The 206,035-nt window shown below is 39.8% G+C and overlaps 27 protein-coding genes and 1 non-coding gene across 39 annotated transcripts; 16 read left to right on the plus strand and 12 right to left on the minus strand.

Annotated features, from left to right (window-relative positions):
* The first annotated feature begins 2,976 nt into the window (after positions 1-2,976).
* Positions 2,977-9,034, plus strand: LOC6568996 (ubiquitin-like modifier-activating enzyme 1). Its single transcript, XM_001995007.3, has 4 exons — positions 2,977-4,226; positions 5,456-7,171; positions 7,233-7,541; positions 7,614-9,034. The coding sequence occupies exons 1-4, from the start codon at positions 3,303-3,305 to the stop codon at positions 8,397-8,399; spliced, it is 3,735 nt and encodes a 1,244-aa protein (XP_001995043.1). The 5' UTR covers positions 2,977-3,302; the 3' UTR covers positions 8,400-9,034.
* Positions 9,035-14,487: 5,453 nt separating this feature from the next.
* On the plus strand, positions 14,488-109,109 carry LOC6569035 (matrix metalloproteinase-2). 2 transcript variants are annotated; one of them, XM_001995006.3, is made up of 8 exons: positions 14,488-15,585; positions 36,602-36,703; positions 36,837-37,030; positions 104,662-104,802; positions 105,495-105,640; positions 106,564-107,291; positions 107,561-107,702; positions 107,769-109,109. In XM_001995006.3, exons 1-8 carry the CDS (start codon positions 15,283-15,285, stop codon positions 108,305-108,307), a joined length of 2,295 nt encoding a protein of 764 aa, XP_001995042.1. In that variant the 5' UTR covers positions 14,488-15,282; the 3' UTR covers positions 108,308-109,109. The 2 variants fall into 2 exon arrangements, with proteins under 2 accessions (XP_001995042.1, XP_032596894.1); XM_032741003.2 differs by lacking the exons at positions 14,488-15,585; positions 36,602-36,703; positions 36,837-37,030 and adding an exon at positions 51,098-51,337 and having other exon boundaries at positions 107,769-108,994.
* Positions 109,110-110,612: 1,503 nt separating this feature from the next.
* LOC6569034 (alpha-tocopherol transfer protein) lies at positions 110,613-112,374 on the plus strand. Of its 2 annotated transcripts, none has more exons than XM_032740999.1 (4): positions 110,613-110,634; positions 111,176-111,507; positions 111,569-111,941; positions 112,030-112,374. In XM_032740999.1, the coding sequence occupies exons 2-4, from the start codon at positions 111,185-111,187 to the stop codon at positions 112,282-112,284; spliced, it is 951 nt and encodes a 316-aa protein (XP_032596890.1). In that variant the 5' UTR covers positions 110,613-110,634; positions 111,176-111,184; the 3' UTR covers positions 112,285-112,374. The 2 variants fall into 2 exon arrangements, with proteins under 2 accessions (XP_032596890.1, XP_001995041.1); XM_001995005.2 differs by having other exon boundaries at positions 110,616-110,803.
* On the minus strand, positions 112,315-113,464 carry LOC6569033 (glutathione S-transferase theta-1). The gene is made up of 4 exons (XM_001995004.3): positions 113,257-113,464; positions 113,094-113,196; positions 112,704-113,020; positions 112,315-112,640 (listed from the first exon to the last, which is right to left on the minus strand). The coding sequence occupies exons 1-4, from the start codon at positions 113,372-113,374 to the stop codon at positions 112,492-112,494; spliced, it is 687 nt and encodes a 228-aa protein (XP_001995040.1). The 5' UTR covers positions 113,375-113,464; the 3' UTR covers positions 112,315-112,491.
* Positions 113,465-114,170: 706 nt separating this feature from the next.
* Positions 114,171-128,238, minus strand: LOC6569032 (clavesin-2). 2 transcript variants are annotated; one of them, XM_001995003.3, is made up of 4 exons: positions 128,213-128,238; positions 115,580-115,906; positions 115,145-115,511; positions 114,171-115,071 (listed from the first exon to the last, which is right to left on the minus strand). In XM_001995003.3, the coding sequence occupies exons 2-4, from the start codon at positions 115,876-115,878 to the stop codon at positions 114,802-114,804; spliced, it is 936 nt and encodes a 311-aa protein (XP_001995039.1). In that variant the 5' UTR covers positions 115,879-115,906; positions 128,213-128,238; the 3' UTR covers positions 114,171-114,801. The 2 variants fall into 2 exon arrangements, with proteins under 2 accessions (XP_001995039.1, XP_032596891.1); XM_032741000.2 differs by lacking the exon at positions 128,213-128,238 and having other exon boundaries at positions 114,172-115,071; positions 115,580-116,048.
* Positions 117,408-119,398, plus strand: LOC6569031 (alpha-tocopherol transfer protein). The gene is made up of 3 exons (XM_001995002.2): positions 117,408-117,760; positions 117,830-118,202; positions 118,776-119,398. The coding sequence occupies exons 1-3, from the start codon at positions 117,456-117,458 to the stop codon at positions 119,028-119,030; spliced, it is 933 nt and encodes a 310-aa protein (XP_001995038.1). The 5' UTR covers positions 117,408-117,455; the 3' UTR covers positions 119,031-119,398.
* LOC6569030 (neuropeptide FF receptor 2) lies at positions 119,639-121,094 on the plus strand. The gene is made up of 3 exons (XM_001995001.3): positions 119,639-119,733; positions 119,797-120,426; positions 120,484-121,094. The coding sequence occupies exons 1-3, from the start codon at positions 119,728-119,730 to the stop codon at positions 121,018-121,020; spliced, it is 1,173 nt and encodes a 390-aa protein (XP_001995037.1). The 5' UTR covers positions 119,639-119,727; the 3' UTR covers positions 121,021-121,094.
* On the minus strand, positions 121,093-128,244 carry LOC6569029 (RWD domain-containing protein 2B). Its single transcript, XM_001995000.3, has 2 exons — positions 128,213-128,244; positions 121,093-122,340 (listed from the first exon to the last, which is right to left on the minus strand). Exon 2 carries the CDS (start codon positions 122,323-122,325, stop codon positions 121,483-121,485), a length of 843 nt encoding a protein of 280 aa, XP_001995036.3. The 5' UTR covers positions 122,326-122,340; positions 128,213-128,244; the 3' UTR covers positions 121,093-121,482.
* Positions 122,892-133,753, plus strand: LOC6568931. Of its 2 annotated transcripts, XM_001994999.3 has the most exons (13): positions 122,892-123,072; positions 123,218-124,095; positions 124,435-124,609; positions 124,667-124,833; positions 124,891-124,956; positions 125,067-125,789; positions 126,115-127,204; positions 127,317-127,705; positions 127,778-127,953; positions 128,477-129,219; positions 129,299-129,490; positions 132,888-133,320; positions 133,380-133,753. In XM_001994999.3, exons 1-13 carry the CDS (start codon positions 122,907-122,909, stop codon positions 133,702-133,704), a joined length of 5,523 nt encoding a protein of 1,840 aa, XP_001995035.2. In that variant the 5' UTR covers positions 122,892-122,906; the 3' UTR covers positions 133,705-133,753. The 2 variants fall into 2 exon arrangements, with proteins under 2 accessions (XP_001995035.2, XP_032596883.1); XM_032740992.2 differs by lacking the exons at positions 128,477-129,219; positions 129,299-129,490; positions 132,888-133,320; positions 133,380-133,753 and adding an exon at positions 128,037-128,144.
* LOC6568930 lies at positions 129,492-131,837 on the minus strand. Its single transcript, XM_001994998.3, has 2 exons — positions 131,407-131,837; positions 129,492-131,343 (listed from the first exon to the last, which is right to left on the minus strand). Exons 1-2 carry the CDS (start codon positions 131,676-131,678, stop codon positions 130,248-130,250), a joined length of 1,368 nt encoding a protein of 455 aa, XP_001995034.1. The 5' UTR covers positions 131,679-131,837; the 3' UTR covers positions 129,492-130,247.
* Positions 133,754-133,916: 163 nt separating the features above from the next.
* Positions 133,917-135,259, minus strand: LOC6568928 (putative N(4)-(beta-N-acetylglucosaminyl)-L-asparaginase GH22932). The gene has a single exon (XM_001994996.3). The coding sequence runs from the start codon at positions 135,206-135,208 to the stop codon at positions 133,988-133,990; it is 1,221 nt and encodes a 406-aa protein (XP_001995032.2). The 5' UTR covers positions 135,209-135,259; the 3' UTR covers positions 133,917-133,987.
* An 877-nt stretch (positions 135,260-136,136) lies between these two features.
* Positions 136,137-136,977, minus strand: LOC6568927 (60S ribosomal protein L31). The gene is made up of 3 exons (XM_001994995.3): positions 136,954-136,977; positions 136,474-136,721; positions 136,137-136,393 (listed from the first exon to the last, which is right to left on the minus strand). Exons 2-3 carry the CDS (start codon positions 136,695-136,697, stop codon positions 136,243-136,245), a joined length of 375 nt encoding a protein of 124 aa, XP_001995031.1. The 5' UTR covers positions 136,698-136,721; positions 136,954-136,977; the 3' UTR covers positions 136,137-136,242.
* Positions 136,978-137,084: 107 nt separating this feature from the next.
* On the plus strand, positions 137,085-137,735 carry LOC6568926 (transmembrane protein 234 homolog). The gene is made up of 3 exons (XM_001994994.3): positions 137,085-137,123; positions 137,185-137,490; positions 137,557-137,735. The coding sequence occupies exons 1-3, from the start codon at positions 137,108-137,110 to the stop codon at positions 137,658-137,660; spliced, it is 426 nt and encodes a 141-aa protein (XP_001995030.1). The 5' UTR covers positions 137,085-137,107; the 3' UTR covers positions 137,661-137,735.
* Positions 137,736-137,860: 125 nt separating this feature from the next.
* LOC6568925 (uroporphyrinogen decarboxylase) lies at positions 137,861-139,407 on the minus strand. 2 transcript variants are annotated; one of them, XM_001994993.2, is made up of 3 exons: positions 139,278-139,407; positions 138,336-139,079; positions 137,861-138,276 (listed from the first exon to the last, which is right to left on the minus strand). In XM_001994993.2, exons 1-3 carry the CDS (start codon positions 139,290-139,292, stop codon positions 137,965-137,967), a joined length of 1,071 nt encoding a protein of 356 aa, XP_001995029.1. In that variant the 5' UTR covers positions 139,293-139,407; the 3' UTR covers positions 137,861-137,964. The 2 variants fall into 2 exon arrangements, with proteins under 2 accessions (XP_001995029.1, XP_032596889.1); XM_032740998.1 differs by lacking the exon at positions 139,278-139,407 and adding an exon at positions 139,158-139,202.
* Positions 139,408-139,717: 310 nt separating this feature from the next.
* On the plus strand, positions 139,718-140,685 carry LOC6568924 (death-associated protein 1). The gene is made up of 4 exons (XM_001994992.2): positions 139,718-139,786; positions 139,848-139,910; positions 140,206-140,294; positions 140,350-140,685. Exons 2-4 carry the CDS (start codon positions 139,865-139,867, stop codon positions 140,506-140,508), a joined length of 294 nt encoding a protein of 97 aa, XP_001995028.1. The 5' UTR covers positions 139,718-139,786; positions 139,848-139,864; the 3' UTR covers positions 140,509-140,685.
* Positions 140,686-140,812: 127 nt separating this feature from the next.
* Positions 140,813-140,899, plus strand: Trnastop-uca. The gene has a single exon. It is a non-coding gene; the product is annotated as a tRNA-Sec (tRNA).
* A 182-nt stretch (positions 140,900-141,081) lies between these two features.
* Positions 141,082-142,184, minus strand: LOC6568922 (trypsin iota). The gene is made up of 3 exons (XM_001994991.3): positions 142,146-142,184; positions 142,022-142,083; positions 141,082-141,947 (listed from the first exon to the last, which is right to left on the minus strand). Exons 1-3 carry the CDS (start codon positions 142,182-142,184, stop codon positions 141,179-141,181), a joined length of 870 nt encoding a protein of 289 aa, XP_001995027.2. The 3' UTR covers positions 141,082-141,178.
* A 90-nt stretch (positions 142,185-142,274) lies between these two features.
* On the plus strand, positions 142,275-142,832 carry LOC6568967 (coiled-coil domain-containing protein 103). The gene is made up of 2 exons (XM_001994990.3): positions 142,275-142,625; positions 142,682-142,832. The coding sequence occupies exons 1-2, from the start codon at positions 142,483-142,485 to the stop codon at positions 142,779-142,781; spliced, it is 243 nt and encodes an 80-aa protein (XP_001995026.1). The 5' UTR covers positions 142,275-142,482; the 3' UTR covers positions 142,782-142,832.
* LOC6568965 lies at positions 142,821-158,893 on the minus strand. Its single transcript, XM_001994988.2, has 9 exons — positions 158,099-158,893; positions 156,989-157,313; positions 156,732-156,895; positions 150,620-151,114; positions 150,293-150,453; positions 148,276-149,083; positions 146,803-147,554; positions 144,741-145,511; positions 142,821-143,628 (listed from the first exon to the last, which is right to left on the minus strand). Exons 1-9 carry the CDS (start codon positions 158,891-158,893, stop codon positions 142,857-142,859), a joined length of 5,043 nt encoding a protein of 1,680 aa, XP_001995024.2. The 3' UTR covers positions 142,821-142,856.
* On the minus strand, positions 146,752-147,760 carry LOC6568964 (trypsin beta-like). The gene has a single exon (XM_001994987.3). The coding sequence runs from the start codon at positions 147,561-147,563 to the stop codon at positions 146,799-146,801; it is 765 nt and encodes a 254-aa protein (XP_001995023.1). The 5' UTR covers positions 147,564-147,760; the 3' UTR covers positions 146,752-146,798.
* LOC6568962 (trypsin epsilon) lies at positions 150,338-151,180 on the plus strand. Its single transcript, XM_001994985.3, has one exon. The coding sequence runs from the start codon at positions 150,353-150,355 to the stop codon at positions 151,118-151,120; it is 768 nt and encodes a 255-aa protein (XP_001995021.1). The 5' UTR covers positions 150,338-150,352; the 3' UTR covers positions 151,121-151,180.
* Positions 153,639-154,641, plus strand: LOC6568961 (trypsin eta). The gene has a single exon (XM_001994984.2). It carries the CDS (start codon positions 153,669-153,671, stop codon positions 154,503-154,505), a length of 837 nt encoding a protein of 278 aa, XP_001995020.1. The 5' UTR covers positions 153,639-153,668; the 3' UTR covers positions 154,506-154,641.
* Positions 154,936-155,923, plus strand: LOC6568960 (trypsin zeta). The gene has a single exon (XM_001994983.3). It carries the CDS (start codon positions 154,951-154,953, stop codon positions 155,755-155,757), a length of 807 nt encoding a protein of 268 aa, XP_001995019.1. The 5' UTR covers positions 154,936-154,950; the 3' UTR covers positions 155,758-155,923.
* Positions 156,489-157,480, plus strand: LOC6568959 (trypsin eta). Its single transcript, XM_001994982.2, has one exon. The coding sequence runs from the start codon at positions 156,492-156,494 to the stop codon at positions 157,335-157,337; it is 846 nt and encodes a 281-aa protein (XP_001995018.2). The 5' UTR covers positions 156,489-156,491; the 3' UTR covers positions 157,338-157,480.
* Positions 158,894-160,209: 1,316 nt separating the features above from the next.
* Positions 160,210-161,174, plus strand: LOC6568957 (trypsin). The gene has a single exon (XM_001994980.3). It carries the CDS (start codon positions 160,235-160,237, stop codon positions 161,021-161,023), a length of 789 nt encoding a protein of 262 aa, XP_001995016.1. The 5' UTR covers positions 160,210-160,234; the 3' UTR covers positions 161,024-161,174.
* Positions 161,175-161,281: 107 nt separating this feature from the next.
* Positions 161,282-167,692, plus strand: LOC6568941 (myeloid leukemia factor). Of its 7 annotated transcripts, none has more exons than XM_001994979.3 (5): positions 161,282-161,474; positions 162,551-162,780; positions 163,212-163,731; positions 164,960-165,217; positions 166,869-167,692. In XM_001994979.3, exons 1-5 carry the CDS (start codon positions 161,419-161,421, stop codon positions 167,029-167,031), a joined length of 1,227 nt encoding a protein of 408 aa, XP_001995015.1. In that variant the 5' UTR covers positions 161,282-161,418; the 3' UTR covers positions 167,032-167,692. The 7 variants fall into 7 exon arrangements, with proteins under 7 accessions (XP_001995015.1, XP_032596887.1, XP_043071894.1 ...); XM_043215959.1 differs by lacking the exon at positions 166,869-167,692 and adding an exon at positions 165,686-165,753 and having other exon boundaries at positions 161,370-161,474; XM_043215955.1 differs by lacking the exons at positions 161,282-161,474; positions 166,869-167,692 and adding exons at positions 162,396-162,484; positions 165,686-165,751.
* LOC6568940 (thioredoxin domain-containing protein 15) lies at positions 167,633-168,753 on the minus strand. The gene is made up of 2 exons (XM_001994978.3): positions 168,680-168,753; positions 167,633-168,620 (listed from the first exon to the last, which is right to left on the minus strand). The coding sequence occupies exons 1-2, from the start codon at positions 168,717-168,719 to the stop codon at positions 167,761-167,763; spliced, it is 900 nt and encodes a 299-aa protein (XP_001995014.2). The 5' UTR covers positions 168,720-168,753; the 3' UTR covers positions 167,633-167,760.
* Positions 168,754-185,484: 16,731 nt separating this feature from the next.
* LOC6568938 (lambda-crystallin homolog) lies at positions 185,485-186,862 on the minus strand. The gene is made up of 2 exons (XM_001994976.2): positions 186,450-186,862; positions 185,485-186,132 (listed from the first exon to the last, which is right to left on the minus strand). The coding sequence occupies exons 1-2, from the start codon at positions 186,858-186,860 to the stop codon at positions 185,596-185,598; spliced, it is 948 nt and encodes a 315-aa protein (XP_001995012.1). The 5' UTR covers positions 186,861-186,862; the 3' UTR covers positions 185,485-185,595.
* Between the last annotated feature and the right edge of the window lie 19,173 nt (positions 186,863-206,035).

Here is a 206,035-nt window from a genome sequence, read left to right on the forward strand (position 1 = left end):
AATACTGATTAATCAGTAGTTATTATGTAAGTGAGGGTATTTTAAGAGTCTTTATTCCCGCATATTTTGAGTGTCAGTTTTTAACTGTTGCTTTATGGCCAGTGAATAACGTGTGAACAAGAACGGAAAGGAAGGCAGGAAGGAAGGAAGTATCTCGTGGACTCGATGCAATTTTGATTTGGGCAGCCCGTAGGCTAAACTAACAGCCAGAGGCTAAAGGGCTACCGGCTACAGGTGAGTGCGTTCCGTCAACGGAAACAGGTTGTTGCTGGCTGTTTTGTGTTTGTTTGTGTTTGTGTTTCGACTGTTTTGTTTGGGGCCAGTTTGAAGATGAGGGCGCTGCTAATTGGCTAAGGTGCATTTTATGGAAGCTAAATTCCGCGGGCGGGTTTCCATTTTGTGTGCTCATTTCGAAATTTTGCGCCAAATGCAATCAAAATATTTACGGGAGCAGGCAAGGCAAGAAAGGTGTGAAAGGACAATATGCCCGGAGTGGAAAACAAAGACAATCGAGTCACAAAAATAAATGGCAGACAGCTGAGCTGAGAGATGCAAATGTTGAATGTGGGAAAACCAGGTACTTGAAGAAGGGTTCTCACTCTCGCTCGCTGTGTGTGTCCTGGCAGAATGCATTGTCCTTTCAGGGCACGACAAAATATTTTCCAACTATTTCGAGTGTCATTTTATTGTCTCGCCGTGCCAGAGATTTATGCACTGAAAATGTAAATGCAAAAAGTCGAAATTAAGTTGTAATCTTTGTAATTTTTGCCACTTTCAAAAAGGGGTTGACAGCTGTCAGTAGGAAACAGAGAGAGAAACACAGATAGAGAGAGAGAGAGAGAGAGAGAGAGAGGTGGGGTGATCAGCTCACACCTTTTTGTAGCCGAGGTCCTGGGCCATGTCCTGCGACAATGCGACACATTTGTTTTGTAAATATTGCGTTTGTAATTAATGCAGTTTCTGAAATTTGAATACGCCGCTGCCCAAAAATGCATTTGCATATCGATAACTGCTTTTTTACTCAGCTTTTTTTCTTCGTTGGCATCATTTTTCATTTCGCGTTGATAAATATAGTTTTTTTTTTGTTTTTTGGTATTCAAATTTCGCTGTCATTCAACATAGATTAATGAGTTCCCCGGCCGTAGTCGAAAATTTGCATAAGGCACGGAAGAAATTTATGTGTTCGCCATATGTGGATGAGCCTTAATTAAGGGGCACGCGATCAGTCAGCATGCAGCAGACCCGACAGCTGCACCACCTCCCACTCCACCCTCTCGCCTGGTGCACACCCTCGCCCACCCCGCTAGCTGCTGCTAGCTGCTAGCTGCATCCAAATTACCAGATACCAAATACCACAAACAACATTCAACATTCCACCTATGCTAATTTTTGTGCAGCGACCCACGCGACAAAGTAGACAAAACCGCACGCGATAAACTCTATGGCAAAGGATCGCGTACACTGCACAAAATGGGTGGGCTAAAGCATGACTTTAAATTAAATAAGAAATGGAATAAGTTTTCTTTAAATTACAAATTGAATTTAGTTACAACATTTTTAAAGCACTGAAATAAATATATAATGAATATAATACATATATATATATATATATTAAATATATAATAAATATAAACTGATCGTATTAAAGGAAAGCTGAAAACTTTCACACCTTTTTTTCACATAAGTTGAGATATTTTATTAGTTATTTTTTCAAGTGTATTTTTTCACTTTCGCGTTCTGTGACTAAATTAAAACACTGCTGCTGCTGCCGCTGCAGGGGCAGCTGTCTAACTGTAAATTAAAATGCATTTGACGCAACTGTTCGCTGCGAGCGGCGAGTGCTGCATAAAGATCCTTGCAACAGATCCGCCAGCTGTTCTAATGGCACGCACTTAGCACTCTCCACAAAGGACACCCCCACACACACACACACACAGGACGCGGGTCTATTGTAAGGATCTCTGTGTGTTTGTGTGTGTGTTGTGTTTTTCGAGGAAAATTACGCATTTTCATGGTCGACTACCGTTCGAGAACGTCCGGCACCGAAAATAGATTAGCTGCAGTCAAAGGATATTGAACCCAACTGTATATTTATATAAATATATAGAAAAGGGACAGCTATGGGTCACTTAGCGGCTGCCTCGCTGAGCAGTTGATGAAAGGCGCGTGCCCATTGAGGGAACCAGGACCGTGCCAAGAACTATTTATTAATGGATCACACAAAAAAGGAAAATTACACTATTTAAACAATATTTCACATAGCTGGATAATTAATAGTTCGTTACAGATCATGTTTAACTAGAAAATTATGTTTCGCGTTATTGAATAAAACAATTTATTTAAATCGCATTTAAGAGTTTAAAAATTTTATATGAAATTTCCTTATTACTACCATGAATTTGCAATAATTCTTGATACATCATACAGTTATAAGAATTGAATGAAACTTCAATGGTAAGATATAGTCTGACTAAAAAAATGATTTAAGAAAATCATTTTGGGCTTTAGTTTGGAATTTTACTTATAAATTTAAAATATTTACAATAATGCAAAATCGAAAAGACTTTATAAAGTATAAGTTATACAGAACAAAAAACCATCCCTCAAACAATATGTTTCCACTTAAAAGCAATACAAGTCGATTATTTAAATTTCTGTTAAGGGCATGAAAACCTCGTTAAATTTCAAATTTAAATTGTCCTCGCGCCACAGAACAAACCTGCCAGATCACTTAACCCAACCAAATTAAGCAGTCTGGCTAGCTACGAACAATTGACATGTGGCAACGCTATAAATACTTCGCCGCAGCGCAACCATTTCGCCGCATGCCTATCGCTGAGCCGGCAAAACTTATCACACTACTCACTGAACGAAACAACCGGCTCAACGAAGTGATATTAAAGCATATACGCTGTTAAGTGGCGTTCGCATGCTGTTAAGTTGACAGTCAGGCAACGCCAGGCAACATAGTACACTATTGTGAACCACTGAGCCACAAGCAACACACCAAAAAAAGATTGCGAATTCATTTCGGCTATAGAAATTGTGTTTAGTGTGGCGTTTTTATATATCTACAAACAATTGTACCTACCTTAGTGTAAAGTGTGTGTAATTAAATAACAGAGAGTGCGTGAGGGAGAGAGCAAATAAACGGAGCATCAAACAAACAGTCGTCTTTGCCTCTTTGACTCCTCAGACTCCTCCTCGTGTGAATATATTTTGGTCATCATCGTTGTAGTTGTGGTTGTGGTTTATTTTAGGAATAGCAGAAGAAATAAACAACAGAATTGCAAATCGAGATCATGTCCCGCTCTGAGTCAGCCAGAGCAACGAGCAGCAGCAGGAGCTCGGAGGCGCCTCTCTGCAAACGCCTCAAATTGAATGAAGATGCCGGCCGGGCAGTTGGGGCAGTTGCCGGTGGTGGAGCCTCTGCTGCTGCCGCTGCTCCTCCTCCTCCTCCATCTACACTGTTGCCAGCAGCAGCATCGCCAAGCAGCAGCAACAACAACAGCAGCAATAACAGCAACAACAACAACAGCAGCAGCAGCTACGAAAATCACGACAAAGCAAACGACGTTGACATGTTGAATGTGAGCGAGACAGCTAGAGCAACGACTGCTAATGCTGGCGATTTGTGTGTATCGTCGTCCAGCTCTGACGCATGCAAAGCAAATAAGTCGTCGTCGTCGTCCAAGCAAGAAGAACAAGCAGCTGCCGGTGGCGGGGATGTCGTTGTTAGTACATCGTCAGCAGTGAATAAGGAAAGTAGTCGCATACAAAGTTGTGCGTCGTCCTCCTCATCGATAATAACTAATAATAATAATAATTCACAACTGGCAACGACAACAATAACAACAACAAACAACGCGCGCGCTGTCAGCTCAACAAACGTTAGTTCAACCAAAAACAACAGTAATAACAGCAACAACAAGAACAGCAGCAGCAACAATAACAGCAGCAGTAACACAAGTGCAGTTATGGCTGCCAACAACAGCAACAACAACAGCAGCGGCAGCAGCAGCGCTGCCGGATCTGCTGCTGGAGGCGATATTGATGAATCGCTGTATTCGCGCCAACTTTATGTGCTGGGACACGATGCAATGCGGCGCATGGCCAATTCGGATATTCTTTTGTCCGGTTTGGGCGGCCTCGGCTTGGAGATAGCCAAGAATGTCATTTTGGGCGGCGTTAAATCGATCACCCTGCATGACACAGCAACTTGTACGGTGAGTTCAGCGAGCAAAAAAAAAACGTTTTCGTTAAAAATCAATAATTGACATTCGCGCGCGCGAAATGCGTTTAGAATAAAAAGAACTGTAAGAACGTTCAATTAACGAGACAGAAAAATTAATACACATGATTCATGATTCTGCAAAAAAAATTTGAAGCGAATTGGCAAACTCGTTAAAAAAAATATTTTTCATGCAGCGGCGTCGAGCAATTTTTTTTTATAGGTTATGTTTGCCTAGTTTTCAACGCACTAGTTTAACGCAAAAGCGTAAAAAGAAAAAAGAAAAGAGCGCCTAAGCAGAAAAAAAGAATTACTTAAATATTTTTTTCATACAGTTTACTTCCCTACCCCTCCCCCTCCCACTTTTGGCATTTGCGCCCGCTTTTTGTTCTCGCTGCAAAAGTGTGCGAGCGAGATGACCATTGAGTATACTGCTGCTGGGTAATTTGGTTTTGCATTGCGCTTTGTTTGCGCATTCGCTTTTGTTTTACTTTGTTGGCACAGCAGCGAAATTGGCCACATAAAAAATATTTATTTGGTATGTTGTGCTTAATCACATGAATTGCGATAAGTAGTTCTTATTAGTTGCTTCTACGGCCAGAGTTCTTTTACCAGTTTTTGCTCAGGTTAGTTAACAGCAATTTGTGCGCTTTAACAGCGTTGCCAGACAGCGCACACAAAATGAGCACTGTTATGTGCATATGGCAAACAGAGCTTGCGCATAAGCGTCTCGGTCTGTCTCTGCGTCGTCTCATCTGCTTTTAGCCGTTTGTTGTGCCATTCATGTTTCCGTCTACCCCACACTGCACCACCCCCTTTCCACCTACCAAAGGGGATTTCTTAGTCACCGCTGGAAGAGTCAGCGACTTTTGGCTGAATTTCACAATATTGCGCGTTCGCTGAACTCTTTGAAAATTGGTTAAGCAAAGGGAGTAGCAAAGGTGGGAAAGACGAATGAGGAAATATGACTTTTCGATGGAGTATTTTTCTATTTGAGAAGTAGTTTCTTAAGAGGGGCAGTTGCTCTTATGCCAACAACAACTTAGTTGCTCTCGGACTAAATATAGCCTTAGGTCAAGAATAAATATATTATGAATAAATAAAGACATAAATCAAGTTCAGAATAAATAGTTATATATAAAAAAAGAAAGAAGCAGTCATCTGCAAGTCTATCACTCTTTTAACGTATTTGCTAATCAAACTCTTCTCGCTTCCCACGCACAGCTGAATGATTTGGCCTCGCAATTCTATTTGACCAAATCGGATATTGGCAAGAATCGTGCCGAGGCCTCCTGTGCCCAATTGGCCGAGCTGAATAGCTATGTGCGTACTCTCTCACACACGGGCCCCCTGACGGACGAGTTCCTGTGCAAATTCCGTGTAATTGTGCTGACCAATTCGGATGCCGAGGAGCAGCAGCGCATCGCACAATTCGCCCATGACAATAATATTGCATTGATCATTGCGGAGACGCGCGGCCTGTTCGCCAAGGTCTTCTGCGATTTTGGAGATAAGTTCACCATTTATGATCAGGATGGCGCCCAGCCGGTGTCGACAATGATTGCGAGCATAACACATGATGCACAGGGTGTTGTCACTTGCCTGGATGAGACACGTCATGGCTTCAATGATGGTGACTATGTCACCTTCTCCGAGGTGCAGGGCATGCAGGAGCTGAATGGCTGTCAACCGATCAAGATCAGCGTACTCGGTCCATATACTTTCAGCATTGGAGACACCAGTAAATTCTCGGCCTATAAATCGGCTGGTGTTGCCACCCAAGTGAAGATGCCCAAATCGGTTAGCTTTAAGCCATTGGCCGAGGCGGAAAAGGAGCCGGAGTTTTTGATCTCTGATTTTGCTAAATTGGATGCACCGGCCACGTTGCATGTGGCATTTAAGGCACTCGATGGCTATGTGCAGGCGAATAACGCCTTGCCACGTCCCTGGAACGAGGAGGATGCCCAGAAATTTTTGCTTATTTGCAAGGAGCTGAAGAGCGATGTGGATGAGCAGCTGGCGTTGCAGTTTGCCAAGATTTGTGCGGGCAACACGTGTCCCATGGATGCCGCCATCGGTGGCATCGTTGCCCAGGAGGTGCTCAAAGCGTGCAGCGGTAAATTTACACCAATCTTTCAATGGTTCTACTATGATGCCATCGAATGTCTACCAACTGGTGGAGTTAGCGAGGAAGATGCCCAACCGATGGGCACACGTTATGATGCACAGATTGCCATATTTGGACGCAAGTTTCAGGAACTGTTGGGCGATGCCAAATGGTTTATTGTCGGCGCCGGCGCCATTGGCTGTGAGCTGCTCAAGAACTTTGGCATGCTCGGTCTGGGTGGACGCAATGGCCAGATCTTTGTCACCGATATGGATCTAATCGAGAAATCCAATTTGAATCGTCAGTTTCTGTTCCGTCCACACGATGTACAGAAACCCAAGGCGCTCACTGCTGCCGATGCAATCAGGCGCATGAATCCCGATGTTAAGGTGACGGCACATGAATTGCGTGTCGGTGCCGAAACGGAGAAGGTTTTCTCCGAAGAGTTCTTTGGCAAGTTGGATGGCGTCGCCAATGCTCTCGATAATGTCGATGCACGCATCTATATGGATCGCAAGTGCATCTTTAATCGCATACCGCTCGTCGAGACGGGCACACTCGGCACCATGGGCAATGTGCAGGTGATTGTGCCATTTGCCACCGAATCGTACAGCTCCTCACAGGATCCGCCCGAGAAGAGCATACCGATTTGTACGTTGAAGAACTTTCCCAATGCCATTGAGCATACGTTGCAATGGGCACGCGACTCCTTCGAGGGTGTCTTCAAGCAGAACGCTGAGAATGCGGCCCAATACATCTCTGATCCGCAGTTTACCGAGCGCATCCTCAAGCTGCCCGGCATACAACCACTGGAGATTCTGGAGTCCATTAAGGTGAGTGTTGTATCTTGATATTGATTATTATTTATTTATATTGATTTCTTTCACTTTGTAGAAAGCCTTGCTGGATGACAAACCGAAGAGCTTTGCTCACTGCGTGGAATGGGCTCGCTTTAGCTGGGAGGATCTCTATGCGAATCAGATCAAGCAGCTGCTGTTCAATTTCCCACCCGATCAGGTCACCTCCAGCGGTCAACCGTTCTGGTCGGGCCCCAAACGTTGCCCGGAGCCGCTTGTCTTTGATGTGAATGAACCGATGCATTTGGATTACATTTATGCGGCTGCCAATTTGCGTGCCGAGGTTTATGGCATACCCCAAGTGCGTGATCGCCAGCAGATTGCCGAGCTGGTGCAGCAGGTTAAGGTAGGATGAGCGAGCAGTAGTTGCTATATGGTAAAGACGAAGAAGATTTATTTATATTCATTTCCATTTTAGGTGCCCGATTTTAGGCCACGCTCTGGCGTCAAGATTGAGACAAATGAGGCCGCTGCCGCCGCCTCGGCCAATAATTATGATGATGGCGAGGTGGATCAGGATCGTGTGGATAAGATCATCACTGATCTGCTGAAGAATGCGGACAAGAAGTCGACAATAACGCCGCTCGAATTCGAAAAGGACGATGATAACAATCTGCACATGGACTTCATTGTTGCCTGCTCCAATTTGCGGGCGACCAACTACAAAATCCCACCGGCCGATCGTCACAAGTCCAAGCTAATCGCTGGCAAAATAATACCGGCAATTGCGACCACCACATCGGTGCTGTCCGGCCTGGCTGTGCTCGAGGTGATGAAACTGATTGCCGGCCATCGGGATTTGGCCAAATTTAAGAATGCATTCGCCAATTTGGCATTGCCATTCCTCGCCTTCTCCGAGCCGCTGCAGGCGGCCAAAAATAAATACTACGACCAGGAATGGACATTGTGGGATCGATTCGAGGTGACCGGTGAGATGTCGCTGCAGGAGTTCCTCAACTATTTCGATGAGAAGGAGAAACTGAAGATCACAATGCTGTCGCAGGGCGTCTCAATGCTCTACTCCTTCTTCATGCCCAAGGCCAAGTGCTCCGAACGCCTCCCACTGCCCATGTCCGAGGTGGTACGCCGTGTCTCCAAGCGACGCATCGAGCCCTACGAGCGTTCGCTGGTCTTTGAGATCTGCTGCAACGATGTCGACGGTGAGGATGTGGAGGTGCCCTATGTGCGTTACACGCTCCCCTGAAACAAGCACATCAGCCACAAGCCGGCCGCGCCCACACGCGCCCCTAATCTTAATCGTAACAGTTAAATTATTATTTAAAAACAAACAAACAAAAAAAAACAAAAACACAAATGGAAAATCACTTTTTTGGTCATTGTTGTTGTGCGCCGCACTCAAAGAAAATTTGTACTGTGCATTTTAAGAGATACACGCAAAGGAAAAAGCACCAACAAATAGGAAAACAAAAAAACATCAACAAATTGAAAGCAAGCATTAAAACTCTCACACATACACACTCAAACACACACACGAACACAACTAATTGATATAGAAATTATATATTATATACAAGTATGTGTAATCCTATAAGGATAATGGCAAATATTGAATTCGCGTTACACAACAAAAAAAAATACAAAGACTCGACCTAAAAACTAAACAAGAAAAATCGATAAAACAAAAACAAATAATAAGAAAATAAACATTTGTCTGCTCAGCATATATAGGCTATAAAGAAACGTTTACACAAATTTGGAGAACATTTTCAAATTCAGTTAACATCTAATTTTTTTTTTTTGTTAAAATTAAATTCAAATTGTATTTAAATCAAAGGCGAAGCAACTGAATAAAGCTGTATATTTCATATGGTAAACGGAGTGATGAGTTGCGCGAATTGTTTTCTTATCTTTTTTTTTCCTCTTAGCCTGGCTAATTTCGTAAACGCAATTCGTTTGGAACATCTTTTGCATAAAAAACCACGCGCTCCCCGAGAGCTTAAGCCAAATTGCGCTGCTGCCAATGCAGCAACTCAGCCCGGATGAATATAGTACGGCCATCTTAAGCCTGGTTCCCTCCCCTCGCCACTCCCCTCTCCATCATTGCACTCCGTTGAGTCAGTTAGCAAAAAGTTACGTGACACAATTAAATATTTTATGCCCCAAGACGTTTATGCCGTGTCGGTTGCCACTGGCTGTGCCACTAAAGTGCAATTGGCAAGTTACAATGGGGGCGTGTGGCAGGGTTACTACTACTACTGCTGTGTGTGTGTGTGTCTTATAATTAAATATTACACGCAATGCAACTGAAGTATGGCAAAGTTATGCAGTTTCTTTCTACACGCTGCGGCCGGGCCAAAAACTTTGCCCTCAAATTATGCTGCTAATGAAACACAAACTACTCAGTGAAATACATCCTGTCCAACCGTCCGTTGAGTGGTGCAACTGACTATGTTGCTGCTGCACTAACTTCACGCATGTATTTTCTTGATGTTCTACGCGAAAACATTCTAAATTTCTCACTTTAGTTTCGAGTTTTTCTCCGAGTTGAGGAAAAGCTGTATTTTCTATTTGTCGGATAGTAAGTTTTCATGGAAAAGTTTCGATTTTGGTAAAAATACTGCTTTGGAAGGATCAATTAATTCAACCAAAACTTCACTGAAACCGTGAAAATAAGATTATTAAGATAATTTCGATTTTATATATAATAAAGTTTACAAAATATTAGAGCTATCATATAATTATATTTTAAAAGACTTACGATCAAATAATGAGAAGAATTAAAGACATTAAAGAGAAACCAATATGCTAAAAAAATGTGTTTAAGGATCTTAAAAGTCTTCAGGCTGAAGAGAAGAATTAAAAAACTTAAATACAATCAAATGTTATTTTGGGTATTACAAAAAATATTCAAAATATTTCTTTAAATTGTACAATAATCAGTTTTAGAGTATGACTCATGAATTTATATAAATCCAAGGAGTTAATTTATGTTATCGATGCTCTTATAATAATGATGTCATTAGTTTTCGTACACCCATAATGACATATTTCCGAACATCAGATCTCTGACGAGTGTAATGCATATCTGCATAAATTCAACCGAATTTTAGCGAAAAAGCTTTGGCTTGCTATATAACCAAACACGATAAGAGCATTAGTTAGAACACTGCAATGCGGGTGCAGTTTATATGTATTAATTTCTGCATAATTTTACGAATCACTAACAATATATATAATCGAAGATTTGTGCATCAGTTGGGCAAAAACATTTTGAAGTTTGAGTCATGGGGAAATGGCGATCGACAATCTGTTGACTGGAAGCAGCCAACCATGATTTTGATGACACTACGAATTTCCAGAACCCAGTCAGCTTATTATCATACTCCAGATGACAATGAGAGTTTTAATATTTATAGTATATTATTCATTAAACACTCACTCTGACGAATCAAATATTATGGATTTTTTTATGGGTCAATTTGTGATACGTAAATCGCATTAATCAGAATCGTTAATTGCCAACAGGAGCGCAAAAGTTACCTTATTAATTATGCCAATAAATAATTATATTTAATGCGCTTTACGCATTTATAGAGCATTTCAAATTCCCCACAATCTGACTAGACACGAGTCTCTCAACTCTTTTGTCTTTGGCTTCTTTGTGTTTTAATTTTTTATTTTTATTTTTTGTAGTATGTCCGGTGACGTTGCAAAACCTGTTGGCTTAAACCCAAAAAAATAACAAATAAAAATCAGAAAAAGCAACAATAAAAAAGATCCAAAATAAAAGTGAATTTTGTTATGCTGTACACATTTAAATGTGGAATTTTCATGAACTTTGTCATATTTTATGGAAATCTCATTTTTGTTGTGTTTTGGTAATTAATTAATTCAATAAATTTTCTCTGAGCGGTGACAGTTTTGCTGATAACGGGCCAAAATGAAATGCCAACATCGAATCTGATTAATGGAACAGTCTCATCGTCAAGGTGGACACTGATGGACACGGACACGGACACGGACCCGGGTGCATTGCACGGGTCATTGCAGTTGTTATGACAAAACAAAATATGCAAAATGTGAATATTAATTGCACAGACAGAAAAGCGAACTGCTCAACTGGCAGCCAGATGGGGAGGCCATCACAGTAAAAATTAGGCCGGCATTTCCTGTCTTCATGCAACAAAAAACGAAAAAAAAAAAAAAAAAACTTTTACTTGATGATACATTTGTATGGAAGGTGTGTCATCCGCAACCAAAAATTCATTACAACTTGTGTTTGTAGTTTTGTTAATAGTTTTTATTCACTAATCATGTTTTTATTAATCTTCAAAAGTGGTTTTGATGAAATCTTTGCAGCATATCTATATTTGTATGACAAGTGTCTTAAAAGTGCCTGTCAAGTTTATAGAAAACAATATCTATAAATATGATACAATATAGTATAGAATTTGAGAGTAACCCAGTTGTAATTGTCTCTTACATGGCCTGAATTAGTTCAATTATGAAGTTAAATATGCGGTTTGCTAATGAAACTTTTAATTAAAACCATTCACATTTTTCCATCAATTATTTGGTTAAAGTTAATAACAAGAAAGATTGACTATCTTAGAAAAGCTGAAGATTAGATACCCTTGCAGAACGGAGACAAGCTGCTGAGATATAAATTTCAGTATATATTTTAAAAATGTACTGACTGTTGATTGATTTCTATATAGTAGTCAGATGAGGCTAACTTTTTGTCAAAATGATAGGAGCAGAATAACAAGCATAACTGATGAGTTTTTTTTTATAGAAAAAATAATTATTGTTATAATTATTAATAAGTTAACAAACCGATAGACAACATGGCAGCTATTACATATAATAGTTCGATATACTAGTTATTTTAAATGCCAAGTTTGATTGGCATATCCTTAAAAGTTTGCATGTGTCGACTCGCCAAGTGATCTATATATTCTATGAAATAGGCAACATTTCCTTCTATGCATTACAAACTGAGCTGCCAAATCAGAATAAACTCGAAAGAAATGTAAGAAATACCTAAGCGTAGCATAGTGTATTTAAGCCACGATCAGTTAGCACCTTTCAGCCATCTCAGATATGGTCAGGTAACAGGCAATTAAAACACAAAAATTTCGAAATGGTTTTTGATTTCCTGCCTCAGTTTGGTTGCCACAGTGTGTCGCCGGTGTGGAAATGGAACGTGTTCGATTTAGCGCGTGTAATATATATATATATATATATATATATAGAGATATATGTGTGGAAACATGTAAATCGCGGTCAATGTCCATATATATAAATGAGAAAGAAATCGTATGCTAAAATAAAAATATTTAAATTGAGTCATAAAAACATTGCACAATAGGAAGTCTCTGGACAGGAACAACTCACTTATGTTAGACACACTACACTATCCATATCGGCCCACACACAGTCGACATATATATATATATATGTGTATATATACTGGCGATCCGCACCATAAATGATTTATGTCACGAACTTGCCACTGCCACGAGGCCTGCACAATATTGTCGCCAAGCTGTGTGAGATACAAACGCATTTATCAACGGACAACTAATGGGAGAACGCAATAAATATACAGCATGAGAAATGCAAAAACAACATTTATACAAAACAGATAATGACACAACTGAGTCATTGACATCGTCCATATATATACTATATAGATATATAAATGCTAACCTTAGTCCGACTTGGCGACTAAATGCATTGCTTTCTTACTCACTATCAAAAATAAATATTGCTATAAAAATGAAGAAAACATAAATCATGCCTAGCCGGATGTGATAACATGTGATGTGATATGTATATGAATTGATATCTATTTATATATATAGAGAGAGTGCGTATTTATTGATAAGTCAAGGCGTCTGATCTTGACCATGGCTACAATGCGTATACGCAAATCCGTTAAAGGTTTGGTTCTTTTTTTTGGGTTTGTTGATCGGAAGTTACATCATAATCTATATGTACCTATTGAGTAAGCCCTGCTATCTTTGATAAGGTATTATTTGAATCACTTGTAATCATATTTATTTACTTTTTTTTGGGTCATCACGGCCCATTGGCGCACAGTGGGTCATTAGCTGTACTGAGAAGTTACAAAAATCTATAAGCATTCATTATTCTGTTGTGTTTTTGTGTGTGTTCAATTGATGATTGAACTCTGAAGACCTCAAGACTGACTCGACCAGTTACTCAAATTTGCCGGCTGCTCAATTCGAGCAGATATATATATATATATATATATATATACATATATTCTCTATGTAGGTTGGGGTCTAGGTCTTTGATTATATATTGGCATGATTAAATGACAATAAATGAAAATTGAAATGAATATGGATCACAATTATCGACCGTGAGTCAGCCTCACAGATCTGTGAATATACAATATATATAATATATAAAATCAATATATTTGATAAAATTTAAAATACATTAAACATAGATGACAAGAAAATAAAATGTAAATGAATATGGATAATTTAAAAATACATAAAATATAGTTGATGGTATTGATCGAAAAAATGCTTGGCATATATTCCAAAATATTTAAAATGATTTCGAAAAGCTCTCAAAAGTTTCCAAAAGTTTCAATTACCAACGGATTATCATATAAAAGTGATTATAATAAAACCCAGTTATCAAAAGAAGCGATAATAAGTTAACAATTTATGATTAGGTTAAGGCATTTTATGACATAAGATAAATTAATATAAATGAATTTATCAATTGAATCTCTTTTTTACTGCTTTCTACCACTCTCGCTTCAGACTAAACTCCCAACTTCAAATGCCTATGGCCTAAGAGTAGTAATATGCTTTTGCTCTCTTTAAAAGCCAAGCGATCGTTAATTGACCCTCAGAGAACTGCAGTTGTGCAGCAAAACTGCTATTGGCTATTGGCTGCAGAAATAGGCGCATGCTCCCAACAAGAAACTCTACAAGAGATAAAGAGCAGCAACCATCTCTCTTCCGTTGACGATTGCATTGACTGCAAAGACCGTTCGCTCTTTGTGTGTGCGGTGATCACTCTCGCGCTGCTCGCGACTCTCTCCCTGATTTTGTGCTCTCGCTCGCACTTGACTGAATGAAGTCGAAAAAATAACAAAACAAACGGTCGCGAATCGCGCGCGTTTCCCTGTCGCGCTCAGTAACGCGCTGGAAGCCAAAGTCAACACAAGGCAAAGGCGGTCTAACAAGATTTTCGCTCTTTGTTTTGTGTTTCGTGCGCCAAACAAAAAGGATTATTTTAATATATATATATATATATATATATGCAGTAAAAAAAGAAGAAAAACTGAACGAAACGAAGAAGACGCAGGCAGCCGAACGTGAGTCGCGTGAGTTCTTCTTGTGGAATATATTGTTGTTGCGCCGCCGCCTACTACTTTTTTGTAATAACAACAAAAGCAGAGCAGAGCACTGTGTGTGTGTGTGTCCGTGTGTGTAAGTGAATGCGTGGGATTACAGCAAGAAAAGCAGCAGCAAATGCAGCAGCAAAGCAGCAATAACAGTTCCTTGGTAAACGCGTCGCGTGCTAATTAATTGTGTCGCTGCATTTACAAAAGCAAACAAAAGCTAAACAACAACAAAACCACATTAGCTAATGTGCGCTTAACACTCAAATTTCAATTTAATTTACTACCGAAATATATTCCCTTCTGCATGCGTCATTGGTAAAGAAGCAGTAGGAAAAAAGGGCAAAGCCCGAAACAGAATTCAAAACAAAAACTAAATAATAGAAAAGGAAAGAGCTACATCGAAGCTGCTTTCGCTGCTAGCGCTCGCGCTGGTGTTGCCGGCTGCATTGCCACAGTGCGCATGTGTATTAACCACCAACAACGACAACGACAACAACAAAAAACAGCAGAAGTAGTAGTAGAAAAAGTGAAAAGTTCAAGTCACAACAGCTGCAGCGCACTGCAAGAAGTGCAGTATACGAAAGTATTCAATCCAAAAAAAAAAGTGCGTGCAAAAATAAAAAGTGCAAGTGTTTTGCCAGTGTTGCCTCTGACTTGCATTCATTTCTACTACATACACAAGTGAAATTTGTTTGCGAGTGTTGCCAGGTCTGCGCACAGGAAAACAAAAATGTGTTACACATATGGAGGATTGCTGTTGGTTTCCCTCGGTCTCGCCTTGCTGTCGACGTCGACGGCGTCAGCTGCGGCGGCAACCAATAAGCAACAGCTGCTGATGCATCACAGCCACCACAGCCACAGTCACAACCATCATCATAATATCAACAATAACGACGACGACGATAGTAACAATAACAACAACAACGACAACATCAATAATAATAATAATAACCCTGGTCAGCCAGGGGAGCAACAGCAATGGGCGCAACAGCCAACGAGCAAAGAGAAATTGGATGTCTCCGAGGATGCGATGGTAAGTGCTTACATAACATCTAAGAGCAATGAGTTAAACAGTTATGTTTACTATGTCTAACGGTTTAGTGCGTTTTGAATATGCTGCGTAGAGCAGCCTCTGCATAATTATTTTTAGACCTAAAGTCGACTCCCGCATAAATCACAAACAGGAAGAGACACATAAACAAGAAGAAATGTTTTTTCTTTAGAACTTACACAAATTACAGTTTTTTTTTTTTATTTTGAGAATTTTTGTTTGTTTTGTAAATTGCTCAATTTTACTTTAATTCGAAAAGCTTACACTTAAATTTATTGCCTTAATGTGCACTTAAGCACAGTGCTAAAGATTATTATAATGATCTAGCTATGGGTTATCGTTGAGGACAGCTAAAGATTTTTATATATTTTTTATTTGGAATATTCATTCTGAGTATTTTATATGTATATGTATTTATGCATATTAATTATGTTCAGCTATCAGCAATAAGAAGTCGTCGGGAAGCCATTGACTTTTAACAAAAAGTACTCTGGCATCTTATTTATTATGATTTATTTAATTTTTAAAGTCTTTCTTGCTTCAACAATTTTTGTCATTATGATTTCTGTTTCTTAGACCTTAATTATCAACCGAAAATTTGACACCTGCTCTTGGCATGTCCGCCAATCTAAAACGGATTCATTAGAAAATTGCCAAGCCAAAAACAAACTTGAACAGCAATCGCACAATGAACAAAAAGACAACAGACAAAAGACAACAGACAACAACGTCTAAGAACTGACTTCAGTGTCTGTCTCTCTCTCCCTCTTTCTCTCTCTCTTTCTCACGCTCTTTCTCTCTCTCTCTCTCTCTCTGTCTGTGAAAGACATTTTGTCTCGCTGTGTATTTTTGCCAATTAGAATTGGTTAAAAGTTGCAAGCAAATTGCAGCAGTTGCAACAGTTGCAACACTGAGACAACAGTGTCACATTGGCAACAACTTTTTAAACAACAACAACAAGAAGAAGAATTCATCAAGTGTGTGTCTGTGTGTGTGTTGATAACTTAACTTAAGTTCACTTTCTATGTACATTTTCCGGGCAACTTCCGTTTGGGCATGCAACCGCACTCGCCTTTGCCCTACCCCCTACCAGTCTTCCACTTGAACACCAACTCCTGCCCCTCTTCCTGCTCCACCTAATCCAATTCCTCCTCTTCCCCTATCTGCTTGTCTTGGTCTCCTACTTCGACTTCCACTTCGTCGTTTTGTCGTTCGTCGTTTTATTTGATTACGCGCCACTCATAAGCGCGAGTGCGTGAGTGTATGTGAATGTGAATATGCCACTCATGAGTGTATGCCACTATCTCTCTTTCTCTGTGTATGTGTGTGAGTGCGTGCGTGCGTTTATTGAACCGGGAGCTCTGAGACACAGCGCCTAGCAGGCGACACTCAGCTACTACAGCCAGACGATGATGTCTTCTGCTGCTGCTGTTGCTGCCACTGCGTCCGTCATGTGGCACATATCTACTTTGCTATGTACACACACACACATACATATAGTATATGTATATATATATATATAATATGCAAACAAACACAGATACACACACAACTCAAATCGAGGGCGGTTCCATTAATAAACAACTGTGTTAAGTGCATTGAACACAATTTAAACTCCACTTGATCTATGATTTTCGAAAATCGAATTTAAATTAGAAAACCATTTTTTAAGAGGATCATTTATCTTTATATCACATACATCGATTTATATTTTGCAAATATTTTCTTGTTTCTATCCAAATCTGATTAAACTTCCAATATTTCCCAGAAAACGTTGTTTGTAAAAACTCATTTAAATTATTTATTAACAGCTATATTCATAGTTCCAAAACAGTTAAAATGAAACCTCTAAAAAAACAGTTCTCTTATATACTAACATCAATGAATATACACAATAGCGAGCCCTGTTGCAGCTGGGGCATGTAGCGTGTAGCATGTATAGCATATGCCCGGCTGCGCCTCGGGTTTCGATATCCTTACTAAATAAACAATATGCGGGCTGGATTGAAGGGCTCGCCTTGCCACTTGCCTCTTGCCACCGGCCTGACATCCGTCCGTCCGTCCGTCCGTCCGTACGGAGTTGGTTCTTTTTTCAGTTTCTCGTCGCGTCGCTCAATTATAATTTACTCACTCAGTGTTTTTGAGGGCCTTTAATAAATGTAAAAATTGTGCCCTTTTATTATACATATATATCTCATATGCATATACTTATTTCTGCATGCCAATCTCAATGTTGTATAGCCTTTGCCTTGCCACAGTAGTCGCTCGCTAACGAGTACTTACAGAGATTATGATTGAACTCAGAATTACTGCAATAGATGCATGGAAATTAATTAATTTTTATGTTCTTTTGTTAAAGATTTTTACAAATTTTGAAAATTGAACAACTAATTTAACTATACTTTATATATAAAAAATGATTCCAAAAATTATAAAATTCACATGTGCAAACGAAACATTTTTCTTTAGCTAGTGTCAACTGTGGTAGTCGTACTAGTTTGTGGCAGTGGGCGTATTTGCCACGTCGCGTGTGTCTGGCGCTGTGTTTCTGACTCATCGACTAAGCGGGTGTGAGGTTCAATGTCCTTAAGACTGACAACCCCCACACCCACTCCACGCGTCCCTTGCACTCCGCACTTTGCCCTGTCGCCTTGTGCGCTCCTTTACCACGAATAAATTGCGCATATTTTGATTAAAAAAAAAGAGAGAAAAAAGACACTCGCACTTAATGAGCGCATGGTCAGAAAACGGGTGGCAACGAGTGCCGGAGGGGTGGGGGCGCTTTGGGGGCAGCTGTGTTTAGTATGGATGAATAACAAGTTGAATGTGAATGCGTACTCGCATCCTGGTGGGGTAGACAAAAAATATTGCATTAAGCCCCAGACTGGACTGCAGGCCAGCAACAATAAGCGTGCATTGTGCGCTCAGCAATCGGTCATATTTATTTATATATATATATATTCATTATGTATGCTTATGCTGGGTATATCTGTATATGTGTGTGTGTGTGTGTGTGTGTGTGTGTGTGCTATGCGTTTTGGGATTTTGGGGTCATAGGCACGCGACTCGCACAGAGCCCATCTGCAGGGAGTAGAGCCGGCATATGCATTTGCCCTTATCTTGATGTTGGCCCGTTTAAAAAAAAAATGCCTATACACGAGCACACTGAAAGAAAAATACATGTATGTGGCTTGGATAAGTGTTTAATGGTTAACTAAAATTTAATTTAATTCAAGAGCTGATTTAGGCTTATGAAGAGGTTTAATAGAAAAATTGTAAAGATGAGAGTTGATTTTGACTTATGAAAAGGTCTAATAGAATCAATTTAAAGAAGAGCAAACTTGACACAAGTTCAGTCAGTTGCCAGTCGAATGTTTAGACCAATGCAAAATCTTTAAAAAACTTGTAATCAAATCAAATAATTTACTCTTTACTTTAATTTGAACTACTTTTCTTCTACTTGTAACTAGTCAAAGTACGATCGTTTGTATAACATCTGATATCTGGGAGGTGGCTTAACAGTATCATATCTAAATGTTACCAATGCATTTGTAGAATGTTTGCAGTGTATAAACATATATACATATATGCATTTAGTGTATGTAAATCGGCTGCTGTTCGGCTGCATGTGCATTTCGTCATTTTGTTTTTATTTTGAGTTGTTATAGCTGTTGTCGTTGTTGTTGTTGGTTGTTGGTTGTAGGTTCTTGGTTGTTGCTGTTGTTGTTGTTGTTGTTCTTGTTGCTGACCCCCGACGCACGCAATTCGTGTTCTTCTATTTGTGTGCAGTGGCACAGAGAAACGCATGTTGCATGTTGGAGAGTTTGCTCAGCTCTTTTCACTGCACATTCATAATTGTTAATAATGCATAGCAATCCGAGTGCAAATGACTGACTGACTGCCATTGCAAATGGAATTTATTTATTTTGGTTTGAGGTTATATTAAACGATTGCCATTTAACAAATTGACCAATTCCTGGTAAATAAACTGCTTTATTTTAAAATACAGGTTAGTATATTTAATATTCCTTATACATTGGAACTGTCAGCCATATGAAAGTTCCACAGAAATGTAGCAAAATAAAGTTAATGGCTTATAAAGAACACACGCGATTTACGTTGAATTTGATTGTATAATTACTTTTTTACTGAAACAATACGATGACTAAATGATTTTGAATATTTTTCCAAGCCCTAAGTGATTATACCAAATGAATATTGTGGCCCATCAAAAATTGATCATTCATCTCAGTCGGTGCATTGTCTTCCAGACTGATATGGAAATAAACTTATATATATAGTGTATATATATATATACATATGCACAGCTAATGCGTGGGGCATCTTTAATTAGTTGATCGTTTAATGGCTTCCTGGTAGACACAGAGAGAAAGAGTCGCTCCCTTGGGCAAATCCTCGGCAACTGTTTACTTTTTATGGCACACTTAAAGCATTGCCAGCATTTCACTTAAACAACAACAATAAACAGAAGCAGGGAATATAAAAAAACAACAATAATATTTTAAAAGCCTCGCTTAATAGGCTTATGACAATTGTCTTTTCTTTTTGAGCGCCAGTTGAATGCACTAAGCGTATTCAGTCGACGAAGATACGATCAGTATAATATATTTTATATGGCCATGCCAACTCCATAAAACGATAATAAATGAATAAAAACAAAAAAAATAAACTGAAAGACTGTGCGAAGAGGTTGCCAAAGGGGGGAAAAGGGCGCAGTTTGAAACAGATTAAATATGAGGCTATTAATTAAGTGACGACAATTGCGAGTTGTGTTGAATTAACTTAAGCTGAGCTCCTCACACCGCTGATTCAGAGTACTTTTTTTTTTTTAATGCCAATTAATCGAGTAGCTTGTTTGTAATGCAATTATAAATTACACTCAAATATTTCCGTTTACATTAACATTTTTAAATTGGAATAATTTGTCAAACTAACAAGTTTGATGAAGTTTTGCCCGTGTGTGTGTGGGCCATTTAATGACAAATCCACAATGTTTGCTTATTGAAAAGTACTAATGTGACAAATATTTGTTATTTTTTTATTATATATTATAAAAATCAAATTAGAATGCTCTCTAGTCGAGTGTGTTCGACTATGAGATACACTTAAATAGATATAATTCTAGCTGAAAGTCCTATTTTCAATAAGAAAGTGTTTTGTGGATGAGCAAACTGTGTTACTTCTGCGATCCTATATTAGCGAAGTTGATGAAGTTATCGATAAAGTTTAATAAACTAGATCTGCGTATGATAAACGAGAACTTATATTCTAACTGGGAAGTCTCTAGATAGATAGACAAACAGCGTCGACTGTTGAACCTGATCAAGTGTCGGAGTTGCTTACTTCTGCGTGTTACGTACTTGTGCACAACTTCAGTATGCCCATTTCTCATTTTAATTGGCAGTTCAAGTTCATAGATTTGTAAGCGATAATGAAGAGAAACGTAGTAAGTTAAATATACGTTCATAAATGAGTGGGAACACCCATTTAGACTGTCATTCACAACTTTCGATAAGTAACATGACAAATGAATATGAATATGGATGTAAAATACTAAATATATTTGCTTACTCACTCTTTGCCACTTGTGAAATTTGAGGCTTTCATTCTCGCATTAATACTGATCAGTAATATTGTGTTCAAAATGTAATAAATTTTAAATCGCTGGAGTTCAGACAAAGTTAAAGAAGCTTATAAAAAGTCATACAAACTTAGTAATCCTTTGAGTTGTGTAAAAACTAACCATTTTACTCCCTTAATCCTAATCTAATTCATATACTAATTGCTGGCTTTTTACCGTTTTTGCTCATAAACATAAACATGTTAAAAGCGCACATTTTCTTTTTAATGTTTTTTGAACACAGAGCATTTACCTTGCTCTGTGGTAGAGTTGTGTGTGGCGCCCTCTGTCGTCCAATGTGTGCAGTCTAAGCCTTTTAGCATGTTAAATTTCGCTTTCAATACAAAATGCGAAGCGTTTTTTACAATTTTCTATTTAGTTTTTTAATTGTGTCACGTAGAAAAACTAAACACAAACACACACACACACACACGACCATTGAAAATCCTGGCTGCCATTTTGGCTTTGCCACAACAATTGCTGTGTGTGTGTGTGTGTGTGTGTATTTGTGTGTATTTGTTGTTGAAGCCGTGCACATTGAAATGCAAGGCAGCATAAAAATGTTCAACACAGTCTAGCACAGAAACAAATAATGCCCAATTTGCATTGGGAATTGCATTCAGCGAAATAAACCCAAGCGCAAAAATTTATGCACTAAAAAATATTCTAAAGGGAACGCGCCGAAAAAAAAGTAAAAAAATAAATATGTGAAAATAATTTTCAGTACGTACAAAGCGAACAAACGAATTATAAAAAGAAAACGTGCAGAGCACAGCTAATATGGCAGACCTGCGAGTAAATAGGAAGTATTTACTAAATATAAATATATTATGTATGCCAACTGCTGCTTTGTATACGAAATTTACTTAATTAAAAGCTGATAACAGCAATAAATGAGGCGCACACAAAAAAAGGAAGCTGATAAGGCGAGCGATGCATTTTTCCATTTGTTTTATCAGGGCCTTTGATTGATTTTTAATAGCATTAGGGCTGACGCCAGACGCACATTATCATCATCAATAGTGGTAGCAATAGCAGCAGCAGCAGCAGCAGCAGCCAAAGCATTATTGCCAGGCCATCCACGTGGCGTATGATTGATGCATCCATTCAGTGTTGAAAACTTCAGTTTGCTGTTGCTGTTGCTATTGCATTTATGCATTTTGCGTATCCGCATCGCGTCATTATGACTGCGGGTACTTAAATATATGAGAAATTTGTTGTGCATACAAATTTCGACAGTCAATGCATGCAATGCACATTAGCTCAGCCCCCGCACCCTCTACTCCATTTACCCTTTACAATCTCAGCACAAACACACACACTTTCACGTCGTCCATCGGTCATGTGCACAATTTTGGTTTGCAATGACATGCAGACAAGTTGAGTTGTGGGGTGGCGGGTGTTGGGGATTTGCACACAGGAAGGCAGTTGCACATATTTGATAGGGTGTGTGCATTGGTGCCTTGGAGCCTAGGTGCGCACAGCTTGCCAAATTGTGGGCGGTCTTTGCACCACCTCCATCAATGCAAAGTATGCGGTTGCATCGATCTGAATGCAATATGTGTCTGTGCCCTGCCATAACTCACAAATTGTCGATCCCAATGATGTTGCAGCTGATGATGATGATGGCCAAAATGGGGAGACGATTTAAGAGCTCTAACTCAAACTGCAAACAGCTTTCAAAGTAAGTGAATTGAAGTGAGCATAAAAAAATAAAAGAAAGGGCGACAATTATGGTATGACTCTTATTTTGACCTTAAGACGAGGTTTGACAACTGCTTGAAAAGTATTCGAATTGACTCACATAAAAGGGAAGTTAGAAATGAGTTGCGGAAAATAAAAAGAAAATATCGAATATGTTTAATAACATCTAGCGTTTCTAAATTCTATTAGAATTAAACGTTGAATATTTTTTAATCAGACTAAAGTGGAATACTCTTGGAATGCTTTTAAAAGAGTTTCAAAGTCTGCTTAAGATTAACGTTTACGTTAAGCAGATCAGTTCAAATTCACACTTCCCCTTCCAATGCCAATTATGAAAGCATATCTAAGTGTTTTAAGCAAGCAACTGAGACATTTATAAGAAAAACACAAGTTGTCTAGCTGAGTGGGTCAAAATGTAGAAATCTCTTGATGTTATCAGTAATCAGCTATGTTGTTACAAGGCTTATAAATTAAAAGAGCAATGCATAGGCTAATACAACTGTGTCTTATAACAAATCTAGGTTAATTAAATAACTAAATGAATAAATATTTATATTATTTACAAGACTCTATGCTTTATACATATATTTAAGAGATGCCTTCTTATTAGTATTTTTTAAAGGTTTTCGAATTCTTTACTAGAATTTTTGATTTAATTCACTTTAAGATACGTTTGCCTTTTTCATCCCATGCACTCAATTAGGTAAAGATAAACCTGTCAGCACTCTTTATATTATTCATTTCGAAAAACTTTGGGATTCACTCCATCCTTGCCCACTTCTTCAAATTTATTTCCTCTTAAACACACTCTCTAAATTCTAAGCGCTTTAGCTAAGCGAATCTCTTTTCGCCACAACAAATAATAAAAAAAAAATGCATTATCGAAATTGAAAAATCGTTATTGTTATTGTGGGGTAAAAGTTTTCAGCTTTATCTGCAGCAAGAAGACGACAGTTGCAGCAACAGAGTGAGTTAGCAAGGGAGTGGAGTTGAGTGAGGGGCAGATAAGGAGAGGTGGCAACACTGGACCCTCCATTAGCAGTAGCAAAAAAAAAAATAATAATAAGAACAGATGCATAAAAGCGCTTTTCTACTATGTAGATTTTCAGTTGGCACTTTTTACAGTCCCCATGGCCACTAATGGCGCCTCGAAAGAGTCTGTGTGTGTGTGTATGTGAGTATAGAATAAATGTGCAATAAATCCAAGTGAAACATAAATAAATATATAAATCTATCGTGAGACAAAAAATAAACCAAGCACACAAATTTGTTATAGAACATTACCATATATATAAATATATTTATATATATATGTATATGTATATATATATATATATATATATATATATGTATAAATATATGTATCGCATAATGTATAACGCGTGCCGCTCTTGTTGTTATTGTATGATTGCTTTTGTTGTTGTTTGTGTTATTGTTCTTTGTTGCTGCATTAAGAATTTATAAACAACATGTAAAGCAATTGAATTTGACCCAGTTTTCCCCTCCAGTATCTCTCTTTCTCTCAGCTGCCTCTGTTTGCTTTTGGTATTATAAATATATTTTTTTCTTTGCCTCTGATTTTTTGTACTTCTTTCTTTCTTTCGTTTGTTTTTTTGTTTTTGTTTTATATTGTATTAATTATCACTTTTTGGTACTGATTACAGCAAACAGTCAAAATTTATTTATATATATTTCTATATATATAAAAGCGAATTTATATTTGGATTATATTCTTTTTTGGAGGACGGCACGCGAGCTAACGGGAGTCACGAGTCACACTCGAGGGAACGGTAAAAAAGGGGGTTGGGGTGGGGTGGGCTACTCAATGCAATGTTTTGACTGTTGCCAAAAGCGCTGCTGCTGCCCCCAAAAAGTCGAACTTGATTTTAATGATGCACATGCAACAGCAGCAGCAGCAGCACCATCAGCCCAGTTGCTTTAACTGCCTCGCAATCTGGCTGGCCTTTTCCACTGAAATGCCGCTGCATTCTTGCAATATGTTGCCACGGCAACAACAGCAACAATAACAAAAACAACAACAGCGACAACGCCTTTTTGGGCCCGTTTGAGGCATCCCAGCAAGTTTCCTTTTAAGTGTCGCTGGTTTTGCCATCAATTATGCGGCATGTTGGCCAGCATCATCCTCTCAGTGTCTGTCTGCCACACAACCTTCGCTTTGGGCCGGTCTCTCTGTGTGTGCTGTTGCAAGTGGCAGCTGCCTGCCAAAGAAGGTGCGCGCCAAGTCAACCAACAACGCAACACAGCACGTAGGTGTGCAGTCAGCTCTCGCAGTTATCGCAGCGTTTTGAGTGGCAGCCAAACCGTCAACGTTTTGCCAAATACCCTGCAGCATATACTATAAGTGGGGCATATTAGTTGATCCTGATTTAGGCCGTGAAAGCAGTCACAGTTAATATGTAATTATAGTTTGTGTGATGTGCTTTGATAACCCTAGGCTTAAACAGCTTTCAATAATTTCCAGAGCTTTCCACACCAAAGAGTATTTCTTAGTCAAGACTACCCGCATTCTTTTTTTTTGTTTGCGGCATACCTCTTTGGTTACCTTTAATCATCTGCGCCAGCGCAGCGTGTCTGAATCACTTCACTGCCCAGCTGTGGTTCAAAGTACACAAATATTGACCACTCATAAATACCGTTTTTGGGTTTAGCCCCTACCTAAAAATACAAAAAAATCACCTTTTTACGAATTGATCAGCGCTGGCAGCATCATCCGACTTGCTAATTTAGTCGAAACAGTAGTCATACATTGTGGCTACAACCAGCCAAGAAACGGGTTTATTGGCCTACAGTTATCGGCGCTCTGAGATCTGGTCAGTCCACTGGCGCTTAAACCTAATCCCGCTCTATTAGCCACTTGTGCAAATAACACAGCAGGTTTCTTGCAGTTTATATAAGAAAATTGTCTAGTCTTGCATATTTAAATTCCTTAAACAATTGCGACAGGAGCTTGGTTATAGAATGCATTTGAAAAGCGGAAGATTGGGCATGTTCGAGAAAGTAAAAACTGCAAAATAATGAATATATAGAATAATTTAAAGACGATTGCATGAAGCTTATAAGATAATCTGTGAGACGATCAGAGCAATTGGAAAGTGTAATTGGGTTTCTATAAGTACGGTTGAGGTGCAAATTTAAATTGGAATTAACTCTGATGAAAATATAAAAATAAAATCTTTGAGCAGGTAAAAACGATCAGAAAATAAAAACTGAGAAAAAAATATAAACATTCACAAGAAACAAAAATGTATCGAGTCGGAATAATATCATTATGGATTATGTTCTGAACAATAAATTGGCTTATAAATATTCCAACTTAATAGCGGATTGCATTGCCTTAGCCAGAATAAGATGTAGTCCCCAAGGAAAATATGTCTTAAGCTCAGTAGATGTAGAAACTCTCAAGCTGACTTGTTAAATTTGAGTAAGAAACAGTTTTGATGGAGAAGCTATAAGCTCAGAAAGTGCCACAATAGATCTAACTGGTTTTCAGTACATGATGCGATCCCCAATAAATTAAATAAAATATTCCAACTCGATGCTTTTGACCTCTTTATTACATCTTGGTATTATTTTATTATACATTAATTTCTAATCAAAAATTCAATTCATTCTCAATTTTCCATTTTATTTACTGCCAATATTTAAATTTAGATTTGTAGTCTGCTGATTATTTTATTTGTGCAGCTCATATGTGCCTTCACTGCAAACCCATCGAGTCTTAGCCTCTTCATTTTGGCCAACATTAGCATTTCAAAGCATAAACTAGCATGAATATATGGGCAGACTCAATTGAATTATTAAATAAATTGTGTCGTGCATACGAAAACAAATACGAATGCAAAGTCAACCGGCAACAGGCAGCAGTCAGCAGTCAGAAGTCTAAAGCTGAATATAAAGTCAAGTCTCAAGTCCCAGCCAAGTCCCCAGAGACCAGGTCTCTGGGTCTTTTGGCCTGCGTTCTCGTTTCTGGCCATAAACACAACGCACAACGCACAATATATCAATGACCATATCGGGTGGCTGGTTGGAGCCATAATGTGCCTCTCGTTGCCCGCAAATGGTTTTAATGTCAAATGTTAAAACGAAACCTTTTACCACCAATGCATCAATGCTCGTTGCTCGTTGCTGTCTACTCAGATTGCTCTGCAGTTCGTAGAATTTGCATATAATTGGACTGAATCAGGGGTCGGTCAGCATGCCTGCCTGCCTGCCAGTCAGTCAGTCAGTCAGCTGGCTTGGCCAGGCAGTCAGCTCAATCTGATTTGCACTGGGCTACCATATGGTGCATTTCACAAGCGCCAAGGAGAGGGGCAGCGAGCGGAGAGGGTATGCGGGGGGTAACTGAATGCTGTCAGTGATTTCAGTGTTTATTTAACTGTCGTGCAAGTCATTGAACGCAGGCAACTTTGTGGCTTTGTTTTAAATGAAAACTCAATGCAATATTGTTCATACTATGGCACATAAATAATGATTTATTTGTTTATTGCAAAATTGCGAACACTCGTTCGCACTTACACACACATACTCGCGCGCACACACACACACACATACAGACAAAGCGTAAGTTAATCAATTCTTCGTTGTCTTTAATGTGAACTCAACGGCGAGCAGGAAAAACCTTGAGAGTGACTTGTGGCTCTCGTTCGTTGCTTTTTAATGCACGCCATTTTCCATTTTCCTATTTTCCCATTTACTATTTGCACAAGTTGCTCGAGGGAGCCTGGGAACGGGCCAGTCAGTCCAGCTCAACTCAACGCAGCTCGGCTCAGTACAGCTCCAGCTGTGGGCCACGATGACTTGTTGCTTGTTGCTTGTGGAGTCCCATAGCTACCATCCCGGCTGATTCTATTCGCTCACCCTCTTTTTAACCCTCTGCACTTCTAGAAAAATTGAATCTTGAATTGAGAAAATCGATTTTATTTAAAGCAGCTTGCCTTATTTGGTTGAAAAAGCATTTTTTATATTTCTCATAAATTTCTTATTATTAATTTTTAAGTTGATTTTAATCTGAGTCATATTTTTATGGTAGTCAGATATTTTCTCTCTTTTTCTGTTAATCTGACCAATAATCTAACATTGTTTTCTAAAAGAATTATTAAAGAAATATAACTACAAATATTTGAGATTTTCAAGTTGCTGTTAAGGCATATATTTTTTCTCATACTATTGCATAGCTTTCTCTCAGTGTAATCATAGCATTCGTGGTGCGAGTATCTCATCACTTTCCCATAAACATTCGAACTGTTTGAGAGCTTGCTGGTTGGCAGGGTGGCGATATTGCAATTTACGTTCTGTGGTCTAATTAAAGTGCAAGTACAACTAAACTTGCGGCAGGTTGAGCTCCGATTCAGTCCTAGTAGTCCAACCAATGCCTCAATGCCTCAATGCCCCCGACCGACCCGCAATGTTCGAGTGCCAATGCACATTGCGTGTTCGTTGTTTTGCGGTCAATTCATTTGCACGGCTCCAGGCTGGAGTTTGTAGTCCACAGTCCGCCAGTCTATAGTCTATACTCTGTTGTCTGTCGTCATTTGTAGTCCCACAGAACCCACACTGTAGCAATATATATAATATATATATGTATATGCGGAGGCAACTCAGTCTCAGTTTGAGTTTATTTATATATTTGCTTTGTCTTTGGCAGTCCAGGCAACATTTTTCTCGTATCTCACATTAATCAATGTTGATTTCAATTAATTTAACCATCTCTTCACTTGCCAGTCATCGTGGCCGGCGTCCTTTTTAATAAACCAATAACACAACAACAACGACAACAACAGCCAAAGAAACAAGAAAAAGAAATAAACACCTACTTTATTGTGGGCGAAGACACGCCCATCTTTCAACTCTTGGCTTTGCGTGTCTTTTTTTTTATTAAAATTTTGCAGTCTATAAATTTTGCGGATAGGTGTTTATGCCTGTTGGGTTAGACCAGGCAGACAGAACGCTAAGAAACGAGGGCGTAACTGGAACACATGTGTTATCCAGTTGGTATGGATATATATATATATATATATATATATATATAGATGTGTGTGTTATATGCTTAAGTTTAAGGCGATAAAACGGATGTGCGTGGATTGTGTTCGACTTCAATTGAAACAGCAGCAGTGGAAAAGTATCTGCTTTGAAATGCGATTAAAGATTGGGATGAGCACTTACACTCTTCAGTTTTCAAATTTTATAGAATTGCAGTATTAATATGAAAGCCAAAGCATGACTTTGAATCGAAAATCGCTTCAGATTTGTCAAAGTTATGACTGTGGAAAGTTTTGATCCAGAACTATTTAACAAAAAATCGTCAAAATGTAGTGACAAATATTTAAAATGCAAACTAAATCTGGAGCGCAAATTTGGAAAAGGTGTAAAAAAAAGTATTTATATCAACTTACAAATGTCTGTCAAGGGTACAATTTTTGTTGACTTTTCAGCATAAATTATGATGGATGATTCCCCTGCACAAGTTTGCAAGTTTTGGTAATAATTTGCATAGTATTTTATTGATAGTTCTCAAGGACAGGACACACACACACACACACACATTCTAGACCAGATGCCAACCATTATCATTTGTCATGCATGAGAATCGCAGAGGAGGTGGGAGAAGGGAGCAGCAGCTTGCAATGGAGAGAGTACATATTCCAGGTTCTCAATTGAGTTTTGGAACTGCTCATCTCAATGCAGCAGTGAACATTTTTTTACACACACATGGAGAGAGATGCAATGCGACCATTATATGATTGAGTTATGTTTTGTTGTCCCTGTGGCGCAGCTAACACGTAAAATTCCATTCAGTATGCCCCGCAATCCCTTTCACCTTGCTGCATGTGACAACCATCAATTTTGAAACCTGTTGTTGTGTATGTAACTGAGTGTGTGTGTGTGTATGTGTGTGTGGAAGGCAAGCAAGCCATATCATGGCCATATCCTGTCAATTTCGAGATCCACAATCCTTACACCATGTTGCATGCAGCTCCTTGTGGCTTCTACTGCTGCATTTTCGTTTTTTGCGCATTTCTCACAATTTGTTGCGCCTGGTTTGGCGTTTGACTTGACTCGACTTGGCAGCCAAACATGCTGCAACTACAATAATGTGTCGTTTCTTCGATTTAACCTTATTGTTGTCATTGTCCTTGTTGTTGTCCTTGTTGTTGTCCTTGTTGTTGTCATTATTGTTTTTGTTGTTGATGCTACTGCTGCTGCTGCATCTGGTTAGAGTTAGATAGATGCGCTCGTTTGTTGCAGTTGCTTGTCATTTTTATAGGTTTGTTTGCGGCTCAGTCGATGGAGCTTTTGCTGTTGGGTTTGGGGCTGCAACCCCTTATTGCTGCTGCTATTTGTTCCACCCTACCTCCCCGCAACCCTTTATTAGTTGCTGGCTGTCGTCGATGCCAAGAATTATGGCTGTCAATAGCCATTGGGTCCAATATGCAGCCGCTTCGACTGCCGTCAGATAAACCAATTTGATTTGTTTGTGTGGCCAACTACGAGACTCAGCTCTCCGCCCCCTCCTCCCCCTTTTTTGTTACCCAGCCCCAGCCCCTCCCTCGACAGACAGTTGATTAAAACATATGACCACCCGCATAGTACGCCCTCCCCTCCCACGCCCTCTGATAGCTATTTGCTCAAGTAATTGAGTTAAGTGACAAAACACACCATGTTGCCCCTTTTAATTGTTGCTGCTGGTTTTGCTGCTGTTGTTGTTGTTGTCGTTGTAGTTTTTCTTGGTGCCCATTCATAATTATAATTCAATAAAATAATAAACATATCGCATTGTTCAATTTACTTTCACACACTCACGCACTTTCCACAATATAGAAGAACTTTTGTCACGCCAACTTAACTAAATTAAGCCAAAACATTTATGGCAAAAAGGCAATTGCTTTTATACCCAACACTTTGTGCGCCAACTGGGGTATATTGTCCCCAAAAAGAGGTCAATGTATGAACTCATTTGTATTTAAACTTATGTGGATTAGAGTGTAGAGCTTGAGAGCTTGTCAAGTGTAATTGTGATTGACGCAGCGATTAAAGCGATTTAGTAGACTATAAAGCAACAATATAATTACTTGAACCTCATTTGTGCTTACTGTTAGGCAAATATTTTAAGTGAGTTTGTGATGCTAAATATTACACATTTATTTAAAATTGCTCTTTAATATACATCAAAAATGCTTTGTATATTTATAGATCAGTTTCTGTCTTATTTGTTGTACACTTTGATACTGAATCGCTATTTTTCTCTTACTATCCATCTCTTTTTCTCTCTCCACTTTGTTTCATTTCCTCTCTTATTCTCACTTTATTTTTCCAAATCTATGCGCAATCTCTCTCTGCTTTCTTTCTCTCTCTCTCTCTCTCTCTCTCTCTCGCTCTCTCTCTCTTTGTCTATAATTTGTCGTATATTTCATTATTGATATTATATCTTCTTATTCATCCAATTTTGTGTATTTTTATATGACTGCCTCTTTTTTACATTTTCTCTCTTTTTAATATGCTTGCGCTCCCTTTCTTTTCTTTATCTCGATCTTGTTGTATTTTTATACACACATTGTATTGTGCTCCATCATCTTTATCTTCCATAATTTGTATATTCCTCTATATTATCGCCGTTCTATGCGGTTCTCATAATCTCAAGCCTTACATCGATTGCTTCAACTGTCTGATGCAGGAGTATAACGTAGTCGATCATTTGACTCTTTTAGAAGTTTGCTTATTCGATTTGTTATTGGTTGCTGCTGGTCTTGTTATTATTTTCTGTATCATGATTTTGTTTACACGCCAAATGCGCACGTAGCGCGCGTCGCACTTTTTACTATGATTATTATTATTTTTTTTCTTTTTTCTATTTCATCTTTTCTTTATTTATTTTTTTTGTCCGCTCGCCACTCACCTGTTTTTGTTTGTGTTGTTTTTGTTGCTTTTCTATTAGCCTGAATCGTCGCTTGACCACGTACAACATGCACTGCAACAGCGCCAACGACTTTTGCCACCCCGCCCCCCCTCGCTGCCTTCTTGTCTACCTTCCCACTTTTTTTTCGATTTTCAAACACGTAGAGCGCCAGCAAATTTTCCATTTCCCATTAAAACGCGCAAAAGGCCAATGCATAAATGATTGATCCTCTCCCACCACTCTCCACCCTCACTCCCCGATACCTGATTCCTTATCCTCTACCGCTCTTCGATATGGTAAAAGTAACGCGCGTTTCCGTTGAGCTCAGTGCTAGCGGCTCTGGTGCGCGATTCATTCATTCACTTACTCACTCGTTCACTCATACACTCATACACTCATTCATTTTCATTCGTGCCACTATCAACGGCTATTGTAGTTTATTATCGACGGCGTCATTGCCGTGCGGTCATAAAAACCCAACGCTTGTCATCAGACGCCAGGTCTTCGTATTTATATCGGTATCTCTATCTTTACCTGTGTATCTGTAACTCTGTTTTTGTATCGGTGACTGGTGTGAGTGACTGTAGCTGTGACGGAGGTCACATATCCATGACACACCTTCTTTAAGTTTTATTTACGGCCAATGCCTTCGATTAACCAAATTGACTAACTTTGCTGTTGCTGCTCGCCTGAAGAACTCCGACAAAAACTTGAGAAGAAAACGGGTGTGTGCTGAAAGCAAGCCTGATTGCTATTAATCAGTTCCGGCCAGGTTGTTTTTAGCAAGGATCCTTTTATGAAATTTGAGTTCCAGCTGCTTGTGAAATGCAATAAGATATAATAATTTTATAATCTGCTTAATAGACACAATGTTAATACCATTTGTATAATCATCTTTTTCTTTTACCTTACTGTATGATTCAGTTCCATTTCAAGAACTTGATTTTCAATTTGGGAAATTACAATGACATGAAAATTTTCTGATCTTTTTTTTTATTTTTAGAAATTCTCAAGAAAGCAAAAGCTTTTAATATGTTTTGGTTTTTTCGGATAGATTAAAAAATTCGCTGCGGGTGTCAATTGACATGCGTCAGCTGTTCCAAAATGAAATTGTGCTGAATATATTATTGATATTAAACTGAAACCCACTAAATTGTTCGATTCAAAAGAATTTCTAGTTTAGTGGCACTCATTGCACTGAACTTTGGGATTAATTTGATTGGTTTTTTGTTGTGCACACCAAACAACAGACTTACCGTTAGCACATGCCACATGCCACATGGCACATGCGTCACACTCCTTTGGCCTTAAGGCATCTATTTTGTTTTTTTATTTTTTATGATTATATAACTTTGGGAACCCGTGCAGCATTGCAAGTGCAGCAGCCCGGTGTGCAACAATAAAGAAAATAAAAAACTTGGCACCCCCTGCAGGCGAGAGAGATTTAGATCTATGTGTTATAAAAAAAAGGTAAACTCGAACAACAATAACAGCAGGGAGAAAATATCAATGCCGCCAGTTGGTCACAAAGTGCGTCAGAGTCAGAGTCAGAGTCACACAAATGTTGTCACGTTGTTGCAACACGTCGGCGTCCGCGTCACTCTTTGGTTACGTTAACGTGTGCGTTACGTTGCCTTTTGTTGTTACGTAGCCGCAACTTGGTGCTGTCGCCGAGGGTAGTCGAAGAAAGCCCACACAAAAGGCGCATTGAAATTCATATAACGTATTGGACAAGGGAACCCACAACAACAATAACAACAACAGCAAGAATAGCAACATGCCTGCAAACAATATCAATTAAAATATGTACAAGTTTTATTAGCTAAGGAATTGGACATAAGTGAAGAGAACTCAACAAATGGACAACTAACGAGCGGAAACAGTTTGTCTGCAACAAGCGACGCTTGATTAATTTTAAATAAGCGCTAAACTTTTTTATTTTTCGACGCATGCAACGCAACTCGGTTGGGTTGAGGAACAGAGAGAGAGAGAGAGAAATATATATGGTATATACAATGGGTCAGTTGAAATGTTAATCGGAATTTGATTTTCCATTTCAAAGTCAAAGTCATACTTGGACTGTGGCTTAATATATCATTAAAGAATAGTTATTTTCAAAGCGGTTCTTTCGCTTTCCCAACTCAAAGATATTCTTGAACTGTGGAAAAAATATTAAAATATTTATTTAATACTTTATCAAATAAACTTGTCATTTAAAGCTGTATTTTTAGTTGCAAATATTGCAGAGAATTTATATTTCTTGATATTTTCAATAAGAACAATAAATTTTGCGCAGATAATAAATAAATAATAATGCATTTCCAAAGCTGTTCTTTTGAGTAGCAAATATTTATGCAAAAATACTGTCCTCCTTCAATAAATATTCCCCAGCTAATAAATAATTGTCACTATAGAAAATCGTTAGCTGATTAGCTTCTGCTTAAATACTTGCTTCAAGCCACTTGTCTTATTAAAGAATCTGCACTTTAAGTAAAGTATGCAAAAACCTAAATCTTTATGCAGCAATTCCACCTTTTTTTGCATTTTGCCCTTCAGTCATTTTGCATCTCTGCCATTAAATGTGCAATAAATTAAGCAGCGTTAGTAAATAATTAAGTCATTAGATTGATTGTCGCCAGCAAGTTCTTCAACTTGTTGCACTTCTTCATTGCCAATTAGCACTTGCTTAACCGTAAAGTAGTTTGGCTCAGACCCCTCTCCTCTCTCCCCTCTCTCTGCTCACCCTTGCTACTTTGTAGTTTCTTTGACCCAACTCTGTCGCCTAATCGCGTTCTACTTTGATATGCATAACACGATCTATGAAGCCAAACGCCATTCATCAATCGATTCAACAATAAATTCAACTAATCGCCACATATCACGTTCCCTACCCCCCTCCCATCGTTCAACCTCATTGGCGTCTATAGAGGAATGGAATCTTAACTTGTTAACGATACTTTGCCATTAAAATTTTGGTGAATCGCCTTTTGTGCGCTGATTCAATAACAACAACAACAACAACAGAAGCAACTACAGTAAAAAAGTGTAGCCACAAAAATCGAAAGAATTCTTTTACTAGTTTGTTGTTTTTCACATGTTTTTCAACAAATTGCGTGTTGGCAGCGCGGGTGGTTGGTGCTGCAAAGGGTGGAGGCGTGGCCGTGTGGCAGTGTGTGACAATTTTCTCATATATATCCGAAATGAAAGAGAAAATTTAATTTGCAGGTCACGTAATTTGCTGGTGTATATGTCTCTGCGAGCGTGTGTGGCACGCCCCCATTCTCGCCTCCACGCACACACACACATACCCGCAGTGGCATGTGTGTTGGTAAATAAATTTGCCTGGCTGTGTGTATCTTTTCGCTATGTGTGTGTGTGTGTAATACATGTAAAAATATGCAAATCCAGTCTACACATATGGCCAGAGCTTTCTGTTTTGTCGTCGCTGGCGCACACTTTACAGTTATGACTGTTTATTTGGTTGCAGGCCATGGGCCAAAAAAAGAATAACAACGGAAAAAAGCCCATCGATTGTGAGCAGACTTTCAGAGGCTTGAAGCTGAAACAGAAACCCCGAAACTGCGGCTGATAGCAGGCCCTCTTCATGTTTGCCTCCGTAAACTACCCTGTAAATGAGTTGAGAATAACGGGGTGTATTCAACACATCGATTTTATGCTGATAATATGGATTTTTATCTTAGATTATTATTACAACAAGTCAATAAAATGTTTTTGAACTACAAGTTTTATGCTTTTCTGATCAACTTTATGCATTTATAAACTATATTTAATTCCTCAGGAAAACTAATTGTGTTGTGTTAAACCAATTGGTATTTGCAAGCGACTATTGTGCTTTAAATAGTGTATCAAAGTAAATCGCACTTTGGTTCAATTTATTTTGTTTCGGTATTCGGTTTCATTACGTTACTAGTAATATCAGTTTATGTTCCTTCAATTGTTGAATTCCTGTTCCGGTAATTCAATGGGTAAGGTTGCGGTTCCGCTTCCCACTTCTGGTGTCACTTGGAGACCCTAGAACTTCCACACAAATTTATTTGAAGTGCCATGCAAATCTGATTATTATAGACTAGTCTTTGAATTGTGTTATAATTTGTCTCCGTAAAGTTATTATCCAAAAATTACAAAATTTACTTAGTTAACTATAGATTTATGACTGGTACGACTGCTTTAAATTGGTCTCAAATTTAATAACATATAATTAAATATTAAACAACCCTGCCTCTCAAGTTTCTCCATTAAAATGCGCTGCCAAAAATGAGATAACTAGGAACGTAATCTGAGAGTCGAGCACTCCTTCAACTTTTACCGCTCTATCTATCTTATTTTATTTATTTTTTTGTTGTTTTTTTTTTTGGGGTCGTTTTTTGTGTGGCATACTTTTTGGCTTATTAATGTAACGTTAAACTTTGTTGTTTTTGGCTGTTCTTTTCCTTTTCCTTTTTTTTTTTTTGTTGCTTTTGTTGTTGTTTTGGGTTGTTCTGCTGTGACTGTTGCTTTTATCATTAACTTTATGCAAAAACTTTTTATGCCAGCACCATTTGCCGACGCGCCTACATTAAGCCAACAAATAGTTTGGCTCACAACTGGCAGCCATTTCAGTTTGGCACACTTCCCTAATGCATCTGTCTGTTACACCCATACCCACAACCAGCACTCTCCCCTCGATCTGTCTGCTTGCCGCCTCTTACTTATCACAATTTGCATCTTTCCACTTGCAGTCCAATTACCTCATGCAGTTTGATTATCTGCCCGAGTCGGATCTGAAATCGGGCGCGCTGCGCTCTGAGAGCCAGCTAATAGAGGCAATACGTAATCTCCAGGTACGTTGCTGCTGCCAAGCAGATGTTGTTGCATGCTACATGCTACATACTACATGCTGCACATAGGCGAGCTGTGTATGCCACATGTATTATGCACAATTTCACAAACTAACATTTTGTGTCCGTCTGTCAGGAATATGGCAACATTCCAGTTACGGGCAAAATCGACCAGGCTACGGCCAAACTAATACGAAGTCCCCGTTGCGGCGTCGGCGACAATAAGAATTCGTATAATTTCTCACCGGATAAGCTCCGGGATCATGGCACACGTCAGCGACGCTATGTCCTTCAAGGCGCCAAATGGAGTAAAACGGATCTGACATGGAGGTGAGTCTAACGTAGACAAATAAATATAACTATTATTATTGTATAAGCAAAGTTGGCTCCTATTTCAATTGCCCAACGAGCTGCATTTACCTTGAAAGATTGTATCACTCTAAGAGTAAGAGGAAAAGGAAGGAGAACAAGTTGAACAAGAAGAAGAAGCACCAGGATATACATTAATGTATTAGAAAACACTATTTGGCAGCACTGAAGAGAGCTTGGCTTGAAAAGTTATTCAACTCAATGAGTAAATTTTGAATTGTTAAGCAATTTTAAAGGTATACAAAGCATGTAATATAACCTAAATTTCAACAGCTACCCAAAAGTATGCCACACAAATAAGAGCTCTTTGTAGCTTTTAAATGCTGCAAGTATTTAAAACCCTCACAAACTAAACTAAACATTGGCTTAATGCTCAAAGTCTGTGCCACAAAAGGCTATTAAATAATTGAGCGTATTATTGCCAACCAGAAAAAAAGGATAAAAATGTGTTTAATCAAGAGAATTTGGAGAGAAATGCAACAGTTTTGAAGCGATTTTATTGGCGCATTGTGAGTCCTTTTTGGTTGAGTAACCAACTGTTTGCCAATGCATTTAACTGGCAGCAAACCATTTGATAACAATTTGAACAATGACCATTTCTCTCTCACTTTATTTTTCACTCAATTTTCCCTTTTCACTTTATCAACGAAAAGCCAACAAAAAAACCGAAAAAAAAACTGGAACAAAAAACCAAAAATAAGAAAAAAATCTGCCAGTTGAGGTAGGCTTGACTAGGAAATGACCTGTATTAAGGTTTAATCGTGACAAACGTTAGTTAAAAGTGACAAAATAAGTAAGTCAGTTAGAATTTAGTTTTTTTTTTTAGATTCCTTTGGAAATGAACTCTTTTGAAAGCCAGAAAATCGATTAGATTAATATGTTGAATTCTAACATATATACATTTAAGAAAATCCTTCCAGTCCCCGCAATTTTTCTGTAGGGTAAAGAGAGAAGAAAAAAGAGGAGAATAAAGAGAAAAAGCTGAGAACTAAGGCCAATCGATGACAGAGCCAAAATGCGAATGACAAAAGAGTCACAATTGTTGACCTTTTGCGTAGTTAAACAAGTTTAATTAAGACACTCACAGCCAGCACTTTTTGAGTGTGATGAAAACTTTGCTTAACACCTTACGCATAGTTGTTCGACAAGTGGCAAGTGACCCCAAATAGTACACAGTCTAACTAAATACACCGATTGGGAAACTGCAGTTGAAAACTTCATTTGCAGTCAAGTCAAATGGCATATTATAAAAGAGTTTTGCAACAGTTCGCGCGTGTTTTGTTTTATTTGATGTTTTTTATTATTTCCTATTGCGAAACAATTGGCAATTTGGCTTAAAACATTTTTAGGGGCTTGTGCGCAAGTTTTTCTGGCCACTTCCTGTTGTTGGTGATGCGGTTTCCCTCAGATGTCTGTTGATTTGTGTCTTTGTCACTTGCAACACAGCAACAACAACAACAACAGCAACAGCGGCAGCAGCAACAACTCCAACAGTTAATACCACGTTTCTCAAGGCATTTGCTATGGCACACGCAACTTTGTCCATACGCCAGGATGTTGTCACTTGATGTCCTTGTTGTCCTTGTGTGCGCAAACAAAATGAGTACAAAATGCTTAAAACGACTTCCGCTTCGACAATTTGCATGCTGCGTCGCCGGAAATGGAAAAACACTTCTGGGATGCTGTGCGACGTCGCAACTGACTTCTTTTCCCTCTATTTGCCCCAGTCCACCTACCACTCCCCCCTTCCATTGTCGGTCTCCTTTATTCGCCTCCTGGACTGCCTTTGTTTGCAATTAAGCGTGAACACATGCAGTTAAGATGGCGCTTGAATATAAAGAAAGCAGGTCACTGGATATATACATATATATATATATATATATTTCAATTTATTGACTAGTGTTCGCTATTGTAGAGATAAGCCATATTGTTACTTTTTAGTCACAGTGACTGCTGGTTTTAAATATCACTTAAAAAAGTTTCGTTTGAATTATGGAAATATTCGATTTATCTATCTATCTATCTGTTATCTAGCGAAAAACAATTGCCAGTCAACTAGTATCGCTTACTACTAATAATAAGTATCGCTTACAAATATCGAACCAAGCAATTTGTATTTAATTTTCTCTCGTATCTTGATAATCGTTATTCAGTCACCGTATTAAATGTTATTTATCGGTGACTGCGATCTCAGTCACAGTTCAGCTCTAATAGCTAAATGGAGGGGTATTTGGGGTTCGGGGATTTTGTGTGTTTTCTTATGTATATTTCATGTAAACTCAATTTGAGTTGAGCGTTGACCAACCGCTGCGCTTCAAGTAAATGTTTACCTCCTCTTTCGACATCCCCCTCATATCCTTACTGACTTCGCCTTAATGGCCAATTAAGCGTAGACGACACAAGAAATAATTAAATCGCTGCATGCAACGCGCCACAGTGGCATGCGGCATGCAGCATGTGGCATTCAACTACACACACACACACACACATATATATATACATATATATGTATATATGGCGTTAATAGCACACGCGCCGTATGCGTAATCTACAATTGAAGATATTTTCCGGCGCCGCCCAAAAGTATGCAATCGTTTTTTGTTTTCATGTTTTTTGTTTTTCTCGTCTGCCTCACTATGCAAATGACTGAAATTTGTTGCGTGATAATTTAATAAACGAGCTGCCGTTTTTGGCAGCTTCTGCACTTTTTTTTTGTAGTTTTTAATGCTGAACGTATTAAATATTTTAAGCGCAATTATGCAGCTGTTCATTAAAAATCAAATAGAACATTCAAAGTGACAGCTGCAATCAGAGCGCTACTCCTTGGTTTCTTTTTTTTTGCTGCTGTTTCTTCTTTTTTTGACCATCATAAAGTTCAATTTGGCGCAAAGTGTTTAATGAAAGCGCCAAGTTGGCGACACCATGCCCCGAACTGCACGACCTACCCTCTCTCTGAGCACAGCGTGCCAAGTTGGCCATTAACAATTCACGCAGACGTCGCTACGCATGGCTAAGAACCAAATACCAACAGCAACAGCTACAACAGCAACAACAACAACAAAAAAAACAGCAACTTGTTTTACATAAAAACACACTTTAGACATCAAATTATGCAATGCAGGACGCGCCCCCAGCAAGTAATGTTTGAGGGGGTGGACCTGGGGGTGTGGCTTGACAGGGATGAGTTTTTGCAAATCACTTTTTTTTTTTGCTGCGCACTGACAAAATGCAATGACTGTAATAAAAATTAACAAGCTACGCTACGTTTGAGTTTTGAATTAATTGAAAGCGCGTACGCGCAGGACATTCTATCAAGCAAAGGAAGTGGAGGAGCTTGTGGCACAGATTGCTGCAGTTCACTCTGACTATTCGGGGTGTGGTCTTTTGAATACCGTTAGCGCTTGCCTTGTAAAATTATAAATTCGCGTCTAAATGAGCGTTGCAAAATTAATGAACTGCATGCAGTTTAATTGAAATGCTCTGCCAACGTGGGGTTGATGAACGGGGAAAGGGTTAAAACGGATGGCAAAGGGGCTTAGGTGTGTGGCAAAATGCATAATGAAAACCAATTTTAAGCTAAACAAAATGCATCAGCTGAAAGGAGCTCTAAAAAAAGAGTTGCTCGCCACGAAATGGATGAAATAAAAGTAGCAAAAATAACCTTCCAGCGAAGCTTAGGGTTAAATAAATTGAAGGGTAAATCTTATAAAAATTATACAGAAATCTTTAGATAAATCCAAGATGTCAGTGAATCAAAATTTCTATGGTTGAAAGTATTTTATGTATTCGTTTATTTCTACTGATTTGCTGCTAAAATGTAATCTGACGATTTCTACCTGACTAAAAGCCACAGATTGCAGATTGTAACTGTTTCGGTTTTTTATTGACTGATTTTTGTTACGCATACGTAGTGTGGCACACAACATTAACGAGCTGGCGACCATCAAATCTGTGGCTTAGAGGCAGACAGCGGTGTCAATTGGCAATGAGGCAACAAACTTGCAGCACTGACCAGCCACATTAATTGGCAGTTTTGTGTGTGCGTGTGAGTGTGTGTATATTTGTGTGCGGGGCATTAATAAAGCGCAGCATGCAAGATAGTTCTTACTTGGTGTTTGTGGGCAAGTTGTTGCCATTTGTTAGATTTTTAATAACATTAATAAAGTTGTGCACAAAGCAAGAGTCAAAGTGCTGAGCGCACGCCATGTCCATGCACTCAGAAAAACGATTAGAAAGCTTTTCTTATTTTTAAAAATAACTTTGTTATATTAGAAAACAGTTTAGCTGATAATTACTTCAGAGTCCGAGTGTTTTACTAATGATTAATAATAATATAAGTAACATAAAAGCTACTATAAGAATTCTTTCTTAAAAAAGAACACCTTGGAAAGTACGACATATATTTCTAAATTTTTGAATTTGAAATTAAATTATGGAATACAGACTTTTGTAGAAGCCTACAATTTTAGAGCTGTACTTTCTGAATAAGAAAGTGAGGAACCCTTGGCGCCAAAAGTATGGCGAGTTACTAAAAGTCAGGTTAAGTTTTTTCCGAGTGTGGTAACAACAGGACGAGGACGAGGAGCTGAAGACAGGCAGACAGGTCGAGGCAGGCAGGTCGGGCAGGAAGGAAGGAAGGAAGGAAGTGGCAATCGAGTCATATGGCAAGTTTGCGTTTATGCTTATTAGCGCTGGCCCTGGCCTCTCGTGCATGCGAGCCATTAATACAATGCAGAAGCTGACGCAGCAGAAGGATCTCCGCTGGTAGCAGGCAGCAGGCAGTAGGAGTAGTAGCAGTAGCAGACAGGAAGCAGGCAGGCATCCTTTTAGCTGCAACATAAAGAAAACGTGTATGAATGTCTTTAGCATTGGCTGGCTCATAAAAACCTCGACATATACATCACCACGCAGTAGCAGCAGCAACGGCAGGACTCAGGACTCACGACTCAGGACTCTGGCTGTCATGTTACAATGATAAAAAGTAATTTTATGACGCACTCACAACAATGCATGGGCCGAGACCAAAAAAAAAAAACCCAAGCAACCCGCTGCACTTATTGGTTCGACAGGCGTTCATTGTCTTTGCCAAGACACACACACACACACACACTCATACACACATCCTGTCTGTGTGTGTCTTGTGTGTCCCCCTTTTGTAATGACTATGGCTGGGCATAAAAGGCGTCGCTTTTAAAAGCGCACTCTGCACGCCGCGTGTAACTTAAAACGCAAACTCTAGACGACACACACCACACACACCACACACACACACACACCACAAACCCTAACTTCAGCAACCCTCCACCCCTTGGCCTCCTCTGTATACCTACCCCTACAAACTTGTAGAATCGAGACCAGCTTTAAGATATCTTCAGCAACCAAGCTCAATACTCGTAAATTCTTTACCAAAAAAAAAGAAAAAAACAACAAGCAATGGCAACAACTAAAAGTTCTGCTCTATTCCAAAGTGTACGACTATAAAATACTCTGCACTTAGGTTAAATAAATGATGCCTGCTACAAACGATATGCACTTTGGTAAACCCTTTGGCAGCATTTTTTTAATGGCTGTAAAAACGGAGAATATCGCCAAAAAATTGCCGAAAAATTCTAAAACCATTTGGCGAACGCTGACTGGATTTTAATGTCATTTGTTGCAGCTGTTGCAGCCAAGCCTGTAACGCGCAACGCGCAACAGCAACTTGCCGCAAAAACCAAGGCTTAAATCAATTTGGAGCGTGGGGTGCACAATCGAAAAAACCAACATGTGGCAAGTGTCACAGTGCAGCAGAAGTAACAGCAGTAGCAGCAGTAACAGCAGGACATGCCACAGCGGCCGCCAAAATGGCAGTCGTGTGCGTTATTTCCGTTTCCGCTTACCATCGCCGTTGTTTTTAATAATATAAATAAATATATATTTTATGTTGTAATTTTTTCATATATATTTTTTTTTTTGGATAAGCGCGTTTATAATAATTTATGCAACAAATGAAGTAAATCACACGCACCACTGACCAAAAGAGAAATAAAGAGAAACAGAGAGAGACAGTCCGAGAGAGAGAGAGAAAGAGAGAGTCATCGTTAAATGCCGCAAACAGAACATGGCAATAGTTTTATATCCAAATTGGTTGTTGTTGTTGCTGCTGCAACTGATTTTTCAGCAGTCATTTGCAGTTGCTGTTGCACTTTGTTGCCTGGCCTTAACACCTCCCACACCAACCACCCCTCTCCATCCAACTCATCCCTTGCCTGGTCGTTTCAACACGCTTGCCCTCTTCATTTTCGCCGGTGGCAAGTCTAATGGACGTCATTGGCCATAGTTTTCTGACTTTTTGTATGCTGTCAAGTGCTCGCACTCGAAATTATTATCTGCCATTAATCATGGCTATAATGTTTTGGCTGGCTGCTATAAAATGGAAGTGGACCAAGTGGACTCCACTACTCCTCCTCCTCCTATTACTCCCACTCCTCCACCTCCATCTCGCTCTTTCTCTTTCTCTCTGTCTGCCCCCCCTCCCCGGGCGCAACTCGAGGAAATTTGAAAATGTCGAGGGCAGCTTTAAGCTGAAAGCTTAAGAGTCAGTTGCTCTGATAAATGTGAATTCGCGAATATTTCGCGCTTAACTGTGGATTAAAGCACTTGATTTCTATCTCTGGTAAATGGCATTACAATATGTTGTTTGGCTAAGAGCTTCCACGAATTATTGCTATCCATTTCAATAAGCTGCTTCAGCTGAGTGAGTCGAATTTGTATCTCGAAGTCAGTTTTGGGGTAGCATTTTTTAGAATCGTGTTTTCAAATTTGAATGATGTATTAATCTAAGCAGCTTGACTGTGATTAGAAATATATTGCATTTGAAAATCGTATAGTTTTTGACATAGTTATGGGCATCAAAAGTTTGAAACCATTTCCACATATGATTTTTGAGTATAGATTACAGAATCATGCTTTCCAGTTTGTAGTAAAAGTATTAATCTAGAATTATGTTACTTTTGACTGTAGAAAGTTTGGAATCATCACATAGACGTTAAGCATGATAAAAAAGCATAATTTTAAATCTAGAGTTCAAACCATTATCAAAAGTTAATGTTGTAGAAATAGATAGAGAGCTTAAATTCGGCATGTAAATTTGTGTATGAAAAATCCAATTAATTATCATTATATTCGGAATAGTACCAAATTATTATCAAATTATTTCTTTATGCTACTCATATATTAGTTTTTATTGAGCAACTGCTCGAACTGCCCTTGCATATATAATTTTCTGCATCACTTTATTACAGTGACAATTATTTTAACTGCAGGGCATTTTTATTACGACAGTTCTTGTTGAAATTGTTGTAGCTGTTGCTTTTGCTGTTTCTGTTTCTCTTTTTTTTTTCTCAGCGTTTTTTCTATTTCTTCTCTTGTTCACCCGCTGAACTTTACATTTATGTTTTTTTTTTGTTTTTTTTTTTGAGTTGTAAGTCACCCTTTTCACCGCCTCGCCAGGCATTAGTCTGGTTTTGTTTTATTTTTTATAGTACAGAAAGCCACACGCTGTGTGTACAGCAGGGCGCAAAAGCCCTAAAAACAAAGTCCAGACTATGGCCATAAGGTATTGTAAACTATACATAAATAACAAGCTCAATTTAGGCTCATATTAAAATAGAAAATATAAAATTTTCTGCTGAGCCGGCCGAAAAGGTGAAAGGGGCACGGGGCGTAGGGGGGAGTGGGAGTGGCCAAGGGGTTATAAATATACACCAAAATGTGTGTCAACAATACGTCTGTCTGGGTGTGTGTAAGAGTGTGTGTGTGTGCAAAGGATTGTTTATTCTTACATGGCTGGCTGAGCTGACTGTCTGAGCACTCATACTTGTATTCATATTTATATTCGTATAAAATTTATGACATGGCATATTTCCTTCTGCTTCTGGGTCTAAGGCTTTGCATTTTACATGAATACCGATGTATATATATATATATATATATATATATATATATATATATATACAGAGGCACATACATTTACATCCACATCCACACGTATATATCCTTTTGTCTTGCGGACACCATCTGATACGGTTCAAGGGGTAGCATTTCAATTTAATAAACCACCACAGCATGTAAGAAACAACCAACCATTACAACCACCACCAAAAGCAACAAATTCTATAAGAAGTCTAAGAAAGTTGAGTTATATAATTATTAAGCCGATTATTAAATACTCTGTGGCAGTTAAATAATCTTATATCAGCTTCCGATAAGAAAACAATTGAATTTTAATTTTGAGTTTATTAGGAAGTAGCAGCAAATGAAACAACTAATTAAAAAAAACAGATGGCTTTCATTCAAGAGATCAATTATTGACAAATCTTGCTTATAAAGTTTAATTGTGATGTTTAAAGCTGTTTAAAATTCATAATTTGTTTGCTTGCTGTACAATCAATTGAACTTTTATCGATATTTCATAAGTATTAAATATTTCAATTCAAACAAATGCGATAAATCAGCTGCCTGCCAAAAATGAATTCAAATTTAAGCCACAAGTTTAAGCGACTCAATTTATCAATAATATTTTATATTATATAATCTGTATAGCTGCTGTGATATCTTTATCTATATTCGCAATGTTACAAACCAAAGCAGTCGAGGTACAATACCCACTCTGTGAGACGTACCACACTGATGAACAACATGTGGCACTTGCCACCGCAAAAATTTCATAAGCTGAGCTGGGCAAGCAGAATTCTATGCGGGCGAATCCATTGAAAAACCATTTAGTAATGCTCGCTCCAAACTGGGTTTCAGTTACACCCGCAAACCTTTGTCCCTTGCCCCCAAAACCCCCCCGAGCAACCCTAATTTCTTTGGTCCGGTTTGCTGTACGTGTCAATGCAGCAAGCGATCAAAGTTTTCATTTTTTTTTTTTTTTGGTGTGTGTCCCTGCCCCTTTTTCGATTCTCGTTTTTTGTGCCACATCAGTCAAAGCACCGCAGCAACAGCAGTTTTCTCTCACACACATACACACAGTGTGTGATGCAATGTTGCCCCTGCTAACGGTTTTGTCGGTGGCAACTTAACACCCTGCCGCTGCCTGTGCCTCAGCCTCTGCCTCTTGCTCGTTGCACATTTTGTATCAGCTTTCCCTTTGTTGTGTCTGTCTGTGTGTGTGTGTGTGTGTGCTAATTTGGCATCTAATTTTGTAGCATGGACATCAGCATCAAATGAGCAACTTTGAACTGATGGCACCTACGCTTGCAACACTGCCTCATGCAGCCTGCTGCCGCTGCTGATTTTGCTTTTCTCTTGTACTCGACTTGCATTTGGCAATCGCAACTGTCAAACCATCAAAATGAGATGACGCCAGCAACACTGACGACAATTGCATTTTGTCACTCAGTCAATGTCAGTTACACTCCCTCTGCCCCTCGCTCTGCCCCTCTATTCATCTGTCCTTGCCGTTGTGCTGCAATAACAAGTGCAGCATTTTTGTTTTAGGCCAACAAACTTCATTAATGCGCCTATGCAGCTCATTTGTCAGCTTGTAAGCTGCATGCAGCTTGTGTCTGTGTCTGTGTGAGTCGTTAGCCAACACTGCTAAGCTAAGCTATTTCCAGCTATCTATAATGAGTCATTAGATTGAGCATTAATTGTCCATAGACAGGCTTCAAGCTGAATTTATCACACTTTATCACAGCTGTTAAGCGCTTTACACTCTCAGCTCTGTTAACTAACATAACTTTTACTCTTAACTGTTTCCAATTTTAAATGAGCTTACCTCAATTTGGAATGGTTTTCAACTGAGCTATTTACTAAAACACTCCACTAAAACTCTCGTTAAGTGGTTATAATGCAGTGTATTTATCATACACATACACAGAGCTCCACTTCTATTAATATTAAGGTATATGGTAACTTTAGTTCTCTCTTAGCTTTCACTAGAACTGTTAACAACTGTTAGCTAACAGCTTCTACTTTTGCTTAACTTTACTTGCAAGAGCGACACTTCTGTTAATATGCAGCTCAGCTTTCATTACATTAAATAGTTAGTTAAATAGTTCTGTAAGCAACACTCGCTATTGAGCTTTAATTAAATATGCGATCGCTGTTAACCAATTGTTATTAGTTAACAGCTGCTACATTTGCTTTATTTTACTTGGCAGACAAACGTATCACTTCTGTTACTGTTAAGCTCAGCTCTGATTATAACAGCCACTTGCATTAAATTAATTATTTCTCCCTGTTTAGCTGAAATTAGCTGTAAATAAATATGCGATCGCTGTTAATTATACGGGGTAGCTAACAATAAAGCAACTGCTGTTTTGTATATTGCATAATGCTGTTGGTATTATAACGCCATCGTAATCGCCAACGCCAATGCCAATAAATATGTGATAGCTGTACTTTAAATTCCGAACATGACGCACAGGACACACACAGCTGGGCCAGGCAGGCAGGCAGCTATATTATCCCCACATATAAGTATGAGTGTATGTATGTGTGTTGCTTGTAACATTGGCGTAATTATGTTTGCTTACGTGGCCAGTGTCGCCAGCAACAGCAAGGACAGCAACAACAATAACAAGGATGTCGCCAGCGTGAACAACGCCAGCAACAACAACAACAATGTGGCTTGAAATTTGACACTTTCACAGTTGGTCAGTTGATTTGCTCGCTTGCCAGCCATATTCTCCCTCCCTTCCTTCCCGTCCTCCCTTCGGCGCTTCCAGCCTTGCAGCCTGTCTGCATTTCGTTAGATTAATGTCCTGCTCAATCATCAATAGGTTCAGCGTACTGCGCCGTTTTGTTTGTATAGCACTTGTTTATCGGGCCACCCACTCCTACCCGCCACCCTCCCCTCCTTGGCAGGGCTTTCCTCTTTCCGTTAAGCTTTACTGTTTTCTTTTTTTTCGATTTTCCTTTTTTTCTCTTCTGCTCACTTGCTGCGCTTTATTCTATTTACTGCGGCTTTCATTTTGGCTTGTGCATTCATCCTTTGCTTTGTTCTTTCGTTTACTTTTAATTCATTTAGGTTTTCTTGTTCGTTCATTTTGATTGATGACCACTTTAATTGCGGATATTAAATGACAAGCGAATGGCGCCCCCCAAACCACCAACCCCCAACTACCTCCCATTTCCGCCCTTCCCCTGCCCAAACATGTGTCACCTTCTTGCTGCTTGCCATCAAATTTCACATTTTGTGGCTTCATCTTGGCGCTCTAATTTCCAACTGGTCAACTGGGCAAGCAGCAAGCAGCAAACTTAAATTCAACACGCTTTTCTTTTCCTTAATGGAAAATTTGCTGGGTGTTTTCCTTTTATTGAATACAATGCGGAAAACAACACACTGCACTTTTCGGATGTATATATTCTTGATATATATTCCTGTTGAGTTTTCATGCACTTTTTCGCTTAACAAGCACGCAACACACACAACGCACACACACAGAAAACAGAGTTAATCAAAGTCCAAAACAATTGCAATTTCATTTGTGGTTTACTTACGCGAATTTTGATGAAAAGTCGACTGAAAGCTTGTGCATTTATATTATTTTCGATTTAGCAAATGGATGGATGTTTGGTATACAAAGTGAGAGAGAAAGACAGAGAAAGAGAAAGTGGAAGAAAATGAGATAGAATTTAAGCTAGAGATCGATAAAGAGAGACTCAGAGAGACAGAGCTATATCGAGAGATTATGATAGATAAAGGTATTGAGATAGAAAGAGACAGGAAGAGATACAGATAATTAGACATATACACCTAAGGATATGGAAAGAATTATAGAGATGGAGCGATTGAAAGATAGCAAACGAACAGATTGAGACAGAGAGATAGACTTTTAAACTAATTAAGTGAAATTGAACTAATTATGTTCAATGATTACACAGATTGATATAGATATAGAAGAAGCTGGAAACGAATTATTAAAAATGCACTTAGTTTAATTAATTTAACTTATCGCATTCAGATTTGTCTATCAGGCCCATATTCATATCCTTCATTTTGTTTCAAGCTCATCAAAGTTCTTCGTTTGAAGTTCGAACTCCATCTAGAAATGTTATTTTGTACAACTATTAGAGTAGCAATTAAAAATTCCCTTTTCCCCAGAACTTTCACTTATATAGCTGACCTCTCCCCCTCGCTCTCTTGGTACTAATCAGGTAATCAGGTATTCTGACAGCCATAAACGTTAGCTCGCTGATTGATGGGGGGAATCCGGGGAAGGGGATGAAATGGGGCAGAGTTTCACGCAATTTTATATGCGCCTTTGATGTGGGCGTTAAATATAATGTTGACTCTGACTGCCAAATGAAAACTGCTAGCTGAAACTGGGAACCGGAAAACCTAGAAACCTGGAAACTGTAACCGTAACTGGGCTATAAATGTACATAATAATTGTAATGAAAAATGTCAAGCTGCAAATTTGATTAGTCGCTTTGATTGTCAATTAAAGCGCAACAACAAATTTGCAGCAGTAGACAAATCTCGTTAGAGAAGACTATATACATAATATGATACCATATATATATATATATATATATAATATGATAGAGTGAGATGATGAGCAAAGCCTAATTAATTTACGCAGACACACACACAGAGAATTTGTTGTGTCTTGTGTGCATTAAATGACACAGCAAATCCGTCATTAGGCGCATTAATTGATAAATTGATATTGGCTGGACAGTGCCACATTGCCCCTCCCTCCCAGGGGGTAGGAGGGGTTGCTGCTGCCAGGTTATGAACTAAAACTAAACTCAACTCGAGCCGACTTTACGACTTGTGTGTGTGAGTGTGTCCCTTTTTTTTCTTGCCACTTGCAGTTCAAGTTGTTAAAAAGTCTTTGCTAGCTAAAAGAAAAAAGGGTAGAAGCCAAAGAAAAAGGAGGAAAACATCTGCAAAAAGGGCACTTTTAGTGTCTGGCTGTCAAATCAAACTTTGATTTGATTTGATACTCGCCATCTATTTGTTGTTGGCCGTGCAACTTTTATGCGAGCTGACATGAAGTTGGCAACAATCAGTTAATGCAACACAACAACAAAAATACCCCAAAAAAAAAAACGAAAATTGAGGAGGAAGACAAAAATTTGAGTTGTGTAGTGTTGATTAATTGTGTGGCAGGGTTTTAGTGTCAGCAGGCGGGCGAGGTTGATTAATGCCAGTGTTGTTATTAGTGTGTGTTGACCAAATTGTTAATTGTTGTTAAGCTTTTTAATTTTCATATATGTTACCGTTACCAACGACAACAACAAGAACAACAATAGCAGCAGCAGCAGCAGGTTAAATGCCAAAGTGACAGCAAAAAAACGAAAATAAAATGCTAAAGAGTAAGCAAAGCCGAAAGACATAACGAGCCGAAAGATACGAAGCACGAAACAAAAACGAGCAGAACGAAACTAATTAAGGATGCGCCTGCGCACAAAGCACACACATGAGAGAGAGACAGAGAGAGAGAGAGCACGTAAGTGGAAGAGTGACGCTCTTATAAAGCTTTTTCCAGCGAGCTTTGGGATCGGAGCAAAGCACAGACAAAACGTAACGTAAAAGTCTTATACATGGCTTGATTTTCATTGAAATACGGCAGCACAGCTGCTCGAGCGCTCAGTTGCTGGCAAGTGGTCGGTGTGAGTGGTTGCAACAGCGGACAAAACACTGGAGCCATACAGCAGCAGCAGCAACAGCAGCAGTAGCATTAGCAGTTTATATTACTTTTACTAACAGTGAATGAAAATTGTGGTGTTAAATTGATATGTGTGCACAGCGATCAGCAGCAGCAGTCGTGGCAGCAGCAGCAGCAGCGACGCTACTCGAATCATCAGCGAAGGTATTCAACGTAGTCAACATAATCCCCGCTACTTGACAAACAACAGACGACTTTACAATAAGAACGATTAAAACAAAATAAAAAGAAAAATCCAAAAGAAAAATGCACTCAAGTGCTCAAGTCATTTGTGCTCTCATTGTTGGAGGATCTCTCTCTCTCCCCGGCTGAATGATGACTGCAACTGAACTCAACTCAACTCAACTGAACTGTAAATGCAGCTTAACGTCAAACACACACTCACACACACATACACACACAAACACAAATAATGTCTGCTAATATTTGAAGAGTGCGCCACATTAATTGACATGGAAAAAAATAGAGAAGAGAGGCGAAAAGTAAAGAAAGGCAAAGAAGCGCAGGAGGAAGGAGAAGCAACTGCTGCTGCCGCCTAGATTTGCGTCAGCTTTCGTCTTTGACTCTTAATGAGCGGCGCGAGCTGAATTCACTAGCCTAGGTAAGTGCCGGCTTAAGCCTTAAGTTCTGCTGCGTCTCTTATTCTGATACGTGTGTGTGTGTAGGTGTCTGTCTGTGTGTGTAGGTGTCTGTCTGTGTGTGTGTGCTTTGTATTTGTGTCTGTGATTTTAGTGGCGTTGCCAAAGTGATTTATGTGCCAATAAATGCAAGAAACGGTCGCATTAATATTGCAGCTACTCTATCCATCTCTCTCACACTCACTCACTCACTCATTCTCTCTCTGTCTCTATCTGTAAACCACTGCCGATTGTTGGCCAATATTTTATGGTAAATTAGCTTGCGATGTAATTTAGTGTTGCATACCCAACAGGCTGGCGTGGAGTACACTAAATTACATAACTGTAGTCATGCATATGGCACAAATTAGACGACAAACGACTGTTGCTGTCAATTTGCAAATTAGAGACAGCCACGAATAAACACACACACACACACACACATACACACATCAAACACACACACACATACAATCAGCATTTGTTAAATTTGTTTGGTGTCCCTTTTTTTTCGCTTTTTTTGATGGGCACTTTTGTCGCTTGGCAATCAGCCATCAATTGTTTAACATATTGCACTTTAATGTTGGGTTTTTGGGTCTCTTTCTCCACCCCTGCCCCCGCCCCTCCCACCCTCTCTCTCTCGCTCTTTCTCCCTCTCTCTACACAATTTGATTGGCCTGATTCCGTTTTGTGTGTGGATTTTCAGCAGCCAGTTTCTGTGGCCTTTTTTTGTGGCCGTTTTGTTTGTTTGTTATTCAAATATATATATATATATATATATCTATACATAATTACATGCAATTACATTTAAGCCCTTTTTTATGAACTTTTACATTGTTATTTATCACATTTGGTGTTTTAATCAAAGTTTGCATTGATATGTAAATAATTGATATGTGAAACAATATAAATGCTGGTAAATTACTTTTTTGTTGTGTGATAAATCTACACAAATGTCAACAATTTCTTTTGTGCTTAAAAACTAATCAAATAATGCGCTTTATGTGTATATAAATTAATTACAGTTAGATTTGTGCTGAATTTAAAATTTGAAACGATTTCGCCAAAGTTAAGGCACTTAACGAATTATATTTTATTTTAAGCTTAACTTCCTTAATGCAAAATTCCTTAATTAAATCGGTTCAGTTTTTATAAAGTCATTGGAAAAAAGCAACACTTTGCCTTTCTTCAGTATTTTCCTTCCATATCACTTACTTAGAATATCTTCTTTCACTATGACAACGAAAACTGCTCCCTTATTAGCAGGAAATCACCTGATAAGCATTCGTCCACAAACTAAGCTAATTTGCAGTCAATTCAAAGTCAGGCAGAGCTACACTAGCCAGTGCAAATATTTGGCTCAAACACTTTTGCTTTCAGTGGCGAATTCAATTAAGAAAGGACAAAGCAAGAAAGAAGAAAAGTTCAAAATAGAAAATAGAAAATAGAGCAAAGTGAAAATGGGGCCCGAAGCCTTAGCTGCTGATTCTGCTACTGCTGCTGCTTGCTTTTGGCTAGCAAAAATCTTTTTTAATAATATTTAAATGGAATTACTTTTAATTAAGTCCAAACTCCAGGCACCGACCACAAAAGGCTGCAGTACTTGGCCGGCAACGCAACCAGCCAAAACCAAAATGTTAACAGTCTCAAATTACTAAGTCGCAACAGAAATACAAAACAAAAATCCTGTAGAAGAAGGTCCAAAATAATCCTTATACTGCGAAAATTGAATACCCTTCGTTATTATTGGATATGATTTTGATTTGGGGGCAACACAACTTCCAAATTTTAATGAATGGCAAATTTAATTTGTAATCAATTTGGGGTAAAACATTTTTTTAATGATTAAAATGGGATTGGAAGCTATAACAACTATGAGATACTCTGTTCCCATGATAAATCAGAGCTTAAAAGCTATAGCGACTTGAAGCTGCTCTATGCCTATTTTATTTTCTCGATTTAATGCATTATTTTCAAATATTCCCATATTCTCATCTTCAAAATGTTACCAACTCCCTGACAAACTTAGCATACTTTGTTGCAAAGTGTATCGAAATGTTGCGCAAGGAAGTGATTAAAATGTACCTACCTAGGCAACTGGCCGCTTGCCTCACAACCTGCCACTGCTTGCCCCTGACCCTGCTTTGCCCCGCCACCGTCTGCCTTTTGGCCATAAGTTTTTGCCTTTTTCCTGGTACCTTCTTTTTTGTACATTGTCTTCTTTTTTTTGTCTTTTTTTTAATAAGTATTAATTAATGCAAAAATGAACAACTGGAACTTAAGTAGGGCTTCTGCTGCCGCCGCTTCTTGTTTTACAAATGAGCAGCGCTTTGCAGCAGGTTTTTTTTTAAATATATTTTTTTATTCTTCCTTTTTTTAAATTTTTTTTTTTTTTTTTGGAAATTTGAGAGCGTGACGCAAATTAAGAACCCGATTGCCGTTGAGGGAGCAATGTGCCGCAGACGGTGTCTACTCAACTGGCAGCAACTTAATGAAAACGAAATTGACACCTGCCCAGTGGCAACCTCCCCCCCCCTCCTTCCCCACGACCCTGGCCCCGCTGCACCTTACTGGACAGTACCTGCCCCTGCCCCGCCCCTTAGCGATTATAAGGTATTGTGTTCTTGTCTTCAACTCTGCTTTTTTTTAAATTTTGTTGCTGTTGCTGACCGCAGTAAAATTATACGCACGTCTGAGGTTACGTGAAATGTCGATGATGGGGACACGGCGTGTCAATAGTTGAAACACCATGGCAGGCGAACAGACAGTCGGACAGGCAGCAGGCAGATAGACAACCTCCTGCCGCTTACAGCGGCAAGTCCTTGTGGCATACTGTTGCCCGGGTATTTCCTGTGTGAGATGCCGTTGACATTCTCTATATGCCATCATTGCATACAACAGCTACTGCGTGTGTGTGTGCGTGTGTGTGTGTGTGTGTGTGTGTGTGTGCGGACAGAGAATATGCTCATAAATCTTCTCATAGTGCGGCAAACCCAACTACTACAAAATGCCCTTACTCACAATTCCCACAGTGTTGTGCGGCGTTATTTCGATTTCAAAAATATGTAAGTATGTGTGTGCATGCGTGTGTAACTGGTTGTGTGTGTGTGTGTGTGCCTATGGTGACTTTATGTTTTATCTTGCTTTACGCTTCCGAGCTGCTGCTTCAGCTCCATCTGCTGCTCCAACTGAGCTCTTGGCCATGTTGTTGGCCATTGCCCGAATTGTCTCCAGTTATTTCAGTTTGTTGTTTAGCTCATAAATCTGCTTATCTGGTGAGTCGTCGCATTGGCTGCGCACACCGCCTCCAACGACAGCTCAAAGTTGCCAACGCCTGTAGTCTTGCACTTTTTGGTTTGCCACCCGGATACCCTGTAATCGAAAGGCTGCCAAACATGTTTAGCTGTAAGCTATTCTGAAACACGCTTACTCTGCAACTTTTGTTGTTATTCGCAAAGCGTATTCGAAAAACGTAAGCCAAAGCTGTAAATTCCATTTAAAAATGAGATTTCAAGTGAAATTCTAAAGAATTTTTAAGCATTTTTATTTCCGCCTAAAGACATAGAAAAAAATGCTTAAATTGATGAGCACTTAAATTGAAACTTAAGCTGATTTCGTAGAATGAAATGAAAATTTTTAGGTATTCAAATTAATGGAAATATATGTTTAAAGTCTGACTTTGAATCAATAACCAACGAACTAATTAAACCTAAGATATATTTATATTTATTTAAAAATGCACAGTTAAAGTTTGAATTGAATGGGAATATTTACATTTATTTTTAGACGTCAAATTCCTTAATGAAATTTCTAAGAAACTTGTCGCTTAGGGCATTTCAAAGTCAAACACGCCCGACTGGAGAACTCTTAGTAGCTTTCAAGTTTTTGGTTTGAATGTTTTTTTTTTGTTGTTTAGTTTGGTTTGGTTTGGTCAGATTTTGGTTTAGATTTTGGGATGGAGAGCCCAGCTGTGGCGCATTAAAGGATTTTGCAGCAGCTTGACCCTGTTGCAGTCATGCATAAATTTGTTAGATTTGGCCATTGACAAGCAAACAAGAAAGACCAAACCAAAAACATACACACAATAACAACAACAAGCAATGGTAAAACAATATTGTGCCAACAATTGCCGAAACCCAAAATGGTCGAGCGCCTAAAAGTTATAAATATTTTTTGGGAATTAATTAAGCTCTTGCACGGGCAATGCCAACAAAACTGAACACTTGCCAGTAGCTTAGAGAGGGTGAAAGCGAAATGAGAAATGGAACTGAGACAACCAGCAGGCCAAGCAAAAGACCAGTCTCCTCCTTCTCGCCGTGCCCGCCAGTTGTAGCCAAAAGTATGTTTGAAATATGTATGCACGAAATGAAATTAGTATCCAAAAGATAAAAACGTAATGAAATCAAATGCGGCCTAAATGTTTTGAGTTGTTTTCGGATTGTCCTCGTCCTCGTTCTCGTCTGGGGAGCAACCAAAATACACGCAAGAAACACACACACACAATGCCCCCAAGGGTTTTCTTGGAGGGGATGGTGGGCTGGCGTAAGGCAATGAAAATTGAAATATGTGTCTAATGGGTTACAATGTTCCATGCTCCGAAGGAGTTTACTGAAGCGTTAAGTCCAATGCGCTAATGAAAAGATTGCGAAGGCAATGCATAAAGATGATTACTCTACACACAGAAAGAGAGAGAGACAGAGATAGGGAGAGAGAGAAAGAATTATAACTTTTGGGAGTAAAGGAAGGAAATTGAAAAAATTAAACAACAAAAAAACAGAAAAAACGTAAAACAAACGAAAAACTTTTGGCAAAGGAATTAATTGATAAATTGATAAGTAGAATTGTAAAGAAATTCAAGAGAAATTCTTTTTATATTATGAAGGACTGTGGCAAAATGCTTGTGAAATTCCTCGAAAATATATATATTGAAAATAATTATGGAAAATTATTTTATTTCTGGAAATGAAAAAATAAAAAAAATGTGAAAAAATCTTTACTATGACAAATAAAAGCAATAGAAATTGATTGATGAAAACGCTTTTTTAGCTAAGAACTCAAGAGCAGCTGTGAAAATAAAATTCAAGAGAAATTGACAAAAATATTTATACAAATTGTAAATGAGAAAATTAATACAATGGAAAAAAGCATTTCTGAAGTGCCACTTAATTTGTTGATTTCTTTATTTATTATTTTCTAAATGTTTATTTTTTATCTGTCAAAGGACAATCATCAAATTGTACAAATATATAAATAACCGGATTGATTCGACTTTATATGTTGCTACAATTAATTATAATTTTTCTATCTACAGATACATATTTATCGATATATATTATCTAAAATCATTAGTGAAATCTGTGAAATTGATTTAATAAAATTGACAAATTTCAAAATAATCTGTTACCGGGTTATTAAAAACAGCTTATGTCTATTACATTTCTTAGTTATTTAAACATATAAATAAAATCCCAAATCAAATAAGAATTACTGGTTTTTTTTCAAGTATTTGTGGAACCATGTGGAAGATGTTTTCCAACCAACTTTTTGAGTTCTTTAATATGAATGGACATAAATCATATCTGAGCCACTGCTGGTCATTCAGTTTTTGATTACCGACACGGGCTAAATGTCCCCAAAATTTAACAACCACTTTAAAGACAGACATGCTCCACCACCTCTCTCTCTCTCTCTCTCTCACACTCTTAGTCGCCTGGGCTTAAAGTCGTAAAACGGGGCTAAGAGACAGCTAGAGAGGGAGAGAGGGAGAGAGAGAAGGGAATGGAGCACAAAATGCGGTCCCATTTAATTTGAATTTTAATGTGCGTTTCAAAAATTCTTGCATGCCCCGCACGACACAAAATTTTCTTTTTTAATATTTATTTCAAATGGCCGTTGCTGCTGCTGCTGCTGCTGTTGCTGGTGTCGGTTGTGGCAGAAACTGCTTTGGCTGAAACTGCAGTCGTAGTGGCTAAAGGGACAGTTTTGTAGTGTGCGACAACGTTCTGCATACGTCATCGAACTGTTGACCGAGTTGGCGTTTGGCCAGCACCAGTTGTTGCCTGTTGCCCACTGTGGTTATTACACTCAGAAAAAAACTTCACTGACTTGTAGGTTATAGCTTATTCTTTCTTTCAGGATTGACTTCTCTAAAGTAGACAACAGCCTAACTCTAATTTAAAAGCCGAACCGTTAAATTTCATTACTTTGACTGCTTTTTAAAAAGGATTTTTTAAGAAATAGTGTTTACCTTTTCACCTTTTATAAAAGTTATATTTTAATAATATTTTAGGACAAGTCTTGCTAATTTTAAGAATATTTCCAAAAACATGAAAAGCTCTCTGATTTTTAGTCAATTTTTTCCTGAGTGTACTGCTCCCCCAGCTGCTCCTTCCCGTCTGCCTGCCCGTCTGCCTGCCTGCCTCCTGGCCTGCTGGCCTGTCAGCAAAACTGCGACAGAGATAGCGCCAAAGGACACGCAGCTGCATGCAGCCTGTCGTTCGTCTTCTGTCCTGTGTCGCCTGCAGTATGCAGTCTGCTGTTCTGCTGCTTGGGAAAACTGTTTAATGCATTGCATGCATTAAGGCGCAAAAGTGTTGATAGGCTGGACACACACACACAGGATACAGATTTCTGCTGACACAGCACGGGTCATAAAAATACAAGCGGCAGGCAGCTGTTGACCACCAAACGGGCTATTACCTGTTACCCCTTTTTGCCTTCTCAGTTAAATAACTACTTCAGCCGGCCATCCCATCCCACCCCGGCCACGTTCATATTTGCGCCTTGGCATCCATCAAACGCGCGCCATATTGAATCAAGGCAAAATAATTGCTTTTTAAATGGGTTTTTATGCGATATGAACGCGCACATAAATTAAAGGCGTAACACGGCTACTTGCCACGCCACGGGGCAAAGTTTTCAGTGGCTAGTCAAGTTGAGCGATGTCTTCTATATGTTTTTGTACATATTTTTTCTTATTATTATTTTATATTTGTGAGCTTTAATTTTAAGATTTATGCTGTGCCAGCCGCAAGGACATTTTAATAAGATTTCTGCTACCCATCGCACGTAGCTGGCCGAAAGAAGGGGGTTAAGGCGGCGTGGCTTCATCCTTAAGCGGTGACAGACGCAGATTATGAGCCATGAGCCAAAAAGTCAGTGTACTAAGCAGCTGCTGCTACTGCTCCTGGGGAAAACAAAATGAAAATGGAAATGGGGTTGAATAAATTGAAGATGCTGCTGCTTCAACTATTTTGCACTTGGTTGGAGTGCACAAATTCATTGCTGCTTTTCTTGTTATTGTTGTTGTTGTTGTTGTGCTAGTAAATTTGGGTTTAGAAAGGCTACGAAATAAGTGGCAAACATTTTAGATTTGTTTTTCCCATCATCTATTTCTTGCTATCTTCCCACTCTCTCTCTCTCTATCTCTATCTCAGTCTCTCTCTCATTCCTAACTCTCTGCTGACTATTTGTTTCTCGGGAGACACGCAACATAATTGACTCGTTTATCAAGTGGATTTGTGGTTTCACAGAGTTATTTCAAGTACAAATAGCAATTGCTTTTCGCTTCAGTTTTTGTTTCACTTTTAGATTAGTGCAATTTTTATGTACATTTGTGCAGCAAATCTATATATTTGTACAAATAAGCAAGTTAGCTTTACCATTATTAGTTAAAGTGTTTGCGTTAAGCAAACAAATTGATTGAAACAATTTCAATTAATTTATACAAATAAACATTTCATGACGACAAAAATTAAGGAAAATTACATATATTGCTGTTCCCTAAATTGTAATTAATTGGAAACTAATTCATATTACATACTCAAACTTTTTCACTTTAGGTTTGACAGCCTTGTTAAGACACCTCAACATATTCTTCAAAAAACCATAGAAATTCAGTCAAAATTTGAAACCAAAACGAGTTACTCGCAATAATTGTGTCAAATATGACACAGAAATGTGCTTTGAACTTAAATAAAATATGAAAGCTTTTTATTTTCTCAGACAGACGCATTATGCAACTATCAAGCTTCAATTGCTTCAACATGGTTTGAGGCAAACTTCTGCGTAGCCGCCTTAATTGCTACATAACATTTTGAGTTGAACAGAGTTCCACTTTTTCAACTGAAGATTTAATTAAAAATATACGCATACACACAAACACACACACACATATATATATATATATATATATATATAGAAGAGTAACACTTGAATAGATCCGAGCTGTTTCAGACAAAACCCAAATAAATCGCATAGTTTGCCGCCTTGCGCTACTTTTCAACAAAAACAAATTGAGCGCAACATTTGACGCATAGCAACAATCAAATACAATTTTCATTAAGACTAAATTCCAATATTTTACACAGATACACAGCGAGTGAGACAGAGATAGAGAGAGACGGATAGAGTGTGTGAGACAGAGAGAGTCTGAGCAATACAGACGAGGCCATAGATTTGTCATCGAATGTTGTTTATGCCTGAACTTAATTGAGTTCAACTGAAAGTGTCAACTCATATGACACACACACTCAGCACGCACATACAGCTTCTATATGCTATACGCAAATGAGGCAGGCAGAGTGGAAGAAAGGGGCCCAGAGAGAGAGAGAGGGAGAGAGAGGGGAAGAGATTGGGTTGCGTAGAGGAGTTTGTACTTTTGTATAGACTGTCTAAATGATTTGGCTTAAATGACAGCTATTTAACTTGCTGTTTAGGCTTAGGGGAAGGAAGGGGGGGCTGCAATGGGTTGAGAGGGATTTTGGGTGGAGTTTGCGCTTTTGATTAGCAATTTGCTGGGTTATTGTGTGCAAAAGTTATATCACTGCATGATAATTGCTGTCATCAGGCAAACGCATAAAAAGCGACTGCATGTAGCATATCCGGCCACAGCTCACAGCGGAAACGGAAGTGTAGAAACCGCACTGTATATCTATGTGTGCTTATATCTCTCTCTGCATGTGTGTGTGTGTGTGTGTGCTAAATGTTTCGTGTCTGTCGTGAGGCAACAAAAAAAAAACCCTTTTGAGCCAAGGCGCATTTATAATTAACATAATGATGGCATTTTGCTAAACAGCGTTTTCCGCACGAAAGCTACCCGGCCACGCCCACCAGCCATCCTCTTACACATGTAACAAAACACACACACACACACACATATATATGCACATAAAGGACACTTGAGTGTGTGCTGGCATAGTTGACATGAAATGCCAACTTAATGTCAGAAAGTTAACATGCCACTTGAAATTAACAAGCCCCAGCGACAATAGCAGAGAACCACCCACAACCGAAACCCAAACCCAGAACGCAGTACAACCCTTTTGCGTCATTGTTAAGTGTGTTGGTGTGTGTGTGTTTGTCCTCTGTGTGTGTGAGCGCGTCCTGTGAAGTACTTGACGTGCGGCTCGTCAGGTGAGCCGCATTAAAAATGTAGAATTTTCATCTTTTAGTCAGCAATTGTAACGGGTTTTCTTCTCTTTTTTTTTGTTAAGTGCCTGCCTGTCTAAGTACTCAAGTGCTTTTGCGGGCGGAGATATGCGGGGCTGCTTTTTTAGCATTGTTTAAAACTGTCGCGCACTTTGGCAAACCGCAGCAGCGACTGAGGCGTTGGTTTGGTTTCCCCTTCATCTGAATCCGCACATTCTTTTTGGGGCTTGGCTCAATTATGAATTTATGCCCAAGCACACCCAGAAATATTCATCTTCTTTTTGAGATGTTCCGCATGTATGCAACTATTACAAAATGTGTTCAATAAGAGACAAACACACACACACACACACAGACACACATACGCACACCTTGCAACATAGACTCGTGCAACAAGAAAACTTTGTCAGACAAAGCAATAAAAAGCGAGTGCGAAAAGTTGAGAACGCGCAGCATTATTGTGTTTTGTCCTGGCTTTGGTAAGATGATATATGCGTTATATGAATAGCCATGTAATCCAGGATGATTGAAGTGCAGTCTGCTTTTCTACATTCTCGTCAGAGGAATGTCTCTGTTTCCATGGATAAAAGATTGACTGCGCATTTTTATAAATCTTTCGGGGTTTCTTTTTTCTGAAGTTGAATTTGGTTCAAGTTGAAAATCTTGCAGAATATGCCTTTTATCTAATAAATCTGTATTTATTAGATCAAGGATACGAAATTGCCATAAACCGATTTAGAAATGATTGAAAAATTAAATAAATATTTATATTCTCGGCTCATTGATTATATATGTATAAGTTATATGCTTTAATACAGACTAAACTAAACACCCATTTATTTGATTAGGGATTATATAAAATATTTACTTATTTATGTTATCTGCGCTTTAATTGATTTCTTATCTTACTTTTCCAAGTGGATAAACTTTCAAACACTTAAATATTAATGCAAATGACCTCAATTATTGCGGAGGAAAACTCATTAAGTAAATATGCCCAAAAACTGTGCTAAGGTTTTAATGAAATAAACAAATTTGCATTGCAATCAATTTGCAATAAAAACCAAACACCAGAAAAATGTATCAAAACTTTTCAAATGCTTAAATCCAATTTAATATTCACATTTCTAAGCAAAGCACAAAATGCAAGCATGAAGCAAAAAAAAAAAAACTGAAAAAATTAACTGCCAAAGCGACCGTTTGGAACGAGAAAAAAGCCCCCAAATTGGTCGTTAGCACATTGTGTGGGTCGTTGGGATCGAGGGGCGTCGATGGGGCGCGGAGGGGTTGGCTACAAAGTAGTGGGCGGGGCTGGGCGGTTGGGTTTTCCGTCTCCAAAAAAGGTTGCTGCAAATTACACGTGACAAGCGAATAGCAGACGCCAAATATGATGTTGCCTGCTGATGATGATGTTTGGAGTCGTCTCCAACTCCTCCAAGCAGCCCAAAGTGATCATAAAATTAGAGCGCGAAAAGTAAAACATATGAGACGCGATTTGAATTTGACACCATTAGCTTCATTTGTGTGTGGAAAGGGGCGGGGCAGGGACGGGGGTACAGACAAAAATGACGCAGCAGGCGCCAAAGTCATTTGCATAAGAGAGACTCCAAGTGGAAGTGTGTGTATGTCTGTGTGTGTGCGTGTGTGTGTGTGTGTGTGTGTATGTGTGTGCGTATGAGTGTGTTTGTTGTGAGGGTTGAAATTTTTACGGCTGTGCACTTTTTTATTGATGCCTGTTAAAAATAAGTAAAAAAAACAAAATAAATAAAGTAAACGCAAGCAAACGCTGACTGGCATACTAAGCGTGCTGATAATAAACACACGCACACACGCACACTCACTTACACACACTCATACACCTAATTATGTAGGACCCCGATAGCGTTAATTATGCAGCGTGGCAAGCCTAATTATGATTTGTTGCCCCAACCATGAGAAGTGAAAAGTGGAAGTGCGAAAAACATTGCGTTGCCTACTTGCAGGCGCAGGCTTTCCAATTTCCTCCATTCTCATTCGCTGCTGCTCTTGTTTTCTCTTTCTCTTTTTTTTTGCATTCTGCTTAGGCAATCAATAGGCCTATTGTATAACACAACGAAAAGTCGAAAACGCACTCGAAACTTGGCTGCTTCCTCCTTTTGTGTGTGTGTGTGTGTGTGTGTGGGTTTTTTTTTGTTTTTGCTGTGTGCGCAATCTACAATCGGAGCGAGCGAGTCTAAGTGGGCGTGGGCGGTGAGGTGGGCGTGTCAGCGTTTAGTGCGCCACTTGAGTCAAACAAAAGACAAGCGCAAAAATTGTAACTGACGGATGCGGCTGCAGCCGCAATTACGTTACAAAACGTTGCAATTAAGGCAAACTGTAACAATGGGCAACGTCCAGCTGACAGCATATGCCCCACTCCCTCCCCCTACGCCCCTTCTCCCTCCTCTGTTACAGTCTTCTACTCCCCAGTCGACTACCACTACGACTACAGTCAACACTCGACAGAGTGTCGCGCTAACTCCCATTTGAGTATATGTACACTGTAACAAAACCATTTTTGACAGTGTTTTGGTAATGAAAAATGTTATTTTTGTGGTAAACAGTTAAAGTTTTAGCAGTGTGAAAGAAAATGTTGTTTTTAATTTTAAATTTAGTCAATCTTATGGTGAACATTTCGAGGAAACAGATTCTGTTTCAAATTTTAAACAATGATCAAAAAAAGCAGTGCATTGGAAATCCGTTAGAATTATAAAAGGTTTTAAATTTGACTTTTCTGATAGGTTTTTAACACACTCAACAAAAGTTGCACTGGCATCAAAAGCAATTTTTCGAATAGATTGCAAGCACTCAAAAAGAGTTTTTGATCTAAGTTAATTTTCGTAACCGTCATATGTAAACACCCAAGTCTGGTTATACACTCAACACTATTTTCAACAGTGTATATTTATATGTACAAAGGAGCTAAGGCAAGTCAGAACCAACTTCCGACACTGTCCTCATCAACACTTGAGTGCACTCTGGCTGTGTGTGTGTGTGTGTGTAGAAACAAGCATTCATATTGCAGTATAAAAGCTGTCTATACACATACATATAAATATATTTTAGTGTGTGTGTGTGTTGAAACGTGTTCAATTGATATTTCTGCACGCGCCGCTTTTGCCCAAGAAAAAGTTATAAATAACAAGAAGCGAGCAACTTGAGCCAAAAAACACAAAAAATATATATAAGAAAGCAAAGAAAATGAAACGAAACGAAAGAAAGAAGAATAACTGCAATATTCCTTGCCTTACACTAAGTGCCAAAAAGGCAGACAAGTCTAAAAATACACACACTCACACACACACACACACACACACAGAGCCACACACCCAGCGGGCACTTGAACATGTGTAAGCAGGCAACAGCAGTGCAGTTGAGTGAAGACTCTGCCACAGCTCTTGGCTCTTGGCTCCTGCTGCCTGCAGCAGCATGTGCTGCCACCACCCCATCCGCCCCCCGCCCCATTGGCACCTCAAATAAGCTGTTACTTTGGGGCGGCAAGTTTTACTAGTGCGGCAAGCCAAACAAGTGCCTGTTACTCATATTGATTGCTAAGGCCCAGGCCAAAAAGTTATTGGCATACCCCAGCACAAAACACACACACACACACACACACACACACACACACAAATAGTAAATGTCGATGCTATATAAAGCAGCGACACATCGAAGTTTCAATACCCTTGAACGGCTGTAATTGAAACTGTCACTTTGACAGCTATAGTTCAATCTAAGTTCAATCTAAGTTTAGTAATACAATCGAAGGGGATTTAAAGGCAAAAATATTGTGTCTTTTGATTGTTTGATTGATTGATTGATTGCTTGTTACTTATACATCTCTTTTGACCGTTTGATTCTAAGGTTTATTTCTTTTTTGGGTACTAAATTGATTTGGTATTGGTTACTTTGACAACTTAGCTCTCTGTTTTGTCCTTCTAGGAACTCATTAAGTTCATTATAGATTTTTGCAAGGAATGTTTCATTTGAAAACGGACTGCACCCTGTTAAAAAGTAGATGAAAACTTGGCAATGCAATCCAAAATTGGCCATGTTTTCATTTAGCTGTCACACATTGCAGAAGACGGCCGAAAAGCAAAAAAAAAAGGAAACCATTTACCTGTTAAGCCCTTTCCCCTATCAAGTTGCATATTGAAATTTTATTGCATTTGCAGGTGAAATGAAGAGAGAGAGAGAGAGAGAGAGAAAGAGTGGGGGTGTGGAGGGGACGGGCGTTGATGTCCTGGGGGTGTGCTCGACGGGACATTCAGTCAGGCGGCACAAATTCAAACATTTGTGTTGCTGAAATTGAAAAAGGTGTCGAAGCTGCAAATGAAAAATTATCCAGGATGCAGACAGGACCACAGAGACTGGGTAAGGGGAAGGGGAAGGGAAACGGTTAACAGCGAGTGGCCAGCATTGATAGCAAACGTTTTTGTCTTAATTTTTTTACACTTCATCGTTCTCGTTGTTGTTACTGTTATTGTTATTGTTGTAGTTGTCTAGCCAATTTACAATTGGTCGCGAGGGGGACTGATTGGTGGGTCTAAAGGTAAATTGAACAATGTTCAACATTTGTGGGGGCAGCTTTTGGCAAATGTTTTTCATCGCTGCTCGTTTATTTTTTATACATTTTTCTTGGTTATTGTATTTTAATTGTGATATATGCAGCAAGTGTCGTAATTCCCCCCATTTGTTTTGCTATGTGTACAGTTAATTAATGGCATAATTCATTGATTTGCGTATATCATTCTTTTATAGATTGCCTTTTAATGTTGTGCTCAGTTTTTGTGCAATTAATTAGCTATTGGCTATTACTTTTTTCATTTTGTTTGTTGTCATATTTAATAAATTATCGTAAACGTTCTGTTGACAAACGCCGTTAAATTAAAACAGCTTTTATTGTGGCATTTGTTTAATTTGGCATACACTAATTAATCTGCATATTTTTCTACAATGTTGTTTATATTAATATGCTGTTTATTAACTGCATAAAATTCTAGTAAATATTATTGCTTATTGCCATAACTATGGCAATTTGAATTTCAATTAATTCACTGGTTGAAATACATTTTGAATATATTTAATGAAATTAAATATGTTGGACAAAATTTATTAAATTTATATAAATCTAGCATAATTTTACTACTTAAATATAATTTATCATAATTTAAATGTGTTTTTTGCGTTTGCGCCGCAGCAAAGTTGAATGAATATTTATTGGGTAGAAAAACTATATATAAACCATATCAATTCTATATTCAATAAATAGTCAAAAGATTCAGTTGAACTATATTTCATTTTTAATAAATGTCTGATGTGTTTCATTTGTTTATTTTTCTCTACGTGTCACCTCCAAAATATTAAATTCAAAACTGTCAGCAATCTGACTACAGTCACAACTTGCAACAGGCATCATATACTTGCGTCACTGCAACACTGAACCTGGTTTTCCATTTTATTTTTTATTTCTGGTTTATCTCCGTGCTCAGTCCGTATTTCTTTTCGTGCTGGCCGTCGCCTGTTTTGTGCGTGTTTGCGAAATTTATCTTTCATTTTGCTGCTGCATGCCAGGCATTTATGCAAACATATGCCGCGTGAACAGACATACACTACGCAAAAAAGAAAAACAAGGAAGAACAATCAAGCGCGTAGACAATCACAAAAAAGGCAAAGTTTTGGCAAGCTAAAACCCAAAAAAAAGAGCATAACAAAAAAATAAAAAAGAGCCACCAGCCGGCAGCTAGGCAGCTGTCAACAGTCAACAGCAATCTGCATAGAAAATGCGGCCTAGAGCGACTCAGAGGATGCAACCGGCAAGCGGCAAGCGGCATGTGGCAGGTTGGCAACGTGGCAGCGTGGCGGGTTTTCCATGATGCAGTCTGTCCAAAGGATGATGACATTTTTAGCCTGGCTGACAGTTTAGCTGGAAGGCCTTCAGATTTGCACATTGCATTTTGTTTTTGTTGTGCAGCTTATGCGCTATAAGCACTGCTATGTTCCCTCTCTCTCTCTCTCTCTCTCTCTCTCTGTCTAACTCCCTCTCCTCTGTCTTAATTACTTACCTTGGCTTAGTATACAGCTAATGCTGCTGGCTTAATTATTTTTGCATAATAGCTACAAAAACAGCTGACTCCGCTCGCTAAGCCCAGCATCGCGTTAAGTAAATTTCAATAATTCTAAGTCTGAGCAAAAGCAACAAACATAAAACATGCTGTACGACAAAAAACTTGGGCGTGCTCTAAAAAAAGAGGGGTGGGGACTGGATGTAGATGGGCGTGGGTGGGTGGTAGGCTAACAATAGCTGGCAAAACACATGAAAAAAGCTCACTGAATGTTTGCCAAATGTAAACAAAGGCACACACACAGACAGAAGGCTACTCACACATCCACACAGAGACCCTGTCATTGCAGTCACCCCCGCCCGGACCTTCAGGAAACGTGCAACTCACGTCGTTTGGTTGTTTTGGCTTTTTCATGCACCATTTATATAACCAGTCCAAAGGCAAGCAACGTCTGTCTGCTCTCGGGCAGCTGTTCCGGCTACATTTCAGGCCACTTTCCTTTCCCCGCATACCTTCCTCACACCTCAGTCCGGCTGTGACTGCCCAACCCCAAATGCTGGATACAATTTGACGTGTGCTCGTTTATCATTCATTTTCCCGCTACGACGTGTCGCTCTCTCTCACTCTCTCTCTCTCTCTTTCTCTTTGTTTCTTAGTCTGTCTCTCTCCCTCTCTCTCTGTCTTTCTTTAGTCAAGCTGCAAACCTAAAGCATTAAATTTTAGCACGTTTTGCGTTAACGTGCGCTCATTTTGGCCTGAATCGGTATTGGTCCAATGTCTTTGGGCATTACGCACGCCATAAAGCTTAGCCAGCTCCTCCGCTTGAGCAGCAGCTATCCTCTCTGTTATTCCGTTCGTGATATCAGCATCGAAGCCATAATGAAGTTAAGTGATGGACGTCAAGGCGGCTTTACAATTTACGCTGCCAGCTAAAAACATTGAAAACAACAACAACAACAGCAGCCGCACAAGAAAAATAACTAATACATAAATAAACAATAAAGTTAAGTTAAAGCTGAGACTGTAGCGGCGGGGCAGCAATGAGTTCTCGTAAAAGCGGCCTAAGCTTCAAAAGGTGGCAGGTTGAATTTGCGAGCTGCCGACTGCCTTAGGACTGAAATAATTGCCACAGCTTTGAAGTGAAGGGGTGGAATTTAAAATTAGCTCTCAAGTCATTTCCTTATACAATAATAATCAAAAATTTATATTTATCCATCTGTACGTAAAACAATTTCCATAAAGATACCTGATGAAAATCATTTTGATCTATCTTCGCAATCCAATTATCTGAGTTTGTTTAACGTAAATGCAATTTTCATTTATATTAAAAACATTTTGATTTTTATTTAATTATACAGTATTTTTAAAAGTTTTGCTTTCTTTGCTTGTGTTTAAATGACATTTTATTAGGGATTTATGCAGCTGGTGCTTTTAGTGTTTAACTTTTGCCACTGGATAGGGGCATGTGACGGGGCAGGGGCAACAGTATGAGCTTCAAAATACGAGCAAGAGCTCCACTCATAGTTGAAATAATTTTGTTTATAGCGCAAACATTTTTACGCTTTTGGCCTTCGGCGACAACAACAACAACAAAAACAAGAAATAAAACCACAGCAACAACATGAAGAACAACAAAGGCAATGTCCTCGGCCATTAAATTCAACGGCAGGTGCAATTTCATTACGTAAGCAAAAAAAAAAAAAAGAACTGAAGAAAACTGAAAATAATAAAGCAATTGAAAGCGAATTCCAAACGCAGCTTATTTGTTTATTTACTTATTATTCATGCGATAAAAAGCGGAAGCAGCGCAAAGCTTTTAAGCAAATACGTGTTGGCCAGGTGAGATTCCTTCATAAGAAACATGAGACAAAGCCTGAAGTCGCCTCGCGCACTTTGGCGTCATTTCAAATTCAATAATCATAATTAAATGGACGAATGGAGCGGACCGAGAAGTCAAAGCATAGCCTGAATAGCCCTATGTCTGCCGATGGGGGGAACCCCCACCAAATATGAAAGGCACAACTTTTAATGTTTCTAACTACTGCAGCGCAAGTTGTCAGAGCTCTGTTTATGTTGTTGTTACTGCTGCTGCTTCTTCTGTTGCTGCGTACATTTCTTCTTCTAATGGAAAACTTGTTTAAAAACTTTTAAATTAATTTTATTTTCGTCCCAGCTACAAATGTCGCCCATTGTTGAACCCTTGAGCCGAGTTGAGCTTGAATTGCGTTGAGAGTCCAGAAGCTAGCAATTAAAATAACAATACTCCAGTTGCTTACCCCCTTATCTAGTAGTATCTTTATCAGTATCTGTGCATCTTCCTCTTGCTTCATTTCATAGCGCTTTCCACCCTTCCGCTCGCCAACTAAACCAATTGTCTGTTTGCCAGCAGAGATCTCGACCCTTGAGCACAAAAGAAAATGAAAATGCATGAAAATGTGCAACCAAAAGATGCACACAGATAATTTGATTTGATTGTGGCTTAAGAGAATGACAAATATATTTACATCTTTCCATATATAAGCAATCATAATTTGAACTCGCTTTATGTTGCAAAGTTTTAATTGACATAAATTGCTTGCATTATTCTAGATAAAAATCAAATCGTAAGTCAAAAGAAGTTGACAAATTTAAAAATAAATCAATAAATTTTCAACAAATTTTTCAAGATTCGCTTGGGCTTCTCAAGAAAATAGTCTTGTCGTTTAAGAACTTAATATTCTCTGTCATTTCCGCTTAACTGACATAAGATCGGCAAAGAGAATAAATGAAAACTTACTTATTGTTCTGTTTTATTACTAACAGCTCCATAAAATACTTCCATGCATTACAATTTTTGGTATATATATAAAAAAGAGACTAAAACAAAGCAAAAACTTGATGAAACAAACTTTCGGTTTTGCAAAATTTTCAATTTCCGAGAGCAAGTGACAAAAGTTTTGCATGCATAAACAAGTAAATTGCAGTGGACTAAGTTAAAGTTGAACTCTTCAACTAAGCTGAGCATGCATCTCTCAACTGGTGGAATATATAAATATATATATGTATATATATATATATATATATATATATCGCTGCTTATCATGATTGGCGCTAACTGACGCTTCGTTCGTCTGGGTCGATATGGCCCAAGGCAGTCGGAATGTTAGACACGCAAACTGGGCAGAGTCATCGCGTCCAGTCTACAACTCTACTCAACTTTACTGCTGACTGGGTGCAGAGGGTCCTGTATGTTCTATTTGGCCCCAGGGCCACACAATCCGGTCACTCTGTCAGGGTGTTGTGCATTTTTAATGTTTGTTTGCTGTCGCTGTGTCGCAGTTTATTGTTTTTTTTTCTCTTGCATTGCTATTATTTTTTCTAGTTTTTTCCTCTTTTGGCTTTCTTGTTGTTAAATTTTTTGTGTGTTGCCGCAATGTTGACTCTAGTTGTAGAACACGCACACTTTGAGCGATAGCCAAGGGACAAACACGGCAGGAAAAAAAATAATAAGAATGTTGTGCCTAAAAATATGATCGACTTTGCAAATGAGCTGTTATAATTTAAAAGTGGGAGAATTATTTATTCTGCTGAAAGTTTCAGTCTCAATTGTGACTATTATCAAGCTTAGCTAACTTTCAGGGTTTGAATGTAATTAAAATTGTTATCCATCTATCTTGATATGCCTATAACAATCTATCCTTCAGGGCTACAAAACGATCAAGAATGTATTTATTCATATTACATAAAAATAATATTATTAGTATTAAATATACATGCAGATGTATAAACTCTGCAGCCATAACTTTCAAAGGGTATACCATAAAAAAGTGACCAGCCGGCCGAGTGTGTTATGCAAGTTGTGTTTTGTATTGTGTGTGTGTGTGTGTGTGTGTTAACACAACAAACTTTCCAAATTACATTCTGTGTATTTTGTTATTTCCAATTGCCGCAGTCAGTCGTTTTGTTCGCTTTTCATTGCTGTTGTTGTCTGGCCTCTATAAATACACTGTAAAAGCACAAGTTGAATGCGACATTAAGTAAAGAGTGCAGCTGTGGCCCTTGCCCCATTTGGGGAGCGCCGCTTAAGCGCTGCCAATTAACAAAGTAAATTGCGCAACTTGTTTTTTATGAGTCCTTCCACGTCCTTTAGCCAGTTGACATTTGAGTGATTTTTGCGCCAAGCCCTTATTAATTTTTACACATCTTTTTTAATGCTTTCCTTTTTCTCTGCTCTTCTCCTCTCTTTGCAGGTATGTATCTATTGATGACATGTCTCCGACTCTTAACATGTAAACGCCATTTTGTTGAAGAGGGTAGACAGGGAGGGTGAGGGCGTGGCAGCTACTTCCGGCGCTTGCTGTTGAATGCAGCAGAGCTGTTTTTTTTTTTGTTGTTGACTTTTTTTTTTAACTTTTCATCTGCTGTTGCTGGGAAGCTGCTGCAAAAGTTTATAACATGCTGTCATTATGGCCAGGCGGACACTTTGTGACAATTCCAAGCTCCCGCCTTCCGCCGCCTGCCACTTGCCATTTCCGCCATTTTGTTTCAACTGCTTCAGTTCTCAAAAAACCACCTACCCCTCATCCACCAACGCCGTGTTTCCAAATTTCTTCGACATTTATTTTTGTGCTTTTTGCGGTAAGTTTTTCGGGCGCGTTCGCTTTGCGGACAAAGTTTCAAGTGTTGCTTTCAAATGTAATTAAAGTGCTCACGCGAAATTATTTCCAGCGACAAAATGTTCAAATCATCATTTGGCCTGATAAAATGCCATTACATACATATATGTATATATGTGTTATAGAAGTTTTAGATTGAGAAAATGTTTCATCTTGTTTTTGGGGGCGCACTTGAGAGAATCAACAACTAATTTGTAGCATTAAATAAGAATCAAATAAAATTATCAGGGCAACTTGTAAATGCTTAACAAATTGACATTTGCCACAGGCTGCACACACACAGACACACACACTCACACAGATACACACACTCACACACATACACTCATACACACATGTTGCTTAGCAGGCGTTAAAAGGCGGTTGCGTTCTGGGCACTTATGCTTACAGCGCACGTAGGCGATAATGTTTGCCTGCCAAGTGAGTCGAGACGGGTTTAGCAGCAGCAGCGGCAGCAGCAGCAAAGGGGGGAACTAAGGGGAGTGGCAGCTGAAGTGACGGCATCTGCTAGACCTTAAAAAGTGCAAAATAGTGCGACGTGGGCACATGCCACAAGGCCTAAATGTCTGCCACATCAAATAAACATTTTTATACCTACTATTTAGAAGGATGTCTGCATACATATACACCCCTCCCCCCCTCCCCCTTCCCCCTCTCTCTCTCTCTATAACTCCCGCATAAATCATTCTGTTTATCATGAACATATGCTTAAGTTATGCGAGCTGTCAACCTTTTTGAGCTTTCTCCTCTCCCAAGCGTCCTTTCAATATTTATCAATAATTTATTTCGCCCGTCGCCTGGTGCGATTGCATTACGCTTTTCATTTGACATGGACACCAGTGTAATTAACCAAATTGTCAATTAAACTGACCCTTATGTGCTTATATCTACTGTACACACATATCATATTCCATATTCCATATCCCACATAGCTTAAATATATGACACACATAAATATTGACTTTATTACGCAACCAGCAGCATTTGTATATTGGCCACTGCCAATCGACCGTTATATTCAATAAAGTAAAGTGTATGCTGACAATAAGTAATTAGAATTATGCGCCAATTATGACTAGACTTGTTTTTAGAGTCCATCGATTATTCCAATAATAAATGAAAATAATATAAAAGTTGAATGCTTCAATCAAAATGAAGTCCCATAAGGCGAGACTCTCAAATTCTAGCAATCTGCAATTAACTGTGACCAAATTCAATAATAGCCACATCAAAATTAATTAATTCGATTTTTACTGTTACACAGAAATCCACTTTAGCCAGCGCTCACTGTATAGCGTAATAAACCATCCCTGAAACATTGTCTAGCCTATTTATAACCGTAGTTTTTGCCCCGTTTTCGGCTGCGCATTGTCACGCAAGCCACACAGAGTCTACAGAATGTGTATATATATAAATATATTGTTATATGTATATATACATGTATATATATATATATATATATACAAAACAGCTACAATGCCAGATATTTATCTGGCTTTATTGACAATAGCGTTTTGTCGATTGTTCAAATAAATTATGCCCTTATCAATAAAAGTCTGCGCTCTCTCTGTATGCGTTGAGTATTACTGTGCCAGGTCCCAGCCCCTCCACCCCCCCCCCCCTACTCCGCCCCTGACTGCTCTTGTGCTCCTGTGGCACATACAACATTTGCTGTAGTCGCTGTGCCTGGCTCTGTTGCTACGTGATGTTGACTGTAACTGGCACAAGATTTGTTATGCCCATAATTTAAGTAAGGCCAAAATCAAGTGGTTTTATATTTGTGCGTATTTATGAGCTGTTGAACGCAAGCCAAAAGTAACTCTATAAATCTTTAAAGAGCGAGGCGCTTTCTTTATTTCCCATCAATACCCTTTACCTTTGGGTATTTTAATTATGCTGTGAAAAAGTCATTTGACCTGCCATAAACCCTATATGTGTTTAACTGTCTTGATTTACTCTCCCTTACAGCTGTGATTTTTATGATAAAAACAGCACATTAATCAAAATTGACCTACAAATAACTCTTTTGTTGCTGCACAAGTTTTTAAATAGCCAATTATTCTTTTTAGAAATGGACAACCTTTTTTTCAATATCAGAGAACAATAATTTGTATAAGAGCTGCACATGAATCAAAACAAGTTTCTAAACATACAATTACTCTACATATTGACCGTTTTTTCAATACCGGAGAAGTATAACTTATAGCTACCATATTTAGACTAGTTCTCCTTCAGTAGAAATCTGCCAAGAACTTAAGTCATATGAAAGAAGTTGTCGCAAAGCCGCTGCTCAATTTGCTGCTCATCGAATTCAACTACAATGCTGTTAATACCACCGCTGACCACTTGACCCAATCTCGCTTAAGATCAACTTACTTTATATATAAATATATATATATTTGCTCTACGTACATTTGCATAGCTGCCCCAGAAGCCAGAGTATTTCCTCTTCGGCAGCTCACCCTCATTGTTTGTTGGTTGCGAGTGTTTGCCAAGTGTTTGCCTCTAAGCTTTGTACTCGCCTTGGGCCCTGTGTTCCCTTGCCTTTGGGCTGGTGCGGTAGGGAAACGCTCGGCGTTTAGCCGAGACAAATCAAAAATCAAATTGTTTAAGTGATTTTTCATTTTGCGCTTTCACCTTGTTACGTTAACATAATTTGAGCGCCACTTCAAACAAACAGCAGCCAACGTCAAAATGGCAACATAAGTGATTTTCATCGTTGTTCTGCTCTCGCTGTTGTTGTTGTTGTTTTACGTTGTTGCAACCCCGCAACGCTCTACTTTTTTATATACATTGTTCAGTACGTATACCTAGACCCCCACCCACTCCCAGCAGTAGAAATCCCCCTCGGTTCACGCCGCAAGCAGCCGTCATTTAATTTTATCGTACGGAAGTTCTAAGTGCAATGTTTTTGTCGTTCCTGTTTTGTTGGACAGGTGTGTGCGGCGTGCGTGTGTGTGTGTTGGGTGTATGTGTGTTTGGGTGCTCTCAACGACATTGCTTAAAAGTGCGCTAAAATGTTCAATTTACTTTAGCTTTCTTTTTCTTTTCATTTTTTTTATACATTTTTCTTTTATTTTTTTTTTTGAAAAACATTGAAAATAAATTGAAAATGGCAGCTTCCCTCATAAAAGCGTTGTTGACACAGCAAAACAACAGCAACAACAACAAGAACAAAACAGTGTATGTGTTGTACAACAAAAATGTAAATAACAGAGGATGAAAAAGAAGAGGCATCAGCTACATTGTGCAATATAAATTTATATTTATTTATTATGATTTTCCATTTTTGCCAAACCAGCAATTTAAAATGCGTTGACTTCGTCTCCCATCAAAATTGGCACAAGCTGCACCCCACGCCCCTCCCTCTCCACGTCCCCCTCCCTTTATTTGCATATTTGTTTTATTTTATTTTTTGTATGTTGGTTTAACAATACAAACAGAAACACCACACACACACATACACACCCTCAGCAAATGGAAATCTGTTAATATAGACGCTTAAAAAAAAAAAAATAACAAACAGGCAGGTTGCAATTTGTGTCCTGCCCAACGGCTAGTGGAAAAACAAATACTGGCAAAAATCCGCATTGTCCGATTTGATATAATATGATATGATAAGGGGAGCTGAGCTGATTGCGTGAATTGTGAATTTATGGCCTTTATATGAACTACAATGCCAAATCAATAAGGAATCGAGGATAAATTGGCTTGCAGATAGGTTTGAACTCTGATTTTATGGATAGAGTGTAAAAAATGCAATGAAAGTTAAATAAAAACCATGTTTCGAATTTTAATCGAGAGGACAAACAATGAACAGACTTAAAAATTAAAATTAAAAAATATATTGCTGATGAGAATTGTTTCAGTTATGATAGTGTAAAATGTAAAACCATCTCAACATGCTTTTTTTTAGGATGGAATTTGTACATGAATTTCGACCACAAAATGTGTTTGGAAATTTAAATGCAGTTTTAACATAAGCCTCAAACCACGATCAACAAGCCAATGCTTTTAAAAATCGGTACAGTTTTGACAAAGATAAATCTGTTGAAAATGTTTGACAATTGTTGACAAATATTTCTATATTTTACCTTTTGTCATCTTCACTATTCTCTTTTAAAATAAACTTTCGGCATAACCAAACGTTAGCCAAAATCTTTAGCAAACTTCAAACAAAGTGAAGTCATTTCCCTAGTTGCTGTGCAACTACTTACAAAAGCACAAGTGCAAATATTATGTTTAATAATGGCAGCTGCAGTACTCTACTAATACTGTACGTACTTGTATGTATTTTCTTATGATTATTACACACATAGAATAGGACAACACACACACACACAGAAAGAGGGGGAGAGAGTCTCGAGGAAGGTTTCCACATAGTAAAAACATTTATGCCTGCCAACTACATCATATATCTTGTGCGTGCTCACAGCAGAACAAGCAGCTCAATAAGCTAGCCTGCAAGAAAGAAAACAACTGAGGCACGAAAAAGGAAAAGCCAAGTAAAAACATTTCCCGCAATTTTCACTCTGCATGGGACATTTGTGCGCATATTTTAAATAGAACGCATTATGTTTTGAGTGATTTACGGTGCAAGAATCCGAAGAAACAATGGCTAGCAAACAAAAATAAAAAATTTGCTTTTTGTTTATATTTCTATTTGTTTCTTGTGCCTTGTTGCTGTTGCTGTTACTGCTGCTGCTGCTGCTGTTTTGGAAATGATTTGTGTTGCAAAGTTTGCACACGGCCAGCGCCGTAGCTAATGCTAATGCAGAAAAGTATGCTATACAATTTGTTGCCACTGCCGGTGGGACCAAAGCCAACTCGCCAACACCGATGCGCAGTAGTCGACGCCAACGCCAACGCCAACGCTGATGCCATTAATGTCGCCAACAAACTTTAGATAACTAATTAGACGAAGGCTACTCATAGACCAAAGCCGTCCTGTCCGGGCTGTAGTTTTGTGCCAACCTTAGCGCAGCTAATTACATTTAATGTGTCGACTAAGCAACTGCAAAGTGTGGATAGATGGCAAACGCTTATTAAACAAGTGCGAAAATCCCACAAATATAGACTAGCAAGATGCCCTGTAAAGCTAAAATGGTTCGACAAAGTTAAACTAATAATAATCAGTATACTTGAATTGAATTTAGTTTTCTGATAACTTTAATATGTATTTTTTTATAATTTATATTTATTTATATTCTGTTATTACTGCTAGATTCTGTCTTCAAAGTGGCATATTCTTCGAGATCCTCAATGGTTGCATTATATCTCTACAGTCGTATGTTTCTATAGTATGAGTAATCCTTAATAGGAAACCAATCCTCACAAGCTACTCCTCATCTAAAGAAGATACTTGTTCTTCTTTTTCTTATTTTGTTTTTTGACAAGCATTCCCCCCCGTTAGATGCCAGTTTATTACAGGGTATCGAGCATAAGCACTTGCAAGCAGAGCACGTAGCTCCTTCGTACATCTGTGACTGTGTGTAACTGTAGCTCCTTAAGTGTTATGCAGGAGTTGGCGCCTGGCAAACGTGTGCTCAACTTAATTATAACTAATTTGTGGCATATGTAGCCAGAGACGAACTAGAGTTTGAGAGAGAGAGAGAGACAGAAAGAGAGTGGGCGGGACGGAAAGGGGAAAGGGGCAGTGTAATGTGGCTCAGGTAATATAGAAAAAGTGCCAAACAAACCGCAACTGTTGTGGCTCAAGTGGCCATTAAAGCATTAAAGCCGAAACGCACACACACACATTCAGTCTAATGATATAGCAATTAGTGTGTGTCTGTGTGAATGTGTGTGTGTGTCAGCGTTGTGGCATATGTTGGAATTAGGCGCACCTAAAAACTATGCAACGCTAATCGCATTTTGTGCGAAATGCGCGCATTTGCATATTTATTAACGTTCAAGTGTGCAGTGCGCATCCTTTGTGCCCCGTGCCCTGTGACCTGTGTTCTTTATCCTTTTTGTTGACCCCAGCGGACAATGTTACGTGGCCAAAACCAACTAGCCAGCAAAATGATTGAAATTAAAACCACAAGCGTACATAAAAAATCGCTTACGCTTAAAAGCTGCTCAACATTCTCTCTCTCTCTCTGTCTCTCTCTCCCTCTCACTCGCTCTCTTTCTCTGGCTGGGGCCAATGAATTCACGTAACCACATAAAATCAAACGAAATAAGCCAAGCGCCGGCCAAAGTGGCAACAAAATGCACTTTATACCAGCCACTGCCAAACCCAGCCGCATTCAACTTTATACGTGCCCCAAAGCCACCACCCACCATCCACAACCCCCTCCCCACACTGCACTTTCCCATCGAATAGGTGTAATAATGGCCAAGGGCTGTACCGGGCACGCACGTGCCCTGCCGCCAATGGACCAGGCAACTGCTGTACTGCTGAACATGGCCAACGCGCAACGCACAATGAAAATGCAGCAGAAAATTCGTTTCGGGTTAAATGGAAAACCGTTGACCAGCAGCAGCAACAGCAACTAACCGAACAAAAAGCAACTTTTTGCCCATAACTGTAGTCCACCCAAAAAAAAAGTCCCAACACGAAATCGAAAAATATAAAAAAAATGACTGCAAATAAAATAGCATCTACAAACCGCTGAGCAAATCGTACGAAAATCAAGTTGAACATTTTGTTGAGGTTGAGGCACAACGTTCAACACTTCAAATATGCTGCAGGCTACATAAATAAAATAAAATTAAAACTGACAGCTAACATTGCTTGTGTGGGAGGGGGCGTGGCGGGATGAGAAGTGGAGTGCCAGCTGCATCAGGTGTACAGCTGACTGTTTAATTTCCAAGTCGCATCCGTATTTCTACACTCAGAAAAATAGGAATTGTTTTCTTGTTTTTAGAAATAATTCTTAAATATAAGAATTAAATTCTACAAATTAGAAATTAGTCTGCAATACAATATCGATTTTTACATTTATTTAGAAATATTTTGTTAATAATAATAATAATATTTCTTAAGAGTTGAAGAATCCCTCGATGTGAAAATGATGACGTACTTTTTTTTCTGAGCGTATTAAAGTTTTCGATTTCATTCGAAAAAACTAAAGAACTTCAACTTTTTTGTATAACTTCGCTCTGCAAAATCAAACTTGCGTTAAATATTTGAAATATGTTCGAATAATTAGTGGATCCTTTGCTCCTTAAGCAGTTTCCTTAAAAATATAAAAGCAGTTCAAAAAGTCAAGTTGCTTACATATTTGTCTAAGTTCGGTTTCTTGAGTATTGCAAGCGATAAAAAATGACTGCAAACTAGACAACTCAACTAGAAACTTTAGAGTAGACAGCTTAACATATTATATATATAGATATATATTTAGCAAGTCTTGCAGCTCACTTAACTTGAGCAATTTGCTAGCATATTGCATACATCTATATATAAATTGTTGTAAACTTCTGTCGCAGCACTTGAGCAAAATGTAAATGCGGTTCATTTTAATGCGATTTCTGCACATGTACTTAACGTATTTTGTTCTACTCAATTGCCGGCCAATTGACTTTGGCCAACAAGACAAACAGCTAGACAAACGATAGTCTATTGGCCAGGCTATACGCCGCATGTTAGCAAAGTTTAACTGTCAGTAGAAACTCGTACGAGTGGTTGCTGGTTACTGCTTACTGCTTACTGCTGATGCTGCTACTGCTACTGCTGCCACTGCTGCTGTTCAATGGCTGTCAGATTGCAGGGCTCAACAGCACTTCCCTCAAGCTGAGCACACACAAGCACACACTATGCACACACACACACACACACACACACACACACACACAGAGAGATAGAGAGACACCCAATGAAGACAATAACCCAAATGCAACTGCCAATATTACTTAGTTACATCAGCCAACTTTTGCCTTACAATCAAACACACACACACAGATATTCATACATGTCCTGCACACAAATCGAACAGTGAGGAATCGACCTGAATAGAATATAAGCACTGAGATCCCCGTAGAGCTAACGACATAAGCGACATACGTGCCGGGGCAGGAATTGCCAGATTGGCAGAATGGCAGAATGGCAGCAGCCAACAGCAGCAGCCGTAACAAAAGGCACAACTTTTTTGTGCAAAGAGACAGAAAAGCGTCAAAAAGTAAATATGCAACAAACAATGGCATTATGCAACTGCAACTTAAAGTGCACAGCAGTAGCAGCAGCAGCGGTAGCAGCAACTCAGTCAACAATGGACCCCCAAATCCGATTAATGTAACCCCAAACCCAGCCCAGCCCTGCAGCAATACCCCACAAGATGCTTCACTAAATACAATGAATCGCTTCAGCACACACATACACACGAATGTGTGTGCGTGCGTGTGTGTGAGAGTGTGTGAGTGTGTGTGGCACATGGCTAATAAACAAAAGGACAAATGCGTCGCATCGCTCCGCCCCAGAGCCAATCAATCGCTATGGCACCCCAGAGAGTAGATCGGTTCGGGTTCGGGTATCTTGTATTTGTATGCTATGCTTTTTGGGGGCTTGGGGTTGCAACATTGCAGAGGCGATTGAACGCAACCTGACACGCGACCAGTTCAATGCACGTTTCCCTCGCTTAGGTCAAAACTCAATCCTCTCCCCATGACCTACTCCCCAGCAAAGTCGTACATTTCTCGTCCTACTCTAACATTAACTAGCAATAGTAACTAAAGCTTTTCTTACACAATATTTAAACAATCCACAAAGTAGAGAATTAATTTGGATCTATTAAAATTATGCAAACTATTTCACATAAACAAATATATACAAATAAAAAACTATGCCACATGAAAATCAGAAATATAAATAATCTATTTACTATACAACATTTTGAATACTGCTAATAATTAATATAAAATTAATAACAAAAACATATATGAAAGCGAAAAGTAAAGCAAAATAAAAAGAAAAATAATGAAAATAAATCAAAAATTATTCAAAAGCAGAACCAAAAACTTAATAAAACATGCAATTTATAAAGTCTAACATTAGTTAAACAAACAAATTTGAAATGAAAGAAATTTAAAACTTGTGACTAGCTTCTGAACAAATTCAAAAAGTATTTAAAATAAAATACATAATTATGAAAGCTAAAAACTAACTCTTGCAAGCAATTTTAATAAGCATAAAAAACCGACAAATTTTGCAAAAAATATCAAAAAATATTATTAAAAATGAAAAGCAAGCAGTGCAATAGTAAAGAAGAGAAACGGATAGATTAAATAGATCAAAGCATTGTAGCGAACATACACCACACACACACACACACACATATACACATACGCACACACATACACATACACACACGCTTACACATGTATAGCTGCAGACAGTCACGCCCAAAGCAATGCTGCGTTGCACTGTGGGGCTAGCGCTGCAAGCGCTTAATTCAATTACATATACCAGGCAGCGAGCGTTTGCAAAACTTTAATTTGTATGCAAAGTCAATGGGTGGTGCACAGCATACGCTGGGGGATACCATTGGATACTGTTTCTCCGTTGGATACTATATGCAGGCGTCGTCATTGCTGTCATGTCCTTGCGCTCTCAGGCGTCTAATCCTTTGAAATTACCACGCACACACGCAGCAGGCAAAACCAAATGCCAATTTCAATACCAATACCAATAGCAATGCACAAAAAACAATACAGAATATGCAGTGGCTTAAGCGTTGTTTATATTACGCATACGCCGCGTGGTGTGTTGCTCGTAAATAAGCAGACAAAGCGCATAAAATGTAATGTGCCTGAATATTGCATAAGCGAATTACAAAATGTTAACTGCCATGCTGAAATTAGTTAAAAAGCCAGACAACTGTCATAGTCACAGTCAGACTCACAGTCACAGTCCGAGTCACAGTTGTTGCCACCCAAAAAATATGCTTATATAAATAATAAACGTGCATAAAAATTTGCAAAAGCAGCCAGCAGCAGGCCCCCAACGAAATGTATTTTTCTCATTTCCGTGGCGTGCACGAAATATTTTTGCGATTTCCGCCACACCCCTTGGCAACATGAGACCAGTCCAACCCTGTCAACAGGCCCCTTTCCCCTTTCTTCCGTGGCCGCAATGGGGCAAACCGGCACAGCATGAAATATAAATACAGTACAAATAAACGCGTGTCGCGCATATTGCACAATGTTGTATTTATTTACAGCACACAAACACACAACAACAAAAGGGTTGGGCATCTGGGTGGCTGAGCATGTGTTTGTTTGTGTGTGTTTGTTGACAATTTGTCAGCCTCCCATTTAGCCAGTTAGGCTATAAGCCCTGCAGACCATGAAAATTTGTGCTGTGAAAATTTGTTATGCGCTGCATTAAATTCATGTGCAAGAACCAAACAAGAGCAGCAGCGCATGCTAAAATGTATATATAGACAATATACATATATATGACAATAAAATAGATCACTTTGTGGTAGAAAAGGAGCACAACGAACTAAAGCATACTCTATTTTAAACAAAAACCTTACCCAATTGTATGTTGTGTTAACAGCAAGAACCAGGATTAAAATTTAATACAAATTTATTAAATAGAAATTTAATTTGAATTTGAAATGCTGTCAAACGCGGTGCAAAAGTCGAGCGACTCTGACTTGAAGCATGCACACAGTGCAAATGGCAAAAGCGTTGAAGCAATGAAACGAATTTGCACGCGCTCATAAATATTTTACATATGCATATTGGCCACAACTCTGCGCAGAATGCGACACCAAACTGAAGACTGCTGTTGCTATTGCTGCCTACAAACATACGTGAAGATGTTAGCTGCTGGCACGTGAAATGAATGCATATATAATAGTACGCACACACAAACATACCCCAACACACAAACACACACACACACACACACACATATATGCGCTGCAAATTATTGTGACATAAAGTGCTTTGACAGCGACACCCAAGCAAAACGAGAACCTCTGCGAAGAGCGACTGCGACTGCGACTGACATTTGAGCTGCTGCTGTTTGTTGCTGCCACTGCATGCTGTTGCTGTTAACTGCTTGCTGCGGCTGCTGCCTGCCTGCTGCTGCTGCTGCTGCTGCTGCCTGCCTGCTGCCTGTCTGCCTGCTACTGACATTCATGGACAACATAATTCACGTCGCATACTTTGAGGGGCGAACTTGCCGCCATTGGAAATTCAAATGCTGAACCAGCCCCAGTAACGCCTCGTCTGATTAGTCTCGAGCCCAACTCTCCCAGCTCATGCTCAGCTCATCATATGCATATGACATATTTAAGTGGGCTATGTGCCACCCGTAATATACCTCATTAAATCAGGCAACAAAATAAAATAAGAAAAAAGAGGCAGCTCATAAGTCGGCAGTTAATGCAAGTTATGCATAGGAGTATATCATCTATGTGCACATCGTATACGATATGCCCCTAAATATATATAAAATATAAATATATATATATGTGTATATATGCTCGTTCTTGTCATTACGGTCTGACTGTAATGCTTACATTTAAGCGCCTTAACTTCGGGCGCCACGTTGCCTGGGGGTAGCCAGAGTTGCAAAGAAATTGCGGACCAATGAATTACAAGGAATAAGTAGCGAATATTTCCATAATTTCTTCGTCTTCGTCTTTTTCTTTTTTTTTTTTGCCTTTTTGTTGCTTATAATGTAAGCGACAGTCGGTAACTAAACTACACTTGATTGATGGACTAGAATATATGCTCAACTTTACGGGATGGAACTGAACTTATTAAAGAATAGTTGTTGTGCATTACTTGAATCTACTTTTCAACAACCTTATAGCAGTTATTATTCGTCGGCACAACTTTGTTTGATATACTCGTTGTATTAAGGAACCGATTTGCCAAGTTAGCTATTTCTAACATCTGACTTTCGACAGTTTCTTTGTTTACCCACTGCTTTTATTATGAAAACTTCAAAAGCATATACAGACATACTCAAATCTAATATATCAATAATAATCAATTCTGTTGTTGATTTTATAGTTTTTAAAACTCCAAATGCTCTTCATAACTCCACACATTATTTTTCAATTTATTTCTTCAAGATTATCCACACACAATAGCAATCATTTAAAGAACTTTTAATGCACAAACAGCTCTGTACGTGTTCAATTCAATATCAAACTGACAGTTTGATTTAATTATTTAGTCGATGTACATCGAAAACACCCTGCGGCATTCTAATGTGGTTTTGGCATTTAAGATTTGTATAAGCAAAGCAGAAAATCAATTTTTGAAATAAGCTGTCTGCACGTTAATTTATGGAAATTATAAATGAAGTGTGTTATCTTCATTTAGGCTTGACATTATTTTTTGTTTGAGAGCATTTCTGACATGACGCAGATTTATTTTGAAAATTTATTGAGATTGGATTTAAATAATCCATTTTCATTTAGCGATTATTATTGATTTAGGTTAGCTAATAAATATAGGCATTCTGGGCTTGACAGTCTACCCAGTGACCATTTTGCATGATATCAAAGTTAAAGCCAAGCAATACGGCCAATTATCAGCTAATCCTTTTACAATTTGGGTTGCATTATCTTATCCCATAAAACTTATCTCACTCGCTGAGTGTGTCTCTTTTGTAACCAATTTTCTTTTAACTTCTGCTGCAGTTTCGTGCTTGCAGGCTAATAAGCTCAGCACATTTGCATATCTCTAAAGAACTAACAGCGCTACACTTAAGAAATTCCGTGCCGAAAAGCAGCAGCAACCACAGCAACAACAACAAGTGAAAAGCTGTCAAGTATCACGCTTTTCCTTGTCGTTGCTTTCTCATGTTGCCTTCTTCTGTGGTTGTTGTTGTTGCTGTTGTTGTTTTGGCCCCTTGAGGGCCGCTTTGCTTTGGATTTTTATTCAGTTGTTATTTCTTTCACTTTGCCTTATCCAAAAGTAATTATTTTCCATTAAACGTAATAATGATGCCTGGAGACTGATAAAAGTCTCGTTGCCGCAGCCGGAGCCCGATCCGCAGTGGAAATTAAATTATACGCCGTTTCTGTTATTCACTTGACGCGCGGACAACCCGCAAGTTTTGTCTGTCTCTTTGTTAATCCTCGGGGCTAACTTTGTCACCTCCAACACAACTTGTGATATCAGCCCAAAAAGAAAATAAAAAAATATATATACACATATATATTATATATATATATTATAGTATATATATATATATTTATACTTATAGACTTTACAGAGAACAGTAACAACAATTGCTGTGCCTTGTCGAGGTTTGTTAAGCGCCGTCATAAAACGGCTCAGTACACTTGATCGACGCCACAAATGACTTTGGCTAGGGTTGCCGCCGCTCACACACAGATACACACACACACACACACACATACCCTATCTACATAGACTTCTCCACTGCCTCACGTAGGCCTGGGCCAAGTGTACGCCTCGCTGGTTTTCTATGCGTTTATCAAAAGCATACATAATATTCAGCGATATTCTCGACCGTCCCTATTTCTATGGCCATGCACATTATAACAAATTTCTCGCTTGCATAAGCAACACACACTCAACAAATATGGGCGTGTGTGTTGGCTTATTAGAGATGTGCGCCTGTAAGCATGAAATTATGTCTATATACATTTATATCTATATTACTATGCCTATATTAAAAAGTTTCTCGATAATCTTAATTGTTATTAGCCACTTTAGCTATGAATTAGAAACCACAATAGTCAGCTTCAGTTGGAAAACTTCTGGAACTTAAAGTTATTTATTGATTTTTAATATGAAAAATAAAAAGTAAGGAATTTCTAAGCCTTTTGGAGTATATTTTATGTACTTATATTTTTATGAGAATGAAAATTTCTTCTCCCGGCAACGTGTATATTTTCTTATATTTATTAAAATATTTTTAGATATTTTGTCCTCTTATAGAAGGAATAAATTATAGAAAATAATAAATCGATAGTTCAAAGTTTAAACTAAATCTAAATCGCCCGCTCATCTCTAATAAACATGTAAAGCATTAAACGCTGGCTAGGCTAGCAGTCGCTATATCATTGCATAACAAATGGTCGGCATACACACACACACACATACACACATGTGTGTGTGTGTTAGAGAGAAAAGCGTCATGGCGGCAGTCCATAAAAATGGAACGGAACTGCAAGTAAATTAACAGGCTGTGGGCACAAAGCTAGCTAGCTAGGTGCTGGCAGTGGGTGGCAGGGGGGTGGGCAGTACGTGTCTGGCAATGTATGCGCCTTGTTTTATATAATCAACCCTACATATGTGTACATATCTATGCATATGTGTATGTGCGTGTGTGTGTGTGATGTTGGCTACTTAAGTTACACAATGACATTTTTCAATGTGTCAGAATTTTATTGTTGCAACTTGGGGCATTGTTGTTGACAACTGACATCTTTCTTTCTGCAGCTGACAGAGCGTCATGGCTGCCTTTTCTTCTTCTGCTGCTGCTGCTGCTGTTGCTGTTGCTGTTGCTGTTGCTACTCCTCTTCTTATTTTATCCACTTCCATTACATTTTATGCTGCTGTTGCTGTTGCTGTTGCCTTCTGTTGCTTCTGTGTCCGGAACTGTTGCTGCTGCTGTTTTTGCTGTTTTGTCTTGAAATGTTGACAACTGTTTTGCCACTTTTGCCGTAATTGAAAAAAAATAAAAAGCATAAAGTATTCAAATATTTTTGTGCTATATACATGCAAGAAATGTAACTACAAGCACATCTACATTACTTATATATACATATACATATATATACATTACTTATATACTTATATTTGTTTTTTGTCCGTGAATCCTATAAAGTTGTTTGAAGTCATAAATGGGCAAATCAGTTAGCTATGTTGGTGGAAAAGGAGAACCTAGTTTATAAATTTGTGGTTCAGAATTGTTTGCAAATTATTGTGGGTCATCAAATTAAACTTGAATATAATCCTCTTTAAATTTATGGTATTATTTTAGTTAAGCTCTTGTTCGTATACGAGTACCTCCAAAAATATATTTTTGCAGTTGAAACTAGTTTCCAACAAATTAACGTCAACTGCATACGAATATTTGGCAGCCACATTTATTTTGATAACATATATATCTGCATGCAGAAAACTATTTCTAATTGCAGCTGCTCGAACAAGAGAAGAAATGCAGAAAATTTCACACAAGTTCGCAGCTGAAAATATCGGGCAAGCTGCAATTCCAGCTGCATAGATAAGGAAAAAGGCTGTGAGTGCTCGAGCTATATGCAGTGCATTACTATCCGCGTATTCATAAATATAGAAACATCCCAACTCTCCTCTTCTCGCTTATTGTTGCTGAAACTGTGCGCCAACTAAAGCAATTTACAGTTCTTAAAAAATAAAACAACAAAAACAAAAGAGAAGGAAACCCAACATGCAACTGACCTGCCAAGGAGCTCGAAAAACAGGAGCGCAGCACCAAACCAAACAAATGGAAAAAATTCAAATTATCTGCCAGGCAAAAATAAAAGGGCAAAAACGGCAGCAACAAAAGCAACAGCAACAGCAGCAGCAGCAACAGCAACGCGAAGTGTGTTGCCAAACTTGAGTTCTTTGCACACATTCTGGCACTTGAACATTTTTCTTATTGTGGCGCCCCCAACCCACAGAGAGAAGCTAAAGCTGTTGGAATTTTTGGTGGAACCAAATTGCGCTCGCTGTTCTCTCTAACGTGTTGGGCTTAAGTTGGCTTCTGGTTTCTGGTCTCGGTTTTTGGGCTCTGTATGCTTTTGCCCAGGGCAAGGGAAGCTGTTGCCTTTAGGCCATTTTATTTGCATGCCAAAAGGCAACACACACACACACACACACACACACACACACACAAACCAGCTAAGTGAAAAAGTGATTTTGCGTTATGTTTTTCTTTTATATATACATATATATATCTCCTCTTTTTTTTTGCTGAAGTCAGGCAACTTACTTTGGGCTGCTTAATGTATGAGGGTGAAATGAAAAATGAACTTAATACACTTGCAAACTACACGGTTCGGGTAATTGCACGCTGATTTACAAAATGCCCACTCACAGACAAACAGCAACACACTCACACACACACATACACACTCACACACACACACTCAGACACAGGCACCGAAGACTATTAGCTTGCTTAAAGAGCTACGAAGTTTTTGGTTTCATTATTTTTCTGGGTGAGATAACTTAAAGCCTGCCACAAATGACCATAAAATGTTTTGGTCTTCTGCGGCTGTTCGGCCAAACTTTTGGACAAAAAAAAAACAACAAAAAAACACCAACAAAGCTGACAGTTGGCATTTGGCAACAGTTTAACAGTTAAACAAAATGTCAAGAGCACAAACATATTGAAATGTAAGCAATGTGGCAGCCGTTGAGTGTCAGTGCCCCCTTTTACTGGTTTTTGCTTCTGGTCAACTCGTGTCCCTTCTGGTTAACCCCATTTCAAGCTCTGCTTCTCTGTGTATGTGTGTGTGTGTTCGTTTGTGGCCAACGCAATCTGACAATTTATTCATTGTGCTGCACGTTTTTCAGCTTAATCCATTAATGGCATCAACTACAAAGCGTTGACAAATGGACACTGTTTGCCAACAATATTTTTCAAGTTGTATGTTTTGTACAGTCAAAAGTAATCTTTGAATTGGTTTCATTTTTTTCGGTCAAAAGGCATGCATGAAATATGTGAATAGCAATTAAATGATTAAAATACATATGCCGACATTTGATCGTTTGTTCAACGTTTCATATTATTTATACACGCTTTGCATATATGCATATTGTATAAATTATTCACTCGCCGCTATTGAGTTCAGCGAAAAAAAAAAACGGTGTTAATTTAAAACTGACAGTTTTCTTAATAGGCTGAACGTGTCACAAATTGTTTATTTAAACCGATCAAAGAAATAACAATTAATTGTTTTTTTTTTTTAAATAAATATTAATAAGCATAACGATGTAATTTTAAATTATATATGATATTAAATGAAACCCAGAGTAACTTCTACTTTCTTAGCAAATATTAGGTTTTCTATCATTGCCTACTTTTTGGGGCACCCGAATTTCAATGCCTTGCTTGTCTAGGATGTGTGCGCTGCTATTTGCAGTTAGCTGGAATTTTGAAGTTAATGCTTAGCCTGGCTGACAGCTAATGCACTTAAAACTTCACAAATGTCTTGTCAAAGCTTAAATGTTTCCGACTGCGCCAAAACGTTTACGGCCACGCCCAACAAGCGCCCAACGACAGCGTCAACGACTTGAGTGCAAAATTCAATTAAGTTGCTTAAGCACACACACACACGCACACGCACATATGCGCGTACACATGCGGCATACAAATGCAGTGCTGCAAGTATCTGCATGTGCGTGTGTGTGTGAGCTATCAATTTCATGTCCAATCAAGCAGGCAGCAGCTGTAAATGAAACTGCAGCAGCAGCAGCTGCAACAACAATGGTGGATTGCCCAAAACCCCAGCCACTTAAGCAGATGTCAACTTCATTTTGCATATGCCACATGCCACATATGCCACACACAGCGCTCTGGCACTTAAAGGTGCGGCTGTCTGCCATGCCACTCATCTCCCTCTCCCTCATCTCCTTGGACAATTTCGCGAGCCAATCAATCCAAGGCAGCTGCGGCTTGACTTGCGGCCGTATCTTGTAAATGCGGCTAATTGTTTTTGCGGCACATTGTTGAATTATTATGTTGCATGTAATACACTCCACCATATCCCACACTAATTAAAGTGCTTTGCATATCCAATGAGGCAGAGAGAATGTCGCTGTGGTTTGCCAGATGTAAATGTCAAAATTGTTGTCGTTGTTGTTGTTGTTTGGCCTGTCAAATAAGAAAGCATTTTGTCCAAATGTTGCCCGTTACGACACAACAAAGTTTGACATTTTATGATGTGCATCATAGTTACGTACAACATGGCCAATGCCACCTAACCACCCAAAAACCACCCAAATCACCCAACCATCAAACTCAACCGCAAAGCCCTTTTGCCTGTCAATTACATCAAAATCGTGAATTGTTGTCCGTTATGCATTTGACATTTTCGAGTCAATATAAATCGAAAATAACTCACAATGTGTGTGATTGCTTGTGCCTGTACCTGTGTGTGTGTGTGTGTGTGTCTCTGTATGTGTGTTACATATACAATCCAATCTGGCAAACAATAGTCGTACACCTTGTTTTTTTTGTTGCTTTTCCTCTCTCTCTCTCTGTCTCTCTCTCTCTGTCTCTCTCTCTCTCTGTCTCTGCCTTTCTCTATCGTGCTAGCTTTTTGCGTGCCATCAATAAATAATCAATGAATTGATACCTTTGGCTCAGCTCGACGTATACGTAATATGCTGTGCAATTTATTTGATGCCCCCAAACAGATGAAAGAGTAATTTGATTTGTTTGTGATTTATATCTGACTTTGGCATCTGGACAAACTGGAATATTCATGTGGCAATAGTATTATTGCCACACAGAGTTGCCCCCAATGGGAGCTTTAGGTTAAGTTGTCTAAGATGCCAAAGCAATCGACACACATTTGCAAAGGGCTTCTTGAAAATACAACTTATGTAATAGTTTCAGATAAAAGTGAACAACTTAATGATGACCTTTAAGTTTGCCCACTCATAAATAAGATTAATTAATATTTTATTTATTTTCATTTCAAGGTTTCTATTACTTAACATATTTTTGAAATGATTTTTTAATTATACTTAAATTGAAAAGCATATCAAAATAGAGTTCTTAATAATGTGTACAAATAGTGTCCTTCGGTTTCTGATTTTCCACCGAAAGTCATACATTTTTAGACTTCTTATAATTGCTGCAAGCATTCGGCTCGATTTGTTGCCCTTTGCACCTGAAACAATTTATGTCAATTGCGCATTGATTTATTTGCACTAAATAATTTATGTATTTATTTATTTATTGCCTTTACTCCAAATGGCTAATGTCGTGACTGGAAAGTAAATTAGTTTTGATTTTTGTTTTATTTTTATTTATTTCCTTTTTTGTATTTGGTATAGGCTATCGTGACCAGGTTGCAATTCGATAAAGCACTCGGTACCTGAATAAATAGCGCTGTGTTTTCAAGAAGTAGTTGATACGGGAAACTAGATAAAATGCACGGCAAGAAAAAATGCCCCGTGCGCATAAATTGTCGAGTCCAATAAAAATATATGTAAAGTGGAGCAAATGGTCAGAGCCAAGTGGGTGGGCGGGCGCTGGGCGTGCACATTGCATAAAAACTCGGTGTTAACTACACATTTGGGTATTTGTGTGTATTAGCACTTTGGCAGTTCGAGAGAAGCAGCTGCAGCCAGCAAGGACACAGCCACGACCAGGACGAGGAATCCAAGTCGTAGTCAATTGCTGAGCTGTTGTTTTGCGACCAGGCTAAAGTTTAATTGGCTGGTTTAATTGTTGGCAAATGCAAAGGCAATGAAAAGGAAAAAAAAAACAGAAGCGATGTATAAAACACAAACATAAAGAAATTTAATCAAGCTAGGAACAATTGTTATCCACATACACACACCTACACACACACAAACAACAAGTGTATAGATATGTTGAGTGGATAGAAAAAAAAGAGTGCAAACGTTTATTAGATTTAACGAGCTATCGCAACGAGGACGCAGCATGAAACCACTTTTAGCGCAATGGCAAACGAAGCCAGCTTAATTTAAATGTCACCTGCACTAAACAAATACCAGCCAAACGAGAACAGAGCAGCTCAAACAGGGCAAAACAGACAGGCAGACGATGATATTGTTAGTGACACTCTTTCAGCATTAAGTGTGTACATGACAAACACACACACACACACACACTGTTATCCCTGTGTGTTTGTGTGTAACTGGCTGCACTTCAAAAGCCACTCAGTACATCAACACAGACAGCAGCCAGGACCCATGGCAAAAAAAAAAAAACAACAATTAAAAGGGAAAAAGCTGGAAAAAAAAAGTGAAATATATCTGAAGCACAGCAATTGGCAATTGGCTGGCCATGTGGGCCGACAGCTGCTTAAATATTTTGATTAAATTCAAATACCGTCGATACGCAGTAAATAACTTAATGCTATAAAACATCAGTAGACAATATATAAATGTGATTTAAATAAATAATCGCATAAAAATATTGACGTGAACGAAATTCGATTAAATGATATACCGGATAAAATATTCAGTTTATTTTTCCAATTCGTCAATAAATATAGACAAGCATATTTAATAAAATTCATCGCCTGTAATTATAAATGAGCAAACGGACATTGACATTGGCCAGTTCCAAATAGAAATCATTATAATGCTAATGAAAATAAATAATTTAGAAGTCTGCAAAAACTGTGTTGCTTTCCATTTAGCTAAACAAACGCAGCAGTTGCTATAACATTTACCAAAGACACCGCCACTACCACCATCACCCACCCACTTGCTGTTCATTATTGTGTGTGTGTGTATGTGTATGTGTGTATGTGGTGCGGTTTTTGTGGGTAATGGGCCGCGTCTTGTGGCTCATATCATTATGCATCATTAAGTTGATGGGCCAAGGAGCAACGCGGTGGGTGGTGCTGGTGGTGGTGTTGCAAACACTTCGATTTAATGGCCCCGGGCTTCGTTCGTTTCTTGGCCATGGCATCAATGGCATATGTCCTTTTTCCAAGCGCCTTCTGTGCGCGCTATTAAACGCATATTACTCATCAAAACAATATTTTGTGTCGCCCTCGATTCGATTGCAAATGACATAAGAGACATAGTTTTACGAGTTTGTACAACTTACGGCAAAGCTAATAATTCGATAGTTAGGTGCCCCCCTGTCCCCTCTCTGTTAATATTGTGTGCAAGCAGATGACGTAACGCATAAGCGTTTTATATGCGTTCAACTTATTGGTAATTAAATATTTTGTGCGTTACGTAAGCAAATGCAGAAAAACAACCAACAAGACTTCTTCACTAATTGATATTGGCAGCAAATTGAGTTTATATTCGGTGACGTAAGCAAAGTCACTTGTAGTGCTTAATTAATTGGGTATATTTATTACACATTCCACTGACAACATTTAACTTTCAATCTCGCACAACTAACTTTAATTAACAAAAATAAAAAAAAACAATGCTGTGCAATAACTCCATAAGAAGTATAATGACATGTTAGATCATTAAACTAACAGACAACTTAAAACTTTTACACCAACGAACTTTTCACATTTTAACCCAAAAGTAAAGCTGAAAAAACAAAGAAATAAAAATTGGAGATGGTGTAAGAAAGACAAATTACATATAAAGTGCAACTCTATTTGACACAGCTCCCAAATGGTTGACAACTTAACGTAAGTGCTTACGTCATTGTGTGCACAACTGTACACGTTGTGTCTGCGTGTGTGTGTGTGTGTGTGTGTGTGTGTGTGTGTGTGTGTGTGTGTGTGTGTGTGTGAATGTGTGTTTTTTGGGTTAGCAAGCAATATTCGCTGCTATTTTGTTGCTGTTTCTGTTTTTTTTTGCTTGCTATAACTTTTCATCTTCAGTGTCAACTTTTTGGCACATTTGCTTGACAAATTGTTTTGTTTGCGCCGCCCGACGTCAGCAATCGATATCCGGCATATATACTATCTATATTATAGAGTTTGCTGGGGGGGAGGTGTGCAATATAAACAGCAACAGCAACCGTAACTGTAACCGGCCACACCCACAAATAAAGGGAAAAAAAACTAACTAAGCAAAGTAGTTGTCACAGCAACCAAACATTTTCGTTGAGCTTACGCTGTCAGCTAAATAAATATAAATATATATATGTATATGTATATGGATATATATGTAGCATGTACAACACTTATATAGATTGACTAAAATTTCAATTCCTTTATATGCTTTTCCCTTTTCTTCTGCTTTCAGGTAAGTCGCAAATGCGCTGTTTGAAGCTTAAAAGACGCTCGATTTGGTTATAAAATCAAAGTACGTACTTCTTTTTGACACCCACAAGCACAAACACAAACACATACCTACACACACACACACAACACACACCACAACCAGTGTCAACAAAGCTGCCATTAGACGTCTAAGCAATAGAGAGAGAGAGATGAAATCAATAAAGTCAAACGTATCCTGCTGATAGCTGTTTAATGTTTACAATATGTCTTTATTTCTTTTTTCGCCTGCTACTTCTGCTCCTGCTCCTGCTCGCGCTGCTGCTGCTGCTCCTGCTCCCGCTGCTGCTCCTGCTGCTGGTTCTTCTTTTTCTTCTTATATATTTTCATTTCCTATATATGTAACACTATACACATTTGCCTTTGACTTTACCTTCAGCAATCTGCTCTCAATCTCCCGCTCAGACTCTGACTCTCTCTCTCTCTCTCTATTACTTGAGTATGCAAAACGATTTGATAATACCCAGCGTTATGACCCTATGGCCAGCAGCTGCAGTTGTTATGATAGCAATACTGCAATCGTAAGGTGTAGGAGGAAGTGGCAAGTGGTAGGTGGGGTGTTGCCGGCGGCAACAGCTATAATGCCAAACAATTTAGTGCTGCAGTTGCTGTTGCCGGGGGTGTCGCTTGACAAAGGTGGTCCACCATTATCCGATTTGCATTTGGGTTTAGGTGAATGCGCTCAAATGTGCAATTCAATTTAAGCAAAACTTGCAGCCAAACACTCACACACAAACACCGTAGGGTCCGCTGCTGGAGTTTTGGCATGCAGTTAACCAGAAACAGCAGCGCAAAAAGCAGCTTAGCTCCCGGGTTCAACAGCAACAACAGCAACAAAAAGAAGAAGAAAAAAAAAAGGTCGACATGGCGTATAAAAAATTCAAAGTCAGTGAAACGCAACTTAAGCTTTTTTTACACTGGTTACCAAGTGGCTGCTGCTGAGCGAGGGGTAGAGACAGAACACAAGCACAAAATCGGGATAAACACACATGTACAACACAACACACACACACACCCACACACACACACGCAGAAAGAGACAGAGACAGAGAGTAGGAGCGAGACAGACAGCTGAGCAGCTGAACAGCTGCGGAAAAGCGTTGCAGGAAGTTAGCACATAAGCGGAGTAGATTAAACACCGCAAAACAGGCGCTCAATGAGTCACATGCAAAATAACCAACGACCCACACCCACACCCACACCCCAAGCCCCAACTCACCACCCACTCCCGCACACAGAACTACAAAGTTAAGATTTTTATTTTGATGTTCTCTCTCTCTCATTTTGTGTTTTGTTTGTTCTTGTTGTTGTCGTGTTAAACCATTCAAAGCCGACAAAGTGCGCTTAAAAATGTCAAAACAAACGGAGTCCGGTTCCATCTGACTGTCCATCTGAATGTTTTGGGCCAAAAGCGTTTTGGGACAAACCGCATTTGGTGAACTACTGCTCGTTGTGTTGACCAACAGAAATGTTGAAAAACTGCAAAAAAAAAACCAAACTTTTTTTCTGTTGACCAACATAAACTTTTGTTTCTCTAGATAAGCTTATAGAAATGCTGATGCCATATCTAAATTACAATAAGCTCGACTTTATGCCAAATAAATGTTACGTGTCCTTTCATAGTTTTTTAATTATAATAAACTAGTCAACAACAATTTGCATTGAAAGCTGTTTGCAATTTTAAATGGAAATATGATGTTGCAGTTTTGCAATACAGAGTTTAAAGCATTATTGCACAAGTTTAAAGCATTTGTCAGCGCTAAAACAAAGTGAGAAGCGATTAAAAACGAGTTACGTAAAGCGATCAAGGAAATTGTCGTTTGCTTTTTCCAGCACTTTGCTTAGTTTTCCTTCAGTTTTGTTCTACGTTTTTCCCTGTTGCAGTCTGTGGGTATTAAGAAAAGCGCAGCGATTAGCTGCAAGTGACTTGATTTCTTTTTGCGTTAAGTCTTTTGGTGTTTTGTCTGTTTTCCATCACTTTGCTCGTCCTTTTTAGCAATAACATTTTCTTGGCCAAAACCAAAGCAGCACAAAACCTGCAATCTATTTTTACCTGGCTTGAATTTTTTTTATTCATATGTTTAAATACATTTTGCTTTTGATACGTTCAAAGCGAAAAGCGATTAGAGCAGAAAGTACAACCAAGCATAGAAGATATCTATTTGAGTTGGCTTTAACTTTGACAAGACTTACAGATTGTTTTCTTACTTTACTTTGTGTTTGTTATACAAAGAGTCGGAGATCAGTCAAACCAAAGATTCGTTTCTAATGGGATTGATTTGTTGAATGTGTACCTTTGACAACCTTGAAAAGCAGTGTTGCAACCCTCAAGCAGATATTTATATTACACTTCACACTGTTTTCTTATCAATTCCATATAATCTTAAATAATTACTTCAGCGCACAAGTTAAACTTATAATTATAAACTGAAATGTGCATTTCGAGTGCTGTTGTCGATGCGCGTTCAATTGACACATCAAATAATTGAGTGTTAAAGTCAGCATTGTATATTTTTGTAGCACGTGTTTAGGCAATAACAATTTATGCATGAAGTCCAAATATTTGTGTAAATGGCATAACAATTATTGTTGACTATATAATCAACATTATGTATGCATGCGCCAGGCGAATTAAACATTTTATAGCTAGACCCATGCTATGCTCAAGCTCTTATCTAGGTACGTATACATATAAATATTAAATATGCATTAGCTTAGGTTCACTTGACTCACACAACACACACACACACACACACTGAATACAACACCATCAAATTTTCACCCATGCGCCCATTTGTATGCTACATTTTTTCATACTTTCGTTGCCCTCTTGCACAACCTCAGTCGTCGCTGTTGTTGCCGCCTACCTCTGCCCCAGCCAAGTGGCGCCGCAATGTGTTAAATTTTTACAGTTGAATTTGTTATACGCTGTGTGTGTACACCTGTGTGTGTGTGTTTGTGTGAGTGTTTGCGTAGTAAATTTGAATTTGATTGAAAAGCATGTGACATAGCGCCATCAAACCGCGCCACGTACAAACCACCCCTTGCGACACAACCACGCACCCATCCCCCCTCCGCCCCTTACGACCCCTGTCGAAATCATCTGAAAGAGGTCGCAGCTCAAGGCTGCTCCTTTTTCTTACCTGAAGCTTTCTTTGGCAGCACTCCTTCGCCGTCTTCGTGCTCGTCCTCGTCCTCGTCGATGTCTCTTGCAGTTTAGATAACGTTGAACGGTGCGCATCATTTGGCGCTCAGGTTTGACTGCTTACTTTGCCACACGATGTGGTGCGTCGTCTCCTGCTTGTCAAATGGTTTTGTATAGATTTCTGTTCGGAAAACCCCCCTCCCCCTCCTCCTCACACCACCCTCCTTCCTACCCGCCTAGCAAAACTACCCGCCCGACTAACCAAGCTCGGCCTTTGTGAGTTTTTGTGACAGCTTGTTAGACGTAGCATGTATTCTAGTTAGGAGCTATAATAATAGGATGGGGCAGGGAGGAGGGGCATGCAGCATGTGGCAGAGCCAGCATTGTGCAGCAGCAAACTGACAGCGATGAATGTAAGCGATTTATTTTATGATTTATTGCGTATACTCATTGTATTCGCTGTCTTGGATTTACCATACAAACCCATAGAAATATATATATGAGATATATCTATATATACAATGTATAAGTACAAATATATGTATATAAGTTCCAGCGTATTTGTGCCCATTTATTTGTAGCATTGTTAACACTTGCAAATCACTTGGCTATTGAGATTTTCCGTGCGGAAACACACTTCAACAAAAGGATTTTAGAAAATTCTAAAGCGCTAAACAAGTTAATGCTCTTCAAATCATATATATTCTATAGTCGACTGTTCTCAATTACAATCATGCTGGCAACAAAGTGAAATCAACTTTAAAATAGTTTAATTAATTTGAAGCTTCGTCAAATCTTATAAGAATTGTCTGTCGACAAAATCGCAATGCCCTGTGGCAAGCGTATCAGGGAAAAATTGGTAGAAACTGTCGAGTCTGAAGCATTTAAAAATTTAAATTCAATCAAGTGTCAAATTAGTGCGGATTTTTAATTTAAGCGTCCCTTTTTTACTGTTTCTTTTTTATTGCCATTGGACTTATAAATAAAACATGTACCTGCCACTCAATTAGGGAGCCCAGAGAGACAGGGCTGAAACTAAAAGGGCGGCAGGACGTTGCACAGTGCCAAGAGTGCCCAGAGTTACAAATCAAAATGTATAAAACATGCAATTTGTTTGCCAAAAAGTCACGCGTAAGTTGCACACTTTCCACCTTCCCCGTACTCCTCTCACCCGTATGAAACTACCCCAACTACTCAAGGGACCCAGAAAAACAGACTAAGAATACGAATACGAATACGAACTTGACTAAGAATTAGAATCTCAATGTGTGTGAGTTTGAGGCGTCAAACTTTATGCAAATGAAGCGTTAAAGTTGAGAAAAAGTGCAAGAAAGTAACAGGAAAAAAAAAGAGAAAAAATTAAATAAAAATAAAAGAACTAAACATTTTGTCTTGCTTTGACTCACTCAACCTGGGTGTGATGTTATTTCGATTTGGTATCCATCACAACCTCCTTGAGTGAGCGATAGCAGGATAGAATATCCACAAGAAAACAGGCGACAGGCGATAAGCTAAAATTAACTTACAAATTATGCGAAGAAAACTAGTTTTAAATATGACAAAAACGAAAATACTACTTAAGCTAAAGTTTGTCTAAAGAGCTAGTGATAAATATAAAAGAAAACTCTTACTTAGCTTACAGTATGTGTGAGAACATTAAACTCCACTTATACTAAGTCTTTGCTTTCCAGAGCGCTTACAATTCAGACATTTGTCGATTTTTTATCTAACTTTTATTGTGATTAATATCTGATTTATGTGTGTGTCGAAAGGTGAACAAATTTTCATGGTCTTGGCTTGTTTTTTAAGGGCACTAAACTCCATATTATAACCGACAATTTGCTATAATCTATGACCTCGTCTTGATATATACACCACCAAAATAATGTATAATGGGATGCCCTTTCTTTGATTTTTTGGGGCAAGCAGCGCAGCGCACATTCAAGTTGCCCCAAAATATGGAATGGCAGCAAAAGGGCCTCGGGACAAAAGTCAAGCTGCGTATGCATAATAAAATTTTGAAATGCCAATTTAATAATGCTTAATGGCAAAAATCATTTTTGGTAATAAATTTATGAGCACATGGCTAGCTGTCGTTACATGTGTGTGTGTGTGTGTGTGTCTACATACATACGTGTATGTGTGTGTGTGTGCCCCCGGGGCAAGCACTCAAGTTGAATCCATAGCTTGCTTCTAGTTGAGCTGGGCGGGGGGTTTGGGGCAGAGTCTTATGGCAAATATTTACCTTTAGAGGGGTTTCTGCTCCCAAGCGCATGTGAAAATAACATTTGCAATTTTAAACACTTGAGACTTGTCGCCACAAATACATGTACAACATTTATGTGTGTGCAAGTATGTGAGTGTGTGCGTGTGTGAGTGTGTCTGTCAATTTTCGTCTCTTACTAATGACAATTTTCATTGCTGTACACATTTTTTGCTTAGCTCTGTTGCTGATGTTGATGCTTATTACTCTTGTGGCTACATTGTGATTATTTATTAATTAAATTTGCTATGAGACAGCCAGCTAAAGTAAATTCGTTTTCGTATTTTGTGTTTGTGTTTGGCTTTGTGGTTTTTAGCTCTCGGGGATTTTCGAGACCCGGATTTTAAACCACAAAACACACACACACAGACACACATCACTCGCCTATTATTTGAAGACTTATCCTTGGCTCTGTTGCGTGTCAGCATTTTTCAAGTCAATTTATTGACTTTTGTATACACAAACCCTTTTTTTTAAAACTCTCCTTTTTTTTTGTTGTCCACCAGCAAAGGTTGCAACGGTCCGTCAAGCTCTGGACCTAAATATTTAATGTACGAGCTCGGAAAGCTCAAGCGTAATTATCTCCATAGTTGCTTTCCGGCGCCAGGTGAGAAGGTTGCGGTTGTAAGGTTGTCCTGAGTTATGTGCACTGTGTCCCCAGGTGGCTTCAACTGCAATAAATTGTTGCTGTTAAGGACCTTAAAGGATCAGTATTATATGCTGACAATTATGAATGTGTGAACTGAGAATTTGTGGAAAGCATATTCATCAAGTCAACTTGTCGTCCCCAGATACTTCTTCATAGTTAAACGGTGCGTTGAGTCTCAATACGTACACGGTTTATTGTGAACCAGCTATTGATAACCCCAGTTGAATGACAAATGCTCTCAAAAGACACGAAGTATTCTCAGAAATACTAAAACGCACACTCCAAATACCCTTTCATTGTAGTTATAGTTATGAGTAATACTTTTCATTTTAAATATCTATATTAATAGTAGCAACTTATCAATATCTTTCCTAAAATAGCCATCAGCTTAAAGAGCTATCTTAGAAAAGATATTGCTTACTCTTCAGAAAGTTAATTCATTGTTACTTTGTGGTTTTACCGTAGTAATCCTGCAAATAAAATATACATTTTCCTTTTTTTATCAACGCAAATTATAAGCGAGCCAGAAAGATGGGCGATTTGTTGAAAAATGTTTATAAAAAGAATATCCAAAAATAAGATTCAGTAACTTCTTTGGAAGATTAACTTCTTCGCCCACATATTGCCATCAGATTACTCTTAATTCCCAGAAATAGTATAATAAATTCAATTTATTTGTAAAACTCGAATTTAATGTGTAACATTCAAGGATATTTCCTACAAAAAAAGAGCCAGAGAAAAAAAGCTGGCACTCTTCACATTGCCATCCGGAATGTCAGCATTACGGCAATCTGTGACAGCCTATCACAGTCATGTCACAAAGTGTCCTCAAACATACGCGCACAATATTTTGATTAAAATTGCAGTTACTAGCTGGCCAGGTGTGTGTTTGTGTGTGTATGTGTGTATGTTATCTGTGGTGTGTGTGTGTATTTTGCCTGCCCGCTTTTCTGGCGAACGATTTGTTCATCCTTCGTACGCCAATTGATTGAATTGAGCACATTGAGCCATGAAATGTTTGCTCGACGGCTAACAACTAAATCACCGTTGGCAGCTTTGCATGCTTTTTTCCTCCTGTATCTAAAGCAAAAGTCAAGTTACACGGTAGAATTGTTGAGTATATGATTTTGCAGCTGAACTCTTAGATACTACGTGATCAGCAATAAAGTACTTGACAGCTTGCAGTCATAAAAGTTTAACTTGCTACAGCTGTCTTGAATATTGTATATATTTCAAAGTTGCAATCATTAAAGTAAAATTAGCTGCACTTGTGTTAAGTATTGAACATACTTTAATATTTTAATGGGTATATGCAATTTTAGCCAATTTAATATGGCATTGCTCATGTCAACTGCTTAAAGATTGATGAATTTTATATACAGCTAGAATTATTTTGTCAGTTGTATAACAATAAGTTGTCATTTTTTGCTTGACTGCAACAGATTGTCAAATACCAACACTCTGCATACATATACCCAATGAAGCAACTATGTGTACAGGGTAGTGGAAGATGGCGTAACAGAAAACGGCTCGGGCCGCTGAATGCAAGCGTAGCCAACACCAGCGTTGGCGGTGGCGCATTTTGCAATTTTTCCTAAATCGCATAGATTTTTCTTTGCGTAGACGGAGACAATTTCGTGCACATTTTCGTTGGAATACTTGCTTGCTTGTTTCTTTTCGTTTTGGCCCGATAAACTTCCGTTGAAAGTTTGGTTGGGTCTAAAGAATTTTGTTTGCTGTTGTTGTTGTCAGACAGTTATCGAGAAAGTTTTCGGCAATGTTTGCCCAAGAGCGTAGCGAACTAACAAAATGAGCTTATTTTTTGCTTAATTTCGCACAAATTAAAAACGTCGAATCCGGCTCAGTTTCGGCAACAAAAATCCGTACATAGATATGGCAATGAATAAGAAAAGAAAAAAGTAACCAAAAAAAAACCAAAAAAATGAATGAAAAGGGAGAAAAGTTTAAGCTGCGTGCGTCTTGCTGAAAAACAGCAATTTTTCGTCGCGCAAACTTTTTGTCGGCACTCTATGTCAGCTATTAATACATACATATATACATATATACATATATATATATATATATATACATATAGATATATTTGTGCGTGTGAATTACATCATTTTTATTAAGAGTTTGCGTGGATATCTCATGCTGGCTTTTCTTAAAAGTCGATTTCTCGAATCACAGCCGAACTTATACGAGGCATTCAATAAGTTGGCAAAGTGCTTAATGTTCAGGCCTTAAGCTGCCAGCTGCCAGCCACAAAATGAGCACACTGAGCAGATTCAAGTCAGCTCAAATATATAAAGTGGATTATGGTTCGTCTCGAGTGTCGACGGCGCCATTAACTGTTTGGCCATAGCATGTTCACAACTTGAATAAAAAAAAAAATACAAAAATAGATAAATTAAATACTACTTCAGGAAGTGATTTAAAAGGCCGACACGACACCAAGTACATTTGACCAGTATTTAATTGTATATATAATATTTGTAATATGTACATATGTAAATTACCAAGTAAATTGCAAATTGCAATTACAAAGAAGTAATTAATAATACTCACTTGAGGTAACGGAAAATTGCAATGTTCCCAAGTAATTAAACACGTCCATCGGGCGATCCATTATTCTCTGCATGCATGTAAAATGCCATTAAATATGGTATTTTATTTAAAACCTTCCGCAAACCACCTCAGGACGACGGCAGGCGGTTCTCGGTCAATAGACAGCTCTGCTCAGTCTGTCTGAAATGAAGCGAATGAACTCTCGCGTTGCTATTTGGCATATTGTTCAGTTTGTTTTACGTGTAAGGCAACAAATTGGCCAAAGCACACGTTTGCCACCAGCTGCAGCAGCAGCAGCAGCAGCACCTAGAGTCCAAAGGTAACCCAAACACAAACTCGAACCCGCAATGTGGCTGTGCCCCGTGCCCCGTGCCCCACGCTGTCAGTTAGCGAGGCAGGTTCATAATAATTTAAATGCTCGGCACACAAAGTGACATGGCAAAGACAAACAGAGGTCAAACTGGAGACTCGTGTTGCTGTTGCTGTTGCTGTTGTTGCAGCGACTCCTGCGACTGTTGCTGTTGCTGCAGCTGGAAATGGCTACGTGACAGGACGCAGTGCAATGGCTCGCATTTAAATCCAAGCGCAGTGGCAACGATATTAGCACGACAAAGGCACTCGTCAGCCTTTGGTTGGGCAACAGCATAACAGCATAGCGGGAGCATAGATGTGGATACATCTCCTGTTGCCAGTTCAGTTAATTTGCCATTGCAAAGCAACAACAAACGATGAGCAAATAGCAAACGAGCCGCGTCAACAGCAGCAGCAGGACGAGCTGTGCTTATGTCTCCTGTCTGCTCCTCCTGCTGCTCCTGCTGGTTGCCTGGACAAACGGATCAACAACTAAGCAAACAAATGGCGTTGCAATTGAGCACGTTTTGGGGTAAAGCGCTACAGAATCACAGTCGAAAGTCGTCCAACATTAGCCCAATGGAAATGAACTGCGACACGAACTGGACACATAACATTCAGGACATGGGCGCACACAGGACATTCGACGACAGACTAAAATATAACTAGACAGGCTATGTCATGTACGGCACAGTAGTCGCTCGCTAATGATAAACTCTTGGGTTACACAAATGTTTATCATTTATTTTGGTAATTAATTCTTGTTTGAATAAGTTCTTACAACTATGAAATCTAATTACAAATCACAAAATTTATGACTTCTACTCAAAACAATATCAAATACTGTCAGTCGCGCTATTTGAGTGTTCACTGTGACATTCTTCAATCACACGTAACGTACGTGAGGCTAATGATGTTGCAGCCAGTTACGCCTTCAGTTGTTGGCTCTCATTCAAATGCAGATGCGACAGATGCAGCTGCAGACGGAGATGGAGATGGAAGCCTTGACTTGGCGACGTGTCACACACAATTTGATTGGAAAAACTATGCTGTAAGAAGAGTAGCCTACTACCAGGGACTAAACCACTTAAATGGCCACGAGCCTCAAATGGGCAGCACACAAAACACGCATACGCACTGTGTAACCGGAGAGAAGTCAATAGTAAAGGGGTCAGTCACAAAAGCCAACTAAACGCTTGCAGGCAGAGAATAAAAACAAATAGTTCTAAAAAAAATATATATAGAAAAAATACATATGAAATTAAGAATGAGGACAACAGCTGAGAGTAAGAAAGTTCTGCTTGCACAGGCCTGTGGATTTTGTGGAAGCCACACACAAACAGCAAAAAGACAGAAAGGACAGAAAAACGAAAGGGTGAATATAACTTTGTGCCTTAGTGAAGAGCAACAGACGGGCAGCTGCAATGTCATAAAAGAAACATAACTAATTTGCATAAAATGTGAAAAACATGGAGCAGCACCATCCAAAGCTATGCTAAGGGATAGCTACTAAAACTGCGCCATCATCCACTGTCCGAGCGGATACAGCGGCAGGTAAACTTGTTGCCAACTTTGGCACAAAATTTACCAAAAAAAAAATAAATAAAAATAGTAAACTAAGTGAAAGCAACACGCCCACAACTTCAAGGCCCAAACCACTTCCATGCTCAACCCAAAATTTGGTTGAACTAACTTGTGTGTGTGGCAAAAAAACAAAGGATATTTTTGCATCACAAAGTGAAAGTTATGCGTGTGTGTAGGTGTGGGTGTGGCTGTGTGTGTGTGTGTGTGTATAGTGTTGTCGTCCCCTCATATTAGCGGTTTGTATCTTTTGCAACATGACCACGTTGAGCTAAAGTTGTTGGCCAAATTGTCAGCGAACAATGTGCAAGGAATGAAGTCTAAGCACTCTTAAATATCGTATGAATGTATCTCCAACTATGCAACTAAGGAAAGAATCTTTTTCAGTTAGGTATGCGCTTTGAAGTTTCGAGTTTCAACTGAAATCTTTGATGACGGATTTTCAACCCAACCATAACAACAAAAAATCATATCATATTTTTTTTGTTTGTACTTTAGTCAAATTCCTTTATTGTCTCAATGCAAATGCAATATTCGAATACAAGAGCATTTCAAATGCGCTTTGTAGTTGTGAGCAGCTCTTAAATATTTGAGAAGATAAAGAAGCTTTACAATTTTGAATGTGTCTTGAAATCAACGAAATTAAGATTGTCTTTGCAAACTCTTATAAGTATTATATTAAAACATTTGCATTTTTTTGATATCTTTACAGTTTTGCCAACCTATCAATGCCAGATGTGGGTAAAATACGAAAGCTGATATCTCGAGCGTTACTCGTATGGGAAAACCATTCGAAGTTGACGTTTCGTGAAGTATATAGCTCTCAGGCGGATATACAGGTTATGTTTGTGAGGTGCGTATCAAGAAGGTGTGCTTCTGTGTGTGTGTGTGCCTATGTATGTGTGTGTGCGTGTGTGCACGTGCATGTGTGCGTGGGTAGGTTATATATACTGCTTTATGTACACACCCATAAAAAATCAAACGTTCTTTAGCGCCATAAAGATGGGCAGCATGGGGCAAGCACATAAAACTGCACTTAAAGCCCGGCAACGATAAATAAGCCAAGTATTAAAACCATGAAACCAATGATGATGACGACGACAACGCGCTATGGATGAGGTACTGGGTGCAGAGAGGGGCAGAGCAACGAGATGGGTGCGTTGTGCACTGGCTACCAATTTCAAATCAAAGAGTTTATGTTGCAGCTGCTTTTTTGCTAGATAAGCTGCACATTAGATTCGCCCATTTCATTTTCTTATTTCGTTCTCTGTTTTTTGTAAAAGACTCGTAACTTCCATTGAATTGACTAATCAACGCTTGCTACAAGCTGCCAACTCCATAAACACATCTTACTGACAAATGATTGAGGCTTTTTTTTTTTGGGAAAGTAAAGCTTATGTATTCGTTTGGTGCAATGTTCCTGGATGCAATTCGAAGTTCCTTAAAGAATAGTTTAAGGGATGTCTTTTTTATAATTAAAGCTGTCATCGATCTATACACTGCCTTCTACAATACTCAATTCTTTCGTAATCCTTCATTTTGCAGGGGCGATCATGGCGATGGCTACAAGTTCGATGGACCTGGTTTGGTTTTGGCGCACGCCTTCTATCCGGGCGTTGGGCGCGGAGGCGATGCACATTTCGATGCAGATGAGAACTGGGACTTTGATGTGAATAGCAGTAATAGTGAAGGTACGTTGAGGTCTAGCTGACAGCTGCTGCTGTGGCCACATCATAATTTAGTCGCATAAATTAATTACGTTAGATATACAACAATAGCAACAATAATAATAATAATAATCATAGTCAGACAACAGCTACAGCATCAACGAACAACGGCTGTTGCCTGCGGTCTAAAAAACCCTGCGGGATCAAATTGCAAGCGCCAAAACCGCAACCATTGCCACAAAACATAGGAGCCGACTCTCCCAGTTGATGCAAGTGGCAAAATCAATAAGCGTTGCATACGCAACGCAACACGCATAACGACAGCCACGGCAACAACGACAATTGCTACTGGCGCCGGCTGCCTGCATGCGTTTTGTAATTTAGCGCTATAAATCGTGACCCTAGCAACAGCCCAACCCACCTCGCCTACCCCCCTTCCCATTCGAATCATAACCCATAACCCCAAGCCGACAAACCCTTACCCATAAGCAAACCAAAAACGCACAACCAACGTCGACATTTTTAATGGTTTTTAATGCCAATAAAAAATTGTCAGCATGACGCGTGACGTTGGCTAACGCAGCAGCGAGCAATCGTTCTTTATACCCTGTAACCATCAAGTGCCACATGGGGTTTAATAGAATTCACCTTGCTCAATCAAATGTTGGGCAATAATCGTATTCCTATCAGCTTTAACTGCATTAAATATGATCTCAAAGAGGGTATCAGCCATGTCGAGTACACCCCTTAAATGTATTTTAACATGAGACTTTCATTGTAAATGTTGCAACAGCGCCATTTTTATGCCACTTACAAAGTCGTCAGGACGACGACGACGCGTTGTTGTCTTTATGCCCCTCGGCCCCCTCTTTATTCCCTCTGTCCGTTCACAACTGATGCCATTAACCAATCGGATATTCCGTCTTCCTTTTCACTACTCTTTACAGGCACCAACTTTCTGAATGTGGCGCTACATGAACTGGGTCATTCGCTGGGCCTGGGCCACTCATCGGACGAGAATGCGGTCATGTTTCCCTGGTATCAGAACATTGACGTTAATGGCAAATTGCCAGACGATGATCGCAATGGTATCCAGGAGTTATATGGTGCCAAGGATAAGGTTTGGGGACCCTATCGACCACGACCCACCACCAGAACAACTACAACGACGACAACAACAATACGGTCTCTCACCTACTACCCAAAGAGGCCCATCAACTACTATCCCAATGAGGATCCCACACGAGATCGTGCACGGGAAGAGCGAATTCGTCAAGAGCAGGAGCGGGAGCGGGAGCGTGAGCGTGACTGGCAGCGTAAGCGTGAGCAAGAGCGTGACCAAGAACGGGAGCGAGAGCGAGCCCAAGAACGGGAGCGAGAGCTTGAGCGTGAACGAGAACGTGAACGACAGCGACGCCGCGATCGGGTACGAGAGCGACAGCAGCAAGAACGTGAGCGAGTGCAACAGGAGCGGGAACGTGCACGCGAGCGTGACCGTAATCGTGATCGTGAGTTGATGACAACCTCGACAACAACGAGTAGACCGTACAACTACCCAATTACGAATCGGCCCAATAAACCTCAAAAGCCACGCAAACCGAAGCCAGCCACGTGCATGACCAGCTACGATGCCATCTCCATGATACGCTCGGAGCTCTTCATTTTCAGAGGACAGGTAAGCAGAAAACGAATAAAATATAAAAAGTGAGAAGTCAACTAGGAATATTTTTGATATAGTTACAAGTTTCGTCGATTTTGTATTTGTATATAAATTACGAATTTAAAGTTGTAATTAAATTTGTTTTAACTGTTTGTTTGTTTTATACGTAATATAGTCTCCAAAATATCCTTGACTAATTTTACTAAGGTATTCTTTTCTATTTTAAATAATTTGGGAAATTTCTTTGTTCTATTTGTTAAATATTTTATTTTCTCTTCTAACAGTTCGTGTGGCGTATCGGGAGAAATGGTTTATATCCTGGTTATCCGGCGGAGACACGCAGACACTGGCCCGATCTGCCCGAGGACTTCAACAGGGTCGATGCTGTCTATGAGAATTCACAGCACCAGATTGTGTTCTTCGTTGGTAAGATAATAAAAGATTAATGCGAAATAATAATATATTCTAATTATATATTTCGATTCCCAACAGGACGTCGTTACTATATATTTGATACGTCGACACTGGCGGCAGGATATCCACAACCGTTGACTAGTTTGGGTTTACCACCGACCTTGACTCACGTGGATGCTGCCTTTGTGTGGGGTCACAATAATCGAACATATTTGACCAGTGGCACTCTTTACTGGAGCATCAATGATCACACGGGCAAAGTGGACTTGGATTATCCACGGGACATGTCCATTTGGGCGGGTGTCGGTTACAATATCGATTCGGCATTCCAGTATACGGACGGCAAGACGTACTTCTTCAAAAACTACGGATACTGGGAGTTCAACGATGATCGCATGAAAGTAGCCCATCCACGACCCAGACCCTCCTCCCGCAGGTGGATGCAGTGTGCTCGCAGTGTGAACGAGGTCGATGAGGAGCAGGGCTGGACGGCACCACTCGTATCTGCTGTCAATGAGACAACCGAGGGGAATTCAGCGACAAAAACCAGTACAGGGCAGCAAGGACTCTTGTTGGTGTTGGTGGTAGTGTTGAATTTGTTGGCCCGACTTAGTTAAGATTCAACGCAACATTTGATCTATACAAGTCTAGAAATAGCTTTAAGCATAATGTAAGGTATGATCCTAGCAGTCATCCTTAAGCGATACTACTGTCAGACAGTAGAACGTTCCATTGCATAACCCACACAGACACACACACAGCGGCCTTACAGAGCGAGTGTACATTTTAGTTTATATTTTTCTAAAATTCATTCACTTGCTGTCGAACAACTATTTAACAAGCAAAAAAAAGTAGAAGAAAACTTGCCATCTATTGGACCGAATATCAGGATATGTTTTTGTACCGCATGTCTATATTATAACGTATATAACATTTTTTTATACAATTATATATATATACATAAACTAAGATATCTAGTTTTATACGCAATGAATCCGTTTTGAGAATTTATTCGAATTTCTCAGCCACAACTGCCTTATATCGTTAAGTACAGTATTGCTTCATATGGACGAACAGATTGGCCCGAGTCTTAGTAGCTATGAGCTGCCCCGCATTTCATTGTATTTTTGATTTGATTATTTTAAACCCATTCTAATTATTTATATTTAAATAATGTGATATTATCATAAATTTTATGTGTGCGCTTCAGTTATGAACCATAAAACGAAAAAAGAAAAAAAACTCAAGAACAATAAGCAATTCGAGTTATTAAATTTATTATTAATATTTTTTGTTAGTGTTAGTGCGATATATCTGTATATTTATGTCCTTAAAAACAACACACATTTAAGTTGAGCGCATATACATACATATTTTGATGAAATAAATAAATACACAGTTTTGCTTCATTCATGGTAATATAATTGTGTATTATTGATTCCCATTAAAATGCTCAAGACTTACCCACTACAACAGAGTGAGTTTTGGGTTCGTTAATGTCTGTGACATTTGTACAGTCCGAAATGCCCAAGTGTAAGCAATGCAAATTGAACTCCATCAATCTGCATTCAAGGATTATGGGGTCATCTAAGAAAGCAAATAAAATCCTCCAAAATCACCTAAAAACAGGATCCACCGCATCCTGCACAGACACAGACATGCATTTCCTGAGTATTATTGGCGTTGCAGCAGTCGCGCAGGCAGCTTATTAAGAGCTGGTCCTTTTGGCTTTAACTTAAGATCAGTTATGTAATTGAATTTCCATTGAACACTTTCAGCACCAATAAAATGCATTGGAAACTTCGATTAAATTGTAAAAAAATTGTAGGTCATTCGAAGAACTGCCCGTATTAACAAATATATGGTCACTAAAGAAATTCTGCTGTTTCCTGATCTCAAGTAGCAGACGCACAGAATCGGCTGCAAATTCTATTTAAATTTGCATTGCCTACTTTTACGCTGGCTGAAATTGATGAAATATTAAAATGCATTGCATACTTTTGCTGTTAAATATAAAAATGATTGCATACTTAATTACAAAAACTCGTTAATTATTATTCCCTACGCTTTTACTTTGAATTGTGTATGACTAGGAATATTTTTTGAGTTCTTTAATAAACGAGCGATGATAAATATATGAGAAACAACTTAAATTACTTATATCAAAGGTTGTTGATAAGGTCGTTGCTGTGAAGTAATGACTTGTCAGCTGTTTTAACAAATCAAAATTGATATACTTTACGATATTTGTTATTAGACAGCAAAATAAGTGCACATGTTCCTGGGTAGGATCATTAAATATATGCGCGATAACGAATGATAATTAGTGCGGCTATGTAATAAAAAACCGAGTGAAACTTTACTATGAAAAAAAACAGCAAAAACAATAAAACAGATGTATCATATTTAGCGATAATGCCCTTATCTAAACTCTGTAGACAGGTAAAAATTAAAATGCTTTAGATATCATATTCACACTCGTTAATTGATAAACTGTCGACCAAAAAGAGAGTGTCGAAAACAAAACCAGATGTTTGCTGGACTTTATACTCGTGAGACTTTCATCTCTGTGATGGAGCACTTGCCGAAGATGTCACTCGAGTGCAGCTGATATCTCCTCTTCATAATCAGACTACCTATTATATGTATATTTTTATTATACATGACATTGATATCTTATCTCTGCTGGTTAACTGCCTGTTGGACACCAGTGCTAAATTATTCTAAAGAGTCATCAATTCCATTCCTCTCTTTCTCGCTCTTTGTCTCTTTGTATCACTCTTGATTTTGAGTCTTTTCGCATTTGGGAAGGGTGCTCCAACAACCTGTCATTTGTCCATGCGTCATGTAAGACCTGTGACGACATGAACAAATTACTCGACTACCCAAAAAGCAGAGTACCCAAAAGTGAAGCGCCGACAGTCGCACATCGACCATACTCGCGGTCAGTAGTATTTACTGGTTAAATTTCAATTTATTATTTAAATAACGCAGCACAGCACGACATATGCATATATAAGATACAGCTATCTACTGTATGTGCACACACACGCGAACGTCGGGGCACATTCATACTTATATAAATTACTGCTAACATTAAATTATAGACAATTGTGAGTAGAGGTCGAATATTACAGTGCTCAAAGACAAGTCAGGGCCTAAGCCTTTGTAGATAGTGTGCATAAGGTTGATCTAGCGCCATATATTGATAAGCGTCTGTGACTAATTTGCCGACACAAATGTAAAATAATTGTAATTAAAAATCGATGTGCATGTTTAATGTTTGCTTAAGGATATTTGACAATCCAATAACAAATCAGCTTGGGTAGCTTTGCTTTCATATCTAATCTGAGGGTTTATATGCATGACAGCCGCAATTTTCCCGGAAGTTCGCTTTCTACTATTAATATATGATATGATATATCTATATATCTGTTGCAAGAGTGAAATTCAATAAATCAAATTTTGCGTGTATCATCCATTAGAAAAAGACAATGTCATCCAATCGGAATAGCGATGATTTTACCATACGTCCACTCAGCGCCGAGCTGGAGCTCAGAGCGCAACAGGAGCTGGGCGAGGTGCCCGATCGTGTGCCCGAGGATATTGAGGCAATGCGCACATGGATCTCAAAGCAGCCACATTTAAAGGCACGCGATGATGCACAATTCCTGGTCGCATTCCTGCGGGGCTGCAAGTACAGTCTGGAGAAGACGAAACTAAAGTTGGACAACTTCTATGCGATGCGTGGCGCGGTTCCAGAGCTCTATAAGAATCGCTTTGTGGGCGACAAACAGCTCAGCATACTCAAAACGGGGTATGTTTAATAATCATCTATATTGCTCACTAAGTATTTATGTTGGCAATTGTTTAAACAGCTGCCTGCTGCGACTGTCTGAACCACTGCAACCGGATGGTCCAAGGATACACATCTCGCGCTATGCATACTACGATTCCAATCAGTATTCGATTGCGGAGGTCATGCAGGTCAACACAATGCTAGGCGAGATACAGATACGTGAGGATGATAATGCAATGGTTTCCGGGTTTGTGGAGATCATTGACATGAAGGGCGTCACAGCCGGACACATGTTCCAGTTCGATGCGATGTTGATCAAGAAACTGGCCGTCTTGGGTGACAAAGCGTTACCCTACCGACCCAAGGGATTTCACTTCATCAATGCGCCATCGATCGCCGAGAAGGCAATGTCCATCGCAAAGAGTTTGATGAGCGATAAGATACGGAAACGGGTGAGTTTCTGGAATAATCCAATCAATAATCTAATTAAAATAAATATATGTATTATATCAATAACTGTATACGAATTGATTCTCACAGTTCCATATACACTCCAAACTGGATACACTCTACAAATATGTGCCCAAGGAGTGTCTGCCTGTAGAATATGGCGGCACCAATGGCAACATACAGAATGTTGTGGATACCTGGACGCAGAAGCTGATCGACTACACCGAGTTCTTCCAGCAGGATGCGGGATATGGTACAAATGAGAAACTGCGACAAGGTCAGCCCATCAATTCCGAAACGCTCTTTGGCATTGAGGGTTCGTTTAGAAAACTGGACATTGATTAGCTCTAAGCAACAAAGTAATCCTAGCAGATATATGGTAAATAATAACTGTTTAATGTTTTAGAAAGAATTAATTAAAGCACACAAAATCAATAGATTATGGTAAAGCACAAGAACAAAAATTAAACTTAACTGGGCAGTAAAATTATTACAAAACAAAAAATGCACCCTTAAAGGATCAAGGACATAGGTACTTTGAATAGCTTCAGTTCAGAGCTTGGACTCCACCGCCTGCTTGGACTTTTTATTGAGAAACTCATAGGCCTCATCGTGATAGGGCTTGGCAGCATTGCGGACGCGTTCCAGCCACTTGGCCACCTTGGGAAACTTTCGCTCGTTCACATTGAACTTGCAAAGTCCTGGCAAGGAATATGGGCATTTAACTAGGTATACATTAAAATCAAACTTAATGTGACACTTACTCAGCTGCTCAATTTCGGAGACAGCAAATAGATCGGCAACCGTTAGATTTTGTCCCACCAGAAAGTCCTTATCCATCCACATGTGCTCCAACAGACCCAAAGAGCGCTCAACATCCTTAGTTAACTTCTCAACTGCATCCGGTTTGGGATTGGGCGCCAAACCATTAATGGGCAGCAGCCAAGCCTTCATGAAGAAAGTGCCGCAGGCGACGCGCACATTTAAATGCTGCCACTCCAGAAATTCATCAACACGAGCTCGTGACTCCAAGGATTTTGGATAAAGCTGCTCGCTCATCTGATTCTTATCCGCAAGGTAACTAAGAAAGTACAAAATGACATATATTTAATTTCTAATCTTTTGACCTTTGGAACTAAGGTTAATATACACACCGTACCATGGCCACACTCTCGCTCAAATGGAAGTTACCATCCACCAGGGCGGGCACCTTCTGGAAGCGATTGATCTTCTTGTACTCATCGGTCAACTGTTCACCTGTAAAGTGACATCAAATTAGTTTTCCGGCTTTTGGAGTAAATTCGCATTTGTACTGACGTTTGCGCAGCGCTACGGGGCAAGCCTCGAATGGCGTTTTACCCAGTTTGAGTGCAAGCCACAATGCACGCGATGGAGGCGATAGAAAGTCAAAATAGTATTTAATTGCTTGTGCCATTTTGATCAACTCCACCGGATAAATATATTTGTGCCAATGAACCCAGCTGCGGTACAAAGTTCCAAATTCGCGTGCTATACAACACTGTCACACAGTTTGCGGTTTGTCAGCACTGCTCTGACTACTTATATAGTTGACTCGCTCACACTTACAGCACTTAGGAAAATTGCGCGCGTATAAATTGTAATTCAAATGCAGAGCAGTGAATAATATTAAATGTTGTTACAAACCATGAAGGGCTTAAAATGTGAATGTCAACTTTGGCATTCAAGTGATTTAGTGGATTCGATTGCTTAGTTTGTTGGGACTGATTTAACAACACAACCTTGCAGTGTCGAAAGCCTTTTATCTAAAGCGAAGATAATATCGTAACACAGGATACGTCAGAGGCGCTTATCAGCTTGTTGATAACATTTTACAAACCATTGCGACATAAATCATTGTACAAATCAAAGAGAAAAGAGGAACAAATAGTGTGGTATCTTTTTTGTGGCGAATCAGATGTTCATTTTTTTTTTTTGTTTTTGGTTTGACATTTAAACAAATTCGTTTTAATTTATTAACGTACTCAACATGGGTCGCTACAATAATACACTGTCAATTGTAAGTATGTATCTGTAGTATGTATGCATGTATATACTAATATATATGTAAATGTGTAAACTAGTATCAAAAATTAGTAGAGACGACACTTAGCCAACGCATAAAATTATCGAAAAAGAATGTATGTATGTATGTATGTATATGTGTGCATGTGTGTGTATGCATATTTGTAAGTGGGTATGCATGTTTAAAATAAAAGCCAACCAAAACTTATGTATATAGTAAGAATAAAAGTAGAAGAAGACATCCATACATATAGTGAGCGATATTTAGCGTGAAACAATCTTCTTGGTTTTTTTTTTAGTTTGGAGCGTAAAACAAATTTTTATGGAAAGTCCTAAGCATAGGGAAATGTTGGTATGTTCACTGATAAGAACGGCAATAAATTATAATCGACATTCATGAGGTTTTTGCCATTTTATGGCTTTTTTTTTTCTTTTTTCTTTTCATTGTTATTTTAGTGTGTTCTTTGCTGTAACATTGTTCAATTTTGCTTTTAGTATCGATGTTGCTTTCTAAGAATTTTTATAAAATATCAGGTTTTAACAATGACCAAAGTTCGCTATAGCGCTGTATACTACATACTATATGTATAGGGTATGTGGACAAATATATATATATATACATATATATACACATATATGTATGTATTTACATGTACATATATATGTATTTATATATATATATAGTATGTATGGAGAGAGAGAGATACAGAGAGATAGAGAGGGAGGGAGTGTGAGGTGTATATGTTTTTGTATATATATATATATATAGTATGTGCATTTGAATATACAGTTAACAGCCCCCAAAGCCCCGGAAGCCCCTCAATCAAAATCTAGCTTGCGAAAGGTGCCCTCCTCAGCGCTAGCGACACCAGTGACAAGCGCAGCTTGCTGCTGGCTGTTCCCAGCACGCAGCTTCTCATCGACCCCAAAGCGCTCATCGTCATTGAAGTACGGCGTAAAGGTGTTCAATTGTGCCTCATAGCGGGTAATGGCTTCGTTCAGCGATCCATTGTTACCACCCAGCTCCGTCGGCAGGTACTCCTTGCCAATGGCCTTATGCAACGACTCCAAATTTGGATGTATGTGCAGCTATAGAAGATAATGAACGAGACTGATTAGAATTTGTTCGATAAGAGAACGACATGCAGTTTAAGTTACACACCAGTTCTTTTTGTTTCATCACATTGCGGATTATGGTTAGGACAAATTGTGTTTCACGCGAGGCATTCACAATGTGCGTAGCCAACAGATTCGTGGGTATTCCATGCTCGAGGAATGCATTCATGCGCTTGAACAGGCTCGAATCAAACTGCAACAGCAGCGAATATGGTATTTTTGTGAAATCAATGACCTCAACGACTCCGGCAATGTTCCAATTGTCATCGGTATTGATCTCTATCTCAGAGCGGAAAGCATGAAAGCGAAAGATGTCGCCAACGCTGTGCTTGGAAGTCTCGATATGTCCCATGCGTGTGAAATGGATACGTGGGCCACCAGGGCCAATGGGATTGGGTAGTGTGGCGAATATGCTGAATGAAAATAAAGCGAAAATACAAATACATTCACTTGATAAAGTTGACTTGAACTTAATTCTCACCCTGATCTGGCCAGTTCAAAGAGTTTGTCATCCACAGCACGTGACTTGAGCAGGCCACGTTCCTTGGACTTGTAGTCGTAGAAGAAGAGCACTCGCTTCTTGGCCTGCTCCAGATCCCACAAACAGAAGCGCAGAAATGCGACCAGGAACTGATCATCGGTGCGCGCCTCCAAATAGTTCTGTTCGTTAATCCAATTGCGTAGAGCCATAATTAAGGCATCTCGATTCGCCTCATCCTCGTTGAGCTCCACACGCGCCACTTCCGCCAACTCTGGCACCAGCTGTCTTATTTTGGCCATTGTGTTGGGGATAACTGCAAATTTTGTACTATCGAAACTTTAAGCAAAATTGTGACAACTATGGTTATTCGAGAGAAACTTGTGTATGAGTGTGTGTGCATGTGTGTGCCCCGTCTAGGTTGAAACACGACTAATGGCAGCAGAATCGACGCCTGCTTCGAGGTGACGACTACTTGGCGAACAAGTGGACGCTAGCAACTTGTAGCAAATGATACGAGTCGATATTGGGACGATACCAAAGTGCACAGTGACCCTAAACTAATTTATATGCACTTGCTCCAATATTGTGTTTATACTTTTCTCAAGTTCAATACGAGCATAAACCAAAAAAATTGATATCCTGATGATATTTGGAATTTATGCAGGCAGGATATATGTCGGAGCCGATCTAATAACTATAGCATGTAGCTGGGAGTGTAACGATCGATTGGAAGATGTTTTTATATATGAAAAACACTGTTAAGAAAAACTCTTTAATTATGCTGTGGAACAGCAGCTATTCCATAAGACAAATCTGTCGGCTTTGATTCCAGTTTACAAAGGTAAGTTATCTTCTTAGTTTGGACTATTATTCATTAAACAAACAGAAAACATTTCATTTGCTAAGCAATCACCACTGTGCAGCAAAAGTTTTGCGATAAGATAAGACTTAGGGTAGATATAACTGTATGGTTCGATTAACAGGCCACTGATACCAACAACTACAACCTTTATTGAGCGAAGCGAACTTTGCATCTGCATTGACAATAACCATTTCCTAGCTCCCGACTCACAAATCTGATGCGATGACCCTTATCCCAAAAAGCCAATGATTAACAGTTTTCATTTTTATACCCATTGAAAATGGGTAAAAATGATATCATGGATTTGTCCGTGACTGACAGAAGGAGGCATCTCCGACCCATATGAATATTTTATCAATCAGAATCAATACCCATGGATATGTGAATCTCAGAGATATTCATTAGAGTGTTCGAATTTGGAATATAAGTTCTCATATACCCCGCATAGATCGCCTTTATTTCATTTTATCGATAACAGCCATCGTTTCACAAATATCAATACATATCGGTTTCTACAATCTTTAAACCTGTTGCTTCTTATTAATATATAATACGCATTGACATATGATTGATCGACGGGAAAAACTTAATCAAGATCGGATAATAAACGCTCAAGTTATAGTTAAAGACGTATTCGCATATTGATCTCATTCATCATCAGCAGTCGCAAGCATTTTCTGTTTCTTAAGGCAGACAATAAAGGGTATATCGAAGTTGAGCTCACTCGAATACAGCATTCTAACTTGTTTGACTGTTAACAATTACTAAGCATGAATTTGACGCTCAATCTAATCAAATTAAGATAACATAACAGAGTACTTCACTATGCTTTGCTATGGAGTCCAGACGAAACAAAAAAAAACGCATTATCAACTAGCCAAACGATTGGCCATAAAAGGTCATGATTAGCGAAAACTGATTAGTTGGCCAAGAGCGAGAATAGAGAAAGAATTGGCTTTATATAGTTCAGATTCAGTAATCGCACAGTTGCCACGAGGCGCAGTACAGCAGATTATGGCCGAGGAGCTAATACGTCCACTCAGCGCCGAGTTGCGCCACATTGCGGCAACCGAATTGAATGAGGTGGAGCAACGACTGCCCCAAGATTTGCAGGCACTGCGAGATTGGTTGGCCAAACAGCCGCATTTGAAAGCACGCCAAGATGCACAATTTCTCGTTGCCTTTCTGCGGGGTTGCAAGTTCAGTCTGGAGAAGGCCAAATCCAAACTGGATCATTATTATACCATAAGAACAATGATGCCAGAAGTCTTTGGCCAGAACTACATGGATGATCGAAGCATTGCGTTTTGCCGCACGGGGTAAACTATGCAACTATAGCAAACTGACTGGCTCAGCAAGATGTCTAAGAGCATTCTCTTCATTTCCAGGACATATGTGCGACTACCAAAACCACTTGGCGTGGACGGACCACGCATCCAGCTAACGGATTATTCCAAACTTGATCCGAAAGTCTTTCAGATGATCGATCTGTTTCGGTTTGAGACGCTGGTCATGGGGCGACAGATAACAGAGGATGATAATAGCGTTATCAGCGGCTACGTTGAGATTCTCGACTTGTCCAAGTGGAACCTCAGTATGGTGGCCCAATTGGATTTTTCGCTCATCAAGAAAATGGGCGTGTTTGCCGAGAAGGCGGCACCGATGCGGATGAAGGGTGTTCATTTGGTCAATTGCCCCAAGGAGGCAGTAGCTGTGCTTAACTTGGCCAGAAGCCTTATGCCCAACAAGCTGCAGGATCGAGTAAGTTATTTAGAATTTATTTTTGAAACTGTGGCAATATTCTGTTATATTTTGGCTCCAATTTAGGCCATTTTTTTTTAAAAAGAAATAGGAGATAATCTATTATTATCAGTTTGCTATCAGCCCAGCTATGTTCAAGTACCAAATATCAATTGATAAGCCCAAAAAGCTCTATTAATTTCCAATTAGAGAAAATCAATAATGTTTTCGATTGGAATAGATTGATATTGAAATATACCCGGCGTACAGTAAGGGTATTATAGATGGGGGTTCACTGTGCTGTATTATCTGCATCAAATTAACTTTATGACCACAATTAATTGTACCAGGATCATAAATTTGGTACTTCCCCTTTCAAGTATATAAATAGTCGCTTTAAAGTATAAATCTGCACTATTTTGGGGGATATTTAGAGGGTTTATTTATGTGATTCCTGTGAACGGAATCTAGACCGGCAAAATTATAAAAGTTTATTTATAAAAGGTCTACGTCTTTTATGAGGTATATCAATTTCTTATCACATATTTTGATTTGGTCATATTTACGATAGTTAATGAGAATTTCTTCACACAGTTTTACGTGCACAAAAATATAGAACAACTTTCCAAAATAATACCCCGCGAATATCTGCCCGAGGAATATGGCGGCAGCAATGGACGCATTGCTGACATCATTGTCGAGATGGAACGGCAGATGCTTAGCTATAACGACTACTTAAAGGATGAGATGAACTACGGCGTCAACGAGCAGCTGAGACCCGGCAAACACCTAACTCCCGACACCCTGTTCGGCATTGAGGGCTCCTTCCGCAAATTGGACATCGATTAGATTTGCTCACATTGACAAACCGACATTGAAGGGAAAGAAGATCTCTAAATTGACATAACTTAAAATTTAATTATATGTGAGATGCAAAGATTAAAATGCTAGATAGATCATCTGAATAGAGCCCGTATATTTGCCCTAAGTTGAATTGTAAAAGGGAAGTGTAATGAATACAGTGAAACCTCGAAAATTAGAAAACTTAGATGATTCTAGTGCGCATTTTTTAAATATCATACATACAAATAAACTAAATCTATTAATTTCATTTATTTTATTAATTTATAAAATGTAATTTCAATTCTCAAATTATTCTGATTGTCAAAAATCCAAATTATAAAATATATAACTTTGAAAAAGAGAATCAAAACAATAACCACAAAAGGCACTATTTCAGTTATCAGGAAACTAATAAATATTATGCTTGTTTGAGAAGCGCAAAGAGAGGCGGCGCCCTATTGACAACCCAACAGATGGGCATTACGAGTGGTAAACAAAAAGCGTCAAATTCAGAAGCTTTTAGTGTGCGATATCAGTGACAAGTGTTAATAGCCTTATCTATCAGTTAAGTGAATTAGATGGGAGATCAATAAAAATGTTAATTTGCATGTTAACTGGAATTCAACTGGCAGCTGACCAAGTCAGTTGCGCTGCAGCCATAGACTGAAAAAGGAGTTAAAAAAGGGCATATAATTTTAATAGTATGGACGTGAGTAGCATATTGCATATTAAATACAGAATTATAGGCATTATATCTTTGACTTTCTTTCAGTTCGATTTTAGTCAATGGGATTTTCCGGAGGATCGCATTTGGTTGCGTATACCGAGTGGGGAGATTGCGTGGAAAGTGTGCTCCTTCCTGCCACTAATTATATTTGGCCTTTACGGCAATTCGGTTATGATCTATTTAATAGCCGCAAATCGTACGCTGCGCACGCCAACCAATTTAATTGTGGCCAATATGGCAGTGGCTGATTGTCTCACACTACTCATATGTCCGACTATGTTCATGATCAATGATTTCTATCAGAATTATCAGTTAGGCTATGTGGGCTGCAAGATGGAGGGTTTTGTGGTGGTTGTATTCCTTATAACAGCCGTTTTGAATCTTTCCGTGGTTAGTTACGATCGTCTTACAGCTATTGTCCTGCCACTGGAGAAGCGTTTAACGCTGCGTGCCGCAAAGATTGTAATTTTTTGCACTTGGCTGGCAGGAGTTCTACTTGCACTGCCCCTAGCTATATATCGGGATTATAGGGTGCGTGTATGGCGTAATTTTACGGAGCGCTATTGCAAGGAGAACATAAATGTCCTGCCCAAATATTGGTATGTGCTGATCACGGTATTAGTTTGGTTGCCCTTGGGCATTATGCTCATTTGTTATACGGCCATTTTCATCAAGGTGAGAGAAGAGTTTAAATATATCTATCTTATTTCTATAATCAAATTTAATTCCCAGCTTGATCGCTATGAAAAGCGCGTTTTAAGCCGTGAAAATCCGCTGAGTGTTAATTATAAGCGCAGTGTGGCTAAAACCCTGTTCATTGTGGTTATTGTTTTTGGGGTGCTGCGTTTGCCCTTCACCATTTTCGTGGTGTTGCGCGAAAAGTATTATAACACCGAGGTCAGCGTGGATAGTGCAATGCAGTACTTTTCATACTTTTCGCAATACCTAATGTTTGTCAATGCCGCCGTCAATCCCCTTATCTATGGCTTCAACAACGAGAACTTCAGACGTGCCTATGCCGAGATGTCTTGTGTGAAACGTCGAAGAGCCAAAGGGAATCGCGTTCATCATTGTTGCTATTGTGATTTCATCAAGAAGAACAAGAACAACAAACAAACAGAAGCAAATGCAAATGCAGAGAAGAGCTGCGCCAAGGAAATATCACAGTCTGCGACTGCGGAAACAAAAAGACTGCAGGAAACATCCAACTTGGATGGTAGTGTCGAAGACACTTTGGTGGCACAGATCGATGGAGAGGGTTTCATTTAAAGTCTACATTATAAATATATTACACTACCAAAATGGCAGGTCATTAATTGAATATTCCAATACTTTAACAAATTTCTGACATTTAAAATGTATTTATTTATTCATTTAAAACACATTTTGTAGTGTTTACATATATTTATCCCTCTGAACGGGATGAAATCAATTTAAATCATCCCGAAAAGGAATAAAATTGTTCTTGGCCTTAAGATCTAATTATATAAATATTTCGTTTTGTTCCAAAAATTGTATTTTATATTTGAGGACCACAATATTTATCAAAGAGTCTTCACATTAATCAGAACATTTATCGAAAAGTCTTCATATTAATTTTAGGAGGGTCTTCACATTACATTGACATTACGGTATATAATGTTATTGGTAAAGCTCAAATAGCATTACACAACACAAAGAAAGAATAATAAACAATGGCAAATGACAACAGATATGAAACCATTTTCATTATCACGTGAAACCAAAGAACTCCGACTTCATATAGCCCGTGCCATGGGCCTCCAAAAACTTGATAAACTGTGCCATATTAATGGGTCCCTCATCGCCGTCAGTGCCATCATTGAAGAGCTGCTCCGTAAACTGCTCAAAGCGACGCTTGCGACACAGTTCTGTACGCACCAAGCTGATCTTCTGCCAGCGTAAGGCCCTAATGGAGCGCCAGTATTCCTGCACCTGCTCCTGCTCGCCCTCGACACAGATAATACCCGGCTTCCCGGGACGACTAAAGCCGCTGAGTTGCAGTTGTCGTGCTTGACGTATCAACTCCTGTCGCTTGGAACTCGACTTAATGTGATGCGAGTAGATCCAAAGGCGCTCGAGCTGCACCACTTTGGGTTGCTCCTCGGGCACAGCAGGCAGCTCGCTGGCTGGACGTAATAACAGAGTTTCAATTTGCTCCTGCAGCCAGATGAGCAATTGATATATATAAGGTTCCCCTGGATCGCTGCGTTGCTTTGCCAAATAGTTCTCGATTTGCTGCTTGAGATGCTCCGTATTGGCCTTGTCCAGCAGTGCGCTGTGTACACTAATCCTGGCCAGCTCCAGCAGCGGATACAAATGCGGCAGCTCAACGCGCACATCCACAGAACTCTTGCACGGCAAACTCAACTTGATGATGTACTCAAGATGCGAGCGAAGAGGTGTCTGCGACTCTGAACGCACAAACTCATTGAAATCGGCAACGACGCTGGCATCGAGCAGCTGCAGCTCGCGAGGACCATAGTATATGGATTCGAGCAGCTCCAACTCCTCCAGCTGCTGACGTAGACAGCGGCAATAGGCCTGGAGATCCATTCTTCAAACAATCGGCTGCCGAAAATTGGGAAAGAGTTTTTTGGTTTAGTCTCGGGCTGTTTACGGGAGAGCCTGACAAAAACTCAAACAGAAGTGGAACGAGAACCGAGACTACAGAGAAAAATAATGTTAAGAGTGTACAGAACTACTGCAATTCCCGACAAAGCTACGAAGCAAAGCAAAGCATTCGAAAAGCAGATTTAGATTCAACAGATAAAGAATAAATTCATGGATTAATATAATTATCATGATCATGTTCGAATATAGGTGATTAATTATATGGAAATTCAACGGAGTTCTGATTAAGCGAGTTATAATAAAGATATCTTGATATGATTAACTGGTCTTTTACAATGTAGAAACTTATAGACTCTGTGCTTTGTAGTGTGCCTGCTGATCAGCTGATCGTGCTAAGTCCACAATTGATTCGCTCTTCCTCTCTCACTCTTTCTCATTCCTGTTTTGGGTCTTCCTCGTGTTTTCGAAACGGTTTGAAAAGCTTCTTCGAAGCTTTTTAATTTAGTGTACGGTTTCTTTGTTTGAATACGTTGCACGTGTTAAGTTTCGTCTAATTAATTGAAATGTGTCGTTTCATGTTTATATTAATATTTCTGCTCTGGAAACATGGATATGGTTTCGAGGTGCGTTTCCAGGAAACGCTACCAAGCTACCACATCTCCTCGGATTTTGACGCCGAAACTGAGCAGCGTCTGCATAAGCGTGAAATGCAGCAATTTTTCGATAAAGGTGTTACACAAGACAACAAAATACAAGTTTTAAAGAATTGTTTGCCTTAGTCTCGGGCTATCTACTTGAGAGCCTCATAAAACTCATAAAGAGTTTGTAACCTTAACAAGCCTTCACAAAAGCTTTGTTTTTTTACTACTTCCAGCTGGTTACAGTTTCGATGGCCTGGTTCGCGTTGCTTCTGTTCCGGTGCCCTTTCCCCTGGACATTTGCATGCTACAGTTGCCCACGGTGAAGTATGCAACCACGCTGCACAAGGATACGGCAGGAGTGCATCAGTTTGCGGTCTACATTTGGCGTGCAAGGGAACAGGATTATGCGCTGTTGCTGCAACAGCCAGCGCCCAAGGCTGTGGCCCTCGACTGCCTGGCATATGCAGGACTTGGCTTTGTAGCACTAAGCCTGAATCACACAGAGCCCGTGCGGCAGGCACGCGAGGGTTCACCCATCTTCGAACTGTCAGCCGAGCGTGGTTTGCGCACCGTACAATATTTTGCGGGTCAACGGCTACGTAGCATGTATTTGAGGATTAGCAGCCAGGAGCTGACGCTGCTGCATGCCTACGATGGCGGCGACACAAAGAAACAGCAACGTTGTCCCTACTTCAAGTGGACGGGCGCCACCTTCCAGCAGCTTGGCTCGATACCCTGCAGCAATGCTCGCCGCTTGGAGGCATTTGGCATTGATTATGCCGATTATGTGGCAGTTGCCAATTATGCCAGTGCCGATGGACGCACCTCCACCCACTCAGAGATCTATAGATACGATGCCCAAGCACGGCGCTTTCAACTCTTTCAACGTTTGAGGAGCAACGGTGCCGTCGATATCAAGTATTTCAGTCTGCCGGTGAATGAGGTGAGTCGTCGACATTTTCTCATACTCGGCAATTCGGTGGGATCTGCGAGAGCAGCTGCTAGCCAAGCTGGTGAGGCGGACACCGTGATCTATGTCTTCGATAATGGACAGTTTGTGCCTTATCAACGTTTGAGCTTCGATGCCCTGGAACGCTTTTTGCCCGTGACGGTGAGTTAACCTTCAACTGTGAACTGCTTACAAATAGAGCAATTAAACCATATTGCATAGAGTGCAAAATTAGAAAAATTGTACGAAATCTTGAAATGAATGCAAGTTTACACGCAACCTTTGCATGCCAATTCAAATCACGAATTATTTTTAATTCTAGAGATTTGCACAGCAAGTCAAATTCAGAATTTATAATTACAAGTTTAAAATAATTTAATTAAATATTGAACTTAAATTAATACTAATATATGCAACCCCAAAGCCGCATTAATTTGCACAAATTTTTCCCACCATCAGCAATAAGCATTATAATTTGAAATCACAATTTCCCACTTGTAGCACTCGATATCGGAAAAATTCCTACTCTTTGTGGTCTGCAGCAAGCAGGATGTGAAAATATATAATCTAAACGATTGGAAATTCGAGGAATCCACAGTACAGTTCACCGAGGGCGCATTCAGCAGGGGCGTGGCACGCATGCGCAGCTACGAGGAGAATGAGCAAAGCTACTTGGGTGAGTCTCTCATGGTCTTAACAAAGAATTAAAGACTAAGCCAACTTCTTGTCACAGTTATAGCCAATGAGAATATGGCCGCCAATGAGACAAACATATTCCAGCCACTCTACAAACAGGACGAACACGCCAATGTCCTGCGGCAGCAAATCATTGAATGGGCACGCGAACAGCGCAAGAGATTGGAGCAGATCAATGTGGATCAATTGGTGCAGAATTTAAAGGTCAGTCTAAAGTTCACTCAATTCTGTAGGCTTATTAATCAAATTTTGTTTCCACAGCAAAAACTTGAGGAAACGCAAAAACATTTAAAGCGAATGCACATAAAACTCGTGAATGCCAAAGCGGTGAGTGAAATGTAGACTGAAATTAAGAAGAGAAAAACTCTAGTTTCTAGAAATAAACTTGAAATATACTTATGAAACCTAATCCGAACCCAACTTAACTTAATACACAGCTAGTCGACCCGCATCAGAAGCTAACCACAAATTATTGGGATGCGTTGCGCTATGCAAAACGCGCCTTGGATGTGATTGAACTGGATGCAGCACGGGCTCAGCGTCGTCCAGCAAAGCGTGCAGTCGAGGATCAGCATGAATTCGATGAGATTACAGTCGGCACCCTGGTGGTGCATGAGAAGCTGCAAGCTCAGCACATCAACGGCGTCAATAGGGAGCAACCGGTTTACGAGTCGATCAGTGCCAGCAAAGTGTATGTAAGTGAGGAGTACAAAGAGGCGGCATCTGAACAACTGCTGCCCCAAATGGAGCAGCTCAGCGTGCAAGATCTGCAATTGGAGGGCAAGCTCAACGGTCACAACTGGACCGAGCTGTTGGAGCAAACACTCAAGCGTCGTGGCAGTGAGGTGCAGTTCATCAAATCTCCGGTGGACATCAGCAATTTGAGAGCGGAGGCTGTGCTGGTTAACGGCAATGAGATCAACGATCGACCTTTGAGTCAACTTATCTCAATCGATGGTGGCGACTACATTGTGCAGCAGGATGTGCAGTTCGCCCAACCCATCGAAGTGAATCGACTGGTCATCAATCAGCGCCTGAATCACATTCACGTAGATCGCCAGCGCTTTGATGTGCTGCTCCATCAAGCGAATCACACCCAGGTCATCGAGGGTGTCAAGCGTTTCGAGAATATACGTGTGCTTGAACCCATTACCATTGCGGTGAGTGCAAAAGCCTTGAGCTAATTACTACACATTTAATTAAATAACCTCTATTAAAAATATTGTAATAGTTACGGTTACACTACTCATTAAAGTTATTTAAGTTGTGGCTCCATAAAAAATACTATTATTTCAATTATAGTACTTTTTTTTAGAGGTCAAACCAAGATAAAAATCGCGTTTTCAACTTGGAATATTGTCTTTTCCCAGAGACCAAATTATGATCAAAAGTCCCTTTAACAAAGTTATGTCTTTGGAAAGATTTGTCCCATCCCAAAATCTCTTTTGACTCTAACTTCTACCAAAATTTCTCAACTGATTGCAGGGTCAATTGTTAGGCTCCGAGCTGATCGCCATGTCGCCGATGAAGGTGACCCATCAGTCGCTGGAACTGCAAGGTGACTATGTGATCGATGGCGATGTGACCATAGGTCAACTATTGCAAGTGCAGGATTTGATAGAGGCCAGCACACAAAGATCAGCAGCCGCCACATTGCAGCAAGCACTGAGAGTGAATCAACCATTGGAGAACATTAATCTTCGATTTGAGCAACCGCTGAGCGCGAATGACACTAAGCTGAGCTTCATCAATGCGCAGGATTTACAGTTTCTGGTTCAACTAAATGTGGACGAGGTACAGTTTGTTGAGGGCGCCAAGTGGCTGCCACAAAGCCTAACAGTTAGCCAAGGCTTCGCTGAAGTTAATATTCTTAATGGTGTCAATGTGGAGAAGTTGTCCAAGCAGCTGCTGCTTAAAAGTGGCAATCAAACCTTTGCATTTCCCATGCAACTCGGCGGATTGCAGGCGCCACAAATAAATGCCACGAAATTGCTGCTGAACGGAGTGGAATTGGAGCAATATCTGAGAAAGAGTGGAGATCAGCGTTCAAATTCCAGTCTCTATGTAGAGCAGTTGCAGGTGGAGGAGCTGCAGGTGATCGACTTACTCCTGCATGGCACTATTTTTGGCCACACTTTGGAGGAGCTTAGCGCGCAGGGCACACAAAGAGCGCACAGTTGGCAATTGCCGGAGAACTTCAACGGGACAATACAGGCGAGAAATATGTGGTTAAAGGGGCATTTGAACGATGCAAGTGTGGCACAGTTGGAGCAACAGCTGCAACAATTGGCGGGGAATATTAAATATGTGGGCGACTTTACTTTTCGCCAGCCGATGAACATTACTGGACTCCACTTCGGCATCAGTTTGAATGGCATTGAGGCACACCGGTTTGGACACTGCTGGCTGGAGAGCAGCGGGCAGCAGCAATTTACAGCACCGCAAACACTGGCAGCGGTTGCAAGTGATCAGGATGTGGTGCTGCAGGGACGACTGAATAATTATACGCTGGAGAAGCTGGTCAACGGTAGCTATAGGTTAAATGGAACCGAGCAGTTGCCAGCTGTCAAATTTGGTGAGTAAATAAATTAACATAAAGATTGCGATTCATTATTAGATAAATAATGGAAAATATAAGTTATGATCTTAATAATATCCACTTCAATCTACAATTTATCCCTTTTCAGTGAATCCCATAGTGCTTCAAGACTCACTTAGCGTGGGTCGTCTAAATGGCTTGCGTGTGCCGGAGGATATGCTATATGCCCAAGGAGGTGGCATGCTGCAAGCGCCTATGAAGATCAATGGTCAGCTGGTGGTAGCCATAGATCAATGCAATGTGAGTGCTTTAAATGGATTTCAGCTGGATGCACTTGCGCAGTATCTGAGAGAAGACTCTGCGCTGGACACGCTGCATGTGGAGCATGCCGAGTTTGAGGCGCCGCCGCAATTTGAGCAGCTCAATGGACGCCAGTTACAAACGCTGCTGGACAAACTATGGCTGGACAATGAGTTGGTGCAACTGAAAGCTGCACAACTCGATTCGGCCAGCTTTGAGGGACTGCTGGAGTTTGAGGTGAGAGAGCTGAGAGCTGAGAAGAGAAACTGTAAATCAAAAAGCAACTTTTGCAATATTTACTTGCAACAGGGCACTTTGAATGGCCTGGATGTGAATCATATTGGCGGCGATTATTTTAGCTGTACTCGCAGCCAGCATCTTAATGTGCCGTTGTATTTTGACCATGACGTCACTTTTGCTCAAACGCTAGCCGCACAACGGGTACAGCTACGTGTCAAAGATGGCGCACTTGTTGAGGGCATTGGGTAAGTGGTAAAAGCTGTAAAAGCGTTTCAACTGTAATTCGGTATCGAGTTTCACTGCACATTTGTTTACGCGCTAAAAACAGTTCGACAGCCACTGGGCCACCAGCACACACACAGTCAACACCCCCGTCAACTGTGTGACACACACACACACATACGCACTTGGTTAAATCAGCTGTGCGCGCTACTGTTTGCAGGTGAAATTTCAGTACATTTCACTCGTAAATTGTGATTTCTTAAGATTTCATATAGACTTTACCTCGTATTTGTTGGGCGTTGTTTCTTTGTTTTTTTGTTAATTTAAATGCACTTTCTACGGGCCTGCAGCCGTTTTCGGAGTTTCAACACTTCACCAGAAGAAAAACATTAAAGTGACAACGCTCCCAGGGCTGCTACACAAAAGATGACACTTACATATATCGAACTATCGACACACTTTTCAATAGTACGAAGAGTGACCGTATTTTTGGCGGTTATTATTAAAATTGGGAATTACATTTTTGTTTTTTAATGAATTTAATAGGAATTTTTCGCTAAATTTTGACGATTTTGTGGCAAATACATTGAAAACTGCCGGCGAACACAATGTAACGGGACACTGGAGCATACATGAAGCCCATGTACCAGGCGATTTAAATAATGTGCTTATAAATCAATTAAATTTGGTTGATGACGTTTTACGCAACGATACCAAAGGTGTTACTTTAATAAATGCACCCAAAACAGCGACGAGTGCCATTATCAAACGCCTCTTTGCCACGCCTACAAGCACAGTGTGCAATGTGCCCGTGGCACAGTGGATCAACAATACGGTTTATATTTACGGCAATCACAGCATTGCTGGCACTACAATCCTTGAAACGCTTAATCTCTACAACGATCTGCGTGTTGTGGGTCCGGTTAATGGGATCCATTGGCAACCGGATCAACTAATGCTATGCGATAAGGATCAGCAATTGGCAGGCTCTTTGCTGATTGAGAATGCGTTGCCAGAACAGCATAGAATTCTAAGTAGCAACATTGAGGAGCTATGGGTGGATCGCATAAATGGACTCAATGTAAATGAGCTGCTCGAGAATAAAGCACATAATCGTCCCAATCTGCATGTGGCAAGTCAGTTGATCTTCGCCCAACCGCTGAGCTTGGCCAACTTTGAACCCACGGCGGGATATAAGTGGAAACGCGGTGTGAGCAAGGGCAAAAATTCCCTTGAAGATTGGCAGCAGCTGGCTGAACATGTGGCTGCAGTGCAGCAGCGTTTGGCAGGTGAGTGAAGAGAGTCGTATTAAATTCTGCATCTGCATTAAATGTTGAATTCATATTAATTAACCAAATTCTTTGACAGAACCCGCCTATATACTAAAAAACTTTGCAGTGCTGCAACAATTTCCTTTTAATGTGAGCCAATTGAAAACGCTTTACGATCAGGATTTAAAACAGGATGTGTTGGGCATTTGGCACACTGATAAGCGGGGCGTGCAACACGTTGAGAGATATGTGTGGCAAGCTCAGTTGGAGCAGTTTGAGTACAATGCAAGTAAGTGGATATAATGCGTCTTTATTTATCATATAATTTAAATGTGATTTGAGCTTATCAACTAAAATGATGAATGGATGAATTTTGAGTTTGATGATGAATTCTTGTTGGTAATTTCTACGTTTACACGATGCGCGTTTTATGCGTATTTTTTGATAAACATATAATCATTAAAAGTTGTAGATTAAATTCGAACATCAATACGATATTGGCTCATTGCATAAACGTAGGAAATTTTCTTAAAATACATCAATATTATGTTGCAATTGAAATCCGGCGTTTACACGAGTTCTTTAAATACTATTTTGCAATTAAATAATGCTGTCTTATATATATATTATATAGTCTTTTTTACGAAATCAAGTAGAGTAGATATAATTTAGCTGCCGGTCTAGGTTTACACGTTTCAAATATCAAGTCGCAAATAAAACGTTTTAAAGTTTAAAGTAATAAAAATATACTGCTAATTCAATAAATAGATATTGCTTTAAGTTAAACTGAGCAGCTATAATCAATAATCTCAAAAGTTTTCGTATTAAAATCTTGTAAAAAGAAAAAAAAACAGCTAAAATATAAGTTTGTACTTTTGAAATGGGACTAAAATATCATGAAATACTTGAACATGTAAACCATTGCTAAAAACTCGTGTAAACTTGCAGCCTTGCAATAATGTCATATTAAAACCACACAAAATGTTGGTTGTCGTCTACGTTTTGTCTCTAGCTCTAGGGGATTTTGATCGGCTTGGTTGGTTGGCTTAGTGCTCCAACTCATCGCTTTGCACATCGACAATGGCGCGTAGGATGCCCAGCTCCAGTTTGGCAGCTGCACGTTGTGAGATTCGATTCATCACATTGGCCACATAGAGGCCGAGTGCCTCGTGGCGCTTCGAGTTGCATAGATTCTTGAAGAATGTCGGCGGCAGCGAATTATCATAGTTTCCTAAATTGATAATCTCGGCGGTGTTGTGGGAGCCCGCATTCACCTTCGACGAATCAAAGATGATCTCATTGAGCTCGTCCATGTGCGGCGAATACCCATTGGTGCTGGCCATCGATGTGGTTGCAATTGTGGCAGCCGTAGAAGAGTTCGCACCACCACCACCAGCACCACCCACCAAATTGCCATTGAGCTGTTGTGAGGGTGGTATAGTTATGATATTAATGCCCGGCGGTGGTGATTGATTGCTCTCGCGCTCCTTCTTCACCTGCAACAGTTGGGCGGTAGTCGTGTGCACCACATTGCTAGTTGTGGGTGTTGGCGCCTCTGTGGATGTGGATGCTGTGGCCATTTGCTTGGGACTTGTCTGCGTCTTCTGCAGCTTCTTTTGCACTGACGGCAAACTGGCGCATTCATCGGACAATTTACGTTTCACCGACTCTGGCAGTTGGATGGTGGTGCGTGCAGAGTGTGCCATCTTATGCTGTTGCAGTTGAGACGCAGCTGCTATTGTTGCCGGCGATTTGTGGCCAAAAGCACCACTCGGTGTCTTTTTCAATGTGATGCCCTTCTTTTGCAGCGCTGCTGCCGCCACAGAAACAGCGCTCGCCTGTTGCCCGCACGATCGTTGCGGATTACTGGCCATTGTGTTTAGCAGTTTCTTCTCCTCGAATGCTGGACGCGGTGTGTCAACATTTGGCTTGTTGGCATGATGGGATTTCTCCTCCTTTTCGGGTGTGCCGCCGCCGGTGCTGCTTGATTTTGTTGGACTATCGCCATCGGAGCTGGCCGAGCCGGTGGAATTTGATTTCTGCACGTATTCCTGTGTCGTGGTAGTTGCCTCATCCTCCTCCTCCTGCTCCTGCACCTCCAGCATTTCATACTCTTCCACATCCTCCATGGGCAATGACTCACTTAACACATAATATATATTTATTTATAAATTTTAGATGTAATTCGATTTTTTTTATACTTACTCCTCCACTTTGATGGCGGCCTTGGGCTCCTGATGGATTTTCTGCATGAGCCCGAATAGCTTCCAGCCGGAGTTGCCTTTTAGTTTCTCCTGTTCGTATTTCTTTTGTAGCACTATGAAAATGGAGCGCGACTCGTGCACGGTCAGCTTGTTGAGGCGGCCAATGCGCGCCCAGGCGTCGTCCTGCTCTTGTTTGCTCGCGCTGGCATTATTCGGATGCAACGCTTTTTCCTTGGCAATGTCCGCCAAAATCTTGTCCAGCTGTATAGCCATTTTAGTCAGTGACTTGCGGCCAACGGTTTGCGCGGCGTTTTTCTGAATTTTGACGGCTTTTCTTCACACACACACTTTTTCACTTAACTTAGGCTTCGGCGCCCTTTTTTTCGCTAATGTTTGTGCAGCTTCTGCTTCGTTTTGCAACTTCGCCTTTTTCACGTATGCGACGGCGTCGGCTGCGACGCTGATTTGGCGGAAAATATTTAGGTGGTCTAGCCACGAGCAGACAAACACGTCAAAATGGCTAAATCGTACACTGCACTAGGTACTTAACATTAATTATTTAAAATATTGTACATTTATTTAATATTAACGAAATGCAACTATAAATACATATATGCGTTTTTAACTTCAAATTAAGCAAATATTAAAGGATACAGTCGTACATCATGCACACTGAACGTGTGAGCAGCACTTAACATATTTAAATGCAAATGCAACCCTTGCGACACTTGGTCTATCGTTTCGCAACACTGCTCAGAGATAGACCAAATAAATGCCATATTTTTGTTTATTCCCGACGGCTGTTCGAACAAACAATTTCACATGCCGAGACAATGGTATCCCTTTTTAGATTTTCACTATACAATGTCGTTAGAACACAGAGTTAAGTAATAATGGCAATTAGCTTAACATATTTTGGATTAGATTCCTTTCAATGAATTCTAAAAAATATTCGCTGACTGGATTGCTGACAACATAGGCGAAGTCCTTCCTGCCATAGCAGGTGACCAGGTGACTGCACAATGCCCCAAACGATTCATGGCGGTGACAGCGACCTTGAAGTCCTTGTAATACTTTGCAATGCGTCTTAAACCCACCTTGGCACTAGTTGTTCCATTTTCTTTGCCGTTGTGTTTGTAACATAACTCGTCCTTGAAGTTATCAAATTTGAGTTCGGGGTGCTGGTGTTGCTACTAAACTAAAATCGCAGCGACGCGGTTTTGAATGCGGTTTTTGAATGTCGCATTTGCAAGGCCTAACCAATGAAACCTTATCACTCATCTGTTTTTTTTTGTGCTTATACCCTAATGAACATAGGGGTGTGTTTTTTGATAAACTTATTATATTGTTCATAATAAAAGTGAGCTATAAATACATACATATGTATATATATATATACGTTAATTTGTACATTTTTTATGACAGAGTATAGAAGCGAGCGCCGTTCTTATTTTATGTTATTTTTCCTTTTGTTCCTTGCAGGCCTGTCAAAACGAATGCTGCCCCATGACAAAGCGACTGTGCACTTTTCAACACTCACCGCGGATGCATCGTTGCATGGTCCCCTGCGTCTAAGTGCCCTCGATTGTTGGGCGCTACAGGAAGGAAGCAAAAAGGTTATCATTTATTGCCACGAAAATGATAGGATCAATAGTACAATCAGGCGACAAGCTGTATTGTCAACCGGACATGTAATAAAACAGTTGTTGTCAACGCCGAACGATAACGGTTCACTGCTGGCGCTGCTTGGTACCAATGTTCTAGAGTTGTGGCAGTGGCACAATGAAAACAGCTGCACGCTGCAACAGCGCCTGCAACTAATCCAGGCTGATCAAATGGCTTTGGCGCACTATGAGAATCGCCTTTATTTGGTCGTCATGACGGCATCTCCAGCTGCCTCCATTCACATCTACAGGCATGCGATGAACTTCAGCTAAAAAGCATTTTAAACATATTCATTTATTTCTTTTACAGTTCCGACAATAGCCACGCTGTGAATTTCCAACTGGAGCAAATCTTTGACTTGGATGACTCGGTTCGTCTGCGTCAGTTAATGTTTGTTAAACTGCACAAATCCAAGGATCTGTTGCTATGCGTTGCCAACGCCTCAACGTCGCAATCTCTGCGCATCTATCAGCAACAAGGCGTGGCAGGCTTCCAGCAGATTCTCGGCGAGAGCACACTGCCAGAGGCACAGTTCATAAGCGCCTTGGAGTTGCCCACGACGCAACATCAGTTCTTGGCTTTAGGTAATGCCGATGCCATATTGTTGGTCGAACCACAGTTCACAAAACTTTGAGGCCCTATTAATGGATGCTGTAAAATATGTACATTGTTGTACGTCTGAATGAAAGTATTTTTAATAAAATATGCTTCAGACTTATACAAATTATTTATATGATATTAAATAAATAATTAAAATATCATTCTTCATCTTATTGCATCGCAAATTTACAGCTTTTGCCAGAGATGAAGAAGACGTATCCCAGCTAACGAAATAGAAAACAGATAATTCCATCATTTTGTTTATTCCCTTATATGTGTTCTTGTTCTGCGACAATTACATTTTTTTGGAATTATATCTAACTTTTTGGCAAAGGCTCCACATGTACATACGGTAAACATTTGACCGTCTGCACGCTGACCGTGTGCGTCGGATTGCTGATCATATAGGGGAACTCCGGTATGCCGTAACAGGCGGCTGCATATTGCCCCAAACGATTCACGGCGATGACAGCGCCAATGAAATCCTTGTAATATTTTGCAATGCGTTTTATGCCCAACTCGGCTGCTTCTTGGGGCGATTTGCCATTCCGCATTGCCTCGACGGCGAGCAGCGAGGGCAGGAAACGCATCATAACATCGCCATCTCCCGTGGCCACAGCCGCACCGACTTCATTATCCGCATAACTGCCGGCACCCACTATGGGTGAATCACCCACACGGCCGGGTATCTTATGCGTCATGCCATTGGTCGAGGTGCCCGTATGTATCTGGTTCTCTACATCGATTGCTATCATGCCGATGGTATCGTGATTATTTTCCCCAATCTCATACTCGTTTCGCGCCCGATCCTCCTTCCAGCGTGTCAGAGGCGTCGCCTTGGGCACATAGGGACCACACGATAGCTTCGGATCGGGATTAACATTGAGCCAGCAATTCGGTTGGCAATTTTTCGCCTTCCACTTCTCCCATTCGTCATGTGACCAGGGCGTCACAAGGGAAGAGGTGCGAAAACCCATCGATACGGCAAAGTCCGTTGCAGACTGACCCACGAGAAGTGTGTGCGATGTGTGCTCCAGCACAAATCTCGCCACACGTATAGCCTCCTTAATGTTCCGCAATCCGCCCACAGCGCCCACATCCATGAGGCCCCCATCCATGACCATAGCATCGAGGGTCGTCTCGCCTCGTTCGTCGGGTGACCCGCCATAGCCAACGGAATGGAAACACTGCAACTCCTCGCACCTCGTGACACCCTCGACGACAGCATTGCGGGTCTGGCGCACACCTCCCTCCGACTGCTGAAGAATGCGCCAGGCCATCTCATTGGCTTCCGACATATTCCACGTGTTGATGACCATCGGCAGCAGTTGTTCCATTTTTTTAGCCGTTAGAGTTGTAATGTAACTCGGCCTGGTGCTAGAGCCACGGCTTGTAGTTATCAGATTTGGGTTTGGGGTGATGGTGTCGCTGCTGCTGTTTGTAATTGGCTTGAGGGCGGTGCCCCAACTGGCGGATGTGGAATGGATGACCATGGGCATTGCTGCAACCCACAACAGCCAAATCGCTGACTTTAGCATCTTAATCAGTTGATTTACGTCTACTGCGCTGTCTTTGCTTCCCAAATGAAACTAAAATTGCTGCAAAGCGGCTTTTAAATGTCGACAAATGAAACCTTATCGCTCATCTGTTTTTCTTCTTCTTATATCACAGTTCGTAGTAGTAGTAGCGTATACTAGATAGATATATATATACATATCACATATATATGTATATATATATATATATATTTGTATATAAAAGAACCGGTAATAAAGAACACATTTTATTCTTATGTTTCATTATGCTTTAGCCTGGTATTTAAATTTCTTATCGCAAGCAGAGTGTTTACTTTGTTGTTTTTCCTTGTTATTTTGCAGGCCTGTCAAAACGGTTGCTGCTCAATGGGAAATCGACTATGCACTTTACAACACTCACTAATATTTGATTTGGATGAATCGGTTCGTCTGCATCCGTTAACGCGTCTACAACTACATATATCCAAGGATCTGTCGCTGTGCGTTGCCAACGTCTGATCGACACAATCCCTGCGCATCCATTGGCAACAAGGCGTGATAGATCCTAGTACTTTTTACAAACTTATCTTCAGGTGCAAAAGAATTTAAGATAAATTTATGTACATAATAGATCGAATAATTAAATTGTCAACCAAATTAGTTAAAACCACTCTCTTCGCATTTTAATGAAAGCAAACCAAAATACATCAAAAATAAAATAAAAGATTCGAAAGATTAAATCCTTTAGGGTAAGAGCTCACCATACGAATACCAACTGCGGACGGATTGGTATCTTAAGTTGGATCAACGTGGCCAATTTGCCGACACAATTTAACTTGAAAACAATTCTGCATATTTTTAAAACAGAAACAAAAGCAGCTACTTTAAACTTGCAGATTCTATAACGAATTTCCAGCAGATGCGTTCGCACAAGACACAAATTGTTGAAACATTATTGTTATTTCTAAATAAAAATTACTTTTTATTAACGTATTTTCGTTAGCGGCGTAAACTGTTTAGTTGTTTTTGTTGTGTGATTCTCATTTCTATAGTTTTGTTTAATCGTCGCTAGACTCAACGGTCTCCGTTTGCAAATTCTTGAATGTGGGCACGGGCACAAACGTAACCAATGTGTACAGTTTGTTGGGAGAGTCCTCGTCATCGTTGCGGCGACGCGCGAGACGCACACGGACGCGGAATGGCGTTGACCTGATGGGGAGAAATAAAAGATTAGATTTAGAACCAAAATGGCAATTCGAAATATAAAATATAGATTTGAATGAACTCACCTGATACCCTTGGACCAGATGTGCTTGTTGAGGCGAGTGTCGATGCGGACATCGTTGGTGCCCATCTCGCGCTCGGCAAACTTGCGGATCTCTTTGATGGCGCGCGGTGCACGCTTCTTGAAGCCGATGTTGTGCACACGCTTGGCCAAATGGATGGTGCACTCGCGGGTGACAACTTCGTTGATCGCCGACTTGTTGCGTTTCTCGCCCTTGGTCTTTGCCATCGCTATTGCTATTGCTGTTCAATCCTAATAAACCAAAAAACAATTCGTTTAGTTTAACTCTCAATTTTGTTCCATCAAAACAGAGCAATTTTCAAACGCCATTTAAACACACACAGCGCTGGCACTGTTGCAACATTTCGCTTGTCGCGTTTCGCATTGCGTGTGCAGCATTCATTTTCATAGATTTCATTGCATTTAATTTGGCATAAATTGCGATGTTTTTTGATTATATTTTGGGTAATAGGCAAAAACCAACCTATGGGAAATGAAAGCTTGACGTAAAAGAGTTTGACAGCTGCGTAGTGCTGTCAAAGTGCGACCACAATTCAGTGTTGGACAATCAACGTATGCAGCCCTGCACAAATGACAGCCGACTCCACAGCTGATTGTTGTTGCTATGTAAATAAACAATGCTGGCAACTGCAAGTAAATTACTCTTTGATTGTAAAAATATGTTATTTAATTAAATTGTTCTGCTTACTTCCAGTACAATTGCTGACAGTTGGCCTACTGTGGGGCGTTACAAATCCTTTTATACGCCTGGGGAGCCAGGGCATTGAGTCCGTCAAGGACACTGGCTCCAAATATCGAAATTTTCTCGCCGAGATTCGCATGATCGCTTCGCGTCTGCATTATTGGATACCCTTCGGGCTCAATCAGTGCGGCAGTCTGCTCTACGTGTGGACATTGCAAACTGCAAACATTACAATTGCTGTGCCAGTCGGCAATTCGCTAAGTTTTGTTTTCACAGCAATAACTGGATATCTTCTCGGCGAGCAACTGCCTGGCAAAAGTGAGTAGGCGATAAAATATGAAAATACATGTTCTTTAATTTGTATTAATTGTGATTTCGCCAAAGAGATCATCATTGGAACACTGCTCATTTGTTGCGGCAGCACCCTGATGATTTATGACAAATTGCTGCAGGAGCAACAGAGCCAGAGTCTGTCATTCCATAAATAATGTTTGGTGCCAAATCTGAAAACCTACCCTATATTTAATAAATTAAAATTATTATGTTGATTATACTGCTTAAAAATGCATATTATTAAATATTTTCGTGTACTATTTTTGAGTTTCAAATCAGTTAATTAAAAAACGTATAATAATTTTTCAATCCAGCGACTTCTTTCAAACATATTACTGCGATTTAAATTCAAATATTTTAAGTTTCCACGTTTTACAGTTTATTACCCTAAACCAAGGCCAAAAGTTGTGCTTAACATATAGTAATATAATGTAGAAAACATTACAATTTAATTGCTATTTATAACGCTTGATGCACTGCATCCACGAGTGTCTCCATGCTGACAATGGGCGTCTGTGGCGTTATGCCATGCCCCAGATTGGCAATATAGCGCGATTTGCCAAATTTATGAACCATTTCAGTTGTTAAAGTGCGCAACTCGCCAGGCTCACGATACATATCCTGTGGATCGAGATTGCCCTGTAGTGTTATATTTGGTCCGACCTGCGCACGAGCTTCCACCGGATCCACCGTATAATCCAGACTAATGACATCGTAGCCCAGCTCACTTTGCTCCTTGAGCGAATGGCCAGCGCCCTTGGCAAAAATTGTCTATGCAGAAAATAATGAGATATATTTATATTTAGACATATTGATCAAATTTGACTCACCAGTGGCACTAATGGCACCGCCTTTTTGGTGAGACGCTCCACCAGATCGTTGCGTATGCGACGCAAATAGGGCGTTGACCACACCAAAAACTCCTCCTTGCTCAGATGCTCGGCAGATGACTCAAAGATCTGTAACATTTGAGCGCCAGCCATCACCTGCATCTCCAAGTAGTCCACAATTACATCGGTAATCAGATTCAAAAAGAGTTTGGTGTCCTCTGGGTAATCGGTTAGCCAGGCCTTGGCCTTGGACATAGTCTTACTGCCGCCACCCTCGATCATATAGCCCATCAGAGTCCAAGGTGCGCCCGTAAACCCAATCAGCGGAACACGACCATCCAACTTATGCCGCATCATGGTAATGGCATCGCCCACATAGGTCAAACGCGACAGAGCGCCGTCCGGCGTCAAACGCTTCAGGTCATCCGGTGTGCAAATGGGTTGCGGCAACACGGGACCAACGCCGGCATGCATCTCCACGGTCAGGCCGAGTGCCTGTGGGATAACCAATATGTCCGAGAATATGATGGAGGCATCGAGATCAAAGCGACGCAACGGCTGCATTGTCACTTCGCAGGCCAGTTCTGGTGTGCGGCAGACCGTAAAGAAATCGTGTTGTTTGCGCAACTCCTGAAATTCCGGCAAATAGCGTCCGGCTTGGCGCATCACCCAAACAGGGACACGATCGACGACCTCGCCTCGTGCGGCACGCAACAAATTATCATTCTTCAGCGGCGGAAAGGGCTGCAAGCGAAAGGTCAACTTGAGTGTGTTGTTTTTGTTGTCGCTAATTGAAATTCGTGCAAGCAGCAGCAATAGTACAATTAATCGAAGTCCAAATTGTTGCCGCATTTGCTGAATTGAGGTCAAGCTGCTTGCCACAATTGTGATGTAATTGTATAATGCTTACACATACACACACTCATACATCATGCTATTTACCTTTGTGTCTTTCATTTTGTATATGGGAATTAGGAATTTATTGCCTAGTAATTGAACTTATTTAATACACCAAATTTTGATGAAATAAACCGGATGAGTATTTTTGCATTCGATTATTATAGCATTACGATAGATAGTTGAGTTGGCAGCACCACTGGCTTTTTGTTTATGTTTTGCAGAGCTGCCAGATTGGAAAGTGAACCGGCAGTGTCTACTCTTGTTTGTGTTTTGTGGTGTATTTACTAATTTTTACTTTGGCATGTGGCCATCGATGGCTACTCCCAATTTTTATGTACTTTTTTATATCAAATGCTTTAGGCACTTGCACGCTTATCGTGATTTAGTTTTGCTGCTACCTGTTTGTTGTTGTTTACGTTTTGTGGAGTTGCCGGATCGTGCGAGCTGTTGACAAGTGCGGCCTTTCTTTTCCCCATCACTAACAAAACTGCATTCGTGTCACAAAGTAGAACGCAAAAAAGAAGGCTCTCATTAATTTTTCCTTATTAGAGGTTGTGGCTGGTAAACACAATTATTGTCGGCAATCATGTGTAACATATGGTATATTTTCAGCTTATTATCTACTAACAATGGCTGATGAACAACCCAATCTGGTGGCTGGACACCCACCTGCATGTAAGTGCTAGATTCATCACTATTTCTCTTTCTGACTACGTTTGTGTGAAGTCTTTTTTCGGATAAATTATGTTTTGTTTTGGTTTACAAATTATGTTATTATTGATGAGCTAAAGTGTCGCGTTGGCAGAGCTTATTTTGTCAATTCATTCCAAATGGTCCCCAATGTCTTTAATCTTATCAATTTTTACCTCAAGTAGTGCAGACACGCACACACGCACGTACTATCGTCATCTATTGCGTAGTCGTGTTTATTTTTTTGACAGTTTGATGACGTCATTATGTTTATTTACAGTGAAGGCCGGTGGAATGCGTATAGTGCAGCATAAGGCGCCCGCCTCCGAGCGCCCAGCCAAGGATGCTGAAGATTGCACGGGACTGACGGTAATTTATATATATCTACTATATTCTATACATTTTAATAACTTTTTTGGCACAGCAACCGGTGAATGTGAACTCTAGTTCGGTGAGCGGAGCACCCGTCAAGGGTAACACAGATTTTACGCCCGCTGGTGCGCAGGTGGCTCATTCGCACAAGCCACCAGCAGCTGTTCAGCAGAAGCCGCAGATCCATCAGATACAGCAGCCCCGCAAGTGATCCGATTCTGCGTCAAGCACTGACTTCGTAACTGTATTTCGTTTGCTTTTGTGAGCGAGATTAATTTAAATATGCCTTATATTTTTGCTACTCTAATATTTGTTTTAAATACTTTTGTTTAACACTTTTCATTCCACATGCATTTTCGCATCGAGTTAAATAAATAAATAAAAACAATTTAATGTGTATATCTTCGTTGTAATTTGTAATATGTTGCAATCGTTATGACATTTTACTTAGAATTCCCAAGTTCTTTTTCCCGCATTTGTGCTCGTAAATACGCCTATTTAGAATGAGGACTGCCGCCCCACTGAGCTTCGGTGGTCCGGGGTGCGGACTTCAAATCCGTAGTCGATTAACGTCGAAGTGGTTCGATTCCACCTGGGGGGCGATCAGCGGCATGTTTAATTATTATTTTATAAATTCGTTTATTTATTTTTAGATATATATTTTATAAATTTATAGAAGAATAATTAATATGTACATAAACACAAATATTCAATGTATATATTTATTATTTAAGAGTTTTAAAGAAATTATGGTAGATGGAGCTTGAAATATGCCTCATTTTAGTTTAGAAATTCGCGCGATTATAAAATTTGTGTTCGTTCAGTTTTATATAGACTTTATTTTATAAAAAATGTAATAGCCCAGAATTTAAATTAAATTTTTATACTTCATTTGCCGTCTTAATTATCCAGGAACGCATGACGGCCACATTGACATAGACACCTGGGTAATTGGGCTGAGCACAGCCGTGGCCCCAGGAGACAATGCCAGCCAGCAAACTGGCGGAGACCAGGGGACCACCCGAGTCGCCAGTGCAGGCATCCTTATTGTCAGTGGCAGCACATATCATTTCCTGTCCCACAAAATCCCAGCCATAGCCGTATTTGGCCGATGAGCAATCGTCACGCTCGATAATCTGCAGCTGCACCAATTGCAAACTACTCGAGTATTTACCAGTGCCAATGGCAGTGTTCTCTTCTTCCGTGTTGCCCCAACCACTGACGAAGACACTGCTGCCACCTGAAGGACTCGTTGCAGCCAATGCAATCGGTTTAACGGAGAGACTGAAGCTGATCTGCGTGGCCAGACGCAGCAGGGCAATGTCGTAATGCAAGAGATATGGATCGAAGTGCTCGTGTAGCTTGTAGGTAGCCACTGGGATGAGTGTGCCGCCAGCATTGTGTCGATTGGAGCCCACACGCACTTGCAATAGAGTCACAGATTTATCCTTTACACAGTGTGCCGCTGTCAGGATGATGTCCTTGCTGTAGATGCTACCGCCGCAAATGTGACGAGCGCTCAACTGAATGGACACCTGCCAGGGTGCATTATGTATGGCCAAATCGGTGCCACCCACAATGCGTCCAAATTCCTGATTGGTGGGCATTGCCATTGCTGCTCCCAGAAGGGAAAGTAGCAGCAGCAACAAGCTGCAGTTAATGGAAGACATTATATATATATAAATACATATACTCGATGAAAGCCAAATGGGAACTGAACCCACTTTTGTCGCGCATTATTGCAAAACTTATCGCTTGCCCAAGAGCTGTAAATGTTAATCGCCTTCTAATGGCTTATCGAAGCCACCATTTCGAGTGTGTTACCCAGGCGACCAGCGACAAACAAACTAAATTCGTAAGCAACCGTCGAGCGTATCTTGTCAACATTTTACTAAAATAGAAAAACACATTTAATTTTCAAAGTTAGCAGACATTTTGTTGAATAAGACAAACTTGTGAATCTCTATTAATTAAAGGTATGCTTAGCAAACAACATCATAATTTATGGCGTTGGTGACAATTTGCTTTTTTGTTAACATTGGAACATTTGTATCGTAAGCAACTGCAGCTCCATCTCCATAGTGCTTGGCGACGACATTTGGGAACACAACACTTGTCACATTTGCAATTATTGATATATTCACTTAGTGTTAAAATCTAAGCCAAGTAAATTTCGTTGCGCAGCATGTCTGATCCCATAACACCTGAGGAGCTGATGCGTCTGCGCGATAATTGCCTGCAGCAGCTGCGCGACGATGAGCTTTATCAGCTGCGCAACGATGCAAAACTTCGGGCAGTTAACAACACTCAAAGCTTCGACGAGTTCAAGTGAGTGGGAAATTTATAAAAATAAACGGCTGATGGCGTCAATTTTTTTTTTATAGGGACATTGTTGATGCTGCTCATCTTCAGCCCATTAGCAAGCAAGACAAGGCGAATGCAAGCACCAAGAATCGTCTGTGGAACTCAGCTGTCCGAGAGTAGCCATCATAGCAATAACTGATTTGTTCAATAAAGTGCGAGTTAGTCGTTAAATCATTGTTTTATTTAAAAATGTTCTTAGATGGAGTTGGCGTTGTCCACCACCCAGCTGCGAAGGACAGCAACATCGGCGTAAACACCGGGATAGTTGGCAAGAGCACAGCCAACGCCCCATGAGACAACACCAACGAGTCTACCACCGGAAACCAATGGGCCACCAGAGTCACCCTGGCACGAATCCTTGCCGGCGGCGCGGGCGCAGATCATGGTGCTCTTGATCTGACTACCGTAGCTGTAAGATCCGGAAGCGCAAGCAGACTGGCTGACAATGTTCACATTGACGTACTGCAGTTGAGCAGGAGTGGAGCTGGATCCGGAAGACAGGGTACCCCAACCAGAGACGGAAGCAGCAGCGCCATTAGCTGGAGCAGAGGTGGCCAGAGCGATAGCCTTGATGTTACCGCTGTAGGCGAGGGATGAGCTCAACTTGATGATAGCGATATCGTTGACCATGGTGTTGGCGTTGTATCCGGCGTGGTTCCTGAAGGAGGTGACCTTGCTGACGACACCACCAGAGTTCCAGTAGCTGGAGCCGGCGCGCACTTGCAGGACGGAGGCGGACACAGATTGCAGGCAATGAGCAGCAGTCACAATGATTCTGTTGTTGTAGACGGAACCACCGCAGGAATGGCCACCATTACGCTGGAGGGAGATCTGCCAGGGGAAGCTACTGATGCTAGTGGCAACGCCACCAACAATGCGGCCATCCAACTGGGGGAGGAGACCCTCAGGGAGCGCAGCTCCAAAGGCGCAGGCAACAACCGACAACAAGATCACGAACTTGAACATATTGAATTAACAATGTGTCCCTCTTGGAACTGTAGGCGGCTTTTATAGCAGTCCGAAGTGTCTATTATCTCCACGATCTGAGCTAATCGAAAGTTTCCATTCATTTTATCAGAAACTTGCCATTCGTTGAATGTGAATTTGTTAGGAACTGATAAAAAAAATCGAAAAATAATAACCTGAGGATTCAACGAGTGCAGATATGATTATTATGAGTACCTATTTTGTGCGGATGTGATTTTGTTTCTAATATAAACTTTGTATTTTTTAAGTTGTTATAACAAGTAATACGTTGTACATATTAAAATTGGGTAAAAACTTTTCTCAGAGTATTTACATTAATTCCACATCGCGTCATACATATATTTAAAAACCTTAACATAAAAAAAAAATTATATATATTTATTATTCTAGAATTTTCACTTAGCTTTGGATTGTAGGATTTTCCCAAACTGAATTTCGTGCAATTTTAAAATTTGTCTTCATTCATTCATTTACAAACAATTTTATAATAAACCACAATTTATTCAAATTTTTATACTTCATTTGCCGTCTTAAGTATCCAGGAACGCAGGATGGCCACATTGACATATACACATGGGTAATTGGGCTGAGCACAGCCGTATCATCGAATGCTATAATTTAAAGGCGACGACTTTTGGGAACATAAGAACACTTGTTGCATGTGCAATTATGGTGCAATCTATTGCATATAATATATTGCTATTTTGTATCTATTGCATGTTTAAAGCTAAAATCTAAGCCAAGTAAATTTTGTTGCCAGGTATGTCTGATCCCATTACACCTGAGGACCTGATGCGTCTGCGCGATAATTGCCTGCAGCGGTGCAAAACTTCGGGCAGTTAACAACACTCAAAGCTAAGACGAGTTCAAGTGAGTGGCAAAATTATAAAAATAAACGGCTAATTATTTTTTATAGGGACGTTGATGATGCAGCTCATCTTCAGCCCATTAGCAAGCAAGACAAGGGGAATGCAATCACCAAGAATTGTCTCTGGAACTCAGCTGTGAGAGAGCAGCCCCTATAGCAATAACTGATTTGTTCAATAAAGTGCGAGTTAGTCGTTAAAGCATTGATTTATTTAAAAATGTTCTTAGATGGAGTTGGCGTTGTCCACAACCCAGCTGCGGAGGACAGCAACATCGGCGTAGACACCGGGATAGTTGGCAAGAGCACAGCCAACGCCCCATGAGACAACACCAACGAGTCTACCACCGGAAACCAATGGGCCACCAGAGTCACCCTGGCACGCATCCTTGCCGGTGGCGCGGGCGCAGATCATGGTGCTCTTGATCTGACTACCGTAGCTGTAAGATCCGGAAGCGCAAACAGACTGGCTGACAATGTTCACATTGACGTACTGCAGTTGAGCAGGAATAGAGCTGGATCCGGAAGACTGGGTACCCCAACCGGAGACGGAGGCAGCAGCGCCATTAGCTGGAGCAGAGGTGGCCAGATCGATAGCCTTGATGTTACCGCTGTAGGAGAGGGATGAGCTCAACTTGATGATAGCGATATCGTTGACCATGGTGTTGGCGTTGTATCCGCCGTGGTTCCTGAAGGAGGTGACCTTGCTGACGACACCACCAGAGTTCCAGTAGGTGGAGCCGGCGCGCACTTGCAAGACGGAGGCGGACACAGATTGCAGGCAATGAGCAGCAGTCACAATGATTCTGTTGTTGTAGACGGAACCACCGCAGGAGTGGCCACCATTACGCTGAAGGGAGATCTGCCAGGGGAAGCTGCTGATGCTAGTGGCAGTGCCGCCAACAATGCGACCATCCAACTGGGGGAGGAGACCCTCAGGGAGCGCAGCTCCAAAGGCGCAGGCAACAACCGACAACAAGATCACGAACTTGAACATATTGAATTAACAATGTGTCCCTCTTGGAACTGTAGGCGGCTTTTATAGCAGTCTGCAGTGTCTATTATCTCCACGATGCAAGCTAATCGAAAGTTTTTAATTCATTTTATCAGCAAGAAACTGATAAAAAATAATAACCTGAGGATTCAACGAGTACAGATATTATTATAATGAGTACCTATATGTATTTTTTTTGTTGTTTTTTCTTTGTATTTTTATACCATGAACCTATTAAAACTGGGTAAAAAGGGTATAATGATTTTGTGCAAATGTATGTAACAGGCAGCAGGAAGTATCTCCGACCCCTTAAAGTATATATATTCTTGATCAGGGTCAACAGTCGAGTCGATATAGCCATGTCCGTCTGTCCGTCCGTCCGTTTGTACGAACACGCAGATCTCAGAGAGCTAGAGACTTCAAATTTGGAATATAGGTTCTCGTATCCAGACGCAGATCAAGTTTGCTTTATTTTGTCGATAACTGCCTCCGTTTTTCGCTGTCGATACATTTAAATTTCCGATAGCAATAAATGCTACAATTCTAAAGGCAGAGTCTTCTAATTAATGTATAATATGCATATGCATATTATTGATCAACTGCCCAAATTTCATCAGGATCGGATAAGAACGACTTATGGTATTTTCGAAAATATATTATCATATTCATATCATTTCTATCAGTAGGCGCAAGCATTTTCTGTATGCATAAATATGCGAGCGCATGTGTGAAAAAGAGATGACATGGTAATCGACGCGAGCATCAATGTGTCCTTGTGTGTATTCTGCAGACCACAGTTACCGCATTACGATTGCATGTACATACATATACATATATATGTATGGATTTATGTATATTCACGTGTTTGTTGCCAGTTAGCTCGTTTTTTAAAATTTTCTTTCACATCGCGTCGTTAGTTTAAAAACGAAAATGTTTAAAGGTTTATTTAAATTACATAATCGCTGATCCAAGGCCAGACTAGATGAGGAAAATTCTTTCCACCGTTTGGGTATTTCTCAATTGAAGAAAGGAATAATAAGTAATATCGTAAGGTATTCATTTTATATACATATATGCATATGGCAATCGACTAATTACATTGCACACAGTGAGATGAGAAACAATTTTAATTGAATTTCTAGAGCATACTTTTCCGAGCAATGGAAAAAAGTTTGTAAAAAGGATTCATGGATTTGCTACAAAAAAAAAAAAAATCAATTTAATAAATTTGTACAGTTAAGTAGTTGAAAATTAATTAAAGTGCTTTATTTATTTGCCAAGGTTCTTAGATTTACTTGGCGTTGTTCACCACCCAGCTGCGGAGGACAGCAACATCGGCATAGACACCGGGATAGTTGGCAAGAGCGCAGCCATTGCCCCATGAGACAACACCGACGAGTCTACCACCGGATACCAATGGGCCACCAGAGTCACCCTGGCACGAATCCTTGCCGGCGGCGCGGGCGCAGATCATTGTGCTCTTGATCTTGCTACCGTAGCTGTAAGATCCGGAAGCGCAAGCAGACTGGCTGACAATGTTCACATTGATGTACTGCAGTTGACTGGGAATAGAGCTGGATCCGGAAGACTGGGTACCCCAACCAGAGACGGAGGCAGCAGCGCCATTAGCTGGAGCAGAGGTGGCCAGATCGATAGCCTTGATGTTACCGCTGAAGGACAGGGTAGAGCTTAACTTGATGATAGCGATATCGTTGACCTTTGTGTTGGCATTGTATCCCTCGTGATTCTTGAAGGAGGCGACCTTGCTGACGACACCACCAGAGTTCCAGTAGCTGGAGCCGGCGCGCACTTGCAGGACGGAGGCGGACACAGATTGCAGGCAATGAGCAGCTGTCACGATGAACTTGGAATTGTAGATGGAACCCCCGCAGGAGTGGCCACCATTACGCTGAAGGGAGATCTGCCAGGGGAAGCTGCTGATGCTAGTGGCAACGCCACCAACAATGCGGCCATCCAACTGGGGGAGGAGACCCTCAGGGAGCGCAGCTCCAAAGGCGCAGGCAACAACCGACAACAAGATCACGCACTTCAACATATTGAATTAACAATGTGTACCTCTTGGAAGTGTAGGCGTCTTTTATAGCAGTCCGACGTATCTACTGTCCACTGTCTAATCAAAAGCTGTCAATCCATTTTTTTACAAGAATTGTACGATGATTTCGCAATTTGTTCGACACCAACGTAATGTGGGAAAACCTCACTAAAGAATCTACAAATCTAATCAGATAGCCCTGCTTATGTGTATCTTATGTTTTCGAAGTGAGCTATCTTCATATCAACACCTATATTTATATAAAGCTTTTTTTTTCCTTTTTAGACTCTTTGATATTGAATTTCTCAAGGTGGTTTTTGTTAAGAGAATTATAACTGTAAAAGAATGAAGAAAATACTCTACTATTGCTAAGAATCTATTTTTAAAATTGATCAATTGGAATGTTAGTTTGGTAAATTCTGAACTACCATATTTTGGCCGTATTTTCGAAATTAAGACAATGCTTTCTCATCGAGTGCGAAACCATTTAAATAAATTCCAATTCCAATTATCACAATCTGGAAAATCATAAGTATTAAAAGATTATTAAAACCATAGAAAATCAGAGAATTTCTTGAATGGTTACTGATGTTAATTCTTCCGTACCAAACCAAAAGTCGCAACTAAGATTGGTTTTTGAATCTGGAACTGTTTGTTCAGAAAATGAAAATGAAAAGTGATGTTCAATGTAAGTTTTATTGCACGCAGATTTTTAGATGGAGTTGGCGTTGTTCACCACCCAGCTGCGGAGGGCAGCGACATCGGCGTAGACACCGGGATACCTGGCAAGGGCACAGCCAGCGCCCCAAGACACAACACCGACGAGCCGACCACCGGAAACCAGTGGGCCACCAGAGTCACCCTGGCACGAATCCTTGCCGGCGGCGCGGGCGCAGATCATGGTGCTCTTGATCTGACTACCGTAGCCGTAAGATCCGGAAGCGCAAGTAGACTGGCTGACAATGTTCACGTTCACGTACTGCAGTTGAGTGGGAATAGAGCTGGATCCTGACGACAGGGTACCCCAACCAGAGACGGAGGCAGCAGCGCCATTACCGGGAGCAGAGGTGGCCAGAGCGATAGCCTTGATGTTACCGCTGTAGGAGAGGGATGAGCTCAACTTGATGATAGCGATATCGTTGACCATGGTGCTGGGGTTGTATCCCTGATGGTTCCTGAAAGAGGCAACCTTGCTTACGACGCCACCAGAGCTCCAATAGCTGGAGCCGGCGCGCACTTGCAGGACGGAGGTGGACACAGATTGAAGGCAATGAGCAGCAGTCACAATGATTCTGTTGTTGTAGACGGAACCACCGCAGGAGTGGCCACCATTACGCTGGAGGGAGATCTGCCAGGGGAAGCTGCTGATGCTAGTGGCAACGCCACCAACAATGCGGCCATCCAACTGGGGGAGGAGACCCTCAGGGAGGGCAGCTCCAAAGGCGCAGGCAATAACCGACAACAAGATCACGAACTTGAACATATTGCTCAGTGTAGAATGTGGTTCTGTGAAAATGAGCGTGCTTATATAGGAATCCGAGTGGAACCATTATCATTCTACTATCACTATCTCTACAGATACTTGTAAGTATTACTCCAGACATTGTAAGTATGAATACTTTCTAATCCAGCGTATCACGTGTTACAACACAGTAAAACTGAAAATATCAACTATGATTACAAAGCCTTGCAGACCGTATTTTACTCGGCGACATCTAAATTTCACTATAAATTTAAGAACTGACCAATTGTTCCTATGAAATCTATGCTTCTCTGTAGTTCTAGGTAAACAAAAAAGTGGTTTATTCAAAAGTTCAACTTCAACCGATAGTTCCTCTGGCAGCTATATGATGTCGTGATCCGATTCAACTGCCTTGAACATATGCACCTGATGCGGCAATAAGACGTCTATAGTCCAAGTAACCCTCTGTAAGGGTATCAAAATTATCGCTAGAGTGGAGAGTGCTTGACAATAACATCCGGCGAAGTACATAAGAAACACTTGAAAATGTAACGAATAGATTTAGGGGATTGCGATACAAATTCCGACTGCAAATGCTGATTTTGAATAATGGAATCTTAAATTACATAATAGATTCATTCAGAATGCGAATTATAATAATCAAATTAAATCTCACACAAATATCAAGTGCATATTGACAAAGAGTTGAGTCCTTATCTAATACTATATCTGGCTTATTTACTTGCATAAGTTATTTGTGGGTTTCTTTCTTATGCGATAACGCATAATAAAGTACTCGGATTATTTTTTTTTTCCTTTTATTATATTTTATTTATAAATATATATACGTATAATTGTATATATATTCCAGGCGATAAATTGTATTTGATTAGTCGAAGCCTGATGGAGCACACTCTGTTTGCAAAACATTATAAACAAGTAAGAAAGAGAGTTAGACTAGAATATACCCTACACCTAACTCGAGTAGAACATACCCTGAACTTAGCTATTAGTTGCATCAATTAAGGGGATCAAGGCAGAGGATTTAGTTTTATAATTCTCAGATATCGACCGGCATCAAAAACATGAAATCCAACATTGGATTTCTGGGAGATGGTGATTCCGAGAAATTAACCATGTACATTATCATAACAAGTGCTAAGTGCTAGCTATCTCACAACTTATCTCTCCCTTTTGATTAAATCAAAAGAAAATTAACTGCTGATCAGTCGATCTGAGACTTATCGGCCATTTGTGTAGTAATACGCACCTAGTGCGTTTCGCTATAAAAAGGTTGCGTGGGAGCGTAGGGCAATTAGAAGATTGAAGCATGTTGAAGTTTGTGGTTCTGATTTCGTTGGCTGCCTGCGTCTTGGCCGGTACTGTGCCCGAGGGCCTGTTGCCCCAGTTGGATGGCCGCATTGTTGGTGGCTATGATACGAGCATTGAGGCGCATCCCTATCAGGTGTCTCTGCAGCGCAATGGTGCCCACTTCTGCGGTGGATCCGTCTATTCGCATGATATTATTGTCACCGCCGCTCACTGCCTGCAGTCAGTCTCCGCTAAGGATCTGAGGGTGCGTGTGGGTACCACCTACTGGCGCGAGGGCGGTAGCGTTCACTCCGTGAAATCTTTCCGCAATCATGAGGGCTACAACAAGCGCACCATGATCAACGATATTGCCATCATTCGCCTGGAATCCTCGATCAGTTTCGACTCCAGTGTGCGCCCCATTGACATTGCTGAGAAGAATCCTGCTAATGATGCCGAGGCCATCGTCACTGGCTGGGGCACTACCAAGTCCGGTGGCTCTATTCCCGACCATCTGCTGGCTGTCGATCTGAGAATCGTTAATCGCGAAGAGTGTGCCTCCAAGGAGTACAAATATGGCTCCCAGATCAAGGACACCATGATCTGTGCCTATGCTGTGCACAAGGATGCCTGCCAGGGTGATTCTGGTGGCCCACTGGTTTCTGGTGGTCGTCTTGTTGGTGTCGTCTCCTGGGGTAAAGGCTGCGCCGCTACCGGTTATCCCGGTGTCTACGCCGATGTTGCCCACTTCCACAGCTGGGTTGAGAGCACCGCCCGGGAGCTGTAAGCTATAAGTTCCAAACTTTTCCAATAAATTCAATTCCAAAAAAATAAAGAAAAAAAAACAATGACTTTTAAAATTCGCTAAGACTATTGATAACAGTTTGCACTGCGGACCTACATAGTATATATATTATATTATTATTATGCCCAATTTTCAGGGCTATTGCTGCTGTTTCTACTCGGGATGGTTAGAGTTCGAACTCTGACTCTGAACTCTGACGAAGTTAAGAAACTTAAGTTTAAGATTAGTAATATGAAGTGCTAAGGATGGCTGCCTGGTCGTACTATCAGCAGATCTGTGAGATATTTTAATTTATATTTTATTTTAAATATATTCCGGGCTATTTATCGGGGCAATGACGCCCATGTCCTATCGAGAGAACTCATCAGTAGAATTATGAGTTAAAATGATTTGTAATCAGTTCTCAAGTGATTGGTTAAGCGTGTATGCCAAAAACTCTTCAGCTATTCAGATATTGTGGATTGATGTGCTATTTGACGTGCAAAAATTATCTAATCAGTTACAGAGTGCGACACACGTCTGGAAAACCCAATTGTTAAGTGTTCGAATCGCACCATTCAAATTATTTGACAGCATTCCAATCAAAGTAATGCGACACTTTTTTTTTAATCAATAATATAAGTTATAAAAGACTTACAGCTCCTGTCACCTGTGTTTTCGTCCGTTTTATGCCAGACTTTTAATAATATTTATAATATAATTTATTATTGATAAGTCTGTTCTTAATTAAAGTTTTAGAAAATTTCAGCTATCTGCAATGAAGCGCTAGATAAACAATAATTTGCGAAGATTAAAACTGGTTATATTTTAAGGAACTCAAAGAAATTGATCCACTTCAACCTTTAAACGAATCACACATTTATTTACTAAATATTATTGAAGGCAACAAGCCAGACAAAAAGGTGTGTTTAAAAAATAGAACAGAATAGCGAAATTGAGCTCAATAGGTTATAGGAGATAGTCTAGCCTAGATAGCCTAGATATGGCACAAAAAATAGTTATTGTAGTGCCTACATATGACAATAATGCCATAAAAAGTTATTGGAACTTATGAGTGTTCACTTCCTGGATTTACCCAAAAATCACTTAAATTACGTATACTGATATCGAACGGTGCCTTTGACAGATAATAAACTGAACAAGGTAGATAACGATGGTCAGATATGTTCTAGTTTTGCAAAATATAATTGATTGTTAAAATGATTCTGGTTTGATTGATGTTTAAGGTCGAACTAATTGTGCGAAGCCATAAATCAAAATAAATGATTGAAAATATTATGAGACAGAACAAAATAAATGATTGAATATATTGTGAGACAGTTGTTTTGGTTGGTGCCTCGGCCGGTCGTGTTAGGCTAGCAAAGAATCCCTTCGAGCGCGAGGGTCTCGATCAAGAATTTGAGCTACCATTAAAATTACGATACATGGAGATCTATTCGAGACGGGGGGGAGTTTAGCAGAATCTGAAGATCGAGTTGGCTAAGACTACTGCACTTTGCTATAGTTACTGGCTGAAGTTGTAAATAAATATTTAAGTCTGTTTTTATCCCACCACATTGTGGATTGTGAGTACGTTTCTGTTTCATATAAATATGGTATGTCTTGCAAATCAAGATCTTGTCTAAGAGGAAGAAGATTGCCTCTCAGTGTGATTCCGGCAGTCCACAGTTCGCCAATAATCAGTTGAAGCGTCTACTAAAAGATATTCCCTGGGAAAATATTAAAATTCTTTAAATAAAATGCGAAACTTGATAATGCTTTCAAAGTGGATAGATCTAAGGGATACCAAGACACAAACCTCTATTAAAAGTTTCCTTATCACAAATATTCAATCCATTTATTGATTGTTAAGCTTCTTACTCAAATGAGCACGTGCAAAGAGTGAGCTTTCGAGAGCTTAAAAAGAGTATTCTCTTAGTTAAGTTGGTTCTCTTATGAGTTTTGAATTGAACACTTTGGGAGTGTTCCCATTTCCAGCTGTTTGTTGTTAGTGATTTTAATAACTCTAAACGAGAAAATGAGGATTTTCGACAGGTTGTTCTTGTAATTTAGGCTTTATATAAATCATCTACAATAAAGACAAAAATAAATATATGATTGAATCGGGACACCTAAGATCGTTTAACTCGGCTATTTTTCTAATTATCCTGCATATCTACGTTACTATAAGCAATTCATTAGTTTCTTCCTTGACCCATTTTTCGGTACCTTTTATTTAAAAGAGCTGGGCCTTCAAAATGTTCAATTATTTGCGATGTGCTTGCTCATAACTGTGCTTTAATTTACACAAAAGACATTATCGAAAGTATAAATTGTTTATAATAATATGACTAATACAAGTATTACAGCAATGGTTTAATTGAAACTGCGAACTTTGCTGCACAAAATGCGTATTGTGGTCGTTATCAATTTGGCTTATCAGCCAATAATAAGCCAATTTATGGGCTACCTGAAAAAAAGCAGAGCTGATACCACTAACCACTTAACTTATTCGAGAAAATTGTTAGTTTGCTTCTGACTAAACTTTGAAATGGACAAGGTTGCGCTAATAATTGCTGTGATACTTTTGCTGGGCAATAGCTGCAGCTGTAGTCCGGATATCTCGCATCCGGACTCTCGAATCGTTGGTGGTGATGATTCGTCGGTGTTGTCTTTACGCTACCAGGTCTCTATACATCGACGCAATGGCGTTAAGAGTGCCTATGCTCACACCTGTGGTGGATCTCTCTTGGATGGGAGCACCGTGCTGACAGCGGCTCATTGTGTCTACAATCGGCATGAGGAGAATTTCATGGTTGTCGCTGGAACTGATCTGCACTCTGGCATGGATGGTGGTGTCGTGTCACGCGTGACGAAACTATTGCCACATGAACTGTACAATGCAACGATTACGGATAATGATATTGCATTGATCTTTGTCTCGCCACCGTTTCCAATGAACACCAATCGCAGGATCGGCACAATTGAGGTGGCCAAAGAGTTGCCGTCTGTGGGCACTCTGGCCACCGTGTCCGGTTGGGGATTTACCAAAGAGGATGGTTTGCCATCGGCACGATTGCAACAGGTGCAAGTACCGGTGGTGGACAGCAAGGATTGCCAAGCTGCCTACGACTGGCGGCCGATCACGGATGCAATGCTCTGCGCTGCCGCTCCAGGTGGGGGAAAGGAGGCCTGCAACGGTGATGCGGGTGGAGCGCTTGTCGTTAACAACCAGGTCGTTGGCGTTGTCTCCTGGGCCGAGGGGTGTGCCCGTGAAGCTTATCCCGGTGTCTATGCCTCAGCGAGCCATTTCCACAGCTGGATTGCCGAGCAGCGAGCGGCTTACGCCAAAATGGAAACTGTTCAACGCACAGTGGCACAAAACTAAAATAGTGTTAATCAGCTAATTATCGATTGCTGTTATCGATATCGATATACATAATTTAACTCAACGTTTGGCTGTAAGAATCGTTCAAGAATTTCTTATAAATATATTTCCGTTTCTTAATAAATTATTAACAATGCTTGTCTAGCTTTGATCTATAGATATATACCCGATCAGCATTAAAATACGATTGATAGTTTATCAGCACATGTAATATGTAGATTCTTACAATTATGATTTCTGTGCAGGATTTCAATAGATTTGAGTCACTGTGCGAACGCTTAGCTGATTTGGTGCCATAAGAATAGTGCGGTGAAAAAATTTATTGCCACCTATTGAATGATCTAATCGTCGCTGACCGCCCCGTCGATAAGGTAGGTGACTTTACAATCCATCGAATTGTGTATTTTTATTTGGTCTTGTTTCAGTCTATTAGGTATTGTTGAAGATGGCACACGCGAATCTGTTGCTGCTCGGAGTGAGCTTGAGCCTTGTGATCGTTGCCCTGGCACATCCTCTGCAGGACGACTCCCCCAATGGACGCATTGTGGGAGGCTATGCGACAGATGTGATACATTTTCCATATCAGATATCGCTCCGTCGCAAGGCAATCACAGCACCCAAGAATCCCTATACTCATTACTGTGGCGGATCCATCATTAATGAGAATTACATTTTGACGGCGGCGCATTGTGTTATTGCCAATGTGGCAAGTCAATTTAAGGTTGTTGCCGGCACCAGTCATCGCAACGCCATCGATGGCGTCATTGTTACCGTCTCCGAAATCATAATGCACGAGAAATACGATCCATCAACATATGACAATGATATTGCCCTGCTCGTCTTGGGTTCGCCGTTGCCATTGAATAACTTTACAATGAAGGTCATTGAGCTGGGCACCGAGGCCCCCAAGGATGGAGACATGAGCACCATATCCGGCTGGGGTACAACCCAACCGGGAGGCGATGCATCAGACCAGTTGCTTGCAGTCGATGTGCCCATTGTGGGCAATGAGCAGTGTGACGAGGATTATGGGGGCGGTTCAATTACACCTGGCATGCTCTGTGCCGGTCTGCGTGGTGAGGGTGGCAAGGATGCCTGTCAGGGTGATTCGGGTGGACCCCTAACCTGTGGTGGTAAGCTCCATGGCGTCGTCTCCTGGGGCAGATCGTGTGCTCTACCCACACATCCCGGCGTCTATGCCAATGTCGCGCATTACATCGACTGGATCCACGCCAAGATGGGCAACATCTAGGACTAGTTGCTAGTATCACCATATCCAATAGGGTATATCAAATTTCATTTCAATCACATGTCCAAATAAATTTGTTGTTGATTGGCGCCCATTTTCTTGGTATTTTTTTGTTATTTTGTTTTATAACTAGATTTAATCAAAGTTGCTTAAGGCAATCATAATTCAATATATTGTGTTTCTATGTAAGGCCCTGATTAACCAAATCTAGATTATGCTTTGTGCTTATAAGATTAACACAATGTTAGAAAAACCCAAATAATACATTAAGTATGCTACAGTTTTTTTTTAGGGCATTACTAATCTTAAGGTCTTTATTCCGTCTCATATATAGCTGATAATGAACATAGCTATATAAACGGATATTTCTTCACTTTCAACTCAATTCACACAGAGATCAATGATTTTCATTTACTAAAATTCTTAGCTAACCCATTGAGTCTTAAAGACTTATAGATTTATTAATACGAAAGTGGCACAAGTTAAGCTAAAAATAGTAAAAAGTTCGTTAACGTAACGTAACACGGAAATGTAACTAGTCTCGTAACGTAACGTAACGAAGCTGACAGCTCTATTCGATTGCATTTGATATTGGCGGAGCTACATTATCAGCTCGGACCCTGTACAGGAGACCCTATCTAGAGTGTCGGCAATTAAGATAATCACCGGAAAAAATGTTAAGACTGCAAAATGCCAGAGAACACAGAACACAAAACAAATTTGCTAATCAGTTCGATATGTGGCGATCGCTTGTTCACTTGCAAAACATGAGAATACTCGGTAAGAGTTTGACTTTGTTGCCGCCGCTGATGCTGTTGCTGCTGGCTGCGCTCGTTTGGCACACGGAAGCCCATCCGGAAGGCAGGATCATCAATGGTGCCCAGGTGGACATAACACGACATTCGTATTGCGTTTCAGTGCGCTACCGTCGGAGCAGCAGCTCGCCGTACATGCACGAGTGTGCCGGAGTGATTTACTCGGACCGGGGCATTGTCACGGCAGCCCAGTGTCTGGTTGATCTGACGCAGGATACAAAACTCATTGTGGTTGCTGGTGCCAATACACGCAATGGCAGCGATGGTTTCGTCTATCCAGCCTCGCGGTGGGTCCATCATCCGCAATATACACCCATCACGGTGGACTATGATATTGGTGTCATCATATTGGATACATCATTAGATTTGACGCAGCACGGCTTGCGAAAGATCGAGTTGCGTCCGGAACGTCCGGCGACGGGTCGTGAGGCGATCGTCATCGGTTGGGGCTATCGCGAGGAGTGGGGTCCCTCCAGCCCCAAACTGGAGCAGGCACGTGTGCCCATCGTTAGCTCGGAACAGTGCAATGGCATCTATGGTGCCGGTGAGGTGACGGAGCGCATGATCTGTGCCGGAGATGTAGCCCAAGGTGGCACCGATGCCTGCCAGGGCGATACAGGCGGTCCTCTGACGGTAGACGAACAACTTGTGGGCCTCGTCTCGTGGGGTCGCGGCTGTGGCCGGCCGGGCTATCCCTCTGTTTATACGTACGCCCCCAGCCTGAAGACGTGGATCGAGGATACTCTGAAATCCGCCGGAGTATTATAAATAGACACATATACATATATATAAATGCCTACGGCATGTGCTGATAGGTGCTATCAACGATTGCTTTTAGGCGATATGTATTCAGACTTTGTTTTGCCGATTTAATGCCCATTCAATAATAAAATAAACAATTTAGTAATTAACCGGCCGATTAGAGTGATGTAAATTAATGTAGCAACATATTCAACTGTTCGCAACACTACCAAAATTAATTGAGATTTTAGAGAATTTGAAGCTTTTGAGAATTGCTTAAATAAGTCATCCATCACACTTTCTCTAAATAGAGAAGCAACTAATTAAAAGATAATGCTCTTCTCTTCCGTCTCACTAACTGCTTATTCTCTCTCTAAAGATGCTTGCTATGGAAATAAAACAGTACGTATTAATTCTACATAACTTTCTCTGCGGATAGAAAAGCCAACGTATTTATCCTCTCTCACTAATAGCTTGCGCTCTCTGTATCTCTCTCCCTCTCTCATTCTGTTTCTCTCCAAAAGCTGCATGCTATGAAAATACCTAAGACAATATAGATCTCAAAGCTTTTCTCTCCTTACCAATTTCATGTTTGCTCTCAAAAGTTCCTTGCTATGAACGCAGCAAGGCCAATATATTATTTCATAATCTAAGCGATCAGATAACGTGTTGTTATTATTATTTTTCAATATCAACCATCGGCTAATTCATCAGTAAAACACGTAATCATAGATCTAGCCACAGGCGATTTATTGTATTTAGATAATGGCTATATTCAGAATTCAGAGAAAATCAATGCTGCCTACTTTGGCGTTGGCATCGCGAGTCGCCACAATCCAGCTGTGTAATTCGGGAACGGAGGCATATACGCCCGGATATTTGGGACGAGCACAACCCGTGCCCCACGAGACAATGCCTAGCAGTTCATTGTTGAGGATCAGTGGACCACCGGAGTCACCCTGGCACGCATCCTTGCCACCTCCGTTAACACCAGCACACAACATGCGGCTGGTTAGGGTAATGGAGTAGGCGCTCTTGCATTTGGCATTCTCCACAACGTTGACTTCCACCTCCTGCAGATTGTTTGAGATGACACCACCTTCGCTGGTTGTGCCCCAGCCAGTTACAGTGACGACAGTATCATGCTCCGGACGCTCCTTAGCCAAAGCAATCGGTTGAACAGATTCATTGAATACAAAATCACCATCGAGAATTAGGATGGTGACATCATAGTCATTGTTCAAGCTCCTGTATTTCTCGTGCATAATGAATTCACGTACACGCAACTCTTGACCAGTTGGCCAGATTGTTGAGGTGGTGCCAGCAATGATGGACAGATCTTCAACACCTTTGAGGGTATTCACACAATGGGCGGCACTCACAATTATATTGCTGGCAATGATGGATCCGCCACATCTGTGGTTGCCGCGATATCGCATGGATATCTGATGGGGATAGTGGGTTATGTCCGTTTCGGTACCACCCACAATGCGGCCATCGGGCATGGGTAGACCACCACTTTGGAAAGTGGTGCCCGCCAGCCCCAATCCCAGAATACTCAATCCGATCAAAAGGCGAAACATTTTCTGTTCAACTAAAGCTAAATTTCGTTGTATTTGGGTTTTTATACATGGCTGACTTATCGTTAGTTTAATTGTTCAATCGGGCAATTTATGGGCGATAATACCAGCATTATAAATCTGTCTCAAATGGCGTTAACACTTATCTTATCCGTTTTGGAAATTTGAACTTGTAATCTGATCAGATTGCTTACGCTGCAAAGCTGGCTGCTATGGGAGTTATTGGACACACTTATCGATTTTGCGTCGATAACAAGAAATTGATTTTAACGGTTGCCTAATTTAAACCGAACAAACTCAAACATTGAATTTACCGTGTTTACAGTAATCTCTCGGAAATAACAACTTCACATATTGGAATCATCTATTTGTGGGTAGTGAAAAATTGCTAGGCAATTAACTTTTTTTGTAATAAATATAAGACGTAATTTCAAAAAACTTTTTGAAATTTTCAACTTCTATTTATAAAGGATGAAATGTAGATTAAAAAGTATAACAAATTCTCTGTAATACTCTAAAAATACTTTATAACACTCCATAGTTTTGAGCAGTGTATTTTATTTTGATCGAGTTCACTGCTAGCAGCTGTCAATTAAGCACTTGGGGTGCACCTATTTGATCAATGACCAAGCACAAGAATATGATTCATCGATTATTGAAACAACTTAACAACAATTTAGCAATTCATTTAATGATTGGCCGAAAACCGATTCAAAAATTGGCTACCATATAGAATTACGATATAGTAGCGGGCCCCATATTTGTTTATATCGAAACATAAAATATTATATGGGAAACATAAAAATCATAGTAATTGTTTGGTCTTATCTCAGACTGGTGCCTTCGCACTCGCCAAAGGTGATTTTAATCTATAGACATGTTTAAGTTTTAATGAAATTAGATTAAATAAATCGCAGACGTGTGTCAATTCAAAATTATCAAAGTTCACTTAAAATGACTCAATGTAATTTTCTTATAATTATAGTAAGACTATTGTGTGCGTAATAATATATTTGTTTACTTGAGTCTAGTTTTTGCTTCCTTTTTTTTTACCTATACCGTAAAAAGACTTATCGAAGAGCTTATGGGTCTATGGTTTGATAATCGTTCAGAAATTTTCTCTTTAGAAGCCGACCGACAGCAACTTATGTTTATAATGGATATAAAAAACAGAAAAGCATATAAACATTTATAATATCATGAAATTTAGCGTTAACGAAATCTAACAATATTCCTGAATTTCGACGCGATTTCGGGCTTTAACAGCGATAAGCGCGAGACCCTATATAAGAGCCGTGGCACAACCGATTAATCTAACATAAGTACAATACTCGATTAAGCGAAATGTCGTCGTCGTCGTATTTGGGAATCATCGTTTTGGGTCTGCTGTCGCTGGTGGCCCACAGCAGTGGCGCCGCCATCAACGGGCGCATTGCCGGCGGAGAGGAGGCGGACATTGCCAGCTATCCGTATCAGGTGTCGGTGCGCCTGGAGACCTATATGTTGCTGCACATCTGTGGGGGCAGCCTCTATGCGCCGCGAGTGGTGGTCACCGCTGCCCACTGCATCAAGGGACGCTATGCATCGTATATTAGGATTGTGGCTGGACAGAATTCGATTGCGGATCTGGATGAGCAGGGTGTCAAGGTGACGAAATTGATACCGCACAGTGGATACAATAAGAAGACGCATGTGAATGATGTGGGCATGATTATCACCGTTGCACCCTTGATCTACTCGGATCTGGTGCAGCCAATCGCTCTGGCTGTGGATATGCCACGAGCGGGCACCCATGCCATGGTCAGTGGTTGGGGCAAGCGGACGGAACAGGATGAGGCACTGCCCGCCATGCTGCGTGCCGTCGAAGTGGAGATTATGGATACCAATACGTGCGGGGCTCAGTACATGACCAAGGATTACACCATCACCGAGGAGATGTTGTGCGCCGGCTTCTTGGAGGGTGGCAAGGATGCCTGCCAGGGTGATTCAGGAGGTCCACTGACTGTGGATGGTGTTCTTGTCGGCATTGTATCCTGGGGTGTGGGCTGTGCCCGCGAGGGCTTCCCTGGCGTGTACACTAGCGTGTTGCACCATTCCGAGTGGATTGAGGAGAAGGCGGAGCCTTATCTATAAAAAATACATATATATGTATGTATATTCAAATGAAAAGCGCAGCGAACAAAGTATGGCGATCAAATTAACTTAACATATATTTTAAAATAAACTTGTTTAACATTTAATCAAATAAAGTGAGCATTGATAAAATATAAGTTTCACTTGAGCAAAATTCAAATATTAACAGCCCTTTCCTTTTTTGCGACAAGTTGGCAGACCTTCACATGTCGGTATTTATTTGTGGTAGTTTTGCCTTTGGTATTTCTGTACTATTGCCACGCGGTCACATCGTCTGTGAGAAAACTCGTGAAGTTTGTTACAAAAAGAAGGAAGATACAAAAATAAGAAATATAAAAAAAAGAAAAACATTTTAATAATTGCAGCAGTGCGTAAACAAGTAAAAATAAACAAATATGTCGATGTTCGGTGCGTTAATGGGCGACATCGATGATGATCTCGGATTCATGAAGTAAGTAAAGAAAAAAAACCTAAGACCTACAAAGTAGTTGTTGTTTTTGGGGCGTGGAAAATTTTTTTGCATTGAAGGTGTGAGGAAAAGTTGTGGCCCTTAAAGCGCAGAGAGAAGCGAGACAATTAATAATACTGCATGTGTGTTGTGTTGTTTTGTGCGGTTTTCACGGTTTTACGTTCACTTCGCTGATTTATGTGCTCCGCTGGGCAAAGCAGAAAACGTATGTGCATGTGTGTAAGTGAGTGTATGTGTGTTTGTACATTTTACACAATACACACACAAAGCAGTTTTTCGTTGTATGCTTGTGTGTGTGAGTGCGCAGCATGCCAGCGTAAAAAGCAGCAGGAAGAAAAGAAGACGACGACGAAGACGAGGGCTCGTAATTAATCGATAATTTCGATTGCACGCTTGCGGCTGCTGTCAATCTAATAAATAATTAAGTTTTAGTTTTCCTTTTCGCTTTTTTTTTTTATGCAACCACAACGCATATGCATTGCGTGCCTTTAAGAAAGTTGCTTTTATTATTTATTGCTTATTTAAATATTTTGATTCTTGCATGTGAACTATTTGATGTATTTATTTAGCTTTTGTTGCATGCACACAAAGTGCATTGTTTTGCCAGTGTTACCATAGATATATATGTATAAAAACAGCTATGTGAAGAAAAACAGCTGTTGCAAATAATTTCATCAATTTAGCAAAGAGAAAAATGCTAGAAATTAGAATTTTCCAGAAGTCTGTATTCTAGTTATCGTTAATTTAACACTTTTAGATTTGAACATGAGTTTCCTAATACGAAAAACCCGACTTATTTTGAACGAAATAAAAGCAGGCTACAAATTTAGTGTATTTGCTTAAGTTTCAGTGCTTTCAAGTTATCTTTAATCGTAAAAAAAAACAAGCAATTCTAGAATTTCATAGACTTTAATTAAAGTTATGAAACGCCAACGAAATTCTCACAGTAAAAAATTGAAAAGCAATTCCGAAACGACGACAGAGACAACAAAGTTCGTTTTGAACTTATTTCAAGTCGGAATAAACTAAACTAATGATTTCATTAACTCTATTCACAGCAACCACATGAACCATCACATGAATGCAATGAATATGCAGATGCGTTCGATGAATCGCTTGATGAACAGCTTTATGCCGGATCCGTTCAATATGCTGGCTCCGTCGCCATTCGATGCCGGCTTCCAGCAGGGAGCGTTGATGGATCGCAGCCAACAGGCGATGGCTCCCATGGGCGGTGGCTTGTTTGGCTTCCCAGCCATGCCTAATTTTAATCGTTTGCTTAATGCCGGTGCGTATAATTCATTTAAATATATACACAACTGGACAGTAAAATAGGTGTGAAGAGAACACAACTTGGTGGCAAGCATCATGCTTGATTGAAAATGATCGCTTTTAGCCAATAACACCAAACGATTATGTTGCTGATACGCACCTTTTAATGTCATTTTTTTCTGACTTGAGAGCATTGTAAAGAAGTTCTCACACCTTCCAATTGTTAATTTTCATTTATCCTAGAGCTTACACTATATTCTATGCTCAGCTATGTAACGATTGCTCAGTTAAGCCTTAATTCTAATGAATTTATTCAAATCTTACATATTGCATAGAAAATCAATATAAAAATTAAAGTTTTCTTAGTTTTTATGCAACTCGCATCTATTTCACTGTCCACCTCAAGATGCATTTTTAAGAAAGATAATAATATTCTTACTACTGCAGACATTGGAGCCAATAATGGAGCTTCATTTTGCCAAAGCACCGTGATGACCATGTCCTCGGGTCCCGACGGTCGTCCACAGATCTATCAGGCCAGTTCGAGCACCAAGACGGGTCCTGGTGGAGTGCGCGAGACACGCAAAACCGTACAGGATTCACGTACGGGCATGAAAAAGATGGCCATTGGTCATCATATTGGCGAACGGGCCCACATCATTGAGAAGGAGCAGGATTTGCGCTCCGGCCAGCTGGAGGAGCGTCAGGAGTTTATCAATCTGGACGAGGAGGAGGCAGAGCAATTTGATCGCGAATTCACCACACGTGCCACACGTGGTATTATGCCACATGGCAACGGTGGAATGCAGGCTATCACGGCTGGTCCGGCTGCTAACAATTCGACGCTGACCATTGAGCCGTTAGATGACGACGACGATGATGATGATTGTGTGATCCAGGAGCCAACACGCTCCGCCGGCCGTCAATTGCCCGCTCTGCCAGCGACGCCAATAGCACCGCATACCAGGTGAGTCCAACTGATAGTTGAAGGATCAATCGATATCCTTGCAAGTCGCTTACAGGTTTTAAAGTGGTGCCTATCAGTCGCCTAAGATTCTGATTCTGATTCTTTGTTAACCATTTGTTGTTTTCCACATGCGACACTTGACTCGAGAGCTTTTGGCGTTTTCTAACACTGTAACTGTTAACATATGCCTTGTGTCGCTGTTAAGGTTAACAGCTGTGTCTGCTAAACACGGCTTAAACATGTTAGTTACAATGCGACTCTTACTTGTAGCTGCCCTTAGAACTACGTTTAAATTTCTTAATTTATTTAACAGTGGCAATTATAAAATATATTTAACAACTCTAATATAATAGTCATAATATGATTAAGGCATCTAAATTTATACACTTGTTTAACAGAGCTTACCTTACTTGTTGTTTAACAGAGCATACAGCTGTTAGTAACAGCGCGCTGCACACTAACAGTTGCATAACATAAGCTTGGCAGCAACATAAGGCATATTCCCTTCCCCCAACACAAATCACGACCTACCACCTTAACAGAGTTAGGCTGTTCCCTTTTTTGTACTACATATTTTGTGAGTAACAATGCCCGCTAAATTTAAACGTTTGTATTTACTTGCAGATACAATAATTACTAAATCAAGCAATGTACATACAGTATATATTTTACTATCTACATACATATATATATATATACAAATGAATCTCTATATCAGAGTCCAAGAAACCTAACAGCATATATATGTATATAAATATCTATATATATGTATTGAATTTAAATTTCTGCTTTTACATTCCTCAACTACGTTAAAAATACAAATACTAAAAGATAAATCAAAAAAGAGAACAATTCTTGAGGTAGGCGGCAAGCAATTTGTTTATTGTTATATATGCTCTCTGATTTTCAAATATATATATACTTTTTGTTTCGAATTGCTTTTATAAGTTTTCAAGTATTTATTTCTTGAATCACTTCATCCATTTAACATACGTTGCGTAAATGAAGACCCAAAACACGCGTTACGTTAACGGATTGCGCTACGCTATGAAAAACTGCTACTGACCCCAAAAAACAATAACACTTATGTGCTTAAGAGTTCCTAAAAAAAGACATAACATACGTTCCACCACCACTCCAAACCCCCTCTCCTCCAAAATGTGTTTTGTTGTAATCTCTTTTACATTTTCTTCGAATCGATTCCATACGACGACGACAACGACAACAGCGACACTGCAGCAGCAGCAACAACGTCGCCCCGCCGCGTCACCGCAACAACAACAGCAGCAGCAGCGAATTCGCCTCCTGTCTACGACCTAACAAACAACAACAACATCTATCATTATGTCAATGCTTCATCATCGCGTCGAGCGTATTTACGCAATGGTCAGCATTTGGCCACGCCCCGTCGCCCACTACGTACGCCGTCATCGTCACCGCTGGCCACCGTTTCCAGTGTTAGTCACAGCATTGCCGCAACGCCAAGGTTTGTTCGCATAGACTACAACAACAACAACTACAACAAAAACGACAACAACAACAACAGCAATAACAACAATAACAATAACCCCCCACAAAAATAGGCCTCTGAGACTAGCCTAAAAATCGTTTAAAAAACCCATAAACGCTTACCCTCTGTTAACAGAAAGTTCACTTTACGTTACGTTGCGTTACGTTGCGTTACGTTACGTTATTTGACGTGTCAAGTTCGATGTAATAACCTCCAGAAATTAACTGCGTTATTGGACTTCTTCACAACGTTATGTTATTTGGCCTTTTCCCCGCTAAAGCTAAAATAGTCGTTACACACTATATATATATAATAAACATATTTAATGTATATATGTTTTTTTTTTTAAATTGTATAACTTAATTAACAAGTTCTCGCTCTATTTCTCTCTCCTCTCTCTCTCTCACTCTCTACCATAATATATATATTTCGATTCTAATGCAGAGATTGGCGTTTGTATAATTCACGTTTCTATCGCAAGTAGAAACACAGATAAAATAAATCAAAAAAAACTATAATCAATATATACTACTACTATATATAAACATAAATATATATATACACATTACGACGTAATATTGAACAACGATCAACGACGCGCTATGTTAACGATAACTTTAGCGACTACGTTAATCCCATCCACCTACTAACAAACAAAGCAACCAACCAATCAGCAAAAGTCACACGGCGTTTTTTACGACGAGCCACAAAATCATCGCTGCGACTGACTTGCATCATACGTCACACGTAACGTTGCGTTACGTGCCACATGTTACGTGTAAGCCTCCGCCACACACGCACACAACAACAACAATAAGCTATGTACATCAAATCTACTACTAATACACATAAGCAACCACACACACACATACAAATACACATTCTCTACGTAGAGCATCTCAACGAATAAGGCGACGTCACACGTAATCAGCATGTTTGCGTATTACGTAAGCCCGTCCCCCCGCCGCGTTGTTGTTGGTCTCTTATATGAATTTTTTTATTGACATTTGTTGACAAATTTCATTACGTTTTATGTTTTAATTGCGCATTGAAATCATCGTTACGTTACACGTTACACTACGCTACGCCTAATTGGTCAACGATACTCATCTACGTACCACGTGACACTACTATCTACGTAAACTACGCTGACAACCAACTCCCAAAACAAAAAAGAAAAAACCAACAAACGACGCTTATCAAAATTCTAACGCTGTTGCTGCTGCTACTGCGCCGCTGCTGTTGTCTTACGTTGGGACTGCAACAACAACAACATATATTAACTACTGCGTACCTTTTCACCTCACGTAACGGTGCCCGCTCGTCTACCCCGCCCCAACCCAACCCCTCGCTCATCCAGCTTAAGCCTGTTTGCTCATTAAAAAGCTCGCTCTCTCTCGCTCTCCCACTCTCTCTCATTTTGAATAACACACATTTCGCCTCGCATTGCTGTCACCATTTTTATGAAAAAATTTACTTTCGAATTGGAATTACTCTCTTTCTCTCTCTTTTACGTTGTCATATCTTATTTTGTTTGCGTATTGTTGTGCCCTTACGTCCTTACGTATTGTTGAATTGGCTTTAAAATTGAAATTAATATTTTATTCTCTTTGTTACAAACACACAGCATACATCCACATCCCTATGCGGCAAATCATGTAGCCGCTCGTCGCCAGCAGCGTCTGAAGCATCATCATCACCAGCAATCCAATTCCAACTCTAGTTCCAATGGAGGTGAGGATGCGAATGAGCCACGTCTCAAATCGGCCAAGCGAAACAAGCCTCAATAATCGGATATGGGGAAATTAAACACACACACACATACCTAGATACCCACCACACACGCATACACACACACAGATGTAGACAGTTATAATTTAGCAGCCGCCCCCAATTGCAAAGCATCCACACTACTAGTACGTTTATCGATAAACGATTACAATGCTTAATAACATAGCAACAACATAATGACAGAATTGAATATGCAGTTTCGCGTGCTTCTCCACAAATTGAAAATGACAAAATATTTGATGTGGTTTTTCGCACGCAAATCTGCCAAACAAAAAAGAAACCAATCTATATCAATATAGTTTTTTTTTTGTGTTTCCATTTCAGGCAACTGTTGACACACACACACACCCACACACTCAGACACACTCTTAAAACTGTTAATGCAAATTTTTAGTTGTATTAAAGATTAAAGAAACTATTGAATAATATTGAAAGCACTAAGCTTAAGTTTTGCATATAAAATATTCAACGAGAATTTAGTTTGTTTTTTCGAAATAAGTAAGCTTTACATTTTGCAGAGACAAATTTGAAAAAAAAGAACGGAAACTAAACTATAAAATCCCAAATATGCATATGTAATTAATTATAAGGCAATGAGCGTAAATGTTAATGTGAATTTAATTAAACGAAAATATACATTACAAACACGTAGTCAAGTTATTTAGTCTGTTATTTATTACTGGAACTAACCCCTCCCCGCCCCCTACTAATGACACCAAAATGAAAAATTAGTCAATCATTTCCATTTGGGTCTCTTCGGATTCGCGCCAATTGCGTTGCACCATTTCCACCAGCTGCTTCCAGAAGAGAGTGCGCCGCACATAATTCCCCAGGCAGACGATGATGAATCCCCAGGAGAGGAATAGATACAAATCGGTTTTGTGACCCGGCTCCGTTGGCACCGGGCCGTTTGCAAAATTCGGTTGAATAAGATGAAAGTCAATCGGACGAATATTCGTGTGTCGCGTAATGAATGTCACCACATTGTCGTCTCCATCGTATTTGATCAGCGGTCTGCCCTGGTGGAAGATCATCAGCGTTGGCAGCGAAATGATGCCAAACTCGGCATTGAATCGGGTAAATTGTGATGCATCAATGTAGCCAATGGGCAGCGTGGGAAACATATGTGGCAACAAATTCACAAGCTTTGCCACCCGAGCACATGACAAACTGAACGGTGTGCAGAAGTACATGACGACACAGCTTCCGGCTTCGTGGCGTTTGGTGGCATTCCCAATGGGTTTGAGCAGCGTTAGAATCTCCTTGGCTGTTTTCGGTATTAGCACGCTTGGATGTACATCACTATCGTTGCCAGCTTGCGACAGATCGCGTTGCAGGCATTTCAATAATATCGGTGGGCGACGCTGTTGCGGCGCCTCCGACAGATGGGCAATGTGCTCGTCGTCCGGCACACACGTGTGACGATCGCGCATCAGCGCGTACGACTGGAAGCTGTAGTCGCATTGGCCGCGCGACAAGCTGCCCGTCGCTGGCGTCGTCGTCCCATTCATGCTAAGATATAGGTCAAAGTATTGGAGCGCAGCCAGCATGCCAGTAATGTCCCCGTGCGCTGTTGCCGCACATATCCCTGTTAAGCACACACCTCTGTTAGAGCAATGCGATATGTGTATGTTTGTTAAAACTCACCCAGTACCACTAATGTTATTAATTTTGTATTTGCGTGCATTTTCAGCTGTTTTGTTTTTGCGACAATGTGACCGCATGTACGCAGCTGTGAAATAACGAGAGGTAAAATATACTAAGTTTTGTGGCTTGTTAAAAATACCAAATGTCAAGTTTATAACACAATGGCAATAATATCAAAATTAAATACCACCTTTGTTTGCTGCCTTACAAAAGCTGACGGCTATGAGCATTTTAAGTCTTACATTTATTTCATAGACTTAATATAGTGAGTGCCAAAATGTATGTGCCCGCAAGTTGATGTGTTGTTATTGCCCTTTAGTTCCCCGACTGACTGACTGCATTGTTGCAATTATGCAGGGTCATAAGCAAGCGCATAGCCAACTGTGGACACAAAGATAAACCGTTACTCTGCATACATTAGGTGAGCAGCGCTTGCAAAATACCCTAACCAAATGAACAGCACTGTAAGCTAACTGCTACAAAATAATTAATGAGAGTTGCAGGTGAAAAAGAAACGTGTTTACTTTCCATGTGCAATTAGTGCATATTCATACATTATATTACATTATTATATATTATATAGTCTATGTACGGGTATAACAAAGTCAAGTTCAGACTTTGTTGTTGCTGCTGATGCTGCTCCATATTTTATTTTCCCTTTTGCCATTTTTAAAACCGGCAACATCAATTTATCATGCTGAAGTGGTGTCCATATAAGCGGAAGCTGTACAACAACAAGCTGCCTGCTATGGACAACAGCAGCAACAACAACAGCAACATCAACAACAGCAGCAAGTGTTTACGTAAGAGGGAGTTGCGGGGGGTGTCACAACTATTTTCAACATTGTGCACACATTTCATTCATTGAGTGTGCAGCATGTTGAGCATATTTACAACTACTTACAACAGACGCAGACGACGCTGTTAAAAAGGGGCACTTTATGCGCACAAAAAGGGGGCACTTTTATTTGATTTTATTCCTGTTCTTGGTTTTATGTTTATATATATTCGATTTTATGACGAGTACAAGATACGCTCATAATTATGCAGTTATTGTACGGAGAGTAAATCAAATAAATTTCAATTGAATTCTCTTTTATATTTGCCATTTTTGCCTGCGAATGCTTCAAGTTATTTACAACTTCAAATAAAGTTGGTGGGCGGCCAAAACGCCAAGATTTTTGGCCTCTCTGACTTTTCTCTAGCGGAGCAGTGGAAGGGGGAAGAGTTGTCGAACTTTTTGCCAGCATTCGATATGTGACGACAGCAACAACAACAAGGAAAGCTCTCGATGCGCTTTTCTTCGCAATTGATAAAGATAAGACCAAGTATAAGTTGATTGCTTTCTCTCTCTCTCTCCCTCCCTCTCTCTCCCTCTCTCTCTCTCACTCTAAAACTTTTGGCCAACCTTTGCGGTTGCTCTTAAGTTGGGTTTGCCCAGCATTTTGTGACAATTTATTTTCTATGCTTTGGCGTTTTGCTTTCAACAAATCGAAAAACTATTAAATTGGGCTGTGAGCCAATATAAAAAAAACAGCAGCATCAAACATAAAGAAGAAGAAGAAGTAGGAATTACCAGCATGAAAAGTCGCTGCTTTGTATACACTAACCAAAATTATGTAATTAAATTGAATATATATAAATTTTATTAAAGCGGAAAGTAGTTTATTTGTATTTCAAGGTTTATTTTTCATTAAAAAAAAATATATATGTAAATTAAATTTAATTGCAAGCCTCAGCTAAAAGCTCAACACTTGCAAAGCGCATTTAAGGATGGCAGTTTTGTGTGTTGCTCAACACTGGCAACGCCGTTGGTAGTCGCGGTTGACTCCAGTCAAGTCACGCGATTGTGGCCAGGCCTTGACACATTTGATATCGCAGCAACTTTTCACCTTTTGCACGGCGTTGACAGGCCTTCGAGGACGCCGAGGACATCTGTTTAATTGGATGTGGATTTGGCAACTGGCAGTTGCAGTAGCAGCAGCAGTTGCAGCTGAGTTGCCCGATAAGATCTCTAAACAGCGAGACGAAGACCTCAATTGCTGCAGCACCTATGTGGCATGCAACATGCTTTTGTGGCAACTATGCAAACAGACATTAGACACCAACGACTATCTTTTTGTCGATCTGTAAATAAAAAAGGTGCATTGAAAAGAGTTGCGTTTATTTTCTCACATTGGTCTGGCAACGCTCTTCACACTAAACTAATTAAAAAGTTTTCGCTTCCCTCTCTTCCTCTTCCTCTCTCCCTATCTTTTTCTCTCTCTATGTGGTCCATATGGCAATGTGTTCTCTTGAGTACCGTTAGCAGCGGCATAAATTACGCATTGAAATCACGTAAATGTTGGCAAATTTAATCAGTCTGGCATCGTACACAGTTCGCCTGGCTACTAAGCAAAAATTAAATTTACCAACATAACCAAATAAAATATAAAAAAAAAACGGAACACACCAAATCCGTACTAAAAAGAGCAATAATAAAAAATAGAAAAACAGGCAACAAAAAATGTCAGTGTCAACGGTACAAAAAATTTGCACACAGCTACGTGACTTCAATTTCTCACTCAACCTCAACACACACACAAACACACACACACACAGTCGCACTCACACATATACACACCGTTCCAAGAGGTGTACGAGTGTATTAGTGTGTTGTGCTTTTTTGTGGCTATTTCTTTTTTTTTCTTATTTTGGGGATTGTTGCTTGGCACTGCACAAGTTTTAATCCTTTGCACTTTTGTCAATGTCAAACTGTGGAAATCCCCATGCCCCCCTCTTCCCCATACCCCTCCCAATGGACAACAAACAAGCAGAGAAAAACCGATAAAACAGGAAAGATACCAAATAGAAAGGAACTCAATGTTTATATATGCCCTAACCAGTTGTCTGATTCCTAATTGATCAAGCTGATTTAAAATGAAATATTTGTGTTTTATAGTTGCTTTTACAACAGATTATTTTTCTGTATTACGACTTGTTTCTCTAACAAATTTGTAATTAAGTTTTGTTTACTTTCTCTTTTGTTAAAAAACAGGAAAGGAACTCAATGTTTATCTGATTCCAGATTGATCAGCTTGGCTTATAGGTAAATAATTCGGTTTTATGGTTGCTCCTACAAATTAAATGAATATTCTCTGTTATACGATTTGTTTCTCTATTGAAGTTTAGTCGAATTCTTCATTTTAAAACAGAATAATAATCTTTTATGGTTGCTTTATTAAAAAGAGGAGTTTTTTCTATAATTTCTTGCCTAATTTTAGGACTTTTTAAAAACCCACTATTTATAATATAGAGTATTTAATATACAAGTATGTATATGTATATCAAAGATTGCGTTGCAAACTTGACAAGATGTGTGTGTATGTGTCAATCGAACCTTTGGAGTGTGGCACGAACAACGCCTGTGCCACATGCTCGTTTCAAATAGTTTGTCGCCACAATGACATTTCAGTTTGTCCTAAAAAAAAAAACAAAAACAAAAGGAAAATAAATGGGATAGCCAATAAAATTAATTGATTTTGAGGTTTTCCATTTGCCGTGTGCCGAGCAATTTTGATTTTTAGCCCTGACAGTTGACCGCATTTGACAGACACCAAGGGAGTTGGAGGGGTGCATGAGGAGGGAGAGGTTGGGTTGGGGTTGTAAGGGGGGAGATGAGGTGGCTTAAATGTGAATTGCTTTTTCAAAATTGATCTGGCTTAAAGCCTGTGACAACATTTCCTACATTTTTTGCATTTATTTTTTTGTGGCTGTTTATCCAACTTTATTGAGAGATGTTCAGAGTTCTTCTTCTTCCTCTCAGCATATTTTTAGCCACTTTTATAGATGGGGCGATGAGTCACGATTGTGACGGGCAGCGAATAAGTGTCAATTTGATACAGGACATGCCCCCAGCTGTCCCTCCCTCCCCCACCTGCCACCACCTACTTCATGCCTCTTTCCTTAGCCACCGTCATCCACTTGCCACAAGCTGATTTCTACGCCGCTCGCATTATCAATTATGCGTTAGCATTGCCTGTTCCCCTTGCCCCCTCTGGTCTCCTTGTCCGCCTGTCTTTTTGTCGCCGTGTCCCTGTCCGAGTCCTGTAAACTTGGCAATTTATTTGCACCGGAAACTCAACATAAATCAAACTAATTTCTCCAGGGATTTTTGAACAAGTTTCGACGTGTCGCTCGACTGCGGCTCCTGTCTCACTCTGTGTGTGTGTGTGTTTGTGTGTGTGTATAATTGTGTGTGTTGTTGTTGGGCACGTGTTTTGGGGCATAGCAAATTGAATTTGTCGCGCCATGTTGCATAATTTGTGGCCCATTGTGCGTCTAATTGGCCAAAATGTAAGCGACCAACAAGGAGCGACTCCTTTTGAACTCTTCTTGACATTTCCCAATGCATTTTTTCGCTGAAAAAGTTTTTTATGCCATACGTCTACTTCTTGTAGACCAGTCTAGACTCGGATCTGCTGCAAATTGACAATTAAGGGGCTCTCTGTTATTATTTTTTAAATCCACCCTATGCATATTAAAAGTGGGTAGTAGAAAACGTTCAAATGTTTCCAAGTGTTTTTTATCGATACAAAAAAGGAATAAATTAACAGTTTTTTGGGCGAGCTTTTTGACCGCAAGCTTAAGCACATCTCAAGCTATGAGTGCTCTTCCTTTGAGCACTTTACGTTTATTTTGGATTGCAGAGCTGTAAGCAGTGGATCACCAGTTGAGCTTTAATCTTCGCTGAGTGGTGTTATTTCTAAGAGGGAGCATTATAAGTGGGAGCTTGAGAGATAACTCAACAGCTCACCCCATTAGTGAAAGCTGCTGTGGAACCTCTGGCATTAGTTTCGCAGCCTGCCGCCAGGGAGCGACTCTGCAGAGAACGAGCTTTGTGGTTTGTGTGAGTGCAGAGGTAACCTAAGTGTTCTGAATTCTCCTACATTAGTTTCACACTCTGCCGCTAGAGAACGCGTATGCAGACAGCGAGCCATAAAGGTAAGTTAAAAGAGCCGCACGCTCTCAGCACAGGCGCTCTATAGAGTGATAGAGTGTAGTGTGGGAGATAATTTAAGATTTCTCGATCCTCCCACATTAGTTTTGCTCTCTGCCGCTAGATAGCGCACATGTTGAGTGCGTATCATATAGTTAGTGTCAGTGTTCACCATTAGAGAGCGCTTATGGCAAGTGCTTCTCATGTGGATCGTGTGAGTGTGGGACTTAATCAATGTGTCTTCGGAGTGTTCTCTTCTTAAAAGCTCAGAGTGCGTCTGCCAAGTTAATGCAGAGTGCATTAAGGCTGAGAACACTCGCCTCGCTGTTCGATTGTGCTTCTGTGCAAGCAAAGCTCAGCTTGATCGATATTACATGTGGATTCTGTTTTCATTGTTCTCCTTCTTCTACTGATAGCTGTTAAATGGACCAGGAGCAAAACAAATGCGAAATAAGCTAAGTGAATTTTCTAACATGTATTGCTTAAAAGCTAAAAGCATTGTTCTAACATAAAAAGCACATATTAAATGTTAACTTAAATGGAATCTAGAAATATGTGCACCTTAGGCAAAGTTCGAGATAGAACATCGTATGTAGTAAATTTGTGTGTGTGTGTGTGTGTGCAGCTGCTTGTTGTACAGCTTTTTGTAATTTTCGAAAACAATTTCCTCATCAGCAGCAGAGCGAGCAGGTGGGGGGAGGTGAAATAAGTGCAACCACATCGTCAACATCGTCGTCTTGTCGCCTGTTTTGGTTTCAATGCTCGCGGCGCAATTTGCGTGCTAACCACGCTTTTCCCTTAACTACGCCCTCCCTCCCCCTAGTCCACAACCGACTCCCCACCTGCTACCCCCCTCCCCACTCTATGTAGTAGTTATCTGCTGGGAGTGAAACCACCTGCCGTTTGTTGCCAAATTGAAAATGTTGAAAAGATGTCGGCAAAAGTTGCAACACAATGTTTTCCTCCCTTTTTCCAGTTGTTGTTGTTGCTATTTTTGGCTAATGATGTTGAGCTAATAAATGCAGCTTGCAGCAGCAAAAGCCGCCACAAAATTGGTTCATCGCAAAATATTTGCATAATGATTAAAAAGCAAAAGTTGCTGGGAAACTGGCACAAGAACTAGTTTATTTCTCTTTTTTCCAATGGATTTAAGCTGAATGCAAAAATTTCCAAAATGTATGCATTAAAATATGTTTTTAATCCTTTTAATTTAAGCAGCATCATTTTCATACTCTCTCTGAATTATATATTTCTATAGCTCTAAAGCGCTGTCAAACCGTTTTCAGTTAATTTAAAAAGGGTCATTTCTGAGATGTGAAAAGCTTGACATCAGTTTAAGCATAATATTTAAAGCAAGAACTTAATTTAAGTGGTTGCTGAATTCTCATCTATATCAAATTGTTTAATGCTAAAGAAGCAAAGCTACGATTTGATTTAAAGTGTATTTAAATATTTTGTACATTTCGATGTTGCCACACTTGAGTTGTTTGAAGCTGCACGCGTTAAGCTCAGTGCTGCGACTGACCACAGACTGACACTTGAGCACGGCGCATTGGGCATGCCTAATTAATTATTTTGATTACTTTGCGATTAATTGAATGACACGCCTCCTCAACACCACCCAGCCCTCTCCACTTCTGCATAGAATTTGCAGTGCATAATAAATGTCGAAATGAAATTGCGCGTGAAACAATGCATTTCCGGTTTGTACACATGCCACTTCGCTGCCCCCTCCCCGCCAAAAGCTGAATGCCACCTCAAACATTCACATTGACATTTGCGTTGCTTCCGTTGCAACTGTATTTTTTTTCGCGCGCCAACTTTGCTAGCGATTCACACGCCCAACTGTTGGACGGGGAGGGGGTGGGGCAAGGGAGGGGTGTTGCAAGTCCTGCCTAGCATTGGAAACTGTTGAAACGGTTGGCTGCTTTATGTTGTCATTCCATTAATTATCGTTCGTTATTTCAACTTTTAGCATAGAGCCCAGCTTTTTCTCTTCATTTATGTTTTTTATATTCTCTCTTTTTCTGTTTTTTTTTGTTTTTCTGTTTTTTCTGTTATTTTTTGTTGTCATTGTGCGCCGTCTGCACTTTACAAATACTTCATAACATTTGACAAGCTTTTCCTTTAGTCTCATTTTGTATTTTTGTTTTTTACTGTTTTGAGTCTTTTATTTCATTTAAACTGTTTTTTTTTTTTATTTTTGGTTGGAGGGTATTTTATTTTTGTGTGGTGCCAACGCCTTTTGTTTGCACATTAAATGGCGTCGCTGGTGTTGGCCATCTGTATTGTGTGTGTGTGTGTGCGTGTCGGTGGTCTGGGTAATGAATTACTAGCCACATGGTTTTTGCGCGCTCCAACCGTTGTTCGCTGCAACAATGACATTGCAATTTTTAGCCAACGTCAGCAATGTCAGGGGCATTGAGTGAGAGCGACGAGGAGCGGGGTGGGTGGTTAGGGGTAGGTCTGGCGCCCAGAGGCAGGCGTCATAGGCAGGCGCGAAATTATGCGGCTTTAATTGCTCACAAATTGTTATACAGCCTGACACAAGCAATTTTAAAGTGTTGCTAACGTTTTAAAACAATATTCTAGGAAACGATTACGAGTTATCGATAAATATTTTACTATTGCATTGATTATATCTGTGCAAAGTAATAAATAATAAGATCAATCATTGGTAGACGTTTTGGGTGCACTTTTAGTTATATAACGCATTGATATTATTAGTCCATGTGAATAGACTGTGGCACCAACTTATAACATTTAATGCAAGCTTTATATTTAATCGATTACATTATCAGTTTTCGATTTACAAAATAATCATCAAAGTCCCCCGGAAATCGACCTTAAAGGAATATCATTCAGAAGACTGCAGTGTTTTTCTTGTTATTTTTAAATAATTTTGAAATATATAGAAACAAAATTTCTTTAAATGAGCAAGGCTTTTCTCTACTTATCAATTAAAACTCGCTTCTAAAGTGGAAAATTTGTGAAGCGAGCATTTAAGCAGACAACGAACACTTTTTCATTGATTTGTTTTCAGAAGTTGTTAAGCATCGATTGAATGTTTTTATTTCTTGCAGCCATTAGTCTATTGCTACAAGCTACAAGCTGTGGGCGGTGCCACGCCTACTAATTGGAGGGCGGGGTGTGCAATAAATCATGCTGCTGTACCTATTGGGGCAAGCAACACACACACACACACATACACACACATACACATCCAGCTACTTTGATTCATTGCAGAAATGGGGAAGAGGAAGCATCAACCGGATGATAAATAATAAGCAACAAAGGCTGACAGCAACAATCACAGTTGCCTCTATTGGGATGTCTACATTTTGTAGCAACAAGCAACAACCAACAAAAAAAAAACAAATTAACCATCATACGGGGGGTGGGGCCAGTGGAGCTGGGGAGCCAATGGAGCAGGCAGCGGGGTCATGTGGCAGGTTTGTATTAGTTTGACCTGTGACTTAACCTTTTCATTTATCAACGCATTTTGATCGGCAGACAAAAGTCTAATACATTAATTTTATTTGCCCATTTCAAATTGAGGACATTTCCTCTGACAAGAGGGGGCATGTACTCCTCTTCCGGCAACTCGCAGCTCGCACCTCATCTATGGGCATGGTCTCTTCGTGTGCACAGTTGGCATTTATCTTGAATCGAGTTGAGTGACACTTTTTGTATCGCAACAGAATTCAATTTGTTTTATTGATAACACACACAATGAGTGGCAAACACAATACAGTAATAACAACATACAGTGAACACATGCTTGGGGCACGAATTATATGACTCTTTGATGTGCTTCCCTTTTCAAGCAGGAATTCAATGCGATTCTAAATAAAGAATTTGTTTAGCTTGTAAATAATTTGCTGTTGTTTTTATATAAAACCAATGGAAATATTCCATGGATTATATTAGATGAAATTTTTCTTATCTTCAAAAGAATAATAATGAAAAGATCGAAATCCAAATTTCAAATTCCAGTTCATGTACCGAATATACCCTTTTTACTTAGTGTATAAAAAAGTTCTTAAAAGTCTTTAGATATACAAACAGAAAAAAAAGAAGAGAAGAAGTCACACACAAGATTCTTATTGGCCTTATCGAATTGTGGTCAGCGCCACATTTATCACAGTGCCTCTGAGAATTTATGGGCATCTTAGGAATTTTCATTTATTAGCCCGTCAGAGGACTACGTACATATCTGTAAGGTATATATATATATATGCTATATATATATATAATATGTATGTGAATAGTTGTATGTTTGAGTGTGGTTGTGGAATATACGCTAATTGTTTGCACAACTCATGCAATTTTGCTTAATTTGTTTGCATTTGCTGCAAAGCACGCTAAAAGAGACCTAAAGCAACATTTTTCTCATTTCGTTGCAATATTAAACAGTTAAAGGATTTTCAGATTGCAACCGTTGTGTGTGGCAAGTGAATGGAGAGATGCTGGTGCTGCCCCTGCCACTGTTGTTTCTGTTGCCGACGGCCAGTCACGTTGTGCGTCCTGCATTCTGTGAGCTGCTCCCTGCTCCTACTCCAGCTCATGCTCCGACTCCGTCTCCTGCTGCTCCGTATTTTAGCTGCCTGTCAGCATTTTGTCTGACCACCCGCCCCGCGCCCACCCCGTTTCCCAACCCACTTCTAAACGTAGCCACAGACATTTGAAGAGCTGACTGTGGCTCCGGCTCCGGTTGCTGCTGATGGTGGTGTTGGCGGTGGTGGTGCTGCCGCTGCTCCTAGATGCTACCTCAAATTGTTGGAGCAACACACAAAGTTTATTTAATTTTTGTACACTGTGATCTCCGCTAACCTCTCTCTTCACTCTCCTCTCTCTCTCTCTCTTTCCCTACGTGCCCCTTTCTACGTGCCCCTTTTTGACTTTGTTGATTAAAACAAATTGCGCGCTGTTTCAAGTGCGGCAGACGTCCGTTCGTCTGTCCGTCGGTCCAACAAAGCAAAGCCAAGTCAAGCCAGTTGCTGGGTTCCATCTCCAGTGAAGGATTCCTTTGGACCGCATCTTCTGGCTACGCGGGTTGGTGTCTCCAGACGCTTCGTCTGGGTGTCAGGATTAAATTGGTTTTATTAGACAACTAGTCGGATTGACTGAGCGCTGCTGCTGCGGCTGCTGCTTAATTTTGATAGTTGTCAAAATAGCTTTTTAATACCATTTAACAATTTGTACAGCGGGCTTTGAGTTGATTATAAAGACAAAAAGTTTAAAAATTAATTTAATCTTAGAGCACTTTTGCATTTTTTGTATTTTGAGTTAGGCACACAAAAACTTAGCTTCATTTAAAAATTAAGTAGGAATCGATTAAAGATTTTCTTTTGAGCTGCTTTTTTCTTATTATTTTTATGTGTACAAATATTTATTTTTCTATTTAGCTTCTATAGTTTTTTATTATGTGGCATCTGTGAAAGGCTCACTTATAACACGTCAAGAGAAAAAGGGTTTTATCATTTGCTTGTGTCACTTTATTGTACTGTATTATCTCTAAAGTATGCACTTTGATATTTCCCAACAAGATAGTTGAGTTATTTACTTAATTTTAGGCTACTCTTTTTTTTTTTTTGTGTTTTCAGACAATTGGAATTTCGGCTTTTTGCAAATGGGATAAAGCTTTCAACTTTAGCTAATTAGTTTCTCGAGTGCACAATACACAATTCGAGTTGAGTTGATTCTGTCTCCATCGTCATCGTCATCATCATCATTATTATGTTGTTGTTTTGATTGTTGTTGTTGATTTTCCCCCTTTTTCTTTTTCGTTTTGGCCACGAGCATCGAATTTGTTGGCAATTGTCATAACTTTAATGCAATTAACCCTTTGCCTTTGGAGGTGACCCAAGCACGCTTATCAGGCGCACAGCATCAGACCAACGAGTGGAAAGCGTACGAAAAAGGGATAGATAAAGAGAGGAGAGAGGAGAAAGGGAGAGATAGAGAGAGGAAGTGAGCAGAGGTGAGAATAAGTGAGAAGAGGGGGCATTTTAGTGGGCGAAAAAAAGAGTAAATACAGCCATAGAGTAAACCTAAATATTTAATTAGGATTATAACGAAGCGAGCTTATCGCAATACACTTGCAGCACGAGACAGGCAAAGAGTGGGGCCGAGTGAGGCAGAGAGGGGCGGAGGGGGGCGAGTGCAGAGCGGAGGCATCAAAGTGATGAGGGAGAACAGCAAACGACGAATGTCAAAAGACACCGCGTTTCCTGACATCAACGTCGACCTGCGGGCAAAACTTGCTGCTGTCTCAGCCAGCAAACTGTCTGCCTCGACGTGTGTGTGTGTTGCGTGTGTGTGTGTCTGCGTGTTGCGTTTTCGCTTATGCCGTTTCACTTTTCGTTGACTTAATTTAATTAATTTGCCTGGCCCAAAGGGTCGTCCAATATATGTGTGCTGCTTGCCTCTTGCCTTGCCATTCTCTGCCTGCATTTTGTTTTTGTTGTGTGTGTTGCGTATACGCCATGTTGCAGCCTAGTGAATTTGACTACAGACTCTAAAAAATATGTATCTGCATATATATATGTATATAGTGTACGTCTATCGATGTGCAGTTTAGGGCGGCATCATCGTCTCTCCGCTGTTGCCGTGTGTAATATGCTGTAAATAATGTAAATCCAATTTTTGCGCTGTTCTTCTGTGTCCTTTGCCCTAAGCTCAACTTTGTTGCACGTATTTCAATTTGTCATTCAGTTTGTGGCAGGCATAAGAACATGGCACATTTGAGCAGGGAAGGTAATCAGTAAACGCAGCCAAATCCTTTGCATTTATAGCATTTGCTATTATTTTGTGTTGTTAGGGTATTTAAAGTTCAGTGTTGGACCATTTTCTGTATTTTTCCCATTGCGATTGCATTACTTAACCCTAACCAAAATGTCTAGGCCTCTTTCTGCTTCCTTTTTGGGGTTCTCCCTTTTTTTTTTTGGGTTTTCTTTCCTCCTTTTTTTGTTGTAAGCCAAAGACGAAATAATCAAGTAATGAAACTGCCTGCCACAGAGCATGAAAGATAAGACAGATTTGTTATCTCTGGGTTGGGGCGCCGTCTAAAATATCCTAGCAGACATATTAATTAATCTGTGTTTCTATGGCAGCTGTATCATATTGCAATCGTATCTCCACAATTAAGGAAGTAACTTTCGTGTGCAGCTTATTTTTTACTTTATTAACCATTTTTTTACATTATATTTTGTATATATAAAGTCTAACGCATCTTCTTTCCAACAACACATAATTTATTTTTTACATATTTCAGATTTACTGCGCATCGAGGAGCTGCTTCGCCAGCTATACATCCTGGAATGGGAGGATTGGGTAGACGTCTACGCTGAACATGTATTATTCCTTCCAGAGATTGATGGCAGCACCTGATTTATATATATTAACAGTATCATATATTTGTGTAAATATCTGTAACTCGTATGATTTATATCAAAGTATTTGCTTTAATTGCTGTATGAAAAGTTCGCCGCAAGTTCAAGTCCTGCTGCTGACGCAAAGAATCAGCTGCAAGTGGCGCATTTTCGTTGCATACTTTCGAAATTAATCCACATAATAATTAATTCCTGCATACTTTTGTAATTAAATACAAAAATCAGTGCAATGCAATTAGCGCCGAAATGGATCTTCAACTGAAATGAAGAATTGCTACGAGTCCTTACACATTTTCCTATAAAAGCTTGGATAATTACACTGTTTCGACCGACTATAATTTATGCAAAAGGTAAAAAGTTTTCATCAATATTAATGCCTGGTGTGGCAAATGTGATTAAAGTTGTGGTAGAAATTTTATGGCTGGCAGGAATTGGACTTGAAGTCAGGGTGGCAGTACAGGGGAGGGAGGAGACAGAGTTACACAGCGGCAATCAAATTAAACTTGAAGTGATTTTCAATTGTAAATTCTTGTGACGGCCCTGGCAGACCGCAGTACACTTAAGTGTATTCAAATTAAACTGACGCAGACCAACAACAACAACTACAACAATCGAAGGCAGGCAGACAACAGAACAAGGACCAACAACCAACAACCAGCAACCAACACAGTTTCTCTATGAATTGAAACGGAGACAATGCCCAGCAAACCAGCAGCAGCAAACGGCATACTCCGAATGGGCCATCAAAATGAAAGGCATTGCCTCGAGAGAGAGAGAGAGAGAGAGAGAAAAAGAATGGAGGAGGTGGTCCTCCTTCGGCTCTGTGGCTCTGCTCAAGTGGCAGTCGTTTTAGTGGACATTTCGCTTGTAATGCGTTTGTTGTTGTTGTTATTCTTATCTGATTGTGTAGCTATATTCTGTAAATGGTTAGCTGTCAACGCAACTACAACTCCTTTTTCCCGCCCCATTTTGTCGCTCTTTGTGGTCCTTTTGGCAACGTTTAGCGCGTGTGCGCGTTTTGCGCGGGTTTTGAGCTGCCGGTGATTAGATTGTCTGATACTTTAATAGGATTGTAAGAGCGCACACAGACAGACCACAAAACACGCTCTATCACACACACACACACACACACACATATTGCTTTATTGTTGTGGCTTGGCGTGTTTGTGTTTTGCGCTTTTCAAACACGACTTTTATCCAAAAAATAACTGCTTCGTCAGCTCACAAAACTAGAGCATGTAGTTCAGCGTTATCTATTCGTTATGAATATAGCATTTTATGTTTATTTAAGATTTGATTCCTCGCTCAGCTTAGAAGAGTACGAGTTTATTTAGGTTAAGTCTAAAGCTCTTTAAATCAATTGTAAGCTACTTACCTCAGCACACACATTTCATATAATTTGAAAATTTTGTTATCACTTTATTTGCCATATTTATTTGATTACTGACTTGACTTGAATAAATTAATCCAAATAATTATATTTATGATATTGTAATCAGCTTTTGAGCACTTTCTAACTATAATATAGATTATCCACACCAATAAATATTAAACATCAAAATATTCTATCCGATTGTCATTTGCAGCAATACTAATTTTGCAAAAGCGGCTGCGTATCAAATTTTGAATGCGAAATTGCAATTTGTCCATTTAAGCGGCTTACAAGCTTAAAGTGCGGCACAAAGAGTTCCTCTTCAGTATCAACAAATAGATAGGGAGAGAGAGAGGGAAAGACAGAGGGAGATAGAAAGGGAGAGAGGGGCAAACTGCAGTAAAGTTGTCAGCTATTAAGTACTTATTATTCAGATACAAAATTCAAACAGGCAGACACGGCCAACCAACAAATAAACAGTTAGAGACTTATAAGCATTACATACATACATATATAGCATGTACTTCTACATGATGGATGCTAAAGGATGGAAGCAAGTGCTGCCCCCAGGAAATCAGTATTAAAATCGCATTATTTGCGCCTCACTTGACAGGGGGCCACAAAACTGGAGAATAGTCGATGCCGAGTTGAAAGCTTCAAAAAAGTACACACATAAATATATATTCTATATATATGTAAGTATAAGCAGTAAAGAAGAATTTCAGGCGTTCAGAGTGTTGAGCAAGTTTATAAACCGAACTGCAAATGATGCAACCCTGGGCATCCCCACTGTGTGCCTAGCTTTTGGGGTGGCTGCTTAGAGTTCTTGTGCGGATAGGGGGCATTAACCTCAAAATGCATTTGCAGTTTGGCTGCTGCTGTGTTGTGGGCGGATTGAAAGAGGGCCTCTGCTTGAATTGGCAACTGCAACGAATTCTGTCTAGAAGAGCTGGCAGAGCTGGCAGCAAAAGGCTGCCTCAACTGGCAGCAAAGTGCCAGTAAAAATGAAAAGTTGCACGTTTGCTGCTGGGGCAGCAATTGTGGTTTCTAATTGTTTGGGGTATTTTACACTAACAATTGACCACAACGATGCGCAGTAATTTGAACTTTATAGTACATCCAAAGGCAGCTCCAACAACAACAACAACAAACGTATTGATAAGTATAGAAATTTCCAAAGCCAACTCTCTAAGTAATGGGAAAAAACGAACAAAATGAGCTCATCTTAGCTTATTTGACCTCTCGCTTGAAGCTTATCAATAGCTACAAATGGCGTACCTCTTTTTATGTGTTCACTTTTCATTTATTGAATTTTGATTTGTTCTTATATAAATTATTAATGTTCGTTGTCTGCATGCTGCAATGTTGAGGGCCATTCAAATGGCATCCGGTCCAAATCGGGTAGAAACGGTGGGGGATCATAGCTCCGCCTGGATGGATAAACTGCTAGGCTTAGCTGAAGCCAGCAGGCTATGATCACAATAAGTAATGGAAGCAAAATGCTCTTCATCTGTGGAATGAATCTTAGACACTGCCTGAAACTGATACGCAAGATTCACTTTTAAACGATTCTTTCTTCATGTTCTATATTTAATTTGTTGCCTTATCTCGGGTTGTACCGATCAGGCGATAATTGAGTTGAATCAGACTTCAGCTATAAGTTTGAAGCAATTTAGAATTTTTTTTTTTCAATTTTATTAAATTATAATTTAATAATGATATATAAACGTATTTTCATGCATAGTCAGTGCGAACTTAAGTCCCAGATTCATCTACATCAGCTGAAAGCGATAGAAAAACCCATGAGTTGAATAAATGTATTTAACTGGCAGTCTGTGAAGAGCGCTCGAGCTCATTTATAAGGCTTCGTGCTCGCCGCTTGAAGGCAGGCAAATGTGACAATGAGCTATATTAAAGTGGTTTTTAATCAATTTCTATTTTATTCGTTTTTTCTTCTTTTTTTTTTTTTTTTTTTGGTGGCCCAAGCGAAATAAATTACAAAATGCCACGAATGGGAGGCTACAGCTAGCTACACACACACATAGAAACATGGTAAATGGGATGTACGAGCATGTGCTTAGAGACAGCTGAGAGTTTATTAAAAAGAAAGAAAGAGCCAACAAAAAAAATTGCGACTAAAAATGAAAAATGCTTTTCCGGCAACGAGCTACGAGTTAAATATAAAGCGGTTTGTTGGGCTGCCGAGAAAAACGCTTCACATATACATATGTACTTATGTATATATGTATATGTAGTTACATACAGGCTCACTTAATGCAGATTTATGATTTTAATAAAAGCACACACACACACACACAGGCACACTTGCAAACACACACATGTACTTAAGCCGCAAAGTGTTAAGGAGCATTAACAAATGCTTTGCATGGTTTGGTTTCACAATAAACTTAACGAGCATTACAAATATCTTTTTTTATTTATAAAATATAAGCAAATGTAGGCTTAAATTAATCATATTAATAATGACATAAGCTGACAGTATTTTAGTTTGTTTTGGTTTGATAGAAAGCCGACTTGACGACCTATTTAAACTGTTAATAGGCAAAGTTTGCTTTATATTATGCCTGAAACTGTTAATAGTTGTAGCTTGCAGCTGTCATTACTAAGTCACCAAAATACTCTTTATTTTCTAGCAATTTCTACAATATGTTAGAGAATTCACACTTATCCTGTACAAAGCAACGTTGATCTATTCGCAGTGCCTTAGTCACAAAGTCCTGCTGGGGTTTTAAATAAAAATTTGATGCTGTTGATTGGTTTTTTTTTAACAAAATTTCAAAGTGAAAACGGAATTAAAGCTGATTGCACTTAAGCGGGCAAAGTGCTGAAAATGGAAATGGAAAACCAGTTCCACAGAAAGCATTGAAAGGCAAAGCCAAAAGCGGAAATGTGACACGTTCAACTTGAACGCGCTCTCTGGCAATGGCTGCCACAGCCAAATGGTTCCGATTGCCACAAAAATTAATTTCATTAATGCACGGCGGCTAGCTGAAAATGAATTGAATGAATTGAAAGCGGACATTGCAATTACGCAACGAGCTGAAGTGGGCCATGCTCTACTCCCAAACCCAAACCCAAACGGGAGGTTGGAGAGATTGTGCGCTCGTTTAATCAACACAAATGGATATATACAGTATACGGCAATCAATTTTTATGGCAACTGCCGCTTGAGCGCTGATAGGCGTATCAGAAACTCATCCCGTTCCGCGCGTCGCTGCTCCAGTGCCTCGAGCGGCACAAGCTGTTCGCATTGTCGAGCAACTTCCGCCAGGGTTGCGGCCTCGTCACACATATTCGGCGTTGGTCCATAGGTGGCGCTAACAGCGGCGATCTCGCCACCGAAACGCTGAAAATAATCTCGAACGCCACCGGGTGCATTCAGATGTGCCGTCTCCATGGAGCCCATCAGAGCGTAGCGCATACCCAATCCATCGCTGAGCACACGATCCGCATCGGCGACGCTAATGATGCCATCGGAGACCAGACGCCACACCTCATTCAGTATGGCGTACTGTACGCGATTCGTGACAAAGCCTTGAATCTCCCGTTTCAGCACCACAGGACGTTGACCCAACGCCAGCATTAGGAGCCGAGTGCGTTCCACTGCCTCATCGGTGGTCCACGGTGCAGGCACCAGCTCGACGAGCGGTATAAAGTAGGGCGGATTCAAAGGGTGGGCCACCAGCATCTGTATCGAATATGGAGAGATGAAAGTATTATTTGCTTTATTTGTTAAGTCTATTTATGTCACAGACTTTAGGTTTATGTCATTCTTCGTTCCCTATCAAATCAATCTTTTATAACTTTTCAATAGGTTGATCAATGTTAAAACTTAAAACAAATAAGCATATAAAAACTATTTCTAAGGATTGAAAAAGATCAACCAAATGAAAAGTGTGTGTGGAAGTGATTGAAATACTTTTGCTTTGAATTTAGTTGGTCTATTTTTGAAGCTTCTAACCTACTTTGTAGATTCCCAAATGGAACAGTTACTCAAAGACTTACCTGACTACGTCGCTGCAAATTCTTGCTGTAGAGGGATGGCATAAAAGTGCTCGTTGAGCTGGCCACAACAGTTTGCGGTTCGAGCAGCTCATCCAGCTGGGCATACAGAGCACACTTCAATGCCAACTGTTCCGGTACGCATTCCTGAATGTGAAGAGCATCCTTGGCCAGCTGCTGCAGCTGGGTGCAGCCGTTGATGAGCTCAAATTGCGTCTGGGCCGATAAGTTGCCGCGCAATGTGCCGTTTGCCTCCAGTTGCTGCAACTGCTGCTGCAACTCGTCGAGTGCTGTGGCCACCTGCGACTCCACTATGTCGTACAGCTGCACCCGATAGCCGGCGGAGGCGAAGAGCAGGGCCCAGGCACGCCCAATGAGACCGCTGCCAACGATGCCGATCTTCTGGCCACTCATTTTGTACTATTGTCGCCATATGCAATGCGACAACGAGTTCAGTTCCAAGATTTATCGCTCTCTCTGCGGCTCGATTCGAGTCTCAGTTCGAGTTCGAGTTCGAGTTCATGCGGCATACACACAATTAAAATGCCATTAATGTTAATGACTTGTTGATTTTTTATGCCCTTCATTCAGTTTCTGGGTGTGTGAGGGGAATGTGGATTCGGCTTATCGCTCTGCAATGCAAAGTGAAGAAAAGTTCTGAGACTTATGAATGAAGCCTTAAAATGTATTGTTTTCAAAGTTGTGACAGCAATTTGTTCTTTATTTTTTTAAATATTTTTAATAAATATTCCTCAGCCGCAGTTCAACAAACTCTCCCATTGTAGAGTATAATAAAAATAATATGCTCATAATCACTATCAGCATAATTTGAATAATTATTTGTTTGTTTCTAAATACATTTGCAGCTTACCAGCAACATATACGACAGGTGCACAAGTGCAAACAAGATTTAAAAGAGTTTGTTGAACTACAGCTGAGAAATATTTATTAAACTTTGAAAGCAATATAATTATGAAATTTAATGCATATTTCTGGGTAGCTAATTGATAGTCTCAAGCAGACAGCAGACAACAGCAGAGCTTAAACAGTCCGTGTTTGTTGCAACATTAAATAAGTTCGCTTAAATTGTATTGAGCTGCAGTCGAGAATATATATATATATATATATGTATATATATATATTTTTATTTATTTTTTTTTCAAAAGACATCCCACATCGAAGGACACGTAATGCTCATGTTACGGATTGTTAGTGAAGTGTTTTGGGTAGAGATTTTATGTTGTTCTTGTTGTTGTTATTGCTGTTTTTGTGGCAATACCAGAAAAGTCTGCATGTAATACTTTTATGCATATTTCGCGCATATTTTTCTGACATTGTAAGTGGCTGCGGCTGGCAGCTATAAATTATTGAATAAGCACTCCCGCCAGCAACAACAACGACGACAACAACAGAAATAAAGGAGCAATAGAGACAGAGACAGAGAGAGAGACAGAGATGGAGATGGAGATAGAGACGGAGACACATACATTGGCCACACTGTTTGGTTGCATGGCTTTGGCCGTCGTTTTCATATGTAAACCACATTAATCATACGCCCCGTTTGCGTTTTCATTTACGCCACTGACACATGAAAAACGAACGAAGAAGGAGCAATAACTGTGACGCTGTTAGGCGCTACAGGCCAGGTTAAATCAGCCATGAAATGCCAACTACACAATGAATGAATACAAATAAAAATCAACAAAAAAACAAATACAATTTTGAAATATATATATATATATAAAATATACTCACTTTGAAGCATTGCTTTCGCATTGAATTTCAGTTCGGTTCATTGCATTTAAATGATTGTTAATAAAAATAGGGAAATCAATACGGAAAACGCTTACAATTTGCTTATTTGCTATTGCACAAAGATACAACCAACAGGGAAACCCAACAAAGACCCCCTTCTGAACAATTTGCGGGTATTAACTTACCAATGCCCTTTCAACTCGACTCAACTTGAATCGTTTGGACTCGATTCGATTCGATTCGATTCGCTTTTGTCTGTAAACAGAAATCAAAGTGCAACTTGAGAGCTTAACTACCGAGTATTTCAGGCATGCAAATGAATTGTGAGTACGACAAGCGGAGCAAACGGGGAGGGGAAGGATGTGCAAAGGAAGTGCTTACAGATAGGAATAATTGACGATTCGTTTCGATCTACCCAAAAAATATCATTAAATAATAAGGAAAAACCAATTGCAAATGTGAAGCCGAAGGCAGTGAATCTAAAACTGTAAATTATATCACTTTTTGCGGAAACGGATACGGTTGCGGGTTCAATATCTGAGCCGCGTATAAATTTTCATGATTTTCAGAATTCTGTATCCTAATTAGTTACTGATTCAAATTTCAAAGCATTTCCATAATGATTCGGTGAATTTTTGGGTCTTAATTTTGGAATATCATGCGAAGCACGAAGTTTATCGCAGTACTTGGAAATGTACCCGAAATAAATACAAAATTAAAAGCAATATTTTTTTTGTAGTTTTCAAGCACGAGTATATTCAAGTCATTGACTTGCACTGTTCACTTGCCTTGCTTGTTAGCCATGGCCAATGTCAAACCTACAGCAATATGGCCAACAACTACAAAAATAGCAGCAGAAAAAACGGAAACATTGCAAAAAAAAAAAAAAATAACAAATACTGAAAAACTTTTCATTCTGCACGCACACAAAATAAAATCAAACAGGAGAATGAACACAGGACATGACATATGCCACAGGACATATGGCGGCTGATATTTTTGGCCATGTTTTCTGTGCTGTTATTTATTTGCTTTTGTTTCATTTTTATGTTTTTTTTGTTGGCATTTTGATGTGGTTTTTGCGCGAGTATTTGATCTGAATCTGGTTGAGTGGCAACTTTTGGACCTTTGCTGCCAGATTTCACCTGTATGTTTAACAAAGTTTTGAGTTTTGCTTCCACTTTCCCTCTGCCAGTTCATTTTTTTCCAGCTGCATTCGCATTCGTTGCAGAACTAAAGTACTTAAGCAATTTTTATCGCCAGACTTTGTCAGTTCAAATTGTTTGCTGTTTGCTTCAAACTTGTCCAAGTCGATTTTTGAGCTCAACCAAAAAGTTTCTCTTCCTTCTGCAAATTTTAGTTTACTTACTGCTTACGAGCAAGCAGAAAGCAGAAACCAGAAGCAGAACCTTAACCAAAACCAGAGGCAAACATCAATTGAAGCAACATCATAAATGCTACAGCATTTATGCCTTAGCCTTACATTGTGGGCGTGGCATGCTAAAAGGCTGGCCTGGGTTATTGTCCTTACTTGGTCGGTTTTGGTCCTGTGGAAGTTTGCTTTGACACTTTGACATTGACAATGATGTATGTGCTGACTACTTTAAGTGCAAATGTGTATGTGTGTGCGAGTGTGTGTATCTCAGTGTGTGCGAGTGTGTGTGTGATGTGTTTTGGGGCGTGGCTAGGCTTTGTCATTAAATATCGATTAGTCAAGTACGCAAAACTGAGTTAATAGCTGTCGCCATTCAGTTCAAAGAATTTATAGCAAATTAAAGTTCTCATTGAAGTTGCTCCGTATTCAAATTGTTTAAATTCGTAATTATTTTTATGAGCAAAAATGCAGAACTAATTTATGAAATTGCGTTATTTAATTGATGCCAGTAATTTGTCAGACTATAATTTATTACATCTGTTGCACTCAGTCAACTTTTGATTCATTAACTATTTATATTTATAAATCAATTTACATTGCCAGTTGACCAATTTCATATTCTGGCAGCTAGAAAGTAAATTCTTTATGCCACTAGTGAAATGCATTTTTATTTTCACAATTTTTCATTTTTCACATTTTTGTCGTTTGGTTTGTTTAGCATTTTATTGGGAAAAATTCATGATGACATGGCCAAACGAATTGTTTTATATACGCTTTTGTTTTATTGCTGTCATGCGGACAATAAAAACAACAACAAAATATATATGAAATATAAACGATTTGCTATATGTATGTACTATATATGTTGGATGGCTTTGCATTTGTCTTTTTCAAATATGTTTGCCATTGATTGAATGTATATGTATGTGTGTGTACACACACACTACTTTCATCTATATCTATTTGGCTTTTGTTTTGCGCTTGCAGATTTGAATCTCAAATTGTCATTGGTAAATAATTAATGACAAAGTGGTTGTTGTTGCTGGTGTGCGAAACTAATTAAATGTGCACACTGTACATATTTAAGCTATCTATAGCTCTGTCTGTGTGTGTAGATAGGTCTGTGTGTCCGTGTGTGTGTGTGTGTTATAGCCACACATAAAAACCATTGCAATTGTGTGCGTATTTGTGGTTTACGCCTATTTTATTGTTTCATCTACTAATACCCTTTATCCTTGACCCCACCACCACCAGTCGTGTCACACATAGCTGTCAATTTAATGACGCATTCGATGCATCATCAAACAATGCCATCGACTGAATGGCTGAATAACTGAACAATTGCAAATGCTTTTGTCCATTTGACATTGCATTCAGAGAGCCCAATGAGCGAGAATGTGTGTGCGGGTAGGGGTATTAACCTCAAAAGGATATGCAGAAGTGGCATTTAGCTTGGCAAGCATATTTTGTCAAGAATGTTATTTTTATATTTCACACACAGAAATGATCTAGAAATAAGCAGAGCTTTGACAAAAGTTTTGGGGTATTATGATTTGAGTCGTTTTGATTCATATTTGAATATAAATTATGTTCATCAGTTCGTTATTTATAAAATATGCATTGCTTTGTCTGCTCTACGCACACACACAGTATGTGTTTTGTGTGTGTGTGTGGGTGTGTTGTGCATAATTTAATTATGCGCGTTTGCCATGCGATATGCAAACATAATTTTGTTGATTTTCTATGGCAACTGTCGTCTGTCGTCTATTTGTCCTTTGGTGTGTGCACCTGCACCAATTTTAATTGTTTTATTTAACATTTAAAACCAATTTATATTTATGAAATTGCCAGCCGCACGTTAACTCACACGCAGCCATAGGGCGTATACGCAACATTTCCATTTTGTCATTAAAATGTGCGAAACATGTCGCGAAATGTGCCCCGTGCCAATTTTGGTTTGCGTGTTTGCCACGTTAACCTGTTATGCAGGTAATTAAAATGAATGTGCGACGTTGTCAATTTTTATGTAGCCGGCAACATTTCGTATGCGTAATGCGTAATATAAATAATATATTATACTGTTACAACAGAGCAAGCAGTGAGTAGCAGCAGCAGCAGCAGCAGTTTGTTAATTAATTAGCATGCTGTTGTGTGGCGAGACAAAATTTAAGCCGCTTCAACGAGTCGTTTCAAGTGTTTGGCTGCAAATCGCATTAGTTGTATTGCGGACAGCAGCAGCCGAAAGGCAACGCCAGGATACACAGCCAGGATCCCAAAACGAAGAGCCTAACTCTATCTCAGGGTTGCAAGTGCACTCAATGGCTGCCACAGGCTGAGAGCCCATTTGCCATTGCGGTTGCGTTCCCCCAAAACTGGAAATTGTTTGCATTTGCCGCTTAGGCGATAGGACAACGTTGCCAACGAGGCGTATGATTAATTTCAACAGCAGTCTATTCATAATACAAGTGCAGGCAATAGGAATACGCTAGCTGTTAATAATTAATTGGTTAGCAAATATTTGCACCGCCAATGAGTTAGGCTCGAGTTATTCGAGTGCCGCTCAAATACTAAAATATAAAAAAGAAATAAGCACAACAATTTAGGGTGCACTGGTCGAGGGTAGTTGTGAATCGGAAATACCCTGTAGGAGGATTTGAGATATGCTGACCATAGATAGTTAATTTAAATGGAAATGTGTCTTTTTTCTCTTCTGATTTATTGAACAATATTTTGATATGGAAGTAATTATCATTGTAGTTGAACAATTTCATAAAATGTCAGATGTCATCCCTATAATATCGCTAATTGTCTTGCCCAAATCCATTCGCCAGCTTTTCAATTTCTTTTCTGTTAAATTGTTTGCACAGTTCTGAAACTAATTTTCTATTTCGTATATAAGGAAAGATACTAAGATAGCCATGATGAAATGAACTATTGATATATTGCTTTTATGGAATACAAGTAGGTTGATAATTTCATATTTCTTTTTTACGATTATAGCGCATAATCGAAAAGAAGCCATCAGCCGATGCTGCCGGCTTGATGAAAAACAAGTTTAATAGCAAAACTTGATGCTGCTTTCCACCGCTTGGCTTCTTGTATCCCTGTTGGCTTGTTGGCTTCTTGGCTTGTTGACTGCATTATCGGCATACGCTGCTGTTTTATATAACTTTGACTGGAAAACTTTGCCGCTTGACAAAATGTGCGCGTTTTGCGTTGTCTATGTTGAGTATAAGGCGAGTTTCCACAGCCGTCGATACTCGTATTTGTATGCAAAAATCTTAAGTGAAGTATCGATTTTGCCGCCAGCTAGCAAAATTATTTACAAACGAATAAACTTTAAAAGTAGAAAAAAAATGAAAATGAAAATAAAACGAGCAAGTAGCGAATACACACAGAGTGTGTACTGTATATGTATTTGCATGTGTTTGTGGCTTCGAGTTTTGTTTATCTATTCAGTTGGCCTTTTGTGTTGTCTGCCTGGCTGACTGCCTGAGTGCTTCGAGGACATCAAAAGAAAGCTCACTGGCTATGAAGTTGCGATAGAGTTCAATAGAATAATATCCCTGTCATGCTGTCTGACAAATCGAAGTGGCGATGATGTTGTCCTTCGGATATACCATGCATTAAGTGATTTAATATCATTAAATGAATAGAACGTCAGCTTTTGAAGACAAACTGATTTTCTTCTTGTTGAGTGCTTCGCGGAAATAAAGCAAACTCTTCAAGTGATAATGGAGTACTATAAAGTTCAAGTTGTAGTCAAATAATAACTAACATTCAAATTAATAACTAAGATCAGCTTTTTAATGAAGTTAAAGATTTAATGAGCTTTGGAAGTACATGAAAGCTTTTAATGAGCTTAAGCCAAGAGATTTTAAGGATACCAATAAGCCTGGTATTGATTATTTCCTGGTATTGATTATTCTTGGCTAGTAGATTAAGTTATTTACTAGATAATTGACAATGGTACTAATTTAGTAATAAGAGACTTGACTAACAGAAATCGTATCTTCCAATTGGCTATAAATCACATGGCTTTATCTATTTACAATTGAGATCTCAGTTAAGCAAAAGAACAAGGAATTTATGTGACGACTTCATTGGAAATGTATTATCCTTTTGGTGCTTTAGCATTTTACCCTTTTGCATTTGCATTTGCATTTGCCATGGCGCTTTACACATTAATCTTTTGGCGCAAAAGTTTCACTTTGGCTGCGGGCCCAACGAAAAAGCTGCGAAAGTAATTTAAACTTTTGCTTTTACTTTTGTCTAAGCTGCTTCCTTTCCTCTATTTTCTTTGCGTATTTTCGTTCCACTCAATAAACGCCAGACAAATTTTGCTTAACACTTTTGCCTATTGGCCGCCATCGAGTTGTAAGTAAGAATAAAATAACTGCATAAGAATTTTCCACAATTTTTGTGTCGAGATTGTTACATTTTGCATAAGCCTCTTAGGCGCTTACCCTGATTCTGTTTAACGTGCAATCGCAATTTGCCCATTTCAAGTTTATGGCCCAAAGACGTAAATTCCTTTTTATTTAATGTAAGTCAGCATCATGTGGCACCTGTACAGGCGACACTGGCGTGGGTTGGTTCTACTCCATCTACTCCGGTGTAACAAGTAACTTCATGGGCTTCCTGGCATGTGTGTTGTACGTGTTACAAATGCACAAATTATTTGGATTCGACTGTGTTTACAATACACTGACTCAGGGTATGTTAACTATGCTTACCTTTTTATCGATCAATGATCTTGATTTAGATTATATTATTATTTTATCATATGCATATACATTTGAAATATGTTTAAGTACATAAAAAATATATATTAATGATATATATTGAAAAATTTTAATGTTCATAGGAATATTCAAATATGACTTGTTTTTCTATTTATCTCGATATTTTCAAGTGTATCTAAACGTTGCTTAGTTGTAAATAAAATGCTCAATTTTGTGACTTTTTCACTTTTACGGTCAGACAAATTTTGGCTGGCATTGGTTTAGTATCTGTGTGTGTGTGTTTGTGGATTTTAATCAAATGGCACTCAATAATTAAAGAGGCGAGTTAGGTGGCGATATATAGATGCAGAAAGCTATAGGGACATAAATCTAGCTGCCATAACTTCCTGCTGCAAATATTGAAAGTCCATTAACAGTAAAACATGACTGGCTTGCCTTGGCTTGGTTTGTGTGTTGCTGGCTGGTATTGCATGCGCCCAGCTGGTTGTCGTCTCTGTGCACCTTTGTTCGAACTGTGGGTGTAAGGAGTCCTCGAATCCCCGTTACAATTGCAATTGTTACGTTTTTCAGCGCCTAAATTGTAGGCCAGGTGCATGGTCGATGTTTGTGGCATATGTGTCCTGTCTGCATCTGATAAATGCTTCCCAAACAACTTTAATTAAAACATTTGCGCAGTGCTTCGCGCACCGCACCGCACCGCTCCGCCCCGCCCCTGACCAGCCACGCCCCAGCCCGTTAGATGTCAATAGGATATCAAATGGGTTTTTGTTTATTTTTCAACACAATCGAGGCGTAAACATAACAAATAACAAAACGGAAATAACGCCATACCACAAAATAAAAGAAGCATACACGCAAACAGGATGATATGGCAGTCACACCCTCAGCACACACACACACACACACACACACACACACACACACACACACACACACACAGACACACACACTGAGTCACACACACCAAACTTATTTGTTGCTGCTGACATTTGACGTTTTATTTGTTTGTTTGCCTTGACATGTTGCTTAAATTGCATTTGTATGTTGTTTCTCTTGTTGTTGTTGTTGCTGTTGCCTCTTTCATTTGGCGTATTTGTGTTTGCTTTGGACATTATTAACGCGGTTCGTTCCACTCGCTGCCTAACCAATTAATGAAATTACGACAACAAAAGTTGAGACTGGCTATACACATTGATGAGCGCATTTAATTGACGCCCTTTGCCCGACTAGCTAATTAATCGATCGACTTAAGATGAGTGAAAGTAAATATTTGGAGCGAAAAATGTACAAGCAAACATATATTTTGAGTTATTTGTATAACTTTTAACATAGTTTGCAATACTAACTAACTTTTCAACTAGCTAAAATTATGGATTATTAAAGTTTGATATTCATTGCAAACTTTAAACCATCAACTTATGACTAAAAATATCTACTTAGTAGAAGTTATTAATAATTGCAAAACTTAAACTTTTTGGCAACTACTTAATGTAATGTATGCTTCTGCTTAACGTATTCTTTTTGGGCTAATCTGAAAGACTTAACAATTTTAGCTACATAGTAAAGCAGTCTGAAAGGTAAGAGACAGAAAACTAGCTAGGTAAAAGTCATTTTGTCCACACATTTTTTTCCCCGCCAAATGGTTGTCAAACTAAAAATCCATTTTCATTAAGTTGCCTGTCTCAAAGTGAATAAGGAGGAAAGTAGAGATAAGTAAGGAGAGACTTTCCACCCCAGCTGTACGTGAAGTGCAATTTGTGTATCTGATGTGGCAGTTGAGTAGCCTTGGCTCACTTTTGAGTTTGGCAACGAGCTCGAGTTGGCCGAAAAATGGCAGATTGATGTGTGTTCCTGATTGTGACATGTTTCGGCGATTGTGTGTGTGGCCGTGGCTGGGATGTCTGTGTGGTAACCAAGGCAATCAAGGACCAGCCCAGGACTAATAGTCAGTCAAGCAAAAATGTTGCAAAGCCTGAGAAAAGAGAGGCGGGCTAATCAGGTGGTGAAAATGGGGCACGAACGGCGACTGGCACCCCGTAAGCGGCTTGGCTCGCAGATTAACAGATTATGATCTGACATGAAGAACAAATGTAGTTAGAGAACTTCATTAGCCAGCACATGTGTGTGTGTGTGTGTGTGTGAGGGTGTGTGTGCGCACAACATTTGTGGAGAGTGTATTTCGTTGCCCTCGACGCGCACCAGTGCGCAATTAAAGCAATAAAAACGACAGACGAGTGCACATTGAATCGCCGAATCCATACAGGGCACCACTCACAGTTATTCACCCCCACCCCCACCCACACCCACACACCCAGCCCCTTTGCCGACAATCTGTGCTCCGTCAGCCTTTAGCAGCGGAAGCCTTACTTAAAAAACTTGTCGAGTGGACGGCAAAAGAATAAAATAAAAAATAATTGAAAAGCGCACTTTGGCTTTGGTTTTATTTGGCCATTTTAATGAAAACATTTTCACAAGTGGGTATAAAGACTCAGCAATGGCAATTGTAATGAATGTGGATCAATTTCATATATATACAATACATCAAGAAATCACTTTATATTTTTATTGATATGTGAGACTTGCGAGATAGAACTGTACAAGGCCAAAGAGACAGTCAGCAATAAACTTAGCTCAGTAGATTTAATGTGAATGTAATAATAAATCAACTCAAATAAAATGTTTTTAAATAAAAAATAATCAGAATCAATAAATGTTAGCGACAATCAGCATTTTATTAGAAATATGGCCCAACTTTTTATAGAGCATATAAAGTTCTGTTAGATGTGAATACATTTTAATGGCACTTTACTTTTTGTTTATTTGGTAAATGTGATTGGGTCGTGTTCTCGCTAATCCCCACTTGGCATATCGAAATGCCCAGCCAATTTTCAACTTTATTCAATGCAATTTTCTCTTGAAAATTGTGTGTGGAGTTCACGTGTTGATTTAATAGACAGTGCATTAAATGGACAGAAGTGGCATTAGAAATTAATTTTTGGGCATGCGGCTCAACACAGGCATTTAGTGCAAATTGTAAATTATAATGAAATTGAAATAGAAAGAGGGAGAGGGAGAGAGAGAGAGAGAGAGAAGTGAAAGTCAACACATTGCATTTTGTATATAGCAAGTAAATGTGAAATTGTTCATCAGCCTTTCAGGCACTTCAAATCCCAGATTGCACTCTATTAAATGCTGAATAAAATCACAGAAAAACACACATATGCAAATATATAGAGTGTGCTGTAGATTGCGGTTTCACTGTAAATTAAATATAAAATGTCCTGCGGACTGTCGCTCTTTATGCATGCGGCTGCCCCCTAACAACGACAATAACAACAACAACAGCAACAACAGCATCAACAACAACAACAACAACAACAACAACAACAACAACAACGTTGCTCTGTCGTCATTGCAACCAAAAGTTTTGTACATTTCTGAAATGCTTTTCAGAATGAATGCAGACTGAAAGAGAGAGCCCCATGGGGCGACAGAGTTGCGGTTGGAGGTCTGCAAAAATGTAAAACAAAAGAACGCTTGACGACAAGTTTAAACATATACAAGCTCACACACAGACACACATATATACACAGAGATACACGTACAAGGGCCGGCTTAGTTGTGCCATCAACAATTTCAAGTGCACTTTTGCTTTTGCTTGTTGTTTGCTCACAAAATTGCCGCACAGGCGACAAGCCAAATGCATTAGTTTTTATTAAAATTGATAGACAGCTGCACTTGGGTGATTTATTTCAAATAATGAGACAACTATAAATAAAGTAACAACTGTAAATCGTTTTACTGTGTCGCAATTTAAAATGCATTATTTACTAATGGACAAGTCAGACAAACAATTGCCAGCGACACAAATATTGTTCAATTTGTGCGATTTTCTGGATTAGTTAACTAAACGAATTGAATTTCAAACTCACTCAGTACGGAACTCTGCAAACTCGGACAAGACACTTTTGTCTGGAGCACCGAAACTTCACAATAAGTATGTACTCTGCTTTTATATGTAATTTGTGTTGTGTGCGCTTGATGAAAATAATTGTAGCATACTTTGCAGCAACAATTTAAAAGGCCACGGTCACGTATACCTCTGTGCAACTGCAACAACAGCAATTGGTCAATAGAGGCAGGCATGGTTGGGAATGCGGACGTTATCATCATTGCAGCTGCTCTTGAGACACAACCAGTCGAGTGAGCACTGTGGAATATGAAATATAATTTGCTTTATATATAATATGCAAAATGCACTCACTTGTCACAAATTGGCCGGCAACAGGAAAGCGACAACAGCAACAACAGCAACAAGAACAGGAGCAATAACAATGTCAACAGTTGCAATTGTTGAATATAATTTGGCCAGGGCCAAGTGCTGCTTGACATATTGCCAATAATTTTGCCAGTCAGATTTTGGTTAAGTTGGGATTTTCTTTTGTGAGCGTTGCGTGCATTGAATAAGCGAAAGCGAATAACTTGTCGATGCAACGAGCTGCTTCAAGTGCTTGCTACATATTAATATGCAGACACTGTTCGACTGGCCGTAAATCACCTGCGCATCAAAGCCGCAACAGCAGCAGCAGCAGCAGCAGCAGAGCCAGTGGAGAGGAGGCAGGATGTAAGGAAGTAGCAGCAGCAAAGTTAAGAAGCAGTTGAGGCAGCTGAAAGACTGGCTGCAAAAGGGAGCAGCAGCAGCAAAGCAAATAGCAGTGGAAGAAGAATTGGTAGAAGGGGAAGTTGAAAAAGCAGCAGCAGCAGCAGCAACGGAGCAAATAGCAGCAACAACAGCAAGAACTGCAGCAGCAACAACTGGGGAAACAAGGAGCAGCACTAGGAGAAGTTGAAACAACAGAGAAGTGAAGCTGTCTCAAGATTAAAGGCAGCGGCAGTAACAAAAACTACAACAACATTATCAACTATAGCAGCAGCATGTGAATCTTTAACAGCAGCAGCAGCAGCAGCAGCGGAAGCAGAGCAAGCAATATTAGCAGCAGCACTAGCAACATCAAACGGTAGCAGCAATAGGCAGGGTTAAAGTAACAACAGCGAGCAGAAGTGACAATAATGACAACGGCAATATCAGCAGAAGCAACCAATAACAATAGCAACAACAGTCTCAGCAGTAACAGCAGCAGCAGAAAGCGCGGCAACAGTAATAGCAAATGCCGAATAAATAGCAGCGAAATCAAAAGCGTGAAAACCTGCAACTATATCTAGCAGCAGCAGCAGCAGCAGCAGCAGCAGTAGAAATACTAGCAGCAACAGCATCGACAATAACAGCAGCAGCAGCCAAGGAAACTGAAGCAGCACTGGCAACTACAGAAGTAACAACGCCATTAACAACACCAGTAACAGCAACAACAACAGCAACACCACTCAGCCGTAGTGCTAGCAACAGCATTAAAAACAAGAGCAATAACAACAGCAAGCAGCAGCAGAAGAAGCAACAGCAGCTGCTGTTAATTTGGTGTCTGTCTGGTGGAAAGTTTTTGCCCGGGCCACAAAACTTGCGGCGAGTGTCGGCGAAAAGTTCACGCAAAATGAAGATTTATATGTCTGGCAAGCGGAAGTCATAGAAGCCAGCTCTCTATGCATAGTGATAGCCGTCGTCCCTCTGTCTGTCTATTTGTCTGCCCCGCTGTCTGTCTGTTCGTCTGCCTACGTCTGACTGTACAGTCGTATGATCACGTGTCTTGTTGCAATTTCCGCACCGGATATTTGCTTGGCCTTATGCGATGTAGACGAAGATGAGTAGCTGAGGCAAACTAAGTGCCAACTTGGCATTAATTTGTTGCACAAACTATCCAACAATACCAATGTGCAACACACAAACGACACTCGAAAAAACCATGGTTGGTCTGGGTAGTCTTTCTAAAATCTTGAATGTCTGATATTATGCTTCGATTAAGATTATTTCCAGCTCGAATTATTTTCTTACAACGCTAACTAAAATTTGTGGTAAGAATTTCTATACTTTTCGTTCAGTGTATGTAGTAAAGGCCCCTCTAATTATTGAAAGAGATTTTAATGGCATTTGAAATGCTGCTCGAACTTTTACAAAATGAGAACTCTTAAGTTGCACGCTGCCAGCTGCATTTATGACGTACACACAACTCATGCAACTTGGCTCAGTTGTGCTTGCAAAGTCTGGCAAGTCTGACAGTCTGTCCGTCTCGACAGTCCCGACCGTCTGGCAGCTTATGTTTGTGTTAATGAACAGTTGCCCAGTTGCTGCTGTTGCTGCTGTTGCTCCTGCTGTCTAGCATATGTCTAGAGTCCTGTGCGTCCATTATGTAGTAAATTATTGTGTGTGTCTCTGTCTATAGTCCGGTATCTATGCCGTGCCGAGCTGTCAATTTGCGGCCAGTTCGGACAGACAGACGGACAAATCGGACAGTCAAATGGACAATGAACGTCGACTTTTGACTTCTGACACTCGTTTGCTTGTTTGGCCCCATTTTAATTACATTTCACATGCGTCCTATGTAAATTGAAGTAAATGCTAAATTTTAAAGCCGCAACAAAGTCTAACAAAAATGCCACAAAAAAAAATGTGGCCATTAAATGCGCACAAAAAAGTTCTTATCTCTTTTGCTTCAAGCTAAGCTGAAGCCATTGCTCACAAAATTTTCCATCTAAAAATTTCCGCATCAGTTAACTAACGAGCCTTTTAGAACACACACACACACACGCATGTGTCTGCCATACACACACACACATAAACTGACATTTTAGTATTTAGAAGCTGAGAGGCAAAGTTCAGTCTTGTACAAAATACAGATCTGATCAGTAGTTGAGTACCTACAACGAATCCTTTATAATTATTAAGTTATTATAATTAAATACTGCAAAATTGCAGTTATAAGAAGAGGAATGGTTATTGCATGTCCTCCAGCTAAAATTTAATTTAACCAATGTATTTCACTCATTTTGTATGTGCTTCTAAGTTGATTGAAATAATGTAAATATTTAAAGTTCAGGTTAAAGTTACAATGTAATATTTTAATTTGAAAAGTACCAGCAAAATGCACAACATGTCTGAAATGAAAGTCAAAATAATTAACAAAGCGGCCATTAAATATGCAAATTGTTTAACCAATGATTTATTAACTTTGATCAATTTATTTTGTACAAATTGCAAAAGCCACAAGCTCAAGTTGTTCGATCCGAAGAACATTAATTACCCTTAAGCATAATACACACATGCATTGTCCGGATCTTAATAATGAAATTATGTTTACGATTTTGCCATACAATTTGCATTTGGGCCGGAAACGGTATTGTTGTTTTCTGCAATGGATTTTGAACCAAGGCTAATAAGCCGTTCTGTGAGTGTGTAATAACAGTAATAATAGCAATAGCGCAAATTTGTTAAATCATCATTTCTAAGCTACAAATTAATGTTAACAATAAAAGTAGCTAAAATGCAATTTGTGCCAAATAAGTTGCCATCCGATGATACAAATTGTACAATATTCAACCAGATATATATGCATGTTTATGTGTGCAACGGATAGAGACACTTATATATGGACAGCACAATATACAAATTATATTGTGAATTTATCGCAGAACGGGTGACAGGAATAGAAATAGAGACAGACACAGAGAAGCTGATTTGCCACTGGCATCAATTTCACTGGATTCTGCCACTGCGCGCTTCCAGTCAGGCCAACAACAGTAAGGATAATAACAACAACAACAGCAACAAGGACATAGAATTGCATTTCGCATTTCATGCCATGGTAAATCATATGCAAATGCATGCGTATGACATTTCGGTTCGAATTTTATTGTCCGCCCAGTTGCTAAATTATTTAGAGCCTGATTCCTGATTCCTGCCATGACGAGTCATGCATTTTGAGTTCACCCCCCAAAAATTTATAGTGTGTGCACATGTGTGTGTGTGAGTGTGTTCATGTGTGTGTACTGGTTTTAGTTGCTTTTGCGTTTGCCGCCTTTCAATCTGACATAAAACCTTTTTGGGCTTGTGGCCCACATGACATTTTATGCAAAGTGCTTGCTTCTATACGTTTGTGTGTGTGTGTGAGTGTGTGGGTGTGTGTTTGTGGGTAGGTGTTTGGGTGTCTGGGCATATACGTGGGTGTATTTCACGCCCTTTTGCCACCGCACATCAAAATAAACACTGGCAAATGTGCGTCTTGCCAGAGTTGTCAGCCCCCTCCACCGTGCAACAAATGAGCTAAATGTCTTCTTCTTCTTCTTCTTTTATGTGGCACGCAGGCGTGCGTAAAAACAAAAATTCATTAAATTTCAAATCCTTTTTCTGCGTCTCATCAAATGCCGCAAAAGCTTTTATTACATTGTGCCCCGAAAAACAAATACACAGAATCACAAGCATGAAAACCTATATGACCATATAATTCAGAAAGATTGTCTCGGTCGAAATGATAATATCGATAGGCTCGTAATTGTAAGTACATAGAAGCACATTGTGCTTACAAACTAGATGAGGAGGGTTACGATAAGTGTTTTCAGAGCATAGAATATATAAACGTAGCCCCAAAAAGTATGCTACAAAACGCATTAAAGACATAATCTGCTAAGCACAAGAGCAGCAGCTCATATTCAAACTCGTAATCATCTATTTACTTCTGAACCCAACTCCCTTTGATTGTTTATGCCCTCGAAAGCTTTTGCGTAATTGACACCCACTCACTTATATATATGATATGTATACAAAGGGTCAACTAGATGATATTGATGTCGCAGGAGAGTTGGTGCAGCTTGCGCAGCATCAGCATCCGCATCAAAATTAGCATCAGGTACAATGGCACAACAACAAAATTCCAGTGTGTCTGCATATTTGAGACTTTGATCATTTGAAACGTTGTCTGCCACACACAAGAGCATAATGCAAAATGAGCCAAGAGAAATTGACGCCCCCAAACCAATCCGTCGACAAACTCCCCATGCCAACCCACACACACACACACACACACACACACAGACTTATCTATCGTATGGTAATGCCACAAATCCCCTCATCTACGTTATTATGTGGGCACTCAGTCTGTTCCCGTTTAAGCTCCAGCTTCCACAATTTAATCTTCATCATCGTCATCGATAGATGTCCAGAGTGCAACATGTTGGCCAACGCTTTCAGTTTATTTTATACCATTCTCTGTCATGCTTTCAGTTTTGCTGTCTGTTTTCTTGTTTCTGTCAGTTTTGATCAATTTATGCACATTATTTGTCCTGCTGCATGTCGCGTTGATTTTTCCACAATACTTTTGCACATTTCTGATATGCCATTTGTATGCAAAAACTAACTGAACATTCACTTCTTGCCCAACTTCAACAGCAACTACAATTTTATGGTTTATTTTTCAAACTTTTTGGTATAGTAATGGTCAGGATGTGAACTTGGCTAGCTGTGGCTGCCTGGCTGGCTGGCTAGCTGGCTTGCTGGCTGGCCCAAGCAAGACACAGTCGCTGTCTGGGCGCGAAATGAGCATCTGTGGATTTATGGTCGAGCCCGAAACTTGTGCAGCAATTTATATAAAAGTACATATGTACATATATACTTATGTAAATGGCAATGCATCAGTGTTAAAGTTGCTGCTCTGCTCGCTGAGCCCATAAAGTTCTGGGCATATTAGTTGGGAAAAGACGTAGCCGTAGATGTAAAATGCAAATGAAATACCCCAAAAGAAACCATATAGACACTTCTATTTTAAATATGTAAAACAACTAGTTGAAAACTTGAACTACGTGCGGAAAAACTAAACTTTGGCATTTTAGGAATATTGGTTTTATTCTCAAATAATCTGTTCAGAACAGTGCAATTAAAGTTGACAGAAAAAAATGCTTTCCAATTTCAAGTTTAAAATTCTTAATTGCACATAATTAAATGCAGGCAAGTCAACTTTTTTTTTGAATTCTGTATCCTGACCAGGCCAGTGCCAGTGTTAACGTGTAGATACAGTTTCATTCTGAAATACTATAGAAGAGGGAATAGTTTTATTCCACTATTCATTTGACAAGTACAGTCTAAATATAAAGTTAATTGGAGTATTTACGATATGTATTGTTTCGTCAATATGTGGTTTTCTTAAGTTCAAAGTTCAAAGCTCAAAGTTTTATTTGTATAGGGCATAACAGGTGCGAACAAACTTATTCCAAGCTGCTTTTGTTTGCTGTCGTGTTGCTTGAAATCTTGCTCTGTTTCGGTCACTTGTCTTTGGCTTTGGTTTCAGTTTAGTTTTGGTTTTGTTGCTCTGCTGTGCCGTGTGCCCTGTGGCTTGTACATGTCCCTTAACTGCAGTTGACTTTGGGCTTTGTTGGGCACTGTCTGCAGCAGCAGTTGCCCGAGAACAGGAACATTGGTGAAACATAACAAAAACCACGGAATTGAAGCTGTCTCGAAGAGAGTTTGCAATCTGAAACTTGTGCCCCTTTCAGCTGCACCATGTTCCAATCATTTTACAAGTCTAATAACAATTTTTTTTTGTTGGTGTGAAATCGGAAGTGTGTCCTGGGTGTGTGAGTCGTGTGGCTTACGCATGCTGGCAGAAAATTTGCATATTTGATTATTTTATATGGCATTTGAAAAGCAATTTATATTCATGAATTTGCAAATTAGCAAACGTGAGGCAGTCATACACAATTTAAACATTTAATTTAAATTTTGTTAGCATTTAAAAAAAGGCTGCCTAAAAAATGCTCTTGTTTAGGCGCTTGTCAAGCGGTGCATTCATAAAATGATGTCCCAAATTGACACGCCATTTTTGCAAATGACTTTTTTAATGGAAAATATTTTAGTCATGTTACCTAGACATTATTCATAGATTTTACTTGACGATATGATATGAATAAATGATTTGCTCTATATCCAATTAATTTAACCTTTGATCCACATGTTAAGCTGACTTTAAAACTTAAATTTCTAAAATAATACTGGCCATAAAACTTATACGAGCTTAAACTTTTTGTATCAGCTATCTCTAGATATAATTTTATATATTACTTTACTACATGTTGGCTGTCACGATGTTATCGAATGGCTGTCAAACTGTAAACTGTACTTCGAACTGAAATTTATATATTTTTTAGCTGACGGCAACAATGCGAACCCTTCACTAATTGTTATGCCCCAATTGTTGTGTTCCAAGCACAACTTTTCTTCACCGATAATTGCTGCTAATTTTTGGGAAGTTGCACAGCAGACAAAAGAACAGTTTGCCACGCGTGTTGTCAATTGTGCAACACAGCTGCGGGCCAAGTAAAACAAATAATAAAGTTCCCAATTATAAGCAATGCAGAGAAAAAGTTGAATATCCGTTCTTTCTTTTCTCTTTTTTCAGCAACATTCATTCCGACATTATTCAGATGGCAATCATCTTCAAACTACGGAAGAGAGATGACTTCTTGTCTAACTGCAGCTGCAAATGACAACGAGAATGGCACAACTGTTTCAACTTCGTGCGTGGCACGTTGCCCCTCCGGGCGAGTGTGCGTGCAACTTGCTCTTGAATATGTGTGTTTTTGTCTGTGGGTCTGTGGAAGTCAATTAAATTAGTGCTAGCAGGCACAAAGTCAAACCGGAAGTACTAGAGTATGGGTATATCCTTCCGTCTTCTTGACATTTACATTTGACACACCCAACTCCCGCATTAGTCCTGCTGCTTTACGAAGTTGTGCGAAACTTATTGGTTTCTCTCTGATTATCATCAAAGACGGAAACT

This window comes from Drosophila grimshawi, unplaced genomic scaffold, assembly GCF_018153295.1.
Source record: "Drosophila grimshawi isolate 15287-2541.00 unplaced genomic scaffold, ASM1815329v1 contig_1367, whole genome shotgun sequence".
In the NCBI taxonomy this organism is placed as follows: domain Eukaryota; kingdom Metazoa; phylum Arthropoda; class Insecta; order Diptera; family Drosophilidae; genus Drosophila; species Drosophila grimshawi.

Bases quoted from the DNA above. Each gene is read 5' to 3' on its own strand.
- LOC6568964 (XM_001994987.3), bottom strand. From the start codon at position 147,563: ATGTTGAAGTGCGTGATCTTGTTGTCGGTTGTTGCCTGCGCCTTTGGA.
- LOC6569032 (XM_001995003.3), bottom strand. From the start codon at position 115,878: ATGGCCAAAATAAGACAGCTGGTGCCAGAGTTGGCGGAAGTGGCGCGT. The intron at 115,512-115,579 runs GTGAGAATTAAG...ATTTTCATTCAG, and splicing joins TTTGAACTGGCCAGATCAGG to CATATTCGCCACACTACCCA. The intron at 115,072-115,144 runs GTGTGTAACTTA...TATCTTCTATAG, and splicing joins TGATGAAACAAAAAGAACTG to CTGCACATACATCCAAATTT.
- LOC6568926 (XM_001994994.3), top strand. The intron at 137,491-137,556 runs GTGAGTAGGCGA...ATTTCGCCAAAG, and splicing joins CGAGCAACTGCCTGGCAAAA to AGATCATCATTGGAACACTG.
- LOC6569029 (XM_001995000.3), bottom strand. From the start codon at position 122,325: ATGGATCTCCAGGCCTATTGCCGCTGTCTACGTCAGCAGCTGGAGGAG.
- LOC6568924 (XM_001994992.2), top strand. From the start codon at position 139,865: ATGGCTGATGAACAACCCAATCTGGTGGCTGGACACCCACCTGCAT. The intron at 139,911-140,205 runs GTAAGTGCTAGA...GTTTATTTACAG, and splicing joins GGCTGGACACCCACCTGCAT to TGAAGGCCGGTGGAATGCGT. The intron at 140,295-140,349 runs GTAATTTATATA...TTTTTGGCACAG, and splicing joins AAGATTGCACGGGACTGACG to CAACCGGTGAATGTGAACTC.
- LOC6568928 (XM_001994996.3), bottom strand. From the start codon at position 135,208: ATGCTAAAGTCAGCGATTTGGCTGTTGTGGGTTGCAGCAATGCCCATG.
- LOC6568996 (XM_001995007.3), top strand. From the start codon at position 3,303: ATGTCCCGCTCTGAGTCAGCCAGAGCAACGAGCAGCAGCAGGAGCTCG. The intron at 7,172-7,232 runs GTGAGTGTTGTA...TTCACTTTGTAG, and splicing joins AGATTCTGGAGTCCATTAAG to AAAGCCTTGCTGGATGACAA. The intron at 7,542-7,613 runs GTAGGATGAGCG...TTTCCATTTTAG, and splicing joins AGCTGGTGCAGCAGGTTAAG to GTGCCCGATTTTAGGCCACG.
- LOC6568930 (XM_001994998.3), bottom strand. From the start codon at position 131,678: ATGGCTATACAGCTGGACAAGATTTTGGCGGACATTGCCAAGGAAAAA. The intron at 131,344-131,406 runs GTAAGTATAAAA...TTATGTGTTAAG, and splicing joins GCCGCCATCAAAGTGGAGGA to TGAGTCATTGCCCATGGAGG.
- LOC6568957 (XM_001994980.3), top strand. From the start codon at position 160,235: ATGTCGTCGTCGTCGTATTTGGGAATCATCGTTTTGGGTCTGCTGTCG.
- LOC6568965 (XM_001994988.2), bottom strand. From the start codon at position 158,893: ATGTTTCGCCTTTTGATCGGATTGAGTATTCTGGGATTGGGGCTGGCG. The intron at 157,314-158,098 runs CTCTGAATTCTG...GGCGGATTTCAG, and splicing joins AAGTAGGCAGCATTGATTTT to AGTATCCTCGATCCACGTCT. The intron at 147,555-148,275 runs TAAAAATCTGCG...AATATGTTGAAG, and splicing joins TGAACAACGCCAACTCCATC to TGCGTGATCTTGTTGTCGGT.
- LOC6568925 (XM_032740998.1), bottom strand. From the start codon at position 139,187: ATGCGGCAACAATTTGGACTTCGATTAATT. The intron at 139,080-139,157 runs GTACTATTGCTG...TTTCGCTTGCAG, and splicing joins AATTTGGACTTCGATTAATT to CCCTTTCCGCCGCTGAAGAA. The intron at 138,277-138,335 runs GTGAGTCAAATT...TTTTCTGCATAG, and splicing joins CGGTGCCATTAGTGCCACTG to ACAATTTTTGCCAAGGGCGC.
- LOC6569035 (XM_001995006.3), top strand. From the start codon at position 15,283: ATGTGTTACACATATGGAGGATTGCTGTTGGTTTCCCTCGGTCTCGCC. The intron at 15,586-36,601 runs GTAAGTGCTTAC...TTCCACTTGCAG, and splicing joins ATGTCTCCGAGGATGCGATG to TCCAATTACCTCATGCAGTT. The intron at 107,292-107,560 runs GTAAGCAGAAAA...CTCTTCTAACAG, and splicing joins TCTTCATTTTCAGAGGACAG to TTCGTGTGGCGTATCGGGAG.
- LOC6568960 (XM_001994983.3), top strand. From the start codon at position 154,951: ATGGCACACGCGAATCTGTTGCTGCTCGGAGTGAGCTTGAGCCTTGTG.
- LOC6569030 (XM_001995001.3), top strand. The intron at 120,427-120,483 runs GTGAGAGAAGAG...TTTAATTCCCAG, and splicing joins ATACGGCCATTTTCATCAAG to CTTGATCGCTATGAAAAGCG.
- LOC6568927 (XM_001994995.3), bottom strand. From the start codon at position 136,697: ATGGCAAAGACCAAGGGCGAGAAACGCAACAAGTCGGCGATCAACGAA. The intron at 136,394-136,473 runs GTGAGTTCATTC...TCTCCCCATCAG, and splicing joins ATCTGGTCCAAGGGTATCAG to GTCAACGCCATTCCGCGTCC.
- LOC6568967 (XM_001994990.3), top strand. From the start codon at position 142,483: ATGTCTGATCCCATAACACCTGAGGAGCTGATGCGTCTGCGCGATAAT. The intron at 142,626-142,681 runs GTGAGTGGGAAA...TTTTTTTTATAG, and splicing joins CAAAGCTTCGACGAGTTCAA to GGACATTGTTGATGCTGCTC.
- LOC6568962 (XM_001994985.3), top strand. From the start codon at position 150,353: ATGTTGAAGTTTGTGGTTCTGATTTCGTTGGCTGCCTGCGTCTTGGCC.
- LOC6568938 (XM_001994976.2), bottom strand. From the start codon at position 186,860: ATGAGTGGCCAGAAGATCGGCATCGTTGGCAGCGGTCTCATTGGGCGT. The intron at 186,133-186,449 runs GTAAGTCTTTGA...TATTCGATACAG, and splicing joins ATTTGCAGCGACGTAGTCAG to ATGCTGGTGGCCCACCCTTT.
- LOC6568931 (XM_001994999.3), top strand. From the start codon at position 122,907: ATGTGTCGTTTCATGTTTATATTAATATTTCTGCTCTGGAAACATGGA. The intron at 124,096-124,434 runs GTGAGTTAACCT...TCCCACTTGTAG, and splicing joins AACGCTTTTTGCCCGTGACG to CACTCGATATCGGAAAAATT. The intron at 124,834-124,890 runs GTCAGTCTAAAG...TTGTTTCCACAG, and splicing joins AATTGGTGCAGAATTTAAAG to CAAAAACTTGAGGAAACGCA.
- LOC6569031 (XM_001995002.2), top strand. From the start codon at position 117,456: ATGGCCGAGGAGCTAATACGTCCACTCAGCGCCGAGTTGCGCCACATT. The intron at 117,761-117,829 runs GTAAACTATGCA...CTTCATTTCCAG, and splicing joins ATTGCGTTTTGCCGCACGGG to GACATATGTGCGACTACCAA. The intron at 118,203-118,775 runs GTAAGTTATTTA...TTCTTCACACAG, and splicing joins CCAACAAGCTGCAGGATCGA to TTTTACGTGCACAAAAATAT.
- LOC6568959 (XM_001994982.2), top strand. From the start codon at position 156,492: ATGTGGCGATCGCTTGTTCACTTGCAAAACATGAGAATACTCGGTAAG.
- LOC6569033 (XM_001995004.3), bottom strand. From the start codon at position 113,374: ATGGCACAAGCAATTAAATACTATTTTGACTTTCTATCGCCTCCATCG. The intron at 113,197-113,256 runs GTCAGTACAAAT...GTCACTTTACAG, and splicing joins CCCCGTAGCGCTGCGCAAAC to GTGAACAGTTGACCGATGAG. The intron at 112,641-112,703 runs GTAAGTGTCACA...ATTCCTTGCCAG, and splicing joins CTCCGAAATTGAGCAGCTGA to GACTTTGCAAGTTCAATGTG.
- LOC6568922 (XM_001994991.3), bottom strand. From the start codon at position 142,184: ATGTTGACAAGATACGCTCGACGGTTGCTTACGAATTTA. The intron at 142,084-142,145 runs GTTTGTTTGTCG...ATAAGCCATTAG, and splicing joins GACGGTTGCTTACGAATTTA to AAGGCGATTAACATTTACAG. The intron at 141,948-142,021 runs GTGGGTTCAGTT...CATTAACTGCAG, and splicing joins TGCAATAATGCGCGACAAAA to CTTGTTGCTGCTGCTACTTT.
- LOC6569034 (XM_032740999.1), top strand. From the start codon at position 111,185: ATGTCATCCAATCGGAATAGCGATGATTTTACCATACGTCCACTCAGC. The intron at 111,508-111,568 runs GTATGTTTAATA...TTGTTTAAACAG, and splicing joins CTCAGCATACTCAAAACGGG to CTGCCTGCTGCGACTGTCTG. The intron at 111,942-112,029 runs GTGAGTTTCTGG...TGATTCTCACAG, and splicing joins GCGATAAGATACGGAAACGG to TTCCATATACACTCCAAACT.
- LOC6568941 (XM_032740994.2), top strand. From the start codon at position 162,414: ATGAAACGCCAACGAAATTCTCACAGTAAAAAATTGAAAAGCAATTCC. The intron at 162,781-163,211 runs GTGCGTATAATT...TTACTACTGCAG, and splicing joins TAATCGTTTGCTTAATGCCG to ACATTGGAGCCAATAATGGA. The intron at 165,218-166,868 runs GTTTGTTCGCAT...ACAAACACACAG, and splicing joins AGCATTGCCGCAACGCCAAG to CATACATCCACATCCCTATG.
- LOC6568940 (XM_001994978.3), bottom strand. From the start codon at position 168,719: ATGCACGCAAATACAAAATTAATAACATTAGTGGTACTGG. The intron at 168,621-168,679 runs GTGAGTTTTAAC...TGTGCTTAACAG, and splicing joins AATAACATTAGTGGTACTGG to GGATATGTGCGGCAACAGCG.
- LOC6568961 (XM_001994984.2), top strand. From the start codon at position 153,669: ATGGACAAGGTTGCGCTAATAATTGCTGTGATACTTTTGCTGGGCAAT.